This window comes from Microchirus variegatus, assembly GCF_963457635.1.
Source record: "Microchirus variegatus genome assembly, chromosome: 10".
NCBI classification, from domain to species: Eukaryota; Metazoa; Chordata; class Actinopteri; order Pleuronectiformes; family Soleidae; genus Microchirus; species Microchirus variegatus.
This window is the reverse complement of record NC_139811.1, coordinates 5,835,767-6,103,417: the sequence shown is the minus strand read 5'-3', so window position 1 is coordinate 6,103,417 and position 267,651 is coordinate 5,835,767. Positions and strand designations below refer to the sequence as shown.

At 41.4% G+C, this 267,651-nt stretch overlaps 4 protein-coding genes across 7 annotated transcripts; 2 read left to right on the top strand and 2 right to left on the bottom strand.

Annotated features, from left to right (window-relative positions):
• Positions 1–6,618: 6,618 nt before the first annotated feature.
• Positions 6,619–22,529, bottom strand: traf7 (TNF receptor-associated factor 7). 2 transcript variants are annotated; one of them, XM_083895777.1, is made up of 22 exons: positions 22,406–22,529; positions 20,025–20,183; positions 19,816–19,873; positions 19,634–19,722; positions 19,336–19,452; positions 19,056–19,148; positions 18,587–18,629; positions 18,271–18,496; positions 18,040–18,174; positions 17,850–17,945; positions 17,621–17,742; positions 17,376–17,449; positions 17,164–17,212; positions 16,407–16,534; positions 16,107–16,189; positions 15,969–16,008; positions 15,756–15,872; positions 14,878–15,000; positions 11,559–11,678; positions 10,718–10,849; positions 9,957–10,076; positions 6,619–8,672 (listed from the first exon to the last, which is right to left on the bottom strand). In XM_083895777.1, the coding sequence occupies exons 3-22, from the start codon at positions 19,865–19,867 to the stop codon at positions 8,658–8,660; spliced, it is 1,974 nt and encodes a 657-aa protein (XP_083751903.1). In that variant the 5' UTR covers positions 19,868–19,873; positions 20,025–20,183; positions 22,406–22,529; the 3' UTR covers positions 6,619–8,657. The 2 variants fall into 2 exon arrangements, with proteins under 2 accessions (XP_083751903.1, XP_083751904.1); XM_083895778.1 differs by having other exon boundaries at positions 18,596–18,629.
• Positions 22,530–53,370: 30,841 nt separating this feature from the next.
• Positions 53,371–56,021, top strand: gng13b (guanine nucleotide binding protein (G protein), gamma 13b; the record flags this gene model as incomplete). Its single annotated transcript, XM_083896896.1, has 2 exons — positions 53,371–53,480; positions 55,916–56,021. Exons 1-2 carry the CDS (start codon positions 53,383–53,385, stop codon positions 56,019–56,021), a joined length of 204 nt encoding a protein of 67 aa, XP_083753022.1. The 5' UTR covers positions 53,371–53,382.
• A 23,918-nt stretch (positions 56,022–79,939) lies between these two features.
• On the top strand, positions 79,940–85,274 carry rad23aa (RAD23 homolog A, nucleotide excision repair protein a). The gene is made up of 9 exons (XM_083896787.1): positions 79,940–80,176; positions 81,320–81,481; positions 81,744–81,946; positions 82,160–82,203; positions 82,981–83,108; positions 83,553–83,640; positions 83,741–83,871; positions 83,966–84,127; positions 84,970–85,274. The coding sequence occupies exons 1-9, from the start codon at positions 80,111–80,113 to the stop codon at positions 85,081–85,083; spliced, it is 1,098 nt and encodes a 365-aa protein (XP_083752913.1). The 5' UTR covers positions 79,940–80,110; the 3' UTR covers positions 85,084–85,274.
• A 3,102-nt stretch (positions 85,275–88,376) lies between these two features.
• On the bottom strand, positions 88,377–259,078 carry nfixb (nuclear factor I/Xb). 3 transcript variants are annotated; one of them, XM_083896322.1, is made up of 14 exons: positions 258,368–259,078; positions 244,542–244,625; positions 192,392–192,923; positions 122,758–122,823; positions 120,650–120,724; positions 119,425–119,545; positions 119,015–119,050; positions 117,448–117,578; positions 115,629–115,703; positions 108,018–108,146; positions 102,757–102,932; positions 101,062–101,209; positions 98,961–99,052; positions 88,377–95,734 (listed from the first exon to the last, which is right to left on the bottom strand). In XM_083896322.1, the coding sequence occupies exons 1-14, from the start codon at positions 258,368–258,370 to the stop codon at positions 95,720–95,722; spliced, it is 1,683 nt and encodes a 560-aa protein (XP_083752448.1). In that variant the 5' UTR covers positions 258,371–259,078; the 3' UTR covers positions 88,377–95,719. The 3 variants fall into 3 exon arrangements, with proteins under 3 accessions (XP_083752448.1, XP_083752449.1, XP_083752450.1); XM_083896323.1 differs by lacking the exons at positions 101,062–101,209; positions 108,018–108,146; positions 119,015–119,050; XM_083896324.1 differs by lacking the exons at positions 101,062–101,209; positions 108,018–108,146; positions 115,629–115,703; positions 119,015–119,050.
• Positions 259,079–267,651: the final 8,573 nt, after the last annotated feature.

Below are 267,651 nucleotides of genomic sequence, written 5' to 3'. Positions count from 1 at the left end.
AAAATATACCGATAAATATGAATCTCTAGCTCTTTGGTTTGATGTCTTTGGTTCTGTGTGGAATGGTGACCTCTGGTGTTGTGAAGATGTAAATGACTTGGTGGACAAAAAAAATTATAATAATTATAATAATTATCTGTGACCAAACGAGACTATTCAGCTCCTCAAAGGTGTGTGTGTGTGTGTGTGTGTTCTTGTACTTGCGGCATACTGAGGACCAATGAGGGTTTTTAACCAACAAAGTGAGGTCATTTTTACAAAGTGAGGACATTTTGGCCGGTCCTCACTTTGTTTTCATTTAAATCACTTCCTTGGTTGTAAACATGGTATACTCCGTCTTGAGGTCCTCAATTTGGTACCAAAACCAATTGTCCAGCCCTTTCCAGTTTCACACACTTTTTCCTCTGGGGCTCCACCTGCAGACATTTCCTGGTACTGCACCCAGTAGTTTTTTTTTATAGATGTCATTCATGAAGTAGATATTTGTAATTGCGTTGATTTATAAATTGGAAATGCTGGTCCTCACTTTGCCAGCACTTTTACTCGGTCCTCAGTATGCGGCAAGTACAAGAATGTGTGTGTGCTTGTCTGTGTGTGTGTGTGTGTGGTATGAGTTACTGACAGGTGGCTTCAGCTTGTGGTTGATCACGTCCATTTTCTTTGTCTTGGCTGCATCATCATCATCATCATCATCATCATCATCGCCCTCAACACTCACACACACACGAAAGGGAGAAGCACAATGACCCATGCAGCCAGCACACACACACACACACACACACACACACACACACACACACACACACACACACACACACACACACACAGGAGCCTGCACAATATAAACTATAACAAGAGAAAGCAGACGTCAGGTTGTTGTAGATGAAGTTTGGCACCGTGGGAAGTTTTTGCAAAAAAGTCAAGTTGTCGGTGAAAGAGTTTGAGGAACAAGGTCAAGGATCAGGGTCAAGGTCAAGGGTCAGATCAGCCTCAGGTGGTCTAAACTTCCCCCCGCACAATAATTAAAAAAAACAACACATATATATGATAAACTAAAAATAATATAAGCACCAGAGTTATTAAAGGGCCAGTGAAGTCATCTTCACCCAGACTGTTTCAACGTTACTCCTGGTACCTGCTTCAGGTTTCCCATGTTTACACATTAAAAAAACAGTGTATATTCATTTTTGCTCAGCAGTGATGCACCAATACATGTGTTGTTTTTGAAGAAAATACTCCGATTTGAATTAGCAGTTTGGGTTTATTCTATAAAAGAGTTGATTTATCTTCCAGATTACACTTTATCTGTCGAACTCGGTGTTTCCTTCATCACAGAAACTTCGCGTAATAATGAGCCGAGGGAGCGTTTAAGACGATTAAAGACGTTAAAGTGACCAGATTATTCTCAGAAACTATTTAATTTACTCTGGATTTTCATGCACAACCATCTCTAGGGGTTTACGGAGTATGGTCCAACTCGGAGAAAGCGTCCAGTTGAGATGACACAAGCGTGAGAAGATCATCCCTGGTAGGGTCGACTGTGTACCTAATAAAGTGGTCAGTGAGTGGAAACGATAGAGAAGAAGATGCAGGGTTTGAAACTCTCAGTACTGGTGCATCCCTGCTTTTACACAACTTTTTCCTGCTAATTTTAAGAATAATAATAAAACACGACGGCAAAAAACACAACTTCCCGACACCTCAGCCAACTTCCCTTTCGCCCACCGCTGCCACGACAATCTACATCATCTCCCGCCACCGCCATCATCGCCGTGGTTACTGCATCGCAGTGTGTTGTTGCCATGACAGCATTTTCATGAGATTTAAAAAAAGAAAAAAGTGTTAGCGGCAGGATGAGACTGACTGTGCTCGGCGCTCCTGACAGAAAAAGAATACAGAGAATAGTCGTGGTATTTAAATTATGATCACATAGAGATTATATATATATGGATATTTGCAAAGAAAAAAAGAGAAAAAAAAAAAAGTGTATTTATGACGTGTGTGTGTCATCCTGAAGACTATTTTTCAAAGTAAAACAGATCTAATCTGAGTGTTGAATCACTTTGCTTCTCCATGCTTAAGTGGTACCATGTTGGATTATATCCAGGAAGCGCTTTTTTAAATTATTATTATTGTTATTATTATTTCTTCCTTTACCTACATGTGTCCGGGTGTGGCGACGTTGTTTAAATGCAAGCAATTTTTTTTTTTGGTTTTATTTTGTATGATTTTTTTTGAATGCTGTTTTCCAATGCGACATTGAGTTGTTGTCGTCGTTGTCGTTGTTGTTGTTTTTCTTTGAAACATGTGCCTTGCTTTGTGATTTCCGGTCTGACGACAATACAGTAGATGGCTGTGTACGAATCCTTCTCTTTCCTCTGCTTCCACTTCCTCCTTTCCTTTCCGCAACGTGATCAGGAAACTGAGAAAAAAACTGCTCGGGCCTCGCAGCAGCTGCAAGTGAAAGCGGTCGCACTTGCGAGGAAACGCGAGGTCACGCAAACTCCAGCTTCTCTTCCTGAGTCGGACCCTGCAGCTCAGTGTCAGATTTGGTCACAATCGTTAGCGTATGAATTCTTTTACGGCCGTAAAAACTTGATGAATTTCCCTCTAAAATATTCTCGACAACTCATCTTAAAGAAAGCAGGAACACACGCAGTTGAACCACGTGTCATTCAATCATTACTTGTAACTTTTAAAGCCTTTGAATTTTTAGCACTGGACTTTGTCACGTTGTAAATTAAAACAGCATAAAATAAAGCGAGGCCTGTGTTTAAAGGCGCCATATGTAAGAATGTGGCCAAAAACGGTTACTACACTCAAATTCAAAACACAGAGGTCTTTTAGGTTTTGTTTTCTCCGCCATTGTAGCTCAGTAGCTCGTAACAGGCAACCCGTGGTTGCTCGGCAGCTGAGACTCTACTGACTGCAATGATTTATGGACGGCGGTAGGTGGCGCCACTTGCTAAAACATGAATTCAAAACATTATCATGATTTGATTTTGTGGACTATATACATATATACGTATATATACATATACGTATATATATACACGTATATATACATATACGTATATATATACACGTATAAATACATATACATATATATACACATATATATACATATACATATATACACACATATATATACATATACATATATACACATATACATATATACACATATATATACATATACACATATATATACATATACACATATATATGCATATATATATATACACATATACACACACATATACATATATACACATATATATATGTATATATATATACACATATATATATACACACACATATATACATATATATACATATATACACATATATATATACTATTATATTATACTCTTATGCAAACAGAAATCTAGATAATATATTTAATTACTGCCATAATCTTTAAATATTTCACACTGGACCGCAAAAAACATATTCACATTGGTCATGTGACGTGTAAGCTATGAATTGCCAAAAGCAGTATACATGTACACTATTTGAATATGTCTTATAATTGAAAAGTAAACGTGAAAATTAGATATTAAAAATAGGGATGAGTGTAAACAAAACAAAAAAACCTAAATTGAATATCGGAAAATGAAACGTTTTTTTTTTTTGAAAACCACATGGTTGCCAAAGTGCTGTCCATAGAAATAGATAATAGACAAGTAAACACATGGATAACTAATAAAACTAAAATACAGTAAAAGATTTTAAAATAGAGTAAAATACTGGTATCCTATTGGACAAAAAAGGTGATATTGAGCTAAACATTTCAGCATTAGCTAAAAATTCAAAGGCTTTTTACAGTTTTACTTCCATATAAATCATATTTATATTTAAAAAAAACAAACAGTCTCCACCTGATTAGACGGTCACATTACTTCTTCTCTGACCAAGGCATTCACGTTCTCGCTGGAACAATCACATCATCTTTGGGAAAAGTCAGTCTGTTTTAGCCGTCACATTTTAGCATTAGCTCAGCTCGCTTTGAACCACAACAGAGCCGGTAGCAAAAGCAACAAAACACCACCAGGTACCAGGTACAATCACTAATGGGAAAGCAACAAAGAAACAAAAAACAAGCCGAGTCAAGCGGAGTCATGCTACAACTAAAACTTCCTAAGCTACTGCTCAGCTAGCTAAGCGCTAAAGGCCTTTTTCACAGCAGCCACTTTGTCCACGTTTAGCAGGGAAAGCACAGGTGTTAGCGATATCGTCTCTTGCTCTTCCAACTGGGACCTGACAAAAATGGCTGCCGATAAAATGTCACAAAAAACATTAATTTAATCACATTTAAACGTCTGGTCCAGTTAGCTAAACCTAGCAGAGCGTCTAGCTGGAGAGGAAACCAAGTGTGTTTTTGTCTTCAACACAAGACAAAAGAGACAAATTGTAGTTGATATAGTAGCTTAGCTGTTAGCTGTTAGCTGCAGTTAACGCTGAATTAAGGCTTCAGCCCAAACTCTGCTCAGACTTTACCAAACTGAACTATGGTCTGTTCCTCTTTCAGGACTACGATTGTTTATGTACATTATCTGACGACAACACTTAGCCACATCACTTCCTCCTTTACACATCAGTGCTTTTATCATTGCCAGAAATAAATAAATAAATAAATGACTATATTATCCATTATTTGGGGTGGTTCACAGGGGCACAGGGCCCTGCAGGACCCCCCCGTAGAACCACCCCTGGTGCTCTGATCGGTAACGGCCACGATGAACAGTATTAGTCGTCTTCTCGTCTCACTTTCTTACAACAACAGCACAGACGGATGAACTCAGCTCGTCATAGAATGATATCATTCACATTTTGCCCAATTTTCTTTTCTTTTTTTTTTTTTTTCCTTCCCGAGGTCACCTGACCTCTACTGTAGTTTTGAACATAAGGTGTGTGTGTGTGTGTGTGTGTGTGTGTGTGTGAGGTCAGAGTCAGCTACAAAGGTGAAATACCACAGATATGATAGAGAAGACGCAGATGTTGTGGAGCTTTATTTTATTTTTTTTGTCTCCTCGTCTTTTCTGCTCTGCAGTGATTGTATGTGAGTGTTTGAGAAGCCAAGCGTGTGTGTGTGTGTGTTACGTGTTGCTCTGAAGCGTGTGTGTGTGTGTGTGTGTGGACAGCGGTGTGCTCGCAGTGACTGCATCTTATGACCATTTGCTTTGAACAAATAAATGTTATATACAAACTGCACCGGCTCCACTCTCCTGCCTTTGTTTTCAGACCACAGTATGTTCACTTTTACTCATCGGAAACCTTAAAGGGATAGTTCTGAATTTTGGACATAAGACCTATTTTTCCAACTCAGCCGGTGTGATGAAGACGTCTGGAGACGTTTTTCAAGAGATTTCATTCAGTTCTTCTAGTTGCCGAGTTCGCTGATGCTATGGCTAGCGCCAGTCAATGGTACAAGCTAGCACGGCATTAGAAACACTCATGCCGACTCCACAGTGCACCCGAGGCAAATCGATTGTAACGGCAGACTATCGATGTACATATCTGTGTTTGAAACAAAACTAACCTCGCATCGCATGAATTTTTGAGGGACTACTTTCTCAGCAGCAGCGGAATCAGTCCGCCGCTGCTGGAATTATGACGCGCTGCTGCTGCTGAGACATAAATCCTTCAAATTGCAAGGTTGGTTTTATTTCAAACATTCTATCAACACAGATATGTACATCAATAGTCTGCCGTTACAATTGATTTGCCTCGGGTGCACTGTGGAGTCGGTGTGAGTGTTTCAATTGCCGTGCTAGCTCGTACCATTGACTTGCACTAGCCATAGCATCAGCGAACTCGGCAACTAGAAGAACTGAATGAAATTTCTTGAAAACGTCTCCATCACACCGGCTGAGTTGGAAAATAGGTCTTATGTCCAAAATTCAGAACTATCCCTTTAATTAGAAAAAGAAAGGTCAAGATAAAAGTTCATATTAGCGTCTAAATGGCTTAATTGTGAATGAGCCGTGCCATGGGTCAGTCACAGGTTCTGGGAATTATGATTTTTCTGGTCTTTTTATGGATTTTAGAAGGGTTTTTGTTGTTTGTTTTCCAATAAAAATGTTCATAATATATAGAACATAAAGATCTATAAATGTCTAGGTCCACTTCTCAAGTCTGTGAACAGTTTTACAGGCGTCTCTTTTACTATTGTGGTCTATAGGAAAATGACATTTTGGACCACAGTGCATGTGAATGAGGAATAAGATTGATGTTTAGCCAAATATTACAATAAATTTGATAAGATGATGATAATTTATTAGCTATATTTAAGTCCCTAACCTTCAATTTTGAACATTTGCAGTTTATTTCCATGGAAAGTCTCCACTTTTTGAAAGTCCCAAGAGTTTTCAGGGCTTCCAACAACATTACACAGTCTTATTTATCACATTAAATATGATAAATAAGACTTTTTTTACATTTTTACAGGCCAAGTTAAACCCAAACATTCATTTCATGTGGTCAAATAAATCAGATTAACCGCGTTCAAAGTTTACAACAGTTTTATTGATCAATGATCAACTCAAGGCTTACATGATTACAAGTATACAAGACATCACTGAAACGCTCTCACGACCCCCCCCCCCTCCCCTTCTCTATCCTTCTCACCAAAGCTACAGGAAGTGGGCGGCCATATTTGCATTGAAATGAAAGCGCAATACTTCAGAACATCTGCAATAATAATAATAATAATAACAATAACAATAATAAAAACGTACTTTATCTTCCGTGTGTAAATTTTACATGTGCTAATGTGATTTAATTAACCTTAAAAACTAACCTTGCAGGCAAATGTAGTCATTTACTGATTGATTTTCAACCCAATGTGGGTCCTCGGGGACACGAGTTAGACGTCATCTTAGCCCGATGACACTTTTTTTTTTTTTCTCGGAGTTTTTTTAGAGCTTAATTACGCCTCGTCCCCCTCGTCGCCCGCCTTCACTTCATCGCGAAGTGTCGGGGGAAGTCTGTGGTTTAACGTTTCTAACGTTTTCTCTAACCATCTGAAGACGAGAGAAGCAGAGAAGAGGCGGAGGAATACGCGTCATTTACAGTCTTTTCCTAACTAAATCCGCACATATGGCACTCGTCGAAAATAACACAACAACGGGACACATACATGCACACGAGCCGTCTCCTCCTCCTCCTCCTCCTCCTCCTGTGTCTGTGTTATGTAGGCCACGCTGAGTCATTGTCCTGGGCCTGTGTCCAGGCTTTACACCACTGTAGTGGGGATTGTGGTGTTGTTGTTGTTGTTGTTGTGTGGTGGCTCTGAATACAGCTCTAACATGGCACTAATATAAAACTCAGGAAATCTATACATCTGTCTTTAAAGTTATTAAAATGTGTGTGTTTTTTTATATATATATATATATGTATAAAGGCTGGTTTCACAAAACTGAACTGGGCGACACCTGTGATGAAGGCGGAGTCTATTCGGGCTGCAACTTATTATTTACATCATCACATTTAACCGTTGATTATTTTCTCGATTAATAAATAAGTTGTTTGCTCAAAATGATTCAGTTTTAACGTTTTCTTTCTTCTAAGAAGCAAAGAAAGCAGAAAATGTCGCAATTTGAGAAGCTGAAAAATCACGAGAGCTTCTTTTTAGTTATTTTTTAAAACAAACAAACCTTAATCAATTCATTATGATGATGATTCGTTTAGTTTAGTCATCGATTTATCGTACGATATAGTTTGTGTCAAAGGAAATAATTAGGATATTCTTCCTTTTAAAGAACGTCAACATTAGCAGTACGTCTACATGTCCTTCATCTTGTTTGTGTGTAAACGTGCCTTTTATACAGAGATAACTTTAATATTACGGTGACAAACAGCTGTCTGGTTAGCTCACGTTTCAGTCATTTCTGCCATATTTTAACGTGTGTTTTTGCCACATCATAAAAATCATAAAAATATATTTTTTATATACTCTAAATACTCGGTCCTAAACTAAACACCAGGTAGTCTCCAGTAAGCCTTGATTCGCGGTACTGAAATGAGTGCTTTTACTTTGAAACAGGAACAGGGTGCGTTGTTGTCGCCATTCAAATCGTCTATTTCACTTCCTAATTTGCATAAAAAGTGAAAAAGTGGAGTAATTTAGCGTCTGAGCAGCGTGGTGGTGAACACACACACACACACACTCCATGTTTGTGAAACCAGCCGTTATAGCAGTTTACATTAGGCATCGTTAAGTACACGTGTAAAAAGGGCAGGTGCATCTGCAGGAAGCAGCAAAGGACCGTCGACATCTAACCGTCTCTGCTTCCTGCTCTGATGACAGCCGCCCCCCGTTCAATCTCTGTGTTGGCGCAGTGCCGTGCAGGCGTAAGGCAGCTCTCTCTCTCTCTCTCCTCTTATGTTTGCCGCGTAACGCACCTTGAGTCACCGAGGTCGGCGCGACCCTGAAGTCGACCCTCGATCTTTGACGACCGGGGGGTCGACGCGTCGGATTGTTTGTTTTGAAGTTTTTCCAAAGTAAAACACTGAGCAAAAAAAAAAAAAAAAAAATGATAATGCACCTTTACTGTGAAGCGTTGGCTGTTATTGGTCTGTGGCCGTTAAATCACAAAGGAAAGAAATGGATGTGGAGGAGATAAAATCATGTGAGGGACAAGTCAACTGGACTTTTAGCACGTCCACACCTGAGAGGGAGAAAGAGAGAGAAAAAGTGGGTTAATTTAACACATCATTAAAGGTGCCATTTGTAAGAATGTGGCCAAAAACAGTTACTACATTCAAATCCAAAACACAGTGGTCTTTTAGGTTTCGTTTTCTGACGTAACTGGCAACCCGTGGTTGCTCGGCAGCCGAGACTCTACTGACTGCAATGATTGGTAGACGGCGGTAGGTGGCGCCACATGCCAAAACATGATTTCAAAACATAAACAATGATTTGCAGTTTGCAAAATATTTATTTTAATGCAAATATTTTGTCTGTACTGTTGTTGTTGGTGAGTTCAGTTTGTTATATGAACATTATTCCTGAGTCTCTGTGACATATTAGGAGGATTTTATGGCCAGTTGATTTAGATTTATTACATAATGCACCTTTAAGAATAAATTAGTGCTGGGCACTAGGTTAATGCACGTTAACGTGCGTTTCCATGACGACTGTTTACGGTGCCACGACACTGGAGTCCAGCCACCGTTTACCAGTTAGCTCCGTTAGCCGCATTAGCTTGTTTAGCCCCGTTAGCGCGCCTACAGTGGAACTGGAGCGGTCTGTTTATTAAAGGAAAAGAGCAGCGCTACAAATAACTAGCGTACCTGTGTACTGCGTATGTGTGCCCAGTTTAGCGTTACTTTAGAGACTCATTTTAACAATCCGGAGCCACGTAAACATGAAGTCACACTCGTCTTTTTCCGGTCAGTCTTCATGGAAACGCGCCGTGCGTTGCCGTTGACGCTGTTAACCGCCGCTATCACGTTAACGCTCCCAGCACTAGAATAACACATTTTTTTTGGGCTAAAACCTCCTAATAAAGCGTTAAATGATGAAAGAAAAACAACAGCATCTATGTTCCACTAATTGAAGTTGCATAATTACAACCTGCTGAGTACCTTAAGTGCATGAGAAACTACGGTGGCCTTTAGGAAACATAAAAACATGAATGAATCAACATGTCTGTTGATTTGATGGTCCCTAAATCCACACTGGGGCTTCTTTTAGAACAGATTACAGACTATGTTGAACTGCAGATTAGCACAAGTAAGACCAGGTGTATTCATAACAGCTACGATATGATTTTATTGTATTCTGATAGATTAGCCGGGCTACAATCTCTACAGGATTGGCCCCTGTCGTCTTTTACAAATCGCAAAAGCTTAAAAACTGGATTACATTTGGACATAAAGGACAGATAAAGGGTGGATGATGAGGAGGATGTGTGATTACAGGAGAACAGTGGGCGTGTGATCTGCTGTACCTTGACGGTGCTGTCCACGGCTCCGGAGAAGAGGCGTCCTCTGGAAACGGCCAGAGCTGTGACGCTGCCCTGGTGCCTCAGCAGAGTCTGTGTACAGATCATGTTGTCCATGCTCCACACCTGCAATTACACACACACAACATTTTCTAGCATGCATACACAAACATTCCTGTTCTTTTCTTTTATGGGCTATTCAGCTGTGACTAACCCCCCGATCTGTAGCGGAAACCTGATCTTGTTCTGGACACGTGTGAAACTGCGGCTACTTCCCGTTACGGCTAATGGTAACATAGAAAATGTGAATTTTATGGGAAGGACAACCGTCAGCGATTTTTTTTCGTTTTTTTTTTTACTGCCAAGTGTTACGGCAAAAAGGTTCACACAGGATGTCGTTATAGCCCAAAGTCTTTGGCTCTCATTTTTGAAAGGCCAGGGTGAAAGGAAGTGGTGATGGGCTGAGTTCACTCTGCGTGTGTGTGTGTGTGTGTGTGTGTGTGTGAGTGTGTGTGTGAGGAGAAAATAAAGTCCGGTCAACTGGTTCATGCAACGAGCCTCCTCGTCTCTTTTGTTTCTAGCTGTTCAGTACACAACCACTCCGGTTACACTTTCTTTTAAGAATAACTACTAAAATAGAGCACCTGAGGCTCCGAGTGTGTCAGTACTGTGTGGTTTCAACAGCTCAAGTTTCCTGTATGGGTGCTAGGCTAAGCTAACTGGACATTCAGACATTAGAACGTTATTAAAACACAAAGTATCCTCACCCTGAGGGAGCGGTCGTAGGAGGCGCTGAACACTTTGGTTTGGTCAGGAGTGGAGATGACGGCGAGAGCGTAAACTGTTCCCACGTGACCCGTGAGGGTCCGCACCTGCTCTTTAGACTCGATATCCCACACCTAGAGAGGAAAGAGGTCCATCATCAACATCATCATTGTTCACGGCAAACCATCACCTTTGTTTATTTATAACTTATAGGAATACAAACTTGGACTAGGGCTGCAGCTACAGAATATTTTTGTAATCGAGTATTCAACCAATTATTTCTCGATATATTGAGGACGCAAAACTATTAATATTATATATTTGAAAAAAGAGAATTTAATTATTATTATTATTTTTTAATCTTTACTCGATCCATCGAGGAATAATCGGTAGAATATTCGATTACAAAAAGATTTGATAGCTGCATCCCTAGTAAGCCACATTAAATCAGCTAACATCATTGTTTACGTTAGCATGTGCCGACAGCGTTAGCAACTGATGCTGAATCATTGAGGACGTGCTGCTGTGGTTACACTGCACCTTGTTGACTTCTTGTTTAAGCGTGAAATGGTCCGACACTTTGGACATTCACTAAAATACGGATGTGCGCTGTGCGTCTGCTAAATTGGTCCGTGTGGAACAATGATCCCTGCGCTGAACAGGCCGCACCAGATCGGAATTAAACAAATACTCGAGGTGCAGAGTTTTTACCTCGAGTTGCTGGAATCACTCGAGTAACCTTTGAAGCCCCTAAATTGGACATGGTGAAAAGCTGAAATAAAGTATGTTTTGCTCATGAAGCAGGAAACTTTGTCCCCTTGCTTGCTTGCATCTCTCTCTTACATGGATGAGGTTTTCATATGTGCCACAGACGATGTGGTGGTTGGTGACGGCGATGGAGTAAACGCTGCCGCCGCTGGTCTGCAGGACGTGGACACACTCCAGAGAGCGGATGTCCCAGATCTGACAGAGAGAGAGAGAGAGAGAGAGAGAGAGACGAAAAGGGAGTCAGAGTCTGATAAAACAAAAAAGAAGAAGAAGAAGTGAAAGAGGAGGATGTGAAAAGGGGATGCGTGAGAGTTTCCTAGAAAGGGAAGGAGGAATTGTGCAAAAAAAAAAAAACTGATTTCATCGCCATGGCAACACAGTCTTCACTGGGTAAGACTGGTTGGACAATCATAATGCAGCACTGAAAAGACGAGGATGGACAGAACAGCAGCATCATCATTTCAGACAATTCACTCTTCGGTCAACCACCGGACACCATCATGTGACTGCTCACCTCGACACTAAAACATCATGTATAACAGCTCTGTTCTCACTTGAGCCAATAGAAAAAATATTAATTCAAATTCAACATTATCCCATTACAATTAAATAGTCTGTATCTATTTTGTGCTTCTCTAGTCATGATAACCATTCAAGGCTGCTTTACACTACAGTTTTGCCATTCACAACCATTCAACTCACACTTTTAAGGACATATCGACATGCAGATTAGCGTAGGAGCCAGGAATCTAATCCACAACCTTCCAGTTGAAAGACAACTCCAGCATGACCACTGAGCTACTGTCACAAATTATGAATTCATTGCCTTGATTGTTTGTTAAACAACTTCACTAAACCACAACTACAGCCGCTCCATGGAACACAGGCCACATTAATGTACACTAGCTCTCGTTCTCATTCACATATTTTATTCTGTAAAATCAATATGAGAGATGGTGATTGACAGCTGAGATTGACTCGAGATCATCAGAACTTTGATGCTGCAGCCCCAGTGGAAGTGGATAGAGGACGTCGTCCATCTTTATCTTTTTTTTTTTATAAAATTGAAAAACTGATTAAAAAAATTAATAAAAATCATGTGGCACGACAACCGTGAACCATCTTGATTTTATAGTCGGCACACAGACTTCGTCACAAAGCACCATCAGTCCCGTCTGTCCCTCTATATTTAGACTAAGGCAAAAATTATCGACAGATTACAGTGGCTGCTTTTAAACAGTGGCAACTGTTGTTTTATGCGGCGTTCAAACACGGCTCTGACTTATTCAACATTAAAAATGTCTTGCATTTAAACAAACACTGACTAAACTCTATTCAGGGATTCCACAGTCTTCTGGGAACTGTGTGTGTGTGTGTGTGTGTGTGTGTGTGTGTGTGTGTGTGTGTGTGTGTGTGTGTGTGTGTGTGTGTGTGTGTGTGTGTGTGTGTGTGTGTGTGTGTGTGTGTGTGTGCTTTGTGTCAAAGTGGCATAATGACTGAAATGTTTCAAAGGGACATATTTCACTGAATATTGGCAGAAATAGTAAACACCAATTTGCTGTCGCTAAACGTTTTCTAAACGACTCCTCCTCAGACTAACAACTGGCGAGAGACTGACTAACTGCTGCGCTTACAGGCATCATAATAAAAAAACAACAACAACAACAACCTAAAAACAACAGAGTCTATTTCATCTGCGTTTCCTCATTCTCTCACAGATGTCCCTCAATCCCATAACCAGCCCCTCTCCATATCTCTCTCTGCAACTCTCCACAGCATCCCCGAGGTATTCATTAGCAACCAACTCTAGGAAGACAGCAAGACACACACACACACACACACACACACACACACACACACACGGACGGACGCAAATGCAAGGCTAACTGAGTACAATAACCAAGGCAATGCTTGCCTTGAAGATAGTGAAGAGTCAGACAGAGGCACAAAGTCCTTTTATGTAGAGAATACAGAAACCAATTAGTGGCCAAAGAACAATAACAGACTTGATTGACTGCACACACACGCACACACACACGCACGCACACACACACACACACACACACACACACATACACACACAGCTCAGTACTAAAACACACTGGGTGTGCACAACAGAGACAAGAGCATGATGATGCACACGTGAGCTAAAGGATGAGGATATACATACATACAATACTCTGTATACTCGGAAAAACGTTAAGATCCAGTACCATTCACAACCTTACATCATTACACACAGTCTGTGAGTAGAATATTTGTTATTTGAATATTTGTTATAGAGCTAGTTATAAGTAGTAACAGGCGTCAGCACAAATGTGTTAACAGCTTAGTCGTTTAAAGGACGCACAAACAACTGTTTCAGACTGATATCAGTGTCATAAAAGGTGTGATATTGATAGAAAGGGGAAAAAACAAACTTGACCGCGCTCCAGATTAACAGACTAAAACACACACACACCCAAGAGTATGTGTTTGAATGTTTTTAGTGACATCCTACTACCTGTGCTAATTATTCCCATGTATAATGCTCATGCTTGAGCATCTGTACATAAACTCTGGCGTGAACACAATATCTCTGCTTATTAAATCTTCATTCAGCGAATCTAAACTCAGGGGGCTGCTGCTGTGAATGTGAAGATGTGCCATTTCGTTTTCAGAGGCAGATGCATCTGTTGATATGGTTTGTAATTCCTAAACAACATTTCCTCCTTTCTAGAACTGTATATTTTAAATGACTGCCGTTTATTTGTTGTTGATGCATTTAAAATTGAGAAGCTTACAATAGGACCATAAATATGCATCTTTGGCTTTAACCAGACCAAATAAAGATCAGGTGATCGCTACTATAGTATATTTTAACTTTACATAACCATAATGGCACAATTATTATAGTTTGTTAAAAGCTTGTTAAAAGAGCACACTGACATTTAATCCAATAAGGCCTTGAACGCCTGGAAAAAATGTCCGTCAAACCTATGGGTGTTTTCAGAAAGGACGGCTAAAACCTGACTCCTCAAAATCACTGACCTTCAGAAATCTCTTCACTGTCAAAGTCCTCCATGTTTGCCCGAAGAAATTTCAAAACAATGTCACGAGGAATCCTTATACCCCCCCGAAAATTGACGTATCCGCTTTCCCGGCGTCAATGGTAGAATTACACAGCCGCACTTCCGGCTCTAATGGTAGAAATGTGGCAATGCTTTCCCGGCGTCAATGAGTTAAAGCTCACTTTCAATCAAATACCTGCACACTTCTTAACTCTGAACCTGCTGATTTTTAAAGCCTAAACAAAACAACGCGAGGCTTGGCAGCCTTCCATGCTCAGATTGACAACTAAAGTGTGTGTATGTAGAGTACATGAGTGACTTCTCCCCTCCCTCCCTCCACCTACCTTGATGGTCTGATAGGATCCGCTGTACAGGTGGTTCTGGGAGGCCACCAGAGCTCTGACCCAGTGATTCAGACCAGTTAGTTCCTTCTTCAGTTTCAGCTCTGTGCCCACGATGTCCCACACCTGAGCACACAAACATCAGGTTCATAAAAAAAAAGGGGACAGAAGTGCAGACACAAACTCTCACTGCACACACAGCTGAGGTTCATATACTAAATTCAAAATGTCACCGACACAGGAAAGTCCCCGTGTCAGAGCGCTGATATCACACAACACAACAATCATCGCCTGCCTTTCACCGACTCACTCCGTTACCCATGGAAACAAAGTCAAGGCTACAGTCATCACTCCTTATCTTTTCCTCTCCTCATTAAAAGACGTTTTTACATTCATCATCTGAGTCATAAGTAGTTTTTCCAGCCGATAAGTGGCTTAAGCTATCAAAAGGTTACACACACATACACACCCATATTACTAGCATACAGGCAACTAGGTTTCCGGTACAACACGCCTTTATTATTGTTTCTTACAGAATAATGAACTGAGAGCTATGACATTTAGAAATGTCCCTTACTTTTTGAGTATGAAGCTGTCTGACATATCACATATTTATTAGTGGCATACCTCATGGCTCCATCCTAGGTCCTTTTTACTTTTCTGTACATAGCTAGTTAGCAGTTTAACACTTAAATTACCAATTTTTAAATGTAAGGATGTTACTGCCAGAGTTTTCAGTGTTTTACCCAAACTGTAAAAGGTGCAGAAGCCATTTTGTGAAATGACTGACTTGGAAATAAACAAAATAAATGTCAGAAAGCTCCAATAATGATGAGATGATGACACAGACTGGGTGATAGATCATGGAAAAATAACTGTACCTTTATGGCCTTGAGGGAGCCGCTGAACAACATGTTGTGGGAGGAGACGAGCGTACATACAGGGTTGTCGTGAGCACGAATGGTATTGACTTTCTGCAGAGTCTGAATGTCCCACACCTATATACAGAAGACGTACAGTGTTCAAGATTACAACGCCTTTTTAAAAACATTAATTTAACAAAAAACACATAGAGAAAAGTGGATGTCACTCACAATGATGGTGCAGTCTGCAGAGCCACTGTATAACTTGTTGCTATGGGGACAAGATACATACATACATACGGCAGGGTTATGCTTTCAACAAAGTCTGGCTGAATCTCGTGATGAATCTCGTGTGTGAATTTTAATTACCCCTGGATACACAGAGCCAACACGATGCCATCATGGCCCTCCAGGGTTTTTTGACACTTGTAGGTGGTGCAGGTGTCCCACACCTGAAGTGATGATGAGAGGAGATTCATTAACTTACTGTTAAAAAGCCTCAAGAGTAGTGTGTGTCAAATGTGTATGTATATATACAAAACAAATCTATAATTTGATATTTTGGATACAGGGCTGTGGGTGGAAGTTATCCGAATCTTTCTGGAGGAAGGTGGGAGAACATGTGCTACGGTGTTAAAGCTACTTATAGCAGCGATGTGTTAATGTTACCTTGATAGTCTTATCTGAGGATCCCGAGAAGAGCAGGTCTCCAGTGGAGTAGACGCATAAGCACCATACGGGACCCTGGTGGCCAACAAATGTCCCCTTACACTTGAAGATCTGCTGGGGGTCATATGCTGCACACAAGATAAGATAAGATAAGATAAGATAAGATAAGATAGTCCTTTATTCTTCCCGCAGTGGGGAAATTTCCAGTGTTACAGCAGCAAGACAATAAAGAAGGATAATAAATAATAAACATGCATTACCAAAAAGAAATAGAATATATAAAGTACAATATATAAAGATATTAACACTGACTATAAAAATAGGTTTAAAAATAGAATGTAAAATGTACATTACAACCAGTCTGCAGAATATACACAGTATGCACATGGTATTTACAGTGTAAGGAAACAAGGTTGAGCTATTAAATAAGGATATTAACTAAGGATATGGATATTGCACTGATGAGAAAACTACAGTATAAAAAATTTGACAGTAGGAAAAATGACAATACATTGCACTAAAAAAAAAATTTACATTATGAAAAAATATAGCACAGGGAAGAGAACGAGGTGATTGATATTTCAATAGTAACTACACAAGAGTGGAGTTTCTAAAATACGGCTTGGTGAAGAATAGAGGAAGGAAACTGAATTTGGAGATATGACAGGGCCTAAAGTTTTGTGACAAGACTTAGCTAAATGTCATCCTCTACTGAGAAAGGTGAAGAGCAAAGCAGGACAGACAGGCAGATACTTACAGCCCAGGATTCCCATATTGAGTCTGGCATTGATATGAGACAACTCATCCTGCACAGACACAGAAAACGAACGTTAAGTACTTCATACGCCGACTTATAAATCAGTCAAGCGCTGTTCACTCACACACACACACACACGTTCCAAACCCTTATTCCATTTATTCTACTTCAGGCTTAATTCTTGCATTTGTCTCTGTATCTCTGACACTTACATTAAGCATAGAGGCATCTCTACGGAATTCCATTAGGTCCTCACTCAGTTTACTCTGGTTCTCATCCAGCATATCTGAAAGACACACAATAAAACACATAAACAAAGTCATTAATAATGCAGCTATGTAGTTTTACTTCGTGTTAACAATTCCCACATCTACGGGTGGGAAACTCTAGTAAGCTCACAATTTGGCGGCGGAATAAGGAAGTGAAACACAACATTTTATTTTTTACTGCATCTTACCAAACTTGAGTTCCAGGTTCTTCTCTAGTTGATCTAATTTCTCAGACAGTTTTCCCAACATGGAGCGCAGGAAAGCAATATCTTGGTCCTTTTGGGCAAGAGTTAACTGCATCTCATGGAACCTATGAACAGTTCATAGAGGTTTACTGAAGCATTATTTCACCACTGACAAGAAAAAAAAACAACAATATTAAGAAATACATTTTATTACAGCTTCGTGTTTTCTCACCTGTCATCAGTCTGTTGCAGAAACTCCTTCAGTCCCTCAAATTTACACACCTCCAGGTGCGTTTCATACGTGTCTTGGTTGCCGATGAATGTGCAGCTGCAGAGGAGGAGAGAGGCAGATAAGAGGAAGGCAGGAGAGGCAATTGCAAATAAACAGCAGCTTTATCTTGTACAGTGTCTTTAGGACTCACCCGTATTTAGAGTGTGGACATTTGATGTGTTCACATTCTTTAAGGTGAGCCTCCAGGTTCATGGTGAGCAGTGGAGGGCAGGAGGGGTTGTTGGGGCAGCGGACAGGCCTGTAGTCACAACTGGCCTCATGTTCTCTACAGAGACAGTCAAAGAAAGTAATCAGTGTGTGTGTCAAAAAGAAAAACCAAGCACCCTAACAAATCCTCAACAAATCCTCAGCAAGTCCTTACTTGCGCGTGGACAGTTTGATCGTGAACGGGCAGCCGAGTGGATCCACTTCAAACGCTCCAGGCTTCCCGGCCACTGTGGCGTTAGAGGCTGCGGCGCCTCCTGCTGCTCCGCTGGCTGTGGCCCTGCAGCCGTATTTACAGTGGATGAACAGCTCTCCGATCTGCTCTGCCACTGCGATGTTGTTCACCACGACCGTCAGCTTTGCGGCATCAACCGGGCACTTGTCTGTGACGACACGAAGGTAAGGTTAGAATTACCGTCGAGTCGTGTAAAAAGTCAATAAAATGTGTTTGTGACGGCGGCCGGGACACTTACGAGTCTCACCTGAAGTCAAGGCACATCGTCTGCAGAAGGTGTGCTGAAGGAAGGAAAAACAAAGGTATTTAAATAAAACAGGTTTTAACTCAGCCGTTTCCTTGTTAAGTGAAACATGACGTGAAAGTGGAGGAGTTTCCAGAAAGATGCACTCCTTGGATAAAATGACTCTTAAGCAACCTTTACAACATTTAAAGAAGCTGAAAAATTATTCAAAAAGGACAAAGAAGAGCCTTGTTGTTGCTGCAGAGCTGTGTAAATCAGACAAAGTAAAAGTGTGCTTTGTTTAAAATACAGTGCACATTCCTACTCTACAAGAACAAAAAAAAACTGCTGTTAGCATCTGAATATATTAGTGAATAGAGTCAGTTCTGCTCATTAACATTGAGTACAAACTTGGAAACAAGCTGCAAGCAGCACTGGAAAGGCCAATGCAATACATTGCATCCTTTCAATAAAGTTGACTTACCCCACATGTGGTAATGACAGGATCCTTGAAGACGTTACAGCAGAGCTGACAGCACAGTTTCACTGACGGTTGTTCAGCAAAAACCTGCGGTTCCTGCACACAAATACACAGATTTGTCCATTTACTCACTGTATGTATTCCTCAATGGGATTGTAAGCATGTACTATGCTTGCAGTGATTTTCAGTAGGGTTTTAAACCCTGAGACCATGAGTCTTAGGTGCTTAGACCTCACCGTACGTGGTCATAATGTACAGTATATGTGAATGCTGTGAATTATACCGTGTCCTCCTCCTCTTCGTGCAGAGAGAAAGTGGAGCGCAGAGACATGTTGGACTCGGAATGAAGAGATCGGACAGAAATGGCTGAATCAGACCTCCGAGGAGTACCGATGAGAGGCTGACGGGACGAGAGGGAGCAGTGGAAAGAATAGGTCAGGGTGTATTTATAAGTTTACAGAACAACACGGATAAAGAGGCTCTTGTGCATAAGATGCACAATCAAAACAACTTTTACCCATATCTTTGAAATCAACTGTTTTGACTTAAAAATAAATGAATAGTAAATTAGGTGTATGTACCATTCCATCGTCGTCATCCCGAGGAGAGTAGGTTAGAGTGCTGGAGGAGGAGGGAGTTCTTCTGTGCTGCTTGTAGGTGGTGGACGCTTCTGTTGAATGCATATAAAAGGCAAGTTCACCCATAAGAAGAAATGACAGATTTACGCAGCAATACGAGTGTCTAGAGGAAACAAAAATGTTACCTTTACCGCCAGCAGCCACGGCCGCGAATGTAGGTCCAAACGACGCCTCCATCCTGCTCTGCAGTGAAGAAGGGAGGACAGAAACCATATACTTAAAATCCATTATTTTAAACAAAAAGAGCATTTATGAAACAAATGATAAGTATATTAATATCTAGTATCTAGTATCTAATTAAAATCTTCCTCCAGTCCACACGACTGTCACTCACCCCGCTGATGGAGTCTGCTGGGGGTGTGGAAGGGAGGCTGGAGATGGCTGCTGCTGCTGCTGCTGCTCCTCTGGAGTATTGACTGTAGCAAGATGTCTCACCACTCAAAGAATGCACGCCTTCATGAGGAAACACTGGCAGGTAACTGGACACCTAGGCCTGGAAAGAGCAAAGATGTAGAATGATTGGTTTTTAGTACCACAAATGAAAACAGAACATATAATATATAGCATTAGCCATTATTTGGCTGAATGTTTTACATTGTCAGAGAGAAAAACATGTATGCACCAAGACCTATTGGCATAGGCCAGCTGCTAGCTTACAGCTTTACACTACCTAAGGTGAGTATCAATGCAGTGAGAGATTTGACCCACTTTACTGGCTTCAGGCCCGACAACAAAGCAATTAAAACATAACAAATCCACAGAAATCACTGCATCATTTATGATGTGATGGTTTAGTTACCCAACTGGGTGCGTTTTTAATAGCTGTAGAGGTCATAAACAAAAGATGGTCACCGTCAGTCAGTGGGAGAAAAAAAAATCTATGAAAGCTTGTCATAACAGTGTTTTTAGCAGAGTGTACTACTGCTTCCAAGGAAGTTGTGATTTTTTTTGTTCCATGTTTTCAACCTTGCAAGACAGGGGATTGTATTGGCACTGTGGGAAACTGAGTGGCCTTGGACGATGTTTGCACTTACTGAGTGATTTCATAATGTGTATATTACAGTTCTATACAGTAGCATAATAGAAATAGAAATATTGGGGATGTGTATTGACCTCTCTAGGGGAGTGACAATCCTCATCCACACCCAATTAGTTAAAGGTGCATTATGTAATAAATCTAAAGCAACTGGCCATAAAATCCTCCTAATATGTCACAGAGACTTAGGAATAATGTTCATATAACATATTGCAAATCATGTTTATGTTTTGAAATCATGTTTTGGCATGTGGCGCCACCTACCACCGTCTACCAATCATTGCAGTCAGTAGAGTCTCAGCTTCCGAGCAACCACGGGTTGCCAGTTACGGCAAAAAAACGAAACTTAAAACACCTCTGTATTTTGAATTTGAATGTAGTAACCGTTTTTGGCCACATTCTTACATATGGCACCTTTAAAAGTTTTCAGTAATGTTAATAAAGCACACGTTTCCAGTTTTGGGAACTCTCACAGTCAGATACACAGATACAGACGAGGGGTTCACACCCAGCATTGATTCTAATACTTACAATGCAAGCAAATCTTAAAAGGGTATCATTTTAGTCAGCATTGCACGATGTAGAGCCACAGATGAAAAATCTGGAAGAACCACACAACAGCTGTTTGTGCGAGACAGCACTCCGAGTTATATCATCACTAAAAAAAAAAAGTGGAACTCTGATAAAAGTCATTATCAAACATCTGCAGCCTCTCAAACACTGAGGCAGGCTCAGTGGGAGGGAACGACACTAAAAAGTGAACAATATTATCCACCAAAAAGAAACAGTGACCTGGACAATAAGACAGTGATGTTATCGCAAAGGTATGCGGACCGTCAGCTCACATGGTAACAGGCAGCAGAATCTGCCAGTGAAACTGTCCAGGATCTCTCTGCTCTGTCTCTTTTCTCCTTTCACAAGCCCGGAGATTCCCGTAAAGAGGAGTGTCGACACAGAGAAGGGGGGGGGGGGGGGGGGCAGGAACACACACACACACACACACACACACACACACACACACACAGACACAGGTTTGTGCACTTATTCTTAATAGAACACCACAATGACTTCCATTTATTAAGACAGCCTAGACAAAGCCTTGTCACAAACCTTAACCCTAACCACTTAATGCTGAACCCTAACCTCCACATAACCATAATTCACATGTAACCCAAACTTTAACCAGAGCCTCAAAAAAATGAGGTTCTGCCTCATTAGGACCAGACATTAGCCCTTCATGTGATGGTCCTCAAAAATGCCAGACTTTAAACCAGAACATGTTCCAAAGAGGAACAAACGCAGACATACACACTCTCATTAAGACACACAGCAAACTTAAGTTTAATACTGACAGCTGGATGGATTGGTGGTCATGCATAGAAAATATAAGCACACAGTTCACGTGTGTTAGCTTCCACCAATGACTTGTTTACGACGTAGTTTCGTGTCAAGTGTCATCTTGTAAACAACCGTTTTTCCCCAAATTGCGCTAAACCCACACGCTCAAGTGGCTTGTTTGCTAGCTAAAGTTAGCTAATGTTACATTTTCTGTTAGCAATCAGTGTCGCTAAGCGGCCTTTGGCAAACTCTGCAAACCACCACCAGAGTCTCCGGTGTTCTATATCCGCAACACAACAACACATTTTTGGAAAGCGCGTGTTTATAGTTTGCGAACTTACCATTATTTTTTATTTTTTTTGCAACTGCGACAAGCTCCAGCACTGCAGACGAATTCCTAAAAAAAAAATTCTTCCCCTTCTCTCTGCCTCTGCCTCACATACACACAGCGCTGCCGCCGCGGTGTCTTGTGGGACATGGAGTCAGAGCGCGCCGCCGCCGTGGAAGACGTGCCTCGCCGAGAGGTCCCCGCTCTACGCGCTCGCGACTACGCTACCCACAAACCACTCGGGCTGGGCTGCCATTGGACTCGGCGCTGTCAGTGAATTCCGCAAAACCAACAGCAGACGCACACCGTCCGGAATACACACGCAGTCTCGCCGGCGCCGCGTCGTTATTGGCTCGTGTCGGTACCGAGATCATCGTGCGACTGGCAGCGTCACCGTTTAACCGTGAGCGCACGTGCACGGTGGCGTGATGTAGACAGATATTGATGTTAAATACCCACAGAAACGTGTTTGTCAATGATACGTCTTTTTTTTTTTGACAGAGCACATTAGGAAAATAACAGGTGTTAAATAATCAAACATAATGATGGCTGCGTTCCATTTAACTTCAGTTTTCCGTTGCTGTGTGTTGGCTGTCCTAGCTTTACATGAAGTGAACAAAGCCAGCATTAATGTTGTCATTAAAACCTGGCAACATGGCAAAGAGACGCATCCTAACAGTTACTGTGTTCACAATGAACAACAGACAATATAACACACTAAAATAAATGGATGAAACAATAAACATGAGGCAAACCGTCTCAACGTCTTCCCCAGATCAATTTAGCACATAAATAACATAAATAAAATCTATAAAAGAGGGGATTCTGCCCCCTCTCAATGATTTCCCTGGTGCTATTTATTATTGTGGCTCCCAGAGGACACCTTTAACACTTTCAACAAGGCGTCTGCACCGATTGTTACCACAGCTAATACATAATAAAGTAATAATAATAATAATAATAATAGACCCAGAAACGATTTGAGGTGTCACACAGATGTAAATAAACAAATACACTCTCAGTTGTTTTTCCTTTTCTTTTTTATTCTTAGTCCAATTGTGTTTTTTTTCTCTCTGTAATTATTTCCCTACTCATACTAGCCATGAAGGCTAACTGTTCTATGTGTTGTTACTATTGTTTTAATTGATTTTTAACTATCCTATGTTGTTGACATCAACCTGCCAAAGGGACTAAAGATGGAAAGTAGCCGTTTGGCTATAATCTTGCATATTTACATGTATATGTTCATTATTGTCCCTGCTTTAAATTAACTCAAACTCAAACTCAAATATGGCACGAGTTCCATTTAGCTGCTCCAGTTTCAGGGTCGTGGCCATTTATTATTGTTATTAATAAACATAACAAGTCCAAACAAAACATACAAAAATCTAATTATGAAGATTATAGAAGTTTAACACATTCTATAAAAAGGAACATTAACAGGAGATTTGATTCTATTTGTTATTCTGGAGTTCTTTAGCTCCCCCAGAGGACACGTTTTTTTTAAACACTTTCAACAAGGCGTCACGAAGGCAAAATGAAAAGACAAAAGACCGGAGGCGTAAAGCTGAGATCTGACCAGGATGAACAGGATTAGAAATAAAGGAGCACATTTGAGGATGCAGCTGCAGGTTTGAGGTGGTTTAGTCACGTGTAAGAAGAGGATAAAAGGATGTTGAAGATGGAGCCGGAGGAAAATAGAAATAAAAAAAAAAAAAAGTGTGTGGTTAAGGAGGAGAGTTGGTGTAACAGAAGAGGACACGAGGGAGAGGAGACAAGATGGAGGCAGATGAGTTTCACTGTGGCAACAACACACCATGAAAGGGAGAAGCTGAAAGAAGAAGAAGAAGAAGAAGCGCAAGGCGTCTGCAAAATATTCTTTTTTATATCAAATAAAGCCAACTTCCTTTTCCTGCATTATGAAAATATATTCTGTGTTAATTGTTAAACTAATAAGTGAAAGTGTAAAGTAAAGTGCACACATGTTCTTTTAGTTATTCTGTTTTCACAGATTACCTCATAGGTCAAGGGTCACTGTGTCAAATGTAGATTTGATTGTTTTTATTGTACAGAAATTGAAGATACATTTTTTTTTTTTTACAAGTGTACAATCACCTGATTGCTGTTTTTCTTTACCTCAGGATGAGCCTTTTTATATTCACAGCAGAAGCCGGATCAGCTGTTTTGCGCCACCATGTTTTTTACAGTGGCCCACAGTGGACAAATTCAACACCTTTTGAGTTTTGACATAGTTCAGCTGGAACTTGCCACTAAGCTAACATGCTGCTAAATCTTATATCTGCAGCCTGGACACAAAATTACTTAACTGAGAACTACATTTAAAAAACTTTTGTATTTACATTATTTTAACACTTTGCTTTCACCAGCAGAGGGCGCTGCTAACTCAGATGTCGTCAGTGCATTGGGCTAAAAATAAATAAACCCTGTTTGTCCAGATATTGTATTAATGCCCTTTTACAGTAACTAAGAGATAACACACACACACACACACACACACACATATATATATATATATATATATATATACACACACACACACATATATGTATATATATATACACACTTACATAGATATATATGATAATTTTTAATCTAAACTGCTATGATATTAGCTAATAAATAATATAACAATAATAGACCAATGAAGAAACATTTTGTTTCATTTAGCTGCTCCAGTTCTAGGGTTCTGGCGTCATAGTTTAGAAAAGAGCGTGCACTGTTGTTATTAAAAAGCACAACAAGTCCAAACACCGTGCAAACAAATGACATTCAAAATGACTTCCTTCTTCTTATTTTTTGCATGGCGATTGTATTTAAATAAACACACACACACACTAGTGTTCAGAGCTGAATTCACAGGTTGTCTTTTCTTTCCCCTACAAGAGGGCATCTTCGTGGATTATTTTGACTATAAACTGTTGGACTAGAAAGTGACGTGATTAATAAGACAAATAATTCAATCGATCTGTTGCGTAAAAGCTTAAAAATTCCTTTTTGAAATGTCAACTTTTAAGTGACACGATACTGCAGGATGACGAGGTCCAGAGTGGCAGCACGTGCATGCAGGAGGCCGGTCGCTGCAGCACACACACACACACACACACACACACACACACACACACACACACACACACACACACACACACACACACACACACAGTACAGTAGGTGCATGTGAATCGGTGCCCACATGTACATGAGTGTGAGTGGGGAGCTGGAAATAGAAAGACCGGAATACCCGGTACTCTGAATGCAATAAAGCAGCCAGCAACCATGAATAAGAGATGATTAAAATGCAGCTTTGTTGACAGACAGACACACACACACACACACACACACACACACACACACACACACACACACACACTGCTCCATTAGAGAAGCCCAGGCCATTAGTAGTTTTATCTTCTTTGTGTGGAACAACACTGAAAAGACTCCACACACACGCACGCACGCACACACACACACACACACACACACACACACACACACACACACACACACACACACACACACACACACACACACACACACACACACACACACACGCACACACGCACACACGCACACACACACACACACACACACAGCCCCTCTGTCTCTAAGCTGCAGATGTTGTGGGTGATGATGGACTGTTGATACACACAGAGTCTCAGGTCTTGATGGTTTACAGAAAGCCGCTTCTCTCTCTCTCTCTCTCTCTCTCTCTGGTTCTGTTCTAAATGCTGATGATTCGCCTCAAACAGCCGACAGCGTCTCTCTCTCTCTGCAGAATGGCTTCCGTTGTTGTGTCACCCCCCCCCCCGATTTCAGCGCTCATTCACAAAACATCTGCCCGTGACAGTGTACGAGCAGTATTTCACTGAGCCCTGACGCTAACGTGTTTTCATGTAAATGCTACATTCAGAACTTGAAAAACACACAAAAACACCACTACTTTTAAGTTGTAAGTCACTGTTTTCCCGCTTTTGCTTCTATAGTAATATAACACTGTGTGACATTGTACACTTTAAAGTGTCTTTATTTGACCTCTATGTTTCTTTGCCAACACATTTGTGTGTGGAATCAACTCAAATATGTCACCATCTCCGTCTCCACATCAACAACACAAAGCTCGGCTTGTTTTCTGCTACGTCATGCAAATAGCGGCTTATAATAGTCAAATATAATATCAAAATACAACTGGGAATAGCGTCTAAGAAGACAAAACACTAAATTGCGTTGCTCTCTATAAAAGTACAAACAAATAAATCACTAAGTATAAATTACAATTTGATGTGTCGGCTTTTTTATTCACATTTTAGTGCTATATGTTGTATTTATTCGCTGACACAACATTTATGGCTCCTAATAGCACTTATAGCCAAAGTGTGAGAAAATATTCTAATTTCAACATTATTTGTTAGAAGTATAGTGAAGTTTTTAAGAGTCTCAAACTTTTTGGAAATTTTGGAATCTGCTCTACAACAGATGACCTGAGTCGTCAGATTGACTAAAAACTTATAATGGGGGTGTTAATGTTCCATTGTTGGCTACATTAGCTAAACAACAACATTGAAAATAGACAGTTAAAGGTGCCATATGTAAGAATGTGGCCAAAAACGGTTACTACATTCAAATTCAAAATACAGTCTTTTAGGTTTCGTTTTTTTGACGTAACTGGCAACCCGTGGTTGCTCGGCAGCTGAGACTCTACTGACTGCAATGATTGGTAGACGGCGGTAGGTGGCGCCACATGCCAAAACATGATTTCAAAACATAAACATGATTTGCAGTCTGCAAAATATTTTTTTTAATGCAAATATTTTGTCTGTACTGTTGTTGTTGGTGAGTTCAGTTTGTTATATGAACATTATTCCTGAGTCTCTGTGACATATTAGGAGGATTTTATGGCCAGTTGCTTTAGATTTATTACATAATGCACCTTTAATTATGTTTATTTATCGGTTTCCGTCCCCAAAAATGGTTTCTGCCGTGCTGAAACGTCGATTGTGACAATTTAAGAAGCACATTTTGATTTCATTATAGGACACACTGTGTACATTTTATAGGTTGACGTCCATTCAAGCAAAAAAAACCACATGAATATGTTGTAACAGTACACGAAAACTGTGCTATTAAAATAGACGAAGCGTATAGCAAAAGAAGCCCCTTTGAAAAACGAAATGTACATGTAATACTTGCAGCACTTTTATAGTCATATCACACAACTGATAAAGTACCATGAGTATATATATATATATATACAGACACAAACACATACTTGACCTGAATAGAGACAACAGGGTGGCAATTTGCCCCTATTGACTGAGTCCATTAGGGACCAAAGTACATGTGAGCCACAAAGAGACACTCTGGATTACAAAGAGACAACCGGGCACACATCATGAAGAGGGGGGTGGATGATGGTGGATGATGCTGAGGGCAGAAAACAAGACGGTGGGATTTAATCTGTTTTTATGCAATTTTTATACGATAAAACAAAAACAGAATCGACTGCCAGTGTTTTTTTTTAAATTTATCGTTCGTGTTTTGATTGCTGTATAATTCCCGCAGGTCCAACACTGCTGGTCAATTATTTATCTATTCTGTCTATTAATTTTTCTCCCGTACTCAACCATTTATTTAATTTTCCTTCATTTATTTAAGAATAATAATAATAAAAAAACCTGAGGTTTCTGATCTGGGATTTCCATCACGAGATGTTATGAATTAATGATGAGTGCTGAGTAAGACCTTGTCGCTAAGTGCTGCTGTTGCTAACGCTGATGCTCCATCTGTGTGTGTGTGTGTGTGTGCTCCAGCTCTACCATCAGTCATCTCAGCAAGAAAGTGCCACAGCTGACTAGACTGTATGTTGATGTACAGTATACGATTAAAACTTTTCACCACTTCATCGTCTACAAGAGGAGCCGCAGCCGGAGCCGATCACAGCTGACGTACGGGGGTTAAAAGGTAAAGGTCGCCGGTTCATCACGAGGCCAACGTACAGACATGAACCGATTATTCACTCTCACATTCACACCGACAGTCGATTTAGTACATGTCCGTTTGACCTCTTCACCAAACTCCGGGATTCAAACCAGTGACCTTCTCGCTGTGAGGCGACAATACCAGCCACTGTGTCCCTATAGATGCATCTAAAGTATCTCTCTGTATTTAAAGTTGATAACGCTTATAGTCGGACCATTGCTTAGTTATGCTGCTATAGACCTGAGCTGCTAGGGGAACTCCTGTTGTGCACTATGACTTGACTTTATTATATGTCATTAGCCTGGTTCTTTCTCTCCCTACTTTGTGCCTTTCCTTCCTTTCCTCTCTATCTGGCTGTGTGCTCATCTTGCAGGTTGCAGGATCCAGATCCAGTTTCAAGGCTATTATTATCATCCATATCATCACCGTTATTATTATGTCATTAACTTTGTTCTTTCTCTCCCTAGTTTGTGTCTTTCCTTCCTTACCTCTCTCTCTATCTCTCTGTGTTCATCTTGCAGGCTGCAGGATCCAGATCAAGTTTTGAATATGACTTTATTATACGTCATTAACCTTGTTCTTTCTCTTCCTAGTTTGTGTCTTTCCTTCCTTTCCGCTCTCCCTCTATCTCTCTGTGTGCTCATGTTGCAGGTTGCAGGATCCAGATCCAGTTTAGAGGCTATTATTACCATACATATCATCACCATTGTTATTATGTCATTAACTTTGTTCTTTCTCTCCCTAGTTTATGTCTTTCCTTCCTTTCCTCTCTCTCTCTATTCCTCTGTGTGCTCATTTTGCAGGCTGCAGGATCCATATCCAGTTTCGGGTCTATTACTACCATACATATCATCACCATTATTATTATTATGCTGTAATTAAAAGTCAATATCAGTATAATTTTTTTATAAACAATTTCTGCTGCTGTTTATATAAATGTAAAATTGTAGTTCTATAATGTATGTATTTTATGTCATTTTTAGTCGTCGGTGTATGTCTGGGTGTCAGTGTGTTTGGTGAGCCATCAGTCTCTCTGTGATGGAGAATTATTAATCTGCTGAAGGATATCTAATCCCAACACCAAACACACACACACACACACACACACATATATACAGCAATACATATACAAAAAGAGCCGTGATCTAATCTAATCTAATCCAAACCCTCTTTACTGCAAGGGGGAGGGTTTATCAAATACATCACCCCATAAATGACATCAGATTAATGGGAATATGATGAAGTTGTGGAGACTTCCTGGATTAAAAAAATCTAACAGTTTATCAAAAGCCTTGAAGCAGAAGGTGTTTCCGTGTGGAACGAGAAGCTGCAGTCGTTTCAGAGTCAAAAGCATTGCCTTAGGAGGGGAATGAATGAATGAATGAATGAATGAATGAATGAATGAATGAATGAATGGTTTGCGGTCGCGCGGGCAAAATGGAGCAGAATGATGTTTTGTGCAGCTCATACTCGTGGGCATTTGCTTTTTAACAATAAAAAAACAACTTTTCCTCTCCCCTTTAAAATCCATGACACAATAATGCACCAAGTGAACCAAGATGGCGGAGACTTGAATATTAGCTTGTACTTTAAGATGTCATCATCAAAATCAACTTGTCCAACAACCATAAACAGAACTGGAGACCATGCAACTGATTGAAGGTGATTCAGTCTTATTCTTATTCTTCTTTTAAATGACATTTGTTAAAAGCTAAGTGCACATTGTCGGACACAGGCAGCTGCCGTATTGAAACGAAAATGCTCCAATTAGGATTTCAGCACATTACATAACATCATAACCCTTTTTTCACCCTCTGGGCTTCATGAATAATATATTTGGATATGATCGTGTTGTGTTTTCCCGAGGATAACGGTTATTTATTTGAGTCCGCTGAGATGCTTTTATGTGTTTTGTAATGTGTAATAATGTCAATAATGAATGAAAGAAAGATTGCCGCCTCTCTCTTTCACCCCACGTTATAAACTCAGTAGACATAACGTTGTCTTGGCACCAGCACAGGAGTGTCAATGTGGACCTATATGCAACCAAAATAACAGATTTGGGTTATTAATAATGATTTTGCAGCAATTCTGGTGTCCAGTTACTTTCTTTATCTTCTTTATAGTAGAGTAGAAACACAGGTGACCTGATACAAACAAACCGAACCAACACAGACAAGAGCACAGAGACTACAGCCTTGTTTAGACTGCAGATCAGACCCCTGGTAACTTAACTTAACAATAAATAAATAATAATAATAAAAAATTAAACAGAAATCACAAAAAAAGAGAAAATATTTACATTTAAGAGGCTAAAAAAACCACAACATTTCTAAAACATATTTTGGCAAATTTCAAATTAAAAGTCCCCCCATCTGTATATTCATATGAGAAAAATCTCAAAATTGGATGTGACATAAAAATAAAAATGTGTTACATAAATGAGTTCAGGATATCAGTGATGACCCACATTCTGAAAATCAATCTGTTTTACTGTATCAATTTTGACAAATTTCAAAATAAAAGTCCCTCATCTGTATGCTCATGTGGCAAAAATATTAAAATTAGACCTCCTATAAAAACAAACTACTCCATAATTGCTGACAATGATTTACATATCCGAGTTCAGGAGATCAGTGAAGACCCACATTCTGAAAATCAAACCGTTTTACTGTATCAATTTTGACACATTTCAAAATAAAAGTCCCCCATCTGTATATTCATATGACAAAAATCTCAAATTTGGATGTGTCATAAAAATAAAAACTGTCACATATCTGAGTTGAGGATATCAGTGACTAATTATATTCGAAAAATCAATCTGTTTTACTGTATCAATTTTGACACATTTCCAAATAAAATCCCCCCCATCTGTATATTTATATGATATTATATTTATATTTTCCTATTTGCGGCAGGGATTTGCACTTCAGGGGCCACCGTACAACAACCGACTCATATCTGCTGATTAATTTTTGACACGGTCCCTGGACTGAAAGTCATTTGGTGTGATGTTATCGCAGCGGGAGCGGAGCACTGTGCAGGACATCTGTCTGGACTGAGACTCCTGTCTGAAGAAGACGTTTGCAGATAAACCAGGATGAGAAATCAGCACCGATATCTCATCGCTTTACCAGGAACGACTGCTGCTTTATATATGTATATGTAAATATATATATAGATATATATATATATATATCTATATATATATATACATATACATGCCAGTTTGCAACATGTTAACATAGATGTCTACAAACCCAGTGTGAGCTCACCAAAGTTTCCTCACTTATTACCCGTCTAAAAATATATGAACTATGCCACTTAAAGAATATTACATGTAGGAAACTATTTGCTATTTATACAGAAGGAGCTCATAGAATATTTTCCATGGTTTGCAGAAAAAGCAAATTAGCCATATTTTCAGTGAGACCAGGCTGCGTTTGTCATTATCCTGTTGAAGAAATAATCCACGTGCTCCTTCTCTTTCTTCTTCTTTGTAGTATTTGTATTGACGTCTGCTGTCGTATTATTATTAATATTATTATTTTTGTCCTCAAAATCAGTGCAAATATGCTTTTACTGTCCGAGTTTCTGCAGGTGTCAGTCTGTCCTTTTCTAAACCAATGTTCACTCTATTTGACACTTTCATTTCATTTCCATCATTTCTAATTATTATGTTTTGTGGGTGGAGCCGGTCTAGCTCCACCCACAACAGACCTCACCTATCATTTGGGAAGGGTGCAAAAAATTGGAACATTATAGGGTCTGGTTGTTTTGGTACTATTCCTAACGAAAAACAAAACAAATACATACAGTATGGCGATTTTTCCACGACCAAGTTCGTGCACTGCTCGACTCGACGCGGCTAGACTGCCGGTCACTGATTGGTCAGAGAGTCACGAGCGCGACGTCCAAACTGTAGATCAGTTAAAAAGATTTAAAGATCCTGAAAACATGTGTCGATCTCCAACATTTAGCAAAGGAAATCTTCTGAAATCTCATCCTTTAACAGAGGAGAACAAATCTTTTGAATGAACTGATTCTAATGATTCAGTGACGCTGAAAACAACCGCTTTACGAGTCACTGCGGCGACGGCACGGGCACGTTTCACGCAGCCTCGTGCTATGATGACTCCGCCCACCTTGGGGGAGGTACTGCACATTACTATGAAGTAATGGAAAACGAGCCAAAACATGTAGAGTCGTGCCCACGCTGTACCGCGCCGTGCCAGTGCTGTACCGCATAGTGGAAAAGCGCCAATACGGGGACTGAACCGTTCCACTCGACTGCATGTTTGTGCAACACCAAAAGTTACGCACTGTGGCTTTAAACAACATGTATTTATACGGAAAAGATGGCGCTTTTCTCCCGCTCCAATGCAGCATTTTCTTTTTGAGTATGTGGAATAAAAACCCTCACACACACGTGTCCTCCTCCCTCTCTCTTTCTTTCTCTCAGTGGAATCAGATGCAGCTTAAGTGGCCATATTAGGGCAGAAATCCAGAGTCTGGGCGATGGGGGAGAAAGCAAGGGTTAGACACACACACACACACACACACACACACACACACACACACACACACACACACACACACACACACACTGAGAGAAAAAGAGAGAGAGAGAGAAGTGAAAGACAGTGAGAACAGGTTGAAGTGTGTTTTCCTGTGTTACCTGACTGATACACACACCTCTCTCTCTCTCTCTCTCTCTCTCTCTCTCTCTCTCTCTCTCTCTCTCTCTCTCTCCCTCTCCATCTCGTGCGCGCGCAGCACACGCGCGGACGCACATATAGGCTGGATCCGCGGGCGCAGACGCGGACAGTGAAGAGCGGAGGAGCGCGCACCGGGACCGGCTTGACAACTTGTCCACTTGGTTATTTTTGCGCCCCACCACCACTACACCACTACACACACACACACATAGACACACACACAGACACATACACACACGCGCATCCTCTGCAACACACACACACTCCGGCTCTCATCCACACACACACACACACACACGTCGTCATCGTCTGTTGTACACTCCGGAGACTGCGGATTTTTATCCCTGATCTTTTTCCTGTGGATACAGAGAGAGAGAGAGAGCGCGCGCTGCTCTGAGGACTCTGCTCTTTATTTGTTTGTTTCCATAGAAGAAGAAAAAGAAGAAAAAGAAGAAGAAGAAGAAGAAGAATTAGAGGAAATTTAAAAACACATCTGTTCATCTCTGCAGCCGCTCAGACTTGGAAAGAGCAACAGCCTCCGCCGGCGCGTCAGTGAGGTAAGAGATGCGACTCTTTCTCCGTTCACATCATCATCATCATCATCATCATCATCGTAGAATTACTGTCATACAACTGTGTCACATGTGCTCTGTTATAATAGATCACAGGCCTTAATGCAGCTGATTACCCATAGATAGATAGATAGATAGATAGATAGATAGATAGATAGATAGATAGATAGATAGATAGATAGATAGATAGATAGATAGATAAAGTGGTGTAAAGTCTACAAACAACAATCATGATCTATGTAATTCATATTTTTTTAATCTCCATCTCTTGGGCCAATCTTGTACCCAGTGCCGCCCCGAGCCTTTATGGGGCCCTAAGCTTCTTTTGATTTGATTTGATTTGAGGGACCCCCACCATCACCACCACCACCACCGCCCTCCACCTCCGAAGTAACCGTTTCTTTGACTTAAAGGTGCATTATGTAATAAATCTAAAGCAACTGGTCATAAAATCCTCCTAATATGTCACAGAGACTCAGGAATAATGTTCATATAACAAAGTGAATTCACCAACAACAACAGTACAGACAAAATATTTGCATAAAAAAAAAAAAAAAACTATGTTTATGTTTTGAAATCATGTTTTTGGCATGTGGCGCCACCTACCGACGTCTACCAATCATTGCAGTCAGTAGAGTCTCAGCTGCCGAGCAACCACGAGTTGCCAGTTACGTCAGAAAACGAAACCTAGAAACGAGACCTCGGTATTTTGAATTTGAATGTAGTAACTGTTTTTGGCCACATTCTTACATATGGCGCCTTTAACGGTTATTTGCACCATCGATTAATCGAGGACTTCTTACTTGTTCAGTATGAATTATAAATGTCAGGAAATGTTGAAAGACGTCGACCGGCGTTGAGCAGAACCTCGAAACGAGTCATGTTTTGCACGTCTTGTTTCCTTTTTTATCCCGTTTTTATTGGTTTCTTTGACACGCGGAGCAAAGAAACCATGCAAATATTCACATTTAAGAAGCGGTAAAATCAGAAAACTTGTTTTAAAGGTACCATATGTAAGAACGTGGCCTATGATTCAAAATACTGAGGTGTTTTAGGTTTAATTTTTTTGTTGTTGACGTAACTGGCAACCCGTGGTTGCTCGGCAGCTGAGACTCTACTGACTGCAATGATTGGTAGACGGCGGTAGGTGGCGCCACATGCCAGGGTTAGAACCAGAAACATAAACATGATTTACAGATATTTACAGATATTTAAATCTATAAGATAAGATATCTATATTTGAAGATATCTAGATTTCTTGTTTTTTCTCCACACACTATTGGGGGGCCCCCCTCCGGTGATCAGGGGGGCCCCTTGGTTGATGGCTTATGCCTTGGTCCGGCTCTGCTCGGCATGTACCCACCAACATTACATAAATCTTACATTACACCTCTTCCTCCTCCTCTTCCTCCTCTTCCTCTGCTCTGACCTCGCCTGACCCCTGTTTTCAGGGAAGTGTAGATCTGTAGTTTCTTGGCAGCAGAGAATTGTTGTAACTCAGTTTTTCTCAAATTCAAACAAAAAAACCCTCCAGTGTTTGTGTTTTATCTTATTTTTGACGTCGTTAGTCAGTTAGTTGTTGTGTTGTTTTCCCCCGTAATAATGATTTGTCTCCTTGTCGTCATTTTTGTTGTTTGTTTTTTAACGGGCCTGTGTGATTATTCAGTGTCCCCTCAGGGTTGTTGTTGTTGTTGTATCATGAATCTTAGTTGGTTATTTTGTCTCTTTGTGGTCGTTTGGTGACTCTGTAACTGGTTGTCGTTTCTCTCTGTGTCGTCATTTTGTGTCTTTTTTGTGGGTGTTTTGCGTCTCTTTGTGTATATTTAATCCCTTTTGTCTCTTTAGTTGTTTGTGTCTCTTTAGTTGTTGTTTTACGTCTTGTTGTAATCAATGTTTTGCCTTTTTGTGCCTGTGTGGTTGTTGTGTGTCACTTTGTAGTACCTGTGTTTGCCTTAGAGGTTGTGTTTCCTCTTTGTAATCATGGTAGTTGTTTAGTGCGTCTCTTATTGGTTGTTTATTTGTGTTGTTTTATTATCCCTTTCTCTCATTGTGACTCTTAGTCATTAGTTGTGTGTCTGTAATCATTTGTGTGTCCGAAACTGTATTTTTTTTTGTTATTTTGTGTCTCTTTGTAGTCGTTTTTTGTCTTCTTGGTTGTGTCAGTGGTTTGGCGGTGTTTTTAATGGTAATTTTTGTGTCTTTGTCGTTGTTTTACGACTTTTACCGGTCGTTTTGTGTCTCTCTGTGGTCGTTTTTGTGTTCCCTCTCTGTGTGTGTGTGAATCTTAGTGGTCGTTTTGTCTCTTTGTGGTCGTTTTGTGACTCTGTAACTGGTTGTCGTTTCTCTCTGTGTCGTAATTTTTTGAATCTTAGTACATATTTTGTGTCTTTTTTGTGGGTGTTTTGCGTCTCTTTGTGTGTATATTTAATCCCTTTAGTCGTTTGTGTCTCTTTAGTTGTTGTTTTACGTCTTGTTGTAATCAATGTTTTGCCTTTTTGTGTCTGTGTGGTTGTTGTGTGTCACTTTGTAGTACCTGTGTTTGCCTTAGAGGTTGTGTTTCCTCTTTGTAATCATCGTAGTTGTTTAGTGTGTCTCTTATTGGTTGTTTTTTGTGTTGTTTTATTATCCCTTTGTCTCATTGTAGTCATTTTGTGACTCTTAGTCATTAGTTTGTGTGTCTTTTGTAATCATATGTGCGTCCGAAACTGTATTTTTGCTGTTAATTTGTGTCTCTTTGTAGTCGTTTTTTGTCTTCTTGGTTGTGTCAGTGGTTTTGCGGTGTTTTAATGGTCATTTTTGTGTCTTTGACGTCGTTTCATCACTTTTACCGGTCGTTGTTGTGTTCACTCTCTCTCTCTGTGTGAATCATAGTTGGTTATTTTGTCTCTTTGTCGTCAGTTTGTGAATCTTAGTACATATTTTGTGTCTTTTTTGTGGGTGTTTTGCGTCTCTTTGTGTGTATATTTAATCCCTTTAGTCCGTTGTGTCTCTTTAGTTGTTGTTTTATGTCTTGTTGTAATCAAGACTGTGTGGTTGTTGTGTGTCACTTTGTAGTACCTGTGTTTGCCTTAGAGGTTGTGTTTCCTCTTTGTAATCATCGTAGTTGTTTAGTGTGTCTCTTGTTGGTTGTTTTATTATCCCTTTGTCTCATTGTAGTCATTTTGTGACTCTTAGTCATTAGTTGTGTGTCTGTAATCATTTGTGCGTCCGAAACTGTATTTTTTTTTGTTATTTTGTGTTTCTTTGTAGTCGTTTTTTGTCTTTTTGGTTGTTTTTAATGGTCATTTTTGTGTCTTTGTCGTCGTTTCACGACATTTACCGGTCGTTGTTGTGTTCTCTCTCTCTGTGTGTGAATCTTAGTGGTCGTTTTTGTCTCTTTGTAAACAGCGTTTGTCTTTTATAATCGTTTTTTATGTCTCGTAATGCTTGTTTTGTGTCTCATTGTGATCCATTTTGGTCATTATTTTGTTTGCTGTCCACTAATCAATCCACGATACAACCCTTTAACTCCATAGTAGGACTGTGCAGTCCTGCTCATTTAGTGAATCTCACCTTACACACATATGCAAACATCGATCCCTCACAGTGAATTCCAGGCCAGCATTGATCAGATGTGATCGACTGGACTGTTCCCCCCCCCCACCCCCCAGTCCCAGTGGCTCTGCAGCTCATTAATGTTTCCGAACACATCGCCTGGTTGTAAAAGCTCAAACATGATTTTGCGAGCGTCTGTCTGGCATTTATTACCCTGGGCAGCACTTCCTGTTCCTGTGCCTCGTCTCTTCCCTCTTCGCTCTCAGCTGGTCAGAGCATGCAGCTCCTGCCTGTTCGCGTCTATTTTTAGTCTCTATTTACAATGCAGTCGCCGTCGAGGCCAGAAGAAGAATTCCTTCATCTCTCGTCGTTCCCGCCTCTTATTTATCCCTCGCTGTTGTCCACACCTCACTCACAGCACTTTCCCTTTCACCTGTTTTGTTTAACCAGTTTAATAATAATAACTCAGCCCCTGGAATCAGCAATTCAACACTTTAACACCTGCTCCACTCATGTGCACTCGAGCTGAATCGATTATTAATTAATTACTAAATTAATCATCAACTATTTTGATAATCAAGTCATCGGTTTTAAGCTTTTTACATGATTAAAACAAGATTTCTGGTTGTTTTAGATTCTTAAATGTGAATATTTTCTAGTTTCTGTGATTTATCAGCTTCAATTGTGAACTTAAAGTATTTAATAGGAAAAGAAATGAAGAAAAAGGTGAAAATGTGAATATTTTCTAGGTTCTGTCATTTTCAGCTTCTTAAATGTGAATATTTTCCACTTTCTTTGATTTTTCAGCTTCTTAAATGTGAATATTTTCAAGTTTCTGTGATTTTTCAGCTTCTTAAATGTGAATATTTTCTAGTCTTGTGATTTTTCAGCTTCTTAAATGTTAATATTTTCTAGTTGTTTTTATTTTCAGCTTCCTAAATGTGAATATTTTCCAGTTTCTTTGATTTTTCAGCTTCTTAAAGGAATATTTTTTAGTTTCTTTGATTTTTCAGCTTCTTAAATGTGAATATTTTCTAGTTTCTGAGATTTTTCAGCTTCTTAAATAAATATTTTCTAGATTCTTTAATTTTTCAGCTTCTTAAATAAATATTTTCCACTTTCTTTGATTTTTCAGCTTCTTAAATAAATATTTTCTAGATTCTTTAATTTTTCAGCTTCTTAAATAAATATTTTCCACTTTCTTTGATTTTTCAGCTTCTTAAATAAATATTTTCTAGATTCTTTAATTTTTCAGCTTCTTAAATAAATATTTTCCACTTTCTTTGTATTTTTCAGCTTCTTAAATGAATATTTTCTAGTTTCTTTGATTTTTCAGCTTCATAAATGTGAACATTTTCTTCGTTTCTTTGCTCCACATAACAAAGAAATCATTAAACCGAATTATTTTGGTTTGTGGACAAAAACAAGACATTCGAGAACATCGTCATTTCCAGGTTTGACAAACACTGATCAATGTTTTTTAACATTTTATGGACCAAACGATTAATGGATGACTAAAATAACTGTTAGTTGCAGCTCTAATGTACACACACCCACACATTACAGTGAGAGGATGGTAGGACAGTGGAGGAGACACAGGTCAAAGGTTAATCTCTGAATGCTTTTGACCTAAATCACAATGTGACCTACATGTAACCTCCCCCTCGACACTTTCTCCCGCACAAACGTATCCACGCACATGAAAAAAAAGGCCCGACGAGCTGTTAATTACTCACACAAACGCACTTCTGCTACGAAACAGCGAAGTCGAGAAAGGGACAAGGATGATATTTGAAGGAGGGCTGTCAGAAAATAACGTTAATAAAGAAAATGTAATTAACCTCCACATCTTTTATGATACTTGAGAGAGTCGTTTCGAGGCTAACCCGAACCTCCCTTCATGGAAAGTGTCCCAGTTTCTGCTCACGGCTTCAGTACACGCCCGAAAACCTCACCACACACACACACACACACACACAGCATTTATTACTGTTAGTGCAGTTTTGATCACTTTTTTACATTTTTTTACAGAACACTGCTTTTTTTTTTGTTATGGTTCGAGGGAAATTATGAATTAATTATGTTAATTCACGTATGAATAGGGAAGAAAAATGACGACGGGCAGCTTCTACAACGGTGTTTAATGGTTCCTTCAGGCTGTAGGTCGCGTTTTATGTTGAATCTCCTAAAAAAAGTGTAGGGAAGTGTTTTTTTTTTTTTACTTCTTCTAAAAAATGCAAATATTGCTGTACAGAACGAAGAAAGTCAAGAAGAGTTAGACACCGTTCAGACGTGGTGTTAACATCCTGTCCTGAGTGATCTGATCACGGTCCAGGTCTGAACGCTCCCAATCAGTCCTGAATGTGTCCTCAGATCCAATCCCCACATTCAGAGGATGTTTGAGTAAAAACACACGTGGCCACATAACGCTCCAGCGATGATTACCGATCACCTTATGATTTCGTTTTTTACTTTCTTGTTTTCATGTTACAGCGGCGTAAGCAGAGTTTGGACATCGGACACGTCCGTGCAGTCAGATTCGTTAGAGACACGACGATTCTTTCTTGCTGCTCTCAAAAAGGGGAAAGCAATTTCAATTCCAAGTTATTTATACATTGCCGAGCTTCCCTGGAAGTGAAAAAAAAAAGCTATTCCGTGCCGTGTCGTAGGGATCAATTGAAGCTGAGCTTCTTCGGGAATTCATTCGAAGAAAATAACGTCAGACGATCTGTGATAAACAGATCGCGTTCTAGTGCACTTTTAGTAATGAAATGTAAATACAACAGTACACATTCGACCATTTATTTTAAGACATTCTAGAGCAATGGTTCTCAAAATGAAGTGTAGAAAATGAAACAAATAACAAGAAAAGAATAATAATTAAAGGGATACTTCACTGATTTGAATGTGGCTTTGTATTGCTAGAATAGCAGTAGTATTTTTTAGAAAATGTGCTTCCCTTCCTCAGTTTTTCACTGAGTTGTGAAACAATCGGTTTTCCATTTTCAAAATGTACCCTACTGTGATGCAAAACGCATCATTTGACTCACAGTAGGGCACATTTTGATAAGGGAAAACAGATTTTTTTTACAAATCAGGGATAAACTGAGGGAGGGAAGCACATTTTCTAAAAAATACTACTGCTATTCTAGCAATACAAAGCCACATTCAAATCGGTGAAGTATCCCTTTAAAGGAAGATTTGATGTAGAGGCGTATGATGAGAGGGAAAATGATCTTACTGGGAATAAATCTGCCTCCTGTGACTCTGCTCGGTCTGTATTTTAACACCATGGTGTTACTTTGAGAGCTCACTATTTCCTCAGGTGGATACTTGGTATAAAAAGTTTGGAGAACCACTGGTTTAGATGAAGCAGAGTTTCCCCCCGTGCTGTGATAGAGGAATCGCCTCCACATCCAGGTCGTTAATACCAGGTCTGAACGAGGCCAAAGAGAGGAAGAGAAGTATAATAGTCAGCATAGATGAGTTATGTTTGCCAGGGGTTTCATTTCTCGCAGCGTTGCAAAAAAAAATTGAGTCAGCTGTCGATTAAAAGTGTCGTGTCACTTTTTCCAAGTCCACTTTATGGCGACATTATACACTACCGTTCAAAAGTTTGGGCTCACTTAGAAATGTCCTTATTTTTGAAGGAAAAGCACTTTTTTTCTCCTAATGAATATAACCATCAGTTTAGCCATTTGACTTTCAGTTTCCCCTTAGCCCAAACTTATAATGCAACGTAAACATCAAAGGACAACTGCCTAACCTATGCATACACTATGGTCAACTGAAAATGCACAAGGCAATGCCTCAGGTAAAGCCTACAACTTCCGTAAACGTAATTATTGTGTATATAGTTACAATATATATGTGGACACCAACTTATAATGCAACGTAAACATATTTCCTGTGTTAAAGTGTGTATCTAAGACACTTCAGTGACCCCAAACTTTTGATTGGTAGTGTAGGCTAAACAAAAAGTCCTAAACCAGTTATGCTCTTGCTATTGACTTCCAGGCAAATAACTCTTCTGTAGCCAAGCCCAGCTGACATAGGACTAAAGGGAAAGGGTAAACTCTGTCTATCACATTCTTACTTTCACACCGATAGGGACTTCAGAGAGTCCAATTAACCGACTCCTCAATCTGCATGTTTTTGGACATTGGGATGAAGCCTGCAACCTTCTTACTGTGAGACAATAATGCTAGCCACTGTGACACCAAGGGCCAATTCCAATTCCTATCTTAACCCTCAATATTAACCCTCAAGCTCAACCCTTAATCTTAACTGGGCCTCAAAACCAAGTGTTGAGGGTTATTTTGTCACTTAGAAATGGGACACCCCTTAAATGCAGATACATCTTCAGACTGTAGGGGGCAGAATAACGCGAAAGCTGCGTCCAGTCTGTCAACTCCAAAAGAGTAGAAGAAGAACACATTTACGCTATTGACAAAAGATCGTAAAATAAAAATAAATGTTACGCAACAATGACGTCAGTAATCCATAATATTGGCCTAAACTAAGATAATACAATGGTTTTCATCATTTTTATATCTCTATTAACAAAGAAAATACTTCATTTGTATTTTTCGGCGCCATCTTTGTTATGTGAAAACACGCAATGCATTCTGGGTAGCCCTTGCTCCCAAGGGTGGTGTCGGAAAAAATCTCAATATTGAGGGCGATACAGCCCTTAAACTTGGCCCTCAACTTCATTTTTCTGAGAATCGGAACAGCACTTGCACTAGAGGGAGATCGTATTTTTGAGATTGAGGGTTAAACAAGGAATTGGAATTCACCCCATGTGACCCACTGTCAAATCAATCAACACGTCATCTTACCCCACAAAAGAGGGGAAAGCGTCTGACCCAATCTCAGCTTCGACAAACTCATGTTGATTTCTCGGTTCATCTAGGAACGCAAGAAGCAAGAGACAGTTCGACTGCTGCACTCAGGACAATTCAATTCAAAACAATAATCCATCAGCTGTTTGCTTACAAAGTACTCAGGCCGCTGGCCCCCGTGCTGCTGCTGCTGCTGCTGCTGCTGCTGCTGCTGCTGCTGCTGCTGCTGACTCTCATCCCAACTTTTCCACACTTAAACGCAAAAGTGCCGGCTTACGTTTCAAGAGGTCACATTTCACTGAAGCCAAATCACCAAACTGGAATGACTCCCCAGTGGTCGTCCGTCTGCCTCCGCTGACCGATGCACTTTCAGTCCGCACGTTTATTTTGTCAGAGCCTGTTGACTTAAATGGGAATTTATTGTTCACGAGGTCAAGAACGCGTCTTGTGAGGCCACTTTGACCTTGCACCAGTGGCCAGCCAAATGGAAAACAGTTCATTTGAAGGATTCTCTCGGGGGGGGGAGCGATGACGTCCGACTGGAGGTTTATAAAGAATTGCCTCTGGGTGTTATTGAGAGATCGTGTTCATGAGACAGAGACAAACACACACACATGGACAGAGTTTATTTTAGCTTTGAACTAACCAGCATCACTGCAGGCTACAGGTTAGTTGATGACAATACATTTCGAGATAAGATCTGATACGTAAAGAACTATTTTAGCTGTTGTTTGTCTTTACAACAATGACATCAACGCAACTAAAAGCAGACTTGAAATACATGTAAATGTTAGTCTGACTGAAATAGTATGAAATCTAATTTCTCAATGATGGAATAACATCCCCAGGTAATAAGATTGTGAGTCAATATACACTACTTTTGAAATTCAGGAAATGATCCATTTGCCCTGATGCACTTTAATAGTGAGCTGACTTTCTTCAAAAAAACAAAAAGTATCTCGGAATGACTTGAAATTCACCATCATAATAGTCGGCATCGCCCTGAACAAGGATCCGTTGAAAATATTTGCAAACCTCTTAAGGAATAATTTTAATGAATTTTTGAAATTCAGGAAATGATCCATTTGCCCTGATGCACTTTGACAGTGAGCTGACTTTCTTCAAAAAAACAAAAAGTATCTCCGAATGACTTGAAATTTACCATCATAATAGTCAGCATCACCCTGAACAAGGATCTTTTGAAAATATTTGCAAACCTCTTAAGGAATAATTTTAATGAATTTTTGAAATTCAGGAAATGATCCACTTGCCCTGATGCACTTTGACAGTGAGCTGACTTTCTTCAAAAAAACAAAAAGTATCTCGGAATGACTTGAAATTCACCATCATAATAGTCGGCATCGCCCTGAACAAGGATCTGTTGAAAATATTTGCAAACCTCTTAAGGAATAATTTTAATGAATTTTTGAAATTCAGGAAATGATCCATTTGCCCTGATGCACTTTGACAGTGAGCTGACTTTCTTCAAAAAAACAAAAAGTATCTCGAAATGACTTGAAATTCACCATCATAATAGTCGGCATCGCCCTGAACAAGGATCCGTTGAAAATATTTGCAAACCTCTTAAGGAATAATTTTAATGAATTTTTGAATTTCAGGAAATGATCCATTTGCCCTGATGCACTTTGACAGTGAGCTGACTTTCTTCTCAAAAACAAAAAGTATCTCAGAATGACTTGAAATTTACCATCATAAAAGTCGGCATCGCCCTGAACAAGGATCCGTTGAAAGTATTTGCAAACCTCTTAAGGAATAATTTTAATGAATTTTTGAAATTCGTTATAGTCATCATAAAGATATCGAAAATGTTACGTGTATATAAAACAATATTTCAGTATAGAAGCCTACTTTTAAAAGATGATAAACTACTGTGACTAAATGTAGAATACGAATCAGAAATAAGAACAAATATTACAATAATAATGGTAAAAGTAGTCGTTTTTATCGAACGCTCAGCTCTGCTGTGTGTCTGTTTTAAAGCCCCAGAACAGCAGGTTATATAGAATGCACATCCTCACCACATCCTGTGTGAACAACAAGCAAATGCCCCTCTTTTTTTCCCCCCGTTTTTTTTTTTTTTTTCTTTTAATGGCAGGATGCCAGATAATTGCGATATGTTTATCCTTCAGTTACAGCGAGAGAAGCCCACGAGGAAACCAAGGTCCGTCCTGTTACAGTAAACACAGCGGGATTTATGAGACGGCTCCGCCAACAGTTTCATCACCGTCCATTTGTCAGTGATGTATGGCTGTTTTAATATACTATGCACTTTACCGCCCCCTGTAAAATGTGACTGCTATAGGTATGATGTGTCATTTTGGGGATGGATTTATCAGCCGGAAGAACAACTGACAACACAGAGAGAGAGAGGGAGAGGGTAAGGGAAGTGAAGGGAGAGAGATTAGTGTTTGGAATTTGTCACAAATGGATTGGGAAGCACTTAGTGTGGAAGACGACGACGACGACGACGATGGGAGATGGACGGAAAACAGATACCAGGGCAGTGAAAGGACCCATTTTGAAAGTCAAATGTTTACGTCGTGCGATGTTTTGTCTGACGTTCAAAGTTTGCTCAGGTTTTTTTTTTTTTTTTTTTTAATTAGCAGCGAGCAGAGATGCAGAAGATAAACAGAGCGAGAGAATGTACAGTATGTACACGAGGGGGCGAGGACTGAGCAAATAACGCTCTCGGGGTAATTTGAGAAGAAGCCCGGGAGACTATAGAGAAAGATAAGAATGGGATGGAGAACGACAGGTACACACAGGTGATTTTAATACGTTTTTTTTTTTGTGAATTAACAACAGACGGCAAACGAAACGATAAGAACGCAGCAGTAAAAAAAAAAGTGATGAATGACCACTTTATTTTATCATCCTCCTTATATTCAGCGTTTATCATTTACAGTGCAAAATAATGGCCCCTTATCGTTTTGAGGAAAAGTCACGATAAAAGTGGTAGTAAAGTGAAAAATACAGCGTGACATTTACCGAGTCGTAGTTCTGACGAATCTAAGACGAGGTGAATGATTATTGGTTGTTATTTCACATCCATTTTGACTCAAAAAATGATAAAACGATGACTTCGATCCGTCTTTTGAAAGCCTCCGTGTCGCTCTGTAATCACTCCCTCACACTTACTCGCCGCTATTTTTAAACAACAGTGCGTTGGTGATGAGAAACGAGAGGTTTTGATTCATTTCCATGATCATTTATGAAAAACGTTAGTAAGTTACGACTGCATCTTGACTCGCGCGTCACATATTTAAGACGAAATGTAAACTTGCGCCTTTTCGCACCGCCTGTTTTACGTTATTTAAAATTTAAATAATCGGGAATTTGGACATTTGTGAATCCGTTCGGAATCGTCCGTGCCTGAATCACGATGCATCTAAGAATCAAATGTTTTTCCTCCACTCCATTTAATTTTAGTTACTTCCACCCCGTCATATACACTACCGTTCAAAAGTTTGGGCTCACTTAGAAATGTCCTTATTTTTTAAGGAAAAGCACTATTTTTGTCAATGAATATAACATTAAATGAATCATAAATACACTCTATACATTGTTAATGTGGTAAACGACTATTCTAGCTGCAAACGTCTGGTTTTTAATAGAATATGTACATAGGTGTATAGAGGCCCATTTCCAGTGTTCTAATGGTACATTGTGTTTGCTAATGGCGTTAGAAGGCTATTGAATGATTAGAAAACCCTTGTGCAATGATGTTAGCACAGCTGAAAACAGTTTTGCTGGTTCTAAAAATCATTATTTCTAATCTTGTCAATGTCTTGACTATATTTTCTATTCATTTTGCAACTCTTTTGATGAATAAAAGTCTGACTTTTAATGAAAAACACAACAAAAATCATATAGACGACCCCCAAACCTTTTGAACGGTAGTGTTACATATACATTACATACAGTATGGATGTCGATAAAGGTCTCATGATTACAGAAACACCATCTCGGACGCTCTCACAGTCTCTTGCTCTGAAGCTCTGTGACGGAGGGGAAAGTTACAGGAAATCTTTCAACTATCGTGACACTTAATCTAATCAGGAGGCAAAAGTCGGCGCTCGTGAGGCGACGCAGGGAAGCATGGAGGGGAATGCTAATGACAGCGACGGGCAGGAGGGTCGCCCAAAAAGAGGAAAGTTAACCATATGTAGGTTTTTGTAACTGCAGTCAAAGCATATACTGAAATATTATCAGTTAAAGGTGCATTATGTAATAAATCATAAAATCCTCCTAATATGTCACAGAGACTCAGGAATAATGTTCATATAACAAACTGAACTCACCAACAACAACAGTGCAGACAAAATATTTGCATTGAAAAATATATTTTGCAGACTGCAAATCATGTTTTGGCATGTGGCGCCACCTACCGCCGTCTACCAATCATTGCAGTCAGTAGAGTCTCAGCTGCCGAGCAACCGCGGGTTGCCAGTTAGGTCAGAAAACGAAACCTAAAAGACCTCGGTATTTTTGATTTGAGTGTAGTAACCGTGTTTGGCCACATTCTTACATATGACACCTTTAATTGAATTTTACTACAAAAATCCGCTCTGTTTCCCAGTGCTGTTTTATATAAAGAGATCAGAGTAAATATCCCATATCCTGCAAATAAGATTTATGTGTACAAGTTGATGTAAACGCTGTCCAGATCATTATATCATTTTAATCGGAAAAAGGAAAAACTGTTAGCGTCAAAGCTAACTATTTCTTTGTTTTCCTGCTACTCGTAGCACTGCGGCAGTAAAGGGTGAGCAACTAAAACACCATAGATCTTTTTTTTGTACAAGGAGAAGAGGATGCATGGGGAGGGGGGGGGACAACAAAAAAGAAAGAAAGAAAGATGAATCTTCTTGTAGAAGAAAAATAAGTGAAAGAGTAAAGGAGACAGAGAGAAAACAGGGATGAGAGATAGAAAGAGGAAAGCATCCAATCCTCCTCTGGTCTCTGGAGGATGCTGCTGAAACCTGATCTGAGCCAGGAACCGGCCATCACTCTGCCTCTTTGTGTCGGTCTAATATTGTTAGGACACACACACACACATGCACTCACAGATGTTGCTCAGACTCACGACTCAGGACACAAATATGCACCGTCTGCATCTGTAATCTATAATAATTCAACGGTAAGCGCCGCAGAACGAGGCCGTAGCGTCTTCGATGGACGATGGTTCTCCTTCAGCGTCCGTCTTATTGTGCTGCACATGTTCCTACGGTGGCCCAGAATAGCTCTAATGAGAGCATTTCACATTTCCATATTAACACAAAGGCCACCATGGCAGGCTCGCTTCATCTCGACGTGGGCGCACGTTATACTACAAAGTTCTGACGCCTTACGTTAGATTCAGTAAATCCCATAGTTTAGAATGGGTCCATTTATTTAGTACGTGCAATTTAAAAGCGCCATATGTAAGAATGTGGTCAAAAACGGTTGCTACATTCAAATTCAAAATACCGAGAAGTTTTAGGTTTCGTTTTCTGACGTAACTGGCAACCCGTAGTTGCTCGGCAGCTGAGACTCTACTGACTGCAATGATTGGTAGACGGCGGTAGGTGGCGCCCCATTCCAAAACTTGATTTCAAAACATAAACATGATTTGCAGTCTGCAAAATGTTTTTTTTAAATATGAATATTTTGTCTGTACTGTTGTTGTTGGTGAGTTCAGTTTGTTATATGAAAATTATTCCTGAGTCTCTGTGACATATTAGGAGGATTTTATGGCCAGTTGATTTAGATTTATTACATCATGCACCTTTAAGCCATTTTGGTTGTTTTGAATGAATATACATTAGCTCAGATTTTCCAGAGGATATTCATTTTTGGTCAACTTTAGAACTCAGATCTCAGTTTCTTAAATTAGCCTAAAATGGCTAAGCTACGCAAAGAACTTACTAATTTATTCCTAGTGGCAGAAAATGCCACCTTCCCCAAAAACAGCTGTAAAAATTTTATATATTAATATTTCTTTTCCACTCTCCACAAGTTTCCTCAGTGCTGGTATTGTGTCATAATTTGCATATCTCTGTTATTTTTTCTTTTCAATTCAAGTTATATATTCTGGATATTCTGTAAATTCTGTAGTTTTTAGCCACAAAAACAATAACAAAGTCAAAGCAAGGCTACAGCGGTCAAATATGAACACACATACTGTTTTAGTTCATCATATTGACAACTTCAAGCCAAAAATAGGTCCATTACAGCTTTAAAAGTGACTGTCTGACGTGAATCAAACGCACAGTCGGTAGCTAGCTAGTTAGCTTAGCTTAGCTTTAGGACTGGAAACAAGGTAACAACGCATTTCATGAGTGAGAGGCCATCACTGCTAAGCAAATTTGTTAAGCTAGCGAAACCACTGTATACATGTGAATCTACGTGAAAAAATAGAGAGAGAGTTCAGCGAAAATGTGGCCAACAGAGGGCGAAAAGATCCACCAGTTTACAAAACGAGTGCTTGTTCGGTGAATTAGATAATTCAGATAATTAGACGTTTTTTGTCCCTAGGAACAAATTCTTTATATATATACGTACATGTTCAGACTTTATATATATTAAGACTTTCTTTATAGATATATTCAGACTGTCTTTATATATATATATTCAAACTTTCTTTACATATGTTCAGACTTTATGTATATATTCAGACTTTCTGTACTGTGTATATACTGTATGTTCAGACTTTCTTTATATATATATGTTCAGACTTTCTAGATATATTCAGACTTTATACATATATATTCAGATTTCTTGATATATGTTCAAACTTTATAAATATATATATATATATATATATATACAGACATTCTTCACTGTATATGTACTGTATGTTCAGCGTTTCTTTATATATTCAGACTTTCTTTACTGTATATATACTGTATGTTTAGACTTTCTTTATATATATATTCAGACTGTCTTTATATGTATGTTCAGACTTTCTTTATATATATTGAATACGTGTGGATGCTACAAGCGAAACTCATGATTAAAACTAAATTTAGTCATTTTTGCTGCATGCTGCGTTTATTTGAGAACATTAAAAGTGTTGCATACACTTTCTTTATACATATAATACAAGCATAGGCTATTATTTATTTGATTCAGGTTTTTTTTCTCCCCAATAATAAACTACATTTTATTTGGTCAAAAAACCAAAACACAGGAGAGAGCTTCAGAGCCACTGAAACAAAAACAACACAGCCAGCTGTCACTGTATGTCAGTGGACAATGCAGTGGAGTAGTTGTTCAAATCCCTCTCACTAAACTGTCATAAAAAAAAATAAAATAAAAAAAACTGCATAATATCAAGTAGTATTTCATGTCCCTGTAAAAAAAATACCTGCGTTGTCTCTGAAGCACCTCGATGAGATCAGTTCTGAGCGCTGACTAGACGGGCGGCACTCATCTCTGCCCAATCCTCAGATGACTCACAACACTGTAAACACACACACAGGGGTACACAAACACACAATGTACACACACACACACACACACACACACACACACACACACACACACACACACACACACAAGAGGGGAAGAGTGCTATTGAGCGGAGTGCAGTGGACACACACACACACACACACAAAGAGCGTGGGTGTGGAGTGTGAGAGAGCAGACGACCAGGACAACGTTTATATGCTATATGGAGTGAATTCAACTTAATGTGGCCTTTAAATCCCATTTGCACTGTTAATTATTGTCATATAATGCCTATATGTGATATATACTATATAGTGTGTATAAGTTTTGCATTCCCTTTAAGAGTGACCTTGCTGTGATGTGTCACAAACTGTGATTTTTAGGTCCGTCAGATTCTGATATCTGGCATTTCGTGTTGTTTTTCCAGTGATTTAATGATGATTTAAACTCACAGCAGCTGTTTTTCACATGAAATAATAGGACAAACACAGGTACTGCACACATATATCCTGTATTTCCTGGTTGTTTTCTAATCAATAGAGTGAGAAATACTTTTGTAAGGTCATTAGAGCTTTGCTGAAACAAACAAACCGAAGTCTTTTTGCACAGTTTCTTTCAAAAACAGTCATTAAAACTTGTACGCTGATGGGATGAGAAGATGACACCGCAGTCATATTCCCGCAGAATTAGATTATACTTCTAATGTACTTTTAATGATTGTTTAAATGTTTTATTTGACAGGTTTGGGATGAATGAGAAACTGAAAAAAATCCACTGTATTACAACTAAATACGCTCTGTTCTGCTTCTACAGCGCAGGCCAAAGCCAGGAAATATTCAATAATAATTATCATTATTGGATAAGTGGATACGTAATTACCTGTCAAATTAGTCGCGAGCAGCATTTCATTCGTCCTGGTGATTATATTTAGCTCTGACGTTTGAGAGCAGAAAGATGATTGATTGGAAAAAGAAAGAAAAGAAAAGAAAAGAAAGAGGTCCTGGATTGAATGAATGCAGCAAAATAATGTAAAACACCTGAAACCTGAAAAACCCTCTCAGAACTGCACATTATTATGATTTAAGGGCGTCAAAGTGTGACTTTGACATAGTTTGGATGAGAAATGCAGGAGATATCAGTACAAATGTATTCTGATAACAGACGTTCGTTATACTAAGAGAATGATATTATAATTTATGAGGATTATTTATGTCTGAAACGAGCAAAGTAAGGACTCGATGATGAATTGAAATGGTGTAAAACTCTTTAAGAGGTTCAAAAATATAAAATAATTACAGTTTACAATGTAAAATGACCAATATTATAACTTTAAGTGTAATTCTTTTATGTATTTTCTCCACATTTCTGATTTTCGGTGAATGTAACCCTAAAAAAAGACATTAATTCATTCAACTGTGATAGATATATTGCTAAAATAGCAGCTAAAAATAGCTAAAATAGCTATATGCTATACAAGATACTGTAAATGAGACGATATAGTCCTCAATATTCACCTTAAATTGCAATACGGCACAGCAAAATAAACTATACTCTTAATCTGTTATCATAAGAGCTGCTGAAAACAAAGCGTATTTAATATATACGATAAAAGACATTAAATAACCTGAAAAGGTTATTCCTCGAGGACGACGCTGTACAAACACGGTCTGATAGGTTTTCTGCAGAGAAGGACATTTATTAGCCAAGTGTCCTCCTTCTCCTTGAGTCTCGCCATCAGCCGTAAATGAGATTTGTTTGAGCGTCGTCCACTTTATCCCTCACCTCGCCGAGGACATTTAATGACAACAGCCTCTTATGTGTGCTAAGTATATGCTAACAGGTTCGCTTAATCTCTACGTGGACGCGCGTTATACTACGAAGTTCTGATGCCTTATGTTAGATTCAGTAAACCCATAGTTTAAAATGGGTCCATTTATTTAGTAAATGGAATTTAAGCCATTTTGGTTGTGTTGAATGAATATACAGTAGCTCAGATTTTCCAGAGGATATTAATTTTTGGTCAACTCTAGAACTCAGATCTCAATTTCTTAAATTAGCCACAAATGGCTAAGCTACGCAAAGAACTTACTAATTTGTTCCTAGTGGCAGAAAGCGCCACCTTCCCCAAAAACAGCTGTAAAAATTTTATAAATTTGTATTTTTTCCACTTTAAATTAGTCAATCTTGCCTGAAATATACATATCAAATATTAATAATATATATATATATAATATTTTAAATCTTAACCCTTTAATTGCCAGTTTGTTTTCACAACTCGACTGTTTTTCTATCTAAAAAAAACTACAATGATTTGCAGCAACATTGATTTTAATACATTGTTTATTTTTTCTGCAGAGACAGATATAAAACAAATTAACCCTAATTTGTTCCTCGGGGCAAAAATCTTCCAATTGAAAACCATTGAAAATACTATTTTTACTCCCACGTTTATGTTAACATAAAATAATGCGTTTCTCTATGTTAAACGTAGTTATACGGAGGCTACAAGAATGTGCAATATAGAGTGTCTTAAAAATATTAATTAAAAAAACTATATAAAGACACCTGAGCAAAAATTACTCAAAAAAAAAGGTGATACAAAATATCTAAAGAAATGTCTCAACAACACATAAATACAATGAATTATTATTATAAATATAATAAGAATAAGAAAAAAATGCATTTTGTACAGCCTGAAGATGTGACCTATAAACAAATATATGCCCCCCAGGATGTCCATATAAGGAGTTGTGTATTATTCACATGGCAATTTACCACCGAGCCGTGTAAGGGTTGCATGCACTGTTCATTTTACTGATTTTGCGTCCCTTTATAACAATAATAATAATAATAATATAATAATAATAATCTGAGCAATTTCAATAGGTTCCTCATCACCTTATAATAAGTTACCTTTGATGCACAAATTGCAGCACAGAGTTCTTAACATCATTGCATTTACATCAAAGACACAGAAGTGAAATGAGCATAAAAGCATATGTATGATATAATATAATATAAATATGAAAATATATACAATACTTAAAACACTAGTTCAATCCTGCTGGTTAAATACTAAAGAAGTGAGTATTCAACTTTCTCTGATGCAAGATATCACATACTTTTAGATCAATATATTCATGTTTTATTTGAATAATTTGAGCTTGTCCATATATTATTATGTTCATGCACTAACTGACAACTGTGAGGATTATATATAAAGCTTTAAGTTGTGCTACAGCCTCATCACTACATTCAGGGAGGTGTAGAGGAACAAATGGGACGCGGCGGATGTTGATTAGTTTATCAGTCTTTGTAGTAAATGATCAGACTACAGGTGCCAAAGTTACGGACGTGTACAACTTCAGAACTGAGCCGGTTTTTTCATTATAACGAGATAGTTTTCCACGTAATAATGAGTGGGAGGAATCTGCACCGAGAGAGTGATGAGCGAGAGAGTTCCTGCAGCAGCTGTGATGTAAACATCACGCAATAATCAATCGATAAACCCCGACCTTCTCATTTTAACATTGAGAAAGTTCTACGCTTCCGTACCAAAGACACGTTGTTTGTAAATGTAATTAAATTCCTGGCCCTTAGAAGGGAAAACAGCTCAAAAGAGAAGAAGTAGTGAAAGACTGAATATATCCTGGAGTGATAAGTGGGCTCTTGCCAGTTTTGCTCCGCTCTTGTTTGCACAATATAAATCAAATAGCTTCTGTTCTGCTTTGCTGTAAGTGGAAGAATCTCCTCTCTCGCTGCTGGGCAGAGTCGTACTTTAACACAACTGTGCACTGCTGTATAAATATATAACTCTATATATCATTCACTCCCTGTGTGCAGGTCGAGAAGAAGCCCTTACATCGAGCTGCAGCCATGGACGAGATGGACCTGCCCCAGATGAAGAAGGAGGTGGAGAGCCTCAAGTACCAGCTGGCCTTCAAACGAGAGAAGTCCTCCAAAACCGTCACTGAGTACGTCGTCCAGTATCACCCTCTGATAACGCTCTCTGTGCAACTTAGATGTCATGATTTCTGCAACACAAAACAAAGAAAAAAGATCTTTCACCACAGATTCAACGTCTCAAATACCAAAAAAAATACAACTTCCATTTACTTTTATGAAACAAGGCTTTTATTGTGAAATATTTGCTTTTATAACACATAACTTTTCAAAATATAATTTTATTATACCCAATTTAAATTGAAAGTCTTATTGACGTCGCACAGATGCTGATGCACAGTATGTAAAATATACAGTGTACTAGATTTAAGGACTGAACTACACTTCTACACGGGCTAAAGTACATTTACATAATGTGGAACTCTTAGGATTTTTAATTGACTTGTACATACGTCAATTAAAGGGGCCACTTCACCAAAAAAAAAAAATATATATATTTTTTTAGATTATTGTAGGGTCTTATGTTCATTATTCTGACAAAAGGTTGACGTCAAGTTTGACTTCCTTCAAAGAAAATAAAAGCCCTACAATGTGCTTTGCTGCGTTTCTGTCAATTATAACACATTTTATAGTAACTAAAAGATCTGAAAAAAATTTAATTAAATTACATTTATTTTTTATTTTTTTTAAGGGTCAAATTCAATAACTCTAATATAATAATTAATCATTTTTTAACTCTGTAATAGGAAGTGATTTAAACGAACACAGCTTAGTTTACGCTTAGTTTGACCAACTGGGGGGAAAAATGGGTCCTTTAAATGTGTTCTGTGAAACATAATTAATAACAAAGCAAGTTAGTTATTATTTAATATAACAACCACAATGATAAAATCAATGTGATGATATTTGTGGGCCAACATTCCACCACAGTGAGTGATAATAAATTACAGCAGTGTGACTCCACTGTGTCAGATAAAGGGAAGCTGCAGCCATCGCTCAGCTCTGTGCTCTCACTGCAGTGGCAGCAGATTAAGGACTTATTGAGAAAAGTCTGAAAAAGTCTTCATCTGCACTGTTCAGAACAGACTGTCTTTTGTCTGATGTGGTGGTTCAGGGTCAGTGTTTTTGCGACACTGTGAAAATACATAAAAAATTACTTGGAAACTGAGATACAGTGACAAAAACAACTGGATTTTCTCATTCAGTTACAAGCTTTTATGGATATTTGAATGACTGTCAGGGTAAAGGTCTAGTATGCAACATCACGAGATATCAGGAAACAGATGTCGTAATTCCGAGTTCCATATTAGCTCCAGTTGAACTTAGCGATATAGACGAGTTACAAGCTGCCTTGTTGTATAAGAAAGTAAAGTTCAAAGCATCCAACACAAGAAATGTGTGGAGGAATCTGGAGTGTTTTTTTTTTTAAAAGCTGCCGTGTCAGTTGTTACTTAGCAACAAACACCTTGGAGATGAAAAGATGACGGAAGCAAAATTAAGAGAACGCATGAACCTGCACCGCTTTCATTAAGTTCCAGTGTGTGTGAAGGAAAAGTAGGAAAGCAGAAAAATGGTGCAACCTATTTTTTTAAAACTAACAAGAATGTGGACGTTAAGTCTTTAATCACCAGCTTGTATGTTTATTTAAAGTTTTATTTAAACTCATTAAAGGCCCATGAGGGGAAATTAACAAGGCAAAAAAATAAAAATAAATATAATAAATATACATATACTGTATATATAAAATATAAAATAAATAGGAAAAAATAAAATAAATGAATAATAATAAAAAAAAAACACATATATATATATATATATAATAATATAAATAGATAACTAAATAATCACCAGCTTTTAACGAAGACAAATGCATATTATTATAATTATTATCATTTTATGGACATTTAAACGCCTAACCTGGCTATCTCCATGACAACAGCAGTGTTTTTATTCTTATTTCTCAAACCACACATTTAGTTTAGGTTAACTGTCAATTCCAGCAACAGAGAATTTGACATTTTTTCAGGATAAAAGCTCTGAACTTCAATTTTTTTTTTGTGTGATAAGATAAGAAAATCATTTAAGATCAGATTTGTTAAATCATCGGCCGGGGCCCAGATACTGATGCAGATTTGGTTAGATTTTTTTTTTGTTTGTGCTAATTCAAATTTAATCTTAATTTTTTGCACTCTTTTTGGTTTTCTTTAATAAAATTGTTTTAATTTAATTTTAAATTAATTTTTTGTACTATTCTTCTGTAAATGTATTGAGTCTGATACGGAGCAACTGTAACAAAACAATTTCCTCCGGCATAATAAAAGTATTCTGATTCTGATTTTAGCATTTTAGCTAGGCGTAGCATAACAAGAGACAGGGAAATCATTAGCTCTCCTGGTTCTCCTCACTAAATCTGAAGCTCACTAATGAACAGGTTTTATCTACCGGAAAAAAACAGTAAAGTGTTAATAAAGTTGTACAAATGTCTCCGTCTTTCTCCGTCTCTTAGTTTGGTGAAGTGGATCGAGGACGGCGTTCCCGAGGATCCCTTTTTGAATCCCGAGCTGATGAAGAACAACCCGTGGGTGGAGAAAGGCAAATGCATCCTTCTCTAGACGAGGAAACCACTGACCCTGCTGCTGCCCACGAGTGTGCGACTGTAACCACGCGACCGACACACACACACACACACACACACACACACACACACACACACACACACACACACACACCTACAGATGACCCCTGACCCCTACTCGCCTGTGAAGGCCATAGCAGGACAGCGCCTCCTAACTTCTCACCTTGAATGTACAACCACTGATATGTAAAAACCCCCTTGACCTTTAACCTTTAACCTTCCTGTTAATGCACCCCCCCCCACACACACACACCTGACTGCCACACCTTTAACTGCAAGTTTTTACTCCTGCCACGGCAACTACGCACATCACGACAACAATACTTTATATGAAGTACGTTTATTTATGCTGCTGCTGCTGCTGCTGCTGCTGCTGCCATCGTCACAAGCTTCCTCTTCTCTTTGACTCTTTTCATCCACACTTTTTTATTTTGTCCGTGTTGTGAAGAATTAGTGACCAACACCAACAACAGACCTGAGATATGAAGCGTTTTTATACGGCGGGTGGATAAAATAGGTGCAATATGACTATTAACACTTGTCCATAAGAATCTATAATAATTTGAAATACAATAAGGAGAATATCCTCATATAAATTTGCCGTTTATATCATGCTTGTATTTTATTATGTTTAATTTAAATATATACTCACATGGTATAGATGCGTCTGCATTTGCCAGATCACAAAATATGACGGTCTGATGGATTTATGGTACACAAATGACAGCTTCTTAAGCAAATCAGACCCCGATCGACTTGTATTATTTAAATTTGAAAGCTTACATATCCTACACTCGTGAAATTAATAAGTACGGATGCCATTTTTATGGCGTTTCCAAGCCATTTGTCATTCAGAACGTCAGCAGATACATGTTATATACCCATGTTGAGAGTTATAATGACAGTGCACATTAAACCCCGTTATAAAGTTTAGATCATCGCAGCTTCTTATGGTGCATTCAAGGACCGTAAACAACACTTCTTTGGTCATCAAACACACACGTAATGTGACTGTAAGAGATCGAAAAAGCACGATTTAAGCATTTTTCCAAACATAACCAGGTTAATTAATGATCTAAAAATGACCAACGGTTGGTACATTTGACTGTATTTATGCACCCAAAGAGTTTAGGGAGTGAAAACCCTGTCCCGCTTCTCTCTCAAAGGCTTTGGAAAGTTTAAAAATACATGTTTTCATTCAACGACGTCAAAGCCTCTGCATGTGATCACTGCAATCTGCTTTGTGACCACTAGGTGTCACTAATTCTTACATACTGGATCTTTGATAGACAACGACGACAACAAAGCTTTGACACTGAAATAAACAACATGTTTTCAGTGCTTTCCTCTCACACATGTTGTCATTACTTTATAGTTTTGGTTTTTTTTTGTTTTGTTTTACAGAACTTTAAATGCACGGCAAAAATCAAAAGATATGGCTGAAGCTAGCTTTTTTGTCATTTGTCTGCCGTAGCCGCTCTGTTTGCGTTGTCAGAGGAAAAGCGAAGCTGTGGCGTCTCTGGAGGACGAGGAAGCTGAGCTTTGCGTTGCTTCTCCTTAGCTACAGAGCAACAAACACACACACACACACACACACAACATGCAAGCAAACAACACACACATGTACAGACAGAAACCCCTTTAACTTAATAATTTATTGACCAAGGCTCGTTGCTTTTTTTCGGTTTATTTATTTATTTATTTATTGACGAGACCTTTTTTTTCTCGCCACCTGTTTTCTTTTTCTTCTCTTTCTCAACTTGAAAACAACAACAACAACAACAACAAAAGACGACGCCTCGCCTGCCTTCGTACACACACAGTGACGCTAATTTAAGAATGTAAACGAGGTTGGGACGACACCACTGACCTCAGGACTGCTCTGTGTCAGTGTGTGTGTGTATTCTTATTTTAAAAGAAAAGTGAATATATGCAGCTTCATCACACACACACACACACAGATTGGTGAGAACGCGTATGAGGTGAGGAGCGGCAAGGACGTGGGATTCTCTAAAACGACTCAGAGGAGCCTCACATCATCTCAGTACTGTAATGAGTCTAATTATATAACATACATTTTTCTTTAAGATAACCCACTTCCCTTAAGGCCTCCTCATACTGCGTGCGTCCACACGTCTGCAGAGAGTACGCGTTCCACTAAAAGCTTCCATTTGTACTGAAAACGCATGCGTGTGTATACCTGATCCTACATTCTATTCTATTTCAATATATATATATATATATACTGTCCTACTAACATAAGCATGTGCAGTTTGATATGTATGGTAATTCTGCATCAGGACGTACCATCACAGACGCGGGGGTGGACTGTAGTGGGCGTGAGGACGTAGAAACTATGAATTGGCCGCTTCAAAGACTCACGTTAACTATCGTTATTAAAAGTGATGGACATTAGCATCCAAGAAAAATATACTAAGATGTTTTTTTATCAACCGCCGCTAACTGCGTCAACGTTAAAGCATGTTTACGTGACTCCGGATTGTTCAAACGGTCTCTAAACTAACGCTAAACTTTAAAAACAGAGGCGCACATACGCAGTACACAGGTACGCTGGTTATTCGTAGCGCTGCTGTTTACGTTTAATAAATAGACCGCTACAGTTCGACTGTCGTCGCGCTAACGGTGCTAAAGGAGCTAACGGAGCTACATGACGTCACGCGTCTTTTTCCGGTCAGTCGTCATGGAAACAATACTCTTTTAAAAAAAAACAACAACAAAAAATATATAGATTCTGGGACATTTTAAATCGATGTTTATGATTGTGTGAATCGATTTTTTGGCACACCGCTAATGAACGCACGTTAACGGCATCAACGTTAACGCATGCCGGGTTTCCATGACGACTGATCGGGAAACGATGCGCGCGACGTCATGTTTACGTGACTCCCGATTGTTAAAATGAGTCTCTACAGTAAAGTAACTTTACGTAAGTAAGCTAAATGCTAGGCGCGCTAACATCGCTAAAGGAGCAAACGGAGCCAACTGGTAAGCGGTACCTGGACTCTGGTGCCACGGTACGTAAAAACATTTTGGCGGGAAAAGACGTCATGTGTTAACGTTGACGCCGTTAGCGTGTTAACGTGCTCACCGCTAGTTTTAATGTAAAACTGTGTCACTGTGCCTTAATCGGGGGCCAGTGAACGTACACGATGTCCAGTGCAACTCGAAACACGTTTTTACAATTTCTCACGGCTCGTTTAGAGACCCCGAATTTAGTTTTATTTATTTTATTTCATTTCTGTTGTTTACTTTAATAGTTTAGGTGAATTTTAGGTTAGGTCGTTTTAATGACAAATGAAAGAAAAGGGACTATTAAAATAACCAAGACATGAAGAACACCCGTTTGTAGCGCTCACCACGACCGACGCTAACACAACAATAACAACAACAACAAACGCCGTCGAAAGCGAAAAACGAATCCCAGAACAAACAAAAGTACAGTACGTGAGCATTTCCCTGTTTCTGCCTCTCTTTTTTTTTTCCTGTCTGGCTACTGTAACTTTACTTGTTTGGTTTGTTTTGATATAACCAGAAAACATGTGTATATGTGTGTGTGTGTGCTTTCTAAATATCTAGCAACATTATTCCCTGTGAGAGTGCTTTGGAAAAAAAAAAATGATTATGCATCCGATCAAGTCCTAGTGTAAAGATGACAATGAGCAATAAATTAAAGATTGTTTTTTTATTGAATGTTTTACAAAGAAAACATTTATGTTATTGAATAAAGTAGACCATTTTTAGACAGCTTGGTTGTTGTTGTTTTTTGTACCGCACTCGCTGTGCACACAATTAAAAACCTGCTTAGTCGTTCAATCAGGACAATGGTGGATATAATCGTGCAGATGCAGGTCAGGAGCTCCAGAACAACAGAGGATTAATGTGATCTCAGTGACTCTGACTGAGGAATGATTGTTAGTTTACTCAGACAAGTGTAGAAACAACACATTTCTTATGTTAAAATGAATATTCGTTTACTTTGGTCATCGAAATAATAAATTAGGACAGGGAACAAAGTAAGGGCAGACTTCTCTCTCTCTCTAGAAACCCCAACAAAAGACATTTATTTAACATTATAAAACAGATTTTAGACTATCGTACAAAATACGACGGCACATTACATTACACATAAATATCCTGAATCCACAAATGTAGTATTACTTCTTATGTGCTCCCCTTCCTTTTTTTTGTTCCAGCACTGTGATAAAAATAGAACCAAACCATTCCGTTTAAATATAGCATCTCTCACCAATAACGTGTCAGAAAGTGTATAACAGGGACTGAAGAACATCCCACTCCACTCCGTCAGACAATCACTCATCTTTTCCCAAGTTCCCAACCGGGGGAAATAAAAATCAACCTACAGTACAGTTACCTCTGATTGGTTAGTACTCGTTGCCATCACGATCTGAGCCAATCAGAAGCAGAGTACGGGTGGGTTGGGGAAAAACTCTGCTCGAGGGAATGGGATTGTGGGCAAACTCATCAAACTCATGGTGCCGGGAAGACGCCCGAATAGGCAACTACACTTTAGCAACAAGACCACAAAACCCGCAAACCTGCAACTACCAATATTTGGAAGCAACTTTACAGGAAAAACAAACCAAAAATTGCTTATAATAAGGCCAGATATGGCCAGAAGGTTGCCAGTTGGAGGTGTTGTGGAAATTCTTTTCTGCTGCTGGTGAAGAATGAAATAGAGACTGTTTTTTTGTTTTATTTACTTTGCAAAGAAAAGGTCAGTCGACACACGTAGATGTAGTCGAAGATGAAGAAAGACCCAGAGCATGGCGAGAGCTAAACTTTTATACCTACGGAACCAGCCTTTCACATCCCTTTGTCTGTTGAAGGGGTCTGCCCTCCAGGCCGTGCTTTCACACACCCTTTGTCAAATGCAGGTATTGGGGCCAACCACCAAGAGGTGTCCTGCAGGATGTTGTATTTAGGTGCAAGTTAAGTCTCGACATCCTAATTTGAATACCTGAGGACCTGGTATCTTGTGTTAGGAAAGGGGTGTTGGCCCGCTCTGAGACAAAGACGTTGAATTTCAGAGGTCAAGGGCTGGGGTAACCCTGAGCCAGGTACCTCATCCACATTGCTCATCAATTTATATCCCAGGCTTCCACAGACCCTTACCTTACATTTTACACTTTATTCACACTCTTTGTGGTCATATTTCCCCTAAATAACCCATGTTTATGGATGAATTTAGTTAATTTTCACCTGTTTTGGACACCCATCACTTGTACCTGACAGGCCCAGATACAGCAAGTGCCACATGCACGCCCCCCCCCCCCCCCTGGAGGTCCATGTTTCACATTAACACTATATTCACACTATTTAGGGTCATATTTCCCCTAATTAACCCATGTTTATGGATGAATCTTGTTAATTTTCACCTGTTTTGGACACCCATCACCTGTACCCGACAGGCCCGTATACAGCCACTGCCACACACCGCTGCTGAACCCTGGAAGTCAACCAGGCACCAGATAAATGGTTGGGCTGCATCAGAAATATGTGTCAAATCATGTGTGCAGATCGTATGGAACGATAGCCACAAGTTTCCAACCGAGGATCACTGAGGTGAAGAACTACGGTTGCTGAGAGCGACTGGATGCCTTTGATTTAGCTTTTGTTAATCATTGTTAATATTTGTGAGCATCAGAAATCTTGGTGGCTAAAAATATCTCTATTCCAACCGCAAAAAGACATCGTATCTTTGAATTAGTGCAGGCCGTCGTCAATAGAGCTATTTTCAGCTCAGATTGTCCATCATCTGTGTTTTCACCACAAAAATGGCTCCTCTTCACCACTTCAAACATTGTTTTTCTTTGGTCTCGCGGAGCAGCTCTGTCAAAACGTAAAAGTTCAAACTTACAAGAGAAAAAAAGGGATGAAAGAAAGAAAGAAAGAAAGCACGAGACAAGAATAAGAAACGCGGCGTGAACGAGGAGATGAAAGTGTAAGAGAAGGACGAGGCCATGGGTTTATAGATGGCTACAATCTCGTCTTCTCCTTCCTCTCTCTCTCTCTCCACTGCTTCTTGTAAATCATGAATAATAGAAGACACGGGAGGACGCTCACTTTTTCCACCCTGTCAGTGCCTCCTGGTCTCTCACTCCTCTCTGTTTATCCCAGCCTGTTTTTCCCCCTCCTTTTTCCATCTAACGTTAGCAGAAAAGCAGCCTGGCGAGATCATCGCCGTCGACCCCGGAGTCGTCAGAATCAGGAGATCTCACGAGGAAACACAGACTGCAGTTGCCGGCGATGAGATCAAGGCGATACGATAGCGATATTTCAGATTTTCAAACCGTTGTCAGAGGAAACGAAGAAGAGGAAACAACTGTCCAGCATTTTTAAAACGGGGTACCACAACAAAACTTTGTTTGCATTCTTTTGTACTTATACCACTAGGCGTTGAAGATACTTTTTGACATGTCACGGCACCGCACGTCTTGTCGAGAGAAGCCAGTTGTATTTTTGAATCCTCCTGTACAGTAGTTGGCGCTATGTACCACGCAGAGTGGTAGAATCCACCTTAGTAGGCTAAGAAGAAGAAGAAGAATAAGAATGAACAGTAGGGGTGGGAATCTTTGACTATCTCACGATTCGATTCCGATTTTTGGGGCTACGGTTCGATTCAAAAAATCGATTTTCGATTCAAAACGATTTGATTCATACGTCAGCGTTTACACATAGCGCGTTTCCACGACGACTGACCGGAAAAAGACGCGCGTGACGTCATGTTTACGTGACTCCCCGATTGTTAAAATTAGTCTCTAAAGTAACGCTAAACTTTAAAAACAGAGGCACACAGGTACGCTGGCTATTTGTAGCGCTTTCATAAACACATAGGCGCGCTAACGCCGCTAAAGAAGCTAACGGAGCTAACTGGTAAACGGTGCCTGGAATCCGGTGCCTCGGCACCCGTAAGCATGGCGTCACGCGTGTCGTTTTTTCCGGGTCAGTCGTCATGGAAACACGATCCAGGGACATTTTATATCGATAGTGAATGAATCGTAGTAAATGAGAATGTGAATCGATTTATTGGCACACCCCTAGTGAATGGCCTTGATGGACGGTGAAATCTTCGTTCTAATGTAAGTTTTAAGGTGGTTGCCTAATGACCCTAGGGGTCATACCTATGTTCCCCGGGTCCTATGTTCCCCGTTTTTCCCAAAAAAGGTCCACTTTGTATGTGACAGGGGAACATAGGACCCTTTTTTTGAAAAAGGGTAGGGTTAGGATTAGGGTTAGAGAAAGGGTCCTATGTTCCCCGGTCACATACAAAGCGGGGAACATAGGACCCGGGGAACATAGGTACGGTCCCTGACCCTAACCCTAATCCCTTGAAATATCCTTGGCCACCCCAAAGTTAAAAGTCTAGCTCCGCCTCTGCGGGGTAGGGCTAAAAATGAGAAATGGTATTGGGACAATTGTTGGATAGCCTCAGGGAATCCGTCTCCACATTTCTCCTCAGGGTTTTACTCCCAAAGCCTTCTCTGTGGGTGGGTGGGCATCGCCGCAAGGCAGCGGGAGGGTTGAAAATCAGATGTTTTCCACTCTCGCTCCCAGATGGGCTACAATTCTAGGTTAATGAGCCCCATCTGCCCTGGAGCTGATTGGTTTTAGGGTTCACCTGACGTACAGCGGCTGTTACTGTTACTGCCAAAATGTCAGCAGGTCCAGTGTGTAACACTTAAGGTGGTTTATTGACAGGGATTAAGTGCTACACATAAGTGTGTTTACTGAAGTGTATAATAATCACTTTCAAATTAAAGATCATTTGTTTTTTTAATAGCTTTAAACACAGGCTGCCATCTTAAGTGCCTTGCCCTAGGACACATCTGCATCTGCCTGAGATTGAACACACAACCCCTTCCAGATGATAGACGACCCAGAGAGTGTGTTTCACATTTAGAGTGAAAGTCTAGCTCTTTGTGCTCGCAGGTGCACGCTTGGTAAATTGCAGCTGGAATAAAACACAACTCCTTATATGGACATCCTGTGTGTGCGTTTATAGCTCACATCTTTAGGCTTGGGTTTTTTCAAAGTTATGATTAATTACAATCAAATCAGATCATTTATTTGATTATTTCAGCTGTTGAACTGTCTACTGCTATAGAAGCCAAAGATAAATTTTAGTCGAAGTATATATTTTTTTACTTATTGTTGTTGTTAATATTGTCATGAATCTCCATGTTATTTGAGATTTGTGACATTTTAAGGAAAGGGGTTTAGGCGATTGTTGAAGAGAAGTCACAAAATAGATCATTTTTATTTTTTTTTATGAAATATTTTATTATAAGTGAACTTTGAACTATGACATATTTCCAAATTTCACTAATTCACTCCGATTTAAAAAGATTTTGGGGACTTTTTTCATGTAATGTAATGTTCATTTAATTGGTTGTTGTTGTTTGTTGCTCAAATTGCCTTTAAAAAGAATATAAGATACTCTATAATGCACAATCTTATAGCCTTTGTATATACATTTTAGCACAGTAGTGGAAAAAAGCAGTTTAAAGGCACCATATGTAAGAATGTGGCCAAAAACGGTTACTACACTCAAAATACCGAGGACTTTTAGCTTCCGTTTTCTCCGCCAGGGTTAGGGTTATGTTCCGCTCAGATGTATTGTAACTGGCAACCCGTGGTTGCTCGGCAGCCGAGACTCTACTGACTGCAATGATTGGTAGACGGCGGTAGGTGGCGCCACATGCCGAAACATGATTTCAAAACATAAACATGATTTGCAGTCTGCAAAATATTTTTTTTTATGCAAATATTTTGTCTGTACTGTTGTTGTTGGTGAGTTCAGTTTGTTATATGAACATTATTCCTGAGTCTCTGTGACATATTAGGAGGATTTTATGGCTTTAGTTGATTTAGATTTATTACATAATGCACCTTTAAATGCTCTGTGTTCTAAGAGTTAAACAAAGTGTGTTTTCAGATGTCATTTTTTTACACACTGGACCTTTAAGTGATAAAATACAAGTAGAGAAGCAACACTTATTCAATAAAAAACAATATTTTTACATGCACACCAGCTCCTGTTCCCTCAGTAGAGAGTTGTGTCTGAAATGACGATCTATCAACATGACAAGGGCTCGTTTGTACGAGACAGAAGAAGAGAAAGCTGCTGCTCTTCTGAACATGTTTTAGGGAGATGTTGGTGGAACAGTCTGACGAGAGAGGACCACATGTTTCCAGATGTTGGGTTAAATATAAATCTTATTTGACCCCGCTGACCTCTCTGCGACTTCAAAAAACAAACGCAGCTCCAGTCAAATTCATCTTGTGTTGTTGTTGTTTTCAACGTTACTGTATTTATTTGACTTTGAATATCGCTGCCAATGACAGTGAGACGGGGAGGATGGAACGGCCGACTCTGAGGGTGTGTCTGTGTCTGCTTTTTATGGGTCAGCTCCCCTCAATCCCTGCGACACACACACACACAGACACACACAGACACACACTGACACACACATGCTCTCACTAATGCACTCAACCCCCTCCTCACCCTCGCTGTTAAATCCTTACCCCATTGTCCTTTTCCCCCTGAAATCCTCAAACCATCCGGTCTCTTCCATGCACACGAGTGCACACACACACGCGCGCACACACACACACACTGTTTCTTCAGTCTGTCTGCAGTCAGAGCTAATGCACTGGTTAATGGCCCCCTCTAACCCCCCCATTCACTCTCAGATTACGCTCTCATGCTCACACAGTCACATGCGCACGTGCATGCCACGACATCCCAGCAGGCATGTGTGGGTGCACACACACACACACACACACACACACACACACACACACACACACACACACACACACACACACACACACACACACACACACACACACACACACACACACACACACACACACACACACACACACACACACACATAAAATTGAGGCTAATGGCCTGTTGCCCTTCAGCATATATATATATATGTATATTCATGAGTGGATTAGGATTAGGATTGCACCTGCAACGCTACTACAACGACGACACACACACACACACTTATGCTGCATACAGAAGTGGACCAGAACCAATCTCTAATGCACATCATGCTGGTGTTGATAATCTCTCTGCTTACACACACACACACACACACTGAGAGCTGACTGCTCTCTGTGCTGCTGAGGTCACCAGATGCCATCTAATCTGAGAGATTTAATCCACATTCTCTCTCTCTCTTTTTTGTCTTATATGGTGATAGAAGTAACAGAACGATGACAGAGAGAAGAAATAACACGTCAGTCAAAGTCTTTGTTTGGAACAAACAAGCGTTACATGATTCTTTTCATATAGAGAACGGTCGGTGAACGGCTGACTGAGGACAGATGTACACACCAGATGTTTGCTGCTACGGTATATACTGTATAGTTGTTCACTGACACACTTCTATGTGCTCCAAACGAGTCCCATCACACATTTGTCGGAAACACACAAAAGTCACAATCGTGGACATAAAACGGTAGATTCAGGCCACGTCGGCGCAAAATGGGCACGAAACGTAAAAACAATTGTTTTGCAACGACTCAAAAACGCTGTAGAACATACTGTATGACAGGACTGTAATTTGTGCTGTAATGTTACACCAAAAAAACAGAAGAAAATGTTGTTAACATTAAAGGTGCATTATGTAATAAATCTAAAGCGACTGGGCATAAAATCCTCCTAATATGTCACAGAGACTCGGGAATAATGTTCATATAACAAACTGAACTCACCAACAACAACAGTACAGACAAAATATTTGCATTAAAAAAAATATTTTGCAGACTGCAAATCATGTTTTTATGTTTTGAAATCATGTTTTGGCATGTGGCGCCACCTACCGCCGTCTACCAATCATTGCAGTCAGTAGAGTCTCGGCTGCCGAGCAACCACGGGTTGCCAGTTACGTCAGAAAACGAAACCTAAAAGACCTCTGTATTTTGACTTTGAATGTAGTAACCGTTTTTGGCCACATTCTTACATATGGTGCCTTTAAGTGTAATAACAGAAACGCATATTTAGCGACTTTACAGACTCTAAAGACAAAGACGTGTTCTAGTGATAGCCTCGCGTCTTTTCAGACTGACTTTAGTTACGTTTCATTGACAGTAGTTAAAGGTACAGTAAAACTGCAAAAAGTAAATAATCGCAAAAAAAAACAAGACAATGAAAGATAACGCAAGAGAAAACTGGGGAATATAACGCCATTGTTTTCCTAAATCAAGGCTATTCAACTAAAATCTTGTCAGCTTTTCTGAAGACTGTCCAGCCAGTGGGCCGGTCAACCCCTGTACTACTATTTTGTGTTGCATGTACAGTAAACGGATACAAATAGATACAAAATGTTACAAATTATTTAGCACATGTAAGTAACAAAACCACCAACATTCAGGTACAATACACTTTGCGTATAGTGCAAAAAGGTCACAGTTACAGTACCACCAACATTTGGGTATAACAGTCACAATTGGCTCTTACAAAATTAGAGGTAACAATATAAACAACATTACGGTGTAATGGCCACAAAAGGCTATTTTTGCAGAAATATAAGTAACTACCAATAATATTCAGGTACAACTGCCACAGTTGGCTCATAGTGCAAAATATTCTGGTACATACTGTACATAGGCTGCCTAGAATTACAGCTGTACTAGTATTTGCCAAAAAGGGACGCAAAGTGCCAGAAATAGGCGAAGCTACGGTTTTATTGGCTTTGTAATAATACATTCATTATTTAAAGGTTAATGGGCTGCGGGCCGGTCCAAATTGCTTAAAGGGCCGGTTCTTAAGTTAGGTAGCCTGAAAGTGTCTCAAATCTCAATGACCATGAAGATTTATGACAATGCCAACAATAAGATAGTAAAAAAAAAAAAATGTTGATTTATCTTTGGCTTCTAGCGTCTCACAGTTCCTCAGCTGTAACAGACGACAGAAACAGCTGAGTGCAGCTGCTCCACAGAAGCAGATCACAAGGCTCTGTTTGTTTTTTTGTATCTCTGAGATGTAGATGAAGATGCTATTTTTGGGGCGTTCCAAAGCATTCCTGCTCTCTGTTGCTTAAATGCGTCATGTACAATGTTTTCTGAACAAGGTTTTTTACTGTACGTGCGTTGCTGTTGCTCTCCCTGCCCCGGTGCCTGGAGATTACCGAGCCGATCGGCCGATTGCAGTAATGGATTCCCTGGTCTTCGGGGGGGGGTTACCGTCTACGCTCATTATCGCAGCGAGGGGTTAATCCACCAGCGCCGCGGCTCAGACACTCACATCGCCACTCTCTGCTTTATCCAGATGGAGCTGTCAAGAAAGTGAAATGTTATCATCACAAGTGTGTGCCAGCTCTGGGCAGCAGTCAAATACTGTAAATCACTCGCTAAAGCTTCGTAGTAAAGTATTTGACTTTTTGTTCTCTCCTTCTGCTGTCAAAAAAAAAAAAGTATTTTATAGATAAATTTAACTCGTCGTGAATGATTTTAGAATAAAGAGCGACAAAACCTGAAGTGACATGACGTCCACTGTGAGGTTTTAGGAGTTTAGGAGCCACTTTATTAGCTACACAGGTCTACTTATACAATGGTAAATGTGGTCTTCTGCTGCTTTAAGTCTGTTCAGAGGTGGTTTTATTCTTCTTCATGGCCTTTCTCCTTACTTTTTACTTCAGCAGTGTCTGAAGTAAAAAGTAAGACATCATCTGGCACTGCACAACCTACTCAAGATTCAAGATGTTTATTCGCCATTTGCAGGTGAATATATATATATATATACACACATAGACATACATACACACACACACATACATATAAACATGTATATATACATATATAAACACAGAGATACATATACATACGTGTATATATACATACATATATACACATACATATATACATATATAAATGTATATACACATATATACATATACACATACACATATACATAGATAAATGCATATATGTATGTGTATATATACATACATATACACACATACATAGATACATATATACATGTATATACACATACATACATATATACACATACATATATATATACATACATACATACATATATACATACTATATATACACATACATACACGTATATATACATACGCATACATATACATACATATATACACATACATACACGTATATATATACATATATATGCATACATATACATATATACATATATACACATACATACATATATATACACATACATACAGATATACACATACATACATATATACGCATACATACTTGTATATATATACATATATATGCATACATATATACATATATACACATACATATACATACATATATACACATACATACATACACATACATATACATACATACAGATATACACATACATACATACATATATACGCATACATACACGTATATATATGCATACATATACATATATGCATACACGTATATATATACACACACACACACACACACACACACACACACACACATATACACATACATACATATGTATGTACTATACTATATTTGTATACTGTAAATACAAACCTATTTTTTTTTTATTCCACGTTCAAAGTCACTTAAATCACATTTTCTTCTCTATTCTGATGCTGAATGATTAAATCCACTTGGTCGCCTCGACCATGTTTACGTGTCTAATGTTGGTGTCGTGTGATTGGAGGATTAGATATTTGAACATATCAAGCAATTACATCAAAAAAAGGTGTGTATATAACAAAAGAACTCCGGCTCGTCCCGCTCTCTGGCTCACGCTCGCATTTAGCATGGTTTAAATCGCGGCTCTGCTCAGAACAGAACAACAATGGCTTTAAAGTCCTATTAAAAGCACAGTAACATTTGGATCCACGCGGCTTTTTTTTCGCACAGACTCGGCAAATGATGTGAAACGTGTTAATTACAAAGCTTCACTGGCGCCGGCTGGAACAATCAGACAGAAAACCAACGGACTCGCAGTTTCCATGCTGTGCCGAGTCAAAACAGAGAGCAACGATAATCTGGTGAAAAGGAAGGTGTTTTATTCTGTATGTCTTTATTCAAAATAAAAGACAAATATCAGATAAGGGTTCAGATCATCACAGTAAATCCACAAGCCTCTTATAGCTGCAGGCTCCAGCAGCTCCATATGTAGACGCCGTCTGCTCAAATGTTATTATATTCAAAGCTCCACTGACGCCACGGCCATTAACGCAGCATTAATCCAAGCTCAGTGATGCAAGATCAATAATCACACACACACACACACACACACACACACACACACACACACACACACACACACACACACACACACACACACACACACACACACACACACACACACACACACACACAGCCAGATCAACTGTGAGGTCAGATTATGGCGTCACAGCTGACCTTGGTGGCTGAGGGGGGTGAATGCACCAGATATGAAGCCGACACTCAAAACACCTCATTAAAATACAATTTACATACGAAACTCCAGAAGACTTTATCGATCAAAGCTTCCATGTGGTCTATTTTAACACAGATTTGGCCATAAACTACATTTCCCACAATGCATGGCGATTATTCTAAGTTATTTTTTTTACGAAGAAAGATCATCTTTGCACTGCAGAGAAAAGTTGAAAGGAGTCACTGAGCCTCGTGTGGAGCAACAGTGTCCTTGTGCTAAAGGTATAAGTCAACGGCAAGAATTTGCATGGAGGCAAATCTCATAGAGGCTACACTCTTAGAAATAAAAGTGCTAAGTAGAACCATTATAAGGTTCTTCAGCTTGTCCTCATAGGGAGAACCCTTTTTGGCTCCAGGTTTAACCTTTTTAATAAAGGTTCCTCCAAGAACCCTTTTTAAAGGGGTTTTTAAAGGGTTCTCTGGATCAAAATGGTTCTTACTGGAACCATTAGTGTTACCAAGAACCCTTGAAAAACCCTTTCTTTGGTCCGCCACGTCATTTTATGTGGCTCGCGAGTGATAAATTGGTCTTAAAAATCTATGTTAAAATAGGTCTATGCTGCTTTAAGGCGTGCATTGACCATAAACTACATTTCCCACAATGCATGGCGATTGCGTTACCCGCAAAGTGACAGCATCACCATCGCGGAACCGGGTTACACCTATAATGCATCATATTTCTAACTTAAATAAGTAATAAATACAGAGAGTTATTTAGCAATATGTTACGGAGTAGTTACCTTTATTTTACATTATATTTGGTTACATTTAGTTACATTTATTCTCTATGACGGTTACATCTGACCCTTTGAGGGTAACCATTATGCTGATGTGGCCCTTAGTGAAAATGAGTTTGACACCTCGGAGGTAGAACCTCAGCCCTTGTAGAAGGACCCTTTTGGAACCCTTATTTCTAAGAGTGTAGGGCGTTGATGCTGAAATGTGGATCCTGCAAAGACAGAAACATTCCGACATAGGGCCAATTCCAATCTCTATCTTAACCCATAATCTTAACTGACCCTCAAAACCAAGTTTTGAGGGTTATTTTGTCACTTAGAAATGGGAGTCCCCTTAAATGCAGATACGTCTTCAGACTGTAGGGGGCAGAATAACGCGAAACGTGCGTCCAGTCTGTCAACTCCAAAAAAAGAAGAAGAAGAAGAAGAACACATTTACGTCAGGATTATTTATTACGATCCGTTTGTCAGTCAAGTTATTAGGTTGTCAGTTAGTTATAAGATGATACTCATACAAATACCACAACCACGGACATATTCAGCTGACAGTTACCACACACCACGACTTATTGAAAAGTAAACCATAGCAAACCATCGCTTGTCCGCACCGGCCGGCTATTGACAAAAGATCGGGAAATAAAAATAAATGTTACGCAACAATGACGTCAGTAATCCATAATATGGGCCTAAACTAAGATAATACAATGGTTTCATCATTTTTATATCTCTATTAACAAAGAAAATACTTCATTTGTAGCGTACTCGTTTCGCTGCTTTCGGCGCCATCTTTGTTATGTGAAAACACGCAAAGCATTCTGGGTAGCCCTTGCTCCCAAGGGTGGTCTCGGGAAAATCTCAATATTGAGGGCGATACAGTCCTTAAACTTGGCCCTCAACTTAATTTTTCTGAGAATCGGGACAGCACTTGCACTAGAGGGAGCGCACATTTTTGAGATAGAGGGTTAAGCAAGGAATTGGAATTCACCCTGAGACACTGTACGCGATCGGTTTGGCTCTATGAGGCGAGTCCATTGACGTGTGTTGCCTTTTGCTGCCCTGTAGGCGAGAACAGTGTGTGCAGACGTTCACCGGGGCCTTTAATATTATTTCGGACAGCAGTGTTACGTCCAAGGCTGTATATGGAGAAGGTATCAAGGCTGTGGTTCCATGGGGAACGTGGACATGGCCGTACAAGGAGAGGAGGTCCCACTCTGACTGGTCAACGTTAGCCATAACTCATCATCTCTGCCTTCCCGTCAGTCCTCACTGTCTCAGCCTCCTCTTTTGATGTCTCCTACATATAAATACAATCTTTTTCCCACATCTTTTCCCTCTTCCTGCTTACTCTGCCTCCTCCTCCTCCTCCTCCTCCTCCTCCTCCTCCTCTAGTGTCAGGAGACATGGGTCACTCGCGGGGCACACTTCATTTCCGTGAGCGAGGACAGAAAAAGAAACTCCTGACACACTAGTTAGTTAACACACTGCCCCGCTCTCACCCCGACACACACACACACAGGGCAGGCCTAGACCTGTTTGTAGAGCTAATTAGTGTGTGAGTATGTGCGAGTACAGTGTGTAAGGAGCTGGGACGGCAGAATAAATCAGAATACAGTAAAGTAAAGGTCTGATGATGAGGACAGACAGAGACGGAGATGCTGCGTCTCTGCGTCTCCTGTGACCCCCCTCCCCTCCCCCCTCCCGGGTGTCATCACCGTCACGTGTTTGTGTGTGTTGTGTGTGTGTGTTTTTTTCCCCTCCCCTCTGTGGTGTCATTACCAGTCGTCCCGCTCTCAGGGGGGAATCCGTGTTTACCCAGCACGGCCTCCGAGCTGTCACCGCGGGGAGTCCAGCATCCGTCGTCGCCACGGCAACCCACCGACAAGACGCAAAGCCCAAAAAATTATGCCTGAATGTCACCTTCACAAAATGACGGCCTGCGTCGCACGGTAGAGGTGAGTCAGTCATGACGGTGTTCAGGGTTCACGTGTCATTATCTGGTTCATCAGAAACAAACAGTAAGAACAGAACAGCTTTACATGAAACTTGAATAATCAAATATAGACGAGCTAAATTTGTTTGTGGAGAGGATTCTGTTCACACCTGGTGACTGCCAGGTAAACAAATACATTAACCAGGAAGTGACCACAATCAGGAGTATTTACTTACTTATTTTATATTTATTTTATTTTTTTTTATAAAATAAATAAATATAAAAATTAATGAAAAAAATAAAAAATAAAATCCCCCCAAAATAATAATAATAAGATGAAACAGGAGTATGTACTTTTTTTATTTTTGATAAATACAAAGAAATAAATAAATAATAATGATAATAATAATAAATCATAAAAGATAAATAAATAAATAAAAATAATGATAATAAATGGAAAAATAATAATCAAGTATATATATAAATAAAACATTTAATTAAATATTAATTAAAATTAAATAAATTAATGAATTAATAAAATAAAAAAAGTATAATAAAAAACATCGCCCAAATTTAAAAAAAAATTAAATAAAATAAAAAAAGTATATCACCTGTGAGCTGTCAAACTATCTGTCAAATGCCTGTAAAGTCTTAATTCTCTTAAACCCCGCCCACATTTACAGTATGTGACAATTGATGTTTGTTGTACGTGAACAGTCTCAGAAGTGGAGTAACGGAGGGAAAACTGCTGAAAGTTCTACTCGAATGAGGAGATTGTTCCAGTGACTCAGAGGCTATAATTAGGTACAAGGGTTTATGTATAAAAAGAAAAAAGGGGCACAAATGAAAATATATACGAGATATAAATTATAATCATGATACTCTGTGTGTGTGTGTGTGTGTGCGTGCGTGCGTGTGTGAGTGTCTCAATGGTCTCACATTAACCCTAACCCTTTGAGGGTTTGTATCCATGACATACTCATTTGACTCGTGACACACACACACACACACACACACACACACACACACTGACTTACACTCATTTCCTGTAGACTTACTCCAACCTTAACCACAGTTACTAATGGCCTTATCCTAACCCTGACCCTAAAACCAGGACGTAACCCCCAAAAAGTCTTTTAAAGAGGTGAGGAGCAGCCAAAATGTCCTCACTCTTCACTCCCTATGGTTCACACACACACACACAGAGATATCCAGATGATACATGACTGTAAGTGTGGGGGTGTTTTCCTACAGAGAAATACAAGGATTTTTCTCAGCGGACAAAGACAGAACAGAGAGGAGGAAAAAAGGAGGAGGAGGAGGAGGAGGAGGAGGATTGGCCGTGCACTCGGTGGTTCCTCTGCCAACAACCTAGTTACAACTAAATTTAAACACACACTCTTGTTTTTACGAGTGTGCATTTAAACTGTACGTGTGTGTGTGTGTGTGTTGTCTACCAAGCAGTTTATCATACAGTATGGGGAGTTGTTATATATATATATATATATATATATAGTATATAATATATGTATATTTAGTCTATATACGTCATGATGTCCACGCTGCCTCCTGACGTCATTGAGAGATGATGATACTGTGTGTGTGTGTGTGTGTGTGTGTGTGTGTCATAAAGTCAAACAGATTTGTCTTCCGAGTCAGTTCTTGAAGCATATTCAACAATCCATCTCATAATTGCAACATGTCACGTTTATTGCCCTACATAATGCATATACACACACTCACATGTATATATATATATATATATATATATGATGTGTGTGTGTGTGTGCCGGCCTGTTTAGTTGAGCTGTGATGGCAGGATGACAGCACAGAAGTCCCAACATGGATGGTTCCTTTTTTGCCCGAGCAAAAACACAAGCCTGAGGATAACACACACACACACACAAACTCACAACACACACAAACACACACGACAAAGACACTTTAAATAGGTCTGAGTCGAGCCATATGCCCACAAATGCAGCGTGTCTCAATAAAACATGGTGGTTTGTTGTTAAACTTTAATAGTTCTGTCGTTGAGAATTAACACTAACACACACACACACACACACACACACACACACACACACACACACACACACACACACACACACACACACACACACACACACACACACACACACACACACACACACACACACACACACACACACACACACACACACACACACACACACACACACACACACACACACACACACACACACACACACACACACACACACACACACACACACACACACACACACACACACACACACACACACACACACACACACACACACACACACACACACACACACACACACACACACACACACACACACACACACACACACACACACACACACACACACTTTTTCTCCCTTTTGTCTCCTTCTCTTTCATCCCCACGTCCACTTTCTGACAATCTCCTTTTTGAGATTTCACCCCAAATTAAAATCTTTTCCACAAAAGAAAAAGATTTTGTGTGTGTGTGTGTGTGTGTGTGTGTGTGTGTGTGTGTGTGTGTGTGTGTGTGTGTGTGTGTGTGTGTGTGTGTGTGTGTGTGTGTGTGTGTGTGTGTGTGTGGAGTAGAAGAGAGGTGGGAAGACCCTGGCAAACTTGGCACTGACTGATAGGTCAGGGGTAATTTAATCAAATATTTATGCCGCAATGCTTGCTGGGAGTTTTTACGAGGTGGTCACAGCCAGTGCATGTGTGTGTGTGTGTGTGATTAGGTGATGTGGAAGAAAAGGATTAAATCACACAGGTTGTCTCTCTGACACAAAATCATACAAAAACATAGTTAGGACAACAACAAAAGTACTCTTTTTTTAAACGTATTCCCATGAAAGGACATTTTTTAAGTTTAAATTCCCCAGACGCCACGTTATTGTCTTTGCGATTTTTCAAATATGAATATTCCACAGACTGTAACTGACTATTGATCTCATTGTAAACAATCTCTGGCTACTCTCTGTACATAATTTGTATTTGCATTGTAATCTAATATCCTATGATTGTCTTTTGTGCGGCTGCAACAATGGATTACTTTCATAATCGGGTAACTGTGTCCATAAAATGGAGAAAAGTGTATTTCAAAGCATTAAATGATGTCTTGTTTATTAATCCACAAACCAAAAATGTCTCCGTTTGAATTATTTCTTTATTACAGGGAACAATTAAACCAGGAAATAATAAAAAACAATAAATGTAGTATATTAAGGGAATATAATGAGTGTCTTGTATGTGTTTCTGCAAACCTAGTCTACACAGTATAAACCACATGCAGCGATAAGTGAACAGTATATTTAACGTGCAACGATTTCACCTTTAACGTGGCGTATATACTGTACGTTCAGAGCTATTCTCGTATCTCTCAACAGTTGAATAAGTTTACTGTGAGTGAACTCATTCACCCTTCATCCTTCATGATGATGATGATGACGTAAAACCATCATGTGTAGCCAGAGCCAGTGTGTCCTTCCTCCATTACACAAACGATCGAATCACAATCAACACATGAATCATCATCATCATCATCATCATCATCATCATCATCTAAAAGAAACACAACGTATTGCTTTTCCTTATTTATATATATATATATATTTTTTTTTATCCTGCTTTTCTATCCATTCTGTCCAGTCCTTTGCTGCAGTGCTGCCTCTCTCTGAGTGGTCAAACTCTGCCCCCTGCTGACCACATTAGGAAACTGCAATAATAAAGCGTTGGAAACAGTTTTACTACATTTTTCTTTATATATATATATATATATATATATATATATATATATATATATATATATATATATATATATATATATATATATATATATATATATATAAACACAATGAATCCTAAAAATTACTCCAGCAAGACTTAAAGGTGCATTATGTAATAAATCCAAAGTAACTGGCCATAAAATCCTCCTAATGTCACAGAGACTCAGGAATAATGTTCATATAACAAACTGAACTCACCAACAACAACAGTACAGACAAAATATATTTGCATTAAAAAAAATATTTTGCAGACTGCAAATCATGTTTATGTTTTGAAATCATGTTTTGGCATGTGGCGCCACCTACCGCCGTCTACCAATCATTGCAGTCAGTAGAGTCTCAGCTGCCGAGCAACCACGGGTTGCCAGTTATGTCATAAAACGAAACCTAAAAGACCTCTGTATTTTGAATTTGAATATAGTAACTGTTTTTGGCCACATTCTTACATATGGCACCTTTAATAAGCAGATTAAAGTTTAAATGAATAAAGGTGCATTCCATACATATATTGATAATATATATGAGGCCATTTTTTTGCTCCTCCAGAGAGTGGTGTAGTAAGATATGTTTGTTCTTTAATTCTATTCTATTATACAAACGTGCTTATTTACTTTATTAGATCTTCCTATTTCAGATACAGAATATGCTTCTTGTCTTCTTAAATGTAGCGTGAAATCCATATTTCCAGTAAAACAAAAACAATGGAGCTGAAAGGCGTAGGCTGACGCTGAGCTTGTATCACAATCATCACTCTCACTCCTCCACACTCATGAATGCCACACAGACCCATTAAAGAATTATAAATCACTGCATTTTTTTTACAGCTCTTACAATCTCCTGTCTCCATTTCCAACAGATCAATTCTCAAGTAACGCATATATCGATCAATAACAACGTCGTTACACGTCCACAGATCGACCCCCTTTTTATTGACACACATTTCCTGTCATCCATACACAGGCTGTTGATTTTAAATGTTTTAAACTTGCCATGAAACCAAAACAGTTAGTTTACATATACCAGAATTACCTGAACAGCCTGAACAGCCCCAGGAGAGTTAGCAATACGTTAATGACATCAGACATTTTGTTATGTCTTGATAACCTGTGAGTGGATACCTGTCCTGTGACGGTGACTCATCAACACATCAGGAAGTCAGCCATGACTTTTCAGTGTGCGGTGACTCATCCTGTGACCTCACGTCACTTTGAAACGACCTTGAAATGGTCATAACATGCTTTATTATTGATCTGTGCAATATCGTATTGGAATTCTTTTTCAGGGAGGAATGTATTTATGAGCCTTTTTAATATTTAAATTGCTATTTTTCATGTTAATTAAAAAACAGAAGCAGATCTTGTACTTCAGTATTTATTTACTACAATAACTGAACACTGTTTTCTCAACATCTTTCTACAAAATTACGGTGTAAGAAAAATAGAGAAAAAAATATACACAGCTGTCCTGCATAAATTATAACTTAAATGCATTTTATGGTTATTTATGACACGTTTCTAAAGGTAAGAACATGTACCAGCATGTTTAGTTTGTCTGTTGTGGACATCAACGAGCTCATCACCTCCCCCTTGTGGTCAGATGAGTATGTGGCACATAATCTGATCAGAAATGTAATTTATCATGAAATGATCTAAGCCACTGGCAAAAAAATATGTATATTTCTAGAAAAAACATAATCTACATAATTCAAAGAATCATATACCAAATCTAAAAGAAAAAAAAAGTTTGGCCTTAATTACAAATAATGAGAGATTTGTCACAAGAAATTTTTTTTTTCTTTTTTTTTTTTAAAGTAACTTTTATACAAACTACTTTTTTACATGAACTCGAGTAGATTTTTAGACCAATACATTTACTTGTTCAAAATGTTATTAAAATAGTGGTACTTTTACTTGAGCAGAATATCGCAGTACTCTTTCCACATCTGCCTTAAGGAAATAATATTCACTGACAGAAAATAAATTAAATAAGTCCATATAAAAGCCAACATGGCTCCAGTTCAACAATCTGGTTCTTTATATTCTCTCTATCTATAACTGTTGTACATGGAAACAGACGGATATAGACAGAGGCGCAGCTTGTGAACAGGCAAGGCAGGCAACTGCTTGGGGCCCCGAGCCGATAGGGGGCCCCCAACACTCGGAGCCCGAGGGCTATTTTTACTGAAATGTGCAGTGAGCAGCCGCCTCCCCGTCCCACTTAAACAACAATGGGCGATTTGCAATGACATCTCAGTAGGAAACCTCCCTAAAGGGGCCCCACCTCACTTTAACCTGTGTGAAGTAATCGTTCTGCAAGTTGGAAATGAAGAGGATTATTTACAGTGTAATGCATATCTTTTTTTACTATGTTTAAATGTTTTTTTTTTTCAGTTATTTACAGTATTTTATTGTTCTATATATTTATATTGTTTTATAATGTGGGTTCTTTACAGTGTAATGTATTTTTTTACTACGTTTATATAGTTTTTTAAAAGCTATTTACAGTATTTTATTGGTCTTTACATTTATATTTTTCACATACTTTTTAATTACAAGGTTTTTCCATGTTATTTCATTCATTTTGAAAAAAACACTTTTTTGAACTCATGCTTTTTTCATTGGTGTCTTATTATTTGTAACATAATGGTGATGAACACTGTTTGGAAGAAAGGGCCCCCTGGGAATGTTTGCGTAGGGCCCCTACAGACTCTAGAATCGCCTCTGTCTATACGTGTTTCACATGAAAACAGACGGATATAGACTCCAAAGTCTACCCGCATGTTTACGTCCTGTCATTCTCTTTGATCTTTTGTTGTCTTTGATAGTCATCAAATAAAAATTGCGTATCAAACCCCCAGAAATTCTGAATTGAAAACCAGGGCCTTCAGAAGAGTTCTGCTCGCCATAGTCTCGTCACGCACATCACGAGATCTCGTCGCAGAAACACCAGCGGAGCTTCTCTCGCCGCAACGGCAACTTGTCACCAAAGATGGCGATTTGCTGAGTGCTCATGGATACACACATTTCTCGGCTAGTTGCTAACGTACCCGAATCGCCAGCTTTGCGGACAATTTAACGGCCCAGCGAGCAAGCCCTTCTTCTCCCCGGAAGCGTCAGCCGCCGCCGCCGCCATGCAGATCACACTGAAGACTCTGCAGCAGCACACTATCGTAATTGAAATAGACCCCGAACAAACGGTGAGTGGCTATCGGCTAACTAGCTAACGGTGGCTAACAGTTAACGAGCCGCGGGACCTGTGTTTTAACGTATCCGACACAGAGCCGGCAGCTCAATGTGACATGACTCATGAAAGCATAACATATAGTAGATTTTGGACAAAGGCCTCGTAGTAAGCGTTGCGAATTTCACACGCGGTAGCGACACGAAAAAAGAGTCACAAAATGACGCGAACGCTCACTTACTAGCAAAGGCTAGCAGGGTAGCTTAGCTTAGCCGCCTGTTGACAAAGTCACAGCTACAAACGTACGTGTCTGGTTTATTTTTGTTTTTTAAGTTAGAAACGCGCTTACCTCGTCGCTGCGGCTCCTCGGTAGCATCTCGCGTGCGGACGTGGTTGAAGCGGAGACTTCTACGTTGAGCACAGGCTGCCCTTTATGCTAATGCTAACGCCTGTGTCAAATATCATTAGCATTACGGGGGGGGGGGGCGCAGCAAGGAGCTGGTCAAGTTTGTTAGCATGCCCTCATCTTTGCCAATACAGTTAGCGAAGACGAATATAAAGTGAATATTAGATTGTGCCGATTAAGTAGTTGTCACACGGACTTAAATGCTGAGAGGAAACATTTTTATTAACGTCAATGTACAGCTACAGTTAGCACTGTCATGCTAGGTAATGTCCTATGAGCTAGTTTGAAATGTTTATTGCTGCTACTCAGGGTTAGGGCTGCTTCTCGAACAAAATGATTGATAAGGGTCCGTCCACAGTTTATTTCATGGGCTGCAACGATTATTCAATTATTTGATAGCGATTTAATCAGTTTGAGTGTTTTTCCTATAATTAAAACAACCCCTTGTGAAGCCGAAGCTTCTTAAATGTGGCATTTTCTGCTTTCTTTGCTCCATCTAACAAAGAAATCATTAAATGACTTTGGTTTGTGGACTAAACTACATTTGAGAACGGCAACATTTTCTGACACGTTATGGACAAGAACTCGATCGATCATGAAAATAATCGTTAAATGCAGCCCTTTGTTATTCGCTGACCCCGTGTCTTTAAAGGTGTTGGAACACGAGACTGCCATCTCGCACAGATCGTGAGCGCAGAATCATTTTCGCAAAGTCGGTGCATCTCAAATATGATTCCTCTCTTCCATCACCAGGTGAAGGCCTTGAAAGAGAAGATAGAAACAGAAAGAGGCAAAGACAACTTTCCAGTTTCCGGGCAGAAGCTGATTTACGCCGGTAAAATCCTGCAGGATGACACGCCCATCAAAGACTACAAAATCGACGAGAAGAACTTTGTCGTCGTGATGGTGTCCAAGGTGAGGATCCTGTTGTCATTTTTGCTGATAATATTGACCTTAATGTGTTTTTTTTGGGGAGTTTAAATTTCCTTTCTGATCCTTTTTCAATAATTGAGGTTTTTGGCGATGTAGGTTATAGCCCAGTTATTAATTCTGCTTATATTTGACTCTCATTGTTTCTGACACTGTGGGAAACACAGTCACTAATCATAACGTGGAGTAGTTTCTCCATAAAGTTGCTCGTCTGACAGCGTCTTCTTTTTTTTTCGATTGGCTAAAGCCGAAGGCTGCAGCTGCCGCTTCAACCTCAGTCCCAGACGGACCCAAGCCCCCCGTACAGGACTCTGGCTCCACGTCGACAGCTGTTCCAGCCACAACCCCGGCCCCGGCCCCTGCCCCAACCCCAGCAGCTGTCCCCATTCCCCCGGAGGAGGTCAAAGAGGAGCCCAGCGCCGCCGCCACAGAACCACAACAACCGGCCAGGTAGACGCGCTCTGCTAAACAGTGTGTGGTGACGAGTCATTCATTTGGTTGGTCAATATTTTCTTGATTAATTACCCGTGTTGTGGTTTTTATAAATCCTTTAATTACTCTCGCTGACATCGACGTAAACACACATCTGTCAAACTTAACGTTATTGGAATCTCATGTAGATTGTTTTGTCATAAATTCCTCCTCCTCTTTCATGTTTTCCAGCTCCAGTGGTGGGAGCCAGGGCTTGGATGCCTCCTCGGCGCTGGGTAAGTCATGGTTGGGCCTCTGCCAGACGACTTACATCATACACAAGCAATTGGAGCCCGCGCTCCTCCAATAATCTCCCCTGTGCTGTAGTTTGGAACGTCGTTGAACAAGGGGAGTGTACGATTCCAAACGATTGGCACTTTAATGACTGTATTAAATACCAAAGTAGTGCATTTCCAAGGTTAAAGTGGCGGTGCCAGAAAAAGTGTTACTGCTGTGAGACGCAGTGACTTCACAGGCTGCAGATCTATATTTAGGGCGGTGACGAGCGTTAGCCATCTCTTATTGTGGTGCAACCAAGAGTGTGTGTGTGTGGGGGGGGGATTCCCCATTTGTTCCACTGAAGAATGTACATATTCAGACGATGTGAGAGTATAGAATGATGCTGCTTAAGTTGTCTTTTAGTTATTGGTGTCAAGGGTTAATTTTTTTCTTTTTATTTATTTTTTATTTTGCTTGACTTGGCCTAAGTGATCCTTAAATCATGAAGAAAAAGTTATTTTCAGACACTCGTTCTCATGAAAAGGTTGTGTTTAAGGCCTTGTCCATGTGTAGGTGGGTACATGATGAGTCATCGTCGCGTTTAAGTAAAAAAACAACCTTATACATATTACTTTTAAACATTATACTACATTGAATCGTTATTTTTATGACTCGGTTATTGTCACATTCATCTCGTTTCACTCGGTATTACTTTTTTTGTCATATTTTACCAGGGCTACATGATGAAGAATTGATGAAGACGGCGATATTTAAGATGTAATTTGTGTTTTCAGTGACTGGGGCCGAGTACGAGGTCATGCTGACGGAGATCATGTCCATGGGCTACGAGAGGGAGCGAGTGGTGGCCGCGTTAAGGGCCAGCTTCAACAACCCTCACAGAGCTGTAGAGTATCTGCTCACTGTGCGTAACACACACACACTCACACACACACAGAAATACACATTTTCATGTGGACTGAGTATTATAAACGCCTGTTGAATACAATGTTAAAACAAATGAAAACGGCATCACAATAACACTTTTAATGCTGAACTTTATGACACTTATGATTAATGTGTTCATATTATATTACTTTGGAGCTTTTTTCATGATTAAAACAAGATTTCTGATTGTTTTAGCTTCTTAAATGTGAATATTTTCACTGTTTCTTTGCTCCACATAACAAAGAAATCATTAAAACTGAATAATTTTGGTTCGTGGACAAACCTGGACATTTCCAGGTTTGACCAACACTGATCGATGTTTTTTAACATTTCCTGATGTTAAACGACTCATCGACAGATTAATCGATTACGTAAATAAACTTCACTTGTTTGACGTGGACTTCTACTGTCGTCTTTTCAGAGTATTCCCAGCAGCCCCGTCCAGGAGAGTAATCCACCTGCACAGGTCCCCACATCTGGATCTACAGATTCCCCATCTCTAGCAGAGGGTGAGACATGCACGCTCAATCGAGTTAAATAATATGTCAGAGCACAGACTGTGTACACACTTCATATATGACACTTCAGTTCTTTCTTCCATGTCACCAGGAGATAACCCACTAGCATTCCTGAGGACCCAGCCCCAGTTCCTGCACATGAGACAGGCCATCCAGCAGAGTCCTGCTCTGCTACCTGCGCTTCTCCAGCAACTAGGCAGAGAGAACCCTCAACTTCTACAGGTAACACTCTGACACACACACAGATACGTCTTTAAAGCTTAAAGCAAGTCATAAAAAAATACATCAACCGTCATTAACTGAATCTCTTCTCCAGCAAATCAGTCAACATCAGGAGCTCTTTATCCAGATGTTGAACGAGCCGGTGGGGGAGGGGGGCGACGCACCGGAGGTGGGAGATATCGGGGCAGCCGGGGACGAGGGAGCGCCTGTCAACTACATTCAGGTCACGCCTCAGGAGAAGGAAGCCATCGAACGGGTGAGCGTCAGGCTGGATCTACACTATCGATCAAAAGTTTGGGCTCACCTATACAATGTTTTTGTTGTGTTTTTCTGTTAAAAGTCACACTTTTATTCATCAAGAGAGTTGCGAAAATATTGTCTAGACATTGACAAGATTAGTAATAATGATTTTTATTCAAAATAAAACTGTTTTCAGCTGTGCTAACATCATTGCAATGGTTTTCTAATCATCCAATATCCTTCTAACGCCATTAGTAAACCACCAGCACCACAAGCGGTGTTAACTGGTTCAACCTTGAAGCGAGCGAGTTGACGTGTTTCCGCGTCGAGACTTGCGCCCTGAACTCGTCTCTCGTTCATTCACTGTTTGCGGTTGTAGTTATTATCAGCGCCGTCCATGCGGATGTTGGGCTGTGGAGGCAAAGTTCTGTTTTACTTCCTGTTTAGAGCGTTACACTTTCTGTTGGGAGGACGTCGTTTGCATGTTCAGGATAGGTCCCTGGTCTCACACATCAAGTTCCGTGCAGATCGGTCAATGTACGGTAAAGTTAGAGGGCACTTCCTGTTTAAAATGGCTGACTTCCTGTTGGGTCAAAGGTGTGTCACTGGACAGCTAGAATAGTCGTTTACCACAGTAACAATGTGTAGAGTGTATTTCTGATTCATTTAATGTTATATTCATTGGGAAAAAAAGAGCTTTTCCTTCAAAAATAAGGACATTTCTAAGTGAGCCCAAACTTTTCAACAGTGTATGTCCATATGATAATGTCAGGAATCAGCATGTGTACCCTGATGGCTAACCGTGTACGTGTACGATGACATTTTAAACCCCCGTGTGTCGCCGTCTTCTCTGCTCAGTTAAAAGCGTTGGGTTTCCCTGAGGCTCTGGTGATCCAGGCCTACTTCGCCTGCGAGAAGAACGAGAACCTGGCGGCCAACTTCCTCCTCAACCAGGGACTGGAGGACGACTAAACACAGACTCCACTGCCTTCCTGCTCCTCCCTCCCACTCCACCTGTTCCTTCCCCCTCCCTCCCTTCTCTACGGCTCAGCATATAAAGACTGCACCCCCCCCACCCCACCACCACCAATTTTACTGTACAGCTACCAACAACCTCAGCTCAACCCAACAGGAGATGAGGAGAAGGGGGAGGGAGCCAGCCAGCGCGGGGGTAGGGTGGGCGGGGCGGCGACAACGATGGGACAGGAAGTGATGAAACGGGGTGGGTGGGGTTATGGCGGGGTGTCATGCTTAACGTATTAGCAGAGGTCAGAGGTCGTGGGGTGGGAGGGGATGTGTGGAAGAATATTCTAAAAAAAAAATCCACATGAAATTCCAATGGAATGTGTGGGGTTTGGGGGGGGGGGGTGGCTGTGATTTGATTTTAGACGCGCTTTGTGAACATTAAGGAAACAGGGGAGGGAGGGGGGAGAAGGGTTTGCGATGAGAGCGTGTGTGAGTGCGTCTGTGTTCTTGTGCAGATGGATGAGTTACAGTAAAGATGATTAAAAAGTAAAAAAAAACAAAACAAAGAAGTAATCAAAAAACACAAATCGCTGCATTCTCTAAAGTTTGTTAATGCTGTAGTTGGATGACGAACGGACGGATTATGGGATGGAAGCACATTCTCCTGACTGCACTTGGACAACATCGTGTCAGCGTGTGTTCACTTGCTTTGCGCGTGTATGTGTGTGTGTGCGTGCGTACTCGTGTAAAAGCCTCATGTACGTACGTGATATACGTCCAAGAATGGAAACTGGCAGAGATGCACTGATGATGATGATGATGAAGATGATGCCCCTCTGTTTGTGTTCTGGGGGGGGGGGGTGGTCTGTCAGTCTGTGTGTGTGTGTGGGGGGGGGAGGGGGGGGAAGAAATTGAAACTAAAAAAAACTGTCAAATAAGAATCTGTTCACTCGTTATTTCTACTTGTTTTGTTCTCATGTGTTCGGGCGGCGACGGCGGTCACAGCCAATCAGGAGCCATCGTGCCCGGTTATACCCACACTACTGTTGTTCCACGAGAAGGAGAATCTGGTTATTTTTTTGGTTAGATCAGGTGTAACGATGAGTTCTGTGATGAGATTATTAACATTAAAACAGTTTACCACAAGCAGACACTTGGTGAGGTGAGGCTGTGTTAAGAATCGTTCCTTTTTTCTTCTGGTCATTTCTTATCGCCAGATATTTTAATTTAACTGTTTTAAAGCATAGGTATCTCTGAGGACGCTTAATTAAAGTCAGCCGTCGTCAACGTGCTCACTCACACCTGTGCTTTTACGACGTAGATCTAGATTAACGTAGATTTAGATTAAATCCTGAATAAAAGAGGAGGGGAGCACCGAACACAGCCCAGGACCACTTCTCTGTCGAGCTCTGGCTTCTGATTGGATGAAGTGTTGCAAGGATCATGGAAAAGATTTACCGCCAAACGCCAAAAAGTCTGAACAGAAGAAATATCACTGACCGCAGCTTTAATAAATACACATAAACAAACACAATCTGAATGGTCCAGTCTGGTGTACCAGGTAACAGACGGTGTTTAAAAAGTACATTTACACACCTGTAAACACCAGGTGACATCAGCTGTCAATCACACCGGTGTCCACTCATCATAATGTGCTTTATTATTTATTTTCCCTCTAAATGAGAACATAATAACAAAATGGACGTCATGTTCTGTTGAAGAAGAGCCGTTAGTGATTGGGAAAAACATGAACTGACGTGATAAATTAAAGAAACTAGCAACGCCACCCCCTGGTGGTCATTCAGGAGACTGTTAGAGCCACTGACACCGTCTGCAGAATCAGGTTCATCAGTTACTTTAAATTCAAGAGATTCAGCAAAAATCGAATGCTACATTAAAAAAATATCAGCAGTCATTCAGGCCTTTGACTCTAGTGTTTCATCTCACTCACCACATCAGAGCTCAGAGCCTTGTTTCTCAAAGTGTGGCGTGTGTACCACCAGTGGTACGGGTGGTACAATCAGAAAAATACTGTTTTACTGAATATACCAGGGTACGTACCCAGAGTGTGTTGAAAATGGAACAAATAAAACTAGGACACTAGTAATAATAACGTACACGTGTTCAGGGTCGGTCCCTTGTGTCACCTATGCTCTTTCGAGGCAATCGGTCAATGTACGGCGAAATTATAGGGCACTTCCTGTTTTGTGGCGAAATGGCAGCTACATTTAAAACGGACGACTTCCTGTTTGGTCAAGTTTGTGTCCATAGACACGTTCGGGGTCGGTCTCTTGTGTCACATATGAAGTTTGAAGGCAATCAGTCAATGTGCGCGACGTTATAGGGCACTTCCTGTTTCGTGACGAAATGGCAGCTACATTTAAAACGGCCGACTTCCTGTTGGGTTAAGTTTGTGTCCGTAGACACGTTCGGGGTCGGTCTCTTGTGTCACGTACGAAGTTTGGAGGCAATCGCTCAATGTGCTGCAAAGTTAGAGGGCACTTCCTGTTTCGAGGCAAAATGGCAGCTACATTTAAAACGTCCGACTTCCGTAGACACACTCGGGATCGGTCTCTTGTCACGTACGAAGTTTGGAGGCAATCGGTCAATGTACGGCGACTTTATAGGGCACTTCCTGTTTCTTTACGAATGGTTTGAAATTAGCCAAAAACGCTGATGGCTGCCGTGGCCACACCTTTTTTTTTTTAAACACGCAAAACCTTTGGACAAAGTTTTGCCTTTGATGAGTTAGCTTATTTACGTAGGATGCAAATCGCCAAAATGGACGCCAAAACTCAAAATGGCCGACTTCCTGTTGCATTGAGGCCATATATATACACATATGTATATACACGTATGTATATACATATATACATATGTGTATATATATATGTGTGTATATATATATACACACGTATATATATATATTATTGACCAAACGAGGACTTAATTCATGGAGAGAATACTGAACAGATTCATAGATTATGAAAATAATCTCATTTGACTATGTAACTGGCATTAACTCATATTTAAAAGTTACATACTACAGCTTTAATGCTACATTTAATTTTCTTGTGAAAGTGAGTTTGAAATTCAAAAGTTACACACATATATATACACAATAGTTTGTGTAGATGAAGTTTTTTGGCCCCTCAGATTTATCCAGTGACGTCGACGATGTCACATGCTCTTCATGTATCAGTCACAGGGGCCGTGTGATTTAAATACAGGTGTGTGTGTGAGGTGTGTGTGACGTAATAACCACAGCAGACAGCAGCAGAGTTACAGTCAAGAACGTCCTTTTATTCAATCAAGTAAAGGTGTTGATCTTCTCAAACTGTTTTTTATTATTATTATCATTATTATTATTATTATGGAAAAGAAACTGTAATTAACACATGCATTTCACCATGGGCTCTGGGAGGTGTGGCTGAGGATGGGGATGCTGCTCTGAGAGGAGGAGGAGGAAGGTGTTTAAAGGTCAGAGGTCATCAGAGGTCAGGGCGACGGGGGTCGACCAGGAGCCTCAATCTACACACACACACACACACGGAGTAAACACGGCCTGGGGCGTTTCCTACAAAAACATCTTCAAAACAAATAAAAGATACTAAAGAAGAAGGAGAGAGAGAATGGAGCGGACGGTTCGTACACACACACACACACACACACACACACATGGTCAAACTGGACTCGCACACACACACACACACCAACACACACTCTCTGATATGGCTTCTCATGTGTGTGTGTGTGGTGTGTTCACTTGATTAATACTGTTGTTGGCTTCGGAAAATTGCATATATATATAGATATAAATGTACATATTAATTAAATCACCTGATTTTGCTGGTGGAATTTTTAATTCACCAAAGTCTATTTCTTTTACAGTTTTTTTTTTTAACGATATTTTTTGATAAGACTTTGGTGGTGACATTTTTTTTTTTCTTGCTAAATGTGGCGTCTCAGTGCGACAGAACCGCTCCGCTCATAAGGTGCTTCCAGTTATTTTTAACTTTCATTTTTCCCTTTTTTTTGTTTGTTGCTGCTGTTTTGTTGTTGTTGTTGTTGTTGTTGTTGTTGTTGTAATTTTAAATAGCTGTGGTCTCATTCAACCCACGATAAAGGTGCATAATAATAAGAATAATAGTAGAATTGACGTAACAACGACAAAAAGTAAAATTCAGCAAATCCAATTTAAAAAAAAATATATATAAATAGATAAGAAAACAAAGGATTAGAAAGAGAAACTCTGGTCGTTCTCCGTCACCGAAAACCCCCCCAAAAAAACCCCCGTTCTCGTGATGTTTACATGTCGTCCTCCTCCTCCTGGGAACCTTTGCCACCTCCCAGAGAGAGGGGAGGGGGGGGGGGTGGGGGGAAGGTATTAGCGGTGACACAGGCAGCAGCCCCGGTGTCCTCAGCCCAGCCCAGAGCGCCGTGGTGTAACTTGTTCACTTACATTAGCTGTTGAATGGAGAAGCTGAAGAAGATGGGTAATGGTAATACAATGTGAAAGCGTACAGACGAAGAATAACATGTGAGCTAACTGCATTCTGCTCAGACAAACCCCCGAAAAAATACAAACAAAAACAAAAAAAAAACTTCCAACAAAAAAATCTTTGCGTATTTCTTTTTTTTTTTCTTTCTTATTTGTTTTTTTTGTTTTTTTTTTCCGACTTTTTTTTTTAAAAACCCCGCCGTTCAGAGAAAGGAAAGGAAGGAAAGGAAGGGAGGAAAGGAAGGAAAGGAGAAGTTTACGCAGCTACAGACTACTCCAGTGTCCAAGAGAAGACGAGATACAGGAAGAGGAAAGAGAAGCAAGACAGAAAATATCCTTTTTTTTTTTTTTTTTTTGTCTTTTCTGAATTATTCAACAATAAAAAGAGAAACTAATCACACCAATTTCCTTTAGTACTACGTATACTGCTTTAAAAAGCTCGAAGAAGAGGAAGAAGAGAGAGAGAGAGAGAGAGAGGAAGAGGAGAATGAAGGAGGGGACTTTTTCTTTTTTTTTGAGATGGGCACTCAGGATTTTACAAGATGGAATCTGTGAACAAAAGGCACTTTTTTTTTTTTAGGGACAACCTTTAAGATGCTCTGAGTCTATCACACTACATCACCAAACACATATTTATAGTCATTTACAGTGGGGGGGGGTGTGGGGGTGAGTGAGGGGGAGGGGTTACACTGACGACAGCATCACTCGGAGGTCGCTAATGTCGCTAATCTCTCTTCCAGGCTAGATGTTACTGTTTTGTGTGATTTTGGCGGGAGGGTGGGTGCGGTGGGGGGGGGATCCATACTTTTCTTGCAGATGATCAAGTCTGGATTAATAATCTGCCCCCCCCCTCCTCCCCTCCCCCCTCCTCTCCTCTCCAGCTCGTCGTATGGAAAGGTTGGGATGATGGAAAAATGCCTTTTGTCACAAACAACCTTTTCCTATAATGAACCCCTCCCCCCCCCCTCGGTAAATACAAAAAAAAAAAAAAGAAGAGAGAAATAGAATAATGCATGTCTTCCTAAAAAAAAATTTGCTTTTTATGATAACACTTATTTTTCCGCTATTATTATTTATGTATAATAGAGACTGACTGTACTTTATTCTTTAGGAAAGCACCAGTTTTCATAGTGATATATAAGTTTTATGAGTTTTGCAAAATTGTTCCTTCAGCCCTCCCACGTTTTTTCAAAATCACGAGAAACTACGTTTTTTTTCTTTTTTTCTTGAAAAAGCAATAAAAACAAAGCAAAAAAACAAAAGAGAGAGAGAGAAAAAAAAAAAGGGAAATTAAAAACAGTTTTTTTTTCTTTTTTTCTTTTTCCCCCAAACTTACTTACAAAAAGACTGGGATTTCTTTCTTTCTTTCTTTCTCGGCGCTCGTGTGTTTAGAGTCCCCGGAGCGCGTGGACTTAGAAAAAAAAAAAAAAAAAAGACGCTTTCAGAGGGGGTTTTTCCCTCTTTTTTTTTTTTGTGTGTGTGTGACACCCTCAAAAACAATCGCCGACAAACAAACAAAAACAATTCCTCTACCAAGGCATTGCACATGGCTCAATCAACATAACATCATTTAGTTTCAAGAACAATACTTCCCATCGAAACAAGAAAGAAAACAACAAAACCTAATCTGACCTTTCATTTGTCTGCGTGTGTTTAATCTTAATCCTTAAACTACATCATCATCATTGTCGTTGTCTAAGTGTGTCTATTATTAGCGCTGGGCACGCTAACGGCGGTTAGCGGCGTCAACGCAGACGCACATTAACGCAGACGCACGTTAACGCATGACACGTTTCCGTGACGACTGACGGGGAAAAAGACGCGCCGTGTTTTACGCGCCGCGGCACCGTTTACCAGTTAGCTCCTTTAGCGCCGCTAGCGCGCCTACAGGTGAAATGGAGCGGTCTGTTTATTATTGAACGAAAAAAAGCAGCGCTACAAATAACCAGCGTACATGTGCACTGCGTACGCGTGCCTCTGTTTTTAAAGTTACGTTAAACGTGGTGACGTCACGCTCGCGCGTCTTTTTTGCGGTCGCGTCGACGCCATTAGCGCGCTAACGTGCCCCCGCGCTAGTTTCTATTGTTGTGTTTGCAGTGGGTTATTATTATTTTATTTTTTTTGCAACTTTTCTTTTCTTTTAAAAACATCATTTAACGCGAGTGTGGATTTTTTAGAGACTGGTAACTTTTTTAATCTTCTTTTTGAGCTCAAATCAGCAGTTTTCTGAGATGCATCCTATGACTGTGCGATGAACGCCGTGCTTCAAAAAATAACTAGACTGCCCCAGAGCTTATCTTGCAAATAAAAAATGTATATATCTATAAATATATATGTGTATTATATATAAAGATGCTTGCGATTATCTAGTGAGCTGTTTTTTTTTTCCTCCTCCTCCTCCTCTCCTGACATAAATGTTTCTTTTTTTTTGTTTTTCCACCTTTCACTATAGCTTATATGTGAGAAAAAGAACCTGAATTCATGTTTGACAAATTGCATAATGGGAATACAGAGGCACTTCCATAGATTAGAAAAGAAATCACCTTAACCATCGTGAGCGTCTTTTGACTCAGTCTCTCTATAAGATGATGAGATGGTCGCCAGTTGTTGGGCCAACTGTGTTTGTGTGTGTTTTTCCCTGCAGTGAAGAACATGGCCAGGCAGTCCAGTTATTTTGTGAGGTTGGGTGAATAAGTGAATTTTAAAAAAAGAAATAAAAAACGTTTGACAGGAAATAATGAATGTTTTTTTTGGGGGGGGGGGGGGCGAATGATTAAAAAGCATAAAGGCCTCCTCAGATTGTCTAGATTCAAGACTTGAATTCACTCGGGGCGACTTGAGGGAGGGGGGGTTTGGGGTGTTTTTCTTTTTGTTATAAAGACGTGACGATCGCTGTGCTCTACACGTTTAAGAACATCCACTGACTTTGAAATACTAAGTGGTGGTTGATCTGCTCTAATCATCGTTCTCATGACAAATAAAAATCACAAGGTTTGGCTGGCATGATTGTTTTAGTGCACTTTTGATCTATAAGGGCTCATCCATTCGCGAAAAGGGAGGGGGGTGGGGGGGGGGGGAGTGCTGGTGTGTGTGTGTGGGGGTGGGGGTTTGGGTGGGGGGGGGATTAGCGTAGCAACCCATATCCTTTACCTGACCCTGTGCACCTAACAAAAACTAAACAAAACAAACTAAAAAACCGGGGCACACGTGTGTGATCCTCCTCTCTGAAAAACACAGCCAGATATGTCACATATTCATTTTGCTCCACAGTGTAGCTCGCGCTGCTCTTGGAGCGGGCGGCTCGTCTGGGAGTGTAAACAACAGGGTAAACTTTAGGGAGACGGAAAGAAGAAGAAGAAGGAGAGCGACGTCGGCGTCCTCTCGCTTCTTTTTTTACTCTGGGTCCCCGTCTTCAGCAACCTTTCCCTCCTTTGTTTCCGCTTCCGCTCTTACGTTTCGCTCAAATAACAACCACCGCCTTCACCACCAGTCAATCGATCGATCAATCGATCAGCAGCTGTACCGGGTTCAAATAGTTTCACAAGGCCAATTTTTTCAGCGTTTTGGTCGACCCTCTATAGTTCTGATTAGCTTCCTGTGATTGTCAAAGCCCTGCATCATCGTGTGCTCCTTGCAGTGCAACATGTGGCTATAGCATCTGCTACTGAGAACAAATAAAAAAAACCACGGTTAAAGTTAAAAGTTTGACACTTTGGCTCGTTCGCCTTCTTAAAACGCGAAAGAAGCAACAGCCAGCTAGCTACACTGGGGTCCTACCTATGTTCCCGGGTCCTATGTTCCTCGATTGGAGAGCTTCTGACCTTTTTTTGGAAAAAAAGGGTCCTATGTTCCCCGATTGGGGACCATCTGACCTTTTTTTGGGGGAAAAAAGAGTCCTATGTTCCCTGATTGGGGACCATCTGACCTTCTTTTGGAAAAAAAAGGGTCCTATGTTCCCCGATTGGGGACCATCTGACCTTCTTTTGGAAAAAAAAGGGTCCTATGTTCCCTGATTGGAGAGCATCTGACCTTTTTTGGGAAAAAAGGGTCATATGTTCCCTGATTGGGGAGCATCTGACCTTTTTTGGGGGGAAAAAAAGAGTCCTATGTTCCCCGTTTTTCCCAAAAAGGTCCTATGTTCCCTGCTTTGCATGTGACCGGGAAATATAGGTCCCTTTTTTAAAAAAAAAACCAAAAAAAAAAACATACAAACACATACAAAGCGGGGAACATGGGTACGGCCCCGCTACACTTAGATTAGCCTAGCAAAAAGCTACAGGAAACACGGGGGAGACAGCGTTCATTCTTTCTTTCTTCTGTCCAATGATAGCATTGCTAAAAAAAAAAAAATTGTGCTGTTTATATTGTGTTCAATGTCAACAAAAAAAAATTATAAATGTAAACAACTGCAGCTGTGACAATTTATATAAAGTTATTTTTGATATTAAAAAAAAAAACATAGTGCAGTGTCGTGGCGTCTGGAAAAGCTAACTCAAATTCACTCCAAACTGCACTTCCTGGATTTAAAAAAAAAAACTGGGTAAAGAGCTACACTTAGCCTCGACCGTGACCAGACACCACTGTGTTGTAGCTTCATATTTACTCTATAGACACAATCTTCTCTGTATCCCCCCCCACCACCCCCCGAAAACCTTTTCTTTCAGCTGCTATTTGATCCGGGTAAGCTTCACCACCCTGTCTGCGCCGCCTTGACATCCCAACTCCTTACTGTGTGTGTGTTTTCTCTGTAAGGTGCTGTCATTCAAATATAAAACAGTTATTATTATAAAATAGTACAAATCCAAACGGAATAAAGTCAAAAAAATAATAAGAGATACACACACAAGAGAACAAAAGTCATTCATCTACATTACAAGAGGGCAAAAAATAAAGAAGGAAAAAAAAAGGGGGGGGGGGGATCAATCAATAGCTGCTGTCTATGGTCATGAAAACTGTCAGTAATGATGGACACACACTGGTTTTCAGTGTGTGATGTTGGTTTGGACTAATTTAGAGAGAGTTTACAAAGGGAAATATGATAAACACAACACCACCACCTACAAATACTACACTCTAAAAAGGTGTGACTGGGCGAATGTGTGTGTGTGTGTGTGTACATATGCTGTGGTCATGGCACAGATTGTGTGTGTGTAAGGGGGAAGAGTGAGCGGAGGCCAATGATTTGTCAAACTGAAAGACGGGGTCGAGGGGGGGGGGTCAGGGGTCAGGGGTCGAGGACACAAGAAGGCATTTTATACCTTGACTCTTTTAGTTTCTCCCCTCTCTACGACTCTAAGACAGGTACAGTCTAAAGGTTTACCTCTCCTGCCTCGTAGCTAAATAGTGCACATCGTTTTTTAGTGTTAATCGATTCGTCTTGTAGTGCAACCTTTGATCAAGAAATGTTTTGGCATGGTCTCCCTCTCTCGCTCTAGTTAGTTAGTAGTAAGGTAAAAAGGAGGGGGGCGCTGTAGAGTCAATGGTCATTCGGAGAGAGAGAGACGGGTTTGATTTTTTAGTTTTTTCACGGTGATGACAGACGTAACAGGAGCATGGACTGCAGCTTTCATTGGAAACCTAATTGGGTCTCGGCCCGGGCTGTGGATTCATGTTTTTTTAGGTTTTTTTTTAACATTTTTAAATCGGACATCAGATTGAGTTTTTTTTGTTTCTTGCCGTTTGTTAGACGATGCGTCCTCGTCCTCGCGGTCAGAGGCGAGGACCAACGCTCTCATCCTCAGGCTCCTCCTGCTTTTGCTGCCGTGTTGTGCTGGTTTTTCTTGTTTGTTTGTTTTTCTCCCAGGAGAGACGCCTGCTTGTTTACCGTTTGTCCCTTTACTCCTTCCTCTATTCTGGCATCCCCCTTGTCCATCCATTCGTCTTTCCATCCATCTATCCATCCTTTGCTTAAAACAGGTCCTCTCTCTGGTTGTGGTAAATGAGTCCAGAGTTCCTCTAAAAGTGTCTGCTGCGATTGCCTGTGTTGCTTGGTTCTATTTTGTATCAGGTGAGCGATACGGTCAGGATCGGTCGGTGGGTCGGGTTTTTGGAGGACGGTTAACGTCCCGCGGGTTGTTTCTCTGTTTGCCATTTCCAATTGTAAAGAAAGAATTCTAGTTGCTGGTTTGTACACAGATCTTGTCAGAGGAACCAAGACTGAAAGAGAAAGAGAGAGTGGACAGGTCAACATTTAGTCAATATAGTTGAGAAGAACTCTTGCACATACAGATGCATTAATATCAACACAGATACACATCAGACATCCACTTTGTGGATGAAGAAGCTCCATAATCCAGATGAAGCTCATGAAGATAGAGCATGTTTTTCTTGGTTTTTCATCCATGTATTAATCAGCAAATCTGCCGTGAGGAAAACACGGTGCTGATAATTCACCTTGGTTGAAAACACCTCTTCTAACCCATCTTTCATGTGTTTTTATGGTGCTGCCCTTAACAGTGTCAAAGATTACTCAACATGCACCTGGAAATACAAATGTGAAGAGATTTGGACTCTCAGGATGCATATCGACATGAACGTGCACCTCTGACTGAAGGGTACGATAACATTTCGAGCAACTGGCTTCACATAAACTGACTGGGATAAACCTAATTTCTCACAAACGTAAGTTTAAACAAGGTAAACCAACGGCGACACTAGCCGTTCTGTTAGGCTGTAAGTACTTCTTTGGCCTATTTACTAATGTCAACATGCTTAAATGTTCACAGTGCTAATAGGCTAACGTACCAGTACCTACCTAGTTTTCAGAATTGAGCTCTTTGTGGATCTTCACCAAATTTCACCAACATTTAGGAAACCATTTAATCCTGAGGACAATTTTTCAAATATTTTTTTTTCAAATTATCCTGTGAGCAGCAGTCAGAGGGCATGAAGATGAGCGACACTACCGTTCAAAAGTTCGGGCTCACTTGGAATGTCCTTATTTTTGAAGGAAAAGCTCTTTTTTTCCAATGAATATAACATTAAATGAATCATAAATACACTCTATACATTGTTAATGTGGTAAACGACTATTCTAGCTGCAAACGTCTGGGTTTTAATGGAATATGTACATAGGTGTATAGAGGCCCATTTCCAGTGTTCTAATGGTACACTGTGTTTGCTAATGGTGTTAGAAGGCTATTGGATGATTAGAAAACCTTTGTGCAATGATGTTAGCACAGCTGAAAACAGTTTTGGTACTTATTAATTATTATTTTGAATAAAAATCATTATATTTCTAAACTCGACTATATTTTCTATTCATTTTGCGACTGTTTTGATGAATAAAAGTGTGACTTTTAATGGAAAACACAACAAAAACTGTTTGGGTGACCTTAAACTTTTTAAACGGTAGTGTACACAGCAGCAGAAGACCTCGCTGGGTGCCAGTCGTGTTACATCCTGTCCTGTGTACAGTCTGTGTAAAGCCATCACAAACTCTCTGCCCGTGTTTTAAAGCAAAGTATAACGTGTATTGATAACGTGGCCAAGCAGCAGGGAGAGAGCAGTCAAGTCTGGCGCTCTTCATCACTTGTGCCATCTTCATGTTGGGGGTTTCTCCCTCTCAGCGTGAGCCCGGGTGCACGAGTGGGTCACCGTCGCTGTCGCTGGCTGCCCCTGCTCGGCCCGCAGGGTCTGGCACCGCAGGGCTAATGTGCCAACATTCTAGAAGTCAAGCCTTGGAAACTACTCGGAGCCCACAGGGAGGCAGCCTTTTGTTTTGTTTGACTTTAACAGGTCACATGAATACCCCCCCCCCCCCCCCACACTCTCTGCCTGCTGCCCTTCTCAGCTACCCTACTCCCCTGGGCACTGTCCCAGCAGGCTGAGGGCATTGTAACTTCTCCCTTCTTAGTTACTCTCCCCTCTCTCTCTCTCTTCTTCTGTACAAACAATCCATCTATCTCCTTGTGAACACTCCCACTAAACCCTTGGCAGCAGACAGCGATCAGCCTCTTTTCATCCCCCCCCCCCACACCCTCTCTAAAGCAGACCCCTTCTCAAATTCAAGATCAACTGGCTATGACATCATGTCTGGTTGCCGGGGGTAACCAGACTGCCGGGACATGACTTTTATAAGGGTCCGAAACGCTGACGCTCTGTTGCCTCCATGCACGGCCTGGTAATCTCGTTTCCTGTCTCGACTTTGGATGCAGACGCCAACTTTTACCACTGGAGGGCGCACAGAGCTCACTGATCACTCCTGTCCCCCTTACTTTCTGACGTGGTCTTTTGTTTAGTAATCTATCATCAATCTTTTTCTCTTTTTCTTAAGTGCATCATTAATCTTTAGTGTCGTACTGTGACAGACACATGCAAACAATTAGTGCTGTGTGTTTGGAAAAGCAAAACCACGCTTCAGACATTATGTCCCACTGAGTACGGAACATCAATGAGCTTTATAAGAAAAGCATACGAAGACGTGCTAAGCCCTGGCCAAAAAGTGCGTAGATACCCCTGTTCATAGGCTGTTTTTAATGGTTTGCGGGGTCATTAAAGTTGCCGTATGTCATGATATTTTAAGATAATTGTGTCCACTCGACTGTTCAAGGGATTTCCTGTTTCAAAAGACCAAAAAGTTCTCCACTTTACTGTGAAAGAATTTGAATTCTCAGCCTCATTCAACACTTGGATGAGGAAAACGCTGAATGAAATTCACTTTAATTATTCTAAAACACTGCCCAACGCCACTATAATTCTAATGTGGCTGAATAGACATAAACATAGGTTTCCACGTCATTTTTGAGCACATACTGGGCATAAAATACCCCAAAAAAAGTTGGTAGGTTATAGGGATTAAAGAATATAATGAGGATCAGGAGGTGGGGGGGGGGGGAATGGAAAGGGAGGAAAAGTGAGAGAACGGAGGACAGAGAAACGAGGGAGGGGATCAGCAGAGCAGTTTTAGATGGTTTCCATGTGTCGAGGAGCGGAGCTGAGCTGAGCTGAGCTGAGCTGAGCTGAGCTGGCTCCAGGCGGGTGTGGTTGGACACTAATGAGAAAAGTACTGGTGGTAAATGGAGGAGGCACAATATGAACAAGGCACAGAGGTGGAAGAAGAAGGAGAAAGTAAAGCGCAGAGGGAGGACAAACTAAAATGAGTTAGAAAATGGGAGGTGGTGGTGGTGGTGGTGGGGAGGAGGTTGGCAAGAAGAGGGAAGGGAAAGGTAGTGAGGAGTGAGTGGAAAAGGCGTAGGGGGAGAAGAGTGCAGCCTGAAGGGCAGGCTCCATATGTGCCAAATAAAAAGTTGAGCACCAGCGGTAAACACACACACACACACACATACTGTAAAATACAGATGTACAAATGTGGTGATGGAAGGAAACCGAGTTGCACGAGGGAAGTGCAAAGGGAATCTATCAAATATATAAAAACTCCTACCTGTGTCTGCTGCGGGATGTTCAGAAAGTTGTTGTCCCGTGATCCGATGCCGACAAACCTGTTGGGAGCTGTGGCGCCTGGCGTGGAGTATGCTACGGAGCAACACAAGAGCAAAACAGACATCAGGCACACGAGGAGACGATCAGTGCTGCAGAATTCCTCGACAATCTTCCAAGGAATAGACAAATGTGTTATCTTTGGACGCAGCCAAGCTAGCTACAGTCTTTATCCTCAGTTTAGCGAAAAAAAAACAAAAGCTGCTTTGTGTTTACCCAAACTACTCAAACTCTGTCTTCCCCGAGATGTTCTAGTGTTGCTTTAACATGTGATGGTCTACACAGGACTAGATTACTATGTTTAAAAAAGTGAATAAATATACAATTTGGGTCATCGAAAACTCCACAGAGAAGTTCTGCCAAAACACGGTAAGCAAACTTCTTGGGTCTCCCGGAGGATGGAGTCTCGTTGACGAGCTCGGCTGGAAGTGATTGAGCGCAGCAGAAATCTTGACATTGAGAATCAGTCGGGGGACATTGGCATCAAAGTGTCTGACAAATTTAGGGCAGTTTGAGGAACCCTACGGACTCCAGACTGTGAGGGATTCAGGACCGCAGTGTGAAGACTCGGTGCATATGTGAGTGAGTTTGTGTGGAAGAGAGAAAGGACAAGAAGACGAGGAGGAGGAGGAAGAGGAGGGAGAGACAGGAAGTTGGCAACTTTATGTGTGCGTCTAAAGGACTGAAATAACATACATAAGACATAAAAGACTCTGAGACGCTGACTGGGGGGGTAAAAACGAAAACACTAAATTTGAAGGAAGGCTAAAAAACAAACAAAAGAAACAAAGTGCTCCATCCAGTGCCCCTTTTATCACAGGTGAGGAAGACCAATATACAGGTGGACTGACTTCACTCCTACACCTCACACACACACACACACACACTCTCTATACTGCAAAACAAGACGCTCAAATCAGCCAAAAACAAGTCTCGCTAACATATTTTGAGTGTTTCGGAGTCCATGTAAATTAACTGCCCTAAATGTGTGCCATTCACAAGAAAGAAGCAAGTCTTTAACCCAAGATGTGCTGACGAGTCCGGCAAGAACAGAGGATTTAGAGGGAGGGGGGTGGGGGGGGGGGGCAGTGACACAACTTCCACTCCAGACGATGATGGGGCCTAGTACAGAACCCTGATCAGCACCACAGCTGCACTCCATTCTCAAAGGTATGAAACTCCACTGTATTCTGTGTTCTGTGCTGCCTTTCATTGATTTAAAGCTCACATAGAGCGGTCCTATGGCACATATATGTTAGTTATGGAGGTCTACTTACATACATTAACTTGTTTTTATGGTCAAAAACCTCCTAGTTTTTATAAATGAGCCGATAGAAATCTCTCCTCACTGACGCTCTCCTCAGCCGCGCTGTTTCAGACATAAATCTCACACCCAGAAGACAGAACTGTGTTGTGATTGGCCAGCCAACGACAGCTTTCCCAACTGTCTTGTGATTGGCCAATACCTGGAAGTGATGTAATCAGCACACCAGCTCTCAGAAGCGCAGCTCCCCCCTCTGGAACGGTGGATGCACTGCTACTCATTATCAAAACATTGTTTAAACAATGTTTAAAAATAGCTTTGTCACGACTCTCCGCCGCAGTCTCTTTTATGACTTTGACCCAGAGTCAGAAGACACTGTCGCTCGTGAAAACACCTCCACAACGGATGTTATTCTTCTTCTGCGGTTCAATGTACGAAACCGGATGTGCCCGGACTAGTGCCCGGAGCAGGAGGATCAGCTGTTCAGTGGCTGAACTGTTTGTTTGGAACCTTCAGGGCTTCATAAACGAGGTAACGGCGCAGATACACACTAAAAATAAACAGCATTAATTGGTACTTCTGTTCTATGGGAACTCTAAAGAAGGTGGGATTGTTGGAAACACCGGAACAATGATGGCACGCAAGAACATGGAGCGGGTGGGTGAGGGGGTGAGGGGGGGGGGGGGGGGGGTTGTGGTCTTTTCTCTGGAGAGAGTAGGGGATGTTCAAATTTTTGAGTTGTTGGTTTGGTTGTGAGAACATTCTCTGCGGGGTCACTTACACGGAGATGCGGGCGAGGAGAGTCCGCCGTCAGGGGGCGTGCTGTTGGGTTTAGAGTCGGGCATGGGGAGGGGCACTGGGCGGGCCACTGGGGGAGGTGGAGGCAGCAAGAAGGAGCCTGGCATTTTGCTCTGGCCGCTCCCGTTTGGCTGCAGACAATACAAATAGGGTCAGGAGGGCGACATGCGACAATCCGCAAGACACGGAATGGGAAAAAAAAAAAAAAAAAAGAAAAAAAAAAAGGACGTGAGCTGGGGAAGCTGAGTCCAAAAAAATATCCATGACGGAAGGAGGGGGGGGAGGCGATGGTGGAAAGAAGGAGAGGAGGTGGTGGGAAACAACAACCAAAGGAATGATATATGTGGACGCCGTCTTTCATGGAGGTGTGAGAAATAATAATCACCACAGGGACTGAGAGGAGTGGGAGCTGGAAGTGACAGTTTCCAGGAGGATGGTCCGTGGTGGGTGGAGGTGGAGGAGGAGGTGTGGAAGGAGGAGGAGGAGGAGGAGTGAGCAAAAAATTATTGACTGGGGTTTGTCCTGAAGATGGCAAGAAATCAAAAACCATGGGAGAAGAAGACTCGTCTACACAATCACAACACCAACCGACGATACCAGCACCAAACTCCAAAATCATAATAATAACTAGAGATGGGAGGAGGAGGAGGAGGAGGAGGGGGGTACAGAAAACACGATGACACAACACGGGTAACACAGGTATGCTGTAGGACTGAGCGGTGACCGAGTCGCCCTCGTGCTTATGGTTGTCACTTCTGAGGGGTTGGGTGGAGCAAAAAAACGAAAAAGATAAAGGAGGAAGGAAGGAAGGAAGGAAGGACGACAGGGTCTGAAACAGCAAACAGCAAAAAAGACATAGACAAGACGATACACAGATTTGCCTGGTGTTGTGCTTGTAATGCTGTATTAACAAGGGTGTTTTACTCTATAGTGAATGTGTAAATAGTATATGTATGGATATACGGTTTAATATTACTTACTATACTTATGTATGTTTCTTTGTAAGTGGTTTGTGTGTTTCATAAACTTTCCATGTGCTTCATATGTTGTTACACTGTCATAACTATAGGAACGAGCCGATACAATACTGGATATCAATATCAGTCCGAGACTAAGAGTCGTGTTATTGCTGTTTTCAATGTTACACAGTTGGAGAATTCACAACTTAGTAGTTTATCGGACTGATATTGATACTCGTAGATATTGAAGGTTGTAATATTCGGACACAGGAAAATGGTATTGAGCCATTCCAAGTCCAACTGACACTCTCTATAGACACTACCGTTCAAAAGTTTGGGGTCACATATACAATGATTTGTGTTTTCCATTAAAAGTCAGACTTTTATCCATCAAAAGAGTTGCAAAATGACTAGAAAATATAGTCAAGACATTGACAAGATCAGAAATAATGATTTTTTAGAACCAGCAAAACTGTTTTCAGCTGTGCTAACATCATTGCACAAGGGTTTTCTAATCATCCAATAGCCTTCTAACGCGATTAGCAAACACAACGTACCATTAGAACACTGTAAAAGGGCCTCTATACACCTATGTACATACGTGATTTTCCTTCAATTCTAAGTGACCCTAAACTTTTGAATGGTAGTGTATAAACGGCACATTGTTACATAAGGGAATGAACCTCCTCCTCCTCCTCCTCGCGGGTGGCGAGCCTTACCTGTCCAGCGGCCTGCCCCGAGCCATCAGCACAGACAAACTGCACGAATTCCTTCAGGGGGTCCTGTCCAGGGTGGTGGTGGTAGCGGATGGTCGGGTGGGTGAAGTAGGGGCTAGACTGCTGGATGATGGAGGGAGACGGGAAGTGCAGAGCCGAGGCGGACGCACGGGGGCTCCCTACAAACAGAGACGCTGGCGTTAGAGTAAAACACAAAGAGATAATAGAGGGTGGAGAAGAGCGAGAGGAAGTACATAACATGAGATGGATGTATGTATGAGGGCATTAATGCGCGATAGCAAGAACTCTGCGTCACAACTGGAGATGACAAATGTTCAAACCCGCTTTTAAAGATGTTGTACATGAAAGGAATGACGCGGCTTCAAACACAAAGCAGATCTCACATTAATGGCGCGTTGCTCATAATGTTTTACGACCCGTACAGAGTTACAGCTCACATGTGAACACTCAGAGACGACATCATACATGTCAGCAACGTTCAGACTTAAACACAGGCGAGCACTGCAGTGCGCACACACACACACACACACACACACACACACACACACACACACACACACACACACACACACACACACACCTGGAGATAAATGCAAATGCTGAATTTTTTAAAAAAGTGGTAGCCAGTAAAAAAAGAAAGAGCACAAAGAGTTCAGTGAATGTCTTAATTTAGCCGCGTGAACATGTGCTCACCTGTACTCTGTTTTCAGGGTGTGAGTTCATTGGCATGAACGCGATTTTTTGGCATCCAGATTCTAAAGCTGTTTGAGACACAACTGAATTAAGCTTTACATTCATATTGTATGTCTAACTTGACACTGCAGGATCTTTTCCGACATAAACGCTAACCTTGCCAGGTCCTCATGGAGACCAAAACCTGGTCCTTATGAGGCAGAACCTCATGATTTAAGTTTATGGGTAAAATGTGGTAAACTAAAATGTGGTTAGGTTACGTTTGGGGTTCAGGCATCAACTGTTTCTGGTTAAGGTTTGGGATAATGCTTTGTTTAGGCTGTCAATGTGGTGTCTTTGGAAGAATAACAACGGTAAAACAACAAATCTAATTGTGGCCTAAGACTTTTGACGTATTTTTGTGTGTGTTTTCTTGATTTACAAAAGAAAAATATAGAGGAACGCCTGCTAAACATGGCTGAAGAACACTTTCTTTTGCCTTAAACCATAACTCAGCTGGTTTGATGTAAAATAATGGATACTACATTAAACGGTAAACGAAATGTATTCACATATAAGAAAGTCAATTTCACCTTTGCAATTTTTCTGACAAATTACTATTGTGATATGATTGTTAAGTCAAGCCTATGATCAATCTTCTCTGTGAAATTGAAATTCTAAAAGTGATAAAGTTGATTCTTCCAATCAATCATGTAACAAATAAGATGCAGCCGCTGTGATATATAGCGTTTAAAATTGCGATTTCAATTAAAAAAATGATCAACTGCTCCGCCTTGGTGGGAACTCCACTCTGTATATTTAAGCAAACCCCAAGCCGTTATGGTCCAGACTGCATGTGTGAGGTGTGAGAGGAGATGACCAAACACAAAGGCCTCTCTGTCAGACGTATATCCATTACTAAAATGTCCCTGATTTGTATTAGAAGCCCGTTCTCTCTCCTCTTAGTTGTGCCAGTTTCACAACCACCCCACTCCACCCCGACCAATCCTATCCCATCTAGGCCCCCCCAGCTGCCCATGTTGGGCTGCCAACACTCCTTGGTGCATGCATCTCACACATTGTGTGTGTGAGAGTGTACTTCATGAGGGGTGCCAACCCCAATGCATTACACCCCATCCCCACCTATGCCTCTGTGCCCAGCAACACCTCGCTCCCATGCCAGCGCAGACGTCTCCGTGCTCCTATAGTCCCATAGTAATCGCATTAGAGACTGGGTGGAGGCCAAAGGGTACGGGGGGGTGGGTGGCGATGGTAGGGGAACGAGTTCACTGGGGATTCCTTCCTACAACTGCTTTCTACTCACGTCTCTTTTTGTGTCTGATGCCCCCCAGACGAACTCAAGGACCCCATCGTGAACCGACGTGTTTGCCACCATGTTCCTGAAGTCTCCATCACTAATACACTACCGTTCATTAGTTTGGGGTCACCTATACAATTCTCTTTGTGTGTTTTCCATTAAAGGTCACACTTTTATTCATCAAAAGAGTTGCAAAATGAATAGACAATATAGTCAAGACATTGACAAGACTAGAAATAATGATTTTTATTCAAAATAATCATTGTTTTCTAATCATCCAATAGCCTTCTAAGGCGATTGGCAAACACTACACTCTTAGAAATAAAAGTGCTCAGTAGAACCATATAAGGTTTTTTAGCTTGTCCTCATAGGAGAACCCTTAGTGTTACAAAGAACCCCTTTACAACCCTTTATTCAGGAAAGGGTTTTTAAAAGGTTACCAAGAACCCTTGAAAAACCCCTTTTTTTGGGAAAGGGTTTTTCAGAAGCAAATGGTTCCCAGTAGAACCTCAGCCCTTGTAGAAGAACACTTTTGGAACCCTTATTTCTAAGAGTGTATGTACTATTAGAACACTGGAGCGATGGTTGCTGGAAATGGGCCTCTATACACATTCCATTAAAAAACAGACGTTTGCAGCTAGAATAGTCGTTTACCACATTAACAATTTATAGAGTGTATTTATTATTAATTTAATGTTATATTTATTGGGGAAAAAAAGTGTATTTCCTTAAAAAATAAGGACATTTCGAAGTGACCCCAAACTTTTGAACGGTAGTGCACATCATTTCATTCCATCGTTACGCTGTCAGTGTTTTTACGTCTCGTCGGTCAAGTTCACATTTGTAATCGCTCAAAGGGACAAATGTACTAAAAAACCACCCTCCTCTCACCCACAGTGAGCGCCTGCACACTCCAAAACCCTTAAGCCCCCCCACCCCCGCCTTGGATCTCATCCTCCACGCAGAACAACAACAGCGCTGACGATGTGGTGAGCACTTTCACGCCAGCGCGGGAGCAGGTCCAGGGTTTTGTGTAAAAAAAAAAATAAAACAAATCACATCTGTATAAATCACAACTGCGGGCCACAATAAAGATAGGATATGTGTGTGTGTGTGTGTGTGTGTGGGGGGGGGGGGGGGGGGGGGGGTTTGATTTTTTGCCGTAGCTGTGTCTCAAGAGGCACAGGGTCTTGTCAACAACCACGGAGGAGGGTTTAATGACACGGTGGTCAACCTCATTGCCTCACATCTGCTTGGTGGCTTAAAAAGGCCTTTGATGTCGGCGAGCTGCAGAACTAAAGCACATGGGCAATTATCCCCAGTGAACTCCTTTACTGGGTGAATTCACAAATGAGCACTCTCTCTCTCTCTCTCTCTCTGTGTGAAAAAAAAAAAAAAAAGAGGACATCTCTGTCTCGATCTGCACCGTGGTGATAAAATTAGGAGAGTGGTGATTAAACGTCAGAGACGCTTTGCTCGCGTTTGATATCCGATGCTATCTCGAGCTCGAGCGAGACTTGACCTCGTCAAGGATCAGCTGGTTCACGCGTCAAGTTCGGTTCGTCCACAAAGACCACGGAGCTGGAGACAAGTCATAAGATAAATGGAAAGATACGGGAGAATGAAATGTAAAGAGCCACAGATGAATCAGACTTATGGGCTCTGAGGCCAAAAATGAAAGTTCCCTGGGCCACAGAAACGCACAACTTACATCTGTTCAGCATTCCTTTGTGCGATGAGATATATGAACAGATGAATATCTGATAGAATAAGCAACATTTAGGCACGTTATCACTATTACCTAAAAATGTACATAAGCACCACACGTGTGAGTCACTTTAAAAAGGTGCATTTAAGAGTTTACCCTTGACAAGAACGGCTTGTCAGCCTATGAAAACATGTGAGTCACCTCCCCCGAGACCCTGGAGAAATTACTCCCAAGTCTAAGAAGAAGAAGAAAAAACACACACACAACCTCAATGATGTCATGCTGATATCATCCAGGTCATCTTGGCCAGAGCTCAAGACTTAAAAAACACAAAGGCTTCATTGTTATGACGTTTATATGTTTGCTTTAGGAGTCTTTTAGGAGCGTGATCGCACCGTACACCTGTGGCTTTAGGTGAAACCTGGGGGTTCTGGACCGGAGCCAGACAGTTTTAGTGTTTAATTTGTGAAGTGTAAATAAATCTGAACTGAATTCAAAATGTAATGACTGTTATTCATGTTTAACAGTAATTGTGAAATACTGATTTAAAAAAGATTTTTTTTGGTAACACTCGAGATTAGGGAACACATATTCACCATTTAGTAGGTGCTTATAACATATATAAGTAACATACTAGCCCTTTATTAGTAATCTACATAACCTTATTCTACCTCTATTACGACATTAAATCAGATTTGTCCAACATAAGTGTTAATATGTGCTTAATATTTACTAATAAAGAGCTAGTATGCGACTTCTATGCACCTAGTTAATGGTGAATATGGCGTTCCCCAATCGAAAGTGTTACCAACTATTTTTTTAAATGATTTTTCCCATATAAATGCGGAATATTGGCAGTTAATGGCTAATTAGTTAGTTAACTAATGATTAAAATATCAATATACTTATTTACTCATACAGAAACCCATTTCATTTGAGGTGAAAAACCTGCTGATGCACATCTGTAAACCTTTTCAGACAAAAAAAAAACATTGTTAAAACATTGTGGGATATGACAGATGTTTAAAAAAAGACTTGATTCCCACCACACAGAGCAAAAAAATCAAGCTTTGCAACGATCGTGACATTTCACTTGGGACAGAATATGACAGCAGCACCCACCTCCTTACCTACTGTTCCTCTGTAAGAAGAAGAAGAAGATAAAGAAGAAGAAGTAACCATAACCAAAAGCAAAATCCACCAATAGATAGGCCCAGAATAATCACACACCACACCCAGACACCATAGAAGCTCCGCCCACCAGCTTGACCTACAAGGTCAGAGTAGGAGGAGGAGGGAGGAGGAGGAGGAGCAGGAGGCGGAGAAACTACACAGCTACCCGCCAGCGTTTCATTCCCGAACCACTCTCATTTCCCAAAGACAACGCTCCCACACTTTCCGAACCACGAAGGAGGAGGGGGTGGGGGCACTGAAGAAGTGAGGGGGATTGGGTAGGAGGAGATGGTGAGGAGGGGGGGAGGAGAGGTTGGGAGGAGGAGGTTGGGGCGTTCGGGGGGGGTGTTGGTAGAGCTGGGTTGGTCTCACCTGGTCTCACTCCCGCCAGCATTGGCAGTGGGTGGTGGGTGAACGCCATGCGGGGGGACCTCGTCTGGGAGGACAGGGCGCTGAAATCGAATTTCCCCGGCTTCTTAAGAGAACCAGGCGATGACAGTCCTGGCAAAAAGAGGGGATCAACAAAATGGCAGAACAGAGACGTGGTTTTAATCAAACATGGCTGCTTTTCTTACTTTGACTCTAAACTCAAAAAGTATAAAAACTTATCAAGATCAAAAAAAAAAAAAAAAAAATCGAATGATTATGATTGGCTGAAATCAATGGATTGATCGATTTGATTCATTCATTGATTTGTTTGATTGGCTTAACATACAGATGGGTTCTCACAATCTGTCTATCCGATAATATGTCTTTGTTGGGGGGGGGGGGTCACACTGGGAGAGTTGGGGGGGTGGGTGGGGGGTTGAAGACAGTTGTCCGTTGACAGGCCATGTTCTGAAGCAGCAGGGGTTCAAGAGTGAAGGGGGGGGAGGGTGGGTGGGTTTGACGCAAGAAAAGGTAAGGGGGCGGGGTCAGGGTTGGGGTTTGGGGGGTCAGGAAGCTGGGGGAACAGTGTCAAGGAGAGAGGAGAGCTGGGAAATACAAAACATGGTGGCCACCATTGCACCATTGGAGACTATGAACATGAGCGACACAACAACGTCCGTGCTACTCACTGAACTGAATTCTGAATTCACAGATTTGAAAATCCACAGCCACAATGATCTCAAGAGTCTGGGGGCAGCTACAGAATCAGTCAACAAACAAACAAACAACCTGGGTTAGCTAACCCTAACCCTAACCCTAACCCTAGGGTTAGGGTTGGCAGCAGGAGCAGAGCAAACTACATATAACAATCCCTCCGATGTAGAAGCCCTCTTAGATCTGAATGTCAAGTATTTTATTTTTATGTATGTCACTGCCTTTAGGTACAAGCAGTGCTCAAACTCTCTCTCTCACACACACACACACACACTGTTGAGGCTTGGTGGCTACCCCCCCAGGCAAACTGCCAAAGGAAGTATGGAAGAGACAGCGGTAGAAGGAGTTAAGCAGGAGAGGAGAGCAGTGACGGACACATCCGAAAAACACAACCCACACAAACATATTAAAGTGTCCCCCCTCTGTCTATAAACGTCGACCAGAGGACGGCATGAAACATCCCTCAGTTTGGTAAAAACGAAACACGGCCAAATGTGTGAGCAGAAACACGGCCAAATGTGTGAGAGCTACAGATAAAAAAAAACGAGGTTTTCTCTTCTGTGATCAAGGCCTCGTGTGGCGGGCCACTGAGGGCATTTATTTTCATGTACGGTAATCCGAAAGGCACAATTTTCACTTACAGGGTTGGAGGAACCCAAAACCAAATGGTATATTTGACCTGAGCTGGGAAACCCGCAAACGTCGAATAAATGCAGAAATAAACGGTGGAAAGAAAAAAAAATCCATAAAAAACAGAGAATAATGAGAAAACAGACGTATAGAAAAGTGAATCAGCGTGGACACACAGACCTCATTACTTTTTTTCTGAGCTTGTGCTTTGGTTGAAGGAGTACAGTGATAAACAACCTTGGCAGGCGAGCGCCCCATAAACGACTAAACAACACAATATTCACACGTATAAAAGACAAACGCACTCAAATAAAGACGTGGGTAATTTCGACATGGCCCAAAGAGATGTGGAAATAGATTTTTACGAGCCGAGCGTATAAAGTCTAACAGAGCAGATTTCTGAAAAAGCTTGCTCTTTAATGCTACATCGGGACATGTTTTTATCACTATTTACTCACAATTCTCATAGGCGGCACGGGCACAGCTGTGCTTGTGTGGGCACCGATAAGTATAGAATAAGGTGGGAGCGTCTGCACTTATGCTCAGCTCGGAACACCACGTGACTCTACAGGAGCGGAGTGAATAAAATAAACGTTACTTAGTGATGGAATTATGAAAGGAAACGTAGGGTGCTTTCACACCAACAGCATTTGGCGCGCACACCAAACGTGTTTGGTCCCTTGGTTCGGTTTGGTTCTTTTGCATAGATGCCTGAAGGGGTGGTCTTGGACCGCTTTATCCGCCCTACTTTGGTTGTTCTGGTGTGAAAACAACCAAACCAAATGGGACGAAACGGTCTAGTTTAATGCATTATGGGTATTTCCACTGGGCACACCAGCGGGTTAGGGTTACCTAAATGCCAGAAATGCTCACATTGATTAGAGTGGCAGCGATCAGCTCCGGTGGAAATCGGGGGCTTGTCCGGTGCCGATGGTCTTTGCGGTCTATTTAGGTTGGTTTAGAACAGGCGTCTGCAACCTTTAGAATGAAAAGAGCCATTTTTGTCCCCTCTTCACCCAAATAAAATTAATCTGGAGCCGCAAAACCTATTTCATCCTTAAAATGAAGATAACATGTAAAGTTAGTTACATATACACATATATACTCTGTTTAAAAAACTACAGTTTGTCGCAAGTTGATACCCAACCTCTAAAGTGTAGAAAACGACTTTGAAATAAAATAAAAACGATTTCATGTAGTTATTTAATCGCTTTTGGGGGAGGTTTTTCAACTGGATGTGATAGATAAAACATCAAAACATTTTTATTTATGCCTTTATCTTGACAAAAAAGTGTGAAAAACGTGAATATTTTTTTCTTCAAAGGTAGATGGAGCCGCTACAGAGAGGCTGAAGAGCCACATGAGGCTCTAGAGCCGCAGGTTGCAGACCCCTGTTTTAGAACTATGCATATGTGAAAGCAAACTGTGCCCATGTCTGTTTGCTACATTGTAACATTTTTCTGACTGGTGCAGACCAAAGCAATCGAACTATAGGTGTGAATTCGCCCTTATGTTGTATTTGCACTGAGATGCTTTTGGTTATTTCCTTTCCCTTTTGTTCAAAGCTGGGAAATAAGGTTCCTCTTTTATATATTTTGTTGCATTGATAAAAGGAATAAAGGGACTGAATAAATGACTATTTCTGGCTAAATATCAGTGACACCGTGTGGCAAATTATTGGTAATCAGCACTGAGCAATTGCTGAGTTGAAAGTCGAGTAAAAAAAAAAAGAAAAGTGGAGTGGAGAACAGCTGAACACTCTAAAATAATCATTTAAAAAAAGTGTTCATAAAACATTACAAGATGATAAAAAAAAAAAAAGTCGAAGACCATTTGCTACAGTCAGCAGAACATTAGCAGCGTAGGCTCGTCACCCATCTGGTGTTAATATTTCACTCCCGCTGTGAAGTGTTTTTTTTTTCCAAAGTTGCAAATTACAGCCAAGTTAATCTAGAGTACAGGTGGCAGACCTGCACATCACTACTGTCCAGAAGTGAACATGCATCTCTAAATGTAAAACAGCGTTGTGTTCTGCTCGATTGTTTATTTTTAATGGCTAATTTACTGGAGGAATTTCCTCAGCCCATTAATTTGAACAATCAAATCCAATTCATTTATGCAGCATATTTAAAACAACACATAGAACAGAGAACATCTCATAAAAGTCACACTGCGTTACAATAGATGTGTATTTAAACAGATGTAAAAACAGGAAGTGTGCAGCAGCAACTCGTTTCCGCAATTTGTTGCTAGCTGCTACTGCGAAGGCTCGAGCGGGACGACCTCGAGCAGCTGATTGGCTGAGATTGGTAAGGCGGTGCAAGATTACAAAGACACTTCTATTCAAAAAAAATAAATAAATAAAGATTTTAAAATGGATTCTGCAGCACAGTGGGAGCCAATGGAGGGAAGCCAGGACGGGGTAAATATGCTCTATGCCTGTGAGCTCCAATTAAGAGGCGAGCAGCAGCATTTTGGATCAGCTGAAGGCGAGCAATGGAAGCCTGGCTCACCCCTCCATAGAAAGCATTACAATAATCCAGTCGAGTTGTAATGAAAAGCGTGCATGTCTCTTTTTTTGTTTTGTTTTTCAAAGTCATGCCTCGACAGAATAGATTTGACCTTGGCTATTTGCCTTAATTGAAAAAAGCTGTTTTTGCACAAGAGAGCTAATGTGCTTGTCAAATTCTAAATCAGAGTCTATTATTACCCCGAGGTTCGCAACTGTAACGAGCCAAGGAACCGAGGTCGGCGGGAGGGGACAGAGGTTCTGCCTCGGCCAAAAACACTACAACTTCAGTTTTCTTGTCATTAAAACTTTGAAAGTTTTAGAAAGAGAGAGACACTTGAATATAGAGGGAATTTTTAGATGTGTACAGTCTACTACTATATCGTAGTTAGCGCTGGGCTCCAGGTTAACGCACGATCCGTTTCCATGGCGACTGACCGGAAAAAGACGCGCGTGACGCCATGTTTACGTGTCGCGAAACCCGGAGTCCAGGCACAGTTTACCAGTTAGCCTCGTTAGCTGCATAAGCTCCTTTAGCGCCGTTAGCGCGCCTACAGCCGAACTGCAGCGGTCAGTTTATGAACATTTATAAACATGACATCACGCATGTCTTTTTTCCGGTCAGTCGTCATGGAAACGTGTCATGCGTTAAAGCGCGTAAACCGCTGTTAACCACCGCTAACCGTTGAAAGCATCAATTGCACTGGTCAACACCAAATTTATTGTTTAAGTTTTTTTTTTAACCTGATTTAGGATCATTGTGATGTGCTGAATCCAAAAATCACATGGGTTTTGCTCAATCGGGTCAACTTTGTGAACAAAGCTACATATTTGTTTACATATACATGTATTTTTACGTCATATGATGCAAAATTATTATATATTTCTTTAATAAACGAATTCTGAAGATTTTGCATGTGCCAACTTATGACTAATTGTTTTTTATATATATATTACAAGTGAATGAAATGGCTTTGCAAAAATAAGCCTGACGTATTCTGCTACATCTGCGGTGAATACACCAATGTTCCCAACAGGAATCTGTTAGAAAACAATTTTGTTTTTTCTCCTAAAACCCTTTTTGGATGAGAAATATTAACAAAAATCTACTGATAATGTCACAAAAATGTAATCAATTTAGTCAAAAGATCGGATTTTTCTAAATCAAATTAGCATAATAAACTGACCTGATTGAGAAAAATGAATGTCATTTTTGGATTCTGTTGAAACAACATAGACAACATAATTTTTTTTATCATTGTAACCCAGTGTTATGCTATCATATCATAAATTGCTGTAAATATGTATAATATGAGTATTTTAGGAAGCTTTATGGAACTAGAATATGACATGAAATTGCTGGAGTAGCCCTAAAGCTAATGATTACCCGTCAATAAAAATGTGTTTACATTGTGTGTACATTAAGAGGAAGTAACCACTTACCCATTTATGGCTACTTCCGTAATCTCACATGAGGTGCAGAGGTAGAGTCGAGTCGAGAGTAAAAAGACATTATGTCAGCAGGCATTTGGATTCCTTGCTGTTAGAAAATCAGTCTGTTGTGCATCATTCAGTGCATTCCCCGCGACAAACACTATAGCTAATTTTGGCTGCAGCTCCTCTGTGGTACACGACCGTGTCCCATAACATACCCCGAGTTCAATTAAAACCAGCTTATTATGCATAAACAGCCTTAAATTATACATATTGTTTTTTGTCTCTGTGATATTCCCTAATTAGTCAGTATCTTGCTGAAATATCTGCTCGTGTGTGTGTGTGTGGCTTTCTCAGTGAGGAGCGGCAAATGAGGCCCAGATGCCCAATGAAAGCTTTGTCTGATAAAGCTAACAGAAGTTACTCTGATCTCTGCCTTAATCTCTGTGTGTGTGAGTGTGTGTGTGAGTCTGCACACGCATACATATACACACAGTTGTTTGTTCTACATTATTTCTGTGTCCTGCTCCTGGCACACTGTACGAGCAGACTGGCAGCCAATTGCTCCCATGACCCTCTAGTCTTACCACGCTAACAAGCTGGCGACCACACAAACCCCCTCGACTGCCACAGAAATGGTCCACTAGCATGTGCACACACACACACACACACACAATGAAGAGAGAGAGAGAGAGAGCTCACACACTTGTCATTCAGGTAGACAAAGAAAAAACAATGTACATATATTAACAGAGTCGTGTTGCTTCATTCACCGACTACATCGCTCATCATTAGCGCGCGGCGTAGCGCTAATGTTCTCCAGCTCAGCAAGGACGCCGCGGAACAATAACACACACACAACCGCACATACATCATTGGTTCGTGCCCCCATGTAATTAGCCGGAATTCTTTATCAATATGGAAAATACTTAAGAGGAAACACCCGCCCTACAACACCCCAACACACCCTTCACTGAAAGGTTGATGATAGCAGGTTGTTTTTTTTTTTTCCCCACAAAGGGGCGGCAGCAGCAGCAAAGCAGGCAGAGCAGAGAGAGAGCAGGAGACGGCGGACGTAATGATGAATTACATGATCACCTGCTATGCCTCAGAGCCTTTCATTCAGGTAGAGGATCACCTCCAGAGCAGGCAGAGGCAGAGGTAGAGGTAGAGGTAGAGGCCCGCCCTCCTCCTCCTCCTCCTCCTGCTCCTCCCTCCACTCGTCCTCCAGTCCTCCTCATCTCTCACTCCCAACACCATCACCACCATCACCAGAACAGATGTCTGCTGTAACCCAGTAGCTCCCTTCGCTGTAGACACATGGAGGCGCCATCTGGACTGGAACGCTGCTCCGCTCCAGATTGGGGAAGAGTGTGCGTGTGCGAGTGTGTGTGTGTGTGTGTGCATGCATTTGTGTGTGAATGTAAATCAGAGAGTGAGTGTGCTTCAATTTAGTCGTGTGTGTGTGTGTGTGTGTGTTAGTGAGTAAGCATGTCTCGGAGACAGAAGGCGCCTCGTGTTCATTCGCGACACACCTGAGTGCCTTCAGTTGTGTTTATTTGGGTCTTATATTGTTGTTTTTTTCTCTCCACACACCGCTCGACAGCGCCGTCTAAACAACGGACAAGACGAAGAACAAGCGGCTAACGCTGATACACACAAAACCTGTGTCGAGCATCGCCTGTCTCTGCCTCTCTCTCTCTCAGGGGCTCAACAGCAAATGTATTTACACAACACCCAAAGCGCTGAGCTGTTTGTTTACACCACGTCAGAAACTCTCAGTAATGTGGATTTTTTTTTTAAAGATGTATAATAATGCACATAATTACACATGTAAATGCAGCGTATTGTAAGTCAGACAGTGTAACACCAGGACAGGAGGAGTGAGGATGTTTCGCATGCACCGACCTGGGGGGGGGGGGGGTGTACTTATCCTCCTACATGTCTGATTCCTTTCACAGATTTACAACAACATCTTTGAGGCAGACAGGCGGGTGGATGTTATGGAGCTACTGGGCTACCAAAAGGCTTTGGTAAACCCACAACGGACAACAGCAGACATCTGGTAGAAACACAACCCCACCCAGCGGCAGCGTAGCCAGAGAGCAGCAGAGAGGAGGAGGAGAAGAAGAAGAAGAAGAAGAAGAAGAGAATGGACAATGTGGAGAACAGCTCACATCACAGGAAGTGCAAACAGATTTGGAAGGAAAAAAAAGATACACAGATAGAGAGAGATATACAGTACATATGTGGAGTGGAGGGTGGGTGTGAGCTGAAGCAGACACATGTATATGACACAGTAGAATGTTTATAATTGTTGTTCTAACCATGGTAAGGAAACTGCACTCCATCGTTCTCATGCTTAATCTTCCTCTCCTGCACACTGGCCAAATGGTGCTGCACTGGAAGGCCAAACAGGGGAGAAGGGAAGAGTTAACAACGGGGGGGAGGAGGGGGAGGAGAAACAGCCAGAGACACAGAGAGAGAGAGAGAGAGGGATGGAAAGCATGAGGAAGACAGAAAGAATAGTGGTTAGATAATGGACAGTCGAGGGGGGTTTTAACACTGTAGAGTGTCTCTATTTAAGAGTTACATCATTACTGCTGCTCGGTTGTATGAACATAGCAGCATGTGAGTGGGAGTGATGGTTTATAAAAAAAAAAATTGGCAAAAAGACATGAACATTTCGCAATTTTAGAGAATCCCTGAGGTCAAAAACGACACAAAAGGAGACGTAGACGAAAGATCTCGCTGTGATACAATCCACTGCAAAGTGGTTAAAAGTTACACGGGTATTAAAGCTGTTAAGGCGACTAAGAGAGGACAGTTTTAAACATTCCTATACTGTTTGATATCTCTTAATAGTCTTACACATTGTACAATTAATAAAAATATGATACAGTATAACACAGAAAGACAAACACACACACACACTCCTAGAGAAACAGTACTTTTTACAACATGTTAAAGTAAAGCATGCAGATATCTCGTAGTGTCACATATTAAACGTTCTATTGGAAAACATAAAGGCATATAATGTGTCATTTGTCGTTTTCTATCACATACGCTGTATGTGGGCGCAATAAAGGTTTCCTGGAATAAAAATCTGTCATTTATCTGCACGTTCAAACCACAAAGAGTTATTAAAAACACACATTTTTCTTGTGTTTTGGGGGCAAACTGACACTTTAGGATGCTAACGCTACGACTTGACTGCGAGGGGCATCATGACGTCTAAGTGGAGTAGAAGTAGTGAATGGAAGAAGATGATGATGGGATGGAGACAACAGAGGGGGAAGGACAACACAGAGGGCAAGAGCTGTGCTGGTGGAAGGAGGCGAGCTGGAGCTTCTGGTCCATTTCAATTCAGACATTAAAACATCTACAATATTTTTTCCTATTAAAGTCACTGGAAACAGTCAAATCTGATCAAACCACTCCCACAAGGTCATGATGTGGCAGATTAACCAAATTAGTGATTTTCTCATTAGATTTTTGGGCTGACCTCAACCTCTTTACCCTTGCTCTGGCTCTGTAAACTCTTTAAATCATACTAATGAGAGTGCAGCAGGTCATTTAAATTCAAATTTAAATTTATTCTTCTACATTTGTGAAAAGCGTGTATTCTATCACTATCACTGATTTCAAGTGACTTGTGGAGCTGCTTTGGTTGTGTTTCATGGAACACTGACCCAATAAGAACTACACTGAGCTGTTCAATGATTGAATATTTGAAGGAATGCAGGAATAATATTTACCATTGTCTTCCCGAGTGTTCAGAGGATTGATGCCACTCTCTTATCTGCAAAAGCTGCAGCCATAAAATACCGTATATATTCTGGCTCTATCCAAAGAAAACAAAATGGATGGTACTAGAACTTGTAAAATCCATCCATTTTTGAATTATTCTATAGTAAGAAATGACAATACTAATGTCAAAACTACTTATTTCAAGTTTTCAGGGGCTTTAACATTAAAAAAAAACTTAAGCCAAATTGAGTTTTAAGAAAAAACATTAAAGGAGCTGTTTCTGTTGCAACCTCCATAAAGCTTTAACACTCAAATCTGAATTGATGTGGACTTTGGCTCAGCAAGTGGGAAAAAAAGAAGCATCTGGAATTGGTGCAGAATTGATGGCGAGACTACCTGCATCCACGTCATTGGGCCAACCGCTGGACTGAGAGCTGCTGCCGGCCGCCGGGGAGCGGCCCGAGTAGAAGACATCGTCCACCGGGCTCTCCATCTCGCTGTCGTCAATGGACTTGCGCTTGTTGGAGCTGAGAGACAAAGAGGATGTGAGGCAGTTTTCTTAGGATGATGATGATTGTAAGAAGAGACGAGTTTGAAGGATGCTGCTTTTATTTCATGCCACGGCCTGAGTCATAAATTTCCGCATCCGTGTGTCCACTAGGGTCCATGTGATGTAAATATTGTCTGTGGTGGTGGTGTGCGCTAGGGGTGGGAATCTTTTACTATCTCACGATTATATTCAGATTTTTGGGGCTAGGATGCGATTCAAAACGATTGATTTGTGATGATTTCTGCTTCAATATATAGGTGTTCAAAGGATGATTTGCATAAGTAACACAAATGAAAGTGCCTCTTTATTAGTGCTGGGCGCATTAACGGCGTCAACATTAACGTAGGACGCCATGACGACAGAAGGGAAAAAGATGCACGCGACGTCATGTTTTACGTGACTCCCAATTGTTAAAATGAGTCTCTAAAGTAACGGTAAACTTTAAAAACAGAGGCACACATACGCAGTACACAGGTACGCAGGTTATTTGTAGCGCTGCTCTTTTCCTTTAATAAACAGATCGCTCCAGTTCGTCTGTAGGTGCGCTAATGGCGCTAAAGGAGCTAACGGAGGCACGTAAACATGATGTTATATGGGTCTTTTTCCAGTCAGTCGCCATGGAAACACTATTCAAAAAAAAAAATATTATTCTGGGGCATTTTATAGCGATTCTGAATCGTAGTAAATGAGCATCGCGAGCTCCGCCATCATTCGTGACCATGGATGCTTGCTTGAGATTATGTAAAGAGTTCCAGTGATACCTAAACTACTAAACTAATCTGAGGAGGGGTTGGATTTACAAATGCAGGCGAACTCCCGGCAAGGACCTTCCATGACTTACACACACACTGTCATCTTAGTATGAATTTGAACAGTGGTCTTGTACATTCATGCAGAAATAAGTAGTGTCTCTCTAGGGACATGGAATGCGGAAAATATGACCCAGGCATAATGCTAAGATGAGGCTCTGATGAAGACACACGTCGTGTTTGAGCATATATCGCATGACGTGTGCAACAGAAATTCCAAAATGTCAAGATTTCCCTTCAGTGTGTTATTCTGACATTAGGTTTTAGCTGAATTAGGACAAACACAGCACTTAAATGAACTCAGTGTGTCCATACTGGCCTGAAGTACCGTTGTGCTACATCGTGTGTGTAAAGCGACGCTGGAATTCGTTCCTGTGTGTGTTTGCAGATTGGTATAGACTCGTACATCTGTGGCCTATAAAATGAAAACGCAGGGTTACGAATGTACAGCGAATCCTGAATGTTTAAATATGTGCGCATATATGTGTGACAGCAACCGATGTGTGGCTTTTTTTGTGTGTGTGTGTGTGTGTGTGCAACGTGTGATGCAGGGGCCTGTGTTACATTAGCATCAGGGGAGATATTCTGTACTGAGTGTAACTACCTCCGTGGGAGACTTGCATAAAGCTCCATTTCAGTCCTGCAGCGTAAGATGAGCGGGAGAGGTCGACAGAGGGAGTGAGGGAGGGAGGGGAGGGAGGGGGGAACACAGAGACACAAAAGACACAAACACAGACAGTGTGACAGACGGATCGGTGGGAAAAGTGAGAGGGAATGAGAAGGATTAGTGGTGAAGGAGGAAAAGTGGAGGGAGGGGAGGGGAGGGGGGAGAAAAGGGAAAAGAAAGGCCAGAATAAAAAAGCAGAGCAAGGTCAGCAGAAAAGATTAAAGAGGTTAGAGAATAAAGAAAGGAAGAATATTAGTGCAGAACAAAAACTACAACTTCAGCACAAGTGTTGTGTGTTTGTACTCGTGTGTGTGTGTGTGTGTGTGTGTGTGTGTGGGCGTGTCTACCTGGTGGAGGGGGTGGAGGTGATGGAGCGCCGTCCCAGGGTCACCTGGTTGATGTTGTAGTATCCAGGGCTGTCCAGGTCGGCCAGGGAGAAGTTAGGGCCGGTCGCTGTAGCCACTGGAGCTGAGGTGCACACAGACACACACACAGACACACACAGGCACACACAGACACACACAGACAAAAGTACATTTGTTCATCTCTAAATATAAAAAGTTGAGGTTCCTGCAAAACAAGGACAGGGTTGTTTTTTTTTGCTCTAAGTGGATTCCTTCAGTTTGGTGCTCTGGGATTTATAAGCTGCTGTTTCCTGACACCAGACTATTGCTGCTGCTGCTGCTGGTGATGGTTATGAAGCAGAACTTAAAGCAATGCATCTGTCTTTTTTTAATGGAGAAAACTTGCACTCGTATGTGTTAAACATCATAGATCATCTGCACTGTCTACGAAACCCCCGCTCCGCTCCAAGAATATTAGTTTCAACTCGGAAAGTCAAGCTATAAAAACAAAGTTAATGTCTTAATGTCTAAAGAAATTCAAGGACTATGATCTATCTGTCAATAACTTCTTATTAGGATCAATTCATTGTCGTTATTACACTCTTAGAAATAAGGGTTCCACAAGGGTCCTTCTACAAGAGCTGCGGTTCTACCTGGAACCATTTGCTTCTGAAAAACCCTTTTTCCGGGAAAGGGTTTTTCAAGGGTTCTTGGTAACACTAATGGTTCCAGTAAGAACCATTTGATCCAGAGAACCCTTTAAAACCCCTTTCCAGAATAAAGGTTTTAAAAGGGTTCCAGGTGAAACCTTTATAAAAAGGTTCTACCTGGAGCCAAAAAGGGTTCTCCTATGAGTACAAGCCGAAGAACCTTATATGGTTCTACTTTCTAAGAGTGTAGTTAAAAATATATAAATAGAAGAAGGCTGCGATGTGAAAACACAATAAATCTGCGATTTCCGTCACCACATGTGAATATTTCCTGGTTTCTTTGTGGCTCTACGACACTAAACGGAATATTTTTGGTCTGTGGACAATACGAGAAATTTGAAGATGTCATTATTCTGGGGCTTAGGAAAAAGTGAGGAGTTGTTTTTCTATTTTCTGACATTTTGCGGAACCAAGTAACTCTCGATCAAGTAAGACGATTATTGACAGATTGATAATAATCACTAGTCGCAGCCTTGATAGGGGTGTACATGGTACCGGAATTGACGGCAAATACTCACTCTGCGACACGCGGACCAGCTCGGCTACGTTCCACACCCCTGAAGTCACAAAGCAGTCCTGGAAACTCAAGTGGCCTGGATAAAAGAGAGAGAGGGAGGGGAAAGTGTGTGTGAGCGCAGACGGCATACACCAAAACATGCATAAAATTACACACACACACACACACACAAAGTGAGTTGAAAAACATGTGTATGCCAAAGCCCCGACACACTGCCGGTGTCATCCAGAGGAACCATGTGTTTTTTATAAAGACGCAACAAGCCTTCGCTTTGGACATGCTCAGAGACACACGGCTAATCACGGCCAACAGCGGAGCACGACATCCACATGGACAGCTTTACTGGATAACTTATGTATTATGGACCGCGTGTATACAGTAAACTGAACATCATGAGCACACGAGTAGAAGAACATATGCTCCAGTGGAACGGTATATACACTACCGTTCAAAAGTTTGGGGTCACCCATACACATTTTTTTGGTGTTTACAATTAAAAGCCACACTTTTATTCATGAAGAGTTGCAAAATAGATAGAAAATATAGTCAAGACATTGACAACATTAAAAATAATGATTTTTATTCCAAATAATAATTTTGCCCTTTCGTCAAAAACCAGTAAAACTGTTCTCAGCTGTGCTAACATCATTGCACAAGGGTTTTCAAGGGTTTTAACGCGATTAGCAAACACAATGTACCATTAGAACACTGGAAATGGGCCTCTATACACCAAGAAAAGCACTCGGAGAGCGCAGACCTGCGCAAAGGCAGCTCAGCGCCCCCCACAAAATAGTGATAAAAATGGTGATAGCGTCTATGGATCATGCCCCAAAATTAATCACGTGTTCCTGGTCCCATTGCGGACATTTCCTGAATAATTCTATTTTTTTCAATTTCATTCTAGCTAATGAACTCTGGACAAACAAACATCAAACTCTGGCGAAAACATATACGTCCTGGCGGAGGTCAACCACGTTGCATTGCACAAGGGTTTTCAAGGGTTTTCTAATCATTCAATAGCATTCTAACGCCATTGGCAAACACAATGTACCATTAGAACACTGGAAATGGGCCTTTATACACCTATGTACATATTCCATTAAAAACAAGACATTTGCAGCTAGAATAGTCGTTTACCCCATTAACAATGTATAGAGTGCATTTCTGATTCATTTAATGTTATATTCATTGAAAAAAAAAAATAAGGAAATTTCTAAGTGACCCCAAACTTTTGAACAGTAGTGTACGCTAGCAGCAACTTCCTTTGAGTCGACCGACGTGGTAACTTAAACCTATAAAAGAAAAAAAAGTCTGCTTAATTACAACGTGGGTGTTGTTGACTCGACTCAGTGACGAGAAACAACCGTGCACACTTCCTGTCTCGCTCCAGCTCTGGACGATCACCGACTGTTATGTATTCCCATTGCTGTGCCAGGTGCAATACTATACTAATTAGCTGACAGAGGAATCGCCTGTGTGTGTGTGTGTGTGTGTGTGTGTGTGTGTTTGCTCTTCAAAAGGCAGCTACACTTCACAACAGTGACACTGATGAAGGCCAGACTGGAGAATTCTTTTTTTTTTTTTTTGGTAAATAAAGTGATTTCATGGAGTGAGATACTCCTCTGCGATCCCTCCTTAATTTCATCTCTCTCTCTCTCAACACGTCCATCATTTCTCTCCTCCCAGTCCTCTTCACCTCCTCCTCCGTCCCTTATTTTCCTCCCCTTCTCCATCCCTCCATCCCTTCCTCCTTCACTCCATCCCCGTCCAGGGTTAACCACAGCGAGGACGGCGCATGAGGTCAGCGCTCAGCTCGGCAGCGGCCATGTGGTTCCCATCTTCCAATAACGTCAGTGTGATTTATGAGTGGCCCACCGCAATCCCAGCACAACCCCAACGCTACGGTACCATCAGCTCTACTTACCATAATAAACTCAAACCCAAACTCTGCTGGGACACCCTCACACACACACACACACACACGGAGGCCTGCATGTGGGGGTAGTGTATATACTGCATGCACACATGTATAGCCGTTACTGCATGTACGCAATGTACGGGTATGTAAAACATTTTTCAGCGCTCAAGTGAACATAGTCGTAAACGTACCATTTGGCGGAGGCTTGACGTCTGTGTCTCCTTGCTGGTTTGAGTTGTCTGATTGTCCTGATTGTTCTGCAAGACAAAAAGAAGAAGAGGAGGAGGAGAGACGGTCAGTCAGGTGGACGGATAAATGTCTGGATACGACACACGGTTAGCATCAGAGACAGCAGATATGGATCTGAGATGACGACTGGAATACGAATACCATAAAGTGGTTAAAGCTGTTGTTCAATCCAACGTCAAACGAGTTCACACAATGCGATAGAAGAGGAAGAATTATAGTTAACAAAAAAGTAAGTCTAAAACTAAAACTAGCAGCGAAAAAAATGATTTAATCAACTGAAATAAAAATAAAAACGACAATTTATCTAAAATTGTAGATAAATTCAGCTTTGTCCTTGTTTTTCCAAAACTTAATCCTGGAATATAGACAATTTACATTTTTACTTTTGATTTACCTGCAGGTGTTAACGGTTAAAGAATGAAAGTAAAAGATTTGATAATCCTGATTTGGTGTCACACATTCTTTCATCCTTTTCAGCGTCTACACGTCAAGGCGTTCTCTTAATACCTGAAAAACTAAGACTAAAACTCAATAAAAAACTAAACTGAAACTACTAAATCATTTGTTGAATGAAGTAAAAGTAAACTGAAATAAAAAAAGCAAACTTTCAATACTATAATAACTTTGGAAAAGCACGTAACATAAAACGGCAGCAAACCAATCAGAGTATCACTGAAAATGTAAAGTAAATAGTGAGAAATAGTGAATACAAGTGCTCAAAAATCACACCCATCACACCTGCGCTGCTTCTGTATACACACAAATGCTCCCTCGGTCAGGTGTGATATAACCAAACAGAGATAGAATAATAAACTAGAGCTGAAACAATTCATCGATTATTAAATTAATAGTCAACTATTTTGATAAAAAACATATTTCTGATTGTTTCAGCTTCTTAAATGTGAATATTTTTTTCGTTTCTTTGCTCCACGTAACAAAGAAATCATTAAAACTGAATCATTTTGGTTTGTGGACAAAAACAAAGACATCGGAGAACATCTTCATTTCCAGGTTTGACAAACACTGATCAACGTTTTTTCTGACATTTTATGGACCAAGCGATTCATCGAGAAAATAACCGTTAGTTGCAGCTCTATAATAAACTCAACAAAAGTTACACCGTGGTGGAACAAGTGTCAAAAACAGGTTCACGTTCAAGTATTTCAGAGGACCGGGTTGATGTCTATTGTCACAACAAACTTCATCTCCTCATACAAAACATGCACTTTTTGTTTTTCTGTTCTGGGAAATATTTGGACTGTGTGGCTCCAGTGTATTTACTAAAATCACAAACAATTTTCCTCTTTTTCCCCACTCACGCACACTCTCCAGCAAAAAGGCCTGTTGGGTCGATGCAAAACATACATGTTTGGGGGGGGGGGGGGGGGGGGGTTGCTTTTTGGCATTGTTTGGACTGCTTCTCCTGTGTTTTCAATTGTGCATCTATAGGGGCGAACCAGGCGGGCGGGCGGGCGGCACAGAGCTGCCTCGGTTAGTTTTGCTTGGCTCGCTCGCTGCCATTCTTCTACAGATATGTAATCCGGCCTTGTAGAGTTTTACGGTTGTATCATATATACCAATTACTCCACAGCGCTGAAGCTTTAAGGCCGTCCTGGGCCAAGTGTCCCCAGCTAGGGCCCCCCCCCCCCGCCCTAGTCTCAACATCTCCTAAGCCCAAATCAGCAGCCTAATCTTGGGTGGCATTAGTGAGCTATTAGCCAGCAAACTGCTGCACTCTTCACCCGCTCCGCGTGCTGCCAAAACCCGGGAAACAAAAAAAAACGAGACAAACGGAATCACCTCAACCGTCCCGTGGTCTCAAAGAAGTGTGGAGAAAAGAGGGATAAGACACAGAGGAGGGAAAGAGTTTCTATTTTCCCCTCACAAACACTCGTGCGCTCACTCGTTGCGCTCGCGAGAGTCCATCTTCTTGTCTTTCTCCCTCGATTCCTCTCACACTTGTTCTGTCTCTACTGCTTTCTCCCTCTCTCCCTCTCTCTCGTGCTGTCGCTCTGTGGAATCCTGGCAGCCATCTTAGCGCTTGGCAGCCATCTTAGCTTTGGCGGTACCCATGCATTCCTGCTAGCTGACGGCACACCCACACACACACACACAGACACACACACACACACAAATGCTTGCAAAGCACACTCTGTCAAACACACACAGGCCCAATGGTCTTAAAGATAAAAAAGACCTACAGAGGACGTGCAATGCTAATGGAGTGAAGATAAAAACCACTGGGACGCTTGTCTGCTAGCGTTGTGTTGCCTGCACTAAAAGCGTACAAAAAATGCGAAGAAGATCCCAGAAGTAAGGACGCAAACACAAAGATCGGGAAGAAGACACACAAAAAATGAAGTCGTAAGACGAACCGAGAGCAAACAAAGCCCAGGGCTCGTGTTACCGCCCAGGTCGTGCCAAGTCAAACAATCCCAATTATGCGTTTCGTTACAAGCAACAAACTGTTAAAAATCATTTAAACCTGTTTGCCTCTGAGAAATCACCAATACATGTGACAACATCCAAGCCAAGTTTCAGCGCCTCGTTGTCATGACAACAGAGATGGCACACCACCGCCGAAAGTCCCCGGTGACGAGTGGCTGTTGAAACCTGGGTGTGCATATGTGTCGCTGTTTGGCCTGGCAATTAGTTGGAATGAAGATAATAATATAGCCCACTGGCACCGGCTCAATGTGCTGTTTTGTTTAAGTATTTCTTGGCACCGAAGCGACTGGAGGCCGCGCCGCGCTACGCTACATTTGTACTATATTAGTCTCTCTGCATTTTAAGGTGTTAAATCCATTCCAGTTTCATTATTAAACTCATTTTCAAACTCTGCTTTCATTGCTTTTTTTTTTTACTTTTCTTGGCAAACTGGCAACAGGAACCCATTTGTCGAAGTTATTAGACAAAAGTGATCTTTATTTGCTTGGGAATTTAATTGTTAAAGATGGAACTAATTGGGATGTGGCGCTCGTGGCAGGTTTGCTGAGTGCTCCTGTAATTGTGCTTTACGTATACAGCACATATATACACTGAATTGGCAGTTGTGATTGCTGGTACCATTTTTTTTAACTTCTTGTTTCTTGGCCCATCCACTGGGAAGTAACACACAAAAACAACACAGAGTTAAATAAACACACACACACACACACATCCTGCTAGTAATGCTAATGTGAAGTGTTTATCTACAGCTTGGCTAATAAAGATTAATAAAGCAGTGACGAGGGAGTGAAATCTAGGTGGTAATAAAGTTAATGAGAGGCTGTCACAGAGCGACTGCAGGTGCTTCTCCACTAAGGGACAATTACGCTCCTTTGAAAAATTTAAACAGCATTTTCATTCCTGCAGAACTTTCAAATCAATCGATCCCATGACTGTTTTTTTCCCCCCAGTATCCATTTCTTATTTACTTCATATCCGCCTTTAAACCTTACATTAAAAGTGCTAAAGCTTGTACACTGGTACACTCTTTGAAATAAGGGTTCCAAAAGGGTCCTTCTACAGGGGCTGAGGTTCTACCTGGAACCATTTCCCAAAGAAGGGGTTTTTCAAGGGTTCTTGGTAACACTAATGGTTCAAGTAAGAACCATTTTGATCCACAGAACCCTTTAAAACCCTTTCCTGAATAAAGGGTTTTAAAAGGGTTCTTGGTGGAACCTTTCCACCTGTAGTCAAAAAGGGTTCTCCTATGAAGACAAGCCGAAGAACCTTATATGGTTCTATTTATTTCTAAGAGTGTATGTGGATGTGGCCAAAACAGTGATAGTTTAGCTGCAGAATATGGTCCAAAAAAATCATATCATCGATATTTGGACAGATATTTCCTTTGGACCTGATTCTATATTGATCAGATAACAGTCACTTTCACACACAAAAAAATAAGAAATTAAGAATGTAGAATTCCATCATCATTCTGTTTCGTCACAAATTGTCCTCTCATCAAAGCACTGCAGTATTTCTTCCCATTTCAATATTGCAAATGGTCATATTGTGCTTTCTATTATTTATTTTGCAATTAATTGCACAGCCCTAATGGTAACAAATAGATTCTTAGCTCTATATCTGTATGTCTTTCCCAAGTTTATTCCAATAATGTATGAAAACAATAGCCTATTATTATTATTATTATTATTACTATCAAGCAAAATACTCTTATTCAAGCAGGCTCTTAGTTTAGACGAGGGTTTTTATGGCTTTGTTTTTATGGCTATATATATATATATATATATATATATATAAATAAATAAACTTTACTACTAGCATTATTATGTAAGGATGGAACTTATGGCATCAGCCATCATCGCTTCAGTGTGTCCGACTCCATGATGCATTTATAGAATGCACGTGTGATGGGTTTTACAGATGACATTTATGCACATGTGTGTTACTGTATATAGAACATTATATAGTGTGTGTGTCTGTGTGTGTCCACCTCAAATGCCCAAAGGTGCCAGTACAGGAGTAATGTGAGTGTGAGTGAGTGTGTGTGTGTGTGTGTGTGTGTGTGTGTGTGTGTGTGTGTGTGTGTGTGTGTGTGTGTGTGTGTGTGTGTGTGTGTGTGTGTGTGTGTGTGTGTGTGTGTGTGTGTAGGGGGAGTGGGATGGCTGACTGCATCAAAAGGACAGGAGATACTCCACTCTCACTGTGAACAATAGAGAGAGGCTGTGTATTATTATCATCCTCCTGTTAATGCTTGATACTCTGTAGACCACCAGCAGGGACAAATCACTGCCAGAGGCACACACACACACACACGTGCGCAAACACACACACACACGCAGGTACATGAAGCCACATTTACAAACATGTTGGTTCATATGCCTGCATGTGCACACACCATACATGGATACACACACACACACACACATTTAAACACGGATGAATCACTCTTATCTCCTGTGCACAGTCGCCCCAAGGCCCCCTGCACACACCCCGTCTGAGATAATCAACACACACACACGGGTCAAATATACCATGTAATCACTCCAATCACACACACACAAACACACATGACACTCAGGTTTGCACCCCTATTCTTCTTAGGACACTGCATGGGCTTCCATTCATTTTAAATGGCCCTAATCAAAGTTAATGTCAAACCCTAACCTTAACAATTCACATTTTAGCACTAAACTCAGACCCAGTTCCTCAGAAAACAGGTTCTGCCTCATTAGGACCAGGTTTTGGACTACTGGTCCTGACAAGTGTCAGTGTTTAAGACAGAAAAGTACACAAACACTGTTTATTGGTGTGTGTGGTCAGTGTACGGTGACTGTGCAGAGGCTACCGACTCACAACCCAGGCTAATGGACGCGCATAATGGTCGCACTCACTTAATCACACAATTCATCATCATACACACAAATGCACACACACACACACACAAAAACCAAAAACTGCTCATACAAACACGTGCAAATCATTTAGAGACACTCAAAGGTAAAATTGCGCACACATGCTCATTTGTCTGCTACACACAGGCGGCCTCTGCCAGTGCTAATGGACTCATTTACTGCACGCACGCCACACACAAGTGCACAAAACTGCACTGCTGCACACTTTTTTATGTGTGTTAATTTACCAAACAGCTTAGAGTGTTTGTTTGTGCATTACAAGCACACACACACACACACACACACACACACACACACACACACACGGGCAAACAAGTGTGTGCAGGGAGACTTTGTCAGACGGGTGACATCATGTAAAAATCAACATCACGGGAGATAACAGCGTAACAACTATGGCTGTTAAAACTTTATTGTGAAGGGAGGAAATCAGTCAAGCGTGTGCGACTGCCAGAAATCACTTTCCTCTAAATAGAAATGCGACACTAGCTTCTAATAACCACCGCTTTCAGGTGTCGTGCACAGATTATATCACTGCAGCTGCAGATGAGGCTGAAATAGTGTTGTTTTTAGACTTAGTTTTATGGCCCAGAATTAATTGTTTTCAAATTTAAATCAAACGTCTCGGTTCATATTTTACAGGTAATGGTAATTTCTATCTTTTTCTTTATGATTAGAGCGGAAACAAATCGATTAATAAATTAATTAACTACTATTTTGATAATTGATGAAGCTTTTTTCGTGATTAAAACAAGATTTCTGGTTGTTTTAGCTTCTTAAATGTGAATATGTTCTTCGTTTCTTTGCTCCACAAAACAAAGAAATCATTAAAAGTGAATCATTTTGGTTTGTGGACAAAACAAAAACATTCGAGAACATCGTCATTTCCAGGTTTGACAAACACCGATCGTTTATTTTTAACATTTTCTGACAATTTATGAACCAAACGATTGATCGAGAAAATAATCGACAGATTTTTCGATTACCAAGACAATCGTCAACTATTTTGATTAATCAGTTACTACTTAAATGTGAATATATTCTTTGTTTCTTTGCTCCACATAAAGAAATCATTAAAACGTCGCCATTTCCTGGTTTGACAAACACTGATCAACTTTTTTCATTTTTATGGGCCAAATTATGGATTCATTGAGAAAATAATGGACAGATTATTATTGATTGCGAAAAGAATCGATAGCTGCAGCTCTAAGTGTCATCCTTACATTATAGTAGATAATATCGTGATGATATCGCATGTGGTAACTAGAGGTTATTGGAGTTACTATTGCTGTTCTATCATTTATTACCGGTCTAACGTCTGGTATCAACAAGTCATTTTGACTCAGAACTGCTGCTCACTGAACACGATCGTCTATCCCAGTTTCTAAAATACATAGTAACTTAAATCGCATTTCTTCCTGATTCATATGCTCGGTTTGAACTTCAACTGCGTCTAAACACATTTAGTTCACATGTTCGGGGTTTTCTCTGGGTTCTCCGGTTTCCTCCGAGCCATCAGAACACGTGTTAGCGTCGTAAATGTTCTTGTTAGTGCGCCCTGACCGAGGCACCAGACATTTAATCTGGAGTTGGTCCCCAGGCGTTGCTCAGTGCTCCTCTCTGCAGGAAGGTTCAGAACAGAGGGTGTAATAAAGTTACCCCTCTATTCTGCATTAACAAGCGTTTGAACAGGTGTTGCCTAATAACGTGGTCAATGAGTGTTTAATTGCACTTCATACCGCAATATCTGTCTGGAGGAGCGATATAAATGTGGACGATGGCGGTGCTTTTGTTTTTGCACTGTGCAACCGCCAGTTTAACAACATGACAAACACTTGTTTATTTCAGCTTTAAACACCACAAATGTTACTGTACACTGAGCCCTGCACACGTTCAGCACGTGGGAGCAGCAGTCCAGGGTTTTAAAAAGGACAACTTCACTTTGTTACAGCTTTGGGGGTTTTAATTATATCACTTTGGTCAGTTTTTCTGTAAGCAATACTAATAACATTAAACCCACCAAAGTAATTACTCAGATCTGGTAACATGAGGGCCAACATTAAAAGAACTGTTATTATTATTGTTGTGTTGCATTATGGGAAATGTGGGATGCAGTGTTTTTGGAGCTGTATCCCTTTGTAGAGACTTACAAATCTGTGCCTAAACTGTACAGAAGTGGAATACTCATGGTGTTGTGTTTGTGTGTGAATCTGAGGATTTTCAGGGAAAACTATGGTTTAAAAGAGTTAAAAGAATATTTTCTTATTCTTACTGGCAAAAGCGTTTGTGCTCACATTACTAAGTAAACTCAAGTAGAAGTAGGCGGATTCATTGGTTGGCCAATTATTGTATTTTTTAATGATTAGCAGGTGTTTATTACTTGATCAATCTTCTTATTATTCCACATTTTTCACCCCAGAAATGAAAAGTTTATCTCACAAATTTGCCTTTTTTGACTTATTATTTAGTTTACATTACATGTTTTGCTGTTTTGTTTACATGTACGGGTATATTCACGTCATATGATGCAAAATTATTTTATATTTCTTGCAATAAACAAATTATGAAGATTTTGCATGTGCCAAAGTATGACTAATTGTTGTTTTTATATATATTACAAGTGAATGAAATGGCTTCGACGAGAAAATCTCGCAAGAATAAACATCTGCGGTGAATACACCATTGTTCCTAATAGGAATCTATAGTCACAAGTTTCATAAAGCGTGCTTACAAATGCTTATTTTCGTATTGAACTTGCTGACCAGGATAAAGCTTGGGCGAAATGTAATCAATTTAGTCAGAAGATCAGATTTTTCAAAAATCTATTTTTTTGGATTCAGCGGTGCAAAATGCTCCTAATTCAGTTGAAAAGACATAGACAACTTAGAATGTGCTTTATGTAACCCAGTGTTATTTATGTTGTGTATCGTTTGTTATCATTAATCTGTCATATTTCATCAGAATGAGTCCATTGTCTGGCCTGATTTCTGCAGAGGCCAAAAGACAAAAAAAAAAAAAACGCAGACAAATTCCACCTCCACACTCAGGAATGCAGCAGCAGATCATCGACTGTAAACACGACACACGCCGTATGTAGATCCCAGCACCTGCACGCACAGATACGGCCTCAGCCTACAGTACGCGACCTCTTTGACTCGGTCTCTTTGTCTCCACCCTCAGTCTGCTGTGTCATCTAAGGATAGCTCAGTTCACAGTCAAATGATAGGGAGGGGGGGGGGGGGACCCTCCTTCCTCCCAACTGCTCTAGAGCTCTGTGGACAAATCTGCCACTGTTCTCTCTCTCTCACTCTCTCCATCTCCCATCTCTGTGTCTCGCCTCTGCTTCTCCCTTCCACTCTCTCATGCTACGACGACCCGCTCTCCGCCCTCTGCTGCACAGCTGCGCCGACTTTTTCGGGGGCCGATGTGGAGGAGTGGATTTTTTGGCGCACAGGTGGAAACTCGGACTGTGGGTACCAGCTCTGGGTTCATGTGGGAATGCAGCTGTGTGTGTGTGTGTGTGTGTGTGTGTTTTTTTGGTCCGTACATGTGATGGGGGTCAGACTTGAGTGAACTGCACTGCACATGTGCATGGAACACTAAATATAATGTATGCATGTACATGACCGTTCAAAAGTTGGGGGTCACTTAGAAATGTCCTTATTTTTGAAGGAAAATCACTTTTTTTTCAATGACTATAACATTAAATGAATCAGAAATACACTCTATACATTGTTAATGTGGTAAACGACTATTGTAGCTGCAAACGTCTGTTTTTTAATGAAAATGTATACAATGCATAGTGTGTTAAGGCAAATTATGGCATCAAGACAACACAGTTTGTATAAGATAATGTGATAATGTGATCACACAAAGGCAAACGTTAACATTTATTCATTCAAAACAAATAAAAACTTACTTACTGTACAAAAAAATTACTTGCATGAATAAAAGCTTAGACTAGCTGCCTTTTTCTCCCAGAAGTTACAAAAATAAACTGTACCCAAATAACACAAACTGGTGTTTTGTGTGGTTTTTCAAAATCGATTTTTAATCATTTTTTGAAGTTTATGAATCGATTCAGAATCGTGGATGATTAGAATCGCCATTCCTATGTGTTTCGATTTTTTCCCCGACCCCTAATATGTACATAGGTGTATAGAGGCCCGTTTCCAGTGTTCTAATGGTACATTGTGTTTGCTAATGGCGTTAGAAGACTATTGGATGATTAGGAAACCCTTTAAAACAGTTTTGCTGGTTCTTATTTTGAATAAAACGTATTATTTCTAATCTTGTCAAGGTCTTGATGATATTTTCTAGTCATTTTGCAACTCTTTTGATGAATAAAAGTGTGACTTTTAATGGAAAACACAAAAAAATTGCATAGGTGACCCCAAAACTTTTGAACGGTAGTGTATACCGATGGAAGTAAAGCAGACGTCAGGAAGGTAAACTGTACTCATATACCTCATAGTATACATAGCTGTCTCATCCCACCCCCCCACAGCATCCTCCAGCCTCTGGATAAAGGAAACAAACAGCCTCCCCAATTGGGTTTCGCTTAAGAGGTTTATCAGTATGTTGCTAAACATTCTGACCTTTTTTTTTAATCTTTAATGCGCTTAAAATGTTCCAAACCCTCCTAATCCCCATGGCTATCCCACACAGATGTTCATTCGGCTTTTATTGGACTTGATTTTTTTCTCTCTCCTCCCTTCCTTCCTTCCTTCTCTCCTCCTCTGCCTCCTTCATCCCCTACAAACCCCTCACTCCTCCTTCATTTGCAAATCTGTTTTTCCAGTTTTTGAAAACCAATCACTGCCCTCTGACCAACCGCTCCCCCTGCACTTCAATCTCCTTCAAGCAAAGCTCTGGTTCTTCTTAAGCCAGTGGTTCTTACAGGACGCAGTGGTGATGGTACAGTGTGTGGTGTCTGTCCTGTGAATGACCCTGACTCACTGTGGCCGCCCCTAAAGCTTCCGACTCATAAACACAGTTGTTTAGAGGATGCCACTTCCTCCTGAAAAAGGTGCCGCCACAACTATTTCATGGGAATATGCATGACCAGATAACATGGAAGTAGAGTGCAACATGATAATAACAGGGGACGCCATGGACAATGTGGTTTCCCCCCCCCGTGTTATTACAGACAGAACAGCTGTTTTAGCCACTATACAAGTGAGTCATGCACTTCAGTGCACTGCTCTTTAATTTTCATTTCTAACATGAAGATATTTTCAGACATCTTTGTTTATATGTGACATTTAGAGGGACGCGACTTCTTCCGACACTGCAGAATTTAGATTTAATGGGAATTTGATGTGCTGCAAAAGCCTGGGTTTAGTTTTCATAAATGAAGGCACTGTTGTTGTTGTTAGGTTGTTGTCATGATGCAGAGGGGAATTCTGATTGTACTAAGTGTCATGGATAAGAATCCAAACATGTCATATGTTCAGTTAGTTACATTTAAATCAAGCACTTGTAGAAGATGTATGTAATGTATGATCACATCGGTTGTCATACTTTTTATAACCTGAATAACATTATTTAACATTACTATATTCTGTACTGCCCATGCCCAGAAATAAGCTATATATATGTATATACATATATGTATGTATATGTATGTAAATATATGTGTGTTTGTATATATAAAAATATACATATACACATATATATGTAAATATATATGTGTGTGTGTATATATAAAATATACATATACACATATATATGTAAATATATATATATACACATATATACACACATATACCGACGCACATATATATGTAAATATGTAAACGTATATATACATATATACACATAACGACGCACATATATATATATATATATATATATATATATATATATATATATATAATTAAACAAAGCAGTAAAAAGAGCATAAAATACCTAAAATCATTATTTATAAATATGAACAGTGCGTCCTCTTAAAGATCCATTCACCACAATCGACTTCCACGATGTCCAAAAAAAGACAGGAAAGTCCAGTCTCTGTTCTAACTCCATGGGAAAATGGGTAAAATATCAACATTTTTATCAACTCTCGTTGAGCCGAGTGTTTTATGTCAGCACGCGGTGTTGTGTTCACGTCTCGACATGAAAAATGCCCGTAGCCCGACAAAATGACTGTGTTGTGGGCCCGTTTACTATCAATGGGGTACCTCGTTTCTCTGCTCACAAATCAAGACTGAGCTTTCAAAAGGCTGAAAGAACAACACTCGTGGTTATAGGACGGATTTTTTCCCCTTCAGCTATTTTTGGCACTTTCCTGGGAAGTTTATTTGGCCGCTGGATCCACACCCTACCTATTAAACCAGCGGCTCCTGATTCTGGCAGCTCCTCTGGCACTTTGGTGGTATCAACAACAACAACAGAAAAAGCAGTTCCAAGCTAATGGGCTGACATATTCCCATCTTTGGTATCCAGTGAAACATCAGTCTAAGTCTAACACGATCAAACGCTGCTCTCACATTCAGTGGAAATGGGGACAAAATGGTGTCATCCTCCATGTAGTTGAGAAGAGATCTGCTATGTGAGTGTGCATGTGACAGCACACAGCCACGTGATTAACTGTGAAATCTGTTTTCTGTTCTGGTCGTGCTGAAGTGTGAATGTATGGGCGTCGGAGGCTATAAATACATCACATGGCGGCTCTGGATGCTCGACTGTGTGTTTTTGTATAAGTTCATGATACCGTATATGTGCAAAGATGTCTGCAGAGAGCACATGTCGAGGCGGCAGTCGGCGAGATAAGCGCGTAAACATCTGTGATTGACGGGTTTGAGCGGCACCGTGTGGGAGGGAGACGGCGGCCTTTTATTTAAAAAAAAAAAATGTGTGCATTAGCATGTGTGCTAGTCCGTGGGAGTATTTGCACGTGCATGCTCCCAGCGAGTCTCCGTCTATACAGTATGTGGGAAAGTTCAATAAAAAACGAGAGAGATAATTCTGTGTTAGATGCACATCTGTGTTTTTGTGTATGCATGTGTGCATGTGCATGTGCATGTGCATGTGTGTGTGTGTGTGTGTGTGTGTGTGCGTGCGTGCACTGCATGGCCGCCTGGCTGAGCCCAGTGCCAGCAAGGAGCAGGTGTGGGGAGGCAGCCCTTGCATTGCCCATTGCCCATCTGCGTGGCCGTCTGTGTGCCGCCTGCGCCCTCTCTGTGCCAACGCCACACAGAGCCGGGGAGCCAGGGGGTGAGGGCGAGGGGGGACGAGGGGTGGGTGAGAAGGGGTGAGAGGGGCCTAAAGGGAATCAACCATGGGAGAAAGATGAGGGCACGGGGTAGAAGGATGGAGGGGGGGGAAGTGGCTGGCTGGTTGCCCATGCATAACCCCCCCCCACACACACACACACACACACACACCCTCCCTGCCCTGTTTCTTTTATCTTTTATCTGTGTCTGTGCTGATGAGCTGATGTATAGAGAGAGCCAATGACAGAAAAGTCCTTTTTACATTATTTTAAATGCACTAAAATACTTCTTTTTTTAAAAAAAAACCCTGATATTTATTGATTTATCTATCAGATAATTATTTTGTCAGGAAAAACAAAGTGAGGTCCCCTGATGCTCGCATTACAACTGGGAAGGCATATGGAGAGAGAGAGGTGTCGTTGCTCCGTTTGGCCAGCAGATGTCACTTGTTGGCAATGGGGGCATGAAAAAGTGCAGCAACACATGCTAAAGAAATCTGCCTCTCACAGGGAGGAAGAGAGAGGGAGAGCAGTGGGAAAGATTTTTCAGCAAAGCTGCCTTGACTTTAGCATGAAGGGAGAGAGGAGGAGGAGGAGGAGGAAGAGGAGGAGGAGGGGGTTTTAGTTTTCAAAAGTTCGACCAAAAATCAAAATCTGTGGCTGCAAAAAAATCTCCTCTCAAATAGAGTTAGTGGTCAAAATGGTGTATTTTTCTTATTGCAAATAACTAAACGGTCCAAGTTTCTCTCCCCCGGCGTTCCCGATCGCATCCTTGAAACACACGCTCGGCAAACGCTAAGGAGTCACAGCTGGCCTGGAAAAAGGAACGGGGGAGATTAACATGGACTGAGATTATACTAAACGTCCTATAGTGGCAGGCGTGTTTAAAGTGCACTGATGATTTGTGTATATTAGGTTTCATGCGAACAGAGCCGGGTATGAAACAAATTGCGCTGGGGTTCACGGCTGCGAGTGAAAGACATGAGCCACCCTTGTGATATACGGGTGTGTGTGTGTGTGTGTGTTGGAGTCTGGGCACAAGTGGGAATGGGGGGGATCATGTGATGCCAGTTGCTGCCAGGAGGCTGACAGAAAAAAGGAGGAGGGGGCATGGATATAAGGAGACGAGGGAAAAGAGGGAAGAGAGGCAGACAGAAGTGGAGACAAGAAAAAGACAAAAAAGAAGTGAATGAGAGAGAGGAAGAAGGGGGGGGGGGGGTTGATGGAGTGAGAGAAAGACATACGAGGGAAGGGAGAGGAAGGGGAGGGGGGGGGGGGGTTTGCTGGGGAGGGATTGTGAGAGCTGTGGGAACATTTTGCCTGGCCAAAAAAGACGTGAGCGGAGAGAATAAAAGAAGGAATGGGGAAAGAAAGAGAGACTTGTTGGCAGAGGAGAGGAGCGATGCGAGGAGGGGAGGTGGGGGAGGTTGGGGAGGGAGGCAGAGCGTACAGTGGGCACCAGCGAGGGAGCAGACACGATCAAACCCAGCGCGACGGGGGAGAGACGAGGAAAAGCAAACACACACAGCACCGCAGCTATACACAGACGCAGCGCCGTCGCTTCGCTAAAAGCCAAATATTCTCACAGTATCCATGACTAATAATCGGCGACCAACCAGGACTCTGTGTGTGTGTGTGTGTGTGTGTTTGCTGCACGGTGCAGACGGGATGACCTTGTGAACTTTTGGCAAACCTCGTTATCACCACCGGTCCCCAACTGTGTCGCTTTCCTTTGGGACAAATTCTCAGAACCTGCCTCTGACTCTGTGGACGTCCATTATGGATAACACAGGGCTGCCATTGGCCGTGCATCTCACGCTGAACTCTCCCCCCCTCCCCTCCTCCTCCTTCTGCATCTGGACAGTTCATGTTTTAAAAAATCCCTCTTTTTTGCCAAGCGGAGATAAGAAACCATCGCGCAAAGAAAAATCAATTATTGCTGGTTTCAGGAATTCCCAATATCTCATCATTTATTCCTCCCGTGTCTCTTTTGTTAAATGAATATTTTGATAACCGGTTTGAAGCTTCTTTTCATGATTAAAACAAGATTTCTGATTGTTTCAGCTTCTATAATGTGAATATTTTCTTTGTTTCTTTGCTCCAAATAACAAAGAAATCATTAAAAGTGAATCATTTTGGTTTGTGGAAAAAACAAGACATTTGAGAACATCGTCATTTCCAGGTTTGACAAACACTGATCAACATTTTTTTTAACAGTTTATGGACCAAACGATTAATCGATGATGAAAAGAATCGTTAGTGGCAGCTCCAACACACACATAAACCTTATGTATTATTACTCTGTCTATTAGTCCCTGCAAGGTTGAGTTCTCATTGACGAACCCTTCAAAGTCAATCTAAATCGCGCAGAACACAAATCACGAATGACCGTGGTGACGAGAGGAAGCGTTTTGTCACATTTTAACATAATGTCAACAAAAATATGACTCAAATTACAAGACAACATTTCTTGGATCGCGCTCCGCTCTTTTATTTACACTCCCAGGCGTTGGAAGTCTGATCCAACCTGGGCCAGAAAACACTGAGGATTTATTTTGGGTTTGTGAACTATGCAAATAAATGCTCCCAAATCTATCTGGGGCTTGGAGGACGTGTTTTATGGGGGCTGTAAAACTCCACACAAACACATAAAGCAGGCCTGTAAAAATAATGTGTGCTCTGCATAAATGCTCATTTGGACTAATGAATTAGGAGAGCAATGAATGGCTGCGTTAAACTCCACATCCTCCCCCGGGGTGATGCCAATGGAAGGGTAATGTATGATGTGCATGATCTGTGGGGAAGGCTGCACATCAGTTTTCATGCACGCGTACAGATGTGTATGTGCTGGAGGAGCTGTTCGCGCATGGCCACGCGGTACGAAACGAGCATTGAAACGGTGGTACGGTCTGAGGATGCAGACAGTAACAGTAGATCCCTTTATATCCTTAAAACAAGGGATGAAACTAATGTGTCTTTAAACTCTCTGGACTTAACGGTTGGTTGTGTGGTCCACAAAATGGAGAGTATGGTGTAAAACGTCCATTGGTGTTTCCCCAAACCTCAAAATGACAGCGTCCTTAAATGTTTTCGTTTTCTCCACAAACCAAAGATATTCGGTTTGGTGTCGTGGAGGAGCAAAGAAACCAGGACTTACTGTACTCTAATAGTCAAACTGATGAATATTATTGTAAAAGTACACTGCCGTTCAAAAGTTTGGCGTCACAAAAGCACTTTTTTCAATGAATATAACATTAAATGAATCAGAAATACACTCTATACATTGCTAATGTGACTATTCTAGCTGCAAACATCTGGTTTTTGATGGAATATGTACATAGGTAGAGGCCCATTTCCAGTGTTCTAATGGTACATTGTGTTTGCTAATTGTGTTAGAAAGCTATTGGATAATTAGAAAACCCTTGTGCAATGATGTTCTAATCCTGTCAATGCCTTGACTATATTTTCTATTCATTTTTTTGTGTGACTTTTAACAGAAAACACAAAAAAAACTCTATAGGTGACCGCAAACTTTTGAACGGTACAGTTGGTGATCAACAATCTATGAATGCAGCACTCAATATGAATGTTTTTGAATGAGGAAAACTTAATTGAGAAACAGCAGTTAGTTAATAATCTACTCTTCACTCTATTTGCAGGCTTCCTGGTTATCAAAATACCTCAGATTGGTGTCAAACCAGGGCACTCTGGGGCACCGATGGCGGGGGCTTTCTCCCCCGGAGTGAACCGGAAAGATGTCCAAACTCAGTGTTTCGATGGGACTACAACAGCCAACGATGCATACCTACGGCTCGAACCAAAGATTTATTCTTTCAGCTGACGGACACAGAGAGTGAAGAGGAGGAGGAGGAGGAGGAGGCAGAGAGAGAGAGAGAGAGAGTAGCAGATGAGGCCTGAGAAAAAAACAATCAGCCAAATGAGGGCACAGATAGAAAGGCAACCTTTGACCACCAGCTGTCTGGGAGTCACCGCCCAGCCGCATTTGTCAGTCTGTGTCCCCAGATGAACCCGGCCCAAGGGTCAGTGGCTCGCAGCACAGCCGTGTGTTTGTGTGCGCTTCATTTGCATGTATGCACACACACACATACACACACACAAACACACATGCATTAGTGAGTCTTCCTGTGTGTGTGTGTGTGTGTGTGTCCATGCGTACAAGCTGTCTACTAGCTGTGTCAAAGCTGGCTTTATCACACAGACAGATAAGGTGAGTAAACAACTGCCCTGCTCTCCTGTCCCTCTGCAGTGCCGGCTGATAAATGCACCAGCTTCCCCGCCTTCATTACATGTTCCCTGGTGTAGCGCCCAAGGGACTGGAGGGGGGGGGGGGGGGGAACTGATTCAGGCAAATACCAGGCGCTAGCCGCAATCACAGGCCTGAGAGAGTCTACTTACAAGGGCATGACTGCAGATACTGTTGTTGTTATTCAGTCTTAAAGCTAACGTTGGGTGAGTCTGGAAAAGGCTAGCAGTAGCGGGTAAAATCTATCCATCCCACCCCTTTTTCGTCAACCAATCACATGGTTTAAATCAAATGATTAGTCATGTTTGTTCCAAAGGGCTACAGACACTGGCTATGTGTCTCTTTTGGGCAAGACTCCATTAGCCAAAACTGCTACCAGCGTCTGTGGATGGATGAATGACGTCACTGTGGTGTTAAGCACTTTTAAGTGGTCATTAGCGCTAGAAAAGCACAATATAAATAAAGACCACTACCCATTTTATTTCTTTATGAATAGCCATTGGATTACGAAGAGGATTTCAACAAAATTACCGACTCTGGCTTTAATACGAAGCTCCATCATGAGCTACATGAACAGTATTTTGGGGCTGCTCAATCAGAGCGACGGCTTAAGTAAATCAAACGGCACATCCATACATGTTAGACACACGGGATTAGCCTATTTCAGTCAGCTTACGGTTCCACTCAGTCTCCGCCTGCCTGCCTCGGTCAAGCTGATAATTGGAGATTTAGTCCGACCATCTATCAATCCATCTATTAACTTATTAACCCAGATACAAAAGCTTTTAATGTCGTCCTTCCTCCCGCTCATCAGAGTCAACGCACGCCAAATCCACTTAGTGGAGTTCAAAAATCATATTCGTCAATAAGCATCTGCCTTATTATCTCTGACCGCAGCCTAATCTGACCTTTTACGGTAAGGAGACATATTTTGTCATGCAACAATATAGTAAAAAAAAAAGGGGTTCATGTTCAGTAAAAATAAGCTCTTTGTCATCGTAACGTATCATTTTCATCACTGACGACGTCCCTGAACAAGCACAGCTGGGAAAAAACGGCTCATTCCCCATGTAAATTTAAACGGCAGCTAGTGGCAGCCTGTTCATTTGCACAGCGATGAAATGTCGCTGCCCTGTTGCCGACGGCTGCGTGGTATTCAACAGAGAGGATGTTCAAGTCAAGGGGGCAGAGCAGAGGAGCCTGCATCTGTTTGGCAGTCGCTCAGAAATGTCTCGCGTTTCACACTACGCCTCTGGGATCCGCTGGGCCCCAGTCCTCAGCCACAGAGTTTATGAAAAACAGAGGGAACCAGGAAACGGAGGAAGGCGAGGGGAGGTGAAGTGATGCCGCAAGAATGAGACGGAGAAGAATGAGCTGGATGACATGAGAAGACAAGAGAGAGAAAGATGGGGGGGGAGAAGAAGAAGAAGAAGAAGAAGAAGAAGAAGAGGAGGCTGGACAGCTGAAATTAGAGCGTTTGGATGATGTTTTCCACTCTGTCTGCAGTGTGCAGAGTATGTTGAGGGGGTTCTCCCGAGGCCCCCGAGGAGCCCGAGGGGCCCCGGTGAGATCTGTGAGCGGATTCAGGTGAGAAACAGGTGCAGCTGCATATCAAAACACAAACCCCGTGACTGTGGTAATCACAGACGACTGACAATGGACAATGGCGTGTGTGTGTGTGTGTGTTTATGCATCTATAACTGAACACACACATGAGCATGTATAATTCATGCTTAATCTGAAAGTTAAACCATATGTGCAAAGTTGCAAGACTCTTTCTCTGTATGTGCTTGTGTTTTTTATATGATTGTGAGGACATTTTTCCAAAAGATCTTTCAGGATCAAGGATATAATAAAGTCGGGGGAATGGTAGGAGTTTGCTTTATTTGGGTTATGTTGTCAAGGGCACCAAATTGCTCCATACCTTTATGGCCTCTATCTGTTGGGGTACTGACAACCCTACTCTATTTTACACCAATAACGTTAGCTTACACCGCTATTGCCATCGGGCCAATGCAACTCAGTAGTAGTCAGACTATGGTGTACCATTCCAAACTCGTAATATGACAAGCTGAAATGAATTCTACTTTTTGCCGGAAATGCAGCTTTAGGGTTAGGGTTAGCATCTTGGTAAGGGTAGCGGGGGCTAGAGAATGCATTGCATCAATTACGAGTGTCCTCATGGATATTGAAAGACAAGAAAATGTGCGTATACTTTATGAACTGTAAGCCTGTGAATTCCTTGGATTAACACATAACAGGCGGCCCCTGTCTTCAGTCAAGCTCAGTCCTCCACACAACAAACCCCCCCGACTCCCCTGAGCTCCATCTTTGATTCGGTCTCCGTCTCAGCTGTCACCACGCCTGAACTGTCTGCCTCCTGTCGGCTTCGCTGAGAAAATACACAGCCATTTATAGCCATAACATTTTAGGTTATGTTCTCACACACACACACACACACACACACACACACACACACACGGTCAGAGCAGATGACCTATTGCACATGTGATAAAGTTATTATTTGTTGTGAAAGAGAACATAAAGAGGAAGTGGAGAGGTTTTACACACCCATACAGTTAATTGAAGTGAAGCACTCGGAATTGTTTGTTTTAACGTGACTCGTGGAGGAACATTACACCCCTCCAGGCACATTACAATGGATGAAGTAAGCCAGATATGTCCAAAAATAAACAAACTAAGCTTTGTATCCAATTACTATGAAATGCCTTAACATGCTCAAATACTGGTAATGAACTTAGCTCTTTCAAAACATCCTCCGATAAAGTCATTAATGAAGCAAGAGTAACTTTAGACATACTTTTTAAATGTGTGCTTCAGTTAGAGCCTGTATCTCGTCATCTCATCTTCATACATCGTTATATTAATACGTTGAATTCATAAGTGGAACACTAAATCACAGCCAACGTGCAGCGACAGGCCTTCAAATTGAGCAATAAGGCAGGTGTCGTGAAATTCAACAACAACCGTTTCTCAGACGTTCACCTGGTGCTTTAGGGGATCGTAGGTTTAATATCGATCATTTCAACGGTTATACGCCATCAATGTAGTAATGACGTCTATATTTTAGCATGACTTATACCCATAGTTAATATATAAAGAAGCTATTGGTTGTGATTACGCAAGAAGTTGTTGAAGCAGTGCAGACACTTTAAAGGTCCAGTGTTTAAGTATGGTGGCACTTACAGACCAGTAAGGTTCGTGAAAAGCAAAGACTATTTCTATAAAGCGACGTCCTTGCCTAGAGCACATATAAAAGGCTGAATCTTATCGTACGTCTACCAATAAACCCTCGTAATTGTGATCTTTAAGTGTTTAACAGAGTTCGGTTTGAAGTCAAACAGAGGACTGGTCCTGGTCTTGGTCCTGTGGACTTCTGTTTTTATTTTGTTAACACAAAAGATGTGTTGTGTTCCGTGCGCACGTGCAGATGAAAGTCGCATTAAAACACAAACACAAACATTTAGAGCATGAAACCACAGTCGCACAAAGCTTACTTTCAAATACAATTTGCTTGCCCTCCTTTGAGTCTGCTCAACTTCTTGACCCCAAACCGAGGTTCCACGTTCCCCCCGTCAAGTCACGATCTCGTGTCTGTACCTGCTATTCCGCAGAAGAACACGTTCACCCAATAAAACAATCACGGGGCCGTATTTATGAGCCTTTCCCGCTTCTGTTTGGACCCTCCTCAGTGACAATGCACACTAACTCAGACCTGCAGCAGGGAGGTGGCAGCGTGTTTATTTTACTGTGGGCTGTATCTGGCCATCATTATCTCACACTGTAAGAAGGAGCACTGTAAACAGATGCTTGTGGCCCACTCAGCTGCAATGGTGCATCTGGCTGAGGCTGCAGCAGGGAGTGGGGAAAAAGAGGATCTAAGGGCACTGAGGTTTTGGAGGCATGACTGAGCGGGGACAGACTGTGGCAAAAGTAAAGCTGTCCTCGGCCTGAGGTTGAGACTCAATCTCTGGGATGAATACGGAGCTGATTTTGAGGTTAGGCGGGGAACGAGCGTTATTTCTACAGCTGGCAGTGACGGTGCAGATGTGGCCAGGATACGGGACCATGGGATCAAGGTGGAGCCTGACTCCTTCCCCCCCTGCAATATTATCACATTAAAGCAAGGTTGTTGTTGTGTGTGTTATAACACAGAGGGAAGTCGTATCAGTTCAAGATGCTCTCGCCGGAAAGCTCAACAAACACTGGCAGTGAAGTTTTCACAGAGCCGCGTGGCCTAAACAAACTGCTTTAGAAGGAACAGAGAGGAGGGAAGAAAGGCAGAGAAAAGAGGGTGGGTTGGGAGGGGGGGAGAAATATGAAATGGCGTCTCTGTTAGTTACAGCTGGAAAAGAGGGAAAGAGCGAGGAGAGAGAGAAAAGAGTGGGATCTGCTGCTTCTATTTTTTTTTACTTTAATCTAAAGCAGAGACGCTGTGCAGTGGAAAAAGCATGACGAAAAGCAAAGTTTACATGAGCTACAGGCAGAGAGGGGGAGTCGGGGTGGACAGGCAGAGACAAACAAACAGACAACTACTGACGAACAGCTGCACAGGCCTTTGCTGACAAAGAGGGAGAAGGAACGAGAGGAAGAAAGAGAGAGAGAGAGAGAGAGCGAACCCTGGTTACAAAAATGGAAAGTCCACATTTGAGCACAGTATGGAAATATGGTCCTCATTTCATGATTCAATTCCTGCTCCCTCCCTCTTCCCCTCCCTCTCTAACTACCCCTTTTCCCTACCACGGTCTCTCTTGCTCTTTTCTGCAGCTGCAGCCCGGGTTATAAAAGCCTGTTAAAAACACAGGAAGACCAGTAAAACGGATTGAAAAATAGCAGGAGGGAGATGTCGAGCTCAGCCAGGGAATGGAGCAACTATGGAGAGAGTGAGAAGTTGATAGAGAAGAGGAAAAATACTAAATCAAAGTATAAACAGAAAAGTGGCCTCGGCTTCAAATGGTTTGCACTTTACAGATGTGTGCTGCCGCGTAAATCTTACTCAACTTTTAGGGGTTATTTAGCAACTGCAAAGCCCCGTGTGCAAAGACTGTGTTATTCCAACTGTGCAGCTGCTAAGCTCTCACAGATGACACAAGTCTGATTCTCCAACTTTAAGATTGTCGTACCACGTCCATCCCTCGTCTTAATCTCCAACTCATCTTCTTCCTCATCCCTTCCTCATCCCTCCCCCCCGTTGAGTATGCATGCAGTAGCGGACACACACAGAACTTCAGGGCTGCTGCAAAGCTCCTTGTTGACCGACTGTAAAGTGAAGAGCGACCCGGTCAGCCGCGGTCTCTGTGACCCTGTCGGGGCTCATCCTAGCCTCGTCTCCCATGTCTTTCCCCTCATACAAGCCTAATCCTCACAGCTTTACATCTTAAAAAAAAACTTTGCCCCCTGCTCTGGCTCAGGGCCGACGCCAGGGAGAAATTAAAAATGTGTCCTAAGAGGCTGAAGAAATGACCTTTTTTCCATGGAAACTAACATGAACCCTGGTGACAGGGAATGAGCGTATCCCCGAGTATCAAAGCCACCGTCAGATCTGCCTACACATGCTCGCCTTGTCCTCAAATCACATTCTCATGCTCGTCTTCTGCCTCCCCCCCCCCCCCTCTCCATTATCCCTACATGTTATTTTCCTTCCTTAATCTCCTCCTCCAACAGGTCGTACCCAGTTCTCGTCCACAATTCACTTCGCTTCCCTCCCTGCGAAAATCACCAAGTTAGACGAGGCAGTTCATTATTTCAAATTTATGGCCTGTCCGTTTGGCCTGCCTCAAGGAGGAATAAAAATCAGGCTTTGGTTGGCGTGGTGATCTGCGGCCAAAACCAAATCCCTCCTCCTACCCTTTTATAGTTTAATATAAAGTCATATCAAATTAAATTTAACGAATTTAACTCTTCAGCGTGCCAAGAGCTCTACTTTACAAAAACACACAAATAACACACTACGTCTTAGCACACACACACACACAAAGCTTCAACTCAACACTTAACTGCCCTCTTCCCTCTTTAGGGGGAAATAACTTCATTTGGCAAGTGTGTGCGTACATGTGTGTCCATGTAGAGGCTTCTGTGTGGGGGGTAAAAACTGCTGAAACTGAGGATCATTCATCTGGTGGAAAAAAAAAAAAGCATAAATTCGGGCGCATAAAGAATATCATGTACGAGCGATCACTCTTGCTATAAAACCTAAAGGAAACAGCGACGTCGAGTAAGTGCGTGCGCCTGTGGAGGACGACCATGAATATGTCAGTGGTCGCGTTTGAGCGTGCGTGTGGTTTTCCCGTGCATCGGTGTTGACCCACATCTATGAACACGGTCGCTAAACAAAACAGAGAAGGCTGTATTTTAAATGGATCAGGCTCCTCGGTAATACGAAATAATGACGGTGGCGCTATATCACGGCGCTCAAAGCTTCGCTATCCTCCGCGCTCATAGGCCCGTGGGGGATTGAAGCCATTTGAAAATATTTTAAAAGAGGCCCGATTGCCTCCAGCTCAGAGGCTCAGAGAAGCCTTAAAACCCTGCAGCTAAATCCTGGGGTTATGTAAGGTAAAGCTCTAAATCTCACCGCTCCTGATGTTACATATTACTGTAATTGCAAATGAAAAAAAAAAACAAAAAAAAAACAGGGTGGGGGCGAAGAAATGCAGAGAAGAGGGACTTTGGAGGCCCAGCAGAGTGAGGACAGACGGGGGGGAAAGGAAAGAAGTGAGGTGTGAGAGGACGGATAGAGTCGTGGAAAGAGGAAGGATGAAATCAGCGAATGATCCGAGGGGAAAGAATGAGACAGGAGAACATCTTCAACACAAAGGATTCCCTGGAGCAAACTCTCTCGCCGCGTTGTGCGATGCGCTCACTCCTTCAGCTTTCAGCAGACAGAGTGGACTCTAAGGGCGACGTCGGAGCAGCAGCACCACCGGGCCAAAACCCGTGGACTAAAAAGGAAATCCAATAAAACTCAAGTCTGCGTTTATCATCTGTCCACCTTACATCGTCTGTCTTGCTCCAAACCCCCGAAAAAAAACCTCCAGGGCCAGACAAAAACAGGCCTACACATGTAAACAAAAATGCAGGCCTGACAAGACAAAGCACGGCCGTTAAAAGAAACCCACCAGGTCATGTTCAACCCCACGACTCTCCGAGTCTGCACATACGCTTTATGCTTTTTTAAGACTCTGTGTGTGCATGTTTAAATCTGGACTGAGCGTGAAGGCGGATAAGACATTAGCATCCCAGTGCATGATGCAATGCAACGCCTGAAGATGTAAACAGGCTCTGAGTCACTCACATGAAGAGTTCATGGGTAAAAGGGAGGGCTTTTTTTATTTTTTTTTTCACTGCGTGCGACGCCTGGAGGCAAACGCAGCACTCCAGCATTTTTTTTTTAAATCTGCCAATTCAAAATTTACAATCAACAACATCTCAGGTTGCAGGCAAAGTGCCGTTAAACGTTTGTGTTCACGTTATGTGAGAGTTTATAGCCACGTTAACAGCTCTGCGAGGCAAAAATATGAGCACACAAAGGGCACTTGATACATTAAATGCTTATGTCCACATGCGAATATGCTCACAATTACAATAACGTGCAATGTTTACAGTTATAATCACAATCTCAGCGTGCGAGCTTGCTAACATTTGCTCATTAGCCCCGACTACAAAGTAGACCTGAAGCTGTTGAGAGGGTCATTAGTTTTGCTGGTTTCTGTCCAGAAAAAACAACTGTGGATTGGTAAAAATCATTAGGATCTATCATCTGGGAAGCACGAATATGGCTAGGGACGGGGCCGATCCAGTATCGGTATCGGGTTCCGATACGGACGTAATTCACGGATCGGAGATCTCTACAGTTGGATCGGAAATCCGAACTGTGCTTTAAAGTTGTCTGCCGAAATGTCTCCACAAGTGATGCCCTGACTATTCTGCTAGCTGGCTGCAAAAAGTGGAATTGATTTCCTGAGCGGAGGCCTCAGTGTGTGATACATGCCTCAGTTCAGGAAATCCATTCCACGGTTTACAGCCAGCTAGCAGGCGAGTATGATTGACCAGGAGTTAACCAGGAAAATCAGCTCAACTGCAGCCAACATAATCTCAGCTGCCACCGTTTTGCCCACTGTCGGTACCGTTCGCTGAGGAGAACGGTACCGACAGCGGAATAAAAACAATGGAAATCACACTCCTCCAAGCCAGGGTTTACTTTAGCTGGTATATGCTGACTTTTGGCCATTTTCGTGTGAATTTGGCCGGCGAAAACAAATGTCACTCAGAATTCTGCGTTCACGTAGTATTTAGGTTTATGACCAGAAGATGATACAAATATCAAAGCAAACAGAGCATCCATATCGGAAGAGTATCGGCATCGGCAGATATCCAAATTCAGGGATCGAATCGGATCGGAAGTGGAAAAAAGTGGATCGGTGCATCCCTTTATATGGCCTTGCTGGGTTCATCCTAAGGAGAACGCGAATTTCTGCACAGTTTGCAGAAATATTTCAGCTCTTACAACAGACCGAGACTGTCATCCCTTGTGATCATGGAGGGAAGTTCAAGCCCGCAGAGAGCAGCGAGAACAGATGTAAAAGAAGAAAAAAAAGAGGAAAGTAATGGTTTAAGACGTTCGGCAAGAGCCTCTGGGAACTGTCCTCCTCCCCCCCAGAACAGGACCATCACAGCCTTAAAGTAACCTCATCTGTTGGTACGCTCATCAAACATAATGAAATCAAGCCAGCATTACACCTGGCACCAGGAGACCGGATTATACCTCACTGTGGATTACAGGGCTGTCTGCAGTCTAAATTCAAGGAGGCCGTGCAGTCGACAGCAACAAGAGGAGAATGTTAGGGGAAAACGAGCTGCACTTCTTATTGATCATGTTTGAAATAGTTGAAAATGAGCTTAATAATGGCATTCTACTCTGTGTTTTTGCTTTTCAGGCCTTTATCATGCCAGTTCTCACAGCTTTTTCCAGGGTGTAACATTTAAGAGGTTTATCCGCAGACTGGCAATCAAGAATCCCCACGATTGCATGCTGTGTTTAACGTCTTCTACATTAAGTCAACGTGAAATAAAGACAACGTAGGTGCAAAGAGCGACACCCTGATCGCTTTAAATCGCAGGATGCACATGTGCACAGCTGCCTGCGATTCCCCAGGAAGGTTTCGTGTTCCAAATTTGAGTGAAATGCGAACAAAACGCTCAAATTCTTCCAGTGTGTGTCTGCGCGATTATTTTTTAACCACATGAATTCCTCTTTAAAAATCAGATCTGTCCTCCCAGCCCCATTCCTCCTCATCTTTGTGCATCATCTTGAAACTCTCCTTTCTATTCCATCTTTTCCCCTAGAACTGCTGCCAACATGTGATTTCACTTATCTTCCAGTGAAATTAGAGTGGAGAGAGGAACAGACTAATGGTCATCTCTCTGTCTCTACCTCTTTCCCTCCACTCTCTCCTCACCGTGGCAGGGTCTTGATGAAAGGACCTGTATATTTTGCTTTAGTTTCAAATTCCGCTGCCTGAAAAAAAAAATAAAAAAAAGAGAGAGAGAAAGGACTGCAGATGTGGGATGATTGCCACACCTACACAAAAATGCTGGACTGAAAAAACTAAAAAGAACCAAGTAGAGACAAAGAGAGCAGCAAAATGATGTGCAGCTCTTTGCTTTTTCATCTCCAATACTGTGAATCTCAATTATTTTGGCGTCTCTGACCTCATTTATTTGAATCTATTGAGCTTCATCAACGCCTCTCAATGCTCTTTTGGTTTCACGACTTCTGTGACCTGCGATGGATGATCGTATTCCCAGATGTGTCGAGAGATAACACAAACCTATTGTTCGCCTCTGCCCTAAAAAAAACCCATCCTCCACTGCTTCTTCTACTGGTCCCACAGAGGGTCTGCTGTTGTCTTCAAGGCACCGTAACCGCGATCAGAGAACACCACCGCGTTCAGTCAGTGCGCTCCGTGCCATTTTCTCCGCTGCTTCCTCTCATCCCTTTGGTGCGTTTATGAGCCATAGAGACAGTCTCGACATCTGCGTCGGCCATTATCCCTCAAGTCGGGGGTCAGAGATCTTGGACAGTTTTGGAAAACAATTGGCGGGAGAAAGGTCTGTGATGTGGGATTCACAAAAATCGATGTCGTAAATTTATCGTCGACATGGACATTTGGGTTACATGCAAACACTCGCGTTCGGGGGCAAAAACGCTTTTATTTACTTTTTTTTTTCCCCGAAATGCGTTCAAGTCAATCGAAATCTCAGCCGTGGATGAGTGGACGGTTTTTGGCGGAGACGATTCGTCCCGTGAGGGAGCGAACAGGCAGCCAAACAAGACAAGAGCCAGAGATCCATTCATTGGAGCCAGGAGAGTTTCCGATTTCACAAATGTAAATAATTTACACGCACACAAGAGTGCACTAAAGAATAAAGCCAGTCAATGAATTATATTTGTCAAATGGTTTTCCCCCAAATATAAAACTCTGCTTTGGAGATGAGGTGTAGCGCTAAATTCTTCTGGACGGTGTGAAAGAGTATGATGAAGCATATTTCCCCAATGGATGCTATCAGAGGTTAGCGTCCTCCTGCCATGACGAGCCTTTTCCCTATCAAACGATGCATACAACTCTTTGAAGATGCTCAACCGATGATCTCTACACAACAGGAACGACCCTGTGTGCCTGAAAGAAATGGACGTAGTGTTCCAGTTTTAAAGCAAACTCCCATTTTGAAGCCTCAAGTTTCACGATTTTTATCTGCACCAAGAAAGTTTTGCAACTGGAAATTCACGATAACACTGGTGTCCACGAGAGCTGCAACTAACGATTATATTCATAATCGATTAATCTGTCGATTACTTTTCACGATGAATGGTTTGGTCCATAAAATGCTAAAAAAACGTTGATCAGTGTTTGTCAAACCTGGAAATGATGATGTTCTCGAATGTCTTGTTTTGTCCACAATCTTTTTTGTCCACCTTTGTTTGTTTGTTTGTTTGTTTGTCTGTCTGTTAGCAACATAACTCGAAAAAGTCGAGGACCGATTTGGATGAAAACTTCAGGAAATGTCCGCAATGGGACCAGGAACAAGTGATTAAATTTTGCGCTATCACTATTTGTATCGCTATTTTGTGTGTGTGTGGGGGTGGGGGGTCTGAGCTGCCTTGGCGGAGGTCTGCGCTCTCCGAGTGCTTTTCTAGTTTGTTATTTGGAGCAAAGAAACCAGAAAATAATCAAATTTAAGAAGTAGAACTGATTCATCCATTATCAAAATAGTTGAAGATTAATTTAGTAATCGATTAATTGCATCCACTCAAACATGCTTTGATGATGATGATTTAATGTCTATTTTAGACTAAATGGGAACAAATCTGACATTAAGAAAACCTGAAACTACCAATCGAGAACATTAACTCAAGTGATAAGTAGGTGCATTGTCCCATAGTCGTCCATTCTAACCACTTCTTTGTGAACTTGTTTGTCAAATGAGCAAAGAAGCTTGAGATCAACTGTTGAGCTCGGTCGAACAAAAATAAAATCAAAAGTCTGTTTCTCTCCAGTAAGCTGCAATGAGGCCGTGAAGGCTCCAGTGCTAGTTCACAGCTCCCTGGGTGTTGTGAGAAAGAACACTTGAACATTTGAAGGAAAACTTACTGCAGGAAGCACTACCTCACCAATGGTAACCCCCACGGGGATCATAAGATAAAATGGAAAAAGAGGAAAAGAGGGAGGAGAGACGTAGAGCAAAGAACACAGAGAGCGAGGGGAAGAGGCTGTGGAACGGCTGCTAATGCTTTCTCCAGAAACTGGCAACCCGGACGCTCCTGTAATTGGTGCGATCTAAAAAAGTTGGATCTCTCCATTTCAGCTTTTCCTCGTCTTTCTTCTCCTGTTTTCCTCCCCCCCTCTTCCTCTTCGTCTTTTCACATTTTCAAATTCTCCGTCTCCTTCATTTACCGGACCGACGTCAAAGAGGAACCGCAGAACAGGAAGAGGAGCGTCGAACACGGGCGATCTAAAACACCCTCATTGTTCTGATCAAAACGTTGAAGTCGGCAAACCTTTAAACCAAGATCAACGTCTGTGAAGAAACACAGGTGGTTATTTCAACATCACCACCTATGAGATTTTCCTATATTTTTTTTTTCTACTGGTGGACCAGCTGTGCCAGACGTCCTCATAGTGCCATAATAAGGGCTTTAAAGAGAAAATTCAGTTTGTTGAAGTGGGTTTGAATGAGGTACCGACATACGAACTAGCCAGGGACCAATGACACTAGCTTTTACCGATAACATGGCTGCCAAAAGGGACATATTTTAACTTTAACTTGACAAAATCATTGTCTAATAATCATAAGAATACACTATGGTTCAAAAGTTTGGGGTGACTTAAAAAAAAGTCCTTATATTTGAAGGAAAAGTACTTTTTTTCAATTAATATAACATTAAATGAATAAGAAATATACTCACAAATACATTGTTAATGTGGTAAACGACTATTCTAGCTGCAAAAGTCTGGTTTTTAATGGAATATGTACATAGGTCCATTTCCAGTGTTCTAATGGTACACTGTTTGCTAATCGCACACTCATCACCCGAGTCTAAAAATGTGTCCTGATTTTAAAAAGGAAACGTGTTTTTTTATTGGCCGATCCTACCATCACAATACAAAACACCAGTTGAGCACTTTCGACACTTAAACGCTAATCTGACAAAATCCACGTCCAACTCTGGGTCAACCTGAGAGGGCTTTTGCAGACACAAGCACCTTTAAGACCCATGGCTTTACAGCTGAAAGAGAGGAGATAAGCTTACTTAGCCAAGCATAAAGACGAGCTTCACACCATTCTCAGGAGAGAGGACACGCTCTTAGATAGATTATTCAGCAGCTTCACGATTCATTTATGATCCTTTGTGTGTGTGTTGAATCTCGGGACAATGAGCTGTACTTGCCACCCAACACTGCTTTTGTATACCACTGCACAGGAACTTTACCAGCAGCAACTATTTTATGAATCCAAGTGTGCGTTTACTGCGATTGTGACACCAGAGGGAGCTGAAATCTTGCAAAGCAAGGGCTAAAAACAGAAGTTTAGTCACTAGCATTCGAAAGCTAACGCTCACCACTCCACTCACACGATATGGGTCGACGCTACATCACAAACAAACCTGAATCTCTGACCAAACTCTCAACATTTGGGTTGCAGCGTGATTAACGTTAGCTCCAGATCTGCACTTGAAGAGAATGAAATGAGAGTGTGTGTTTGTGTTGAAGATAAAGCATCTGGTTGTGTATGGATGCAAATCATTCCCATAATAATTGAAAGCATATCAGCCACCGAATACCAAACGCTGACTTTAATCACCACTAAATTCTATTTCATCGAATCTTAATACTTGACTCATGGTTGTGATTATGTGGCTTGTAACATAGCGGCTCACAACCCCGCCTTCTCCTGCTCATAGTTGAACCCCCCCCCCCCCAGAGGCGGGCGATAACCAGCTTCAGGATGCCAGTTAACCAGGATCGCCAGTGTGTTTCTAAGTGAGACACAGACCTCAGGACGACAGCTAGGGCTATATGGAGGCTACTTGCCGCTGATAAATCTGTAAATAATGAACTTAAAACAATAATACGTTGTGTACACAACAACAACAGTCGGCCATCTGAAACACACATGGACGCATGCCCAGTGTAATACATCTTTTTTTTTTTTGCTTCTTTTATGGTACATGAGTGTGCTTTAACAATAAACAAGTGTGCTAAATAAACACATAATAGTGGCTTGAACCTCAAGGCACTGTGGGAAATATTACCCAGTCCTCACTGGCAATCGATATGCATGCAACTACTTGTCTTTCAATGCAATTCAACTGTAAAAGAATTTAGAATGTAGTCCGAAATGAGCAAAAGCATGAACATACCTATATTAGATAATATGTTTTTATACTAGAGCTAAATGTAATCTGGATTGTGTCAAAAGGCCAATGGTAATACTATAATATTATAATATTAGGTTGCATGCCTGCAGCACTAAGTGGATCTCCTCTGTCAAAAAACAGAACCACCCAATTCCCAACAATCTATAGCCTGACATCCGGCTCAGATTCTGTCCCTAATCAAAAGAAAAAAGCACAACCTTGTCCTTTAATCCAGCTGCATAATCACAAATTCTCCCATCCACATTCGCCGTGGCCTCGCTGGCCTTTCAAGCTCTGTGCCGAACGGTCACTGTTGTATTACGGCAAATGAATATCCCCGCTGATTAAATCATTATGGAGCTTTTTTTTTTCAAGCCCTAAAACCCTGTCCCTCTGAATTTGCCTCGGCTCCTCTCCCTCTGCTGCAGATCTGAGAGTTAGCGACGGTGGGGGCGGGGATTAACTTGTTTGGGCTGTCCACAGGCTCAAACGCTAAGCGTTCAATCACTCAATCACCGGGATCCACGCGCTCTTTGCGACCCGCTGACATTGACCTGCGGTCGGACGGCTAAATCTATCTGCTCCTGAGCTGACCCGCACAGCCGCCGCCGATGATGATGATCCCGAATCCCTTCGCTGTTATTTGCTGCATTGACCAGTTTTCAATCACTGTCAGCAGCTTGCCACGCAGGATGATAGCAAGGTGTGCGGGATTACTGTTCTAGCATACTTGATACGGCTAATGCTCAAAAGAGATAGCGTACAAATAGCAGGAGTGGGAACATGATTCAGGGTCTCTCAGGGTCGCTAATGTCTCTGGTTTTTTAGAGCTGAAACAATGAATCGATTATGAATCGATTACTAAATTAATCGTCAACTATTTTTATAATCGATTAATCGGTTTGAAGCTTTTTTTCAAGATTTCTGATTGTTTTCGCTTCTTAAATGTGAATATTTTCTTTGTTTCTTTGCTCCACATAACAAATAAATCATTAAAACTGAATCGTCTTGATTTGTGGTGTGATATTATCGTAATTTCCTAACCTTTTTTATCATTTTCTGTAGTGCTGGGCACATTAACGCGCTAACGGCATCAACGTTCACGCACGATTGTCAAAATGAGTCTTTAAACTAACGCTAAACTTTAAAAACAGAGGCACACATACGCAGTACACAGGTACGCTGGTTATTTGTAGCGCTGCTTTTTTTGGTTTAACAAACAGACCGTTCGAGTTCAACTGTAGGAGCGCTAACGCTGCTAAAGGAGCTAACACAGCTAACGGGTTAACGGTACCTGGACTCCGGTGCCGCGGGCATATAAACCTGTTGTCAGGAGCGTCTTTTTCCGGTCATTTGTCATGGAAACTCGGCGTGCGTTAACGTCGACAAATTTTCTGACATTTTATGGACCAAACGATTCATCGAGAAAATAATCGACAGATTACGAAATATAATCGTTAGTTGCAGCTCTCCAGTTTTAATGGCCTCCTCCACACAATTACCATTCAGACATCCTCAACACCAAAACTACAGAACATAAATTTAAGCATTGTGTTAATACTGTTATCAGTATCGGATGCTCATCCCGACCTAATTTTGACACCTACATGACCACCTCTGCCAGGCATTAATATCACCTTTCCAGAATGCTTTTGTAGTGCCAGGATTACACACTCGGCAGATTAAAAATATCATGCGGGATAAAAATATGACTTCATTGCTGCCTCACTCCCCCGCCATTTTAATATGTCTTTGTTATGCGAGTCCTGCATTCACTCACAGGCACCTAACGGACCTGCCAAAAGCATCCATCCGAGAAGGACGCTGTTGGTTATTTGGAAGAGAGAGATGATTTAAGAGACAGAGACAGAAAACCGAAATAGCGTTAACTTCCCCCTAAAAAAACCCATTAATAGCGCTATCATCACCGCTAACATCATCCATCCTCTCTCACACCTCATATACCAGACTACACTCGTATTATTAAAAAAAAGAACTACCTCCATTAACTGCGGAGGAGACGAGATAACAAACGTGTTACCAACGTCTTTGGCTTATATGGGCCTTCTCATCCTAAAATGTCTAAAATAAAAAAAAAAGCATGACCAACTGTTCCAATTGTTCCAAGTTGGCGGCTGAGCAAATTTTGGACTTTCTGAACTGCACCTATGTCATAAAATGGTTGTTTCCACTTGATGAATGCCACCTACTTATGGGAAAATGAGATGTGATCGTTCATACATTTATCACATGTATACTGCTGTACAGAGAGAAATAAAACTCTCACACGAAGGCTATTTTTTCCCAGAGGTAAGAAAAACCTTCGGAAATTTGAAATTTCTCATCTAACAGCACGTATTTACGATTGGAGACAATAAAGTAATGCTTATACTGCTGTGTGGGACAGTAGTGATAACTAAACAGTGTGAGTTCCTGCTTTTTTATTTACCTCTTTTTTAATTTAATGTAATTTTAACGGCAGTTAACGGCGTCAACGGTAACGTACGTTAGCACATGGCGCGTTTCAATGGCAACTGACCAGAAAAAGAAGGGCGTGATGTCATGGTTACGTGCCGCGGCACTGGAGTCCAGGCACTGTTTACCAGTTAGCTCCGTTAGCTCCTTTAGCGCTACAAATAACCAGCGTAGCTGTGTACTGCGTATGAGTGCCACTGTTTTTAAAATTTAGCGTTATTTTACGGAATCATTTTAACGTAATCTGGTTGTGTATCTGGTTGTGTCTTTTTCCAGTACGTGCATTAACGTTGGCGCCGCTAACATGCCCAGCACTATTTTATTTCAATTTTAAAGGCAGTTATTTTTGAGAACGGAATCAGAATATTCGATTTCCTGTTGGAAAAGGCCATTTGACAATAGGATAAATTGGTGAATATGGAAGAGATGGAAACAGAGCACTGTCACCTGTATGTAACTACAAACAAGACGCCATTTCTTTGCGTAGTAAAAGGTACGACTTGTAAAATGAGACATAAATAATACATTCTAGTCTGCTCCACTATGCTCCAACACCTATTTATGCTCGAGCGCAGATCGGGATCTAACATCGCTGCTGGGTCACTGCGCGCACACACGCACACACACACACACAGTGTAGGAAACATCAGGCAGTGATTAAGCTAATGTAGCTGTCTAACAAACAGAAAATACTGAAGGCCGTTCAACTTTGTGACAGGACTGTTTTTTTTTTTTATTGTCCAAACCTTGAAGAAATATTGCCCTGATGAGAGTGGATTGTTGATTCGGGACTGGAGCCAAACACAGTCGGTGTTAAAGCCAAGTTCTTCGAGTCTGCCTTTATTTATTTCTGGGTTATTAGTGTGGGGTTATTAAATGTTCATTTCATTAACAGCGCCTTCACTCTTCGCTGTCTCTAAATGTATTCATACTTTTATTTATAAGTGGCGTTATCTAAACATCTTATCTTTATTAGCCAATGAGAGTCTCCACTGGGCTTCTTCCTGCTGCTGTGGTGTGCTGAGATGTTTGTTTCTGGAACTCATTTCTCTTGTGGTTTATGCTAATCTCCACACTCTAAATACATTAAAGATGGGCAGAGTGGTGGAAGGGACTTTCCTTGCCTTACGTGCTTAAGAGTGTTTCCAGTGGAGAAAAGCGACGAAAAAAAACAATAAATAAGGAGAAGGAATAAAGAAATGTTAAGAGAGCTGGAGGTGAGAAAAGCTCATGTTGTGAGGGTTTTTTCGGGGAGAAGGAGAGCGCGATGGAGAGCAAATGAAGCAGTGCCGGTGTCTGTTTTCCCTCTGGCTGGTGATGGGCGGCTGCAGCCAGCATAAACACATGCCTTCATGGCTCACACATTTCCTGCTTCACTCCACATCCCAGCGCTGGGCCACACAGACGCAGGACACCACGAACTGTGTGTGTGTGTGTGTGTGTGTGAGTGTGAATTTGCATGCATGTGTGTTCGGTATGCATCTTAACTGCTCTTGCGGTTAACATGGACATTGCGCACATCTTTCTACTATCATCAAAACTTTCAACTGTATGTGTGTGTGGGTGTCTCACTGAATGTAAAGGTAGATATATTTCATATTGGTCTCAGGGGGAGGAAAGAACATGCGTATTCCCCATCTGATTCTAACATATGCGGTTTCATAGGCATTTTTTTTACACAATTCGTCTCCACACTGGTACATATGTGTGTGAGGGAGTGTGTTGCGTCGGTCTGCTACTTTAAGGGGGAGTGTAGTGTCAAGATTGTTCAAATGTGTTGCTTCCACACGGCTCCTTTCATGTATAGAGAAAGTCTCATTTCACGTATCACCTTTCAGACCAAAATCAGGTGGGAAGAAGAGATTTAAAGACACAATGATAAGGGTTAGGGCGCAGACAGAGTCACAGGGGGAAAGAATGGAAGATGGGCTGAGGGGGAACAGGAACCAGACAGAGTGGAGAAAGTGATACGGGGTTAAAAATAAGGAACGCCACTTTTTCCACTCTCCCTGTTTTTGTCTTACAAGTCAGAAAACATTACCAGTCAACTCCAGCTGCGTCGTTTCTCGTCCGTACACCAATGCTTCATTCCCGGGCCTATTAATATACGCATATACAAGTTTGGGGTCACCGATACAATTTTTGTTGTGTTTTCCATTAAAGGTCACACTTTTATTCATCAAAAGAGTTGCAAAATGAATAGAAAATATAGTCAAGACATTGACAAAATTAGAAATAATGAATTTTATTCCAAATAATAATGTTGCCCTTTCGTCAAAGAACCAGCAAAACTGTTTTCAGCTGTGCTAACATCATTGCACAAGGGTTTTCAAGGGTTTTCTAATCATCCAATAGTCTTCTAACGCCATTAGCAAACACAATGTGCCATTAGAACACTGGAAATGGGCCTCTATACACCTATGTACATATGTCATTAAAATACAGACATTTGCACCTAGAATATTCGTTTACCACATTAACAATGTATAGAGTGTATTTCTGATTCATTTAATGTAATATTCAGTGAAAGAAAAAGTGCTTTTCCTTCAAAAATAAGGACATTTCTAAGTGACCCCAAACTTTTGAACGGGAGTGCAACTTCCTCTCACAAGCTTTACAGCTTCAAAGCAAAGGGAACAGTGAGGCAACTCGTTTCTACTATTTCTGGTAAATTGGGTGTAAAACAGGCCCGGCGTCCAAAGCAGCTGTAGCCCAGAAGGAGATGATTATCTGGGGTTAATTTGACCAAGTGTGGGGGCTTTTTCTGTCCCTTTAGGATCATATAAGGGCTTTGTAGACACTATATAGTTCGTCGTAGGATAAGGTGTCTTCGCGGCGCTCTCTAACAAGACAGGCGTTCGTTGATTGATGGCGTCGTCTCTTCGTAGATCTGGCTAAGGAGGAAACTAAAGGAGGATGTTCTGTATTGACGCAATAAAAACACGGCTGGACCCCGTTCAACGGCCGTAAACGTGGACACTAAAGTCGTTTATGTTGCGTTCAGAAAAAGCGGGTTTATGTGTGCAGCGTGGAGTCTGACCACTCTTCCTAATGGAGCCTGGAGAAAGGCCTGGGAGCACATTAGGCCTCTGAGACTCGCTGCTCATAACCAAGCGTCGAGCAGGTTACTCGAGGAGCTTAAAAAGCACCATGTATTGGCCCAACGATGAAGTCATTACATAACTTCGGCATTTAGTCAAAAAACAAAAGCGATTTGATAAATTGCATGTTACGTTTGGTGTCGCGGCCGAGCCAAGTTTTTTGAATCAGCATTGATGGAGAGTGAAGACAAGGTTTAAAATGGAAAAAATATGTGCAGTTACAAAGAAGTGAGTGCACCAAACTGTCTGTAGTCCACTCCTCTACTTTACTATGAGGCTAAGTCAAGGCTGCAGTCGCTGTTAACTTGTATATATCATTCAATATGGGCTCAAAGGTTGCACTGTAGATAATAACGTACGTTAATTTATGTACATTTAATTGCCTATTGTGAAAATGACACTGAAACTGAAGGTGATTCCTTTTTTCCAACAACTTCAGAGTCCCCACACCAACATCACACGTTTATAAAAACAGGACATTGTGCTTTAACAAGAAGCCAGCCTACGTATTTGGACGCATTTAGCGACTAACATCCGTCCGACCAGTCTGTTCACTGAAAACACAGAGAGGAAAACTGGAAATAACTCTGCATCAAACTCCCAGAAAGACGACAGCGACGACATCCGAAAACGACAAAGTAACACAGCTACTACTGGAATTTCAGCGTGTAATCCCATACACTACACTACTGCCACAACCTTAACCTGGTGTGCTATTGTCCCTGAGCCAGTATAATTATACTTATCAATGTGTGTTAAGTATGTTTGCTCAGGTCATTAGAGTGCACGTCGTGAAAGCTGATCACCAGCGGGGCCTATCCGCTTACATGAAAATGAATATGCGCCACACACACAATCTCTCTCATGTGACATTTTGTCTTTCTCTACCACCACCCTCCTCCTCCTCCTCCTCCTCCTCCTCCTCTCCCTCCACCTCCCTCCCTCCCTCTCTGTCTGTTTTTCATTCTGCCTGTAGCCTCCTAATGGCTCAAGTGAGGTAATTCGTTTTGGAGAATGTACCGAATAACCCCGCTCAGTGCATATGTGTGTGCGTGCGTGCTCGTCTCGTATATGTGTATATACAGTACATACCGTGTAAGTCTGTGCATAAAAGTGTGTGTATGTGAGCAAAAAAAAAAAGAAAATGTGTGCTGCCTTGAGCGGAGATGTGGGCTGTTTCAGGCTGCGGTCTAAGTTCAATAAGCCAGGTTTGACATATGCTAGCGTTCTGTACAAACACTGTCCAGTGGTCGGCCCTGCACTCTAACCCTGCCATTATGACTGCTCTCTGTGTGTGTGTGTGTGTGTTCCTGTTACAGAGAGTGCAAAAGCAAAAGGCAAGAGAAAGAAAAACAGAACAAGAGATGGCAACTTAGAAAAATACAGTGTAACCAAAGTCCTGAGAGGATAGCGTGATCGTGTGTGCGGCCCAGCCCTGAAAATGTTCTTCAACAACAACTGAAGACACGTTTTCTGGTGCACGGATATGGTTTTATGGTCTGTAAAGCAACGAGAACAAATGAAATACAAAAGTGAAGAAGACATGGGGCCCCATTTGTGCATCATCATCAGGGTTATCACAGGTGAGCTGAAGACTAGAGCTGCAAGTTATGATTATTTTCATAATCGATTAATTGTTTGGTCCATGAAATGTCAAAAAAAAGGTTGATCAGTGTTTGTCAAACCAGGAAAAACCTGAAATGTGTCCAGAAACCAAAATTGTTCAGTTTTAATGATTTCTTTTTGATGTGGAGCAAAGAAACGAAGAAAATATTCACATTTAAGAAGCTAAAACCATCAGAAAACTTGTTTTAATCCTGAAAAAAGCTTCAAACCGATGAATCGATGCTCAAAATAGTTGACGATTCATCGATGAGTTGTTTCAGCTCTACTGAAGAGCTAACTTGAGTCTTCCTCACATGCTCCTGCACTCTTAGAAATAAGGGTTCCAAAATGGTCCTTCTACAAGGGCTGAGGTTCTACCTGGAAACATTTGCTTCTGAAAAACCCTTTCCCAAAGAAAAAGGGTTTTCAAGGGTTCTTGGTAATTTTGATCCAGAGAACCCTTTACAACCCCTTACCTGGATAAAGGGTATTAAAAGGGTATAAAAACCTGGGGCCAAAAAGGGTTCTCCTATGAGGACAAGCCAAAGAACCTTTTATGGTTCTACTTAGCACTTTTATTTCTAGTGAGTGTACTTTGGGAGCTTTCTGGGCGAGGACCAGTGAATCCAGGCGAGATTAATAAAGACAGCGACCTTCACAGATGCTTTGGAAAGCAGACTTTAAGAAAATGTTGTTTTCTTATCTTAAACACCGAGATCACGGCCTAATATGTTGTTATGGAAAAGCAGGCTGCGATTAAATCCCCGGATCTTGATTTACTGTGTAATGAAATTCGCCGAATGGAAAAAGTGATTTAGTTTAGTGGTCTGAGAATCCGGTGATGATGTTAATCCAGAGAATTAACTGTACTTTGCTGTACCATGCTGTAATCTAATTGACCGGCACGGCCTATCAGATAAAAGTCTGTCCCGTGTGCCTTCCACATCCTGCGAGTTAGCGATCGGCTCGACCTCCCCGCCGCTTCTCCATCCTACCTGCGCACCCTACAAGCACGCTCGCGCTATTCGTCAAACAAACTGCCCGTCAGCTAATTTGACAGCCTCCTTCTCATCCTTACAACCTGCCTAACTATCCACTTGTCTCACTTACTGACTACCAGACGTCGGCAACACTCAGTCTTCGTGCTGGTTCTCCCATAAAGAGCTCCCATAAGAGTGTCAGCCTGCTTGTCTGCCAGCTTGCTGCTCCCATAAAGACGCAGGAATGAGGGACCAATCTCATTAGGGGAAGATTAGACCAACATCTGTTTGCTGTCCTGATGCTGCTGCTGCTGCTGCTGCTGTGGAGCTATGATGAGTGGTAATTCCACTGCCAGGGTATTGTACCAGTTAACATGGCCACAAAGTAACACACCCACTTTCCACACAATCTAAGCTGTTATGAGATACTAATCAGTGCTGTCACAGTTGTGGAGCGGGAGAGTTAGCAGTGGCCTGTGCGACCAAGACGGTGTGTGTGTGTGTGTGTGTGTTGTCTTTGTTCTGCTGTATGGTCCAAGCCCACAAACAAGTCCCCAAACACCCAAGGGACATGAGTAACAGACCAAAGACAGAACCCAAACAGCTGTAATGTTATGACAGGGAGAAAGCGAGAGAGAGAGAGTGAGTCTGAGACATGACTAGTGAGGGTTGGAGGGAGGGATTGAGGGAGAAAGGGAAACACGTGAGGAGGTTAAATGTAACAGAGGGTTTATTGTTTGTGGTTCTTTGGGGAGGCAACGAAGCGAGCGAGGGAGGGGAAAGGGAGAGGAGGAGGAGGAGGAGGAGGAGGGCAGGCGGTGGGAATAGTGGATTGGCAGAGGCCAGGACATCAGGCAGACCCACTCAATCAGCCTGCAGCATGGGCCTTCCCACCAAACAAGCATTGTACAGTATAATCAGACTAAGTCTGCTCAGGAGACAGCCAGCTCACTGGAAATCAAACACAGGAGTAAACACTGACGATCCAGTAAGGAGGTCCGTTTCCCACACATGGGTTCCTCAGACTAAACAAAACACACACACACCCACTCTCGGTTCTCGGTGTCCAACGCGGAACGACTCCTGGAGATATTATCTCATCAGGTCGTAGACAAACTTCTTAGCTCAACGTTTACTCCTAAATTATCTCATCAAACTTTAATACCACTCTTATTCATACAACAAAAATAATACCGCTCTTAAAAGACAGTATAGGCAATTAGCTTAGCTTAGCTAAAGGTTGTAAGCAGGGGTAAAACTAGCCTTAAGTATTACTATTCACACATGGAACATTGAAATGATGTCTTTTCATGAGAATAGAATTATGTTTTTGATTAGTCCGACTGTGCAGTTATGTAAACACATTTGTTACAAAGCTCTACTCATGCTGCTGTGACATGAAATAAGACTTTAACATATCGTTAGCCTAGTAGCATTGTTGCCTATTAGGCTACAAAACAAAACAAGAAAAAAAATTTTTTTTAGCAATCACATTGTTAAAGTTGGGCAGATATCACAATTACCAAAAAAATTACTTAGGCAAGTATGCTATTAGGCCAACGATATATGGAAAAAAGAAAAAAAATCATTAGCAGTGGGTGGCAAAGAGAATAAATAAAGGTAACACAATAGCTGCTAGCTACGTAACTGGCTGACTTTCTGCAATTTTAAGTGGAAATGATGATTCTTTTTCTACCTTAAAGTTCACCAATTACCAGTGACTTTGTCTTGATAGTATTTATGAAAGTAAAAATGTTCAGGATCAGTGTGATGGACATGGATGATGAGGTCTAGTTCCTTGTGCTTCAACTCTCCAATAAGAAACATATTCTGGACACAAAGTCCAATATGCACGTATATGTACACATTAAAGCGATTTCCCTGTCAGCAACAGTCTTGCTTAGGGGCCGGGGTCTGTCCATCTCTCTTCTCCAACTCCTGCACTTTTCTCGTTTTCTTCTTGGTCTCTGACAGACTTTAAGTAAATGGCAGCAAACAAGCAATTATTTCTGGCAGCCCGACCCGTCCACGCTTCCAAAAGACATGCAGCAGATATGATTTAAAGTGGTACTGCAATATACGTCTTTTCACGTACTAACAAAAAAAGGGTCCTGTGACGACTGCTGCCCTTCAATTGACGAAATAATTGCTTTTTAATACATCAGGGTTTTTCATATTTTAATTTCATTTAACCCCCCCGCGTGTCCTTCTGTGCTCCTACAGGTCTGAGCAATCCCCTGATGTTAAAATAATATCAGAGAGAAGAAGAAGAAGAAGAAAAAAAAGTGAGCCGAGCTGTCAAACGCAGAGTTTAACGCAGACCATCTGGTGGAACGATGGAGGTAAACAGGCGCAAACAGAACTGGGCTGGGAGGAGGAGGAGAGGAGGAGGAGGAGAGGCAGGCAGTCAAGGGAGGAGAAAAGAAGAAGGGATCTTGAGAGGGGAGATGGGGTGAGATTAGGCAAATGCTAGAGAGGAGGAGCTCGAGTAATGGAAGATAGAGCTGGTGGAAAAGTGGAGAATTTGAATGTGAGCAGGAGGAAAGGTGGAGGATGACTGGAGGGGAGGAGGTGGAGAGGGTGACAAAAAATGTAGTTTGGGAACAAATTAAGGTGTCGTCGTGCAGACTTGGCAGCAGGAGAGGAGGAGTGGGAGCATCAAACGCTCGCCTGTGTTGTATCCATTAGAGGAGAATAGAGTACAATGGGAGGGCTCCATTCCAATACGCTATAAAAACCATTATGAGTATGAAAAGTTTGTCATTATAATGCTGTTTTAATTACTAAATGCACTCATTTATCTGATATATTTTTAGGTATCGAGGAAACGTGGAGCTCTTTTAATAATTTCCACAGGATTTAGCAGGTAACACGCACATGTTTTAAATACAAAACGCCAGTGTTTCAAGGGAAAAAAAAAACAATGTATATTTACAAGATGCACATGTGCATGAACGGCAACAAACAGGTTAGGTTTGAAGGAAACAGTCACGTTAAAGCAAATAAACCACGCTTATAAAAGGTACCATGTGGAGATTTTTGGCCAACGGTAGCACTGCGGGTTACACGAGGAGCACGTTAAGGGGGCGAAAAAGGAAAATTCATGCTAGATGTTTATTGTCGCTCTGCAATGGGTCGCAAAACCCCGGAGTCTCCGGTATAGACAGTAACCATACACAGAGACAACGCTGAATCATACGTGTGCATTATTCCTCGTTGAGTGTGATTTCTTAAAGTAATTAATGCAACTGCACTTTATTTCTTCTATAATCAAATGCTATGTTTCCACAAAGCTCTGTGTCCGTTGCATTCATTCATTTCTGCAACATCCATGATCTCAGGTGTGTTGTGAGACTCATCTGATGTTTCTCATGTACGTTTGAATTGAAAACTCTCAAATGTAGCTGACAAAAAAAAAAAAAGTATAAACTAATTACTTTACGAGGCCAGTTCATTCAATTCAGGCTTGGCATCGTTAACTCCATAATTATATAATTAAAACAATACAAACAATGCATCTGCTTTAACCATGATTTAATTATGTGCATCTATGCCGCAGTTGTATATATCTCTATTCATCCACACTGACATATGAATGAATAAATTATGTAAATTATGGACATGAAACAGAGCTCCGTGGAAGCAGAGCATCAGAGTTGTGATGCAACGTATACATACTTTTTTTTACACGATATCACTACGCGATTTATTGTATATCTGCATCAAAGACTAGGAAAAAGGTTTATAACATAATAAAAGGGAGATTAAATATTCAGAGTGAAGGGTGGACTTTTACAAACATTTTCAAACACATATCATTAAATAAATAGGTATCTTACCTTTATGGTGAGACAGCAGCAGAAACATGGAAGAAAAGACAGGGAAAAAACAAACATGAATGTCACGTTAACACAAAAATAACAATCACTACAGAACTCTGAATTCTGAAAAACTTGCATTACATACACATGTAAGCATCAAAACATAAATAATGTACCGTAGCCATACATTTAACATATAATCTGTGGTCCAAATGAAGTTATAGAAGTCCATTTCCTGTGTGTTGGACACCTGTTGCAGACATTTTGTCTATTTTGGGGCGAGTGCGGTGGGTGGGTTTGAGAAAATGTTTGGAAAGTGAAGCCGCGGTTGAAATGAAGTCGCTCAAACACTCGCTGTGAATACATGTCGTGTTTGGAAAATGAACCGAATAATAAATAAACTTAGTCGTGCAACGGTATTTCCAAATCCCAACATGAGTCTTTATTTATATTCAACCTATGCTCTATAACCTGGATTATGAATGTATGGAACATGGCAACTCGTGTAAACAACATAATCTGAATGACTTTTTCAGACTAACAGTCAGATTATTTGTGCTCATGTAAGCACGGTGTGTTTATATGACTGATGAAGGCCAAGTGTGTCGATATCATCTGTTTGTTAGTTCCGCTCACAAACTGCAAACAACACATCCTGCAGTTTGATCTCTATCCTTGCAAATGCTCCAGCTGCTGACAAGAAAGGAGCGAGTAAAAAAAAAAAAAAGGTGGAATGAATGGATAAATACATTAGAAAAAAAAGAATAATCCTGCAGGGCACAAAGAATGCCTGAATGCACTGTTCTCAGCCCTGTAACACCCCCCCCCCCCCCATCTCTCTTTGTGGTGGCATGTGCCCTGTCAGGTGACACGGGAGCTGATGAGGCCTGACAGAAGGTCAGCGACCTCACTTCCTACACTAATTGGTCCTGGGGTGATAAACCGGCCCCCTGAGACTCGGGGAGATGTGGATTTGGTTGTAGCAAAGGCGATGAGAGGGGTAGTGGAGTGGGGTGAGCGAGCGGGGTCCGGCGAGGCCTCTTCTAACTCAAGCATTTGGTAATGCGCTAATTAATTTTAAGAGTTCCACATCCCCCTCTTTTTTTTTTTTTTTTTTTCCCCGGCTCTCACTGGAAACAGATGTTAAAGCAGAGGGAGAGGAGGAGGAGGAGGAGGAGGAGGAGGAGGAGGAGGGGGTGATACAGCGAGTCCTGCCTGTCGAAAACCCCAGATACAGATCTCCAGAAGAGGATTGTAGAGGATGACAGAATAACAGAGAACAGAAGAATGTTTCCAAAAGGAATGCGAGACACTTTGTTGCCCACCTCCTTTGACAGGTGAAGCGGATGACAGTGCAATTTCACACATCGCCGAGCCAGCGACAGATTCCTCTGTGTTAGCGAGGAGGAGGAGGAGGAGGAGGAGAAAAAAACATCCTCCTGAGGAGGAGACGCACGCGTGCCCGCATACACACACACACACACACACACACGGAAGTGCAACGCAACACAATAGATTGTGTTAATACTTGTGGGTTACACCCAAAAAAAAAGAAGGCATAATGGCCTATTCATGAGATGAAAGTGTATATAATGACGTGTAACTGAAACTCTGTGTGTGTGTGTGTGTGTGTGTGTGTGTGTGTGTGTGTGTGTGTGTGTGTGTGTGTGTGTGTGTGTGTGTGTGTGTGTGTGTGTGTGTGTGTGTGTGTGTGTGTGTGTCACCAAACATGATTCAAATGTTAAATTGTCAGCAGCGAGCGCACAATGAGAGGAACATGAGTGTTTTTGCCTTATGTGTCAGGGGGATCTGGAACTGATCTGTGCCCCCGACATAAAAACAGGAGGGGTAGGTCGTGTGTGTGTGTGTGTGAGTGTGTGTGTGTGTGTGTGGTGGGGAGTTTAGAGGGATTTTAAAGGGGTGAGGGGGGTGGGGGGTTTTGGTGTGGTCCAGGGAGGCCCAGTTGTTGTAACCTCTGACCTGCCGGCACGCTCCGGGGCCTCCCAGAAGCTGCTTCAAATGCACCCTACATGGAAGCCCCACACCCCCACACCCCACATGCCACGGGAGGGAACAAGTGTAAGGGGAGGGTTCGACGCTCAGCTGTCTTCACTGTCACAGAGATGCACGTGCACACACAAAAAAAAACATTTTCTGTATCAAATAGTTTTGTTTGTGCTCGAGTTAGCCGACATCACGCTAACTCTGCAGACTGCACATCCTTTCGCACTCCCACATTTACGGCCCGCTGTCGCTTGTGTGCAGCTCTCTGACTAATCGGACAGGAATCAGGGCACAAATCTGCATCAATATCTCCAGACGATGCCAATGATCTGTGGCAGGCGGCTGAACTTGAAAGCCGTTGGCGGCGGCCCAAGGAAAAGCATTCTTAAGCGTCCTGAGAAAAATTAAGTAAGACCATCGATCACAGGTGTCAACACCTGCAGCGCCAAAACACCATGAGTCAGTCGACAGCTGACTCTGAAGAGACAAGAGGACAATTGTGAAATGGAGAATAATCAAAAGGTATTAGAGTTAAACTTAGAAGATTACGGAGAACTAGAAGAGTAGTAGTAGAAGTAGAAATGTGAAAAGTAAAAATACAAGGACAGAAAAGAAAAGGGGAGAAAGAAAAAATGACTATTTTCAATAAGATGTCGTCATTTAGTGTCTGAGTAAAATACACAGAATAAAGGATAAAGTGAACCGTCTTGTTTAAATGTCTTGTCTTGATTGAATTAATATGCTTTTTTCCTCTAAAAATCAGTAGGAACAAAAACAAACAGTCAATCTTTGTAAACATGTCGACGTCTAATATGATTCTTTGACTACTGAGACACCGTTTGGCTGCACGGCATGAGTTTGTAAAAAAGTGACCCTTGGCAGTTGAGTGGACTTAAAGGTCAATTCCTCTTCAAACACTGCTGCCATACACTTTCCCAAAGGTCACAAGCCTAATCTGTGTATTTTGCAGAGATTCACACACACACACACACACACACACACACACACACACACACACACACACACACACACACACACACACACACACACACACACACACACACACACACACACACACACACACACACACACACACACACACACACACACACACACACACACACACTCAATCCTATCTCGCTGCTGTCTTTCTACTTTCTCTTCCCTGAGTGTGTGTGTGTGTGTGTGGTCTGATTAGTCAGGGCCTGCGGTTTCCCTCTGACCCGGGGAGTATGTGGTGCATGCAGGGTTGCACGGGTGGATGGGAGGGTGCGTTGTTGGAGTTGTGCAAGTGTGTGTGTGTGTGTGTGTGTGTGTGCAGTTCGATGATGGTGATGTGCCAGCATGAGGAAATGTGATATCATCCATGAACTGTCAACCTCCAGTGAGAATGGCAGCCCATGAGCCGCGTTGTCATGCCAACCCCCGTCCTGCCCCACTTGATCCCCCTCCCACCCCCAATTCTTCTCATAGCCCTGCGGCTATTTCTGACCCATCTATAAAAAAAAACAAAACACCTGACAGTTGACGGGAATCTGTCATCAGTGCTGCCGACTGACTGCACAGGCACGTACGCACACACACAGACACACAGACGTATACGTCGACGCACATCACAAGTGCTGCTCGCTCAGTATTAATCCAGCATGCATAAGGGAATTCCCTCCCAGCTTTGGCCTCCTACAACAGTAGCACACACACACACACACAGACTTCCAAGAGGACTGAGGGCGGAGGGAGTGTTGCTCATTTGCTTTGGCTGTGTCAGCAGGCAGCAGCCACCTTGGCCAGACCCGACTCTTCCTGGGTCTCTGCTGGCTCAGGGAGCAGAAACACAACAACAGACACACACACACACACACAGAGCAATCAGGAGATGGAGAACAGAGGGAGAAACAGCTCAAAACATTTATGGAAGCACTGAACTTAAATGATTTTGAGGTCACTAAATTGTTAACACTTTAGATTAGGGAGCACATATTCACCATTCACTAGGTGCTTATAATAACATGCATATAAGTCACATACTAGCCCTTTATTAGTAAATATTAAGCACGTATTGACACCTTATGTAGGAAAAATCTTAATTCATGTCGTAATAGAGGTAGAATAAGGTTCTGTAGAATAAGGTGTTAAGGGATGCGATTTTCTTTGGAGATGGAAGATGGAAAAAAGCTTTTAAAATACTATTTGCATATTACTACACTGTCATATTTATACGTTCATTAGTTCCAGCGCACTTTGTTTCCGTTTTGCTGCAAACCTTTGTTCCGCTGTGTCAATTTGAAGTGTTGACACACTTCTAAAGTGCACAACTGAACGCATCCCTTGAAATAAGGTATGTCAGGTTTTTTTTTTTTTTTTTTTCAGAAAGCACTTTTCATACACGATAGGTGCTTAAAAAAGAACACACAGGCAGCAGCAGCCAAAGAAATGACTGCAATCCATGTGTATTTGTTGACATGAGCATAAAATTAAAGTATAATCTAACACATTAAAATATTATATTAATCCTTTAATAAAAATATATTGAAACTGAAGGAATTCTTATTATTATTACGTTGAATAGATTGCATTTTTGAGGCCTTCCCATGCCCCAAAACTCACAGATGTTTGATGTTTCCGGTGAACCATTGCATGTAAAAGTTGTTTGGGGAAAAAGCGTGGAAAATTGGAAGTTGGAAGGGGCTAAAAATCGATGTAAAAAAATGCTAGTAGGTCATCTCCTGTTGGGTTTAACCTACATGAACGAAACTTGGTACACATGTTCATTAGGTTGTGCTGTAAATAAAAGCCAATGACAAGTGTCCTGTGAATCCTACAGGAAGGCCGCCATTTTGGATGAAACGCGAAACGGTGGCGTTTTTGGCGAATTAGCAACAATGCTACAAAATCTATCTAGTCCTACAGTTTTTGAGCCTTCAAACTTGTTTTGGATTTAATTCTAATGTAACTCATAAAGCAACTACATTTGTGTCATTTTGACTTCATTACGATGCAAACGTATATAAAGTTGTAAAAACTAGTTTCAGCAGGAAAACACTGTTGCCACATAGTTCAATAACTCATCAGTGTTAAAATGTCGACAATGCGTCAGGTACACAGGCTGCGGGGGGGGTTGTCGTAATACGGTCCCTCATTTCCTGCGAGGCCACGCTTGAGAAGCGAGCAGTGTGTGCTGCGAATGTTACACAAACAACTGCTGGCCATATTGCCCGATACACAACTGGCAACATTCCTCAACTGGGTTGATTTGGGATCGTCACTCAACAGATTGAGCTGCGCGAGTCTGTGTGCATTCACCATCGCACATGTTCAAACTGTCATAGCAGTCATCTGCTCAGGACTCTCTCTCTCTCTACACTGGGCACACACACACACACACACACACACACACACACACACACACACAGAGTGAAATATTGACACAAGCTGCTGGAAGCCTGGCTGTTCTGTGCAGCGAAAAAACGCAGGAAAGGCCTTGTCTTTCCATCACTCAAAACTTGGCCCCTGGTTGTGTTTTGGTTAATGTCTCGCTGCTTTCGTTGGGCCCGAATGCGTAACACATGCTAAACGTGTGCGCTCATGCGAGGCAATCTGGATAGCGTGCTGCTACGCATGCATTAAGTTCGTAGCGGGACCCGGGATGACGACGTCGTCGACTCAAGGAGATTTAGAGAAAACGGGTCTTCGCCGTCGACCTCCAGATGATGAGTTTCTCTATAAATACGGGCCCTAGAGAATATCCCAGCGACCTATAATGACAGACACCATGAATTCTGGAGTCAATGAGCCTAACAAATGTTAACAATGCAGCCCCTTTCGACGTCGCCCCCTTTTCAGCCCCCAGCCGCCGGGACCATTGTAGCAATTAGTATAATGAATGTGGTTTTGCTGGTAGGTAATCACATACTGTATGGCACAGCCCCCTCTCTCCACATACAGCCGCACGGGCTATGAATGCTTTGGTTTTATTAGTCCTACCCTCCAAAAAAAAAAGAAAAAAAAAGAAAAACCCTCACTCCCACTTTCTCTCCGTCTTTCTCTTCCTTGTAAGCTAGCCTCCTAACTCCTACACCCTTCCTTTCCGCTTCGTTCAAATCTAAACAAAAGACACATCTGGTCTGTCTCTTACCCCTCCTTTTCTCTCCCCCCCCCCCCCACCTCTCGCTTTCTTTCTCTTTAACTCCCTTCTTGTTTCTACTCGGGGTTCTTTTTCAACTGTTTCTATCTGCATAAGAGCAGCACTTTGTTGGTGGGAAGAGCCGGGGCGACGGAGCTTTGTTCCAGGGTCAACCACTCGACTTAAGGCGGTCACTGGGGTCTGGGTTCTGTGTGTGAGAGACGGCTAAACGTGGCACAGAAAACTTCATGTATACAAACTTCTAAAGGACTGTATGTTGATCTGTGTCTCTAGAGTCCTCAGTAACTTAAACAGCCAGCATTAGGAAGTGAGAATAGTGCTACCCTAACCCTACCGCAGCTGTTATAATCCATTGTAAAGAACCACTTAAAGGAAGCTAATTTTATCGAAGTTCCTTAACACTATTTGCAAGTATTATCTTTTATTTTTTTGTACTTTTCTGTGCCTTTTAGCCTATCATACACACACACAAACTATATAGATTATTATTATTATTAAATGTATACATTAGACAGGGAAAGGTTTTTGGCTTGTGTAATCCCACTGTGCACCGTGAGGCATGAGGCGAGTTGTGTACTGGCATCAGATGTAGCCAAACTTCAGCTATAGTGTTGCTAACTAGCATTGAGCGAGCTAACACGCGCTTTTATGTTTTCAGGTGGACAAAAATACCTATGAGAACTTACCGTGTGTGGAGCATATTATTTTTAAAACTTTCCTGGCCCTTATTCTTTAAAAGTTTATATTAATAATAGATTATTTTTGCTCAAGTTTGGATTTGGAAGAAGCCAGTATTTCGACTATTATTAGGCATTTCAATTCTTTCCCTGCAGACAAACCTTTTTTTTAACTAAATATTTCACATTCCACTGAGGATCTTCATCTCGCTGATGAAGCAAAAGTAAAACTTCGACCCGGGTTGCTTCTCAAAATTCAGAATTATTATTGATTATCCTCTCAAAAGATAAACTGCGTCAATGTGTTGTGCCTGGTCAGGTCCCTCGCGGAGTCTCCACTCTCACACACACACACACACAGAATTACGTGCAAGTATGCAGAGCATGTTAAAGTAAAAATGCTGTGATCTGTATGGGGCGGTGATCATTGTACACACAGATGTGTATAAAACATGTGTGCGTCTGCTAAAACCCGTCATCCCAGTAATCACGCAGACTTAATATTCCGTCCACTTCAAGGTTAAACAATCCAACCGTCTACCTGTCCTTCACAGCGAGGTCAAAGGTCAGGCATGACTCACAAACTGCCTGACTCCTGCCCCATGAGCTGTCAAACCCCGGCAAAACATCTGGAGCCAAGGTGCTGTTGTCAAACAACAATCCTTTCTTTTGCTGATTTGTCAGATTTTTATTATTTTTTTTACCCCTTTGTTAAGCGTATATTTCACTCTCTCGCTCTCTTTCCTGCCCCATTGCTCTTGATTTCTCCCTCCCTTGGTTTTATATAGAAAAACATTCCTGGTGTTCCACTCGGCTCCAGTGAAACCTGGTGCTTATTTTCAGGGCCCTAAATTGATAGCAAATGTGAAGACAGATCCCTCCTCTCATTCGCTCTTCCCTCCCTCCATTCCTCTACCCCCACCTCCTCCCTCTTTTTGGCATTAAAAGTGAGGATACGTGGAACATTTTCGTGACCATATTGAACCCTGGGGTTTTATGTTTTTGAAGGTGTTCTCCTTTATATTCGGCTGCATGTGTTTTTGTTGAATTTCTGGGGAGAGAAAGTCTGCAGCCCGAGAGTCTCCTTGAGAGCAAGACTGAGTCATAGACTTTTTGTTTTTCAATAAGCCCCCCACTGCACCGTGGAAACCAAACCTGGTTAGCCTCAGCTGTCTTTACCCATAATTCAACAATCCCTGTGTGTTTGTTTTCTCTTTTTTTTTGCCTCTTTCTCTCCCCTCGCGCTCAGTTTCCCTGACTCAGTAAGTGAAACCCTAACTGCTCCCTTCATTTTGATGCAGCCAACAGATTTCTGCTGCACCAAAATGCCCTATTGTTGTGGATGTGTGCCCGGGAGAGAAACTGAGCTGCACGGATCGGCCCTTCTGTGCGTGAAGCTCATAATGGTTTTGATTAGAAACTGGGAAAGGGGAAACCTAGTCTGCTGCTCGTGACGTCTGTTGGACGTCGCAGGCAAATGTAAAAGGCATAATTTGTAACTTTTATCAAACGGAATTGCAAACAACAACATTAAAATCATTTTTTACGTTTTGCTTTGCAGCAACGTAAGCAGATGATGCACATATCAAGAAACAACCGCATAAGAGACGGCCAAGACGTCCAATTTAGCTTGTATTTTCATTAGTCAACACTAACAATGAGTCATCAGACAGTCATGGGACTGCCATACTACTGATGATGGAGCCGATCGTTGGTTTGCATCCAGCCAATACCTATAATGCTAATCCTATATCAAGAAACAACCGCATAAAAACAGCCAAACATCCAATTAAGTCCAAATTAGTCAACAATAACAATGAGTCATGTAACTGTTCTAATAGTGACTGCAATACTACTGATGGTGGAGCCGATCATTGGTTTGCATGCAGCCAACACCTATAATGCTAATCCTAACCTAGCAAGACAATTAACTGTTCACACTCGCATTCAAACCTGTGGTCAAACCAATAAACCAAACCCCAATGCAATGAAACCTAGTACTAAAATGCAACTAGCTTAACCTAGCAGTGCATTAAAAGGCTGCTATCTCACTTTCAGATTCAAGTGGCATCCATGGCATAGGGTTTGGTTACGTTGCCTTAACTAGTCTGTTACTTGCGGCGTCTGTTGGACGTCGAGGGCAACGTAAGCAGATGATGCACATATCAAGAAACATCCGCATAAAAGACGGCCAAATTAGTCCAAACTAGTCAACACTAACAATGAGTCTTGTGACTGCCATACTACTGATGGTGGAACCAGCCGTTGGTTTGCATACAATCCATCCAACCAATACCTTTGATGCTTATTCTAACCTAGCAAAACAATTAACTGTTCACACTCCAAAAAAAACCCCAATGCAATGAAACCTCGTACTAAAATGCAACTAGCTCAACCTAGCAGTGCATCAAAGTCTGCTTTCTCACTTTCAAATTCAAGTGGCATCCATGGATGGTTAACCTTTAATTACATTGCTGAATAAAACAACAAAGCTACAGCCAATAAAAAATATCTAATGTTGCTATATCCCAGATTTGGCCCATATTAAGTTCATTATTTCTGTTTCCCACATTGTCGGTAGCCAAACAAGATCAAACATGCAGGCTTCATGAACACTACCCGCCTTCTTGGGAAGCAGCGAGACTGTGGGTCTCTCTGTCCTCTATGTTTTCTACGTCTCCCAGACATGAATGAAGCTTTGGACTGGACGTGTAGATAGGAGATGGCATAAAGCTAGCTGGTGGTTGTTGAGCTCTGCACGGATGGAGAGCCAGGCCTTGCCTGTTTGTATTGGCCAACTTTCAGCATTCCACATGTCTTTGTGATTTTCAGCTCCCTGACCTCAAGAGACTCTCCACGCTACTGTAAGTTATACTCACACCAGGAGCACACATGGATCAGGCAGGAACTCTGAAATTCTCTCGGTGCTTGGCTGCTTTCTAAAAAAGCACACGCACTGAAAAACACTCGCCACGCTGCAGCAACTGTACCGACCTTAACTCTGAAATGTGAGTTGATGTTTGTCGTTAATGTTCTGCAGCAATCAACGACGAATCGCTTTCTGCCAACAAAGTCTAGATAGCCTGTTTTTGATTGAGCTAAGTTTTTTTTTTTTTAGAAAGGGGCTGGAAATATGGCTTCAGCAAATATAATATCCAAGTTTTACTGTTTACTGCACAGTGGACAAGAAAAGATGGAGGCCGTGTCTTGGATTTCCCCACCGTTGCTCCAAGTAGAACAGCATGTGTTAATGAGTCTGCCATGACCTGCATGTGCTGCTTCTTTCACTCCAGCGCACTGTTAGCAGGGCTAGTCATGGGTTTCAAAGCAAATGATACGAGCTAACAAAGTTAGATGCTAATTAAAGTTAACACGCTAACTGGCTGGCCAGAGGACAACAGAGTGTGAGTCCATCTCAATCCAGCTGCACACATATTTGAGTATGTCGTACATATCTGGTTATCCAGTAATTACTAAGCAAATATGACACCGTGTCCGATACCTGTACACGCTGTATTGACTATGTAAGCAAACTCTGTCACTGAATGTTGGTACAACAGAGTCAGTGTCACCTTGTCCCAATGCCCCACATCCGTCAACTCCATGCATCGCGCAGATAAACGGCGTAAGGTGAGCGAAAGATAACGACACTCAGTTAAGAAAACCCCAAGAAATGAAGAGCTGGTGCATGCACCAGATTAGAGGGAGGTGCAGAGGTGATTAGAGGTGAGGGAGGGAGGTGGAGGTACTCGCAGCAAAATTGAGGAACAACTAGTGCCTTGGGGCTGATCTAAACAGGATTTACCTGTTGCTGTCCCCGAGATGACTCACTTTGCTCATTTATCCAACACAGCTGCAGGGCCTGAAGACCTTCTTAATTAAGGTGCAGATATATATATAAAAAATAAAACATTGTGCATGAGCGTGTCGATGTCTGCATACGAGTACACACTTGCAACCTCAAATCTCCCCGACTGCTTTCCACTTCCTCGTTCTTCTCTCCAAAAAAGTTCTCCGTCACATTATATCAGCATCTCGCATGCTCCCATAAACACGACGTTCATTTTCCTAAACATCCTCAAATATATATATATATATATATATATATATATGTACGCTGTACGTACGCTACGGTCCAACAGAGAGGTCTCTGTAACCGCAACATGAACCCAGTCACCTCATCCTGTACACCCCTGCCTGAGGACAGGAGCTTGCTATTCAATCGGCTCGCTTTGTTCAGCGTCAGTCAGTTGAATTATAAATTATAGCTTGCAATAAACAAATCATAACGCCGTAAATCCTCAAAGCAAAACTGCGAGTGTGACAGGTGAAGAGGGAGCGGAGCGGAGCCAAAAGAGGCGCATTGTTCGCTTCGTGCCTGGTTTCACAAGTCTCTTATTTTTTTGTAATTCATACATTACACATAAACATACAAAGGAACAGTCATCAACAGGTCAATAATCACCCTATTATTAAAAAAACCCAAAAAACAATAATTGGTGACCACAATCAAATGAGTTGGAAACAAGGCTTGGACCTGCTCCATGTTTCATTGCATTCCTAATGTGAGCCGTTGCACGTGCACACGCACACCTAAACTCTCCTATATCCACCATTTGCCCACGGGACGCGTGTCAGGATGGTTTATGTACTAAAAACAAACAGGCGTCCCATTGCAACAGCGAGAAAAATGGATGTGGGTTTGGACGAGGCAGACAGGGGAAGAAGGAGGTGAGGATACACAAAAGAGAGAGAATCGAGGACACAGGGGGCACTGTAGAGCAATTTTGAGTGAAAGTTTTTCCTATAGCAGCAATAATAAGAGGCCTCAATGGCACCCGGTGACCACATCAAGGCTGCCGTAATGACAGGCTGTGCAGGGCAGAAGTCCGCCAGACTGAGGGGAGTGCGGGTGTGCATGTGTGCACCCTTCTGTCAGTGCTAAAATGGCTTTGTTGAGCGAGTAATAATATTCTCAGCACGGGCACATGCACACGATATCGTGCAGACTTTAGACTGCGCTATGCTTTCTACTTGCTCAGGAAAATGTAGATGCATAGAATGTAAAATCTGGATTACGTCTACGTGTCCAAGTGAGCAAAAATCCCTTTCATTGTTAGGATTTTGGAAAGAACCCCACCAAGTGTATAATAGAGGTAAGAGGGTACTGTACCTTCAACTCAGCATTACGCGGGTTGGATTTCTTTCAAAAGTTGCACATTCTCAAGTTAATGCAAAATGGCAGTCCCGGCAGGTGTTTTCTATCACTGTCATTTAGGCAAATATCACTGATTGGGGTGGAGTAAGATGTTACACATGCTTGAAAAAAGTTTCCACATATAGGCAGTGGCCCAACAGCCGCTTTCAGACTAATGAAGTCCACTGTGGCTTTGACACGTATAGAGTGCATTAAGCGCACGTACGCCGAGATAGAGCAGAGAAATCTATGTCAAAGACTAAGGCTCGTTTTAATGCTATGTTAATGTATAAAACAGTATGTGGCCCGAGTCAGCCCATGTCCATACACTGATATGTAGACATACGTGACCTTCACTACACTTGTTACCTCATAAAACGTACACATGCCGACAGGGCAGTAAATCTGACTGGGGGCTCGCACTTTGGGATAGAGTTAAGAATCCTACCTTAGGCACACTACCGTTCAAAAGTTGGGTTAGGGTTAGACTTTTATTCATCAAAAGAGTTGCAAAATGAATAAAAAATATAGGCAAGATATTGACAAGATTAGAAATAATGATTTTTATTCAAAATAATCATTTTGTCCTTTCGTCAAAGAACCAGCAAAACTGTTTTCAGCTGTGCACAAGGGTTTTCAAGGGTTTTCTAATCATCCGATTGCCTTCTAACGCCATTAGCAAACACAATGTACCATTAGAACACTGGAAATGGGCCTCTATACACCTATGAGCATATGCCATTAAAAACCAGATGTTTGCAGCTAGAATAGTCGTTTACCGTGTATTTCTGATTCATTTAATGTTATGTTCACTGAAAAAAGGTGCTTTACCTTCAAGAATAAGGACATTTCTAAGTGACCCCAAACTTTTGAACGGTAGTGTATGTGCTGCAGCATTTTGTAGCTCGTACTATTTGTCGTATCTTCATGGTGGGGGAGAATCAAGCGTTAGGCTAACACGCTGGTTTAAGAAAACCATGTAAACAGGGCAGAGATACAAAATATCTGAGGTCACTGGCATGAATGGTCCGGGGAAAGTGTTACAACTACATAATGACAAAAACAGCTCGGCACTTGTAAGAGTTGAATTATATTCCATGTAAACCATGAGTGTTTCCAAACTAAAAATCCTGGAAGAAAAATAATGTTTTACCCCTGTGTGCGTGTGTGTGTCTGTGTGTGGTTAACAGTTGTGTTTGTAAAACAACTGTTTACCAGACTGGACCGGGACAAAGGAAGGCAGTGGTGGTGCAATGGAAGGAACCCTTGGCCCAAAGAGAGAAACTGCCGTTCTTTCTTTTTCACAAACACCTTACAGAAAGAAAGAGAAGCATGACCACAAAAGAAGCTCTGTGCTTGAGGCTATTTCAGTGAAGAGTTCTAGCCAGGACAGATCCACTGAGATTACAAATGAGTTGGAAAAAGAGAAAGTGAAAAAAGGGAGCCTGATTTGGTTAGCAACTTCCACGAATCAGTACCCGGGGAAGAATGTGTGTGTAATTTGGCTCTGTTTGTTTTGCATTAGGATATAAAATATGCTGGGATTACTTCATCACACAACTAAAGCCCAGTGAAAAAGGAGATGGGCAAGAGTTGGAAAGGGGGAAAACCACAGTTTTTTTTTTTTTTAGGTAACATCAGATGAGTTTTGACTAGGACAACATCTTCAGCAAAGAAACAGTGAGATAAAAATAATAAAAAAAAACTGTAAGCATAAAACACTGCCAAACGACTGCCTCAACTGACATCAATCAACAGTTCTTGCACACTATTTGGCAAGGAGATAAAGATGTGCGGCAATCACTCCCAAACTATACTTAAAAATTACCCCAAGACATTTCAGATCAAGTGAATTCCTTTATCGACACCAACAGACTTGGCTGTTGTTTATTTTTTTAATCTACTTTACCATTAATTTGCTAAACTTAGCATTTACTTCACTACTTTTAAAATTCAGCCACAATTTTTGAATAGTGTCTCTATATCAATGCTTCATCTACTTAACCATTATCATATAATAATTCTTAATAAAAAATGTTTATCTTTTACATTTAGCTGCAATGACCGTATTCGTTTTGCACACTTGTTTTTTTTTTATGTGTTGAGCTAAGTTTTCTGATGTACAGTAACTCAACAGTTATTGCACACTATTTGGCAAGGAGATAAAGATGTGCAGCAATCAAACTATACTTAAAAATTACCCCAAGACATTTCAGATCAAGTGAATTCCTTTATCGACACCAACAGACTTGGCTGTTTTGGGTTTATTTTTTTTAATCTACTTTACCATTAATTTGCTAAACTTAGCATTTACGTCACTACTTTTAATTGCAGCCCTAATCATTTTAACATTAATCAATCAAGTGTCGCTATAATCAACGATTTATCTACTTAACCGTTATCATACATTCATTCTTAATAAAAAAAATCAAATATTTATTTAGCTGCATGACCGTATTAGCATCATAGTTGTCCAAAATGTACTTTTTTATCTGTTGAGCTAAGTTTCTAAGGTACAGTAACTGGTGTGGCGTGAATGAGTACCTTCGAAAGAGAGCTGTTTTGTGTCTGATCTATTGAATGTGACCAGGGTAAACACTGGTAGTATATTCTTAAAAGATTTGATGCATACTGGCTCCAAGACTGTAAAAAAGCAGCTCTCCGTGTGTAAGTCATCTTTAGTTTACTGGGATATTCACGGCTTTTATCGTGAGGATTTCACGATGTGGCAGCCAGGGTTGTGTAGTTTGAATCTATGCCCAAAGACAAAATCTTTGAGTCCATCACATGGGGGGGGCGGGGGGGGAATGTATTACAAACAGTAAAGTTGGCATTGGAGTAATCACATTAGTCTGTGTGTTTGGGTCCTGGTGGAGGATAACGACCCTGGAATGAGGCAGTGAGGATAATGGGACCATTACTGATGCCTTGCGGTGTGAATGGTATCTCGTTAAGGTCCGTTTTACAGCCAAGCCAGAAGGGAAAGTCAACTCGCGATGAAAAGAACAGAAACGACGCTAAAAGAGCAGGCACAAAAGAGAAGAAAGCAGCGATCCGAGATGATCCCGAGGCCAAAACTGCTGATAAAAATCTAACCACAGAATGAAGCCCAGATTGCTTTAATTCATTGTCATCTCAAGTATTTTTTTTTCCTGTATGAAGAAGGAAGGGGACATGGAGAGAGTGGCAGAGAGAACCCCTATCCTCCCCCCTCCTCCTCCTCCTGTCCTCCCACACCCACTCCTCTCCTCTATTCAGATTTACTGCTCTTAAATTGTTTGCCCTCTGCTTTTAATGGCCATCTCTAGATCATCAGCTCCTAAAATAAACACTGGGGCTTGAATTACCTTCTCTATCACCATTCCGCCGAAGCAGAACACACTTTGCGGGGACTGCGCCTCGCTCAGCTCTTCGCTTCTCTTCTCAAATCGGGCCTTTACGTTTAATTCTCCGCCTGTACTGCCCTGTATGTTTGGGCTGCCGGAGGAGGAGAGCCCCCCCCGCCCCCCCTGGCATTAAAGCTGGAGCAGCAGAAGAATGGAAACTCAAGTAGGGCTCAGGAGCAGGGTGGTCTGCGTCTAATAATACACCAATCAAATGTTGCCACACAAAGGGCAAATAACAGTAGACTGGCTGTGTTGCTGTTGCTGTGTGAGGAGAGGGGAAAACACTAGGGCTGCAACGATTACTTGAGTAACTCGATGACAAAAAAATTCCATATTTGTTTAATTCCTATCTCGCGCGGCCTGTTCGGCGCAGGGATCATTGTTCCACACGGACCGTTTTATCAGGTGCACACACACCGCACATCCGGATGTTAGCTAGCGCGATGGCGGAGAGTGAAACAGCCCGTAAACGGGCGGAAAATGTCCAATATGTGTGGGACCATTTCATGCGTAAACAAGAAGACAACAAGGTGCAGTGTAACCACTGTAAACTACAACTGGTGTACCACAACAGCAACAGCGTCCTCAATGATACAGCACCTGAGCTGATAGCATCCATTTGCTAACGCCGCCGGCACACGCTAACGTAAACATTGATGTTAGCTGATTTAATGTAGCTTACTAGGGCTGCAGCTATCAAATATTTTTTTAATTGAGTATTCTACCGATTATTCCTCGATGAATCGAGTAATCGGATTTTTTAAAAAAAATTACGTTTAAAAAACAATAGATATATTTTTGCGTCCTCGATTAATTGAAAAATAATTGGTCGAATACTCGATGGCAAAAATATTTGATAGCTACAGCCCAAGAAAACACCTCGTGCAACTATAATATTCATCATCCTAAACCACCCAATTGTTTTGATAATTAATTTTCCTGAAAATGTGGAAATATCATTTTCTAACTGTCCACTTGTCCACAATGACAGACTGCACCTTGTCCAGCACCAGCAAGGAGGGACCTGGTCTACCTCAACTGGGTCAGCTGGGACCATATGGGTCATAACGGTACGAGCACGGGTAGATTTCTGTGCATGTTTTGCTTGCAAATGTGCTCTTCAATCCATGGCTACACACACACACACACACACACAAACACGGCCCGCAGGCATCAGGTGTGATGAGGTTCAGGTGTTCAAAAGCAGTGCAGAGGGGACACTCGTGTGCTCGGCTGCAGAAAGCGTTTGTTGTCGCTAAACCCGCCTTTATGGCACACATGGGCATACGCACGCACACACACACACACAGATACACACTCTCAAACACAGACACCTAAAAACATACTTCACACACTTAACTCTTCTGGAGTTAAAGAGCGCCCCGGGGGATGTAGGCTTAATCTTTTAAGAGGAAAAGCAGATTGCGTTTGAAGAATGAAAGGGGAAAGGCTCATGTTTGTGAATGATAATACAGTTGGACAGCTCGCATGCAACACACACACACACACACAACACACAGTTTAACGTGCTAGCTCGACTAAAACAGACTCTTAAAACACATCTACATCTATTTTATTTCCACTGATATTTTATTAAATCTGATTTCTCAAAAGTTTGCCGCAACGGGGAGGTGAGCTACTGCGGCGTAGACCTTCAGTCGGAGTCAAACTCAAGAAGGCCACAGTTCCCATCGCTCGCTAATCACTGGACATGAGAGAAGAACTCGGTACAAAGAATAAGAGAACTGCGGTAATGGATGGTAGAAGGACACGGCGGGCTTTGTGCCCCCTAGTGGAGCGGAGGCCTACTCACTACATTCAATAAGCAGTAATCCAAACGAATGCGTAGTCCGACTACAACCGTAATTTGACTCGACTGTGCATGGAAACGTGATTACTGAGCATGTCATGGTATAGTTAAGGTTTCCGGTCAAGGCTATGACGTCGTCCCTCCCTGTAGCATAGCTCGATGTTTGCACAAACAGACTACAATATATACAGTGCAGTTCAAAAGTTTGGGGTCACTTAGAAATGTCCTTATTTTTGGAAGGAAAAGCTCTTTTTTTGTCAATGAATATAACATTAAATCAATCAGAAATACACTTTATACATTGTTAATGTGGTAAACGACTATTCTAGCTGCAAAAGTCTGGTTTTTAATGGAATATGTACCTAGGTGTATAGAGGCCCATTTCCGATGTGTTCTAATGGTACATTGTGTTTGCTAATGCTAATAAACAGTTTTGCTGGTTCTTTGACGAAAAGGCCAAAATTATTATTTTGAATAAAAATTATTATTTCTAATCTTGTCAATGTCTCGACTATATTTTCTATTCATTTTGCAACACTTTTGATGAATAAAAGTGTGACATTTAATGGGAAACACAAAGAAAAAGGTATAGGTGACCCCAAACTTTTGAACAATAGTGCATACGTATATATATATATATACATATCCATATATATGGTGTTATGACAATGCCTTGCAGTCACTTTTGTGTTTTCTCACCTATAAATGTGTAAAGCTCAGGCAGAGAGAGAAGAGTTGCCAACTTGCCACTAATAACTGGGTACAAGGCCAGAAAAAGGGATTTTTTACGAGGAAGAAAATAAACAGTGTGGTCTACAGAGCGCTAAATAATGAGAAGTTAAAGCCAAATAAAACACAAGGGTTAAAATAGTCGTCTCATATCGCGAGCTAATTATATTTGAGCTGCTATCTCAAAGGGTACTTAGAGCGTCTTGGAGGCAAAAACGTATGTGTAACCCCCTGGACTGAACTCAGTTCAACAAAATGCGTATTTTAATTAAGAAGGGGGGGGGGGGGGGGGGGGGAATCTGTAGAGTTTGTCTCCCTTGGACTCGTTCCAGTGATTTTCAAGTTATATCCTGACTTCAAATAAATACATAATTGTTCCACTGAAAGGGAAAGAACAGAGCAGCTACGATTACGGCTGTCCTTTACCATACAGGTAGCTGCTTATCCTTTAAACATGAGTGCGGGGATGCCCTCTATAGAGTGAAAATGATCCGAGTGGATTCCTCTGGCAGAGTCCTGCACTCTGGTTGCCCAACACAGTGAGGGCTGGAGTGGCACGGAAACAAGCCCAGAGTCGCACGGCCGCTCGTCGTGCCAACCAGGCCAGTCACTGACACTCGCTGGACATCACCCAGGAAAGGTAGATTGAGGGGAAAGGGGGTGGAAACAAAGAAAAAAAAAAAGAGAAAGAAGGCTACGTGGCCATGGCAACGCCATTCACTGGCTTTTCTGGACAGTTAGAATACACGGATGCATTTCGTGCACTGGAGGATTTGGAAGATTTTTTAAATGAAGAGAGTTTAAAATGAACAAATGGAAGTTTTAGGTCATAGCCGTACAACAACAAAAAAAACCATGTGTTTTTGATGATTTCATTTTTTTTTTTTTTTTTTTGTGTTTTCCGATCTACTTTGAAATGTATGCACCCAAGCTGCCAATAAGAATCCAGACGAGTCTGAAATTATAGACGAGAGAGCCGAGGCGCTGACAGTTGACGGGTGTAATGAGAACGTTCGCGTCCAAAATCGTCCACGTGAAATCCGTATGAAAAGACAAAACAGACACACAGAGAGAGAGCGAGTAGCCCGGAGCTGGACCGCGTCCTGGCCCGGACTGGACTGCATCTTCAGAGGACGCATGGAGCAGAAAGACCTGAATAAAAAGGTTGCTGAACTATTAAATATAAAGTTGAGGTATGTGAAGGTATTTTTATTTAAACGCAAAATAATGAACTCGCATAAATACTTAACGGTGGTTTAGAAGTGGGGAAAAAAGTGAAACACAGCCTCCTTTATTCTCTCCAACGGCTTGTTTAAAGTGTAAATCCCTCTCTTTATTTCTTTCTTTGTTCCCATTAGAACGGTGTTTGGTGCTCAGCTGCTCCGAGACGTGGCAAGTTTATTTATTTATTTATTTATCTATCCTTTCCCCCTCCCGTTAATTAGTCGATTTGCGGCTGACAAACGAGGAAGTAGTCGCATTAGCGCCTAGTTTGCACCCGCATTCCCGTGGCTGTCGACTCTCAGGATGCACGAGCTGTGGGGGGGGGGAAGAGACGAGCGCTCATGTTTTCTCAGCGACGATAATAGCGAAGAGGCACCCAGGTTCACGGTAAAAAGCACCTGCCAGAAATGTTCAAAACTAAGTGACTTGATCGCAACACACATCAGATAGACGATGTTAATTGAGACAAGTTCATTTTGACTCGGCGTAAATGGAACATAAAGGGGCGGATAAATATGGAGGGTGTACCCTACAGCTACTAGCTCTGTTCCATACGCTCCGCAGGGGCAAAGGGGACCCCCACCCCCACGACCTCATATATTCACTCTGTTATTTCAGCGAACAAAAGCGGGGCTCTCAAGGCCGTGGGGTGGATCCGTGAAAGGAATGAAAGGAGTCCTGCTCCTGGTCCACGGGTGAATGGGGGGCCTTTCACACTTAGAGAGGCCTGTTTACTCTCGCTCAATAATGGCTCTAATTTTCTGATCATTATTGAGTAATTCCATCCACCCCCGTACGCGGCGTTTAATGCCGTCTCCCATCACTCACAGCGCCGCAGCAGCAGCAGCAGCGGCGTTCTTGTCTCCGGAAAAAAGGGCCCCTGAATGATCTACAAGACGAGTCGCTCAGCGCTAACGCAGACGATCGCGACATTTAGCAAAACAAAATAAAATTACGTAAACATAAAGCATTCTAGAGGTGCAACTAACGATTGCACAACTGAATTAGGAGCATTTTGCACCACTGAATCCAAAAAATTACCAAAAAAAGATTTTTCTCAATCACGTCAGGTTTTTATGCTAATTTGTTTTTTGAAAAAATCTGAACTTCTGACTAAATTTATTAAATTTAGCCCAAGCTTTATCCTGGTCACCAAGTTTAATACCAAAATAAACATGGTAAGCATGCTTTATGAAACTTGTGACTAGAGTCCTGTAAAGAACAATGGCGTATTCACCGTAGATGTAGCAGAATACATCCTATACGGCTCATCTTTGCATGCATTTCATTCACTTCTAATATAAAAAAAAACTATGAATCATAAATTGGCACATGCAAAATCTTCAGAATTTGTTTACTGCAAGAAATATAAAAAAAATTTGCATCATATGACGTGAACATACCCATACATGTAAACAAATATGTAGCTTTGTTCAGAAAGTTGACCTGATTGAGCAAAACCAATGTGATTTTTGAATTGAGCACATCACAATGATCCTAAAAGCTAAAACTTAAACAATAAATTTGGTGTTGACCAGTGATATTTTTGTAATCGATTAATCTCACGGTTGGAACTTGGAAACGACGATGTTCTCGAACGTCTCGTTTTTGTCCACAAACCTAAAATGATTCATTTTTAATGATTTCTTTGTTTCACGTGGAGCAAAGAAACGATGAAAATATTCACATTTAAGCTTCAAACCGATTAATCGAATCAAAATAGTGGCTTTAAAACATTCAGAATGATTCATGTGTCGGTTTTTATTTCTCTCCCCTCACATGTGGAATCATTCTCTGCTCTGATTGGCAAGGAGCCACGCTTCGTCGGCCATTTTGTTTGGACCTGACCGGAGCGGCTCCATCACAGCGACGAGGAACAATATTCGCTCTGCTGAAAAAAGCAGGTGGAAAATATCTTTTTTTTGGAGGGGGGGGGGGGGTCTGGAGGGGAATCTGGAAAACATGATATCCAATTTTATTCAAACGCGCCAACGTCTCCAACGCAGAAGAAGTTTAAAACGCCGTGTCGCTCGCTCGCACGTTCACCGGCGATCGCCCCGCTGTGAGCGAAGCATCGGTGAGAGCGGCGGCGGCGGAAGGGAGCGTGCGGAGAAGAAGAAGAAGTGTTAAGCGAAAACAAGTATATGTTAAAATGAAGGGAGAGAGAGAGAGAGAGAGAGAGAGAGAGAGAGGCAGAAAAGGATCAGAAGGAGAGAAGTTGGCAGAGGCTGTGTGTCAGTTTGAAAAGCTGGCACCTTCTAAACAGAGCTGCGGCTCCGGGTGCCAAACGCTGCCAACCAGCCCCGCTAGCCTGAATATCTGCCCTCCCCTCTCTCTTTGTTTTCAGCATGGCATTTTGCATCATCTTTATTCCACGCTTTTCTTTTTTACTTTATATCAGGGCTCGGCATCGCGCGAGCGGGCACCGACTGACATTTACGAGCATTAAATTAAGAGAATAAATACAGACTCACGCAATTATTATTAGCGGTAATTTCAATGATTTTTGTTTGGGTTATTTTATGTGAGCCGCTTCTGTGTGTGTGTGTTTGGTAATTTTCTGAGCTTGGAAGAGTTTTAAATGAAAATCCACACAGAGAATCTGTTCTCGGTGCGGCGGCGGCGGCGCGGCGTTCCAGTCCTGTTTTCCATATGGAAAGAGTCGTCCCAATTACAGGGCAGTCTCCGCGTTCTCTGCTTCACTGGACCGAGGGAACAAGGAGCGAGGCGGACTGATCAGAATCTGGCTGCTGGGAGACGGCCCAGAAAAGGCTCTCCTCTTTCTCTGTTCCTGCTCTTTGCCCCTCGGCTCGGGCGGCTGAGAAGCCAAAGCCGCCCCTCCTGCGCGGGGATACGTATGTTTTTTGGGGACAGACAGATTTCAGGCCTGGCGTCCGTACAGAGACGACTGCGCTCGTGCAGATTTCGAACGCCGATACGAGACCAAAAATAATACACAAAAGAACCTATGGTGGGGGGGGGGAGAATGTTAGCATATTTTGTTCTTTTGAAGAAACCTATTCAGGAACACAGACGAATGTAAAAATAAAAGCCTTTCAAGTGCTGCAAATGGTTGCTTTTGTGCATATTATTAGATCATTTAATTTACTGATAAGTGAATTCATGTTCTAATGGAGTAGAAAAAAGTCAGTCAACACAGTTAAGCTGAAAAAAAAGAGACACCAGAACAAATATTTATTAACCTTAATTAAACAAATAATTAAAAATCGCTCTACAGTGAAATTAGGTAATAAAGCTAATCCATGTTGCCGAGAAAAGGCACTTTCTGCTACAAGGATTTTTTTTCCTTCCCCCTCCCGTTTGTAAAGCTGAGACCTGACCTTTATTTCAAAATTAGACTTAATTCAATAATATACTCGGTCTTTTGTGTATCTTCTCCGGTATTATTCACTAAACTGGATAATTACAGTTGAATATGAAGCAGGCTGGATCCTTTCCAAACCCATAGAGGCTCTAAGCGGTCGGACCTATAGAGCGGCGGGAAAGTTGGGGAGGGGTCGGTGGAAGGAGGTCAGGGGGATCGGCGCGAGTGTCAGTGTGACGGTTTTTGCGTCTAATCGGAAATTGTGTGGACGTTTGATCCGTCCGTTTGCCAGTAATTATTTACACTCTGCACGTTTACCTCGACACACACAGGAAAAAGAAAAGTGGGCCACGCAGGAGGGCCCCCCCTCTGCCTCGGTGCACACTAAAACGCCGCAGTGTCGCCGACGCTCAAACTTTATTGGGCCAAATGACAACAAAGCGGAGGGGAAGTTTCCGTTCAAAGTGTCCGAAGCAGCAGTGTTTTTCACACCAGATGAATGTGGCTCCCTCGGCGACGGCGGCGGCGGCACTCTCCATTTCTCTCTCTGTCGTCCCCCGGATTACGGAGCCGTGCCAGAAAAGTGGAGCGCTCTGCCCAGAAACAAGCAGCCGAGGCAGCGAGGAACGCTTAGCCGTCATTTTTTCCCTGCCATTATTGTTATTATTCTCTTTTCTCGTTCTGCAAATGACGACGGGACAACATTTGCTTCTCTAATGTACAGCAATCACAATTACACAAATCTTAGTATGGGGAAAAACACTAAATCCTGACTCTGTCCCGTTTGGTTTTCTTCTTCATTATGTAACCGCATCTGATAGCCCTAGCTCCTTTTGAAGCTCAGGATATTGGGCGAAGCAGATAAGATGCGTTTGATGGATTAGCATGACAGTGGGGCGTTAAGTCTCTCAGTCTGGCCGTCTGTCTCCGCGTCGATCCCCTCGCTTTGTTTCGCCCCTCTATTAAAAGATATTCTCTTGGCCATTTGTAACCTCGGGACTATGCGCGGAGACACATTGATGAGTAAATGAATATCTTAGGTTCACAGCCACACCAGAGCAGCATGGAGATATGGTGTTGTCTGACACACACGTACACACACACACCCAGAAACAGAGCTGGCTTTCAGACCTGGCCTTGGCACCTCTCTGGTCCGTCTGTCTCCAGCACTGAGAACAGATATGGCGGCTGCACTCTCAGAAACATCTTTTTATCATAACGGCGCAAGAGGTAATGAAAGCCGTATGAGGACGACTCAAGAATCCAAACATGACTAATGCTGGAACTGTGCGGGCTTCGTCAGGCCCCGACAAATATGGAACACGTCGCTCAAAAAAAGAAGACATGACCTGATCTGGGGTCTTTGCTTTTTAACAGAGCAGTGATCAAAGATGTGATCAGATCACTTCCTCCACATCCCTGAACCATTATCATCATCATCATCATCATCAGAATCCCTTAAAAGAAAGAATGGTGACGACCCCTGATCTGTCTGTAATCGTGCCGCGTGTGTGTGTGTCGCCAGGTAGTTGTCAAGAAAACAACGATCAGGTTCGTGTTAGCTCAGCTTGTTTTTGCATGTGCGGAGCAGAAGTGAAGATCAGAGTTACAGCTGCTTTGATCTGTCCCAGCACTCACTGCAACCCCCCCCCCCCCCCACACACACACACACACACACACGCCTGCAAGTCTATAATTGGACAAAAGCAGAGACGCATACTGCACTGACGGGAAGCAGAAACAGAGGAGGGGGTTAGCGTTAGCATGCGTGTGTGTGTGTGTATATCTATCCCATGTTCTGTCAATCACACGCTCCCACCTCTTTAAACCCCCCTCCTCCTCAGCAGCGAGTGACAGTAGTATCAATGGGCAGAGGAGAAGTGAAACTCCATGGCGGGAGGAGAGACGGCTGCAGTCCAATCATCAGGCAACTGGCAACTGATAGCTTCCGCAAGACACAGACACCCTGGAATGAGGAGCTAAGAATAAAACTGTAATGTTGCCACCCCAAAGGTTAGAATGGAGCCACCGTGTGTGTGTGTGTGTCTGTCCTCTAAACTCTGGTTAACCCCAGTCTGCCTCCTGGAAAACAGAGCCATTTGAGACCAAGGAGGAGGACGACATATTTTAGTTGTTTCCCTAATGTTTTTTCTCTGTTCCTCTGCAGTTGCATGTGCAAGGTGCTGCTGCAAGAGCTGGGAAGAGGACCTCTTTTTTTTTTTTTTTTTTTAATGTAAAAAAAAATGAACCAATTTTTTTGAACCAAGTTTTTCCCTATAAAGAAAATGTGCATAATCAATTAAGACAATATGTTTACTCTCTGAAAAACAATAACAATGAAACTGATTCGTATAAGAAATGCTCATATATACGTATAAGAAAGAAACGATAAAGGCGAGTTCAATTCATGTGCGGGGATGAGTGGCTGCTGGATTCTGGCACGTAATGAAAAAAAAGAGGCTTTACTCTGAGGGGCACCAGGCTGCGCTGGGAGCTAATCTGAGCCGCGCTTCGCTACGGAGTATTGTGGAAACAGGAAGAGGCGCTCACGGAGGGCCCCGCAAACTCAAGCTGAGTAACACACTGGGCTGAAAGCAGCCTGGCATGGGGTGCTCTGTCTCACAGGAATGATGCACCTCCCTGCCAAGAAGAAGAATTAAGGGCCTGTAACTGTATGCCAGTCTGGGGTAAGAGAACACAGGATAATAGTAAAGGGCAGAAGAGGGGTCTGTAACTGTGTGTGTGTGTGAGAGAGAAAAAGAAGCAGTGCGATCGCACTTCACCTGGATCATAAAAACAATAAACTATAAATTAACTCAAAGATGAAACGGCAATTCGTGTTCACGCAAAACTGTGGTCTTGGTCGTGCTACGTCTGAAAAGAGAAGCTCGGTATTATATTACACGAAATGACAGCGCACATTTCAAACCTCCTACATTTATGAGTTACTACTTTGGTGTTTATTTGTTTTACACTGAATCCTGACATTTACACGCCACAAAAAAAAAACAAAAAAAAAATTGATGAAGCCACAGTTAAAGTGGATTATTTTTAATAAGGAACAGTTCTGCTCGCTCTCAAGACCACAGTCATTATGCTTTAGACAGCATTTTAATTCTTTTAAAATGTCTTTATCTTAATCTAATTTGCTTGTTTTATACCAGACGTGTGTTTTAACTCATCTTAAATTTAGATTTCCAATTATTGATAAATAATCTAAATTAAATAAGTAAAAAAAAAAAATCAAGGTTCCTATGGAGCTTGTGTCACTGTAACATCAAACAAAGGTGCAATACAATATTCCACAGTGGATCATTGTCCACACAGAGGAATGTATGTGGCTTTGTATAAACAACACTCGCATATTTCCAGCACCTCTATTTTAACTTCACAGTCACAACAGGAAACGCGCGTGTGTGTGTGTGTGTGTCGAATATGGAAAAATAAAACAACTCATGACACGAACCGACAGAGGCACAACCACACACTGTCACTAACGTGTGTACGTGTGTGTGTGTGTGTGTGTGTGTAATCAGCACAATCAGACAAACAATGAAGGGGCAGCTTGGATGTCTGAGGGAGAGTGTGTCCACTCGTGTGTGTGTGTGTGTGTGTGTGTGTGTGTGTTGTGGCGTTAGGCTGACGCGGCTGAGGCTGCAGACAGGCTGACTCTCCCTGCCTCCTAAACTATCTGGGACTGGGCCAGCTGTCACTGCACTCTCCACACAACTACACACACACACACACACACAACGACACACACAGCAATCACACAATAACATACACATGGATTAAAGACTCATGACAAACTGCCTCACATATGCACACGTATGCACATGCATGCATCCTCAGATAAACAGGTTTGCAGATGCTTTTGTTTACAGATGGCGCTGGGAAACATGCACATTTGGATTTAGACAAATTTGCGCGCAAATACTTGAACAAATGTACGACGGCAAACATATCTGTAAACACTGGTTTTAAGCCTGGCTGTCAAATTCTTTGAATCTCTTTAAACCAGATAGAAAACATTGATCTATAAAAAAAAAGAAAAAAAATTGGATTAATTAGCACAGACTGTGCCTTTAAATGTCAAAAACGGGGCTGTTATCTCAGTCCTGACAGTGTTTAACAAAGCCTGGCATTGGCTCAGCTTGGTACATAGTAAAGGGCAGGGTCCAATCTGTAAGTCGCATGCCAGGGTGTGTGCGTGTCACATCACACGCTGACCTGAGTGTTAGTGTATTTGTGCGTACGACAAAATCACCACGTGTGTGTGTGTGTGTGTTTCATATATATTATTGCGGTCAGGGAGCACATACCTGGTGAGTGGACGAAGTAGGCCAGGTAGAGGTCCAGCTCCTTGACCGTCACTCCAATGTGGTGCGGCTGGACGCACAGGCCGTGGTTGGAGCACTGGGGCGACTTGACCAGCCGCTCCCCGTCCGTGCTCTCCAGGGGGCTGCCCTTGAACAGGATGACCATCACCAGGTCCAGCCTCCACACCTTGTCGGCCTGGCGGAGGCAGTCGATGCGGCGGATCTTCCCCTTCTGGTCGGGGTTGGACAGCACGCAGCAGGGGGGCTTCTTGCCCGTGATGGTGAGCACAAAGTCCTCGCGGAACTCGGGCCGGATGTCCTTGCGGAGCTTGGCCAGCAGGCGCGAGGCCCACTTCTGCTTGATCTCTGGCTTCTCTCCCAGCAGCTCGTCCTTCACCGCGCGCTCCTCGTCCTTGGACATCCTCTTTTCGTGCTTCTTGAAGTACTTGCGCTTGCGGGCCTGCAGGTTGAACCAGGTGTACGAGAAGGCACGGACATGGGGAAGGAGGGCCTCGATGAAGGGATGAAATTCATCCTGGAAGCAGAAGCAAACACACGGTGTCAGGGAACTGAAGGAGAGACTTTTATTTAAAAAAAAAAAAAAAAAAAAGACAGCATGCAAATTATTTAACATAAAGCTCCTAAAATAGTGACGATTAAATAAAACAGGCAAAAAGGGTGAAAATCTAAATATGACATCATTTATAATAGTGAATAATAAAATGTTTAAATAGTACAGATTTAATTTAGATGAAAAAAAAGTATAATAATCATCAATTTAAATAAAACATAAATAAACATGCATTAAAGAACGGGTAAATTATCCTTAACTAGAAGATGCAAAAATCTGCTTTTCCACAAATAACATAACAAAGACAACAAAATCAACACAAATACAACAGCAACAGAAAAGCTGAGCCAAGTCGCGCTCCCGTATTTTTCTTTTTTTTTTTTTTTTTTTTACCCCCCCGCTGTGAAAAGAGAAGTTATTCTGCTGTAACCATAATACCTTCACTACATATCTCTGGGCAACAAAGCCCAGATCTCGCCACAGCATTCCTGTGCCAGGGTTGCTGCCACACACCGGTCGCTCACCACCGCCAAGCTTTGCCGCCACAAGACCACTGTTGAAATGTGCTGCTAAAAGATCAGCCATACCATTTCCTATCTCTGCGACCATGCAACGGGAGCTCCAACCAGACTCACATTTCCACAACAAACTGAAAGCGGACAGAAATCACCACAGAAAACCACACTGCAAGAGGAAGACAGACGGCCTGGTAGTTACCATTTTGCACTCTCATCATAAATTTGGCACAGCGTTTAAAGTGAAAAAAAAAAAAAAAAAACTCCGGCACCAGTTTTTTTTTTTCGCCTCCCGCGCTCCCCAATGTAAAGCAAGTACTGGTTTGGCAGAGGATAGAGAATTAGCAGATGAAAAAAAAAAAAACCCTTGCAGGGTTGTTAAAAAATGAAATAATTAGCAGAATATGACGCTCATTAAAAACGGTGAGCCAAAATTTAAAAACCACAAAAACAACGTTTTAGGAAAAACAAAAGAAAAAAGGACAGATTTAAAAAAGTTAAAACAAAAAAAACCTGTCAGGTAAAAATAGAAATGTTAACTGTATTGCTCTCTGAAGAGAAAAAAAAAAGAACTTTAACAACAGGGATAGATGCACTTAAAATAAACAGTCCTTTGTGCTTTCCAAAAATCTACCAAAAAAAAAAAAAAGTCCTTGGCAAAGTGTAATTGTTAGTGGTGTCTGTTCTGATCCCTGGGCCCGGCACAAGACTCACACACACACGCACACACTACACACACACACACACACACACACAGATGGGGGGGCCAGGGAGAGCAGAGCACAGAATAGGGAGGAAAAAAAAAAAAGAGAGAGAGAGCCGAATCAATGTTGGACGAGCGCATACGACCGCTGGCAAAGCCGAGTGCTGCTTCTTTTTTCCCCTTTTCTCTCCAACTCTCTCTCTTTCTCTTTCTGTTTCTCGCTCGCCGTCTCTCGTCCTCTCTGCGTTCTTTCCCTAACCATTGCTTGAGCCTTTGCCAACGCCGAGTAGGGCCCACCTATTTGGCAACAAGATGCCTGTAGCCCAGCCAATGCGTTAGCTTCAAGAGCTGAAAGGGAGGGAAAAGAGAAAGAGGAGGAGGAGGAGGAGGTGGTGGTGGTGAAGGGGGGGGTGGGGTGGTGGTGGTGAGTGGTGAGTGGTGAGTGGTGGCAATGAGAGGGAGACAGTGAGAGCGCAGAGGGAGAGACGGAGAGGGAGCAGGTGGGAGCGTAAGAGAGCGCACAGCCTCGTCCGACGCCGCGCAATTTGCCAAATCGACAAGTTCCACTCTGACACGGAGGCAAAGTTCAGGGGAGCAAGTCTCCTCCTGCACCAATCCCTGCAGCCCTCAGCCTAGCCTCCATCTTTACTATGGCCGCCTTCGCCTCGTGTGCCTAACACCCCCACCCCACAAACACACACACACACACACACCCTCCTCTCTTGCCTCTCCTCTCCTCTCCTCTCTACCACTCTCCCTGCTTGCATAATGCCACCTTGGCAGAGGATGGCAAAGAGAGAACGCACAGCTTCTGAATCCCTCCAGACCCCACCACCACCACCACCGGCAGCTGCTCGTGGGTTTACCACAGCAAACAAAGAGGGAGAAAGAAACAAACCTCGGGCAGCCACACGGCTCCGAGTGCACACACACACGAAATGATTTAGATGCACAAATGTCGAAAAATGGTTACAGATTATTTTTTTTACAAAAAAAAAAAAAAAAAGGGGAGGGAAAGGCAAGCGGGCATGAGGAATCTGCCTCAGCTGAGGTCAGCACAACGGTGAGCAAGAGGAGAAGAAACGGCTCAGTGAGATGTCGCCGTCTCCAAACCCGCAAACGCCAACGTAAACCCAAATACGCTGCTACGCTGCTTTCCTCCCAAGTCCCCCGGAGGTTTTGGCGTGAGGATCGGGGGGGGGGGGGGGGGGAACGGCGAACAGCGATGGCTGCCATGTTGCCTCCTCGTGAGGAAGCGCTTCATTCACGGCTGCACCTGCTCTGCAGACGGCACAAACGCTGCTGAAATCCCAGACCGGCAAACACAGGCTTGTGACTGCAAACAAGCACATTCATACTTACACATTTATATATATATATATATATATATATATATAGTTGTTTACAGATCTGTGGATGTTTTGTCAACACACAAAATTCTGCCAGAATCCAACGCCACAAATTCTATATGTTCCTCTTCAAAATAAAAAAAAAATAAAAAAAAGTTAAATCACGACAACACGACACACACGCGTGTTGTGGCGAAATGATTCATCAAGTGACACAAGAATGACCCTTACGTCTGGTCTTATAATCAAAAAAACATCAGGCAAAAAGACAAACCATCTGCTGTTCAAGCCTCTGGATGCTTTTTCCTTTTCCATACTTAACAGAAATGTATTGGAATATCTGACAGTTACTTTAAGAGAAATAAGCAGATTTGAAAGGGTTTTATCACAAAATAGCTGCAATAGGAATACAACCAGGTCCAAAATGCAAATAAATACAGTTGCAAAAATATAATATTTTACTGCTGTGGACCCAAGATAATGACAATTGACCATTCCTCCAAGTGTGAATCATATTGCACGTGCATTATCAGTCATATTAATCACATATGCTTCTTTTTAACCACATCGTGCATCGTGCAACAGCACTATAAGTCAGTGATTTGCAGCATTTTTCAAGACAAAGCAATAAGAAAACAGCTGTATATTGAGATTATTCTCAATTATTTGGCTTCATAAATCACCTTGCACCAATAATATGAGCATAATTGAGGCCAACTATGAGTAGGAGGCTGGATTTTCAAATTCTGACCAAGGTCACTGGAATTCTTGTTGATCCACAGACTTGCAAACGCACCAACAAAGGCACAGTCATCACTAATAAATGTCACAGCCTCCAAAACAGCTCTGCATCTCATCCTCATCACAGTCCCAAACATCAGCCTAACGCAACAGCAAGCCCCTCACTCATCCTCTGACAACAGTGAAGGACGACGCTCCTCCACATTCATCCCCAGTCGCCTTGTGTGTCATTGACCGATGCCAAAGTATGATACATGGTCAGATAATGCAACAAAGGAGTCCAGTGCACACACACACACATACTGTATATACTTGTTTTTTCCCTCTTTAGGACCTTTTCTGGTGTAAACACAGGACCGGTAGTCCACATGGTGGACAAAAACCTGGTCTTAATAAGGCAGAACCTCATTCCTGAGTCTACGGCTTAGGCTGTCCATATGAATGGAGATCAATGCAAAGTCCAAACAATAATAGTTGTTAAGATAAGATAAGATAAGAGATAAGAGAGTGGACATTTACAGCGTTACAGCAGCAACACAGTAAAGATAAGGATAATAAATAATAACCATGCATTAACAAGAAAGTACAATATAAACATATACTAACACTGAGACTATATAAAATAAAGTTAAATAGAATAGAATGTATAGTGTACATAATAGACACTCCAGAATATATACAGTATGGACTATATATTTACATTATAGACAGAGATTGAGCATGGGATATTGTGTTTATATTGTTTATATTGCACAAAAAGACAGTAAGTGTGTGTGCTTGTACGTGTTCAGGGCCTTTTCTGGCATAAACACCGACCGTGTGAGGACTACTAGTCCTAAAAGGAGACCAAAACCTGGTCCTAATATGGCACACAACGTCATTTCATGTTAACCGCGGTGTAACACAAGTCTTAAAAGATTGATAGAAATGCGAGAAAGTGCGTGTGTAAGGTGCGTTCGTTTCCATCACCACCTGCAGTACAAACGCACCGAAAACTTAGCAGCAGCACATTACTGACACTTGAATCGTCTGCCTTTCAATAAGATATAAATAAAGCTTTCTGCGCGACTCTGCGAACATGCAAAAAACACAACCATTCAAATGTCACCGGGAGTTGACTGCAAGGGGTTTAAAGTCATTTTCCTTAGTCATGCTGTTAAAAAAAAGTCAGGGAGATGTTTATTTCTGTTTGTCTATTTATGTGTGTGTGAGCTGAGCTGCATAACGGTGTTCGTTTACGCTGACGTCATGTTTATAGCCTTACCTGGGTATTAAATTAGCCAGGTAGCCCTCCTCCTCCTCCTCCTCCTCCTCCGTCTCCTCCGTTTAGCTTCAATTAAGGCTCATTATCACTCATACGTCGGTGGCCTCGGTGTTTTCTACCAGAATATTCTTTTTAAAAAGAATGACGTACACACGACAGCGCTGTAAATACGAGCTGTTAACAGCTAACACAAGCTAATAGCTTCACCTTAAACGACCCCCGGACGTCCACAGTGCAGCGAGTGTGTGCGTGTGTCCGCAGAGCATTATGGGTCATACTAGTTCAGGCTCAGGTGTCGCATCATAATAAGCCCCCCTCCTTGTCGTGAAAAACATATCAAAAAACACCTCAAGAACGCGAATATTTAACAAAATAAATAAAATGAGACCTTTTCCACTTAAAAGTGATCATTTTATTACAATATTGTCAAAAATATGTCATATAGAACCCCCCCAGGAGAAGACAGGATCACATTTTCGGGAGGTACGTCAAGAAACTCGGCCCCCTGCTATCTCATACTAGCATAATAGATTATAGATGATACTCTAATACATAATAATTACAGATATTTTCAGTTTGGCCCAACAAAAGAATATTTTTTTTATTATTTACAGTATTTTTTAAATCATATTAGTGTTTGATCAAAACGATCGCGGTAAAATCATATCCGTTTCTTTAATATAAAGATGCAGATGTAAAAAATAATAATAAATAGTACTATACTTAAAATATAATAAATATAATCAATTATGAAGACTGTTTTTTTTTTTTTTGGACGCAGCCGTCCAAGAATATGATGTTAAAAAAAACCTACATGCGGGAATACATGCATTGTTAAAACCCGACGTCGTTTTATATGAATAAAAATCAATACAAATGCCATAAACGTATCGGAAAATGTGATTTTTAAAAAATGCACCGCACTTGTTTGAAATGCCCTACATAAGCTGTTATGTTGTATGTGGAAAAATACATGATGAGTTTTATTTTTGACTTTGTCACAGTCTGGACCAACCTGTTCCGTCGCTGCTCTATTTAGTATCATTGTTTCATGAAGGCGTGGCCCCCACTTATTGGATTAAATAAACCCGACATAACCTTTTTGGGATGTAACATATGTGTGTGTTAAAACGCTGTGACACTAACATGTATGTATATTTATTTTTAATGTCATAATCCGTGCGCAAAGGAAAAGCGCAGCTTCGTTCTTCAGTGAGGGGGTGGGGGGGGTTAAGGAAAAAAAATGCTGCATAAAAAATAAAAGCCTCCGCTGAATTTAAATCCGAGACAAAAGAAATGATTTTGAAGTCCTTTATTTTTCAATTCTCCGCACGTCTGACCGAGACTGTGGAGTTGGCTGCCAACTTCAGATTAACTCTTTCAGTGAGGAGAGAGGAAGAGGGAAAAAAATAAGGTTCTTTAGTCTGAAAAAAATCCCGTTTTCCATCATCGCAGCGCTACATTTGCAGCTCCATTTGAATAATCCATCATTTAAAATATATGACATCTTTTTTATATTATTTATTACTGTGTCTGAATGGCCTTTAAAGGATTATCCTACTCTGATCCAGTATTGATCACCGTTTAAACCACATTACTTTACATTTTACTGCAGTTTGTTGAAAGCAAAATATGCAGAAACATATAAAAAAAAAAATATATTATTTGCTAATAATAATGATTAGATTTATTAATATGGCTCTATTGACCCATAGGAAAATCATGTATCAAATAATCTATTTTCCTGCCTTTTGCATGAAAGCATTAATATTCAGAAGGCCGATCCCTCTGTGTAAAAAAAAAAGTAGATCTCTACAAAGACAGAATAAAATGTAGGAAATCAAACAAACTTTAAAAAAGAAAACATCCTTTTGTTTTTGCAGACAACCTTAATTGACTTTCCGGGAAATTACGGAGATAATAGAACACAACGTTCAAGCCAAATAAATCACAATTTGGCACCGCGGAATGCCTTTCTCTGTTTTGTTGTGATAAATTGTTTGGCTTAAATATTTTTGTTTTCTGACAAACATTGATCACTGAGATAATTTCAGCCCTTTTGCGTTCCCCTGAACATGAACATTTATTTACAGGATTTATCTGGATTTCGCTGAGAAACTGAAGCAACGTGGAGTACACTGCTCCTCCTCCTCCTCCTCCTCGTCCATCTGACCCAGCGTTAGGCCTCTCCGCCCTGCTTTGTCCTGCTCTGTCCTGTGGTAGATGACCTCGCCGAGGCCACACTGCATCTCATTAGACCAATTAAGCCTCTGTCTGCACCACCCCAGGGCTTCCCAGCCGCCTGGCCCTTCATTAGAGCGCAGCACTGCGCTGCAGAGGGCCTCGCCTCCGTCCTCTCTTGACCGACCGAGTGTCCCTGACCTTAGGCGGAGCCTGACACCGGCTCCCCCTGACCACTGACTGAGAGCCAGGGCAGAGGAAGGTTGGGAGGAGACAGAGCCAGGAGGGACGGCAGAGGTAAAGAGGTTCAATCACTGAAGAGTGCGTTGCGTTCGTCCAGGTGTGGATATTATGGAATATATGAACTGGTTTAAGTTCCTACCAAATTATGGAACTTTACATCCACACAGTTTCTCACTGGGACGAGCTGCTACGATATTCAGCATCAGTACTGCTCAAAATCACTGGATCAGATTCGAGAAAATCTGATTTAAAGGTGCCATATGTAAGAATGTGGCCAAAAACTGTTACTACATTCAAATTCAAAATACCGAGGTGTTTTAGGTTTCGTTTTTTGACGTAACTGGCAACCCGTGATTGCTCGGCAGCTGAGACTCCACTGACTGCAATGATTGGTAGACGGCGGTAGGTGGCGCCACGTGCGAAAACATGATTTCAAAACATAAACATATTAATAAAATAAAAATATTTTTTTTAATGCAAATATTTTGTCTGTACTGTTGTTGTTGGTGAGTTCAGTTTGTTATATGAACATTATTCCTGAGTCTCTGTGACATATTAGGAGGATTTTTATGGCCAGTTGCTTTAGATTTATTACATAATGCACCTTTAACACAGGTGAGTGATTATAGCGGATTTATGTGGAATTATTTTAGGATAAAAAGCAAGAAAAAAAGCAAAACACGTAATTTTGTACAAATTCACAATTGGGTACTTGCAAACACGCAGTGTGCAATTTCTGCCACTAGGGGTCTCTCGATCGAAAACAATGGCGAAAGTTTGACGGCGTTGAAAAGCAGCGCGGGATCATGGAAATTGTTGCTTTTAGCGGCAGGAAGCCGCAGTCCTGATCCATGTGTGATAACACACACACACACACACACACACACACACACACACACACACACACACACACACACACACACACACACACACACACACACACACACACACACACACACACACACACACACACACACACACACGATGAAGGAAAACAAAACACAACGCGCTAGCCAACTCGTAGTACCGAGGATTTCCTTCCTCACGCTGATGTTTCATAGAGAGTTTGGCCTGGACGTTAACGCATACAGAGGTAAATGGAACATTTACCGTTGCCTTGAAAAGCTGATGAAATCACACTATTTGATATGAGTATATAACATTAATCTGCTTGATATGAGATCTTTTAACGCAGGAATGTTACATATTATATCTTTAAGCTTGTGATATCGGTATCAGACGCACCAAAAAAAAGCACTTCAGTCTCCCATATGGGCAGCACGTCTTCTGGAGCTCGCTGTGGTTTTGCACTGTAATCAGAACAAGCTACAGAGCCTGCTGCATGCATGACTCTCCATTGTTATCGCACACAGTCATCACTCCTGTTAATCATTAGGAAACAGGCGGGGGTGGGCACGGGATTAAAATTTAAAGACGGGGGTGGGGGGAGAAAAAAAAAAGTCCCAGTTTAAAGATCTACGCAGCTCGTGCACCCCTGCGTGCGCATGGGCCGCACTTATCTGAGTTTACAAACCAGCACGTTACTAGGTGTGAAAAATCTGCAAGCAATTTGCGGGCGGTTGCATGCTAACGTGCCTGGGGTGGGCCGTGTGGGGGGGAGGGGGGGTGGGGTTGAGGCGGCGGCGACCGGCCCGAGGAAGAGGCACGCACGCCACATTCCAGTCCCACAAAAGGGGCTCTGCTGCTGCTGCTGCTGCTGCTGCTGCTGCTGCCTGGCTGCACTGCAACACAGACCCTCAACCAAACCTCTGCTTCTGCTTCAAAGCCAACAGCCATAACCGGGGAATCGCCATGTTGAGCGTCTGGTTAGCGTTTAGAGGCCTGGCGTGGTTTTGAGCAGGTACAAACTCATCTTACATCACAATTAAAGCACATAGCGCCGACATGAAGTCACACGTGTGACGGAATTAAGAGAGAATACACCTTATTTAGAAGCGTTCTTATAGCATAGAGCGATCAAAGTGCGCCGCTGCAGGCTATTCTGCTTCTTCTTCTTCTTCTTTTTTTCGTTTAAGCGATTTTGCATAAAACAATATTTGTTCCCCGCTCCAGGAGCTTTATCTAATACGTGTTGGGACGTGCAGACGTCCTCGGATGAAGGCAGTATTGACGAGTGGGGAGTTGGAACGAGCGCTTGAACTTCAATCTGAACCCAAACGCGGCGTGTGGCGATCACCTAACCCTAACCCCTACAGCCTGACCCACATACGATTCTGCCCTTCTTCTTCTTCTTCAACCTAGAAAGAATGCGCCGCGAGATGAAGGAGCCGCCCTGCGTCTTAGTGACGTGTGTGTGTGTGTGTGTGTGTGCACGTGAGCGACCGGCCGTGCTGAGGCAGGCCGACTCAGCACCACCAGCCATGACTGAGAGGTTTTTTTTTCATTTTCCAGTGTTGCCAGCCAAAAGACGTCTGCTGCTCGCCCTCTTCCTCCTCCTCCTGCTGCTGCCAGTGCACACTGAGGAACGCCGATTCTACTCGTGGAGCTATTTTTTTTTGTCCCTTTAAGGCACCCTTACTGACTTAAAATATGACAACACGCTTCTGAATTTACTTTTTGAGTTAAGTAAAAAAAAAAAAGTTCAAACATCCCCCGAAGCGCAAGCGTCACCGCGTTTTAGCTACCACCTACGATTAGAGCAGAGCTGATTAGCACCGGATGCTAACGGGCGCGCGGCCGTTTTTGGAGCGTGCAAATCGCCGCGGATTAAAGCTAAATCGGAAAATAAATAATCGCATCGCGCTCGTGAAATCCGCGCAGACTAACTCGCAGACGGCGGAGAGAGAGACGCGACTGTTACCCAATTTCAGCATTAACTGTGGTTACGCACAAATGTCACGGCTCTGCAAACCGTAAAAGACCCGGCTACACAGAGTATTTCTGGATATTTTTGTTGTACATTGATATTTTCTATATGAATAACATCATACACTACCGTTCAAAAGTTTGGGGTCACTTAGAAACGTCCTTATTTTTGAAGGAAAAGCACTTTTTTTCAATGAATCTAACATTAAATAAATCATAAATACACTCTATACATTGTTAATGTGGTAAACGACTATTCTAGCTGCAAACGTCTGGGGGTGTGATCCATAGGCGCTATCACTATTTTGTGGGGGGGGGCTGAGCTGCCTTTGCGGAGGTCTGCGCTCTCCGAGTGCTTTTCTAGTTTTTCATGGAATATGTACATAGGTGTATAGAGGCCCATTTCCAGTGTTCTAATGGTACATTGTGTTTGCTAATGGCGTTAGAAGACTATTGGATGATTAGAAAACCCTTGTGCAATGAAGTTAGCACAGCTGAAAACAGTTTTGCTGGTTCTTATTTGGAATAAAAATCATTATTTCTAATCTTGTCAATGTCTTGACTATATTTTCTACTCATTTTGCAACTCTTTTGATGAATAAAAGTGTGACTTTTAATGGAAAACGCCAAAAAAATTGCATAGGCGACCCCAATAGTGTGTTATTTGGTTTTATTTTTTAAAAGCCAAAGCCATTAGACTGGTTTACCTGTTTAATTCAAGTTAACACACTCAGTGCTTCAGTGCAAATGAATACTTGACCACTTTTGTGCAATTTTAAACAACAAAAACAAGAAAGTCAATGGTTTTTGGTGTAAATAACACAAGGATTTGGACCGACACTGGTGGCATTTAATAACAGCTTCATGGCTTCATTATCTAAACCAGGGTTTCTCTTTAACAGGTGTCTGCAGAGCCCGTTGATGAGCTGACCCAGGACTAGGATTGAGAAAACCCTGATCTCCAAACAATGGCAGAAAGAGGGTTCAAGCTTTGTTTTTTACACCCAGAAAACAAACGCCTTGAGTCATTGGTATAGGAGCAATTTTTTGGAAACTCAAAGAACGATGAGGGGCTTATTCAGGAAGACGGATATCCAATCTGCGAAACTTGCCAAAAAATAATAAAGTCACCGCTGAAAGATCCAACGCCTCAAATGTATCGCCTCATCTTCAACATCACCATCTGGCTGCCACTTGATCGAGTGAAGGTGATGTTTATTGTAAAAGTAAACTTTATTGAAACTGGATAAAACGGATCAGATATGAATGCGTTACTTGGAGTCGACGCAGACACAATAATGTGACTTAAAAGGTGACGGAAATGTAATGTGTGTGTCAGTTGACGGCCGTTATTTAAAGTAGTAAATTGAAAAAAAAAAGAAAAGAAAAAGTAAATACACCAGATTACCATCATTTCGCCGAGCTACAAAGATAATGCGGTTTGGTGGAGTAGGCAAACAAAGAGTTGGCTGTTGGTTTTGCGTCCTGGTAAAAACCAGCTCTGTGATCAGTAAACAAACGGCGTTTGGCCTGCAACAAAGGAACTCACTTAACAAATTCATTCCCTTTGATCGCGCGCTCCTGTGTTCGGTTTGATGGAAGCTAAAAAAAATAAATAAAAAAAATGAGCCGTCATTTTTGAACAGGAGCCTATATATATATAAGCTATAAGCTTTCCCTCTGCGTTTGATGTCGACAACATGACAGAGAATTACATGCATACATGGATTCATCAAAGCGCTGCTGGGACGGTTTCCACTCAAAAACATCAGGTCTGCAGAATTAGAAAAATGGACGCGGCCCCGAAATGAAAAGAAGGTTCCAGGTTCATGTGTTAACTTGCCGCGTAAAACAAAGCTGCAGGGCTTTAACTTCTCCTTCTTTCAGAGAGGAAAGGGTGAAATGCTGAAGTCTGGCTTTTCAGAGGAAAGTGAGCTGAAACAAAGCGGTTTGTTGGGGCCGAGCGAGTTTGCCTGTGTTGGCAGATTTTTCTTTTTAAAAACTTCTGCTTCATGTTTGACGGAAAATGTAGTGAATAGCTGAAGAGTTTGTCTCTGCCCCGAGAAAAACCTGAAGACACTCACTGACTTCAGATCAGATATTTACGGAAGAGGATTAGGGCCACACAGCAATCTCTGACTTTAGAGAATTCTAAATTTAAAGTCAGAATTCTGAGTTTGAAGTCAGAAATCTAAGAATAAAGTCAGTATTCTGAGTTTTAAAGTGAGAATTCTGAGAATAAAATTCTGAGTTTCAAGGTCAGAATTCTGGGAATAAAATTCTGAGTTTAAAGTGAAAAATTCTGAGTTTTAAAGTGAGAATTCTGAGAATAAAATTCTGAGTTTGAAGTCAGAAATCTAAGAATAAAGTCAGTATTCTGAGAATAAAGTGAGAATTCTGAGTTTTAAAGTGAGAATTCTGAGAATAAAATTCTGAGTTTCAAGGTCAGAATTCTGAGAATAAAATTCTGAGTTTAAAGCGAAAAATTCTGACTTTTAAAGTGAGAATTCTGAGAATAAAATTCTGAGTTTTAAAGTGAGAATTCTGAGAATAAGTCTGAGTTTCAAAGTCAGAATTCTGAAAATAAAATTCTGAGTTTTAAAGTGAGAATTCTGAGAATAAAAGTCTGAGTTTCAAAGTGAGAATTCTGAAAATAAAATTCTGAGTTTTAAAGTGAGAATTCTGAAAATAAAATTCTGAGTTTCAAAGTGAGAATTCAGAGAATAAAAGTCTGAGTTTCAAAGTCAGAATTCTGAGATTAAAGTCTGAATTATGAGTTGTAAAGTCAGATTTTACGGCGGTAATAACTTTTTCCCATATTCTGTTCACACAGACCTGAAGGTGATCCATTCACATGACGTAACAGTAACTGTAAACACTGAGGATTAAAATGTCGCAGTCCTGTGCAAAAAATGTATTCACAACGTTGAGTTAAACACACACACACACACACACAAATGAATGAATGCCTTCTATTCTACCAAAGTTGTGATAGTAAATAATAAATGTGGACTTTGTTCAAATGCAGTCGAGCGACAAAAAGAAGCAACTCTAGCCGCGCTAACCATGACAACAGCAGCTTTGGAAGAAATCCTCATGATTTCTTTAACTCGCTGTGTTCAGCCTCGTATTAACTTTTTACGCACAGATGCACGAGTTGCATGTTATTGACCAATAACGTCAAAGAATATTTTCCTTTATTTCACCCCCACTCTTTGACTCTCTAATGCCACTTTCTCCCACTAATAATTTGTACCACATTTATTGCACAGCTGCAGTAAATCACTTTTCAGACGATTATTATTATTTTTTATTTTTTTTTTACGTTAAAAAATACAATGCCTTGCAATTGCTAACGATTAGCAGAGGCTTTTGTGGTCTATAAAAAATCAGCGACGGTGGCTGCAACCCATTACGACTGTCCTAACGCATCAGTCATCTAATTTTGTTTAAAACACGGCAATAAATCGCTCATTGCGACTTTAATTAGACTCCACTTTCAATTCATTTTTATTTTTTACATCGAGGACTTCCTCAAGTGTTTTGGTACTTTTTACTCAAGCACATGAGTTGTTCATTATGATTCATGCTTTTCCTGACCTTGGTAATAGAATATTATTCCTCACAGGTGCCACTTTTAGCAATAGTATTGGTTACTTCTCAGTGTGCAAATTCATTATTCTGGTTGTTGCTCACTCACTGGATTGAAATAACTGTGTCAAATTTAAAAAAAAAGGGAAACCTTCACTCGGGCTCGTATCACTAAGTAAACAGTAATTAATGAGCTCCCGCAGAGGGCCCCCAAATTAAAAGGGTTATCATGGTTTGTGGTCACAGTGAGTTTAGAGGCAACACATGGTCATAATGACTCAGGCTTGACCAGAGTGTGGCGGGGAACTCTATATACAGTGATCATGGAGTCTGGGGAGCAGAAATAGTCACTCACAGTTCACTCTCTGCTATACTGTGACGTCAGAGCCGAACTACAACAGGAGCCGTCAGAGGTCTTTTTAGTCTCTTTTGATTATATACTACCGTTCAAAAGTTTGAATTGTCCTTATTTTTTGAAGGAAAAGCACTTTTTTTTCCTATCTATCTATCTATCTATCTATCTATCTATCTATCTATCTATCTATCTATCTATCTATCTATCTATCTATCTATCTATCCATCTAGCTAGCTAGATTGCTCGCAAGCTAACTAGCTAGATAGATATATTATATATATTATTGCTAGTTAGCGTGTAGGTTAGCTTGCAATCTATCTATCTATCTTGCTAGTTAGCTTGCAAGCAATCTAACTATATTGCTAGTTAGCGTGTAGGTTAGCTTGCAATCTATCTATCTATCTTGCTAGTTAGCTTGCGAGCAATATATCTTGCTAGTTAGCGTGTTAGTTAGCTTGCAATCTATCTATCTAGCTAGCTAGCTTGCACTCTATCTATCTATCTATCTTGCTAGATAGCTTGCGAGCAATCTATCTATCTTAATAGTTAGTGTGTTAGTTAGCTTGCAATCTATCCATCTATCTATCTATCTTGCTAGTTAGCTTGTAAGCAATCTATCTATCCATCTAGCTTGCAATCTATCTATCTATCTATCTATCTATCTATCTATCTATCTATCTATCTATCTATCTATCTATCTATCTATCTATCTATCTATCTATCTATCTATCTATCTATCTATCTATCTTGCTAGATAGCTTGCGAGCAATCTATCTATGTTGCTAGTTAGCGTGTTAGTTAGCTTGCAATCTATCTATCTATCTATCTATCTATCTATCTATCTATCTATCTATCTATCTATCTATCTATCTATCTATCTATCTATCTATCTTGCTAGATAGCTTGCGAGCAATCTATCTATGTTGCTAGTTAGCGTGTTAGTTAGCTTGCAATCTATCTATCTATCTATCTATCTATCTATCTATCTATCTATCTATCTATCTATCTATCTATCTATCTATCTATCTATCTATCTATCTATCTATCTATCTATCTATCTATCTATCTATCTATCTATCTATCTATCTATCTATCTATCTATCGAGATTTTGGCCCATGTGGGCTAACGTGGGTCGAGTCAAACATACAGTGTTGCTCGACTCCCCATCGCATTATCTGTCTGACTTTGAGTCAATACCAGCGGTTACATGTATTTTTACAGTTCAGTTTAGTCAGATCACTGCTGCCATAATTAGCTCATTTTCTCGCATAATAGCGGGACACCGGATGTCAGAAACATCCAGAAACGACGTGCAGCAACGCAGAAACTCTGGAGACGTTTGTGCGTGTGCGCGCGCGCGCGGCGACGACGACGACGACAATCGCGGTGTGAAAAAGGTTCCCTCCTGGAAAGTAAAAAAGCCCAGTGCTAATGCAGTGTTGAACACTTTGCAATCAGACAAATAAAGGGGGCAATCTAGCACACAATCAAAGCAGAGATTTAGGCTGCTTTGCTGCCAACAGTGAGGGACCTCCTCTTTCTGAACAAGGGATGCACTATTGACTACACCCCCCCCCCTCTGTCTCTCTCTCTCTCTCTCTCTCTCCATCCAGTCTTCCCTCGCTCTGCCAGTCTGAAAGGCGTGATGCCAACCTTTTCCACCATTGGGCATGCTGCCCTGCCCTTTATGCAAATGCTTTGCCGCCATCCCAAACTCACAACCCCCACGTCTGTCTGTGCACATCCCCATTATGGCCTCCTGCCTATACAGCCTATACTCTCACTCTCTGTTTTTGTCATACATTTCCATTAGAACTAGCCAAGTCGGTGAGCTTAAGCCGTAGCCATAAGTTATTAATTAAACCCCGATGATGATGCGACCGACGTCCCGAGCTGAGCTGTATAATATGGATCCTTAAAAAATGGAGCGAAAACCTCCGCAGCCTTTAGGCCTCGACTTTTTGTTTGTTTCACGGACAGAAAAAGGAACCGACCAGGGGCGAATATATGACAGAGGTGTGGTGGTTGTGTGTGTCTGTGCGAGCCCTGATAAAGACGACAACAAAACATTACGTAAAGACAAAGAAAACCAGGCAGTAAAGAAGGAAATATTAGTGGAAATTTACATAACGTGTATATTGATGGCTGCTCCAACAAGAAAAGGGTGAAACTTTGATGTAAACGCTGATTTTTATACACGCAGAGGTTGTAAAAATGAAAAGAAAATGGTTAAAATAAGTAGATGTTTTACAATATTAGGGTTGCATCCATAAAAAAAAGCGAAAAATATCACTAAATGTATGGTTTGTAGAACAATATACGTAGAGCTGAAACTAATTAAATATATATCAACTATTTTGATAATCAATTAATCGGTTTGAAGCTTTTTTCAGGATGAAAACAAGATTTCTGATCGTTTTATCTTCTTAAATGTGAATATTGTCTTCGTTTCTTTGCTCCACATAACAAACACTGATCGAAAGTCTAAAAAAATAAATTTACGCCATTTTGGATCATGCACCAAGTTTTTTTTTTGTTTTTTTTTCAAAGAACAAACTTTTTGATGCTAACGATGCTGACGAAAATGCTATAGTTTACATAGGGAAGGGTGCAGGTGAGGGATGCTGAGCTGCACACACTGTGTCTTTGATGATGGATTAAATGCTAAAGAAAGGGTTAAAAATGGTGATACGTATATATATCGTCTCATTAGTGTTATATAAGGAAGGGTTAATAACTGAGAACAAAAGAACCCCAAAAAAACGACACAAATAAAGCACAGCTACGTCGTTTCCAGCGAGTGAACCTAACACAGGAGAGTGTTACAGGGTTAACAAAGGCTGGCCGGAGGCTGAAGGAAGGATTTGAGTCGCGCTAACGCTGTTAAAACACCGTTAAAAACGACGCCGCCGCCGCGCTTCCTGCTTCTGCCACAGGGGCCGAACGTCCAGTCTGAGTCACGCCGCGGCGATTCAAGGCCTCACACAACACAGGAAAAGGAGCTCGATCTAAGACAAACACTGCATGACCACACACACACACACACACACACACACACACACACACACACTGACATGTGGTCAGTAAATCTTGTGGAGCAGACTGAAGGAAAAATAGCTAAAAACAACAATATTACACTTTAAATATTATCACTATCATAAATACCAGTGATGGGAGATTTTTTTCGCATCTCAGAAGAAGAAGAAGAAGAATCAGATTTTTTTTTTTTTTTTTTTTATCTATCCACTCCAAGACAAACAAACAAAGACGTCTAAACCCTCCGACACAGTCTTGCACCAACAAACGCAGCGAGCGCCCGCCGCAACAATCTGCAAGTGTAAACTTCAAGCCTTATTTCCCAAGCCTCGACACAATGACTGGCCCTAATCTTCCTGACGGAGCACAGGCAAATAAACAAAACAGGTTGGGTTTCGAAATTAAGACTTTAACATCCCTTTTTCCTCTTTTTCTTTTTTGCTGAATGTTGTTTTTACACACACACACACACACACACACACACACATCCCTTTCCCCTCTTCCTATGCAGACTTCCTCGTCTGTAGTAACAGTAATAAAGTTTGCCAGTAAGTGACGACGGCAGTGATGAAAGACGAGACTTTAAGGAAGGAGTGGAGGTGTTTTTTTGTTTGTTTTTTTTACTCCCAGAAATGACTCAGATTACAGATTAATACGATGCTTTTCAATAAAAATCTATCGCAAAGTTGAACCAAAATGTGGGAACACACATTCACCATTAACTCGGTGCTTATTAACATGTATAAGTAGCATACTAGCCCTTTATTAGTTATCATTAAACACCTTATTCTACCTCTATTACGACATGAATTAAGATTTTTCCTACATAAGGTGTTAATACGTGCTTAATATTTACTAATAAAGGGCTAGTATGCGACTTATGTGCATGTGCATGATTAAAAAATGCCAAAAAACAAAAATCTAAATTCTTATGTTCTAGTTATATTTGCTTCTTGCACAAAGTGGAGGAATGTTGTGGTTTCCTCATCTCACACACACACACACACACACACACTGATGTTTCCACTATTTTTTTTGCAATGACATTTCAGTCATGTGATTTTTTTTTTATTTTTAAATAAAATAACTTCCTTAATCCTCCGAGTTTATTTTCCGTTTCACTCGTTCACATTTGCGTTTGCCAGCGTTAGGCAGTGCAGTTCAGATTTCCCCGTGTTTTCATTCATCTGTTTAAATGGAAAATGACGGAGAGCCACATGTTTTATATACTCTCATGTGTATCTATGTACTTTTTTTTTTTTTAACACACATGCACAACAATGGACTCACTGTATCCACGAATACCACGCAGTGTATTAGATTACATTGGATCTGCATGGTCTTTGTATCATTTTTACACCATTTTTTTTTTCCTCTTTGAAAGATTTAATCTGTGAGGTTATTTAAGGCCAGATTTAAAAAATTTTTTTTTTTTACTATGCTGTCTTATTTTTAACTTAAATGTCACCAGCTGCTGTTTTGTACGACTAAAAATAAACATGCAATGGCATTTTTATTTTATTTTTTTGCCTCTTTGGTTAAAAAATGCTTTGTTAATGAAGAAAATAAGTCAGAACTGAGCCATTTAAATAAATATAACAGATGATTTTATTGATGATATAAGGGAAAACTATATAAGTAGTATTTTTATTATTGTAATAATAATAATAATAAGAATAATAATAAGATATTCAGTTTTAATTATCACATTATTAATTGTATTAAATTACATTTATACTGTCTATATAAGCTTGCTTGGTGTTTTAATTAATACTGTTATTATTCACCTCATTTTTCATTTATTTCTGTTTTTGACATTAAAATATTTATTTTGCATCATTATATTAATATTGTAAAAAAAAAAAAAAAAAAAAGTACTTTTACTTTGAAATTCTGTCAAATATCCTCATTTTCCGATCCCCCATTGACCAGACTAGATGCTCATTGACCCGCAGGTCATTTGAGGTTGACACCCCTTCTTGCTGAAAACTATAAAATCAGCACCAGATTTGACATTTATTGTACATTATGCACTATTTATGGTTTATCTCACGTAATCACGTAAATGGTAAATATAGCGTTTTTTTCTACTCTTGTTGACCAATCAGAGCCGCTTCACGCTCCATTCTCTGTGATAACGTAGGGTTAACTTTTCTTGCCCGGCATCAAACCTTCGACCGCCCGGTTGTAAAATGGGTCTACCGCTGATCCACCACGTGCATTATTTGTCTATTTTTGTGCGATTGTGTGTAGCAAAACACTGGATACAATGAGCCTGGCACCACATCAGTATACTTAACTGAGCTGAGCTTAGAGAAAACACATCATTACAACATTAACCGAACCCCCTAAGATACAATTATCGAAAAAATTTACAGCAATAATAAAATGTTAAGAAATATCCGGGATATATTAGCGCGTAATTTGCTCCCGACGAGCGCCAAAAAGCGGAAAAATAGAAAGTGTACGAGTGTGTGTGTGTGTGTAAGAAGAGAGGGAGGGAAATGAATGAGGCCTTTTCTTACAGCAGGGTCCAGATCAGAGCTCCTAACTATGGGATTTGGTGCTGTTGCCTTTCTCCCCCTGGAGGGAGTAATTAGGTTAGGGAGGACAACTGCCGCATTGTTTTAACAGAGGAGGGATTGTGCGGGCCAAAGTCCCACCAGCAACATGCTTCCCTCACAACAAAAATGCCAAACGGATTCTGTGGCACACGGACGCACATCGACGCGCAGCGGAAAGAAAGTTTGTCGTCCGCTAACTTTTTTTTTCCGCAGAGAAGCAGATCTGGCTTTTTCGAGACTTTCGTGTGTGTGTGTGTATCCAATGAAATGTCAAACACAGTCCAACAGTGTCAGATGTCCTGTCCTGTTGTTGCAGTTGTGGGATCCAGGACTCACTTTTTTTAAAAAACTCTACTCTCTCCTCTCCTTGCATCCAGAGGCTTGGCAACGGCGCAGCGCTCCTAACTAGTATAATATGGTTATGATGCATTTGCATTCCTTCCCCAATCCCCGAAGGAAATCCAATACGCCTATATCGTCTGTTTTAATCACGCTCCGCTTCCAAGCGAAGTAAGCGGAGAACACAAACAGCCGCGCGCTTTTTTTTTCTCCCTCAAACACACTTCGCGTTCGTTTAAAGACGTCCTCTGCTGATTGATGCGGAGTAAATCAAACAAATCACGCTGCGAGAAAAAAATAAAAGGACTCAGAGTGCTCCCCAGTCTACTGTATTTATATCACACAGACTATGGCCCTCTTTCATTCCCGCCCTTTTCTTATGTGCCATATTTCTTTTTCTGTAATCATTATGTCGTTCAGTGAGAAATCTATCTATCTTGCTAGTTAGTGTGTTAGTTAGCTTGCAATCTATCTATCTATCTATCTATCTATCTATCTATCTATCTATCTATCTATCTATCTATCTATCTATCTATCTATCTATCTATCTATCTATCTATCTATCTATCTATCTATCTATCTATCTATCTATCTTGCTAGTTAGCTTGCGAGCAATCTATCTATCTAACTTGCTAGTTAGCTTGCGAGCAATCTATCTATCTATCTTGCTAGTTAGCTTGCGAGCAATCTATCTATCTATCTTGCTAGTTAGCTTGCGAGCAATCTATCTTGCTAGTTAGCGTGTTAGTTAGCTTGCAATCTATCTATCTATCTTGCCAGTTAGTGTTAGTTATCTTTCACTCTATCTATCTATCTATCTATCTATCTATCTATCTATCTATCTATCTATCTATCTATCTATCTATCTATCTATCTATCTATCTATCTATCTATCTATCTATCTATCTATCTATCTATCTATCTATCTATCTATCTATCTATCTATCTTGCTATCTTGCTATTTAGCTTGCGAGCAATCTATCTATCTTGCTAGTTAGCGTGTTAGTTAGCTTGCAATCTATCTATCTAGTTAGCTTGTGAGCAATCTATCTATCTTGCTAGTTAGTGTGTTGGTTAGCTTGAAATCTATCTATCTATCTTGCTAGTTAGCTTGCAGGCAATCTATTTATCTGGCTAGTTAGTGTGTTAGTTATCTTTCACTCTTTCTATCTATCTATCTATCTATCTATCTATCTATCTATCTATCTATCTATCTATCTATCTATCTATCTATCTATCTATCTATCTATCTATCTATCTTGCTAGTTAGTGTGCAAGCAATCTATCTATCTTGCTAGTTAGCGTGTTAGTTAGCTTGCAATCTATCTAGCTAGCTAGTTAGCTTGTGAGCAATCTATCTATCTTGCTAGTTAGCATGTTGGTTAGCTTGCAATCTATCTATCTTGCTAGTTAGCGTGTTAGTTAGCTTGCAATCTATCTTTCTTGCTAGTTAGTGTGTTAGGAAATCCAATACGTTTTTTTTGTTGTTTTTTTTCCTCTCAAACACACTTTGCGTTCGTTTAAAGACGTCCTCTGCTGATTGATGCGGAGTAAATCAAACAAATCACGCTGCGAGGAAAAAAATAAAAGTACGCAGAGTGCTCCCCAGTCTACTGTATTTATATCACACAGACTATGGCCCTCTTTCATTTCCCGCCCTTTTCTTATGCGCCGTATTTCTTTTTGCTGTAATCATTATGTCGTTCAGATCTGGCCCCGAGGAAAGAAGAAAAATCACCCTGCTGCTGATGCTGTTGTTGTTTTTTTCCTCGTCGACGCCGTTACCGAGGACTACGGCTCTACAGAGTATTCGCAAAAAAAAAAAACAGAAAGCGCACACGCCGCCCACACCGTCCCTGCTCGTAAATCTACGCAGCCTGGCTGCGATACGTACGTCAATTTGTGGTCCCCGCGTGAGCCACAACTCCTGCTTCCAAAATACTTTATTTCAGGTGTGCAGATGGAAAGAAAAAAGAGCAGGATAACATGAATAAACGTGTGTGTGTGTGTGTGTGTGTGAAGTGATACGCACACACTCTCACACAAGACCAGGTCCACAAGGTCCTACAAGAGTCTTTTCTCCACTGAGCCGCAGGTGGCTATGAGATGATTGCACTTGATTCCAGATGATGAGTGTAATGAGGCGGGTGGGAGGTTTTGAGTTTCACAGGACGCGCCGGAGGAGACTGACGGCGGCTTTTTGACGTGTCGGAGAGTCAAAGAGTCAGAGAGCCGAACGCTGGCGGGTTCTGGCCTCGCCAAGAGCCGGTAGAAGCCGTGGCCACAACAGAGGATCTGTTGCGGCACACACTCTTTCTCCATTTAGGGTTTTTCTCCACTCCATCACATCACACACACGAAAAACAGAACTCCCAGGAGAATATTAATCAGAGAACAGCGTCTCAATAACAGCGGAGCGCAACGGGCGACGGAAGCTGACGGAGCTGAAACTAAATTAACCGTCAATGATTAAAACAAGATTTCTGATCGTTTCAGCTTCTTAAATGTGAATGTTTTCTTTGTTTCTTTGCATCGCGTAACAAAGAAATCATTAAAACTGAATCATTTTGGTTTGTGGACAAAAACAAGACACTGGAGAACGTGGTCATTTCCAGGTTTGACAAACACTGATCAACGTTTTTTTTTTTAGCATTTTCTGACATTTTATGGACCAAACGATTCATTGATTACGTAAAATAATCGTTAGTTGCAGCTCTAAAACTCTGAGGAATAAAAGTGCTAAGTAGAACCATATAAGGTTCTTTGGCTTGTCCTCATAGGAGAACCCTTTAGCTCTCCTAATGATGTGCTAACATCATTGCACAAGGGTTTTCAAGGGTTTACTAATCATCCAATAGCCTTCTAATGCCATTAGCAAACACAATGTACCATTAGAACACTAATGGAAATGGTCCTTGATACACTCTTAGAAATAAAAGTGCTAAGTAGAACCATATAAGGTTCTTTGGCTTGTCCTCATAGGAGAGCCCTTTTTGGAGGGTTCCACCAAGAACCCTTTTAAAACCCTTTATTCAGGAAAGGGGTTTTAAAGGGTTCTCTGGGTCAAAATGGTTCTTACTGGAACCATTAGTGTTACCAAGAACACTTGAAGAACCAGAAATGGTTCCAGGTAGAACCTCAGCCCTTGTAGAAGAACACTTTTGGAACCCTTATTTCTAAGAGTGTAGAAACATGTGACCATCTCAGTGACTCTGAATGAGCCGGAACATTAGGGTAAAATGGTAAAATGTCAGGGTGAAGCTTTAGATAAATGGCTAAAAACTACTAGACGTAACAAATAAAATGGACTTTTCCAGAAGAAAGGGTTTTTCAGAAGCAAATGGTTCCAGGTAGAACCTCAGCCCTTGTAGAAGAACCCTTTCGGAACCCTTATTTCTAAGAGTGCACTCACTCCGTGAACTTGAGTCGAGTTAAAAACAGCTAAAATTTGCTCCATCTGTGTTTTATATTTTCAGCAGTGACACGGAATCCTTATCCTTATCCTGCGCCTTGAATTGAATTTTTTTTTTTTTTTTCCAGTCAAATATACAACTTTCCATGTAACACACACTAATCCTGCAGCTATTTCTCTGAGCCTAAACAGAGCAGAAAGTTTATATCAGAGTTCCCGCGCATGCAGGGTATACGCTGCAGCTGCAGCCGGGGAGCGGAGCTTTTCTGGGGCGACCGGGGCCAAAAAAGAGAAGCCACAGAGTCAAACCCTGATCCTCGCATGGCCTTAGTTTCCTGCCCTCTGATCTTCATCTATATATACAGCATATAGCGTATACACTATGCAGGCCACTTTATTGGGTACACATGACGCCCATTAAAATGGCACGCAGTGTGGTCTCCTGGTTGTAAAGAGCGGTTCTATCATATTTTTTTTTTCTTTTTTTGTTGGACCCATTCTCTGTAAACCCTGGAGATGGTTGTGTGTGTGAAAATCCCAGTCGATCAACAGTGTCTGAGATACTCAGATCGGCCCATCTGGCTCCAATAACCACTGCCACATTCTAAAGTCATTTAAATGCTTAAATCCTCGCTCTTACCCCCCCCCCCCCCCATTCTGACGCTTGGTTTGAACTTCACCATGTGATCGGCTGATTGTATCTTTGCATTGTGAACAGGTGTACCCAATAAAGTGACCCAGTAGTGTACTGTTCAAAGGTTAGAATTAACATTAAATGAATCAGAAATACACTCTATACATTGTATAATAACAATATGTACATAGGTGTATAGAGGCCCATTTCCAGTGTTCTAATGGTACATTGTGTTTGCTAATGGTGTTAGAAGACTATTGGATGATTAGAAAACCCTTGTGCAATGATGTTAGCACAGCTGAAAACAGTGTTGCTGGTTCTTTGACGAAAGGGCAAAATTGTTATTTTTGGATTAAAAAAAAAAACATTTCTAATCTTGTCAATGTCTTGACTATATATCTATATCTATCTTGCTAGTTAGCATGTTAGTTAGCTTGCAATCTATCTATCTTGCTAGGTAGCGTGTTAGTTAGCTTGCAATCTATCGATCTATCTATCTATCTTGCTAGTTAGCTTGTGGGCGATCTATCTATCTTGCTAGTTAGCGTGTTAGTTAGCTTGCAATCTATCTATCTTGCTAGGTAGCGTGTTAGTCAGCTTGCAATCTATCGATCTATCTATCTATCTTGCTAGTTAGCTTGCGGGCAATCTATCTTGCTAGTTAGCGTGTTAGTTAGCTATCTATCTATCTATCTATCTATCTATCTATCTATCTATCTATCTATCTATCTATCTATCTATCTATCTATCTATCTATCTATCTATCTATCTATCTATCTATCTATCTATCTTGCTAGTTAGCTTGCGAGCAATCTATCTATCTTGCTAGTTAGCTTGCGGGCAATCTATCTATCTTGCTAGTTAGCGTGTTAGTTAGCTTGCTATCTATCTATCTTGCTAGTTAGCTTGCGAGCAATCAATCTATCTTGCTAGTCAGTGTGTTAGTTAGCTTGCTATCTATCTATCTATCTATCTATCTATCTATCTATCTATCTATCTATCTATCTATCTATCTATCTATCTATCTATCTATCTATCTATCTATCTATCTATCTATCTATCTATCTATCTATCTATCTTGCTAGTTAGCTTGCGAGCAATCTATCTATCTTGATGGTTCTTATTCAATGTCTTGACTATATTTTCTACTCACTTTGCAACTCTTATGATGAATAACAGTCTGACTTTTAATGGAAAACTCAACAACAAAATGGTACAGGTGACCCCAAACTTTTGAACGGTAGCGTATATTCTTATAAACACAGTATATTCGAGTCAGTTTTGGCAGTTATCGGGGTCTTAAAACTGCCTCGGGCCTGCAGCAGCCAGCAAACGCAAGAAGTCAGCAGAAGTATAGAGCGAGCGCAGCTCTCACAGCCGACACATGCACAGACACTTGCACACAAACACACAGTCCGTTAATAACACACAAACTCCCGCCCTGCAGCTCTGTTTGCTCACAGCTGCCAGGCCTCCTCAGAGTTCATCCGAGGTAAAGATATGTTATATTATGCAACCGAGTATAGATTTTCCACCCTTGGCCCCGAGCCAACTTCCTGCTCCGAAGAGCGGAGCTCTAGCGCTTTTGTTCCCCAGGGTGACAGCAGCGAGGCTATTCCTTACTGGATGTGGTGGCTGAACTAGATACAGAGACACATAGAGACTAGGTTAGAAGTGAAGAATAAAACACTGTTTTCAAGAGGACTCGGAGGCTCGTGTCGTTCTGTGATTCCCCCCTTTTACTTTTAGAATCCCTCCTCTGTGTCTTTCTCTTGAAATCAGGTCACAACTGTTTTCATTACTGTTTGACTTGCGGGTTCGTAAGCCTTCGAGCGGCAGCGTTCCTCCGCCCCCCAGCCCCCCCCCCCCCCCCCCCCAAGACAGGAAAAAGATTTTCCCCTCCGACGTTTAACCCAATAAATGCCGATTAAGCCTAATCACAACCTTTGAGCCGCGTTCCCAGAGAGAGAAGAGAATGTGGAGTAAATGTCAAACGCTGAGTCATGACTGAGAATCAGTTCTGGCCTCACAATCTTACGTCCCACATACACTACTGTTCACTTAGAAACGGCCTCATTTTTGAAGGAAAAAAACACTTTTTATTCAATGAATATAACATTAAATGAATCAGAAATACACTCTATACATTGTTAATGTGGTAAACGACTATTCTAGCTGCAAACGTCTGGTTTTTAATGGAATATGTACACTACCGTTCAAAAGTTTGGGCTCACCGATACAATTTTTTTGGGTGTTTTCCATTAAAAGTCACACTTTTATTGATAAAAAGAGTTGCAAAATGAATAGAAAATATAGTCAAGACATTGACAAGATTAGAAATAAGGATTTTTAGAAGCAGCAAAACTGTTTTCAGCTGTGCTAACATCATTGCACAAGGGTTTTCTAATCATCCAATAGCCTTCTGACGCCATTAGCAAACGCAATGTACCATTAGAACACTGGAAATGGGTCTCTATACACTCTTAGAAATAGAAAGTGCCAAGTAGAACCATATAAGGTTCTTCGGCTTGTCCTCATAGGAGAACCCTTTTGGAGGGTTCCACCAAGAACCCTTTTAAAACCCTTTATTCAGGAAAGGGGTTTTAAAGGGTTCTCTGGGTCAAAATGGTTCTTACTGGAACCATTAGTGTCTGAAGCAAATGGTTCCAGGTAGAACCTCAGGCCTTGTAGAAGGACCCTTTTGGAACCCTTATTTCTAAGAGTGAACACCTATGTACATATCCCATTAAAAACCAGACGTTTGCAGCTAGAATAGAATCGTTTACCACATTAACAATGTATAGAGTGTATTTCTGATTCATTTAATGTTATATTCATGAAAAAAAGTGCTTTTCCTTCAAAAATAAGGACATTTCTAAGTGAGCCCAAACTTTTGAACGGTAGATTATACTTCCTCCTCCTTCTTCTTCTTCTCTGAAGAAAGAAGAATACACACCGAGAACTCTTTTGCTTCTCGTGCAAAACATGAGGTCATGCGCTGTGATAATGACAGAAAAGCCTCCAGGAAAGTCGAGGTACAATCAACTGAGAACATTCGGTGTAATCCGTATCCCTCTCCGTCCAGAGAGGCGGGTGAATGCAAGTGACATCATCGAGTGGCGTCAACGCACCTTACGTCATCCCTTTTGACAACTGAACAATTCCCCGTGCTCCGCCTGCTATTTTCCTATCACTTACTGCGGCCCGATGACGCCCATTGACCGTTGTCCCCTGCAGGCTTCACCAGGTGTGCACGCGCACAAGCACGGATATGTTTTACATGCAAATGCATGCATGCACGGACGGATGCTGATTTTGCAGCTTAAAAGATAAGATAAGATCGACCACGCTGCCACTTCACCAAAGTGAATAACGCTGCATGACCTTCGCAGCCCTCGCCGAACAGATAAAGACATTAAAGAGTTAGCTGTAACCGAGTTACCTCATCATGCAATGATGGAAGTAAATTGATATTTTTGAAAGGACTAAAAACTAGCTCCAAATGATGGATGAATGGTTAAATTGCTAAAAGAAAAGGGGGCAAGTAAATAGGTGGAAATAGGCTAAAAGTAGGCTAACCCTAACCCTAACCCAGTAGGGTTGAAATGGTTATTTCATTAAAACCTCTATTTAAGGATTCTATGAGTAAATATGTTAGACCCTGAAGCTAAACAAAAATGTAATTTGTACATCTCAAAGTCAAAGTCAAAATGCTGTCTCACTATTTGGCAGCCATTCTCTTATTGTGGTATTTAAGAACAGTGGTGTGGCCCAGGTGCAGCGAGACACCACTGCAGTCGCACTCAGGTGATTACTGAACAGAGAAATTGTCATTTTTCTGGCGTTAACTGGAAATGGGCACAAAATGGTGGCATTTTGGAGCAAACCACTTTACGGCAATAGCGAGAGAATCCGAGGTCAGTCATGAAAACTAGCATAAAATGATTGGTTGCACTGAATTTTCAGTGCTTTCTTTGCTGTGTTCTTCTTCTACTGTGAAGAGGTGAACCGCACAATGCTCCTTGGTAGAAATGCAGATATAGGTGATGGCTTCTGGTTACTTTTCCGCCTTTTTCCTCTACAGAGCTCCCCCTACAGTTTCGGAGTACGTATTTTTTTTTTTTTTTACGACAAACATCCATCTATTGTCGTTACTGTTTTATCCTCAGAGTAAAAACTCATTACTGACTCATTACTTCAACAGTGAACACAAGCTGTGGAGTCACGCACATTTTTGCATGCGTCTTTGTTTTTTAATTCTCACCATTTGGCAAAAAAAAAAAAGCCAATCCGATGTTTATACTCTGTGTGGCCTCCTCGCTCGGACCTCGTGATTCTGAGGACTTCGGATCCCTGACCTCTGACCTCTGACCAAGGCTAGTTTTCCCCTGACAGACAGTACACTCTTAGAAATAAAAGTGCTAAGTAGAACCACATAAGGTTCTTCGGCTTGTCCTTTTTGGCTCCAGGTAGAACCTTTAGTTTTCCACCAAGAACCATTTTAAACCCCTTTATTGAGGAAAAGGGTTTTAAAGGGTTCTCTGGATCAAAATGGTTCTTCCTGGAACCATTAATGTTACCAAGAACCCTCTCTGAAAAACCCTTTCTTCAGGAAAGGGTTTTTCAGAGAGGGTTCCAGGTAGAACCTCAGCCCTTGTAGAAGAACCCTTCTGGAACCCTTATTTCTAAGAGTGTAGAAACGAGACTTATGACCATCACAGTGACTCTGAATGAGCTGGAAAATGAGGGTAAAATGGTAAAATGTCAGGGTGAAGCTGTAGATAAATGGCTAAAAACCACTAGATGTAGCAAATAAAATGGTCTACACTTTGACAAATGACAAAAACACTGTAATAATATTCACTTTTGCATAATAAATAACAGTTAAAATGAACACGGCGAGGAGGAGTTGATTTGAACGGGGAAACTGTTCTGTATCACGTACACACGTACACACACACACACACACAGTACAGGCTTGTGCTGTAATGCCGTTGTACTGGAACGCTAAAAGAATGCACACCTGTGTATTAGCATGCGCAGGTGTGTTATGCATGAGCAAACCACAGGATACGGCCTGTATACTTTGGGCTCCAATTCAAACAGACACGTCTAAATGTCGTACTAAATGTGGGAGTTTGTTTCTGAACGAGGAAGGAGACCGTACGCGGCTGCAGCTCCGCTCGCATTCACGACATGATAATGTGGCCCCTGCGTGTGCCATGTTTTTTTTTTTTTTCTGTGAATGCCTGAGGAACTGAATGAAAGGGAAAGTCAGAGCGAGAGAGAGTGGAACGGCGCTCAGATTTCATCCAGATTTATCTGGAAGCTCGGTAATGAAGGGCTCTGCTGCTCCGCCGTGTATATTTAGCAGCAGCGCTATGACGATGAGATGCGGGGCAGACGGACAACATGCCCAGATTAACCCACACCAAAGTGACCTTGAGTGGGCCGTCGGTGACATGCGACGACAATAGCTCCAGCACCCAGTCACAGGTCAGAGACCTCAGCGTCGTCCAGCACAAAAGCTCTGGGGGGGGGGGGGGGGAATCCAAGCCTTTTTTTTTTTTTTTTTTACTCGATATGGAAATGTAACACGTCGATTAAAAAGAAAAAGACACGGACGAGGATGAATTACTGTCAGCGTTTGCTCTGCGTGTTGATCCTGGCACGGGTTCAGCGCTCGACTCAAAGACGAGGAACAAAGCGTCGCTCAGAAACGTTTCTCAGTCTGTCGTCAGTCTGCGGCACTCGAGAAAACATGAAACACAAGCGACCAAACAACTGTGTGTGTGTGTGTGTGTGAAAATGAACGTTTTTGTTTTTTTTTCCTTTCGTTTCCAAATCCGCGGGCATTCCTTCACGGCAGCGACAGTTTATTTAATGCCACCGGTCTCACGGCGTTGGCAGCGTTTTGGCCGAGAACGAATTATCGCGCCGCACACACACACACACACACACACACACACACACACACACACACACACACACACACAATGCTCGAATGAATATTGAGATTCTAAACTGATGTGTGGACATTATAGGAGAACACATTAGAGCCGCACTTCGCCGTCCTCTATTGTTTTACGTGGATTTTCGCTCTCTACACTCCAAAAAAAAAAAACGTGTGAATGATAATTATGCATTCATATTTTTGATGTTTTAATGTTTATCTGGTGCTGAAGGATGAACGTTTCTCTGCAGAGCTCACATTAAACATTATTGTGACACAGCATTTACTTTCCCACAAAACGTGTGGGAAAAATGTTGTTTTGGTTTTTCTGTGTGAAAATATTCACATTTAAGAAGCTGAAAAATCTAAGAAACTAGAAAATATTAATATTTAAGAAGCTGACAAATCAAAGAAACTAGAAAATATTCTTATTTAAGAAGCTGAAAAATCTCAGAATCTAGAAAATATTCACATTTAAGAAGCTGAAAATCAAAGAATCTAGAAAATATTCTTATTTAAGAAGCTGAAAAATCGCAGAAACTAGAAAATATTCACATTTAAGAAGTTGAAAAATCGCATAATCTGGAAAATATTCACATTTAAGAAGTTGAAAAATGACAGAAACTAGAAAAAATTCACATTTAAGCAGAAAATCGCAGAAACTAGAAAAAAAGTCACATTTAAGAAGCTGAAAATCGCATAACTAGAAAATATTCACATTTAAGAAGTTGAAAAATCGCATTATCTAGAAAATATTCACATTTAAGAAGCTGAAAATTGCAGAAACTAGAAAAAAAACCCACATTTAAGCAGAAAATCGCAGAAACTAGAAAAAAAATCACATTTAAGAAGCTGAAAAATCGCAGAAACTAGAAAATATTCACATTTAAGAAGCTGAAAAATCACAGAAACTAGAAAAAAATCACATTTAGGTTGAAAATCGCAGAAACTAGAAAAAAATTCACATTTAAGAAGCTGAAAAATGACAGAAACTAGAAAATATTCGCATTTAAGAAGCTGAAAAAATTAAACTAGAAAACAGTGAATATATTTTGTGGGGAACAATTGCAGAGTTTTATAGTCCGACACCAAAGATTGTTGCGGCGTCTACACATTGTTGTGATGTTCTGATCCTGTGTGTGTTTTATTTTACTTTACGGTGGAACTTTTGTCACAGGGTGTGTGTTTGTGGTAAAGCAGACGCTACGAGGGAAAAAACCATAACCATTTCCTTGCCCGATAATTACGTGTTTTTATTTCATTGCTCTCTTCTTATTTCTGCCAAATGTGCCACAGGCAGAACGCCACCATGTAGACACACACACACACACACACGCACACGCACACACACACGCGCACACGCACACACACACCTGTAGTCATGCAATTAAGTCATTTAATACTGGTTAAAAAGCACACGCTCGCCTGTATCTGTGGTTTGCAGCAATGGTACGACGGTGATATGTGATCCAGGCGACTGGTGACTTGAAGGAAAATCATTTTTTCCCAGTTTTTTTAGTTTTCAAACGTACATGCGATGAATGAAAATGATGATTTACCTCTTGTAAATAAGTCTGGTTTGCATTTCAAAGTTTGGGCTCACTTAGAAATGTCCTTATTTTAGAAGGAAAAGCACTTTTCTTATATGAATATAACATTTAATGAATCAGAAATACACTCAATACATTGTTAATGTATAGAGTGTATAACGACTATTCTAGCTGCAAACGTCTGGTTTTTAATGGAATATGCACATAAGTGTATAGAGGCCCATTTCAAGTGTTCTAATGGTACATTGTGTTTGCTAATGGCGTTAGAAGACTATTGGATGATTAGAAAACCCTTGTGCGATGATGTTAGCACAGCTGAAAACAGTTTTATTTGGAATAAAAGTCATTATTTCTAATCTTGTCAATGTCTTGACTATATTTTCTATTCATTTTGATGAATAAAAGTGTTTTTGTTCTTTTAATGGAAAACACACAAAAAATGGTTAGGTGAGCCCAAAACTAAAAAAAAAGTATGTCCCGTATCAAAAGTTTAAAAAGGACCAGTGTGTAGGATTTAGTGCCATCTAGGGGTACGCGATGCAAACTGCAACTGTACGGTTTTTTTTTTTTGCAAACTTGTGCAAACCTTCTACACACTTTGACTTTTTAAGGTCACCGCCGCGTCGCTTCTCTAAAGTCTTGAAGTCCTGAAAACACTCTCTGCTCTCTGTGTAAATCCAGCTGTGACTGATATGGTGGCTGGAATCTGACACATCGCTAATGCTGTCGGATCTGTTCAAAACAATCTGAACGCCCGGCAGGAGGAGGAGGAGGAGGAGGAGGAGGAGAGCAATGAAAGAAATATGTGAGTGTGCCTCGTGGTGTATGGACTCACACTGCCACACCCTCTCTCACACACACACACACACACACACACACACACACACACACACACACACACACACACACACACACTGACATTTTATCTCTCTCCGTCTCATTGTTTCTCTCACACACACACACGCACAAGCGCACACACACACACGTGTGTCACCACAAACACCTTATCCTCAGATGCCCTGTCACAAATTGTCACAGTGAATTACCGACTACGTCGCCTCACAATAACAACAATAGCAACAATAATAACAATAATAACAACGATGGCCGCTGTGTTGTGTGTGTGTGATTTATGACTCAAAAATCAGGAGGAAAAGAACACGTCGTACTGAACAAAAGCTCTCAAACATTCACCCGTCTGCTCGGGGAAAAGGCACACTTTGTCTCGGTGCTTTCCAAAACTGAGACCCCCACTCTCTTTAAAAAAAATAAATAAAAATAAAATAAAAAATAAATAAAAAGTCTATTCTCTCCTCTCTCACCCCCCTCCCTCCCTGTTCTCTCTCTTTCTGCTCTCATATTGTACAAAGTGTTTTTGTGTTCCCCTGTATATTCTAGCCCAATTATGTAATTTAGCACCAGAGTGCTGTGTGTGTGTGTGTGTGTGTGCAGTCGCCATGGCAACGGCACAACATATCAGCCACCGCAGAACCACGCTGGGGCCGCGGGCACTGCCAGGACTCTGCCAAACGCCTAATCCATGCCAGAGGTGACATGAGCGCAGGGAAAAGTGCGGGGTTGGGTGGAGACGACGTGATACACACACACCACACACACACATACACACACACACGAAAAATGACGCACACACACAAACACACACTCGCCTCTGTAGAGTCGTGAGGACCCTTAGAGACCTCACGACTACACGTCTCAACTTTAACTTAAGCCTTAAAAATGACATTTAAAGTTGTGAGGACCAGACACAAATGTCCCCACAGCCTCATAAAGACATGTACACAGATGTGCACACACACACACACACGGCAGCATATTACTCGTCTCCTCTCACTCCTTGGCTTCCTTTTTAAAACACACACACACACACACACACACACACACACACACACACACACTGGATATCCTCCCATTCTTCTTGGCTGGAGCCTCCCATGGCAATAGCAGTAGGAATCCATTCTCCACGGATGCTGGGACAGCTGTGCTGATACTGAATGAGACTCCCTTCATTCTGCAACTATCCCCCACCCCCCCCACCCCCCCCACCCCCCCCACCCCCCATCGCCCCGCCATTTTTTTTTCTACTCAAGAAACAACACAAAAAAAAAACACAAAAAACAAAAAACCCCGACATGCTCCTTAATTCAAATCTATATCGCCCGCTGCCAACGTGCACTCAGCTCATCGCTCGTCTTTGTCTCCGTCACCAAAGAGGGCGTCTGAATGTTGCTCCTGCATGCTGACACACGGCGCCCCCCCCCCCCCCCCCCCGCCGGTCACCAGCTGACTATTTATTTATATTTATATTTATAACAGAATCCTTCTTGGTTAAACGTGCACATGGTGTTCATTTTGCCGACATTTAAGGTGAAAAATAATTAGGAACGAGGCTTTTATTTTGCTACCGGGAGCGGGGCCAGCTCTACGGAGGCGGCCATTTTGGACCACCATGTTTTCACAGTCGCCCACAGTGGACACACGATTCCACTGATTCCACTGATTCCAGTCACTCAAATTTTCCTCAGGGCAAAAAGAAAACTCGAATCTTTGTTTCCACACGGAGCGTTTTAGCAGACGCGCACACCCGGATTTTAGCGAAACAAAGGCAGGACATGTCCAAGGTGTGGGAGCATTTCACGCTTTAACAAGAAGCCAACAAGGTGCGGTGTAACCACTGTAAACAACAACAACAACAACAACAGCACGTCCTCAATGATTCAGCGCCTGAGCCGCGTTAGCAACCAGATGCTAACGCTGCCGGCACACGCTAACGTAAACAATAGTGCTGTCAAACGTTAACACGCGTCGACGCCGTTTAGCGCCGTTGACTTGTGTTAACGCGCGAGGCGTTTCCATGACGACTGACCGGAAAAAGACGCGCGTGACGTCATGTTTACGTGACTCCCGATTGTTAAAATGAGTCTCTAAAGTAACGCTAATCTTTAGAAACAGAGACACACATACGCAGTACGCAGGTTATTTGTAGCGCTGCTCTATTTCGTTTATGAAACGCGCTAACGGCGCTAAAAGGAGCTAATGCAGCTAACGGTGCCTGGACTCTGGTGTCGCGGCACGTAAACATGACGTCATGCGCGTCTTTTTTACGGTCAGTCGTCATGGAAACGTGTCACGCGTTAACGCACGTTAGCGCGCGTTAACCTATTGCACAGCACTAGTAAACAATGGTGTTAGCTGATTTACTGTAGCTTACTATAGGGCTGCAGCTAATAGAAAAACCGATTATTCCTCGATTAATGGGATTTAAAAACTTAAAAAACATTAAAAAAAATAAAAATTCCCCCAAAAAATTGTTTTTAAAATAAAGTAATCATATTAATTTTGCGTTTTGCGTCAAAATAATACAAAATTAATCGATTGCTGCAGCCCTAGGACAAAGTTATTGACGCTAGCTGGTTCTCCAACACACTTTTACACTAAACTTCTTTTTTTACGCTAAATTTTACACACTGCAGCTTTAAAGATGCAAAAAACAACAACGACTAGTTTGGTGCATTGTGATGTCTTAGCAACGAGGACACAAATAATAATAATAATTTTTATTTTTTTTAAAGTCACCATAAATGAGCTAAGCTTGAGTGTCTTTTAATGGCGGCGGTGGTTTAATGGTGAGCCGCGCTGTCACCGACTCCAAATGAATAAGTAAAAGAAAAAGGAACACGGTGTCCTCGGCAGTGTCTGGCATCACGACCTCCATGGTGTCCTGTGTGAGGAGGACGACGATGATGATGATGATGACGACGATGCTCTAAACATCAGTCGACCAATCAGAGACTCCGGTTTCCTCCTCTCTCTCAGTTACAGGAGAGCACAATAGAACGCCTGTCAATCAAACTCCTATGAGTTCACTCTTTTTGTGCGGCGGCCAGACGCAGAGTGCTTTACTGGCCGACGCCGTCGCTTTTCCGCATGAACATCCACACAAAAAAAAGCCCTATTTTATATCATTGAGTCACATACGTTATATTATATTTATATGAGAGAGAGTCAGGTCAATTAAACCGAACAAAAACACCGTAATTCAATATCTGAGCCATCTGAGAAATGTAATACAGGGCAATAAAGGACATGTTTCTGCTGCAGACGTGAAACAGCACTGAGTTTTGTTCTTTTTTTGTTTCAAAGGGAGAAAAAAGGTGGAAAACGAAGCGAGTTCATCGACGATATGGTGTGTGTGTGTGTGTGTGTGTGTGCACACGCTGGTGCCCTTGGTGACCAAATGGGGTCACGACACTGGTTTAAAGACTCACATTTACTTTATATGTGGTGAATTCACATGATTAAAACTTTAAAACAAACAGCCGTGAGGTAAAAACAATCCATCTGGAGCTGCTGCTGTATCTTTTCCTCTGCTCCCCCCTCTGAACACTCGTTATAATCAGTGCAGTATTTGTTTCTCCATTTATTGATGACCTCAGAAACAGATACTGAGAGATAAATCAATACATAAAACTAACCTTTTTTTGTTTATCTTGCAAATTTACTGCTGGCAAATGACGCCATCTGCGTTTTATTTATTTATTATTTTCATTTCTGGTTTTTAAATAAGCTTAAAACAAGCTTTTCTGAGAGATAATACACACGTGTTATTTAATACGTCTGTATAAGCCTGAAAAACTCATCAGCTAAAAAAAAAAAAAAAATCTCTCACTCTCACCCGTTCCTAGGTGACCACTATTACGGACTATACCTTTAACTGGCCCTTTGTGCACGCACACACACACACACACACACATGTGAGTTCATGTGTGTGTGTGTCTTAATAATTCAGAAAAATCCAACATTCTCTGTTTATTCAGACTGTGATTCCATCAGATTTTAATCCTCTCAACAGCTGTTTCAACTCATTTTTCCAGGCCTTGGGAAGACACACACACACACACACACACACACACACACACACACACACACACACACACACACACACACACACACACACACACACACACACACACACACACACACACACACACACACACACACACACACACACACACACACAGATATGATGCATTCCATCGCTCTAACCCTCAACTGAACCATAACCATCACAACCCTAACCCTAACCCTAAGAAAACCAAGCCTTCGTATTTAAAGTGTGACCCAGTTTTCAATCTCTTGACTTCTTTAGGGTGTGTTTGAGTTGTGTTATAATCACATGCAAATCAACACACACATACACACACACACACACACACACACACACAGAGGGAGAGAGGAGGAGGAGGTGGGAGTTAATGCATCTATATATTAATTATATTAATTTAATTTAATTTAATTAGTGCTCCTCTAAACACTGCTTTGGTATTTTCACAGAGATAATAATAATAAAAAAATTATTGTTAAAAAATATCCCGCGCAAAAAAAAAAAAAAAAAAAAGTCATGGAGCACGTGCGACCTCGAAGCTGACGTGACCTTTGATCGCGAGAAATAACACTTTTCTGAAATTTAAATTAAAAACACGGGATTTTTAAATTGCATTTTTTAAAAATGTGAATGTATCTTTAATTCGGGAAATATATGGAAAACATTAGTATTAATAACTCAGCTGCGGTCACGTTTGTGTGTGTGTGTGTCTGTGCGACTCTCACAAAGGGAATAAAAAGTGAGGTTTGGTCGTGTTTTCTTTAACATGCTGGAAAAAAATCATACAAGGGGAGGGAAAAAAAAATAAAGTAAAAAATAAAAAAGTTTTCATGGAGACATCAGGTGCAGAACCAAAGATTTCCCTCTTTTTCCCGCACAAGCAACAAATATAGAAGCCCAGCTGCACGAGATCGGCCCAGCACGAGGAGAAGAAGAAGAAGAAGAAAAGGAAAACATTTTCTAAAAAAATAATAATAATAATAATAATAATAAAAAAATAACACATATACACCTAAAGCCGAAAAAAAGTGACTAAATAGGACTTACCACTAAGGCATTGTTTAGAAGGTGAGTAGGGTAATACTTTAGTGTTGAGAGGTTTGTAAAGAGGCGGAGAGCAGAGGGTCAGCGTCCAGGCGGGCAGAGGTGAGGGGGGGGGGGGGCAGAGGGAAGGAATCAGTTAAAACAGTCAATCACAATGATTAATTATATATAAATGTATATAAATGAAATGTCACATACACTGGAAAAAACGGAGTGGGGAAAAACATGTGTTGGAGATTTGTGCTGCGTCATGGAGAGTTTGGGGTTTTTTGTTATGGGGGGGGGGGAGAGAAAAGGCACGGACGATTTATATATATAGGTTAAATATATATAATATAAGTTTTTATATGACTTGAGAATGATGGAATAACCTAAGGTTTAAAAGTAAAGAGTTAATTGTGTGACGTTTGCGTCTCTGCGCAAGTTTTTGTTAATGAGTTCAGAGTGAGAGTCCTCCACTTCTAACAGCTATGGATCACGTTCATTTGATTCATGATACATACGTTACGTTTGTTAAGTCACACACACTTACACACACACACTTATACACACACTTATACACACACTTATACACACACACACTGCCAGTGCTCCCTCTGTCATTTGCTTCCATTACGCACCGTCACTTCCCAGCACGCGCGGCTTCTCTCCACGTGCGCCCTTTTTTATTTATTTATTTATTTTTAAATCACAGTTAATAATTCATTCGTTAGTTTTACACTTGTTGTCATTTTTTTTTCAATTATTAACAGCAATTAAATAATAAATAAACAAAAATGTGCCTCCTACTGTCTGTGTGTGTTCTCTGCACACACACACACACACACACACACACACACACACACACACACACACGCACACACACACACACACACACACAAATAAAAATAATAATAAAAATAATTTTAAAAAACTCTGTAGTGTGTATGTGTGGGGAACTAATCCCTTGCTGCTGTCACTGCACTCAATTTCCTGCCTAATCAATAGCACACACACACACACACACACACACACACACACACACACACACACACACACACACACACACACACACACACACACACACACACACACACTGTATATAGGGTCAAAAACAGTATCTATATCCATATAATAAAGGCTCATTGTGCATCAATATGTCCATGCAAAGATGTGTGAAGTGTTGTTGTTGTTGTTGTTGTTTTCTGTGCATAAATCCCTGAATTCCCTGATTGGTTTTATTGCCATAATTATTGATAAAGGGCGACATTTTTCTGATCAATGTGCAATATGTGGTCCTAATTTATCTCTAGGTTGTCATGGTTTCTTTAATAAAACTAATAATGATGTATTTCTGGTGTGAGTGTGTGAGTGTGTGAGCTGCTGTAATGTTTCTTAAATGAGGAGCAGACGTGACTTGTGCCCAGCATGTAATAAGTGAAGAAGAAGATGAAGATGAGGAGTATACGGAGGAGCACGAGCTGTCAGGGAGGCACATGACAGGGAGCAGAACTCTTTTTTTTAATAAAACCACTGCAAAAAAAAAAATTAAATAAATAAAAACCAGGAACGAATTACACATCAAACGCGAGCCGGGGCAAGTCGACTGTCAGACAAAAAGCCAACCGAGGGATAAACAAAGTCTGACTTCCAGCAGCTGAACAACACGGGCAGGACTGTACCACCGCTTGGCTTCAGCCAAGAGAGCGAATAAAATACCTTTAAAAACGTCTCACAAGAGCTGGAAAAAAACAACGGTGCACGAGTCCACTCGCGACACAACGTTTAACACAGAGCCAGAAACAGCCAGAAACTACAGGAAGTGGGATGAATATCGGGCCGATATTTGCCACTTTTAGAAGAATCGGCATCATTTAAATGTTGACACACGACACATTTTGTGTTGCAGTCGCACAAAAAGTCTACGTGACGCAGTACAATGTCATACTTTTATTTAAAATATAGAAGTGCAGTGCAGCTAAATGCATTTTTAATCAGACCGGAGGGGAAATAAGAGAAAATATCGGCATCGTCAAAAAAGAATATCGGTCAATTTTGACTTGAAACAATCACTGTAGTTTATCTGTGTGTGTGTGTGTGTGTGTTTCACAGGACTAAAAATCGAAATGATTAATTTGAGGTTTTTTTCCCGCTGTCGTCTTAGTGTCATTCAAGTGTGAATAAAGCATGGGAAAATACAAAAGAAAAACAAGCCACAATTTAAAAAAAAAAATAATAATAATAATAATCCGGCATCTATGATGAAAAAGTGACATCGGTGTTATTATAAGTGTCAGAAATATCTGATAAAATCAGCAGGTGTGAGAAACAAAGGGTGAATAATAAGAACAGGGTGTGCCACATTAGGGAAAAAAAAAAAAAAAAAAGCCCTTTGGAATTTTATATATTAAAAAAATATATATTATTATAAATCATACAATTTTTTTTATTTTTTTTTTAATGAATTTGCCAAAGAAGAAAAGAGGCGGGAAACTAAAGGTCATTGAAGTCAGGTTCAGATCATGTGATGAAACCAACGCTACCTGTCTGTGCACGTGCACACGTGTTGCGTTCAAGAGCAGGGAAAAGAAAGAAAAAAATAAAAACTTCATAAAGTGTGTGTGTGTGTGTGTGTGCGGGGGAGGGAGGGGGGGGGGTGGCAGAAGAGGATGCACGCAGCAGAAATGTCTGCACGCGCGCGCGCACACACACACACGCACACACACAGCGGCCAAAAAAAAGCGGCAGAAACATCAAACTCCAGTCCACTCACTCTCTCTCTCCGTGTCCTTGCTTTCCCTCCCTCCCTCCCTCCACCCCCCTCCTCCCTCCTCTCTCTCTCACTCCCTTCCATTTTTCTAAAAATATGAAATACATTTTTGTTTGGGAGAAGCGCCATTTTCTCTCCATAACAGAAGAAGAAGAAGAAGAAGAAGAAGAAAAAAACGCACGAGAGAAAAGTTTCCTGCGCGGCGGAAACGAACGCGCCACAGGACGCGCGCGCGCGCGCGCTTGGAGACGGGACGCGAATGGAGTGGAGGTGAAAGTTCCAACACGGACGGAGTCACAGCAGCAACAGAAGAAGAAGAAGAAGAAGAAGAAGAAGAAGAAGAAGAAGAAGAAGAAGAAGAGGAGGAAAGACACTGATACTGTTACACACATCATGGAAAAGTGAAGAAGACAGGAAGAAAAAAAACAACCCGGCACGTCCACACACACACACACACACACACGCATACGCGCGTAAAACCGCACAATGGAAGAGGAGAAGAAGCGGGTTTACCTGCGTCAGGCAGTACGGAGAGTACATGGCTGCTGTGACTGCGCTGTTTTGCGTGCTGTGTTCAGAGGTTTGCGGATCTGCGGCAGTGCGTGTTTAAGTTGGATGGAAGCTCATCGGTGTGGCGCTGCATTGCACACTCTCTCTCTCTCGCCTCGCGCCGTCCCTGTTTCCTCTCACTGGCTCGCGCACTCACTCGCTCGCTCACTCGCTTACTCACTCAGTCAGACTCACTCCATGCTGCTGCCGCTGCTGCAGCTTTACTGTAACCCCGCCTAGAAAGTGAAAGCTTGCACAAACTTTGAGGGAAAAAAAAAAAACTTTCTCTCCCTCCCTCTCCTCCCTCCTCCTCCTCCTCCTCTCTCTCTCTATGATCGCTCTCTTCTACACTTTCTGATTTTTCCCTCTCTTTTTTACGCATGAACGTATAATCACCGGATTCAAGAGATCAATGTTGACCTTGTCTGGATTTTTGCACATCCTCTACACAGTGCTGTATTAACGCCCGTGGTGCGTTTACTGACCACTGAGAATGTGTCAAACTCAAGGCCCGGGGGCCCAGACGTGGCCCGCCATGTCATTTTACGTGGCCCCGCGAGTGATTAATTAAAGGTGCCATATGTAAGAATGTGGCCAAACACGGTTACTACATTCAAAATACCAAGGTCATTTAGGTTTCGTTTTCTGACCTAACTGGCAACCCGTGGTTGCTCGGCAGCTGAGACTCTACGACTCGACTGCAATGATTGGTAGACGGCGGTAGGTGGCGCCACATGCCAAAACATGATTTCAAAACATTAAACATGATTTACGGTCTGCAAAATATATTTTTTAATGCAAATGCAGTTTGTTACATGAACATTATTCCTGAGTCTCTGTGACATATGAGGAGGATTTTATGGCCAGTTGCTTTAGATTTATTACATAATTAAAAATCTGTGTTAAAATAGGTCTATGCTGCTTTAAGGCATGCGTTGACCATAAACTACATTTCCCACAATGCATGGCGAAACACCACCGCGGACTGGGTTACATCTATAATGCATAATATTTGTAACTCGAATATGTAATAAATACAGAAAGTTAGCAAAACAGGGTTCTCCTATGAGGAAAAGAACCTTATATGGTTCTACTTAGCACTTTTATTTCTAAGAGTGTAGAGTAGAATAGAAAAGCACTTTATTATTATTTATTTATCTGCCTGAGGGGGAAATATATTCATGTTACAACAGTAGATTAATAAATAGACAATAATAAATATGAGAAAATTAGGGCGGGAAAGTCCATAAATCAGAATAAAAATTTAAATACTATGAGGATATCCTGATTTTGTGTTAAAAGTGGCTAAAAAATGTAGGATTATTCCCCAAATAATAATTATATTATATTATATTATATTATATTATATAAATACAAAACCAAACCATTTACCATTCATTGATTATTTGTTTTCCTGATTTCTAAAATCTTTGGTTTAGGACACACACACACTTACACTTTCTGATAGTTTATGGGAGAAGAAAAACAAAAAAATACTATAGAACCTTTTACCATAAGACAATATTCATTAGTTGCAGATGAGACAATTTAGTGTGTGGTTGCAGTCGTAGGGAAACAAATGAGCTTATTTTTCAGTCCTGTGTGTGTGTGTGTGTGTGTATTTTTTAAATAGCTTCTGACAACAAAGTGGACATAGATTCTCCGTATAAAAATTCCCTTCCTGACACTAAAAAGAACACCTTAATGATTTCTTGGAGCATCATCTCGTCCCGGAGTAAGCGGCGAGCGGAGTCTATTTATTTGCTGAACCATATTTGACCCAGTCTGGAAGCCACAACTGTAGTTTTTTTTTTTTTTAAAGCCCAGTGAAGTGAGTCCAAGCCAAACAGTTAGTGCAAGCGCGCTCACTATGAAGTCGAAAACTAGCAAAACAGCGAGGACAGACGTATAATCACAGCCTGGGAGCTGTATCAGAATACTCAGAATGTACTAAAGTGGTGTGTGTGTGTGTGTGTGTTTGCCTGCGAGTGTGTGTGCCACGACTCAGAGAGATTTCCTTCCTCACACACACACACACACACACACTCACAGGCAAACGGTAGTGAGTGATAAACATATCACATAAATGTCATAAAGAAAGCAGCAGCGTCTTGGAGCCTCTCCTGAGTGTGGTACAGAGGGTATTTTTGGGGGCGGGGAGTGGAGTCGAAGAAGAAGGCGGGGCCTGAGTCTTCTTCTTGTGCCTTGACATTAGAGCGAGCGTCCCCGCAGATTTACGACGAGGCCTGCGCTGCTCATGCGCTTCCACCGCAGAAGCCTCTGCAGGCGAAGCGCAGAGAAAGCTCCGAGGGCTCAATCACTGCACACTGAGCCAGCGATGCAGGCGGAGGAGGAGGAGGAGAAAGTGTGCGGTCACGAGTGTTTGTGCGCCCGCAAAAAGTGTCCCCGCCGCCGTGCAACTTAAAGGGATAGTTCGGAATCTTGGACATAAGACCTATTTTTCCAACTCAGCCGGTGCGACGGAGACGTCTGGAGACGTTTTCAAGACATTTCAATTCAGTTCTTCTAGTTGCCGAGTTCGCCGGTGCTACGGCTAGTGCAAGTCAATGGTTCACGTTAGCATGGCATTAGAAACACTCATACCGACTCCACAGTGCACACTATCGATGTACATGTCTGTGCTAGGTGGCGGTATGCCCCACTTTCAGCTTACGTTTGACCTATTATGTCACAGCAGAAAATGAATACAGTCGGTGCCGCTCTGTGTATTAATGTCAACATATTTAACTCTTTAAAGGTGGCAGAGCACAAATTTGGCCTCCAAAAATGCACCTTTCTGGATTTTTCTATCTTTTTTGGGTGCGTACATTTATCTTCTACCATAGTGGTGGTGGGACGTTGGTGCTAATCCCAGCTGACATAGGTCAAGATACGTCCATGACAGATCATCTCTCACACCTACGGTCAATCTAGAGAGTGTCCAATTTGCCTAATCCCCAAATTTACATGTTTGGGAGGAAAACCCAAGGGAGAACCCGGAGAAAACCCACACAAACATGTGAGGAGAACATCTGAAACTCCATGTAGAAAGGCTCCTTGTTCTGTCTGGGGTTGCAAACCTGGGTCTTCTTACTGGAAAAGGCAAGAGTGCAAACCAATACACCAAGCTGCATTATCTAGGTGTGTTAAAAAAACAATACAGTTCTAGCTTGATCTGACAGACGAATCGTTCTATACCGTTTCATCGTGAAGGACAATCAAAAAAAGAAAGCGTTTGCTTTAGCTGTGTCTTTAACAACGTGTGCTGTCGTCACATCGCTGGTGTTGACCGACCAGATCAATGCGCTACTCGAACAACACACAAAAATGACAGAGATAAACTGGAGTGAGTGTGTGAGGTTACACTTTGAGGGGAGCGACAGTCCAAGCTGTCCTCGTCCAACCTGGCAACCCAACACAAGAAGGATCACACACCGATGTTTGTTTATAGTGTTATTTAGCCACGTGTTAGGGTTTGTTGTGATGATTGGTCATGAAACTGTGATTGTTAAATACAGAACAAAAGATCGTCTATTTTAGTCCAACTTTAGTCCAACTTTAGTCCAACTTTAGTCAGACTATCACGATAATGAATTTACTGTATATTTATACTGTGATTGCTTAATGCAGAACAATAGATCGTCTACTTTAGTCCAACTTTAGTCCTACTTTAGTCCAACTTTAGTCAGACTATCACGATAATGAATTTACTGTATATTTATACTGTGATTGCTTAATGCAGAACAATAGATCATCTACTTTAGTCCAACTTTAGTCCTACTTTAGTCCAACTTTAGTCCAACTTTAGTCAGACTATCACGATAATGAATTTACTGTATATTTATACTGTGATTGCTTAATGCAGAACAATAGATCGTCTATTTTAGTCCAACTTTAGTCCAACTTTAGTCCAACTTTAGTCAGACTATCACAATAATGAATTTACTGTATATTTATACTGTGATTGCTTAATGCAGAACAATAGATCGTCTACTTTAGTCCAACTTTAGTCCTACTTTAGTCCTACTTTAGTCCAACTTTAGTCCAACTTTAGTCAGACTATCACGATAATGAATTTACTGTATATTTATACTGTGATTGCTTAATGCAGAACAATAGATCGTCTACTTTAGTCCAACTTTAGTCCTACTTTAGTCCAACTTTAGTCCAACTTTAGTCAGACTATCACGATAATGAATTTACTGTATATTTATACTGTGATTGCTTAATGCAGAACAATAGATCGTCTATTTTAGTCCAACTTTAGTCCAACTTTAGTCAGACTATCACGATAATGAATTTACTGTATATTTATACTGTGATTGCTTAATGCAGAACAATAGATCGTCTATTTTAGTCCAACTTTAGTCCAACTTTAGTCAGACTATCACGATAATGAATTTACTGTATATTTATACTGTGATTGCTTAATGCAGAACAATAGATCGTCTACTTTAGTCCAACTTTAGTCCTACTTTAGTCCAACTTTAGTCCAACTTTAGTCAGACTATCACGATAATGAATTTACTGTATATTTATACTGTGATTGCTTAATGCAGAACAATAGATCGTCTATTTTAGTCCAACTTTAGTCAGACTATCACGATAATGAATTTACTGTATATTTATACTGTGATTGCTTAATGCAGAACAATAGATCGTCTATTTTAGTCCAACTTTAGTCCAACTTTAGTCAGACTATCACGATAATGAATTTACTGTATATTTATACTGTGATTGCTTAATGCAGAACAATAGATCGTCTACTTTAGTCCAACTTTAGTCCTACTTTAGTCCAACTTTAGTCAGACTATCACGATAATGAATTTACTGTATATTTATACTGTGATTGCTTAATACAGAACAAAAGATCGTCTACTTTAGTCCAACTTTAGTCAGACTATCACGATAATTAATTTACTGTATATTTATGCTGTGATTGCTTAATGCAGAACAAGATTGTCTACTTTAGTCCAACTTTAGTCAGACTATCACGATAATGAATTTACCGTATATTTATACCGTCTGATACTGTGCTTAATGCAGAACAAGATTGTCTACTTTATGCCAACTTTAGACCAACTTTAGTCAGACTATCACGATAATTAATTTACTTACGTAATTATATCTTTATGTAAACACACTGACGCGAGGACACGCCCACACCTTTACGGGCAGGTGCGCTGACATCATAGCCATCACTGCGGCTCCATTTTAAGGGAGTTTCCTTGTTTTCAGCTCACTTAGCTCACTTAGCTCACCCGCGGCCATTAAAAGCACCACAAACGAACAGAAAAGGTTACAGCGAGCGGTTAGACACAGTTAGAAGAATAAAACCCTGCCTCCTTTATTATGGATGTCGACTCGCATGCAACGCACACACACGCACGCGCAGCCTCTCTCTCCACCGCCGCGGCTTCTTAAACGAGCCGCACATTTCAGTGGTCTGCGTGAGTAAATCTCTCATTAACTAACACATGGTAGAGCCATATGCTTACGGTCGGCTGGGCTGCTGCGGCTCGGCGTTTTCACACGCTCGGAAAAAAAATATACACGTTTACCACTGCGATACGATGACAGCGCCTTTCAACGCCCGAGACGGTGCACTTCGATCAGAGAGGAGAGTCGGTTTGTTCCCTGCCCGAACAAGGTCTGCGAAACAGGTTGTTCAAGGAGAGAGAGCGACCACAAAATTTGCCTGAGACACACACACACACACACACACATACACGGTATCGCTCACATCAGCAGCAGTGATAACAGCACACCTGGCTTTTCTGTTTAATGTCGAAGGAAATTGGACACAACATTGAGAAGATAAGCAAAAGTGTGGTTGGGGTTTTGTTGTTTTTGGCAGAGCAGATGTCACTTGTAGAGACAGACAGTTTACACACACACACACACACACACACACACACACACACAAACACACGGTTAATATGCACCAAACTGGATCTGAGTGCATATTTGAACCCGTTAACCTTTGGGAGATTAAATGTCATCATGTTATGCGATTGATTAGTTCTCCTTACTTTACCATTTCACCCCTTGTCCTCATCTCTTCTATTTTGTACTTTCTCATGTAAGATTTTGCCCAGATGAACCAAATCCATCCAAACTATAACGGCGCTTTTCCATTATACAGTTCTTGCACGGCTCGAATCGACTCTACTCTACTTGCGTTTTTGCTTTTCCATTAGTGATACCTGGTGCTCTTTTTTTTTTGGTACCTGCTCTGGTGGAGGTTCCAAGCGAGCTGAGCCGATGCTAAAATGTGACGTCAACAGAGTGCCGGTCACTGATTGGTCAGAGAGAGTCGTGAGCGAACAATGGCGAGCTGTTGATCGGTTAAAAAGACTTAAAGGGATAGTTCAGAATTTTGGACATAAGACCTATTTTCCAACTCAGCCGGTGTGATGGAGACGTCTGGAGACGTTTTCAAGAAATTTCATTCAGTTCTTCTAGTTGCCGCTGGTAGTTGGCTGGTATTATGGCAAGCGCAAGTCAATGGTACAAGTTAGCATGGCATTAGGAACACTCATACCACACCAGCGAACTCGGCAACTAGAAGAACTGAATTAAATTTTTTTGAAAACGTCTCCAGACGTCTCCATCACACCGGCTGAGTTGGAAAATAGGTCTTATGTCCAAAATTCCAAACTATCCCTTTAAAAATCCCCCCCAAAAACATGCGTTAATCTCCAATATCCTTTAGCGACAGCGTTGCCGAAAACCGACGATCGTGAACCGAATCACAACCCGTTCAGGAGTCTGCGCCCCGGTCACGCAGGAAGTTACGGAACAAATCTTTTTAATGGACTGATTCTAATGATTCAGTTACAGCGAAAACAACCGCTTTGCCCGTCACTACTGAAGTTTGTACGGTTGTGTCGCGAATAAAACGACGTCACGGCGGTTTCGTGCAGCCGTGCTATGATGACCCCGCTCTGATGAGGAGGAGGAGGAGGAGGAAGAGCTATAGTCATGAAAAATGAAATGTTTGATACCAAATTGGTGGAGTGCGAGAACTGTTAGTAATGTGTGTAATATGTAATATGTAATATGTAAGAATGTGGCCAAAAACAGTTACTACATTCAAATTCAAAATACCGAGGTCTTTTAGGTTTCGTTTTCTGACATAACTTCGTTTTCGGCAGCTTGGACTCTACTGACTGCAATGATTGGTAGACGACGGTAGGTGGCGCCACATGCCAAAACATGATTTCAAAACATAAACATGATTTGCAGTCTGCAAATATTTTGTCTGTACTGTTGTTGTTGGTGAGTTCAGTTTGTTATATGAACATTATTCCTGAGTCTCTGTGACATATTAGGAGGATTTCATGGCCAGTTGCTTTAGATTTATTACATAATGCACCTTTAAAGACTCTTATCCGAGAGGCGAGGGGTACAAATTTGAAAAAGCCTTAGAAAGTGAATTATTTGTATATACGTATATTTGGAGTTATTCTTTACAGAGTACATATAATGATCATTTTCACGGATGAATCTGTAAACCTTTCACAGACCCCTGCAGGGCAGTTATATGATGAGCAGCCGTGGATTAGACGACTATAACATCTGAACGCTTGTTTTCTGTGAGGTCACAGGGATTTTTATTTTTCTAAACCCCAACAGTTCAAATAAGGTCGGCTCGAGCTGAGGCGAACGTTTATTTGGAAGAGAGGCGTTCCGGAGATGGAAGGATGGAAGGATAGAAGGATGGACGCATGGACGGTTGGAAGAACGTCCCGAAAACACAACGTGTCCAGGCGCCAGAGACTTAAAAGTACTCGCCAGCACTGAGAGTATTTCTGCCCTTTTTTTCCCAGTATAAATCTTTCTTTTTCTGACAGCCTTCTTCTGTTTTGTTTTAAGACACCAATGAAACAAAACAAAAGAAAGCAGAAGCAGCTGTCAGTAACTTTTAGCTAACTCCTGTCTGTTGCTACCTTTACCATTTCTGAGTCCTGACTGAATAAAGTGCTCATCATTAAACATAAGAAACTGTAAAAAAAAAAAGATATTTAACAAAGACACAGTGATTGAATACAGATTTAAATGAAAGGATTTCACTCTAAATGTCACCCAATCCTTTTTGTTCAATGACACAAACACTTAGCATTTGTTTGTTTTAAGCATTTGCAGCGAGACTCCGCGAGTGGAAATTTTTAAACTTGCCTTCGCCGGCTGCCAAACGACTTAATGATGACACAGTTTCTACATGACCTCAATCCTACTTTGGCATCCGCGCTGCAATTCCCATCAGTTGTTATATACGCGGCTATATTGATTTATCTTCATTAAGCAGCAAAAATGTCCGCTTGGCTCGTTTATTGATTTGTTGTCGGGGTGGGGGGGGGGGGGGGGTTCTCGTGGGGTTTAACGGAAATGACTTTGATTGCGCGGGAAGGTGTTTAACGGCGAACGCTGGAAATGGCGTCTGTTTGACCTCTCGAGGTCAATAAGAACCTTTAAACACTGAGTTTACAGACGCTTTAAGTGGAAATGTTTAGCTAGAATAAGTGTTGAATAGCTCTAGGTTAGGTTATGTTTGTTGGTGAATTAATGCCCCCCCCCCTCACCAAATTCAGGACAGTGGCAACAAGACAGGAAGTTAGCCAAAAAGACAGGAAGTTAGCCAAAAAGACAGGAAGGCATTTTGACATAATAAATATTTTTAAACTGTAAAACAACACATGAATATTAGTGTCTTGAAACGTCTCGAGGTCAATAAAAACCTTTAAACAATGTGTTTAAAGACGCTTTAAGTGGAAATCTTTAGTTAAAATAAGTGTTAAATAGCTCTAGAAGTATCACAGTGACAGGTTTTTTCTCTTTTCCTTGCTGTTACTGTAAAATGTCAACAATCTTGTGAGGTTAGGTGATGTTTGTTGGTGAATTAATGCTTCCCCATCACTAAATCCAGGACAGTGGCAACAAGACAGGAAGTTAGCCAAAAAGGACAGGAAGTTAGCCAAAAAGACAGGAAGTTAGCCAAAAGATTGACAGCATTTGACATAAGTATTTTTAAACTCTAAAACAACACATGAATATTAGTTTAGATTAATATATAAACTAATATTAGGTTATGTTTGGTGGTGAATTATTGCCCATACCCTCCCCCCCTCACCAAATTCAGGACAGTGGCAACAAGACAGGAAGTTAGCCAAAAAGACAGGAAGTTAGCCAAAAGATTGACAGTTTTGGGAAAAAACCCTCAAACAAACCGAAATACTCTCTCTCTTTTAGCATAATTTAGTGGTTACAAAGGTTAACCAGAATCCAATGATTATATTAATGTTATGCGCGGTGGTGACAGGCCGACTCCCTGCAACTCGTTAGTGTTCGGTGTTTGTCGGTAAATCTACGACGTCAAAGTGTGTGAAGTGGGAAAAAATGTAAATGTGCCAGTATATCTGTATCAAAAATAACTTAAAAACTCAAGTTACACACATCGCCAACTTGTATATTTAGACTTATCCTCAACTTCAGTCACACAGTCACAGTTATCATGCTCTCCTCCACTGGCAGGAAGTCAGTGATTCTAACTTTAAATCACATTTTTTGAACACTTATAATAGATATTGCTCTTGTTTAACAATAATAAAAAAATAAAAAACTCCAGTCACCAGATTACTAGACGTGTATGTAGAGATTACTATTATCTATTACTATTACTATTATTTTGGGCCATAACAGTGAACTTGGACATAGATCACTGGCTTTTCATGAGAAGATTTAAGCACCGTGTCTTTCCACCATCTATTAACTTGGACAAATCTGTCCAAAAATGCTCCGATGTGTATTGTAACATGATTTTTCTTCTGTGTGCCTGTTTCTTCACGGGGGGCCAGGAACTGTAAATTCAACTAATTCAACAACAGCATTATTTTGGTTTTATTAGCGTAGCCTGACTTTGAGACGATGTCAAACATATCAGGAGCCAGAAAGAGGGGTGGTCCTCTCCGCCTGTGACAATAGCTTTAAAACTCATATTTTCATTCAGTTTTTGGGGGAGGATTTGAATTCCGGAAGCTGCTAATTTAAGCCCCGTAGATCCTTGGCAATCGACGGACACTAAGTCCAAATGACGCCAACGGTCGTCCGATACGCGGGCACTTCCTGTGTCGCTGTAAAGACGGAGGAAGAAGAAGAAGAAGAGACTTTTTTTGCAGAACACCTGGTGAGAAGACTCCCTCCTGTGGACGTTCTTGAACCCGTTGCCCCCGGCAATCCAATACAGCCCCCCCCCCCCACCATCAACACACACACACACCGTCTCCCTCCTCTCTCTCTCTCTATATACCAGCCTCGCTGCTGCTGCTGCTGCTGCTGCTGCTGCTGCTCAATTACAGCCATAATGGTTCATTTCTGCACCCCGAGACACACGATACACCGGAGCAGCCCGGATTCTCAGCGAGACTCTTGGCCCCCGAAAGTCTCAAACTCTGGGAGACAAAGGAGTGTGTAGCAGCAGCAGCAGCAGCAGCAGCCCTATAGAAAACTGGAACTGGCTCCCAACTCATTAACAATCACATCCTCCTCCTCCTCCTCCTCCTCCTCCTCCTCCTCCTCCTCCTCCTCCTCCTCCCTCCCCATCACCACCTCCTGGTTTTTATGACGATTATATATCACGGGCGATAGCTGAAAATCCGGTGGACTTCTCTCTCTCTCTCGCTCTCTTTTTCTTAAACTATTGTTTTATTTCTTTCGTTTCGTGCACGTTATTGTTAGAATTTTCACTCGAGGGCGCTTTGGTGAAGTTGCAAGGCCGTGGTCCCCCCCCCGCCCACCCCCAAAAACCGCCCCACACCCCCCCCCCCCGATTCTTAAATGTGCCTGTGGAAATAATGATTGTAATGGTTTGCAGCTGAGTAGAGGGAGCTGTGAATGACATTATGATTGTGGTACAATTACGGAGAGCATGAAAACAGACTGTCAGTCACAGTAATGAGTAATGACTCAAATAACACATTTAGGACCAACACATAAAGTAATTATATACAATATATATATATATATATATATATATATATATAAAAAAAATAAAAAAATAAGAATAGTAATTGATGCGTACCCTGTATGAATCTGATACTACAAAGCATTCAGGCATCCCGGGGCCTCGGGAGGGCTCTTCGTTCACGAGAAAGGTTTCGGTCGCCTGAAAAATGTAACACAACAGTGGTTTAATCATCAGTTGACACTTAAATAATAATAATTTTAAAAACACAACAATTATTAGAAAAAGCTGATTTTTTTCGGATATCAGAATCTTCCTGTACTAAATTAAATCATGTTCACACACAGTGTGTAAGTGTGTGTGTAATTGTGAGTCCATATGCCGCACAGGCCCGAGCGAGGGCCCGACCCTCTGCCAGTCACCGCCGTTTGAACGGGGGGGGGGGGGGGGGGGGGGGGGGCGATGTGTTTTCGCTGCCCTTGCACTACTGCTGCACATTGGCATTTCCTCTCTGGACTATACTTCACCTGCACTTTTCAGTCATCACACACACTACACACACACACACACACACACACACACACACACACACACACACACACACACACACACACACACTACTCACAAGCGTACAAAAGAGACCTATGTTGCATTCACTGACAGACGCAGCTAAAGTGTTTATTCCAAGTGTTTGTTTCCATTCACCGCAGTTCATTTGTATGCTGCGGGGACGCGGCAGCAGCAGCAGCAGCAGCAGCAGCAGCAGCAGCGCAGACGTGGACTCTGCAATGAATGAGCATCCATTGCAGAGTCCTGTGCTGTCAACTGAGGCGACGCGGATGGGGAGGGAACCACGGGCTGAGAAACTGGATCGAGGACAGTGGGGTCAAGTTCTGGCTCACTTACCCCGCGGGTCGTAGTTTAAGCACAAACCGCTGTCCCGATTCTCAGAAAAATTAAGTTGAGGGCCAAGTTTAAGGGCTGTATCGCCCTCAATATTGAGATTTTTTACGAGACCACCCTTGGGAGCAAGGGCTACCCAGAATGCATTGCGTGTTTTCACATAACAAAGATGGCACCGAAAGCAGCGAAACGAGTACGCTACAAATGAAGTATTTTCTTTGTTAATAGAGATATAAAAATGATGAAAACCATTGTATTATCTTAGTTTAGGCCCATATTATGGATTACTGACGTCATTGTTGCGTAACATTTATTTTAATTTTTTACGATCTTTTGTCAATAGTCGGCCGGTGCGGACAAGCGATGGTTTGCTATGGTTTACTTTTCAATAAGTCGTGGTGTGTGGTAACTGTCAGCTGAATATGTCCGTGGTTGTGGTATTTGTATGAGTATCATCTTATAACTAACTGACAACCTAATAACTTGACTGACAAACGGATCGTAATAAAAAATCGCGACGTAAATGTGTTATTCTTCTTCTTCTTCTTTTTTGGAGTCGACAGACTGGACGCAGCTTTCACGTTATTCTGCCCCCTACAGTCTGAAGACGTATCTGCATTTAAGGGGTGTCCCATTTCTAAGTGACAAAATAACCCTCAACACTTGGTTTTGAGGACCAGTTAAGATTGAGGGTTAAGATAGGAATTGGAATTGGCCCTTAGTCTAAAACTTGTTAGATGATGGTTAAAAAAAACGGCTGGATTTACAGAAATCACCAAGAGTTAAAGACGTGAAAGTTTCCCCTCACAAAGGCAGAAGTGTATAGTTGCTGCAGAATAATCCTATTTTCCCAAGAACTTTATGTTCTAATCTGTCGAAATACCTTAACCCAGAAACAAACAAGGACCCCCGAAAACACACGGGGAACAAACATCGCTCGTAGCCAGCAGCAAAAAAAAATGTAAAGTTATACTATTAAACTGGCATGTGAGGTAAACAATTTTTTTTTAAACAGACATTAGATGAACTTAAGCATTTACATGTGCACATAAATACACACATATGCACACGCACACACGCGGGGGACTGTAGCTGAACAAATACATGCGCAGACACATGCGTAAACACACGGCACTATAATAAGTACCAGACTCGGGGCTAACCGAGCTGTGGCTGCAGACTCGGGCTATTCATATCCTCCAGAATGAGAGGTTACAGCTCGCAGTCTTTTTCTCTCCCCGAGACTGCAGCACAGGAAGGTTCGCCATCGTCGAGCGAGCGCAAGATTCCACTCTCCACGTCGTCTGTGGCGACCGACGCTCTCTCTCGCCATTTAACATAAGATTAACGTTGGGTTTCTGTTTTCTAGCACCGTCGCTAGACTCTGTGCGAGTTTCGCTCGGTCACACAGAGTCAGTGCCGGAGTCGTCCAAGTCGACTAAGAAAACACTCGCCGTGGCATCCGACCTCGGGCCTGTCATCATTAATATGTGGGGAAACGCTGGAGGAAAACCATTTGAAACCATTGGTCCCACTAAATAGTGCCCTTGTCAAGCTCTGCCGGGCTCTCTGATGAGATTCTTAACTGTGTGGTACACGTGAAGGATGTATTTTTCTCTCCGCTGGTAAACGCAGAGTGAAGCCGCGCTGGTACAGAAGTCATTTATTTGGGTTGGGAGATGATTTGTGTCGCGTCGACCGTGGACTTTCGGTTCAGGCTCAGTTTAACAACGTAAACAATGAGGTCTGGACAGCGGGATTAACATATTAATCTGATTAAGACTATGGTCACGTAAACAAGAGTTTGTGATTACCTGAAATCTGTGTGCTATACTTTGTTGGTAATCTACAGACATGGGTGTATAAATATATACACATATATGTGTATATATACATATTTACATATATACACTATATATACACACATACATATACATATGTGTGTGTGTATATATAGTGTATATATAGTGTATATATGTATATGTATGTATGTATATATGTGCACATATATATATACATACATATAAACACATATACATATATATAAACATATAAACACATATACATATAAATATATATACATACATATATATATATGTACACACACACATGCATACATATATATATATACATATATACATATAGATACACTATATATACACACATATATATATATACACAATATATAAATGTACACACACACACACATATATATACATACATATAAACACATATACATATATATAAATATATATACATACATATATATATATGTACACACACACATGCATACATATATATATATACATATATACATATAGATACACTATATATACACACATATATATATACACAATATATAAATGTACACACACACACACATATATATACATACATATATACACATATACATATATATATATGTATACATACATATATATATATATATATATATATATACGTACACACACACATATACATACATATATACATATAGATACACTATATATACACACACACATATATATAAACAATATATATATACGTACACACACACATATACATACATACAGTATATATATACATATATATATATATACATATAGATACACTATATATACACACACATATATATAAACAATATATATATATACGCACACACACACGTATATACACATATACATATATATAAATATATATATAAACATATATATACAAATATACTGTATATACACACACATATATATAAATATATATATACAGTTTATATGTACTCTGCAGCGTGGGAACATATTTTGTCTTTTTCTTGCTTCCTGGTTTTGTGGAATATAAAATGAGGCTGATTTTGTTATGAGGTTGGTGGTTAAAGTGAAGCGTTGGTGTTTATATTGATTCTATTATTGTCAGACTAATGAAAGCACTCAAAGAGCAGCACATCTCTGGCAAAGGGGCGACTCTCTCCGTTCTTTGTATCCAGATGAAAAATCCAATTATCTTTTCTCTTGGGCCAAAAGCCACAACTTCATTTCATCAAATTTAATCAAAAAATTCCCTTGTTTACTTTACGAGTTTATGCAGCTCACAGACAAATATCTATCGATGTATACAAAAAAAATGACATGAATATAATGAACTCGCTTATATTTGACAAATGTTTTTTTTATATATATATAGTAATGATGCACAGTATACAATCAGAAAAATTTAAATATTCACATCTATTCAGTTTTTACTTAAGATAAGAGGCAACAAAAACAATCCCAACGACGACGACGACGTACGAACAATAGAGGAAAACATCGTTTACGGTCAACGCCAAGTTTCCATCGCAGAGCTCGGGTTATGTCTTCACAGAGCGACGGTGACCACGGAGCATCTATCAAATCACAGGAAAAAGCCTTTGAAGAACTAAATACTATTTTTATAATCGTAGCCGTGGGTCAGATGTGGAAGAAGGGGGTCGGTCGCGCTGATGAACCCGCAGAGAATTATTCTCTGACTCTGCACTTTTACTCAATAATTATGGGATTTAACAGCAGATTCGCTGTTATTGGGGGTTTTTTTTGTTTTTTTTTTCTGGCGACTCGTGTGTTCTTAGACCGCCTGCGTTGTGATTTCAGCTGCGTCTGGTGAGAAAAGACGTCGGTGGAGACCGTTGCAGTTGAAAAGGAAGGTGAATATTAGACTTTTGAAATTAATTTTCCTCCGTATCTGCTGCTGGTCGTAGATTTCATCAATGTTTGAACTAGAATTAGTCATTTTTTGCACACAGTCTTGTCCAATAATTTGGCGTTTATTGCACACCAGTTGTGAACAGGAGCAATAAGGGGGTTGGTGCCTTGCTCAAGGGCACCGCAGCCCTTGAGCCATCCCAGGATTGAGGGTTCCTTTCCTCTTCACCATCGTCGGCCTATGCACTCTTAGAAATAAAAGTGCTAAGTAGAACCATATAAGGTTCTTTGGCTTGTCCTCATAGAAGAACCCTTTTTGGCTCCAGGTAGAAAATGGTTCTACCTGGAGCCCTTTTGGAGGGTTCCACCAAGAACCCTTTTTAACACTAGGTTAAATCACTTTAACACACGTTAACGCGTGACACGTTTCCATGACGACTGACCCGAAAAAGACGCGAGTGCCGCGAAACGCGGAGTCCAGGCCCCGTTTACCAGTTAGCTCCGTTAGCTGCATTAGCTCCTTTCAGCGCCGTTAGCGCACCCACAGTCGAACTGGAGCGGTCTTAAACGAAAAAAGCAGTGCTACAAATAGCTAGCGTACCTGTGTACTGCGTATGTGTGCCTCTGTTTTTAAAGTTTAGCGTCACTTTAGAGACTCATTTTAACAATCCGGAGTCACGTAAAACATAACGTCAAGCGCGTCTTTTTATAAAGGTTCCACCTGGAAACCTTCTGGAGGGTTCCACCAAGAACCCTTGAAAAACCCTTTATTCAGGATAGGGGTTTTAAAGGGTTCTCTGGATCAAAATGGTTCTTATTGGAACCATTAGTGTTACCAAGAACCCTTGAAAAACCCTTTCTAGGGGAAAAGGGTTTCCAGAAGTAAATGGTTCCAGGTAGAACCTCAGCCTATGTAGAAGGATCGTTTTGGAACCCTTATGTCTAAGAATCTAAGAATTATTATCTATTCATATTTCCCACTCCTAGCTAGCGTGCTACACTGTAAGCTAGCCTCTTGCCCATGGTCAGATAGGGGATTAGCTCCCGGTGCAGCCACATTGACCCTAAAAGGGATAAGTGGGAAAGATAATGGATGGATTTTGGCATTAGTATTGCTTTGCATTTTCAATTACTAACGCCTCTATAAAGCTGCTTTACTCGCGCAATGTATTTGTTATTTTAAAGCTGCTACATGAGAGCTTCGTGTACTGGTCCAACGTGTCCAACTCTCCTAAAATCACAACTTTAAACTCAGTCTCCGAAGATTCAGATGGCGAAGCTACACTTTGACTCGCTGGGACGAACATCTGTCCCGCGCGATCCGATCACGTGCGGACTGGATCAAGTACAGGGCTGAACATTTCCAATCCGTCCTGAACGCATCCTCGGATCTGATCACAGAAACCCACATTTGAAAGTGGTTAGCGAGGAAGCATGCGGTCACGTTTCCGGAGCGGACGCGGTTCTGTCCTCGGGCGGACGCAGTTTTTTGTTTACACAAAATCGGCACCCGTGCGCTGATTTATTTACAGCGTGTTTCACGCTACGGCGGTGCGAGTAGAGCTTTGATTTCCCCCAGCGTCGCTCACGCAGACGCACGCCCAAACACGTCGACGTTGAAGCCGGGGCTTAAAAAATATAACTTTGTTCTTGCAAACAGATGAGAGCAGTGTGTGTGTGTGTGTGAGCGAGTGTGTTTGAATAAAGGGCAGGGAACAGGATGTGCAGGATGCACTTTAATGCCAGGTGTGAACACTTGGACTCAGTCGTGCTACATCCACATGTGAACACGGCCAATAATGTATTCAGAGTGGAAACATTCCTCTTAATTTCCTCGTGTACCGACGCTACGCTCTTTTTTAGCCCCGGGAAAACTTTATTGGCACTTCGACGGCACACATGTAGAGGAGCACGGGACGGAATTTAGCTTCTTCTGGGTCAGTGAAAACGTACATCTACATGCACATGTCTGCAGATGTGCAGATTGTTATTATTGCTTGTAAGGCTGTTGGCATTTTGAACAAAAACGAGGATGATGATGACTATTTATTAGTGTGATCAGGTTTGAAGCACAAAGAGCGATTGTGTAGGGCGAGGAAAAGTTCATGGTTTTGCTTGATTCCATTGAGCTGTCACTCTAAAAACCCAGTAGCCAATCAGCAGGCAGCCTCCTAAGACCCGCCCACAAACAAAAAAACCACTATGCAAAGAACTAAGTGTATTTTCAAACAATAAAATACAATATTTTTGAATGATTAAATCGAATGAAATAATTTTTTGCTAAAGCTAATTCCCATCCTTTTTGCTACAAAGTCAACAGCGCTAACCACGACACCGACCGTCTGGCCCTATATAGCATGATGCTAACACTGTAAAATCCATAAAAGGCGTCAAAACACACCAATGTTGGGGTCACGACCTGTTGGAGAACTCTCACTTAAGCCTTTTATTTTTAACACAAAATTGTGAGTGTATACCAAATGAGTCGGTATGAAAACAGGTCTGTACCAAGTTTTAAAAAGTAGGGGCCGCTACAAACATGACTGGCAGTGGTCAGCAGAAATTATAGCACCATAACAATCCCACTCATGCTGATCGGAGCAGAAGCTGCGAACATTACAGTGTGATTTGCCCTGGCATGGTTATCGCTACAACGTTGCGTTTATGCTAGTGCTGGGCACTGGGTTAAATCACGCTAACGCACGTTAACGCATGACGCGTTTCCATGACGACTGACCGGAAACAGACGAGAGTGACGTCATTGTTTACGTGCCGCGACACCGGAGTCCAGGCCCCCGTTTACCAGTTAGCTCCGTTAGCTCCTTTTAGCGCCGTTAGCACGCCTACAGTCAAATTGGAGCGGTCTGTTAAAGAGCAGAGCTTCAAATAACCAGCGTACCTGTGTACTGCGTATGTGTGCCTCTGTTTTTAAAGTTTATCGTCACTTTAGAGACTCATTTTAACAATGCGGAGTGACGCAAACATGACGTCAAGCGCGTCTTTTCCCGGTCAGTCGTCATGGAAACAGGTCAACACTAGTTTTAATGTTAGAGTTGAGTTTGGGAGAGCAAATGCTTACGTGCCGCTGCACCGTTTATCACTTAGCTCCGTTAGCTGCGTTAGCTCCTTTAGCGCCGTTAGCGCGCCTACAGTTGAACTGGAGCGGTCTGTTTATTAAACGCAGCGCTACAAACTCTGATTTAAAAATTTTGCGTTACTTCAGAGACTCATTTTTACAATGCGGAGTCACGTAAAACATGACGTCAATCGCGTCTTTTAGCCGTCAGTTGTCATGGAAATGCGTTAACGTTGACGCCGTTAACCGCCGTTAGTTTACGCTAACTTCCTGTGGTCCTGTCCGAAGCAACGTCCTGACCAAACATTGGTTTCCATAGGAATGAATGCAACTGCAATAGCAGTGGACTCTCACACAGAGCTAAGAGCTATTTGATATATCAAGCACAAGGAATGGGGTGGGGGGGGTTGGGGGTTATTGTTCGTACAACAGTGACACAATCCCGCTTGGAAAGCAAAGCACCTGCATATTCTGGATAAACAATAATCCATGAAAGACTTCCATGTTTCCTCACGATTGCTCCACAAACAAACTTCCGCTCCTCATCACTTTACAACACTTTCTCCAGCATCACAGACCCCCCCCCCCCCCTCTCCCCCCTCTCCCCCAACCCAAATTCAGCCTTAATTGTAACCTCATTCTTCACCTGGTAACAAGCTAACAAACCTGTGCAGATGTGGTAAGCACATCAAAGACAAGGGGAGGCAGGGATGGGAGGGGGAACTTGTTTGTAGAAAGAAAAAGAGAAGAAGAAGAAGGAGGAGGAGGAGGAAAAAAAAGAAAACGACTATGAATATGAAAGGTGGTGGTGGTGGTGGTGGTGGTGGTTTGGGGGGGGAGGTGGGGGGGGGGGGATTTACGTTGTGTGAGTCCAAGCCAGCGCCACCTCAGGGAGGAACGCTGGAAAAATGTGATATTTTACACCTGCATCTCAGGAGGTGAGGAATAAGAGACGGGGAGCGGGGGAGGCAGTAATTAGAGCAGCGTGTGTGTGTGTGTGTGTGTGTGTAGGATTTCTCCATGTTTCTGGGGCTTGCCGTCGGTTCTTTTTTTTTTTTTTTTACCCAGCATTCAATTTGTTACGACACACACACACACACACACACACACGCGTGGCGGGTGCCAGATTATTAAAAAATGCTAAAAACCTGGTAACGAATGTTTGAAAAAAAAAAAAAAAAAAGTGTTGAAAATTTAAACAAATATGCTAATGTTGTTGCGGTGATAAATAGCAGGCGAGCTCTGTTTAATGAATAATGCTATTGGCTCTAATTCCTCATTAAGGCCCTAAAAGACGAAGAGTGGGGAGAGGAGGAAAATACCGGTATTGTCGTCGTCCTCCCTCCAAACCCCCCTCTGAAGGCAGGAGATGCCGACATCTTCCCCCAAATTAAGTCGATTCGAATTACCGCGTTACGCAGCTGGTGTGCAGTCTGCGGCGTCCTGCGAAACCAATTAACGTCGAGGGTTAAGTCTTGATAAAGTAACATAGGCAGGGGTTGGGAATGAGATGGAAGAGTTAAGAGCGTTATGTGATCAGTCTGAGCTCCGCGGGGATAAACTCGGTCCTCCTTCATGCAGCGAAAGGAAGGAAAAAAAGAAAAAATCCCAAAGACAGAAATCTAATTGAAGAAATGTGTCAGTGTTATGTGAGGTGATTTTGGAGTTTCCACGGGCAAACTAAATCCAGTCTGATCTGCGGGGGCTGGAATTATCCCCGTATACTGGAGCACGGAGAGAGGTCTGTTTTACTTCAGCGTATACAGTCGCTTGTTTAAAGGAACCTCTGAGGCTCCTGCTGTTTCTCTTCTGCGTTTTTTACATACGTAAACAAAAAGGCCCGCGCTTAACCGCGCGTCTGAAACTGCAGTGTGACTTTTGTCGCGTTCTTCGTCTGAAAACGAACTCCGTCAGGCAGAACTATCAGACCTGACCGTGTTGTGTGGGAGAGCAGTGGCATTTCATCCTGTCAAACTGACAAAGGACCAGGTTTATGGAGCTCTGCAACTCACTGCTGATACATTTCGTGGACACTTCGTTGACGCATGACGCGTTTCCATGACGACTGACCGGAAAAATATGTGCGTGACGTCATCTTCACGGGACTCTCGATTGCTAAAATCATCGCTAAAGTAATGCAGTTTTTACAGACACCGTACCAGTTAGCTCCTTTAGCGCTGTTAGTTCCTTTAGTGCCGTTAGTTCCTTTAGCGCCATTAGCTCCTTTAGTGCTGTTAGCTTCTTTAGCACCGTTAGCTCATTTAGCGCCGTTAGCCTGCCCTACATTCGAACTGGAGCGGTCTGTTTTAAAGAGCAGCGCTACAAATAACCAGCGTACTTCGTATGTGCGCCTCTGTTTTTAAAGTTTAGCGTTACTTTAGAGACTCATTTCAAGAATCGGGAATCACGTAAACATGACGTCACGCGTCTTTTTCCGGTCAGTCGTCATGGAAACACGTCACGCGTTAACGTTTCGCTACATTTGTAGCGCTGCTCATTTCGTTCAATAAACAGAACACTCCAGTTAGACTATAGGTGCGCTAAACGAGCTAACGCAGCTAATGGAGCTAACTGGTAAACGGTGCTTGGATTCCGATGCCGTGGCACGAAAAACTGCGTTATTTTAGAGACTAATTTTAAAAACCGGAAGTCATGTGAACATGACGTCATTTCCGGTCAGTCGCCATGGAAATGCGCCAAGCGTTAACGTTGAGGCCGTTCCCGGTGTTTCCAGTCATACTAAGAACTGAAGTGGCTGGTATAGAATCAACATTTTAACATGTATTGAAGAAATTCGGAAAATGCACATTAATACAAGGCCACTTTTGTGATTTTGCTGCCCTCTAATATTGAAAGAACAACAAAAGTGACACTGGTTTGGAGAAAATGTTCCATGAGTATCAATAACAGTGAAGCACAGGCTGCTCTGAGGTCAAATCAAACCCTGCTCAGGGCCCCATAAAGGCTTGGGCCGGCCCTGGTCCTGGTGTGCAGTCGTCTCTCTCTCTCCATCTGTCTTGACATTAAAACGAATCGCACGATGCTGGAATGTCACCAGGTGACACGAGATCCAAACACGGAGAGCGTTTGTGCGTGAGCGTCGTCTGGTTTGAATGTAACGTGACGTCGTGTTTGTATTTAAAGTTACACACAGTTACAGTTTGAGAAGAAGACTGAAGACGTCTTAGGACGTGAACTGTCTGACGCGAGGCTTACTTGTGAGGGAGGGAGATGTAAAGGATTTGAGGACGTGTATTAGAGCCTCTGATGCATTGAATTATGGGGGAAAAAAAGCAGGATGTGGCGTTTCTGGAATTTCGCTCAAACGAAGAAGTAAGAAGAAGTCGGGACATCGCAGCATCTGCTGCTTACATTTCTTCTCCGAGTCTCAGGAGTCACCCGAACTTTATGGAGGTGGAACACTGAGCCTCTTTAAGTCCTGTTTTTCTTTTTGCATTTACAATTTATTTGTATTTTTCTAAAAAACACTAACTAACAAGTATTTATTTGAGTGCAACAAGGATCACAGAAGCAGAATCTGTCATGATCGTGGCTCTACAGTGGTGCGTGCACTCATTTCAGGAAGCAGGGGTTTAAAAAGTGGAAAAAGGGCACCTCTCTTCCCTCGAAATCTTAAACTTACTAACATATTTATTCATTTCACCATACGCTTATGCCAATGTTCAATAACCCTTTTTTCTTACTAAATTAATGTGTAAAAAAAATTCAATTTTGGGCATTATTTCACAATTAATTGACAATTCTTGCTATAAGGGCCACATACAAAGACACGGTTGGTGTAGTGGTTAGCACTCTTGCCTTTGCAGCAAGAAGACTCGGGTTCCTGGGTTCATGCCGCGTTTGGAACAACTTTGGAACAAGGGCCTTTCTGCAAGGAGTTTGCATGTTCTCCCCCGTGTGTGCGTGGGTTTTTTTTCTCCGGCTTCTCCGGCTTCCTCCCACAGTCCAAAAACATGGGATATGGGGATTAGGTGAATTGGTCACTCTAAATTGACCGTAGGGTGTGAGTGTGCGAGTGAATGGTTGTTTGTGTCTCTATATGTGGCCCTGTGATGGACTGGCGAACTGTCCAGGGTGTACCCACCGCCTATCGCCCAATGTCTGCTGTGATAGGCACAGCGATCCTCTGGTGGAGGATAAAGCGGTAGATAATGGATGGATGGACAAAGATTAAATTAAAACAGAAATGAATAAAAAAACATTCTAAAACGGGTGCTTATTTGGTCAGAGGGCAAAAGGGCAGACGCTCGAGCCCAATCAACGCGGTTTTCATGGCTTCTGTGTTAAAACAGCAGCCTCAAAAACCAATCTCACCCCCCCCCCCCTGAGCTGGGACATTCTAATATTTATGTTGCCTTCTTCTTCTTCAAAAAAGTACACGGGGAAAGTCTTACAGCACCACATGAGCTATCACAGGCTGCCCTGTGAGCCTGAAGCCTTTATTTATTTTTCCAGGCTAACGTCAAGGCCAGGACAAACATAATAGTATAATATTCTGTGTACAGTGAGGAGGGGGGGGGGGGTGGATTGGGGTGGGGGATGACATCACTGTTAGCAACAACAGCCAAGACGGAGATCACACAAGACTCTGGAAAACCACTTGTCTGATCATCATCATCATCATGTGGCAGCTGCTCAGAAAACACACACATACACACACAATTATATATATGTGTATATATGCATTTGCCTCTCATACAATCTGCACATGACACATATGGAGACGATGTTTATGAAGGTCTGTTGCGTCTGTTTTTGTCCTGGGTCACACTAAAATAATTAAAAAAAAGCAGTGGCACACATATAAAAACAGCTAATAATCTCCCCAGAATAAAAAAAAACTGGTGTTTGTGTATTTGCTGAGATGGAACATCCGCCTCAGGGGGGGGGGGGAAGCTAAACTCATCCCTGACACTGATTGACAGATGCCTCCAGAGCTTTCTGACTAACCTCGCGTGTACAGCTGCAGCGTTTGGCAATAACAAATTCACCATATAGACCTTTTTTTTCCTTAAATACATTTAAGGAAATGAGAGAAAGAGGTGAGCGCTGCCTCTTTTTTTCTAAGTAGGAGAATAACAAGTGGAGATAATCCCCATGTGAGCGCTGTCCTGAATTCTGTATCGTTTTCTTTTTTTACTGATGAGCGTCTTGGGCAGCTGCCATGTCAGCGAGGATGTGTGCGTAAACAAATAATTATTCATACTAATAATCTCCTCATATTCATGTGCAAATAAGTTCCCTTTCCTGGAATCTAAGCAGCTACGTTCAAGGTTGTATGTGGGAGGTTCGCCCCCAAACTCTGACTCATTTGTTGCCAAAAAAAAGAAGAAGAAGAAGAAGACGAAGAAAAGAGAATTTATCTTAGGGTCAAGGACGTGTGAGAGCTATATATCATGATTCTGTGCACGGAGCAAGACTCGTTTTGTCCAAATGTGTGGAGTCACAAGCTCAGAGGAAATATTGGTTTCCCACTGAGGTTGAATCAGGGTCAGTTCTGAGCCAAAGCAATAAATAAATAAATTAAATCTAATATTTTCAGATTAGCCTCAAAACATAATTAAGAGTGAAAACTACTTCTTTGAGATGTTGCAGGATTTTCCTTAAATTACACAAATAAATCACCATAAGGAGATGAGAACATGTGCTGGAGCTGTTGTGCGTAATTACGCACGAAAAAACCCCACATAAAAGTTTGTTCCAAACGTCTTATTCCAAAAAGTCTCCAAACTCTGCACCTTACAAAGCTAAGCTGCGTGTAAAGCACGTGTCTATAAATAGTCCACAGACAGACAGACAACTCCACATCAGAGAAAAGTGTAACGAGAGTATAGAGTAAAAAAAAAACGACAGAAGGCAGTGGGCAAGCGGCGGTGACCTGAGAGGGCTGGACACTGATTTTGGCCAATAGTATTAACAAGAAGAAACTTTGGCAATATTATTTTAAGTGACAATTGAAATTGTCAACAAAAAAAAAAGTTGCTGCAGCAGAAACATTTAAATGTTTAAATTTGCAGCATTAAGGTAAATTCTCCACGTTGAAAATTGACGTTAATAACAACACACAGGTAACTGTAACACACACACACACACACACACACACACACACACACACACACACACACACACACACACACACACACACACACACACACACACACACACACTGAAGTTCTTTTCTCTGCGTGCCTTTTTCCTGCATTAAATCACAACAATGAATCTGAAGGCTTGACTGCATAAATGAGAAAATTATTGGTTTACATAGCACGTACCATTGTGGTGTGGGGAAATGTGCCAACACTCTCAGAGACCCATTTCCACTCTGAAAAGTTCGGCTTCCAAAGGAAGAAGGAAAAAAAAAAGTGTGTGGGAGAGAAAAAGAGAGAGAGAGAGACACAGACAGAGAGACAGAGAAGCTGCTCTGGTTCTCTCGTTCAGCTGGGCCTTGATACCGGAAGCAAAACAGCACTAACGCGCGGCCTGGTGTCCGGTAAACACTTTATTTTTGGGGGGGTGGGAATTTTTTGGAGTCAGGTCTTCTCTCGGAGGACGCAGCAGCTGTGTAATCCAATTCTTCTGCTTCTTCTTCTTCGTGCAAAAGTGTTTATGTTCGGGTTCAACTTATGACGTCCCCGTGAAAACCGTCGGTGCGCCACGCTCTCTCTCTCTCTCACACACACACACACTCCTTCTCGCTCTCTCTTTCCTGTAAAGTCCACGGAGTGACCGCGCGCGCTCTGCGCCACCGACACAGTCACAGTGTGATCCCCGAGTGAACAGAGCAGGAGTGAGGCTGCTGCTGCTGCTGCTGCTGCTGCGCCGACAGTGAGTATATCCTGCGCTCGCACCAAATCAGCTGTTGCTCCTTCAGAGAGGACGAAGACGACGACGCCGCGCGCTTTCCTCCGCGTTCATGCTCCTGCTCCTGCTCCTGCTGCTGCTGCGTGGAAGAAAAAGAAAGTGTGGAGTTACCTCCTCGCTGCTTCCTCCACCTGCTCCTGCAAAGTCGCAGTTTAGAACCAAACACACACACACACACACACGCAGCAGAGCGGCGCTGCAGCGCGCAGTTGGTGAGAGCGCGCGCGGTGGGACTTTTAGTGGGCAATGGCACGCCGGGGGGGGACTGTGCGCAATCGGTGAAATCCACGTCTCTCCCTCTCTGTGTGTGTGTGAAACACAGAATGCTGGATGTGCCGCTCACGCACGCACGCACCACTAATAAGGAGAAGGACGGGGACGCGCGGTGTCCTGTGGCCTTTGCCGGAGAAGCGCAGCTCAGATCGGCGCAGCGCAGAGCAGAGCGGGAGCAGCGTGGTGAATTATTAATAACCAGAGCGGTTCACAGTCTGTCGTGTTGTACCAGTGAGTAAGCAGGGCGGCAGCTGGGGGGGTGGGGGGGGGGTTTAGAGGAATTAAATACGGGCTCAGAGTAAAGCGCGGACGCAGGGGATTAATAGATCTCACCGGCAACAGTAAGAGAGGGGCAGCCCGGGGCCGGTGAGGAGAGGAGGGGGGGAGAGAGAGGGAGGGTGAGGGTGAGAGAGAGAGGAGGTATGAAGGTGGTGAAGGTGAAGGTGGTGCCACTTTATCATAAAGTCTACATATTTTGTTTTATTTTCCTGAAATGAGAGCTTAAAACCTTCCATCTTTAGTCCTAATTCAGCAGGTGTGCTGAACATGACCTCCAGCTGGTGAACACACACACACACACACACACACACACACACACACACACACACACACACACACACACACACACACACACACACACACACACACACACACACACACACACACACAGGCTTATTATGGAATTATACTTATTATCAAATTATTATTTATTATTTTTAAATAAAAAATACATTTACTTTATTCGCCCAATTAAAATCCATTTCCCATAGGCCTCGTGCATGCAGGGACATAACAGTTATTATTTTCTATATATTATGTTCAATATTTATCAATTAACTGAATTGACTTCACATCTGTCACGTGCTTCCTTCTCTGTTTAAAAACCACAATGTAGCCAAATGCAGTCTTTAAAGGGACAGTGTGTAAAATCTCTATCAACATTAAAAGCAAATATCTGATGAAAATCCCCCTCGTTTCACCTTTTTCACATTTTTACCCTGGTCCCTAAATGGTGGCCTCCTGTAAAGCTGATATAAATATAAAATGGCTAATTCTGGGGTCATCAAAAAAAACAAAAAACATTTTAGACAATCAGATTATATTGCAGATTAATCACCGATTTTTAACCTATAAAATTCTTATTATGTTTTGTAACTTCTGCCAAATAATAAATAGAATTCATATAATATTAATAAATAAATTAATAAATAATTCACCCAACATTTGACACACTGGACCTTTATTTATAGAGGATCTGTGCTTTTCCTATGACTATGAACGCATCATCAATGATAATAATGGTAATAATAATAATAACAATAATAATAATAGAAAACAATTATCAGTATCATTACATGAAAACATTTTATTATAATAATGTTTTTGGTCATAACTCAGCCTTTTCCACTTCTCAGAGAAATCTTCACTTATCGTTAAATCAGATATGAAAACGTGTCACATTGAGCCTAAAGGTGGTTAAAATCCACTTCATTGAACAATAATTTAGATCAATTATTATTATTATTATTAATATATTATATTAATAATATGTAAGCATTATTCGTTTTGTTTAAGGTGATGGAACATTTTAATGTCATTTGTGAGGGGGAATAAAAGGGTTTAAATTCAGATTTAACTGACTGCTTATTAAATATAGACTCATTCCAGATGGGAAGCATCGTGGAATTGAATCAAACTGAATTGCTGACACAATCATCGTGATTGGATCATCACCTTCAAACAGACAGATTTCATTCTGATAAATGAAAGATAATCAGACTAATGTCAGAATAAAGTCATATTATGGTTTTGCCTTCATTCAGAAACAATGTGTGTGTGTTGAAGCTTCTGTTCAGTTGCGCTCAGGTGTGTGTCTTTTTTTTTTAGTGTAGACGCAACCGCTGACGTCACGACGAGCAGCGTCAGAATGAGTCCGCGTGCACCTGCGGCCAATTTAGCGCGCGCCGCTTCAACTTTAACACTTTCCAAACAGAGTAACGAGAAGCTGATGTAGAAACTGACAGTGAAGCAGCTCCACACTGACTCACACACCCACACACACTCCCACACACACAAACAAACACACAAACACGTGTAAACATTATATTGGAATTGTTTCCGTGAAACATTATAGGCAAACAGATTATATCTGTTTACAGCTGCGCGTTCACAATAAGGCCATATTTATTTAGACAGAAAAAGAGAAGGAATGCATCAAATTCAGATGCTGATATTTAGGATTTTTGACTTTCCATCGACTGGAAAACAATTTTTATAGATATAACTTCATTCATTTAATCATTATTTAAAAAAGAACACGCTTTTCTACCCATTTTACCCTATTTTTGATAATATTATCAGTTATAATCAACAGAGAACTGATGCACGATGTTGTGCAACATATAAGATATATATATTTTTTCATATTCATTATTTTTTACAGAATAAAAGTGAATGAAAGAAGCGAAGAATATGAGACTAATGTTGCTTTTAAAGTGGTTTTCAAACACACACACACACACACACACAGTTGCACGTGACAGATAATTAAGTGATCTAGCAACTGTTTAATTGTTTAATAATACTAATACTACTACTACTACTACCACTAATAATAATAACAATAACAATACTACTTTTATAAATATGTTGTTACCCTATAAGACATTAAACGTATGTGATAGATTATTAATGATTTTATGGATTCAGTAAATTAAAATTAAGGCTGAAATTATTACAAATTTCTGACATTTTAAATATCTGCCATTTATTATTTAGACACTTTTTAACGTGTGTGTGTGCGTGTGGGTGTGTGTGAGAGAGAGAGTGTGTGGCCTTTTCAAGTGAGCGGCCTGCACACAATCTTCATGACACAAGGCCTCTGTCTGCCTGTGTGTGTGTGTGTGTGTGTGTGTGTGTGTGTGTGTCAGAGAGAGAGCGTAATCACTTATGTGAGACAATATTTAGATATTTTTAGATTTCATTAAAGTCTGCGTAGAAAAATGTGAATAATTGCATTTTTAATTTACTTGAATTAAAACAAAAACACACACACACACACACACACACACACACACACACACACACACACACACACACACACACACACACACACACACACACACACACACACACACACACACACAGTTCACAGGGTTCAAACCACTGACCCGGTAAATAGGTCATAGTCCTGACAGAGTCTCCAAAACCTCTCCAGCCGCTTATGTCGCCTGGTTACGCGCGGATGAGCGGATGATGGACTGTGGTCATTTGTGTCTCACTCGTTCATTTTAATTCACTAGATTGTATTGCCTGGTTCTTCTTATAATGTATATGTCCCCCCAGTCCATGTATATGTACCGTTCCAAACACCATCTGACCCGCACGCACGGGTCTATATCGTCCCCCCCAAAACTGCACGGACTCTTTTGAAACAAACTCCTTTTCTGTAGTCTGTCTCCTGTCCAGCGCCTATAGGCCACCGTGTCTCTCTCTCTCTGTGCACAAAGTGAGAAACAAAAGTTCCACTTGGCAACGGCCCGCGTGCAGGAATGCTTGCTGACCTTGGCACCGCCACTGGAGCCGCCGCGCAACCGATTCTCTCTCTCGTTCTTCTTACAGTAATATGGTTCGAATTAAGACGCATTCGACCTGCGCCAACTTCCACGGAGGTGCAAAGACCCGACGGTTAGAGACGCAGGAGCTGGAGCTAAAAAGCTGGAGTGCGTGTTTGTGACTGAGCCAAAAGAGCCGCGACAGTCCACGACATGAAGTTTGGGAGCAGAAGAAAACCTTACAGCTAAATACACTGAGGCTGCAGCACAGGAAGTGACCAGTTATATAAGAGCGAGGCACATGTATAGGTATAACGTTAAAAAAAAAAAAAATCATACATTCAAAATATTAAATCATCAGCTAAATAAAAAAGCACCAACAGTTAAAGTGTCTTTTTAAAGAACCAGATATAATACTTCATTAGTATTTAAGGGGTTAACAAACGTCATTCTGTCATATTTGGTGTTTTTTTTAACTTTACAATAATGTTTAACTTTAAGTCAAAGGAGCTAAAATATATAGTAACGTACACGACCAGTGCCGGCTGAAGCTTTTATGGGGCCCTGAGCAGGATTTGATTATAGGGGCCCTCACAATGTGAATTACATAAATATACTGCATTTGTGTTATTTACACCAAAGTAGTGTCACTATTTGTTTATTTTATTTTTTTAATCGTACAGAGCAGTAAAATCACAAAAGTGGCCTCGTATTATAATTTGTACTTTAAAAAGTACCGACAAACTGTAAAAGTACTGCAAAAATTGCACAAATCTTACCAGGTGCATTTGCTGATTTATGTAAATCTGCACTGGTAAATCTGCAATGTTTAACTACAAAATAAAGCCTAATAAGTTAAGATAATACTAACAATAATGATAATCACCTTACAGTACAGGGTTAAAAGAGCAGCAAAATACGATAAAAACCAATAAAATACAGCATTTAAAGCTAAAATATAATAAGAGCTTAAAACAAATGAGAAAGATAAAAAAGTCAAGGTTGTGGATCAGAGTTCCAGAGGCCAAGGCAGAGGGCTGAATGCCCCAGACCCCACGGTAACAAGAGGTACTGTGTGTATGTACTGTAGATATATCTACATATATCTTAAGTTTTTATGTCTTTTGCCTGTTTTTTTTTCCATCACTATGTTAAAACACACAGTTTATACAGAGGCTATAAGAATGTGCAATATAGAGAGTGTCTTTTTTTTCAGCACAACCTATAAGGCAATCTAATGAAATATATATATATACATAGATATATATATGTATATATATATCTATATACATATATATACATATGTATATATATTTCATTTTCACCAACTATATAAACACACCTGAGGCAGAAAGTACTCCAAAAAAAAGTTTAAAATTGGATTGAATTTGTGGAATGTGGACATACGTCACAGTTCAAAGTTCACTATTTTTATGACTTCTGCACAATTATCACTACTTTATATCACGGCTAAAAATGTGATTTAAAAGGACTCATAAATTTGACTCAAATTTGACACAAAATAAGACGGAAAAAACACACTTTTTTTTGTAATTTGTCCTTATATAGATGTCCATATAAGGACAAATTGCAAAATACAGCAAATTACCAAATTATTGGGTGCACCTGCGGCACAGGTCTGTGCCGTGTGAGTGCTGAGGGTTAAATATATCCAAATGTGTTTTTTTTGTGATGTAGTTCACTTATGCCAACATATCATTGTTTGGACTCTTTAAATGTAGAGATCTACAAATAGATCTAGATCTATTTTTAGCCGTACATTATACATACGTAATAAAAAAAAAAACAGGTTCAAAGTGTAAAGCACCGTATACGCCTGAACAATAATTACTGTTATTAGTCAAAAAGTGGCGTTATTTCATGTTGGGAAACATTCGAGTGCACACACGTCGTACACCGGTTCCACTCACTGACATCACGATAACACGTATTCAAACGATGACTGAAATTTGACAGGCGTCAAAATAAAACAAAATAAAAAAGAACAAAGTCTGTGTCGTTTCGCCGCAGCAGCAAAGGACACACACACACAAAAGGACGAGGGAAAACAATGACACATTCACAACTGACCAAATGAACCGCATTTAAAGGTGCATTATGTAATAAATCATAATCAACTGGCCATAAAATCCTCCTAATATGTCACAGAGACTCAGGAATAATGTTCATATAACAAACTGAACTCACCAACAACAACAGTACAGACAAAATATTTGCATTAAAAAAAATATTTTGCAGACTGCAAATCATGTTTCTGCATGTGGCGCCACCTACCGCCGTCTACCAATCATTGCAGTCAGTAGAGTCTCAGCTGCCGAGCAACCACGGGTTGCCAGTTACGTCAGAAAACGAAACCCTAAAAGACCTCGGTATTTTGAATTTGAGTTTAGTAACCGTTTTTGGCCACATTCTTACATATGGCACCTTTAACCACAAACATCAGTTCGCCGTGTGTTATTTGACCTCAATGTATTCATTAAGAGTCTGTGTTTGTGGTTTTGATAGTAAAAGGTTGACCTTTGACCTCAGATTGGTATAGTGGGACATACAGAGAGACATTTATGTGAAATAAACAAGCAGTTTCACACACTTAAGTACATTATATGTACATATATGTGCATATTACACATTATATTTTCTAATAGGAACCATGGCCGTCTCCAGACACTGAGAGTTTAAAGGTGATGGGAAGCTAGAGCCATTTTTATGATGAGAAAGAGAAACCAAAACTTGGCTAATGTGACCTTTAACAAACACAATGGGAATTTACGTTCACACGCGGATATTCCTGCAGATTAAAAAAAAAAACACCACAAACACCTGCTTATTATAATAATAATTAAAAAATTAAATAAAAAATTACCCCAATATCAACAAACAAACGTTTCACAACTGTAATTTAAACAGTCGTTGCTTCTATTTCCGTATTTATTTGACATAATTACACCGTTATTATCTCACAATGACCTCAGAACAGACAGAGAGACATTTGTGTGAAATAAACAAGCAGTTTCACACACTTAAGTACATGATATAAGTACATATTACATATTATATTTTCTAATCTAAAGGTGATGCGAAGCTAGAGCCATTTTTTATGATGAGAGAGAAACCAAAACTTGGCTAATGTGACCTTCAACAAACACAATGGGAATTTACGTTCACACGCGGATATTCCTGCAGATTAACACCTGTTTATTATAATAATAATAATAATAAAAAAAATGATCCCAATATCAACAAACAAACGTTTCACAACTGTAACTTAAACAGAAGTTGCTTCTATTTCTGTATTAATTTGACATAATTACACTGTTATTATCTCACAAAGCGAGAGAGAGAGAGACGATTCCATTCCTTTGATATGAAAGCGTATCACACTTTTTCCTCTATATATGAATCTAAATAATTCCTCTGAATTAATCCCTGACTGACATCCGTGACTTGTCAAATAAACTTTTTGATGTCGAAATAAGTGATTCTAAGCCCCGGGGGGGGGGTGGGGGGGGCTTTGAAATACAGGTGCAGGATTAATGAGCTGAAGTTGACGACTTCATTACTGAGAGAGAAAGTGCGGCGGCTCTTTGTAAACGAAGGTGGGCAAACACCGACGAGCAGGATTAGACTTGAAGCCTGCGCCGTACTTCAAATATACAAGTGAGCGGAGAACAAAGGCTCTCTTATTCTCTCTGTTTCTTTTTTTTTTTCTAATTTGGATTAATCCTGGCTTTGATTATAGATTGCATAAATATTATAGATGTCACACAGGAGAAGGAACGACCGACGGAGACTTTTATGTCACGGAAGAAGCAGATTTACTTTGTATTTGCTCTGTATAAACTCTGTTTTTCTCATTTAAAAAAAACCAACATTTTTTTGATTAATCCTGGCTTTGATTATAGATTGCATAAATATATAGATGTCACACAGGAGAAGGAACGACTGATCTAGGCTTTTATGTCCCAGTAGAAGCAGATTTACTTTGTATTTGCTCTGTTTAAACTCTGTTTTTTTTTTTTTTTTTTACAGAGTGCAATTTATAGACATCACCATAGGGGTATTGTAACTGACACACACACACACACACACACACACACACACACACACACACACACACACACACACACACACACACACACACACACACGGCCAACACATCCACCTGCAGGCTGAGCGGTGAGATTAACAACACCTGATGGAGAAGGCTGATTGGAGGAGCCTCAGGCCCCTGCAAGCAGCTGATTGGCTGAGCGGGGAGGATCTGGCTAACTGATGCTGGGCAGTGTGTGTGTGTGTGTGTGTGTGTGTGTGTGTGTGTGTGTGTGTGTGTGTCTCAGGGTGCCCCACACTCCCCTCTGCCTTATCAGGCAGCTCCACGGCTCTGCTGGAGGAGCGCTGCTCTCAGGAGGTTCAGGCCTACCAGCGCCACTGCTTATCTTCTACAGCAGCACGGAGGGTTTATAGGTCTGTGATTAACTCACTGTTTGTGTATACGTGTGTCGTCGTGGTGTTTGTGAGGAAAGAAGAGGGAGGTGGGGTGTGTATTATTGTGCATTGTACCCTAATGTGTGTGTGTGTGTTGCAGTGGTGGCTGTGTGTGTGTTTGTGTGTGTGTGTTTACATGACTTGAATTTAATCGTCCTGTTCGTTCGACTTGTAAAACACGTTAGTCCAACTAAACATTTGACCAAATTAAAGTCAGATTAGCGCGTGATCCTCCACGTGAAGGTCACAGCAGGGCTGACCAACAACCCTTTACAGAGTCTGTTTAACTTCTGTGTGTTTTTGGAAACTGGAGAACCTGGAGAACCTGGAGAACACCCACCCGCACACACACACGGGGAGAA

Excerpts from the sequence above, each read along its gene's own strand:
- traf7 (XM_083895777.1), bottom strand. The coding sequence starts at position 19,867 with ATGGAGGCGTCGTTTGGACCTACATTCGCGGCCGTGGCTGCTGGCGGT. Across the intron at positions 17,450-17,620 it reads GAACCTGGAACTCAAGTTTG|ATATGCTGGATGAGAACCAG; the intron begins GTAAGATGCAGT and ends TGTGTCTTTCAG. Across the intron at positions 16,190-16,406 it reads CCTCAGATAAGACTATCAAG|GTGTGGGACACCTGCACCAC; the intron begins GTAACATTAACA and ends TCATCACTTCAG.
- rad23aa (XM_083896787.1), top strand. The coding sequence starts at position 80,111 with ATGCAGATCACACTGAAGACTCTGCAGCAGCACACTATCGTAATTGAA. Across the intron at positions 83,109-83,552 it reads CTGTAGAGTATCTGCTCACT|AGTATTCCCAGCAGCCCCGT; the intron begins GTGCGTAACACA and ends TCGTCTTTTCAG. Across the intron at positions 84,128-84,969 it reads AGAAGGAAGCCATCGAACGG|TTAAAAGCGTTGGGTTTCCC; the intron begins GTGAGCGTCAGG and ends TTCTCTGCTCAG.
- nfixb (XM_083896322.1), bottom strand. Across the intron at positions 115,704-117,447 it reads GCCCAATGACGTGGATGCAG|TGCAGCACCATTTGGCCAGT; the intron begins GTAGTCTCGCCA and ends TTGGCCTTCCAG. Across the intron at positions 102,933-108,017 it reads GCTGGCGGGAGTGAGACCAG|GGAGCCCCCGTGCGTCCGCC; the intron begins GTGAGACCAACC and ends CTCTGTTTGTAG.